The sequence below is a fragment of the Aristolochia californica genome, unplaced genomic scaffold, assembly GCF_029961685.1.
Source record: "Aristolochia californica isolate CCGP_79_NKW_82.1479 unplaced genomic scaffold, dmAriCali1.0.hap1 SCAF_5, whole genome shotgun sequence".
NCBI lineage: Eukaryota > Viridiplantae > Streptophyta > Magnoliopsida > Piperales > Aristolochiaceae > Aristolochia > Aristolochia californica.
Window position 1 is genome coordinate 1,734,107 of NW_027182214.1, and position 288,358 is coordinate 2,022,464.

Consider the following 288,358-nt stretch of genomic DNA (forward strand, 5'->3'; position numbering starts at 1 on the left):
GACCACAACACGTGTGGGCCCTTTCACATGTGCAGGATTTACATTTGAAAGACATTTTAGGACACTGCCATGTGGGGAATAAAAGACCCCCTGCCCTTTGTGGTGGGCCCAGACAGCCCTTTGTGATGATCAGTTTCAAGACAATTTGAGCCAGTGGGCCACCTCTGTTGAATTGTCGTAGGGGGTGCATTAAGTTTTTGCACCTTTTCCTCTTTGGGCTTAACTCAAGTATGGCCCACCATGCCGACCTATTGGGCCGGTCTAATTATTAGTTCATTTATGGTGAGAGAACCGGTTTGGTTGAGGGTCTTAATTTCACGGTTCACCTAATTTTAAGTTAATTTATTTATCATAATCAAATATATTTAATGAATTTTAATTAGTTAAATAAATATTTAATATAAATAACCTGGTTATTATGTAATTATAGAATTGTGAGCTCACGGAAGTCCATCTTCAATACTTCTCTCTGGGTTTCTTAGGAATATCCTCTCAGGTAATATACATTTCTAGAAAACCAGTTTTTTCTCTCCGGGTTTCTTAGAAATATCCTCTCATGAAAGATACATTTCTAGAAAAACCACTTTTTTTCATTGGTTGGACTGCTAAAACTGTGGAAAAAGGAAAAGAGGTGCTGAAAGTAACGTGTCTGAAACTTGAGAAATGAATTGCTGCACACCACATGTTTGATGGAAACTCTCAATCGTGTGAAAGGGAAACACCATAACTCAGCAGTCAGTATTCTACCCAGGCAAATAAATGCAGCTCCGAATGGGCAGCAGAGTTTGCATCAGACAGAGAAACAGATGAGATGCTGCTGTTGAAGGTATTGAGAAAGTTATTGATGTGAAAGCTTCCTGACTCAAGGTAAGCAGTCTGTTTCTCACTGGTTGGAACCCCATTTCATTTCCTGGTTTTCTTTGTTGGGAAAATGGTGTTTTCAAAGGAGGATCCATGTCGTTCTTGGTTTCTTTCCGGGGACATCTTGTTCTTGGTTTCTCTCTGAGGACTCTTGTTGCCCTCCATAGTTGAAGCAGCAGTTTCTGGAATAAGTATTTGACGGAAGCTTGAGAAGAAAGAAAACAAAATTTGACATGTAGTTGTGCTCTCAAGATTTTCTGCTCCTCCCACATGATTGAACAGCTTGATTCTGTCTCACATTAAGGCTCGCATTGAAAAACTCTTAGTCGTATTTATAAAAAAAATGGGTCTATATTACTTGTCTGAAAAGACATGTAGAAGATGCTGGGGAAATTCAAAACGAAGAATTGGATCACCCCTACTCCTGGGAAATTTTTTCCCTTGATAAGGTAGAAAATTCTATTTGATTTTGAATTTTAAATATTTAAGAATATTATTTAGCAGGTAAAACAGGCCTCACATTAAGGTTTTAAATGTAAAGAGTTAGTGGAAGTCCTTTAATTTGATCATTGCTTCCTAACTTGTCTAAAAAATCAGCATTTGAAATTAAAAAACAAAGAAAAAGCAAATCAAAAATCAAAATTTTTATCACATTTATGTAGAAGAGAAAACTGGTTCAACAAGTAATTTTTTTTTATATTTGTTGCATAGTGAAGCTCAATTAGTTTGTGTATACAGCTAGAAGTTCTCTCATGTTCTTCATCAGGACCAAGGGTAGGCATATATGTTTTCTAAGACTGTTTCGGGTAGCTAAAAATCTGAGATGTGCCCTAGACCCTAAACCGTAAACCCATCTAATCTTTAGGGATTTGTTTAGCTTGATGTCTCGGATTGATATACTTTTTGTCTAGGGTTTAAATCCCTTTTGTAAGAACTACTGAAAGACTTGTTTTCTCTGTCCTTGCCAATGAATGTAGTCAGATTGGCTGAACCACCTTGCATTCTGTGTTTCTTGTCTTTTCTCCTGTGTGTTTAGTTTCTCCCTTCCTCGGTGGACCAAACCTCCTTACATCTGGTACAGTGAAAGCACATGCTGCTGGTGAAGGTATTGAGAAAGCTACAGATATGAAATCTTTCTCACTCAAGGTAAGTTGTCTATTTCTAACTTGTTGAAAACCCATGTTAGTTCCTGGTTTTCTTTTCCATGCAGTGGTGTTGCCAGAGTAGGATCCTTCAGGGGACCCATCTTGCCCTCCATAGTTGAAGCAGCAGTTTCTTGGTTGACTGGAAGAAGGAATAATGGAAGTTTGAGAAGAAGGAGAAAACAAATTTTGACACTATTAATGCCTTTTGAGATTTTTCTGCTCTCATAAATAGAAATCTGGGTTTTCAATACTTGCTTGAAAAGACATGTAAAAGATGCTTACAAGACTCAAACACCTCAAATGTGCAAATAGATGCAGAAGTTGAAAGAAGCTGAAAAACTGGAGCAGCCCCTGCAAGTTCTATCATTTCCTTTCAAAGAAAGAATCAAACTTGTATAAAATGGAAATTCTTATCTGATTTGGTGAAGTTTACTGTTGTTAAATTGAATTTTTAAAATATTCAAGGATGTCATTTTAACAGGTGAAATAGACCTGACATTATATTTTTTAACTGTCAAGGGTTTTTAGCAGGAACTTATCTCATTTATCAATACAAATATTGTTTACTATCACATTTGGAATTTAAAACAAAACAATCACTATCCCTTTTTCACATTTATGTAGAAGATGAAATTGGTTCTACAAGTTCTTCTCTTTTTTTTTTTTTTTTTTTTTGGTTTTATATTTATAGATTAGATAAGTTTATGAACAACTACAAGTACTTTCAAGGGCGTCTCAGTATAGATGTACCATGTCTTAGCTTGAACCACTCTCTTGTAACATCTTTTTACACATCTCAGGCCGTCCATCCACTTAAAAAGGTGGTTAGGTCCAAGTCAACTACTAAAAATCGGTGAATAACACCACTAATTACATCACGTAAAGAGAGAAATTTTCAAAAGTTTAAAATTAAAAATAAATAATGGAGATAGCTACTCCAATCTATTTTTTCTTTCTTTCTCTCTCAATTTCTTTCGCGGGGCCGAGGGACCACCCTCCCTATCATTTCTTACCAATGATCCCTTTTGTTCGACCTCACATATGGAAAAACAGAGAACCAGAAGCTAACCCTACTACTTGCTCAATAATGCATTGGTACCCCTCCCCACATCTGGTACAGTCAAAGCACATGCAATTCCCAGATTAGAACAACACAGTCCACAGGCTCTTGATAGATATTTTTGGCAGAGCTCAGCCATGAGGCCAGTGCCCACATGGGAATGAAAGCTTTGGCCTTGGACGCCTCCTTGGACGAAAGAAAGCTACATCTGACTCTTGTCTGCACGCAAGAGAGTTGACAAAAGATTCTTGTGTTATCGTGGGCAATCTTTTTCCATGGCTGCTACTGCATGGTCAGAAAAGGTTTGGCTCTTCTGCCATGGATGTAACTTTAACTGTGGGAAATGATCATTCTAAAAGAGGTAGGAACCTGTTCTTCAAAGGTTCACAAGCATTTTCCATGTTTCATGCATGCAAATTTAAGGGCAAGCAACTAGGGTTTGGTAAGGTTCTTTCAACCTCCATGGTTCACACAAGGAGTGGATGGTTGAAGTTCCAAAAAACCCAGGTTAACAACATTCACTACGTTTCAAACATTACACAGGCACGTTATCGTAAGAGGGAGATTGCAGGGGATGTAGATCTTGTAGAAGTTGTTAGCTAAGTGTAGTGATTTCCTAGTTTAAGTGGAAGCTTTCTTCAGTGGGTTTCTTGGTGGTTTAGTGCCCAAGTCTGTAGCTAGAAACCCACTACACTTAGCTCACAACGAATTATGTTAGTTTAGTTTTCGATAACTCATTAACATGAGAACATATGAAGATGATATTAGTTTAGTACAACAAATGGCATTACAAATATGAAAAAAATGGACATCCTGTGCAAAGTGCTCTTGAAGCTTGGTTGAATGTTGAGGAAGCTCAAGAATACTAGACCAGTATACATTTAAACAAAGAAAAACTTGAGCACACAGTTAGAATTATACAACTTGAACAAAATTCTTTCGAAGCATCGACAGCAAGACGTAGCAAGAAACAATATCCAGTGACCTGCAGTATACGAGGCAGTGAGAACTCGAATAAGGACATGTATGCTGAAGAGTTAGAAGATGACATGCATGAGAAAATTGGAAACACACCCTGCTGCAATAGCAAAGAGATGCAACAAGCTAATTTGGTCTGTTTTTTATATGACAGACCCTGACATATAAAACATGCACAAAGCAGAAACAGCAAAGTGCTTTTAACTTGAGAAAAGAGATTGCTGCTGGACTGGTATTGTTCAAGTCTGGTGGCCCCTCCCGAATGACAAGACAAAGTTGGGTTACCTGTTCCCAATAATAAGCACAACGGATACGCGTAAGATCTTTCCAGGCTAAAACTGATGCTTCAGACTATTTTCCCTCAATAACTGGTCTCATGCTTAAATAACTAGCCTGAAACTTGGAGTATAAGAATCGCCACAGAATACAACAATCTTTTACCCTCAAACACTACCTCACATCCAGGCTTCACAGGCAATTTGATAGCCAAGATGAGGAAAAGATATACACACGACCATAGTCACAGTAAACAGAAACAAATTAGCTTGGCTTCACTTTGACATTGTAATGAGGTTGGGCCAGTCCAACCAAGAAGACTAGAACTATGTATCCTCCCAACCAATAAATAAAATATCTTACAACCCCAAATATATTTGGAACTACTCTCCCAGAAATTTTCTCACTAGCGGACAACATGCAGCACGTCTAGAGCAATAAGATAGTGGAATCTTTTACCCAACACATTGCCAAAATAATTGGCCAAGTTAGGAAGTCACTATCCAATTACTAAGCTTAAGGATCATTGAAACCCATAATCAATGTGCACAATCTAACATGTTTCACATACTCAAGCACAAACTTGAGATACATGAGTGTGGCCCTTTCAGGCAGGAGGGCATTTACATTTCAAAGCTTGGCTCATGGGTAGGCCTCAAGACAACCAAACCAGAGATGTAAAAAACAAATAAACAACCTTGGGCTCTCATTTTTTCTTGTACCATTTGAAGTCAAATCCATGTCTACCCAAAATAACTAGTCAAGTTATAAGGTAAATTCCCAACTTATAAGTTCATGATCATCCAAACCCATAATCAATGTCAGACTGTTCTCCTACTACTAGTTCCACACGCTCAAGCAATCACCTTGAAACAAATAAATGAGCCCAGGACACACATTGACCCTTGTGACAAAAAGGCTTTATCACTCAATAGGCATAATGAGACATCTTGTCACTTGCACAGGACCTGTGAACATCACTTTTCGATGAGATGCTCGTCTGGTAAATATTATTTCTTGTTTCTTCTATGAATCTTTTTTTTTAACTGAAGGCACAAAATACACTAAGTAGGTTAAAATATTGTTTGTCTTGCCTGTGCTGGAATTTATCTTGAATCAACAAGAACAATTTCTTATTAAAGCATCAAAAGAGTGGTAAAACTCCCAGACAATAGGCTCTCTTGCTTTTGCTGGAATTTATTTGTATCAACCTTTTTTATTGAAAAAGAGCAATTTGTTATGAAGCATCAAAAAGTGCTAAAAATCCCAGAAATAGGCAGCTACTGCAAGGATAACAAGGGGCGTGATTGGCAACAGCATGTTGCAGGACGATGCTACCTACAGATAGAGAATCTGTAGTGATATTTGCCAAAAACCAGAATACAAATCCTAGATTTCCCGAATGTCGCCCTCAACTTCCAGTAGAGGTGATGTATCTTTCGCCAAGAGGGTTCCAGAAGGCTTTTCTGTGAGTTAAAACAATTCAACAAGCTTTTTTGGCTCTTGCTTAATGAACTTTACACATTGCAAAAGGCTATGGCATGACATTAAAACTCATCATAGTTTCTGATTACCACTATTCTCACTCTTATGGTACCTCCATTTCCTCTAGAGCCATCATCATTTAAGACCTCAATTTCATCAAGAACTTCCATCAAACTTCTAACTCATGAAATCTCCAAGATAGATATCCGTGAACTATGAAGGTCATTAAAAACTTTGCAGTGGCATGACTTTTAAGAATGTAGCTAAATGGTGCTCTCATGTTCCTCAATTCAGCTCAGTTTGCCTCAAAAACTTCTGACACTTCTCATTCCATAGGCGCTGTAGTGCAACAGCATAGCACGCGTTTAAAGAGTCATCCCAGTACTAGACAACTGGCCAAAAATGCTCCCAGCTAAGAATATTTAAACATGGCCAATCAGCAATGCTAAATCCCAATGCCTATTGAGACTAGGATGAGAGTTAAGATGCTGTTATAATTGATTAAGAAGACGGAAGGGTAAAATAGGATGAAGGAGGAAGGGATGTTAAACTTGACGAGGTTTCCAAATTTAGAAAAATTCAAGAGAGGATATGAATTAGAATTTGATTAGGCGTGAATTATTCTTAATTTAGAAAGACTGGGACAGCATTATGAGGAAACATGAGTTAAGAGTTTAAGAGTTTGCTTAGGCATGGAAGTTGCTTAAAAATAGTAGTGTGCAATATTAGGAAGAAGTTGATTAGAGTAGAATTTTTTTTGCTGTTGTATCCGTAGAATCAAGAGATTATTGCTGGAGGAAGATAGATGTTGAAGAGAGAAGCAGGACAGTAACCTGCATTAATTTGGTTATGATTGATGAGGGCAGCAATTGACCCCTCTAATGCTTAAGTACAAGTCTTAAAGCCCATCTACACATGAGGAAGATAAAAAGACTTTAAAGTGATTTGATAAACTACCCTTGAGTAATTGCATATAATTAGGGTTGTCAACGGATACAGATTCGATCCGACGCCAAATCCAAATTTTGGATAAATCCAACATTTCAGTTCTACTAGACGAATTCAGATATCCAATAAGTATCTGATTTAGTTTTTAAACAAAATCAGAAATCTAAATCCAGTACGTATCCAGATCCTAAACACTATCGTATTACCCTCAAATCCCAATCCTAAGTATTAGGTATCAGAAAACAGTTCATAAAAAAAAAAAAAAAAAGGTATCAGAAAACAGACTTAATTTAGAATTTTTTTACTTTTACTTTTTAATCATTTACTTTTTGCGTTCCCTCTTTTTAGGTTTCCTAGCTTCCTCTTTTTGGGAACCGTTCGGTTCCTTCTTTTTTAAACTCAATCAGGGAAACAATCTTGGAGAACCACCTCTTTTAGCCTCAGAAAACTTTCCATTTTTATTTTCGTTCTTTTAAGTTTTGCTCTTTACTTTCATTCTCCATCTTTATCCAACAACAAGTATTCTTCGTCCAATGACAAGTATCTAATTGCCTCCTCCCTTTCTTTCTCTGCATATTGGAACAAGAAGAGTGGAAACATCAAATAATCAAAAAAATTCTTCTCCCATTCAGTGCCTCTGTTAGTCTTTGTCTCAGTTCCCCTCCCTTTTTTCTCAGCATATTCGAGTGCAGACAATGGACAAGCGAAAAAATGTCCTCCCATTCAGTAGTTCCCCCATCTCCCTTTTTTCAATATTCGAAGAGAAACTAATCCATTTACACCTTCATATAATAAAGACATAAAAGTGACAAAAATTACAAGCATACCCCTTATAATCTCGTCACTCTACACTCCCCTCAAGTTGGGACATGTATGTCTAGTAAGCCCAACTTGCTACAAAAGATAGTAAATTCCTTTCCAGATAGAGATTTGCTGAGGATACCTCCCAACTGCTTAAGGATCTAACATAAGGTGTAGAAATCTAGCCAAACAACACTATATCTCTAATAAAGTGTATTTGCTTGGTTCTTTTATGGACAACCAGTTTGCTAGCAACAAAGATGACTGTTTTACTCTCACAAAACATTGTATGGGCTTGTCAGTGACAAATCCGAATTCAGCCATAAGACCTTTAATCCACATCAATTCATAGGAAGGATGGGTCATTGCCCTATATTCTGCTTCTGCACTGAAGCAAGCCACCATAGTTTGTTTCTTGTTTTTCCAAGTCACCAAGTTTCCCCTTACAAATATACAATAGCCAATTGTAGACCTTTTGTCCATTTTGGAACTAGCATACTCAGCATCAGAATAGACATCCAATTGTTTATGTGGGTGAAAACTCAAGCCTTTTCCAGGAGCTTCTTTCAAATACTTCAAGATTCTAACCATTGCTTCACGATGGATTTTTCTTGGTTCCTCCATAAATTGGCTAATAACTCCACTACATAAGCTATATCCTAATGAGATATAATCGCATATAGCAACTTACCAAGCAACCGGTGGTACTCTATTCATCTTTCAGCTTTGGTTCCTTTTGTCATGTAGATACAAACTAGTACCCATTGGGATTCAGCCGGTCTTGAGACAATAGAATACCTTCTTTACTGTGAGACACTTGGTATTTTAATTTGCCCAAATCTTTAGTCTGAAAATTTTGTTTTAAATGGCCTTTGGTTTCTTCAATTCCAATTGTGTCACCTCCATAAATACGATATCATCCCATAAACCATAAAGATCACATCCTAGTTTGCTTCTTGCGCATAAAGGAAAAATGATCAAAATGACTCTTATAAAACCAATACTATCATTATGTCATTGAGTTTTTAAAACAAACTCGTGGACTTTGTTTTAGACCAAAAATAGTTTTCTTCAACTGACATACTTTACGCTCCACCCTTAAGCAACAAACTCTAGAGGTTGTATCATATATGCTTCTTCTTAAAGATCACCATATAGAAAAGCATTTTTTTTATTTCTAATTGATACAAAGTCCAGCCTTAATTAACCGTAATAGATACCAAAATCTGAATAGAGCCCATCTTAGCGAAAGATGCAGCTGTGATTTCTTTGCACGAGGAGGCTGCCACACCATCAGTAGAGATCTTTCATTTAGAGAGTCATGAAAGCTGGCTATTGTCAATTTGTTGTGCAGAGCATAACCAACCACAAGATAATGCTCCGTTTGAGCCTCAACAATGTCTAGCTAGTGTTGACTTCTTTGGGTAGAGCTTCACAATAACCGCATCAGTTCTCCCTATGTGGTTGATTTGTTTTTTGACCTTCCCAAGGTAGTAGGTGACCACAAGTAACAAGTTGAATGCTTCATCAACATCATGAAGGTTGAGCTCCACCAAATTGCCAACTAGAAAATATCCATGCTCGGCTCTTTTCTTCAAGCAGGGGAAGCTCCACAAGAGTTTTTGTGCACAAATTCACTTCCTTCCAATTCCTTGTGGCCCATAATTCAACTGTTAGGTGTTCCTCCCTTGGGAGCTGAGGTCTATAAAAAGCTCAAGACCATGGAACAATGGATGACACAAGTCGCATTGTTCATTGCCAAACCTCGAGGACAGGTTCTTGTAGGAGGGGTTGATTGATACTCACATGTCTAAGGGAAGGGCATATTTGTAATTAATTTTATTAGTAAGAAATACAGTGGGGGTTAATAATGTTGTTGCAATAATTAAGAAGGTGGAAGGGTAACGAGAAGGAGGAAGGGAGGTCCAACTTGAGGAGGATTCTAAATTTAGAAAGTTTTTGGGGGAGAACCTGAGTTAGAATCTGATTAGTCTGAGTTATTAATTTATAAAATATTCAGAAAAGGATTAAGAGGAAGTGAGGATTAGAGTTTGCTTAGGCACGGAAAGTTGCCTAGAAATAGGAGTATTGTCCAAGATTAGCAGGAGGTAGTTCATTAGAAATAAAAATTTCCTTTTTAATTCTTGATGTCCTAGTAGGATTTTAATATTTTTATTTTTGTTGTGAGAAGAAGTTAAGGGCTGAGGACGTCATGCCCCAAGCTTTTAAGTTATTTTTTTTTCTACCTAAATTCTCTCCCCGTTTTCTCTCTATCTCATGTTCTTTCTCCCAAATTTGCAAGAGCTTGCTTCTTCTTCCGGGTTCTTATCATCTTCCCATTAATTTATTGAGCACCAATTTTCCTTTCATCACATTCCACATGAAATGAGCAGCCATTAGGAACATGTAAGTTCCACATGAGAAAGGAGGAATGATCTTTCAAGGAAGCTACTGGTACAGATCGAGAGGTAGACCAATTCCACATTTCCTTGTCTTTTCTACTAGACCAATCCACATTCTCATAATAACTATCTGATATACAAAGTTTTTCTCTAAAGATACATCTTCTCTTATCCAAATGACAAGCATTCTCTTCTACAGATCAAGTTATCATGATCAGAGATTAAAATGGATTTGATAACATGCCAAAAACATAGTCATCATTAAGTTCTGTAATACTTTATCATGAATTTCGGAACTTGAAAAATGGTAGCAAGAACTCAACTTTTAATATTACATATCTAAGTCAAGTCTCCAATCTTGAAAGACTGCAAGCAGCTTCTACAGCATGCAGCTAGCAAACATCAGGCAGGTATTCTAGATCCATGAAGTAATCACAATGACTAAGAAACCTGTATCATTGTCATCAAACTGCATTTTTAAACAAAAAAATTAGTTTCAGATTACCTATACAAGCTCAATATAGGCCATTGGTGCATTGTCTCCTCTCCTGGGCAATGTCCTGATAATTCTTGTATATCCTCCATTCCTTTCCCCATACCTATCTTGGACCTCAGCAAACAAGGCATGCACGATCTGTTTTTCATAAATGAAGCCCAAAGCCTGCCTTCTTTTGTGGAGGGAACCATCCTTGGCCAATGTTATCATTTTATCAACATATTTCCTCATAGCCTTTGCTCTTGCCCGGGTAGTTTTTATCCGGCCATACTTGAGAAGTTGACTAGTGAGACCACGAAGCAGTGCTCTACGCTGGTCAGGAGGTCTATTGAGCATAGGAACTTTCCTTCCGTGTCTCATAGCGAAGAATCTACTTCCGTTATCAATGGTGGTAAAATTATGCTCAAAGCTGCTATCATCTGAATAAATGAACAACAGGGTTTGCAACTAGATAGACGTTAAATATTCCAGCAAGCATTTCAACCCAAAAATAAAAAGCTTATCACAAATGATATTAGAAAAACCAACTTAATCGCAGTTAAAAAATAAAAGTAAAAAAAGAAAAATGGACCGCCAAATCGAGAAGAGAGCTAAAAACACCCAAGTCCCAGCCTAGTCATCTTCCAAACCATGCTGGAAAGTTTGAAGAAATTTTCGTGCTGGGGAAACTAAGTAAAAGGAGACCACTCTCCCCATATACTGTACACACCCAATGTAGCATAAACAAAATCGAGGGAAACAAAAATACATTACCTGAACCAAACGACAGAAGAGGCTTAGCTGGAGTGAGACCAGAAAAGGACGTCAAAATTCTGGACTGCACCGGAGAGCGTTTGAGCTGCGAGGGAGCACTATAACTTGAAGTGGACGGAAGCCGAAGAGAAGATTTTGGAAGAGAGCGGTTCGAAGGGAGAGCGGAGCGGAGAGAAGTCATGCTCCAGGTGGTCGCCAAAGAAGTAGCAGCAGAAGCCATGGAAGATGGGTGTGCCCGCTCTCTTGGTCTCTCTCCCCCCTAAGCGCCCGGCTCCCGATAACCTCATCTGGTTTTACGAACAAGGATTCCAGATTTACCCTTATCTGATGGTAAATTCTTGTCCGTCCACGTGGAGACTACGATATCTTAGCGTGATTAAAACCGTCCGATGTTGGTGGCACTTACTGAGTTAGACATATACGCAATTTGCATAAGCAAAAAATACATCAATTTATAGATCATTTTATTGTCACATTTTTCATATTTTTTAATTAAAAAAATTACATATTTAATATTAAATCATTACACATTATATAAATTTAAATTTATTAATAAATATAATTACTTAACTTTAATCATATAAAAATACAAATAATCTTAAAAAATAACATTATATTTTTCTTTCAAAAATCCCAAATTGGATCCCAAATTGACGGGTTAGTTCTATTTTTTTCCTGTTATTCTTTATCCTACCGGTGGAACCAACTTAGTCCAAACTGAGGAGATATTTGAGACCCTATTTTGATTTACAAGATCTCCGTGAATATCACACACAGGAGTTTTGATGATCCTATGAACATCAGGAGAAATACAACCTAGCGAGATGGACTATCTTCTACATCGATGTATTGGAGGTATTGGAAGGAAGAGCCCCTTTTAGCATGATAGTCGGCCATGTAAACAAACAAACTTAGTTCTTACAAATCATATGAGAAGTATCAAGAGGGGCCATTCATCTAGGTCTGATTTGCTAGTTTATATGGAACATGCAAACTTTAGTTCTTACAAATCACATGAGGAGTTTTAAAGAAACTCATTCACTTGGGTTACATGAACAAGCCTATCTCAAACTCCATATTTGAATTTGTGGGAACTAGTTTGCAATTCCAAATTTATGAATGAAACAATGTCTAGTTCACCCTCCATTAATTAGATGAGAGAACTCCTGCTCCATGGGACTGGGAAATCCTGTTTCATCTATTCCAGGAACCTAATAAGAAAACAGTCCATATAAAGCTCCTTAGATCTATCTAAATCAACTCATTCCTTTCAATGGATGCTGAAAAATCTCATGATACAGGCAGCTGAATGAAGAATAATATGATTTTATCTTCATGTGAAAAGCGCTCGAAGCTCGTCTGCCTCTCGAGCCATTTCGTCCATGCTTCTGTCTGTCCTGTCCTTGTCCAAGTCGAGCTTGTCCTTTAGTTCCTTCTCCTTCACATCCATCTAGAGAAGATAAAACATGAAGATCCATTTAGTTTTCAACGTCTAAGGATAGCCAAAAATGGAAATAAGCAACTGGTGAAACACGTCTAAGAACAAACAGTAATATAAAAGCATGGAATAATCTCTTACAGCATCGTAGACCTCATCGTTCTTCTCAAAGTCATTAGCTTTTCTTGGGATTATATGGATGTGCACATGGGGTACCGTCTGACCTGCCTGAGGCCCATCCTGGTATCGCAATGAACCATAAGATACTTTTTTTAAAAAAAAAAAAAAGGAACCACAAGATACCTTAGATCAGTGGAGATAAAAGACAACAATATCTCAATGTTATAAAAATCGACTCAGTGTGTTGCCCACGTTGAACAAAGGTTTGACTACCAATTGACCCAGCATGATATCATCTGATGCCATTTCATAGTTAGTTTTAAAAAATTCCGGATCACAGGAGCTTCTCCCAATCTATGCATGGGGTGGGGGTGCAGAGCCACTACTTTTTTCTGAGACAAGGGATCCCTCCCCTATGGTCAAAGTGAACAGGGGGTGGGGGCCCCCTCACCCTTCCCCTCTCCATGATTTATTCAATGAGAGGAAGGGGGACGGGACCATTGTCACCGCTTCCATCCCCAATTTCTGGTGACAATTGGGCTCCTTCCCCATTGATGCCAAAAGAGTCACCCCTCTTCCCTCTCTGGGACGTGTGGGGAAGAACTTCCTGGCTGACCAAGCCCAATTCACCAATTAGACTAATAAACCCAACTTAGCGACAGGGTTTTACCCCATCTCTAGACCATACTAACTTCTGACACGAACAAGGAGTTGGATCCGATTCAACTGAATGGTTTTGTAACACTAACTTTTCATAATCAAAAGAAAGAAAATAATAAGCAAATTATTAAACGAGATGGGATGAAAAGAATTCTTTTGCTTGAAACTCACTCCACTAGAGGACTTAATGAGTTGAACCAGTTTTTTTTCTTGGAGGTAATGAGATAAACCATTTGTTTGTTGCATCTAGTCTTATTTGATTTTTAGAGAATTCATCCATCTTAAATCTTCATGTATGACCATGAGTTATCTGTGGAATTTTTCACATGCCACACTTGTAGAGCAGCCAAGTTTTTTGAGAAAGCGCAAATCAATCAATGGTTTTAGGATTAAATGCTGATATTTTCTGATCTCATCCCCTTGCTACTTCCATCCACTCCGCTGACACCCCTCCCATTGACCCACCAAACTACTTATCATCCTTCAGGTAGTGCTGGCATTCTTTTCACATGGTTTCCCAAATTTTCGACCAATGGAGCTGAAGGTTCAACTACATCTTAAAGCCCAAAAGCTTATAAAGTAGAGAAATTTTCTAACTGAATGAGATGAGAGATTCCTAGAATTCCCTGTTACCAGAAAGTCAAAAAGGTCTGATTCTGCAGTCTGCAACAGAGGGATATAGTTTTCCACCAAGCCCTGAGTAGCATTACATTATTTGGATGCAGAATCCAAGTTTACTGCCTTTCCACAAGAGATTATAAAAAAAAACAGCAGCCTAAGCATACACATGATCAAATCCAAGTAATCAGAGTTCTAAAAATTTTCTTTTGAGCCAAACAGGCTTGAGTGACTGAACTCAACTGAGACCTGTTATTAGATTGTACTTGTCCTTTTTTTTTTCTTTTTAACCTGAACAAAGGGAATGATCCTAAAGAAGAGAAAGATACAAGAGTCTCCCAGAGATACAAGATTCCTACAAAATATCATGTGATATAAGAAATCAAAATACTGTACAGCCAAAGTATTGCCTACAATAAGCTGTTGCCTAATTACTCCAATTTTAGCTATTAGGACATTAATTTCGTGAAGTTCATGTTGCTTGAACAAACCAACCGATATCTAAAAGTCCCAACGAGTAATGAAGCTTTCAACTTCCTTTAGAAAATAAATTCTCGAATGAATCTTCCTTTGAATGGCAGCGCTAGAGAATCCATGTGAATTAAAATAATACAGAAACTTAGCAGGATCTATGTTGACAAGGTATGCTGGATTTATTCAACCATCTCTCGAGTTCATTCATGCATCGTACTCATGTATTGCAGACAAACTCATAGTCATATGGATGTAAAAAGAAGCATAAAAAAGAAAGGGATAACAACAGTAACTAAGAGCTTCAAGTAAAGCAAAATGCAAGAAATTATGGGAAATAACAAAAAAATACAGGAAAGCTTACTTGGATGGAAAAAGTAATCGATGATGCATTATAATGACACTCAAGCCGACCTCCTACTTGTTGTGCAGTAAGCCATAAATCACTAGTCTCTTCAGCAGTTAGATCCACAAACCGCTTTACTTCACGCCTTGGGCATACAAGCACATGTGAAGAATGTTAAGGACCAAATTGGATTGAGAACAAACATGAGGTCCTTCAGAGTACACATCAAATAGCATTAAACCAAAGAAAGCCTTGTATAACACAAAAACATTGTTTTAGCAGACTTATGATGCAAGCCCACCACACACTAATGGAACAGGAAATAACATAACATTGAGCCTCCTCCAGAGGACTAGCCATCCAATGACTCTCAACCAAACCATACAAGGAACTTTAACCTCTCTCAGTTATCTGAGGTAGGGCATCACAGCTCCCTGTGCTGACTCCCAAAACCCTCATCAAGGCACCTGGACCCTCTTTATGGACTCCATATTGCAGTAAGCAAATCCACACAACTCTTACATCACTTGTCAGCATCAAACTGCCCCAAACAAGAGACACATCCTTTGATAAAAAGCCCCAAGATTTCTTCCACTCATCCACGGTGGGACATCACACATCCTCTATCACTAAACTAATGTTGTTAGAACCCATGCAAGAATATAGCTTAAGTCAGAATGTAAGAGTACAATGAAGTAATATGCTAATGCATTCATGACAATTGTATGCAGGCTGAATTCAGTCGTTTGCAGTCCTGCTATTCCACCAAACTAATATTAAACAAGTCTGCTGTAAACCTGTGAAATTGGACAGCTTATACGTGCCGAAGAATTAAAAAGCATTTAAATCAGTTATAGACATGGAAGAACTATTTCTTTTAACAGAAGAACTAATATTTAATAACTACAGGAAATAAAATAGTACATCATTTGTTGATAAAGCACATCTTTATGTGCATCAAGGCAACATCACTGGAAGGGTATCATAATGTTCAATATATGCCAAGAAAATGTGTAAGCCCCTAGTTTCATCAAACTGAATAGGAAAACATGATTCCTGGATTAAAAAGGATATGACCTGCAAATTCAGAAAAGCAAATAAAAATAAAAATTAATAAAACAAAAAGGACATATTGTACTACAAATGGATGACCAGCATAACTAATGATACAGATGGAAGCAACATGTATAAACATTATATACACTTGCTCAAAGAGAGAGAGAGAGAGAGAGAGATGCATTAGGCTTGCTTGCTAGTTAAAGGATCATCTTCTAGAAGAGGACCGAGGTCCTTTGAATGTGGTTTATGTTTGCAATTCTCATAAGTCACTTCTTCAATTTACAACTGTTCCGGAATTCACTGCTAATATTCCATCATCCGACCTGTTATAACTACACTGGGTTCAACAATGTCAATCCTTTTTCTCCCCTATTTTGTTGCCAATGATTGATACAATTAAACCTTAAATAATAAATTCATTCCTAATTTTGACTTTTTAATTTTTTATGCTATCTCAACATTTTCATATCTCCCACACACATCTTACATGAATAACATTACTTCACTGCCCAAACTTCTGCATCGAAAGGTATAACCGATCCAATAGCTGTCATGTAAAATGATCTCCAGCTCAAGTAACATTTACAAATGACTGACAAAAAAAATAGAAAAGATACATTTAAGAGGTTATAAAACTCATCTAAAGATGATAGTCATCCATGAAGTCGCTCAGGTGCCATATATGCATTCAATCAATTTTTTTCTAAACCAACAAATTTCAATGTAGTCCATTTTGATTCTCAGAATATCACGCAAGCGCATAGTTTTTTCTTTATTTTTACTTTTTTTAATAACAAGTGCTCAGTAGTTTTCTCTTCCGAAAAGCCGACGAATGTGAGGGGGCTTGATAAACAAACACAAAAAATACCTCATACCAGGTATGATAGGCCTCAAATTCACCATTGAATACGATAGCTGCGTGGAGTAAAAAACCTCCTTTGGATGTATCTTATACGGTCCGAACGTATAAGCTTCCGCTTCCATCTGCAATTCCGGTAAAAAAAAAAAACACTTACAAAGAACGACATAGAATCGATTAACAAAAACTACAGAAAACTTCTTCTTTCAGTCTATACCTTGGACGCCGCGGTTCTGACAGAGAGACAAGAAGGTCGGGTAAAATGCGCTTCAGAGTGGAGAAACACACGCTTACGAGACAGACGAGGAGAATAGGAGCTGAATCGCGAAATGGGGGTGAGAAGCCCTCGCCACTGTAGCTGACAACAGAGACTGTCTGTAATGCGTGAATTGGGTCGAAGAAGCCCCTTTAAAATCCGCATTCTCAACATTATTCGCTCCTCCGCGGCACCTCCATTGATGCGAGTTTATCAATATATAAATATTATTTTAAATTTTATTTTATTTTAATAAAAATATTAAATAATAAAATAATATATTTAATTTTAGCGTTTTTTGACCTTTTTTAATGCAATTCATTATGATCCGTTTCATCTCGTTCTCGTTCGCATTCTTTTAGGCCAGGATTTTAGGGTTTCCTTCTCTTTTAGTTGCAGACCGTCCTCTTGAATTTATTGTATCTGAATGCTTCGCGGTTAATTACTGGAGCAGATCCATGTGGAGGGCTGAAAACTGAGGAGATTTTGGATTCTGTCTCTTGCTCGACAATGTTAAGCTGTTATCTTTAGCCGGTGAGAACTATTTTTTGCTAACATCTACTTTGTTAGTTCATCCAGGGTGTAGGATATATTGCAAGTTATTTTTCACTGAATAAGATGAAATCTCTTCAATGATTCATTTTGCGCAATTTCCGAGTCCCGCAGGCCTGTTGGAAAATGACGATCATTGGCACTACGAAGTAGATTCACCGGTCTACATTTTTATTGAGAAAATAGTTGTGAAATCTTCAAGTCCACTTTGTCTAACACTCGATTGAATTAAGAAGAAGTTGGAGTTTTATCTGTGGAGATTTTGGACTTCTTCTCTCACTCGACGATGTTGCAGAACCATCCATCCTCCATGCACCCGTCTCCTGCTAGATTAGGTCTGACAAACCCCAACTCTCCTTCCCTTCCGATCCAAAATGTCACACCCCCAAAATTCACTTCTACCTCTTCCCAACCACAAATCCCGATTTCAATCGGGCCAACAACTTCTTCAACTCTTCTCTCTCTTCTCCCTCCCCTCTCTCGTGCCCAATCCATTCTTGTTCAGATGGCTTCCCTTGCCACCAAACTTTTTGAAGTTTCCCCACACCGTGCTCACTGGGTTTCTGCTTTTCGTGGAACCCTGCCCACCTTTCTTCAGTCTCAGCCGCCGATCTCTCTGGACCCTGCACCATCCTCAACCAAGGAAATTCTCTCCATCTCCACTTCATTGCAGACTCAGCTTTTCGAGTCTGTCGCTCAGCTTCAAGAGATCCTTGACCTTCAAGAGTCTCAACTCAGGACCTCTAGAGAAATTAAATCAAAAGATGCATCTCTTCTTGCGTTCACTAAAAAGCTCCACCAGGCAGAAAATGTTCTGCAGCTCCTCCTTGATGACTATGCTGATTATTGCCGTCCCCAAAAGAGGCCCAAAATAAGTGCATCACCATCAGAATCTGCTCCTTCTGTGTCCTTCTCTAAACTTAAATTATCAGACATTTTGTCATATGCTCATCGAATCAGCTACACCACCTTTGCTCCACCAGAATTTGGTGCAGGTCAGGCTCCACTTCGTGGAGCACTTCCGCCTGCTCCACAGGAAGAACAGATGCGAGCTTCTCAACTCTACAACTTTGCTGACTTGGATGTAGGATTGCCAAAACAAGCTGAAGCAAAGGAGAAAACAGTTGAGACTTTGATTGAAGCACCGCCTCCAGTAGAAGCCCCACAGGTTGATCTCTCTGCTGTTCAGGGAATGGTGATTCCACCGATTCCTTCTGGTTGGCGTCCCGGAATGCCAGTTGAGTTGCCAGTGGATATACCTATAATCCCACCTGGCTGGAAACCTGGGGACCCAGTTCCATTGCCACCTTTGGATGGGCTTGTGGCTCCTGCTAGTAAGGGAGCTGATGCACAGAGGCCAAATGTTCAAATGCCTGTGCCAAAAGCACCAGAACCAATACAAGTTCGGTATGTGCAGCTGGATATTAATCCTGATCAGGATGAATACAGTAGTGATTATAGCAGCTCGGGAAGCTCCGAAGATGAGGAGGGCGACTGAGTGGTATGTCTCAAACTCTTTGCACAATATTTTATGTCTATTTCAATATAGCGTGATTTTGGAAAATCTAGCGTCAGACATTCATTAAAAACGCCTCCAACCAGTGAAAGCCATCAAATTTATCTTATTTGTTAATACCTAAGTAAAAAAAAAAAAGGTATGGTCAAGGGAAAGGGAAGTACAGGTTCCTGACTAATGGCATTCTCCCGAAAGCCATTAAGGACATGAGCAGATGAATATGTCCTGGGTGACCTGTCAGCCAAAAAATTACCTAATCTTTGTAGTACCAATAAGTGATTTTTTCATGCCACATGTCACCCAATTACTCAAAGAGCATCTAAGATCCTCCTAGGATATCCTATACATCTTTCACCCAATTGATGATATTTTATGATTCACCTTCTACAATCAGTCTGAAAGATGTCTGTTTAGAAAATGACTGATAACCTAAAAATCTGATTTGATTGTTCTGAGTTACCTAATGGTTCTTGGTAGGGGTAAAGGAACAGTAACAATTACACTTGCTCCTCTTCTAAATCTGGGCCTTGATTGGGTTTCTACCATTCACCATCAATGTTAAGCTTCCATCAGAGTGGAATCCAGTTCTCCTCTCCCTGATGGCTGCTCTACAAGGAACCACTAACTTGTCTCTTGATCTTATGCTGTAACTCCCTGAATATGACCAAGGTCTATTTGGATTATATTTTTTTCTGTTTTGTTGCAATTAGGACTTCCGCAGATGATTGCAGCTGATGGACACTTGTTTCTCCCTCTGTCCAAACTGTAGAGAAGGATGGAGCATCCACATAGAGCAAATGTTATTCTTTCTCATTAACCTTAATGTTTCAGAATAGGGAAGGCTTTTGAGAGTACCCATGGGGAGCCATTTCTTTTATCCTCATTTAGTTTGCAAGGCATCCACTCAAGCATGTGCTTTAGAAGAAGACTAAATTAGCTAATCTTGAGCTTTTGTAGGGACAATGATCCAAAGATGCGGCCATGTTTTTTTGCTTATGACAGCACTTTGAGGCTTTAGCATGATGTGGTGTGGCAACCTATGAAGTCCTATGGGTCGTTTTTGCTAAAATTTTGTGAAGATGATCTGTTGGACTATGCACCAATATTGTTTTATTGATACTAGGTATTCTAGTGTACACCTGTGATATTTTGGTGGCTGTATTAGGTGGACTATGATGTTCTATCCCAATGTAGTTTTCAGTTTTACAACTTGTACAGATTTTATTGCTGAGTTTGGGTATCTAACTCGTGATGATGTGCTTATTTTACTATCTCTACTGTTTCTTTTATGCTGAGTCATCCACAGAATAACTGAATTTCCTTGTGATCAAGCTACTACTGTTAAAGATTTTTGTACAAATCATGAATTAGCAACAATAGTGAAAGCTCTATTTTTCTTTCTTCTTTTTTTTCACTGATATTTTTTTAGCAAAGATAAGACCAAGTTGGAATATAATAATGAGCCATATGTCCGAAAACAAAAAATTGAATCGTGGGCAACACTTCAAAGTTTCTATTGTCCTGTGAGAAATTTGAATGATGTTTCCTAATTATGTGTTACATTCTCTCTGCCTGCAGTGGTTTGCAAATTAATTCCATTTTTTTAATAGCAGGATTTTTATTAATAATAAATATACAAAGACTACAGTAAAAAGAAAATTACAATATGAGATTGTAATGTCAACAAGAAGTTGATTCATTCTCCCTGCTTTTGCTAAAGTATAAGCTAATGTGTTCCCCTGATCATAGTACATGCATGAAGTTAATTTGTCTATTCATGAACCAGTTCCCCTTTCACCCAGTTTATAACAATCTTGGAGTAACCTTCTACAAACATGGTGAAATAATTCCATTGTATTTTTGTGATCCAAGGTAAAGAAACAATAATGGTTTCTAAGCTCAGTTTCCAGTGTCTCTTTATACTTGTGGGTCTGGTAAACAACCTGTTATTGAACTTTTTTCTTCTGTTTTTTCTTTTCAAATATCTCTTATTGAACATTGTTTGGTTCCAGTCATTTAGGTTTCTAGCAGTTTAGATGATATCATTCACATATTATCCAATGTTAAGTTGAGATTACCAGAAAATTGAGATTATAGCATCTTAGAGAGGCCTGCAATAATAATTTTTTTTTTTTTTTTGGCATAACAAGAAACTAGTTTGTTGGACCCAATTTCATAGAACATCTTTTGGTAATGGAACCATACAATTGAGATAAATCTGTTGGCAAGTTTAAAGCTCATTCATGGTAGGCATAAAGTGTTTCTTTAAATGACAGTAGCAACAAAAAAAAAGCTACTTTCTTTTATCCTTTTCAGCAAAATAGCTTTCCTAGACCCCTACTTGTTTCAGCAAAATGGATTCCAAGCAGCTGAAGCCTGCTCATTTTGCAAGGCCTTTTTTTCCTTTACGACATATTAATTAGAGTTTGTGAGGCCCTTTTTTTTTTTTTACAATCTAGTAATTAGGGTTTGCAAGACCCTTTTTTATTTACGATATATAAAATTAGGGTTTGCAAGAAAAAGAAAGGAAAGATGATGTCTTCATAATCTTTCTAAGAGAAGGCAATACCAATGGAAAGATTCATGGTCAGTTTTCTTTTGTCTCTTTTTTGTTTTTTGGAAATCAACAGCTTCTACCGGTTTGAAATGACTTCGATTCTTCTAACTAAAGGAGAATCATTTTCTTACTAGTGAGTTAAACCCACCGGTTGAGTTTGTCATAAAAAAATAAAATGACGGGAAAATTATTTTCGATTCGATTATTTTCTCATTGAAAATTTTTCCTATTTAGAAAAAAATTCTCTTATGTGAGTTTGTCATTGAAAAATAAAATGACGGGAAAATCATTTTCCATTTGATTACTTTTCTCATTGAAAATATTTCCTATTAGAAAAAAGTTTTTTTACGTGAGTCTGTCATTGAAAAATAAAAAGACTGAAAAAATCATTTTCCGCTTGATTACTTCTCTCATTGAAATATTTTCCAATTAGAAAAAATTCTCTTGTGTTTGTGTTGCTAAAAGAAACTGTAGAAAATTTATTTATGACATTTGTATTTATATTAAAAATAAATTATTTTTATAAATAATAAAATAAATTAATAAGTAGGGTTTTTTATAGTTTCCTATTGGATCAATAAGAAACTCATTTTTCTATATTTTTGTACACTTCTTAAAGATAAGATGAATCAGAAATAAAGAAGAATAAAAAATTCCCCTCTCTAAAAATGGAACAAATATTGGAAAATTTTGATCTCAATGAAATTTTCTTACGACAGTTTTTTGATTGACACGAAGCAAGCGTATATATATTTTTGCTTATTTTTCAGAAAAAATATTTTTTTTGTAAAAATTAATAGTTTTCTAGGGTTTAAAGAGAACATGGACATAGATATAATTTTGAATATTATTTAAAACATAAATGCAAGAGATAAGTTTGTAAATATTAATTTTTCCACACTTTTCTCCTATAAAATTCAACATGGTATCACCTCTTTGCCCTAGAGAATCTCTTCTTCCTTTGTCTTCTAAAGAGTAGCTATAATGCAATTATATTTTGTCTTTCAAGATATTCTAACTAAATGACTTAGTAGTTTACAAAATATATTTTTGACGTAAAAAATGTATAAACGTAAACTTTAATTATGGTGTCGGTGTGTTTAAAATCATGTAAAGTCTTCTAATTCTTCTTGGACATAATAAAATCTAACCCGATATTCATAGACAACTGCTTGTAACATTTGAAATAGTACATTTTTATATTACAACTAACCTAGACCGAGTTAAAACACACAAAGTGTAACGTAACATGTACATAAAAATGAGATTTATCACATAATATATGTGTATATATGTATATATGTATGTATATATGTATCGTTGATAAACCGCCACTTACTTGCTTGAAAGATGGAATATGTAATTATAATGTAATTTCTAAGTTTATAAACATGAAGCTAAGTGTTGAAATGAATGACAAGAAAATCAAACTTAGAAATAAAATCAGAAAAACAATTTTTTTTTTCTTTTTTTGTGTATTTCATAATCTTATATGTACAAACAAGAGAGCAAATATTGCTCTAAAACATGCTCAAAGCTCGATTATTATAGTAACAACCACCGCTAGGCTTTAGAGGCCTCAGGAGCACATTATGGGGGTGACTGGTTTCCTGCAAATTCGATCCATGACGACGATGAACGCCATGATCAGCTCAGAGCTGAAACCCGGTCGAACAATCAAGCTGAAAACGTCTTCGCTAAGCAAAATCGTGGTGTTTACTTTCTTTCTGCAAATCTCTGCTACAACCTTTCCATTCCCTTCCCTTATCTTACAATGTCGCCTTCTGAAGCAGCCATCGATTCGAAAGTCAGGGGAAGAGGTACGGTTTCTGCAGCTACCCATGAAGACTTCGATTTCGTCGCTGGTTTGGAGTATGGATTTCTTATTCATGGAGAATAGCGGTGTTTTGGTGCATGTTTTTGAGTATCCGTCGCCTTCAAATCCGTTCCACTGGTCATGCATGCTAAGCATCTGATAAATGCCCCAAAAAAAAAAAAAAGGATCAAAGGTTAGCGTTATCGAGATGGGTATTGGTTAGTATAGAATTTCATACTGGAAAAGATTGCATTTGAATCCGTTCCGGAGTTTCAGAAACAAGTTGTGGGAAGTGATGATGGTTGATTACTCACTCGAGGTTTCAACGTCAGTAAGGCTCTTCCACCACCATCCATGAGTACAAGGCCTCCTGTTTTCCTTGTGTAGTTGTCAACTCGGAAGGCTAATCTTCCGTCTTTGTCGAAAACTGAGAACCCATCTGTGCCCTGGAAGGCCATACTTGACTTCTTCCACACTGTCAGAACTAATGGCTTGTTGCTCTCCAGTACTTGGCTCTTAACTGCACAGCTGTTCTCTGTGGGATGTATCTTTGACATGAAGAAGAATACAGAATAAGGCCACAGAGTTGAAGAATATGAAGAAGAATACGAAGAACAATCTGAAGAATGAGAAGATGGTTGATGAGACTGAGGTGTTTGAGTGCAGATATGGGAAAGGGGGAGAGTTCTTAAGGAGTAAAATGGTCATGGAAGGACGTGGAAAGAGAGACCTTTGTGTCGAATGTAGGATTCTTTTTGAGGATTTTTTTAATGGATTACACGAGTTCTTGACATGGGGTTACGTAGGCTTGAACTTTATGCCGCCATCAATGACCTGGTATTCTGAAAAATTTATCAGATTCTATGCTATTTATACAAAAGGCACTGCAGGGCAGAAGTGCATGACAATTAGCTAGTCACCCATGTGATGGACTTGGTGATCATTTCATTTTCATCTTTACAAGAACTTTACCAGGTCATTTCTTGCACCATATTATGGATTTTCACAGAGATTTACATATAGAGACCTCCAAAAGCTAGTCATTTGGACAAGTATATCACCCTATGTAGATCCAGGATTTGAAGTATCTAATGGTAATTACTCTGGAAGAGTTCCCAGCTTTAGCTCATCATCTTGGATATACTTAGAAATTACCAAACTTTAATTGTTAGTGAATCCATAAATTCAGATAAAGGTTTGGAGATGAAATTCATGGATTAAGACAGAATAGTTTCTGGTGTAAATAATTCCGTTTGGGACGGAACATTCAGCGATGACTCATTTGATTAGTTTATGCCAGACTAGAATGTCCATTGGGGACCCGTGAGTAAGAATTAAGTTCTTATTCAGGGTTATTCTATCCACAACTGGTTTTTGTGTGGCTGTAGTTGTCTTAACAAAATCAATAGCTGCATCTTCTTTTCTTTTTCTATTGGGCATGGGACAAGGAACGTCCATGATTTCTGAAGCAAGTTGCATTAACAGTGATTGGCTGTTTAAACATTGTCAACTAAAGAGTCTGAAGATTAGGAATGGCAGACCAGAGTAGGGTTATTCTTTATCTTTCTGGTTTAAATGTACATGGGTCATGTAACTAAAATATTGATGCTAGCTAATTATCAAGATCTGCCCCATGTTTTGAGCCACAAACCACCTTACAGTGACTAGTTTAAGTGGAATTATAATACACTGCCCCCAGGATTAAATTCAAATGAGCCATCTGATGTATTGTAGGGTTTTTGTGACAGTGAAGGTGACAACCCTAAAGACAGAATTAGGTGAAACCCATCATCTAATTTGGTTGCTAGCCAACAAAGAATGTCCTGCTCTATTCCTCGACCAAATCCCTTTTTACTCTAGGCTCATATATCTCCTTCCAAGTTGAGGACAAGACAAAAATCTCAAAAGCTTCTACTCACCTAATGCCATGTTCCACAAGTTGGTTGCCTCAAAACCAAACCAGTTTGTTCTACATCACCCACCGGTTTTGCTAAAGCATTATCCACATCTTTGTGTTTTTAGGGTTTAAAACACTGAATTAGTCAACGTGAATGTATCTGGATGTTAACAAAAGGGTTTACACTAACCAAGTGTTTCTTCGCCTTCAGTCGGCCACTTCCAAAGTCCATGCTAAAAAGTGAGAGAAAATGACCACCACAGCAAAAATAGAGAAAGGGTTGTGGACCTTATCAAGATCCCTGTTTACGGAAAACTGGTGGTGAAGAGGTTTGTCGATAACGTGGCTAACTAGTTAAGACGTGAACCATATTAGAGCATGCATCAAAAATGCCAATTGTAGATTAACAACGCTGTTTTGTCATACTATAAGATGAAGATTAGAGGGACAAAGCTGAATGAGTTAACCTCCACTAAACCAAGATAAACGCAATTAATTAATCAGAGGGAAAGATGCACTTTGAATTAGAGGGAGCAATGTGTGTCCACTTGACATGCAGCAGTCAATGTGTTCACCTTTTCCTCTGGAGGGTAGGTAGTATTCACGGACTAGAAAAACTCCCACTTGCACTGCCTCTCTTATTTGTGGAGTCCTCTATGGTTTTTAAACTGCCATCAAACTGTTTCTAGCTTTTGACTGGTTTTTTGTTTTTTTATCAATGTTTCAAGTGCAATCCAGAGAGTTCAGTGATGTTTCATGGTAAGATCCATTGATGTTTAGAGGTAAGAGGAGAAGACCCTAAAACCCAACCACCCTTACAAATGCAAATTTCAAGCTTTTCTAGCTGTATCTCCATTGATCCTATGAAGAGGTTATGCAAATTACCACTAGAATCTGCATTTAGGGTTTGAGGTTTAAGGTCTTCAGTTAGTGATGAAGGTAGCTTTAGTAATAGGAACTTATGTTAAGAACATTATTCTCTATTATGAATCTCAAAAATAACTATTAACTCCATTAACCCCATTTTTATCATTAGAAAGAGAAGCTACCTATATATGAAATTATGAACTCTTTTACTTCTAAGAAATACTATTAGCAACTTATTTTGTTTTGGGTAGTACAAAATACTTCTCACCTGTTATTCCCAATTTGGGATATTGGTAAATTATGATTATTTACAAAAAAAATGTTATAAAATCCAATTCGATTGAGTCGGTTGAATTAGTTCGACGAAAAGAAAAACCTGAGGCATATAATACTAAGTCGGATTTTAAAACATTACTAACCAGTGTTATGCAGGATGCATCACTAATAGGCCTTCTTGCACTTTATGTCACCTACTAATTATGTTGTTAAACACAGGGGCAACTCAAGTATCACTTGTGTTTAATGTAATAAGAACTATTAATTATGTATACTATTATAAGACATCAAGTGACACAATATGTGGATGGCTTCTGATAAAAATTTAAAAATAAAAACTCATATTTGGGGACTATTGATTAGAAGAACTGATACTATCTTTTATGCAGTTCATAGCTTGGGTAATTGAGGCTAAACATATGCAGTTCTTGCCCAAACAAACTCATTTTTAAGATACTGATGGCCACAACACCAAGAACAACCACTTTGTTTCTTTCCCTTTTTGTAAGAAATAAGAAACCTTTGCCTGTACTTTTTTCTGTAATTTTCTATTGACACAAACACCTCCTAAATAAAAGCAACTTCCAATGATACAGGATGTAGGAACAAAATCCATGAAGACCACTTTCAGACACTGCCCTGAACTAAGAAATTCTTGCTGCAATTCATACTTGATGTAATGATGTTACATTCAATCACCAGCAACAGCATACACCCAAGAGAAAACTGGTTGTGCAATATTAGACTAGAACTGGAATACTTATCATTCAAAGATTACAAAATGGGTAAATTGATGACACAAAAAGGTTAGCACTGTCAATTAATTCCTAATGATCATTCAAGTAATGCCAACCAACTGCAAACAGAGCTACCAATAAAACTTTGAATAACAGCTTATTGCTAAAAGTAGATGAGGATGGCAATGGCTGGGATGAAGAAGGTTCTTCTCCCGTCTTCTTTCCTCTCAACCTTGCAGAAAACTTTGAAAGCAGCTGTGGTACCAGCCCACGCTTAATGTGAACTGCAAGACGAAAAAAAATGGGTCACCAGCTATTCAGCTTCTGAGGATGTGCATATGGTAAAAAGTGATGAATGGAGAGAGTTTAGTAGACAGGCAACCACAGAAAAATGCTTAATATTGCTCAAGGTGAAAAGGCCGTTGTTGATTGCTGCTAAGTTTCGTTTCTTCTTAGCTAAAAAACCCATGACACCTTACAACATTCTGAAAGTTTTTAACATGGTGAAAAGTCACTTTTACGGAAATGATTGTATCATTGTTAACAAAACAAATGGAAATGTGAGACCGTCTGAAAATGGTCTAATCACCCAAAAAACAAAAATAAAAAAAGCCTACAGATTTTCTTCATGGGAGTCTCCTAGAACACAGTCACCTGCAAAGATATAACACTTTTCTCCAGTCTGTGGAGCATTAGATTCCAGACAGGAAACTGAATGCGTAGGATTTACTAAAGATTTTTCAATCAAACATTCACACTAGAATTTCAAATCTATTTTAAGACCTTGCAAAGTAAGTATGTTGACATTAACAAAACAGCCAACAGAAGAAATAACATGTTGTACAGATTGTCACACAAGAAGGAAATGAGATAAAAAACTGCACGCAGACCTGCTTAAGCGGTAGTTATTCTTGTTTTGGAGAGGCAGTTCAGTTCTAGCAGTGACATATGTTCCTTCTGTGAATATTACCAGAGGGTATAGTTCTAATGTTGTTCATAAAGTTTTTACTGATAGGTGACCGATTACTCTCTCATAATCTTATTATTTTACATGGTAGCAGTCCAGGCATGATTCCAATGTCCCGCAAGACCAATTTTTTTACTTCTTTCTGACTTTTCTCCCCCACTCAAATCTGTTTTGAGAAACAACAACAGCAAATTGTCCTCCTTTCTATTGTTTTCTTCTTCTTGCCACACCCATAGTGTAGTGTCTGAGTTTTTTCCATGTACCTATGAAAGTGGGAGATGGTCACACTCTTCAAACCAATCATACTACTCCAATTAACCAGTTTTCAAACTTTAAATTGTGCAAAAGAACAAATTATCTGATCTCGCCTGAAGTGGGAATTGGGTTTGTCAGTATTTATGAGGTGCAGCCTGAGAAAGCAAGACGACAGAACCACTAAAGGTAAAAAATGTTCAATGAAGGGATGATAAATTCCATAAGCTAGATGTAAGAAACAATATAGATGACAGTATGGAGGTTAACTAATTTACTAGCCCAACCTTCTCGTTTATGGTTAAAATAGTCAATTGACTTGTGGAGAATCCAAGACAAGACTCATTTAGAGGTTGCATGTCACATATTAAAGCATCTGAAACTGCATAGAAAAGGATTGGTCAATCAACCACATGGTAACCTAGATATACTGGGATACTTGCAGATGGAATATGCTAGATCAAAGGTGGAAGACACATGTAGGTCTGTTTAACACCTTTTAGCCTAAGGAAAACAAACGAACAAACTATGATGCCTAGTCAAGTTGTCACTTATATTGCATGTGAGATTGTATAGGTGAGCTCATTGATTGTTCAAAACTTTGCCGGTTATGCCAAGTTCAATGCAAAATAATCAAGTTTTGACTCATACTGCAAGCGAGATTGTACAGGTGAGCACGATGATTGTTCCATTTCTCTTTGCAGTTGATTAAACCTATAAAGATGTGATGTAACAACCACGCAACTACCTTCATTCTTCACAACCCAGTATTTCTTGAAAACCAAAGCACATTAAGGGGGGTTAGTGCACCTTTGGTTCAACTTCAAGTTTAAATTCAAATAAATGATCTAATTCAACTTCAAGTTCAAGTTGGGTGTTAGTGTGGACGAGTTTAAGTGCTCTGGAAAATAGTTTCCAATGTTAGTGCTCCAAAATGAAAAATATAACCAAAACAAGAAAATGAGTAACTTGTAATAATATACTTAAATATAACATATATAACTAAACACCAAATTAACCAAAAAAAAATATGATTGCTACACTAATAAGTAATTTAATGTAGAATTAAAATATATTAATATAATAATTAATTACATAAGATATTATATTAATTAATGATTGCAGTTTATTGTACATTAATACAATAATTACGTGTGACAATTAACTGTGTACTGATTAATTATAAATAAATAAAAGAGTAAAAAATAACAGAAACGAATATAATAAATAAATTAATTGTTCCTTTGGTCTCCATCCTTCACTTCTCAAATGGGTCCTTTGACTCAAATGTCCCTTTCTTACTTGTAGAGGACAAGCCACAGAAATGGTTGTTTTCCTCTATTTCTACATCAAATAGCCATCACACAATGCTCTTACTTCCCTACAGCTTAAATTAGTAAGAAATTTACCCTTTATCACCCTTTAAGAGTACAGCAGGGTCACTATCCCCCACTTACATTTCACCAGCCAACTCCTAGTGCTTCTAAACAATTAACAAGGGGACATGGATTTCCCCCTTTTGCAACAGGAAGAGGCAGCATGGGAGATTGTTCTTTCACCTTCAGCAAACAGAACAAGAGACCCATTCTGCCAGTGTTAATTTTCTCAAGGAATGACTTCCCCTGTTTACTGATGTCATTCAGTCTCAATTGGGGCCTTGTTGCAGATAATTCATTTCCTGTGGTGTGGCTCAACGTATCCATGTCTCAATCAATTGAAACAGAAGATAACTTTTGGACTGAGTAAAGAGGTGGAAGAAGATGAGATAGTGGCATAATGTGCTTGGGTCAAAGAACAGCTTTTGGAGAGTCAAAACCCCCACCATGCACGGAAGAGAGGTAGAGCAATCAAATTAAAAGGGCAGGCAGTGAATGAGAGAACATGACTTGAAGACTGATTCATGGCCCTCATTCATCATCATTTCAAATCTGCCAACAACACTAAGTGATATTGAATAGCATGTGAAGTCACGTGCCTTCCAAATATCCAAACAAGAAACAGAAAAGCCAAACGCAGCCACACCATCGCTGCCACCAAATCATTCAATAGCCACTGCCCTCAATGACTCTTCCCTGTCCTTTCACCAACAGCACCAGTTCCATTTCCATCTGACATGAAATAGCATATTCTCAACACCCACCAAAGTAAAAGAGAAAAAGCCCCAGGCTACAACAGATACCAGACCCCTTTCATAACCAGAAACTCTCCTTTCAAAACCAAAAAGGTCAGTTGAAAGCTAGTGGGAACTGAACCTTCCAATTCCTTACTTTTACACCAACTTTATAATATTGTGTGCGCTTTCTTGTAGCATAACATAAGACTGAAGTATCTCTATTCTAGGATTTCACCTCATAAGCAGGGCAACTCTCACTGTACATACAACATCATCTCCTTAAAGTGCCACAACAGAGATGACTCTGTTTTGGCTGAGTGAAATAAAAATAAGATAAAAAAATGGGTTACTTTAGAATGTGAAGATTGACTAAAGAGCATGCGGCCGGAGCTCCAAGCACCCAGAGTAGTCCAGCAGCTCCTCTATCATCTGTTGGATATGGTCGTCTTCTTCGATGGGACTGTATTGCTGCAGCTGGTGGTGGCTAGTGGTGCTCTCCATTTGAACTTTCCTCGCCCAATTGGCCTCCCCAGACCTCACATTGGACTCGTCACATTCTGGGGAGCTTTGGCTGTTGTTAACTTCCCTTTTGGGCTCTTTAGCTTACAGTCGAACTAGTTGCAGAGAAGTCAAGTGGCAGCGATGCAGTTTCGCTGTCAGAGCAGCTGACAAGAACTTGGTAGAAGATGAAGAAACATTGGGGTAGTAAGGGAAGTTGGTTCTCCCCCTTGGTCCGCCCATTAGTCTTGCTGCTTCATCGTAGGCTCTGGCTGCATCCTCTGTTGTCTCAAATGTTCCAAGCCAAATTCTTGTTTTCCTGCATACCCAGGAGAGGGAGACGATGCCGAGAGACGGAAAAAAAAATTCAGGAAGTCTGGTAGCGAGAGGCAGCCTCCCGACGGCTTCAACAGGATGAATCAGGATTTGGGGCGGAATCCTGATTCAGCCACTTAAGCCTTGGGCGATGTCAACTGAATTACATGTTTCATTCACTTGAAGCCGGTGGAGGTGCACCACTAACAGCCTCAAGTGAATGAATCATGTAATCACATGCACTTCAAGTTCAAGTTCATGTTGACTAACCCCTTAGGGGGAGGGTTAGGACAAAGAGTCTCCACCCAAGTCATCAAAGGCATGAAGAGTGTTGAGCCAAGAAACACTCTGCGCCAAGATTCTGTCAACAACATCCTTCAATAGAGATGCTTTTTGGTTGAAGTACCATTGATTTCTTTCACACCATAAACCCCAAGGAATTAAAGCTAGGCAAGATTTGAGCATGATTTTACCCAGCGTTGGGAGAGGAATGCCAAGACAAAGGGATACAAGGTTTCTGAAAGTTGGAGGATGACAAATCAACACATCAAATTAGTAGAAGAAGAAACTCCAAACTGCCAAGAGAAAGAGCTGTGCACAAGGATGTGGTCGATGCACTCGTCCGCCACACCACAAAATTCACAAGAGGTGCTGAGCAGAATAGAGCCACGCCTAGTTAAATTCCTTGTCAAAGTCTTCCAGTGGCAGAGCAATCCAGATAAAGAATTTTATCTTGGGTGGCTCAGAAAGCGGTCACAAGAGAGAGGCAATTGGCTGGAAAGGGACAGTATGGTCCAACAAGCATCTTGTAACATGACACCCACATAGAATAGCTTATCCACTGGGGAGTCCTAATGTAAATTTATTCCAACACATTGGTTAAGCTACAAATCAATTGCTTCCAAATCATTGAAATCCTGCCTAAAATGAGCATTCCGGTTGACAGTATGAAGGTTGCCATTCTCAATAATGTCAAACAAGAGGATATCTTGGATGCGAGGAAAAATATTTCTCAGCGGAGCGTTAGAGACCCAAATTATTGTGAGACTAAATTTTACTGCCATTCCCAGCTGCAAAGTAAATACTCAGCATAAATGCTTGTAGTTATGAAAGATGTATCTCCAGATAGTCAACAACCTCCTACCTCAACTCTCCCAAGCCACCATGAAGCATTAGTCTCAACCATATTCTTAGTAACAAAAGCGTACCAAGTAAGTGGCACCACTTAAGGACCGTTTGTGCCACCACAGAAAAACAAAAAAACCAGAAAATTAATTTTCCAGTAACTAATTTTCTCATTGGAATTTCCTATTAGAAAAAAAATCCCTTTTACTGGTTTTCTTGCGTTTGTGCCGCCATAAGAAATTTAAGGCGTTTGTATTTACACTAGAAATAAATTAATTTTTATAAATAATAAAAAGAAGGCTAAAGATGAGAAGTAAGTGATCAAGAACCACTTTCGTGCTTCTTAGTTTACTTTTCCTATAGTTTTTCATCTTTTTTAATATTTTTTGAAGTTAATAAGAATCGAGAAAAATGAAGAGGAAAATTTTCCTGTCCCCAAAAATGACACAAATCCTGGAAAATTTTGGTCAATGGAAAAAAAATCCTAAAGTGGTGATAGGCTGGTGTGAGAACGCATCCTCTCCTCCGCGGAGGCATTGGGATACTTTTAGGGAAATTTTAGAAATTACCTCAATTGTTTCTTGTACTTGGACTCACATTCCGAGATCCGCAAATTCGGCAGCAGATATGCTTGCCAGGCAGGGAGCTACCCTACAATCGCTGGTTGTAAGGGGCATGCTCCCCCAAATTTTGTAATTTCTCCTGTTTTATTAATACATTTTCATTAAAAAAAAACAATGGAAAAAATTTCCTGTGGCATTTTTTCCTAAACTTTCCAATTGACACAATCACACCCTTATTGAGAAGAGCATCATTTGTCTATCTGATTTGCCAAATGCCCAAACCACAATTTTTCTTTGGCCTACAAATATCACTCCAATTGACTAGATGGTATTTAAAATCTCTCGAAGCTTTGTTGTGGAGGAAGGCCCGTCTAGCTAGGTTTGTTTGTACTTTCTCTTTTTAATAGTTTATACAACCTATTTCAAAAAAAAAAAACTCTCGAAGCCCCTTCCCAAAGAAAGTCCCTCATAAGATTTTCAACACTATTAGCGACACTAACGAGGCAGTGCCAGAAAGAAAGGTAATAGGCAGGGTTACCAACAATGAAAAATAGGATCAGAGAGAGCGTGTCTGCCTGCCTTAGAAACACCTACTTTTCCAAGTGGAGAGGCGAGTATGGAGCTTCTCTAATACAAAGTTCCATGGGGTTTCGTCAATCTTTTTAGAAAATAGAGGAAGACAAAGCTGGGTACCAAGGGTGTCCGAACTGCATCTAAGCCAAGCAGCCATCTGGTTCAAATCCAATTGAGGAAGATTAAACGCATACCTTGTAGTCATTTGCTGATTGATTTTTTGTCGGGACATCAACTCAAAAATGTAAATAAGAGCTTTGATGCACTGGAGCTGATTCATTGTGCTGACTCAAAAATGACAGTGTCATTGGCAAACTGGACCAATGGGTTATCCAAACTTCCATCTCAAAGATAGGATTAAACCAACCACATCCATGGCTGATTTGAAGAGACTTGGTTGCCTTCAACAACAATGTTGAACAAGTGAGATGAAATAGGATCCCTTGCCTCAGCCCCCTAGAGCTTTTGAAATACCCACACACACTACACTTTTGAAACAATGAATCATGAATCTCTGCTTTGGAAAAGAATCACTTCATAATAATACCACATTAATATTTTAAAAAATAAACTTTTAAAATATCATTAATCATAGCAGCAGAAATGCAGAGAGAGAAGAAATTTCACCTTTACTTGAGCATCTCTCTTCTTCACCAACGCGCTTCCTTAAAACATTAAGCAATGACCCAAAGTACAATGCCAACACAGTGCATGTAAATGTGATAACGTTGTACGGCATGCTGAAGTCGGGAGTAGTCAGAGGGACGAGTAACACTTCAGTGTAAGACTGCACAGTATTCCTCGCCTAAAGGCAAAAATAAAAAAAGTTTGTATAAAGTAACTGGTGGATAACAGAAAAAGAAAATTACTCAGAAGTCCTTCTCTAGTCAGTCAAAAGAATTAGCCTGAACAAGTTCACCTGAAATTTAGATATCAAAGGTGAACTGCTGGAAGAGTTCCCCTCAGCATAATGAATACTTGCTTGAAGACCAGGAAAACTAATTACAGCTGATGGAAGATCAAATCCTTGATTTGCATCTGGAGGATATTCATCGATGTGTAGAAAACCCTGCCAAACCAAATTGACTGAAAATTAAAATGATGTTCTCAAGAGATCACCTGGACTGCATATCTGCAATAGTTTCAGTTAAAAACTGACAACAAAGTAAATGAATACTAAGGTCATAAGCAAATCACAAAGGGAGCACATACATCTGAGCTTCATTCTTACTACAATCACAGACATGATGTGGTAATTCCAAAAACCGACATTGCAGTCAAGTCCACATTTCTAGGAAGTATTGCTGGAAGTTTCTGAAGTGCAGTTAGTAGATTTAATATAAGATCTTTGCCACATATAAGAAGTCATCCTGAGCATCCATGGCCTACTTGGCCAACTGGAATGAATCAAATTCCTATATGACATTTTCTCAAAATATAAAAATACATGATACATTCTAGAGTCAAATATAGCACCACTTTCTCTGGAGTGTTGTCACACAAGATAAGCATGCTGCCTGCCTGCTGGCCTGGCGAATCAAAGTGATCTTCCTATCAACTGTCCACCCATTTAAGTGCAAAAAACACAGTGGAATCACGCAGCTGTAATCTTCTGTTGGTGTCAGGTTTTGACATCTTTTCTTAATAAAATTTTCAGCCCTTTCCTAAAAGAATATATTTGGCTACTTTGTCTGAGTAATTCACAACACAACCACAATGACACTACATGTCTACAAATAATGTTTAATATTATAATCCATGGTTGCAGTGAACTATGAATAGTCCCATCCCACAAGAATATTCTGACAATTCAATAAAGTATTCACTGCCTTGGATGAAGTCCTTTTTTTTCCCCCGAAAAATGTTGAGAATTTCATTACAAAGGAAGAAATAATATACAAAATGACGGGCTTGTAAAGCTCAACCAATTAAAAAACCACTTTCAAGTCTTAAGCAACCTATAAGACATGTAGGAGCTGCATAGCCATTTAAGACCAACACTACGAGTTGTCACAGCAGCTAACATCCAAAAATTACTATTAACATGAGGGTCCAACTCTATGGCAAACAGCAGTAAGCCGGGAAAAAAACAAAAAAAACCGGAGGGCTCCAACAGTCTCAGAGGTGCCAAAAAGATTGTCCGTGGAAGGAGCATCAACATGTCTGATGGATAGAGTGTAAGAAACTAAACTAATCATGCAAAGTGTCAAATAAGGGGAGTCCATTGTTAGACTAGGAGACATTCCACTTCACACTCGTTACTTACTTCAGGCATATTGTATGTGAATTCTTAACCGATATCAGACAACTCTACGGATGTTTCACTATTTGATATGTTAGAAATACTTGAAAAGGAAGAGAGAAAAATGAAAAAACCTACTTTATCAAACTCCAAGGTTATTGCAGCTGAACCCACATCACAAGGTAATTCGAGTTCCATCTCCATCACCCCAGGTGAGACCTTGTCTTCTGAAGGTGATACTCTGATCTTCTTAACCACATCTGAGAAGGGTTGGGACCAACCATCAACAAAAACTTGCAAAGTATGATAATAAGCTCTAACATACCATGGTACAATTTGGAACACCACAACCTGTACTTTACATTCATCTCTACTTGATCTAAAACTCAAATCTGATAACTTGTCTTGCTGGCCCAGTGATTTTAGTGAAATAGCAATTGAACCTCTTTCATTCCCACTTCCCATTAGAAACCTGCTTGTCAGGAATGGAGCTTGAAAACAAGTCCACTCAATTGGGAGCTTCCAACTTATGCCCACATCAAGAGGTCTGTCATCACTATAGTCCTCCACGGAAAACTGATACATAATGGAGGAAGTTGGGGCCTGCAATTTATTTGCTTCTCGAATCAACCTGTTTGGAATAACAGATACTTCAAAACCAGTGTTCTCTTCTCCCAAATTTTCAAGTTTAGAGATCAAAGCTCTCTCAAATTCAAGAAAAACTGAGCTAGTCTTAGCAAGAACACATTTGCCTGCTATCTTCCTTCCAAACAGTGAGCTTATAGACCAATTAGGCTGAAAGAAAGAAGACCCACTATGATAAGTACTTGCACGTTGTATGCTTGGTTGGAGCACAACAGTCAACGTCTGTTCAAGTACTATGCCAGAATTTGGTCCAATATCCACTTCAGCAAACTCTGCTGAAGTTATTCTCAGCCGTTGAGAATGATAAAATCCCTTGTAGATAGATGGCCTATCCATGATAGCTGCAAGGCCAGCTTTGTCCCGACAAGGAAGCAGTTTCAACCACGGAGTAAGATTTTCGGTGCACACAGCTTCACGAGGCAGTGCACCATATCTTAAATAACCTGAGTGAGACCTAAAACCCCAGTCTGGAGCAGAATAAGAGGCAGATGATTCTAGAAAATTGACTGAAGCACAGAAGAGACCCGAAAGAGCATGAGTTAAATTTTTCCAGGTAGCATCCACCACATTAAGTGGGACGTCAAAAACTGCCCAAAGCTCGACTCCAGGAGGTTTGGCATTGGAACTTGAGATGGGATCAAACCCACCCCAACGTTCATAGTTCCAACGGCCCTGTGTGAAAGACAATTCCATTTCACGAATTCGAAATTTCTGCACCTGTAGTTTAAATTTGAAATGCTTTAATGATGCAGTCAATATTGAAACTCCAAACTTACAAATGGAACCCCAGAATTGCATATTGGAAAGCGGTAAATGCAAAAATTTATATTTTGTTTGCTTCAAAGAAGATAAAAAATTCAAAACTATGCTGAAAAAAAATGTTGGAAGAGAATTGCCCTACCTTGTAGCCAACCTAATCAACAAAAAAATCCAAAATACATGACCAAGACCATGAAAGCATCAATAGCAACAATGGAAATTTCCAGAGTGAGGTCTTGACTTCAAGTCCCACCAGTAGTATTGGTTGTATAGGGTGTGTGGGTGTGGTGTGGGTGTCGGTGTGGATGGGTGTGTGGGTGTGTGGGCGTGGTGTGGGTGTCGGTGTGGATGGGTGTGTGGGTGTGTGGGTGTGTGGGGATATGGGGATGTGATCAACATTGAAAAAAATGAATATCAATATAGCAATCCAAAGCAAATTGTCACAAGGCAATGAAATAATTGATTCACTCTACTTCAGTATCATGTTGTACAGTTAATATCTAACTTTAGGATGTTATAGTTTGCCACTGCGTTATACGCTAATATGCTGATTAAGAACAGAGTGGCGTTTAACAGCACAGTTTCTTTTTTCTTTTGAAATTTTATGATGCTATACGGTTGTAGAGCCAAAAACTCCAACAGCCACTGCCTCTGACATTAGGTAAGCAACATAAGGCATTTATCTTTTGATCATGAAGACATCTTTGACCAGCATCTGAACATGCTGGGAACTAGCCAAGACCAAACCCAGAGTTTTAATTTGATTAACCCCCAGAAAAAAGTGATAAGATTTTCAAAAATCATTACTTTACCGATGAACGAATAGTCGATAAGCCTGATACTGCCATGACAAATTTAACAACAATGTAGAACAGGTTACAGTCAAAATACCGATGATCCGGCCACAGCTCTTGTTTCTTTAACAGAAAAAAGCAGGAAACCGCATAGGAGAACCCAAAGTTCAATCAACTAGAGAATAAGAGGAGTTACCAGCTGATAAACAGCCTTGGGAAAAAGAATGTGATGGCGGCCATATGTCTCAGTTGACGGAACCCTGTTTTCAAAATGAAAATGAGCAAGAACTTTGCGATCCGACAAGGGTCTCAGAAGTAATTCCTCTGAAAATTCTTCTTCTTGGTTCTCTTCTGCTCCGACCAACTCCAACAAGAATGGAAAAACGAACGCTTTGGATAGAAGAAGATAGAAGAGGACTGAGCAGCGAAACGCCATTAAAAGCTAATTGAAAGTGGAAAGTATCAAATTCGTCAATATACCGAGGTAAACTTCTAACAAACAAGACTTCAGAGACGATACTTGGTGAACTTTTGCCCGTCAGTATACAACGATGAGAAATGGGAACGTGTCAAAGCAGGGCGATTGTTGATCCATCTCTACCAAAAATGAACGGAGAGGAAAAGTCAGGCCATTGATTCACTGAACGAACAGAAACTCATCCAAAACACAGGCTGCGAGACAAGACTGAAACTTTCTCCTTCATTTCCTCTCTTTCGAAGTATTATTTCTCGTACAGAACAGTTATAACGCAGGACGAGAAATAGCCCATGGACCCAAGTAAATTGAATTACTTGAATCTTAATTTCTTCTCATTTCATATCTTTTTTCTTGTCAGATATATTTAAAATTACAATTTATTTTAGATTTTTTATTTTATCATCGTTTTATAATAAAATGAAGGTAATAATATTATTATAAATATAATTAAATATTTGAAATTCTAAAAGATATTTTTTAAAAAGTATAAAGTTAGGTATCGAAGAAGTCGGTTTGGACTTGAGTTCTGCCTCTTTTTCTTCTTCTCTAAAACCAAACACTAAAACTATTATTTCTTTTTATTTTCTTTTCCCAAACGTAAATTGAATTACTTGAATCTTAATTTCTTCTCATTTCACATCTTTTTCTTGTCAGATATATTATAAATATATCGTAATTTATTTTATATTTTTGTTTTATTATTGTTTATGATGAATGAAGATAATATTATTATTATAAATTTAATGAGATATTGAATGTTCTAAAAGACATTTTTTAAGAATAAAAAGTTAGGTATCGAAGAAATTGTTCGGACTTGAGTTCTGCCTCATTTTCTTCTTCTCTAAAACCAAACACGAAAACTATTATTTCTTTTTTTTTCTTTTCCCAAACATAAATTGAATTACTTTAATCTTAATTTCTTATTGTTTCACATCTTTTTCTTGTCAAATATATTATAAATATATCTTAATTTATTTTATAATTTTTGTTTTATTATTGTTTGTGATGAATGAAGGTAATAATATTATTATAAATTTAATTAAATATTGAATGTTCTAAGAGACATTTTTTAAGAATAAAAAGTTAGGTATCGAATAAGTCGGTCGAACTTGAGTTCTGCCTCATTTTCTTCTTCTCTAAAACCAAACACGAAAACTATTCTTTCTTTTTATTTTCTTTTCCCAAACGTAAATTGAATTACTTAAATCTTAATTTCTTCTTGTTTCACATCTTTTTCTTGTCAAATATATTATAAATATATCTTAATTTATTTTAGAATTTTTTTATTATTTTTTATGATGAATGAAGGTAATAATATTATTATAAATTTAATTAAATATTGAATGTTCTAAGAGACATTTTTTAAGAATAAAAAGTTAGGTATCGAATAAGTCGGTCGAACTTGAGTTCTACCTCATTTTCTTCTTCTCTAAAACCAAACATGAAAACTATTATTTCTTTTTATTTTCTTTTCCCAAACGTAAATTGAATTACTTAAATCTTAATTTCTTCTCATTTCACATCTTTTTCTTGTCAGATATATTATAAATATATCTTAATTTATTTTATTTTTTTATTATAATTTTTTATAAATGAAGGTAATAATATTATTAAAGAAATTAATTAAATATTAAATGTTCTAAAATATATTTTTCAAGAATAAAAAGTAAGTTATCGAAGAAGTCGGTCGGACTTGAGTTCTGCCTCATTTTATTCTTCTCTAAAACCAAATAGGAAAGCTATTAATTTTTTTTTATTTTCTTTTCCAAGGGGTAATCCGTAATTGCTTTAAATACTTCTTAGATCTAGTACAAATATCTATCTACTTATATTATTTAAATAAATAGCTACATACATTCATAAATCTAATATACATTATAAAATAATTAATTGAATTTTTTTAATAATAGTTATTGGAAAAAAACCTATATTAATAAATTAAAAAACTAAAATACCCTTGAAATAAAACAATTATACCATAATATGTCACCTACAATAGTGAGTCATCTTCCCACTAAATGGAAGTTGGCCTGACCTAAAAGGGAGCTCCCTCATCACTTCCTTTGCTTTGTGACAATGGAAGATATTGAGATGGATTCAAGTAAAGGGATGATATGTAGGAGGGGGAGTCCCCCCCCCTCTACTACTATGCAAGCAAGGAGGGAGACTCCCTCCTACTTACCATAAGTGGGAGGGAAAATGGAAAAGGAAAAGGAAAAGGGAAACCCTTTTCTTACTTAAGCACTAGAAAAGGGAGAGATCCTTCCTTGTGGCCAAACAACTACCGTAAATAGCCATATGGTAGTAACTCACTTGGTGGTGAGTCCCATACTATGTGGAACCGACAACATATTTTTTTATTTTACTTAATAGGTAATTTATCTTTTACTGTATTGAAATACTAATTATTTGATATTATTAAATTATTAAGGTAAGCGAGAAATTTAAATAATAAAAAAGGTTATGTGAGCATTTATGCCATGTAGCAAAGGTATATGAGCAACTAACCCTTGTTTAAAAATTGTATATTTGAAAATAGAGTCTAAGCTTACATAGATGCTTTTTTATTACTATGGTTTCTCAACGGCCAAGTCAATCTATGACTCAGTTGGGTTCACTCGGATTTAGGAAGGGCAGGGTCGCCGAGTTTTGCACAACACCCCCCCCTAGACATGTCTCAACACAAGTTAATAATCAATGCAACGTGATGAACGAGTCTAGTTTCTAGCCATCTCATACAACTAAGACATGTCTCAATAACCCTAGATAATGATCTACTATCTTGTCAACCTAAAAAAAACACTAGATAATCAAACATATGAAGATTAAAATAAATAACCTTTTTTAATGGTGCAAAAAATCAAATTTAAAGGCATTATAAACACATAAAGTTCAACCCATTTTAGCCAAAATTGACGCCCACATTAGAGATGTCTTAACATGATACAATATTCAAGACAACGTGATACCGCCCTACTTGCTATCTCAAAACCATAACGATCTACTATCTCTTCAAACTTGAAAAAAAAACACACACTAGATAATTAAACATACGAAGATAAACATAAATAATCTTTTTAATGGTGTGAAAAATCAAACTTAAACACATTATGAACATATAAATTTCAACCCATTTGAACCAAAACTGATGCCCACATTATAGATGTCTCAACATGAGACCATAGTCAATGCAACCTAATGAAAGAGACTACTTGCTATCACATACTGAGACTTGTCTCAATAGATAATGATCTTCTATTTCGTCGAGTTCAAAAAACACTAGATAATCAAACATATATAACCTTTTTTAATGGTGTGAAAAATCAAACTTGAATACAATATAAACATATCAAGTTAACCCATTTTGAGCCAAAACTTATACCCACATTGTAGATGTCTCAACATGAGATAGTAGTCAACGCAACGTGATGAACAACCCTACCTGCTATCTCATACTAAGACGTGTCTCAATAACCCTAGATAATAATCTATTATTTTGTCAACCTCGAAACACACTAGATAATCAAACATACGAAGATAAACATAAATAACTTTTTTTAACGATATAAAAAATAAAACTTAAATAAATTAAACACATAAAGTTCAACCCAAACGAGCCAAAACCGATGGCCACATTATAGATGTCTCAACATGAGACAATAGTCAATGCAACGTGATGAACAACCCTATTTGCTATCTCATACTAAGACATGCCTCAATAACCCTAGATATCTATTGTTTCATCAACCTCAAGAAAGCTAGATAATCAAACATATGAAGACGAACATAAATAATATTTTTAATGGTCTGAAAAATAAAACTTAAAATATATTATGAACAAATAAATTTCAACCCATTTGAGCCAAAACTGATGCCCACATTATCGATATCTCAACATGAGACAATAGTCAATGCAACGTGATGAGCGACCTTATTTGCTATCTCATACTTAGGCATATCTCAATAACCCTATATAATGATCTACTATTTCATCAACCTCAAGAACGCTACATAATCAAAATATGAAAACAAACATAAATAATATTTTTAGTAGTATGAAAAATCAAACTTAAATACATTATGAACATATAAATTTCAATCCATTTGAAACAAAATTGATGCCCATATTACTAATGTCTCAACATAAGATAATAGTCAATGCAACGTGATGAACAACCCTATTTTCTATATCGTACTAAGACATATCTCAATAACCCTAACTAATGATCTACTATCTCATCAACCTAAAAAACGCTCGATAATCAAAATATGAAGTTAAACATAAATAATCTTGTTTAATGTTGTGAAAAATAAAACTTAAATGCATTATGAACATATCAAGTTCAACTCATTTGAGCCAAAATTGAAGCCCACATCATAGATGTCTCACTAGCCTAGATAATGATCCAACTCATCAACCTCAAAAACCCTAGATAATGGTTTACTATCTTATCAATCTCTTGGTAGGACCATCATGTATCTAAAGACGTGGCAAAACAAAACATATAACATGTCATTGATTCATCTTCCAATGATTTCATATTCCCTCCATTATAGACCCATCTCTCACTCTCTTTATCAAACTCATATATACAGATAAGACACCAGGGAGGTCCCGCTGGAGAATTCACACACACACGTCAAAGCCAACGCATAAGAAAAAGACTATTCGATTGCTGTAAGCAAACGGAGGAATCGAATCGTCGATACCCATTCGTTCTTGCCCTCCTAGGCACGTCTCCTTTCTCTTAACGATCGCATCTTTTTTCTCTCTCATCCTTTCTTTTCTCACAAATCCATCCTTTCCTGCTTTCTGGTGTTGCAGACTTGGCCTCTCTTCTCCTTCTCTATCTAGAACGTCAGATAATTTTAACTACATCATATCACAAGCACGTACAGCTCTAGATAGCAATTCCCATTTCTTCCAAACCTGATTTTTTTTCGTTGATTATAGTGCATAAACGAAAAACCAATCAAGAACAGAGACTCGACGGAGACTGATCCGAGACTCTTCTTCTTCTCAATCATGCAAAACCATTTATTTTGTAATATCAAAACATACATAAAAGACAAAAATATATTCTGTTTCTCGTTCCAGTGATCGAGTAGCTTACGTGCTGCCGCAGGTACTGCAGCTGCACGTCTTGGGGACGAAAGCGCAGACGCCGAAGGGCTTGTCCGGAAGTTGGCAGTCGATGCCAAAGCAGCAGGGCATGGAGGAGCAGTTGGAGGCGCCTGAGTTGGCGGCACAGCACTTGCAGAGAAGGCAGAGCTGGAAAGGGGCGAGCATCCGACGGTTGCTAATTGGGTTGCCTCCGATCGTCATGACCCGGTATTTGGTCTGCTCTACAGGAAGGAATCCGGTCGCCGGAGGGATGAACGACGACGAAGACGTCTGGTTTTTGGCCCGCGAGCCTGCAAGTCGACGATAATCGTTTAGACGAGAATTCTATTAAAAAAAAGGTGTGGAAGGGGAGAGTTCTTGGGGTTTACTTACCACAGAGAAGAGTGAGGAGGAGGAGAAGAATGAGTGGGATTCTGTAAATGGTGAGGTTGGCCATGGATGTGTGTGTGTGTTTGTGTGTGTGTGAGAGAGAGAGAGAGTGTGAGAGAGAGAGAGTGCACAGGCTTTGATTTTTTGGGCTATTTAAGGAAGGTGGCCTTTTGACTCGTGGCCGCAAAAGATTTCTTTTTTCAAACGAATGAATCCAAGACACGTAGATACATAAATACCTAACATGATCGGACCGCTGAGAAAGCCATTCGAATAGTTGAGATAACCATTGATCACGTACAGACGGTTGAAATAGCCGTTTCATATGTTTAATACCAAATAGTTTTTCGTATTGGATCAATGTTATCCCATTCAAGGAAATAACAAAAATGCCATTAATTTTTTATATTTAATTTTTTTGGGCTATATAAGGAAGGTGGCCTTTTGACTCGTGGCCGCAAAAGATTTATTTTTTCAAACGAATGAATCCAAGACACATAGATACATAAATACCAAACATGATCGGACCGCTGAGAAAGCTATTCGAACTATTGAGATAACCATTGATCATGAACAGACGGTTGAGATAGTCGTTTCATATGTTTAACACCAAATAGTTTTTCGTATTGGATCAACCCTCCATATATATATAAATGTTATCCGATTCAAGGAAATAACAAAAATGCCATTAATTTTTTATATTTAATTTTTTACTTTTATAATTTGTAACATACTCCCTTCTAGAGTCGATAACTATGTAAACGAGACAACAATATGCAAGTTGTTCTTAGTACATCACATGTATGTTATACCTAAAAAGCCAAAAGAATAAGAGCAAAGCTCAAATATTCTATGTAAGTGCAAACAACCTATAGTACTATTCCAAGCACCATTAAGAGCTAGCACTCGTCCTAGCCATACATAACTATTATCAGTGGCACATGTTAAAGTGCCACTGATACCACTACTTCATGTGTCAATGTTGACAAGTGAGCAACATTTATGGGTGCCTAGATTCATACAAACAACATATTTGTTGTTTCGATGTTTTTTTCGGTGGTCCATGTTATGCACAAGACATGTGAATATCTGCAAGAGTTAATCAAAGTTAGTATAAAATTAAAAAAAATTAAAAAATTACATATATTTTGAGTTACACATATTTAATATCTCTTAAGATTAGAGTACCTATGTGACCTAGGCCTTTGGCTCGATAGTTGCATGGAGAGTTTATAACAAGGTCTTGAGTTGTGAGTAATATGATATTTTCATTAAAATACCAAAATATGGTGACTTTTTTCTAATTTAAAGTTGGTTAATGAGTTTATTATATTATACACTTAGCTAATATATTTCGTAAATATAATTTTAGTCAATTTTTATATTTTTATATAATTTTAAAATTACTTTATATTTTGATGACTTATAATATTTTGTTTTTTACTTTTCCCGTTTCCTACTATCCACAAATAATCAGATGAAACAAATACGTTATGAAACGCCCATTATCCGTTCTAAACAAAATAGATAACTGAATAAGTCTACACCTACTACTTAAAATGGCTCTCTTACCCGTTCCGACTATTACCCGTTTACACCCTGATATCGAATCGGGTGTTTTAGACTTTGACTCCCATGAAACCTTAGAATCACTTTCCTTTTTTTTTTTTTTTTAACAGTTTCAATGAAATAAGATGAACTACTCATATTTCGTTCTCTTGCCATGCTTTGGAAAAGAAGAAAAGTAGAAATCAGGAATTCAAGCTACATCAGCTTTTTGGTGGAGGACAATAAGGCAACTTTGTTGAAAGACAAAGGGAGTTTCACAAGCCAGTTTCCATTATCTAGCTTTTGCAGATTCCATCATCTTTTCCTTTTGTAGTGTAGTGATAGTGGATTAGAAGAAGCAGGTCACCACGTAGAAATCCAGCTGCAGCCATACAGAAACTGTGGCTGTTTGATTACGATCAGAAAAGAACAAGGCTGGGGCAGGAATCGTCTGGTTCTGATATGTGAAAATGAAGGCGACGGTGGGGAAGAGGAGAAGACAAGAGAAGGAAGTTGTCTCTCTCTCAATTCGTTCCGGGTGATGTGATATGGGTTGGGTGTTGTGCATGGTTTACCCTAAACCCTAAAGAAGCTTCTAAGTGTTGAGCTAAGCTGTTGCATGCCATATAATTTGAAGACAACTATCATGTGAAGATAAGCACAAGGATAATGTTGAAATTCCCTATCACTACTTATATTTCAAAATTTAAAGATCAAGAGTTGGTGTTTGGAGAGATTAGTCAACTTTTTTTATTTCAAAGCTCACTTGATTAATATATGTCGGTACTTCTTTGATCTCTTGTATGCCTAAAAAAAGTGGGATGGTGTTCTTCGCCTCTTTTTTTTAACGACTTTGTCGAAAAAAGAAAAGAATGTGACCTTCTTCCTTTTTCTTCTAAAGCGGGGATGGGGGTATCACCTTCTCCTCGTAGGGTTCTTGTCTTCTTTTGTGTAATTTAAAACGAGGTGAGACTGACCAACCCAATTAGGTCAAGTTATCATAGTTTTAGAGTAAGATTATGAAAATTAATATGGTCCCTCGAGTCTTTAACTTTTGAACCAAATAGGAGATCGATTCATATAGACTAGTTAATTTCTCTAACAATTCTACTTTTAATCATTCTTATATTATTATTATATAAATTATAATTTATTTATTTTTAATAACATTATTTCTAATTATTCTTTTAGCTCTACAATTAAAAAGATTATTTAAATAATTTTATATTTAAAAAATAGATTGGCACTTTCTAACTTAGTTTTTTTAATTAGTACTTAACTAAATATAAAAGGATAAAAATATCCTTATGACATATAAAATTACAAAATATCTAACAATTTGCCCTTTCATTATTTTGTAATAATTACGAAAATACCCCTGAAACCGACTTCTTTCGTCACTTTCGTATATCACAGATAATCTCTTAACAATTTTTAGATTTTAGAATACAAATATAACCTTTGGCCGACTTTTTTCTCATAATTCGGGGATTACTTCTAAACCATTTGAAGACATGTAAATTTTTTAATCCAAATATTTAGGAAACATTAATATGTGAAGTAATTAAAAAACTTATGTTATTTTTTTGGGCATTTGTTTAGAGTTCAAACTCAATCACTTCTTTATCACTGGAAAATCAATTTATTTTACTATAATTGTTACTTAAAATTGGTTTTAGTTGTAGATAATCGAACTTTTGTGTGAATTTAGCATTGCCTGGAGCAGACTACGATATGAAGAATTAAATCATAGACAACAAAATCGGAGGGAGGGGGGCGCCCAAATTCTCCTATTTCTCTCTAGTTTTCCCTTAGAAATATAGCTTTTTGTTTTTTAGGAGGAGAGAGTTATGGAGGGGGGGGGGGGACTACTTTAATTATATTATTATTATTATTTTATTTAAAAATGTTCATAATTTAATTTTTTGGTAATGTTATTAGGCTTGACTTATCCATTAACCCAGTTGATTGGTTGAGTACGAGTCAACCAGTTGAATCGAAAAAAAAATCCACAATTAAATCGGATGACGTCAAAATGACATGAAGGAAGAGAGGGATTGATTGTATACATGCAAGATAGTACTCTTTTGCATGTTAACAAGATAAAGAGTCCCTAGCCTCTTCATTATGAACAAAATGACTAGGAGGGGTCACACATTTCAAATCTACAAGCAATGAGAGGGGCCTTTATCTTCCCTTTAACCTAAAGGAGGGGTTAGTCCCCCAAATAGAATTTTGAAGATCAAGTTCATGTCCAGTTATGTACATGAAAATCATCTTCGTACTTGGTTTTAGTATTGACGACTTCATGTACACTGGAAAACAATTTCTATTGTTAGTGCCCCAACATGAGAAAAACATAAAAAACAAGAAAATCCCTAAACCCTTACAGTACACTTAATTATAACATAATCCTTAAACCCCAAAATTATGGACGAGGGTCCCTATTCCATCCTTATTTGCAAAGGTACAAAGAGAGAGAAAGAGGAGGGTGGCCCAGGCAAGAACGACAAAGGCTCTCACGAGCGTCTCACGGTAACACCCTGTCATATCACCTGTTCTGAATTTGCCAATGGCCATTGTCAAAAAGAAAAAGCGCGGGAAATTGTGCATAAACTTCACCGTCTGCGAACTCCGGATTGCCGAAACCTGATTGTGTCTGTTGAAGCGATGGAAAACATTAAAATGAAGGAGACTCTCAAGGTCAGAAGATATGCTGACAGTCAGAAAATTCTGTTTTTTGCTCAATTTTCTACTTGATTTATTGTCGTTCATGTATTTGTTTATAGTAAAACCCACTTTTTAATTCAATCTTTGTAAATTCCGAAAGAAAATTTGTGAGGTTTTTCATTCATCTTCTGTTCATGTATTCATCTTATCCAAGTTTATTGCGATCACCATAACATTATTGTTGAAGAAATGTTTTTTTTTTTTTGTTAGTTGAAATCGACGCTTCTCTTTTCTCCCCATGTCAGGGTTCAATATTTCTCAATACGCTGCTGCAAGAGTTAAAATTTTCAGGTCGTATTGCGATGAATGCTTTTCAAGTTCAATGTTTCTTAAAAGTTTTCTCATCTATCATGCATCATCATGATCATTTTAATACCATCTACGGTTTGGCAAAAGGAAAAGAAACACGACAGTGTCTTTGGCGCCTAAACGTTTGAACCACACACATTTTCCTCCCTCAGAGTGACTACGATAGCCAGTATTTTTCAAACTTCCCATATCATCATTCATCATTCTGTTATTTCTTCCTTTTATGTTGATATTCTTCACAGTAGGCTTATTTTGAATTCATCATAGCAATGGTAAGTTGAGGGACAACTGCTTTGATTATGCTCTGAAATGTCCTTTCTGATGTCTTGACGCTGCTTGGAAATTCGTCCGGTGCTTCTCTATTCTCCGTCTCTGTTTTTTAAATGTTTCTGTAGAGAAGTCTTCACCTTTGCTTACGACTCATATTTTTTAATTGACATATTTAAGTTGCACCAAGTCTAGAAATGCTAATGGTTCGTCAACATTAGAATTTCCTCCAAAAGTTCCAATATCTACTTATGCAATTGATATTATTGGATACTACCTGGTTAACATGTTGTAAAAAGGGTGTTTGCTCTAGATAGGCCGATATAGCTTTATGGTCGAATGGCTTAGAACACTAAGAGAAGTATTGAGTTGGAAATCGACCTGAATTTTTGTTGTGTTCTTCAGAAATTCTTTGGGTATTCATCCTTCCGACCATCTCAAGAAAATATCATCCTGAAAATCTTGAGAGGAAGAGACTCATTGGTAGTTATGGCTACTGGAAGTGGCAAGTCTTTGTGGTAAGTACTTTTTTTTGTTTCTTTTTGAGTAATTTTAGCATAATTTAATGACAGGCAGTTGTTATTCTTTCTATAAGCACATCTAGGGAAAAAGTTCTTGCTTGGATAAAAGCCATTGATTTTTTATTTTGAGTCACATGTCCTGACAAGATCGTTACATGGAATTAGCTATCTTTGTTAGCTTTTGAGAGTTGAGTTACTACCTCTCTTTCATTTGAGCTTTTTTTTTTTAATTTTACTGATAAATGTGGTCCCTACTACTGAAGAGTATTTTTAATTTTTTTTTAAAGGAAGTAAAGAGTATTGCATAACTTCCTTTTTACTTCAACTGACATAGACATGAATGGAGAGCTTCTTACTTCTCTCTTTTAAATTATTTATGGCACTCGGAGCTGCAAACAGCAAAGCAAGGAACTCTACCTTTTGAAGCTTTGGTATTTTTTACTTTACTGAAACCTGATGCACCAGTGGAGGTCTTTCTGTTTTTTCAATTGTCATTTAGGAAAATGTAAAAAGGTTTGTGTATCAATTAACTAATTTATTTATCAATTAATCATCTAATTTTATGGGCTCTCTCCTTGATACGAATGGATGGCTCCTCTGTTTATGCCAATCATTGTTTTAAAGGTTTATTTTAGAAAGAAATTATTTATTTTTTGATAAAAAAGTGCATTTTTATTAAAATTCAAGTAAGATGTGAAGGGAGTTAATCATTTTTAAAACTCATATTTTCGAACTTCATACCAGTCAATGGCCATGTCAGACTGGAACTCCAACATGGCAAGTAGGATCATCATTTTATGTTTTCTTTTGGGGAAATAGTGAACTCACTGTTGGTAATTCCCTATGTATTATGAAAATCTATTGAACTTTGTGTTTGCAGTGCCTAGTTTATTTCATCATTTAAGTGTTCCATGTGTTGATTGGATTTTATTTTTTGTGTAATTTTTCAATGAAACTCTTGAACTTGGTATAGCCAGTGCAAAGTCTTAAAATTGGGTCTGTTTCCTCCCAAAATGACTTGCCGAAGTTAGGAAGTCTTTTCCTACTAACGACAATATAATATTTTAAAGTTTAAACCAATATGAGGCTATTTTCTCACTCTATAGTGCACTCTCACTTTTGGGCAACTAACCTGAGATGTGAACACATTACTATAGGTATATGGACTTTCTACCAATTAATACTTTCCACCACGTTTTGAGCCTTTAATCTACCTCATTGACCTTTGTGGTTTTGTGCATGGTATAATCTGTTTAATTTTCTTGCACAAATTGAAGGAAAAGAAAAGAAAAAAAAAGAAAAGATATATTTTGAGGCCTTAGTATTGTGGGACGATTTGTAGAGACCTGAAGGGAAGTCAGTGATTCAAACCTTTTGTGAGAAAATTAGCTCAAGGGTATTTTGATCATTTTATATGATTGAATATTTTATATTGTGGTACTATCTTGTTCAATATGTTTGATTTAGTCTAAGTACAAATTTTTATATTCATAGGACGAGTAGTAAGGGAATAAGCGATTTTTATGTAAAGAGGGACATTTTTGTAATTTGTCATCTAAAACATAATACATAGCATTGGTGGTTGTGCAGACGACCCCACTGCAGCTCATTCAGAGCTTCTTCCTTATTTTCTCTTCTCCCTTTTTCTCTCTCCTCTTCTCTCTCTCTCTTTCTCTTAGTTGCACACTTTTTACGTGGTATGAGAGCAGTGATTGTTGTCGGGAGTGCATCTTAGCCAGTAAAACCCCTTCTTTTATCTGGACAACTTCGCAAGAGCAGGGTTTTTCAAATCTCCTCGATGATTGGTTGGTAGAAATTCAATTTTTCTTCTTTTTCTTCTGCATAATCCTAGGGTTACTGGTTCTATCTCCTTTGAAGGATTATCCATGCTTTAATTGCCCTAAAAAGGTTTCTTTTTGATTGATCTTGGGATGCTCGTTAACTATCCCTAGACCGGTGCCTACATCATCAGTCCTTATGTTGACGTCAACCCTAATTGAGGTCTATTTTTTGAAGTTTTTCTACCTAATTGCTATATGGTATTGATTCGAGGACATACTACTTGTGCACATCTCATTCCTGCCCTAACCATAATTTTTATGAAGTGGGGCCCACATCATTGGAATTTGCAAAGGTGTTTGGGTATTGAAACTGATTATTTTAGTGACTCTATATTCTTATTCTATGGCTGATTTGGGTGAAGTTTATGTACCATCCAGAGAGAATGGGTGGATCTGATTTGGTTAGATGGCTTCATATTGGTTTTCTAGTGTGAGGTCGTGGGTCCAAGTCTCACCAGGGTAAGGGGCTTCAATGTTTAAAAAAATCATGAACTATGTTGTGCCAAATGAGAATTTTCTCTCCTTCTATGTTATGTTTAGAGGGTTTTTATTCCAAACCTGTCCCCTTGTAGCAACCTATTGAGAAATGTTTTTGCTTCTCTATTATTTTTTAATGACTTCATAATCCATTAAACATATGATGACCTCTTAAAGTATAATGCCTATTTTGTCACTGGTTTGGAGCTATTAGTCAAGTTCATGAACTTCTATTGCTAATCAGAAATCAATTTATTTATTCTTTATTTGCTTTTATCTCTTATATGCTGCAGTTATCAAATCCCCCCCTTGATCACTGGGAAAACAGCTATTGTCATAAGTCCTCTTTTGTCTCTGATGCAAGATCAGGTGCTCCCACGGTCAATTCTAGATGGTTTAATTTACTAACGAAGTTTTCATTGGACTTATTTAGTACAATTACAGGTAATGAGTTTGAAACAAAGAGGCATTAAAGCTGAATATCTTGGAACAACTCAGATGGATCAAACTGTGTTAACTAGTGCAGAGTGCGGTCATTTTAATATATTGTACATGACTCCAGAAAAAGCGTCTTCAGTCTCTCCAAAGTAAGATGCTAAAATTTTCTACTTTACACTGTTTCATTTCTATTTTTATATCTGAAAGTCGGAACTTTATGGAGGGAGAAATTCTTGGAAATCTGCTTATGTTTAGAATTGGATAGTGATTTTATTTGTCTTTTTGAGTTCAGTGGGAAGATATGTTGGATTGATTTTTATTTTTCTTCTTCTTTCGTTCTTTTTTTCCTTTTTTTTGTTGTCCTTTTTCTTATGGGTTTTGTTGCTTATGAGGTATATGAGCAATTTTAGTGTTTCAGGTTTTGGTTGAACTTGCAAAAGGTGGGAATCAGCTTAGTGGCTGTTGATGAAGCGCACTGTATATCGGAATGGGGACATGATTTCAGGTCGGACACTTCAATTCTTTATCAAGTTCCTTTACTTCAGCCTATTGCTCAACCTTATAAACTAATACTACTATTTAGCACTTATCAATGTGGGGCTATTCTCACTTAACACTCCTTACGTCCACACTTACACATAATAGTCCTGAAACATGGACAACAGACGACAAACTCATAACAGAGCACAAACTAGGTTTTAGTCCCCAAGTAGATATCCTGCTTTGGTACCCTTGTTAGATTGAACCCGATTTCATTTCAGCCTATTTGTCACGCGGTTAGATTTGGGCTAGGTCCGTCTAGCCAAGCGGAATATCTACCCCGTGCGGCCTAGCTCTTCCGAAGAACTAGTCAGCCTCCTTGAGCCTCGGATCCTCCAACCAATACTTCACACAAGAAGTTGCAAGACAAATGGGACAACGAAAACACCAAGGTATAGAAGAGAAAAGCCTACTTTGTATTGAGAATACAAGATTACAAAGGGTGGCCAAACACTCTTGAAGGCCAAGGCTAAAAACTCTCTCTATACACCAAAAGAGTAAAGAAGGCTAAGGATTTTTCGACCCTTTTACAATGGGAGAGGCCTCTCTATTTATAGTCTCTCCCTAGGCCTTTTGAAATCTCTAAAAACGCTCAAAAACCGGTCAGATCCCAAAAATTCGGTTTCTGGCGTCAAGGGGCGCCCTGGTCAGGCTGGCGCCCGCCAGACCAGGGCGCCTGGCGACCTGGTCGCCAGGAAACCCCATTTCGCGCGGGGCGCCTGCACGCGCGCGGGCGCCTGCGCCTGGAGTCCTGCCGCGCGCGCGCGCGCGCCTGGCGTCCTGAGGAAACCCCATTTCGCCCCGCTAGGATTCCTGGTTGCGTCCAACCCCATTTCGCCCCGCCAAAAGTGTCTGCTGGCGTGCTGCCTTGTGTTTGAGCTGTCTGTTGGGGTTGTTGTGCACCTTGTTGCTTGGCCATCCGTTTGGCAAGCTCAAGTGTGTCTTCTTTAGCTGAAGTTGATGCCGGGCCAGCCATATGTGTGCGCTCCTCTGGGCCGTGCCATTGTACTTGGCCTTGGCCATTGCTTCTATTGCTGTGCACTGGACTTGCACAGTCTTCCACCTTGGTGTTTGGCCACACCATGGCTTCATCCTCCGTCTCACTATTGCTCATTATTATAACCCAATAGCACTCGTTAACTCTTATCAATGTAAGATTATTTCAATACAACACTGCCTCTTATGTCTAGACTTACACATAATGGGCTCGAGACGTCGACAAAAACTCATAATGGAGCAAAAATTGAGCCCTGGCCCAAGCAAACATCCTACTTTGATACCATAATTTTTATTAAGCTTAGTTTCATCTTAAAATGAGTAGCCACTTTTATTTTTTGTTGAAATGATGCTGAATTTTATTAAGAGTAGCTCAAACGAGCAAATTACAAGGGAGGGGGGGGGGGGGGGGGGGGGAAGCCTTCTCAAACAATGAGAGATTGTTGGGAGGTTCTGAATTTTGCCAATTTATCAGCCAAAGAATTGGCTGATCTAGGAATGAGGTTCCAATTACAATGAATGGATGACACAATGTCAGCAATACAATCAGTGATAGGCCAGTGGCGCCAAGGGGGGGAGCTATCTTTTGAACACAGCTGATGACAGCCTTTTAATCTCCTTTAATACACAAACTTGCCATGGAGACGCTCTTTGAAGATTTGGAAGCCGAATAGAAGAGTTCTCACTTCAGCAGTATTTGAATCAGCAATGCCCACCGGTTCTGCATAGGATAGAATAGGGTCTCCACTATTGTCTCTGAAAACACCACCTGCTCCAGTCGGCCCAGGACAACCTAAAGCACTGCCATCAAAATTGAGTTTGATGCAGTCGCAAGGGGGAGGATCCCAGGTGGCCATAACCAGAGTCTTACAAGGACCCGCCATATGCGCGATCAAACCCCAACTTTCCTGAATGGAAACACCCGATAGAGAGGCAAACTCCTTCCTGGTATGTAACCAACTCGAGATGAGGCCCATTGCATGAGAAGTTGTGCTTTCCGTGGTACTAGCCTTGGAGTTGAATCTCCGATTATTATGCTCGAGCCATAGGCTTCATGGGACATGCACAAGGCATGCCAAGAGAATTAACTTACCCAACCTAGGAAGGCGGATCCCTATAACCATCTCATAGGTGTCAAAGAGGTCTTGATGTAACCCCATTTGGAGTCCAATCTTCAAAAAGATCTTCATCCAGACTTGCTAAGAAAAATCACTATGTAATAGAACATGCTGGACTATCTCGTCGCACACACCACAGAGGGGACAAGTACGATCGGGGGCTGTGTAGCCTCTGCTATGGAGGTTGTCAGAGGTGAGGATTTGTTCCCTGATGGCCGTCCACACAAAAAATTACTAGGCACTGAGAGCTTCCAAGTTTGCCTTGTGCTCATGCATACTGTAATCTTGCTTTCTGATATAAGAGCAGGCGGATGCAATTGTGAATTGACCATTAATACTAGGCTTCCATGCCATTTTATCAACTGCATGCTCACGGATAGTGCTGCCGAGTTTGGAGAGGAGAGAGCAAAAAGCCGAAGTGTCCTCATCATTTAATCTCCGGCGAAATGTGAAACTCCATGAGCGATCTCTCCAAGAATCTGCCACTGAGCAGGAGAGATCCCTCGGTACCCTAGAGAGCCTCGGAAATCCTCGGAGAGGGGGCGGGGCCTGCACCATTCATCTGACCAAAAGAGGAGGGTTTGTCCATTGCCTATATGAAAAGAAGTTGCATCTCTGAATACTGGGAGGAGCTTTTGAATTGATTTTCATATCGGGGATAGGAGGCGAGTGATGCCACCCTCCCTCCACCAGGCACCCGAAAATTGAAGTTAGAACTTGGCCATATCTCTCCATAGGCTGTTATGCTTGACGTTGAAGTTCCAGATCCATTTGAGCATAAGGGCATTGTTCATCTCCTTCGTAGGCCGGATGCCTAAACTACCCCGATTGCGGGGCATGCAAATAGCCTTCCAACTTACCAAATGATATCTGAAGGTGTCCTCTGATTCTCTTAAGAGAAAACACCGACGGATGGTGTCAATCCTGTAGCAAACGGAGGCTGGACAGTGTATAAAGGATAGTAAATAGTTTGGCAGTCCTGCCAAACAAGATTTGAGATGAGTGAGGCGCCCCGCAATAAAATGAGTAACCACTTAAGAAACCTATTACTTAACCTTATAACCTAATAACACTTCTTAAATGTTATCAATGTGGGCTATTTCCACTCACCAAAAATTGTAAAAGGGAAAAATATTGTACTTTCTTCATGCCTAAACAAATTGTTGAAATACACGAATAGTGGTATTTTGGTCAATTACTATGGTTGTATGTCCTTCATAGTATAGTAGTGAGTTGGTCTTCATGTTAGAGTTTTATGGTTCAATTTTCATTTTATTCTGAGTTGTGTTTAGAGAGTTCTAAGGCTTTATGTGTAGAGAGACATTAATGTAGTTTAATGTTATTGTAAAGTGAATATTTAATATAGAAAGGGGTGGACTTCTGACCCCCTAAGGAGTGCTTTCTCTTTCACACTCTTCTCTATCTCTCTTATGCACTTCTCTCTTTTCCTTTTTATCTCTTTTTTCTTTTTTATTAAGTTTTCTACACAAATATTATGAGGTTAAAATTCCGAAGCTAAAAAAGATTGCTACTTAAATAAATAATAATTGCGAAAAATAAGAAACATGAAGAAAAACAAAATAAACAAACATGTTTAAATAGTCCCAGTTAGTCCTGAGATTAGAAAGATCTTGTGCTTATTACTTGGAAGGGGCATCCTAACTTCAGCTAATCATTTTGGGATGGATCTCAACGTAATTTTGGCATGGAAGAGATTGGGTACCTATATGTGAGCTTTCACTAAAAAATTATCTACATATAAGAGCCACTAAGTCGGTTTATGAAGCGAAGTTAGAGAATACCATATAGATCCAAAATTAGAAATATCTTGTGCTTATTAACTTGGGAAGAGATTGGGCGTTGGAGCTATTGACCTAGTGAATTTTTTCCTGTCATTAGCTTTAGAGGAATTATCCGTTATCTTCTCAAATTTTTGGACTGTAAACATCGATAAATAGAATAGTAGTAAGGAGTTCTACTCTGTTTTTTTTGTTTTCTTTATTTAGGACTTTCACAGACTAAGTTAGAAGGGACAACCAATGGAATTAAAGAAATACTGAGAGTCTGAGATCTCCTTGAAGCTGGTATAGCATTAAAATTTAAATTTAATACGTCAAAGAGTTACAGAAGAGTTTTGCCACTAGATGGCATGAGTTAAACAGGTAATAAAAAATGATAATAAATAAGCATAAAGAGTTATGCATACCTATCTGATGCAGAATGTCAGGTGCTGAGAACATGGATGGTTGTAGCTGGAATCAGGACAAAAAAGTTGAGAAAAAAAGTGAAAAGTTGGAAGTGGAAGACAAATTTTTATATGATGCAACTTGGCCTAATCTTGGACTAGCAAAATTTTCTCCTGAATTTACTAACATACGAAATTGCTTGAAAACTTGTCTAGGAGCTGCTATCTTTTGCATAATTACTTGGTTTTTATTGTGATCCAAGTTGGACTAGTCAGAGGGTCAAATCAGGTTTTAGAACTATGGTTAACATTTGAACTTAAGGCTTCATTTGCCCAGTAGGTCAATTCAAATGGTTGGATCCTTGGCTAGGGAAGGGATTATGATAAAAAAACATGAAATAATGGAAAAAAATGGAGTTGAAGGGAAGAAAAAGCAAAAGGGAAAGAAAAGTTGAGAAGAGCAGCAAAGAGGGTTGCCTGATTAGTCTCGAATTTTGTGACTAATCCATCTTTTAATAATTTAAGTGAGAGAGACTTTGAAAGGACAAAAATGCTCCTTAAGTACAACACTACAGATTTCACTCGTATCTCACTCTATAAACTCCTCAGATTTGGACACAAATTGAAACGTAGGCATATTACATGAAATTTACCCTGATGATACATTATGACATTTATCTGACATGGACAAATATCCAAAATACCCCTGCTTATGTAATTTACAAATTAATATCTTTCTCTTGTTAAGGGCAGTAGATTCCCTAACACCCTCCTTCTCCTGCTCTATTTTCTATACTGTAGTCTGGGATTATGGCCCTCTTAATTCTCTTTTTCTGTTTGATAAATAACACGTCATTAGGAAAGACAGAAAGTAGTTGGTCCTCTTATTATTGAGGGCGATTCTCAAGTCGTGATTAGCTGGTGTTCCTCTTTGTCAGATCCTCCTTGGAGGCACTGGGCTATCTTTCACCAAATCTTTGATATTGTATCTGTTTTAAATTGTTATTGGACTCATGTACCGAGGTTAGCTAATTCTCTATCTGACTCTTTTGTCAAAGATGGAGCCTCCCTCTAATCCCTTGTTGTAAAGGGAGTGCTCCCTTAGCTGGTTTATGTTTCTCTCTCTTGTAATAAAATCTCATTTCAACCAAAAAACAAAAGAAAAGTAGTTACATTGTATGTTTTCCAATTATTCTTGTTTCTCAGGGTTATTTTTTTTTCTTGTGAACAGGAAGGAGTATAAGCAGTTACACAATTTACGTGGTTTTCTCGTCAATGTTCCTTTTGTTGGCTTAACAGCTACTGCTACGGACAAGTAGGCACATGTTAAATTTTATTTCCTTCATATGTTAGGGGACCCATCTTACCCTGAAATTTTGGTGGCATAGGCATTTCTGTTATGCTGCTTTTGGTGCTAAAATATCTTGTAATACAGTAGGGGTGACACTATCACATTTCTTCTCTGGGCTGGCAAGCCAAGGGCATTTCATTAACCTTTTTATTTGCCGCTTTAGTTTTAGTCTCTTTGATGGTTTGCTGCTTTTCTGTAATTTCATATTTGCTGAAGAGTATTTCCAGTAAGTCTTTTTATTTGCTGCTCTTTATGCTTTTTTTTCTTTGTGGTTAATTGGTTGCTGTTTGGCTCATGCAGTAGCTCAGCAAGCAGGTTATTATTCTCAAAAGGCATTAACTACATTGATTATAAAATTTGTTTCAATGATTTATCCATCTCTTCCAGGTGTCATTGATGATTTTGGTCATGAGTTGTTGATGGTCGGGTAATTTAGTACAATTTAGTAAAGTTGAAAGACCTGTGCCTCAGACAAACTTTATGAATAGTAAAGTTTAAAAAACTTTTATCACCAAACTTTACGAGTGGGAAATTTAGATTGCACAATCACAGTATTTAGGTATTAACATTTAATGTTACTAGTTAAAAATTGAAATAATTGTGTAGGTTGGTGATAATAAATTTTGAGATTCACATTCCTGTCATCTATTTTTATCCTTGATTGCAACTTGAAATGAAAGTTTGAATAACCCAGAAGTTTGAAACAATGACTTGATGGAGAAGAGCTTAGGAAATTGATTAGCTATGCATGTCCTTGCTGTTTGAATCCTTTTATCAACTTTAGGAATATCTAATCATAGGCATTAGGACAATTCTGCCCATCACTTGAATAAGAGTTACATTGGAATTATATTATATATCCAGAATTACACTTTCGTTCTTAACATGGTAAATAATTACATGAAAGTGCCTTTTTTTTTACTGAAAAAAGTGCCTGTTATAGTAGATAATTTTGTAAACGTACAATTATAACTCAACTCATCTGTTCGTTGTTTGATTTGGATTTTTAAAGAAGGCATTTAACTTTACTAATTACATAATAGTCGAAGTTTCTTTTTTTTTCTTTTTGAAACAATGGGAAATTTCATTCAGGAAGGAAAGATAGATACAAAATTACAAGTATATGTACAAAAAAAAAAAAAAAAAAAAAAAAAACTGCAAGAGGGTGAAAGACCTATACAAAAATGAAACTAAAAGATAGTCCGTCTATATGGTCAAAGCATTTGATTTGCTAATCCCAAAGCAATTGCATGTTCATTGAATATTGACCTCGATCTACCACTTTTCTTTTAGCATTTTTAAAAGGTCAAGTTCTGTGACAAAGTAGTGCTTCTGAAACTGCACTAGAAATTTGGCTCAGTTGAAACAGGTGTAAATCAATGAGAGAAAATATGCTGAACGCAGATTTCAATTTGCGGTATCTGATTTGCTAAAAGTTTGATTTAATATCTGATTTGAAATCATCATAATGAGGACTAGAATGGACCAGAAAAGACAGAATTTAGGTAGAATAGACAGTTTGACTGTGTAGAACTGATGAGACCTGACAATGATTCAGCTTTGATTTAATATCTGATTTGAAATCAGCATAATGAGGACTAGAATGGACCAGAAAAGGCAGAATTTAGGTAGAATAGACAGTTTGACTATGTAGAATAATGAGACCGGACAATGATTCAGCTTTGATGTAAAATAGATAACAATCCAAAAACTTGTAATTCCTGATTGCTGGAACCACTTTGGACAGAAAATACTTTTAACCTGATGTAAGATATTCATAACACATGCTGTAACCTTTTTCTAAAATAAAAAGTTCTATTTTTAATTTTATTAAATGATCTGGCAAGAAAGCAATAAAAAACAGCAGATGGGATGATAAAAGTTACAGGGAGTCATTTAAAAAAAAAAAAAGTCACAGGGAGTAAGTTTGAGGACTTGAGGAAGAAGAAGAGAAGAAGGAAAGAGAAGAAAAAACAGAGAAAGAGAGGAAAAGAAGAAAGTCTAAGACTTTTGGTTTGTCCTACAATACAGAGATTGACAAAGAGAGGGAAAGAAGAATGTATAGGAGTTTAGGGCTGTCATACAATACAGAAGTGATTGAAAGGAGGGAAAGAAGGAAATATAGGAATTCGGGGCTTTGTACAGTACAGAAATTGACTACCTCTTTTTCCTTTTTTATTGATAGGCTTTCTGGATCACATGCAATTGACTTAAATATCCCTTTGTTAAGTAGATAATTAAGTCACATATCAAAAGACCAATCTACCCCTATATCACTAAATATACATATTTATGCTTATACCATCCCCTCAAGCTAGGACATAAACATAACGCAGACCCAAGTTTGGAACCATTTGGAGAGATGATGCCCTACAAAGTGCCTTGGTAAAAAAATCAGTTTTCTGGTTCAAAAGCATACATAGGAGTAACCTCCTTATTCATGATTTTCTCTCTAAGAAAGTGGTAATCCACTTCAATGTGTTTTGTCCTTGTGAAAGATCGGATTTTTAGCGATATGATTAGCTACTTGATTATTGTAAAGGATTTGCACAGGTTTTCTAGGTAGGAATCCGGAGAAGGTTAATGAGGAATTTAACCAGATTAAATCACGTACCACATGTGCCAATATTTTGCTTTTGTACTTGACCTTGTTACTATAATCTATTTCTTGCTTTTCCATGTCACTGATTACCACCAACAAAGGTACAATTTTTTATCATTGACTTTTTATAGTTTGATGATTCTGCCTAGTTTGCATTCGTAAATCCTCCCATCAGAAGGTCTAGGCCTCTTATATAATGTGCATTCTTCAAATACCATAAGATCCTCTCTTTTGCACCCTTACGTGTATCTGTGGGGCTCTGCATAAATTGACTTGTAACACTAACAAAGGAAATAACATGAGGTCTTGAAAGTGTTAAATAAATTTACTTTCTCCCTTGCCTTCTATACCTACCTAGATCATTGAACAATGACCTTCCATTGTTTTCTATGAACTTGTGATTAAGATACATTAGGGTATCGACTGGCTTGCACCTCAACATCCTTGTGTCTTGAAGTAGATCGAGCTCATATTTTCTTTAGATTAAATAAATTCCTTCATTAAACATGGCAATCTCAATTCCAAGAAAATACCTCAAAGTTCCTTAAGTCTTTAGTGATTAAAGATAGCACTTCAGATTTGCGATTCCCTTTGAGATGCCAATATTGCCCACATAAGTGATTTGGGTAATAATGTGAGAGTTACTCTTTTTCTTGAAAGTTGAATGATCAACTACACCATTTTTCCATCCCAAAATGACTAGCTCCTTTGGAGGCCTATTGCTCAACCTAGAACCAAATACCATCTCTTAACATTTTTCAATGTAGGACTTTTTCCCACTCAACACTCTCCCTTGGTCCAAGCTTACACATAAAGGGACTGATTCGTGGGCACAAACTCCCTTGGAGTGCACAACATACAAACTCCTACCCAAAGGAGCATGCAACATACAAATTCCCAATGGATCACAAATTGGGCTCGGACCACACACATCATGCTCTGATACCACTGTTAGGTTGAGCCAGGTTCCATCCCAAAATGACTAGCCACTTGGAAACCTATGGTTTAACTTTATAATTCAATACAATTTCTTAATATCTCTCAATGGGGGACTTTTTTCCCTCTCAATAGGTGTAAATGTGATTGAACTAAATTTATCAAACCATGCACAATGTGATTGTTTTAGCCTATATATTAGTTTCTTTAACTTATATGCCCGATTCTGCCTCTGAATAGCAAATATTTGTGGTTGTTCCTTATTAAAAGCTTCACTTAAATTGTTGTAAAAAACATTCTCAATGTCAAGTTGGAATAAGGGCCAATCAAAATTAACCATCCTGGCCTCTAATACTCAAATAAAATTAAGTGTAGCCATTGGTAAAAAAGTTTCATTAGTGCGTGTAGTGCAGTGGGGATAGTCTGTTTATAAACACTTTAATTGCTGGAAGACATTCTGGAGAGAGTGAGTTTTGTACTTGTCAGTCTTAATCTTTTTGTTTCTTTAATTTTTTTTTTATGTCAAGGCATCTGCACAATCCAATGTCACCTTGAAATAGATGAAGAAGACTGTTTGTCCACTATCTGAGTCTCAAATTTGCTGCCATGTTATAGTTGATGTTAACTTTTCTTGTTGGTTTTGTTCATGGTCTGCCAGTTTGTTTGTTTCCTCTAAATTAGATACCTACTAATCATTTGCAGCTGTCATTAGTTTGTCATATAGTTTCTCAAAAAAAAAAAAAAAGTTTGTGGTATAGTCTGAAGTTTTTACAAGTTATTTTTAGGACCATCAAGTATTTGATATGGTCTTTTGTCTCCTGTATTCTAGAGTAAGAGCGGACATTATTCAGTCCTTAAAGATGAAAGACCCATACCTTGCCGTTGGTTCATTTGATCGACCAAATCTCTTCTATGGTGTGAAACATTTTGATCGGAGCCATTCATTTACTGAAGAGCTTGTCCAAGAAATCTCAAAATATGTTGCCAATGCTGGTTCAACCATAATATATTGTACAACTGTAAAAGATGCTGAACAGGTGCAAAATGTTTATATGTTAAATATTAACACTTTGCCTTTCCTTGAGATGGCCATTTCTTCTAGCAGCATCGGCATATGCATCATGTCACTATCTTGTGGAGATAGGTCTCATGTTTATCTGTTAGTGAGGAATGATCTTTGCAGGAAATGGGAATCGGATACTTGTTGAGTTCAATATTTGGTTAGGCAATTCAATGTGTTAGTTTTATATAACTGTATTGGTGCTTGATAATTTGTTCTACTGCCAGAAGTTATGAAAGTACCCTCCCAAAAGAGAAATAATTGATGAAAGCTTGCGACTTGGTCAAGGGAAGAGGAGTTTTAATTTTTGAAAGAAGTATACTAAATTTATTTTAGCAGTAACCAACCAAATTTGTAAACACTAGAATTATTTGAGATTTTAGATAAGTCATTCCAATAGCCCCCTTCAATTCATTTAAAAAAACGAAAAAAAAAACTTCAATTAATCAGCAAGCAAAGACAAAGAGAAACAAAAGAAGTGGAATGAAAGAGATTGAACCTAGAAGAGAGTTTGCCTTTTCCAATATAAGGAAAAAAGTTAGACCATTTCTTTCTCTACACCTCATCTTGTCTGTTTTCTCTGATGGTGCTTCTAATGTGGAACTACCTTCCAACGAAATGGCTGTCACGGCTTTCTAGCTGTTTGTAAGGTTTTGCTGGATGAAAACTTGCTGATTTCATATTGTGTCCTATTTCTTATTAGCTTATTGTGAAAGTTATGTTCTTTATCATTTATGAGAATGAGATGCTGCTTTTGCAGATTTTTCAGTCACTTCGAGTAGCTGGTGTTGAGGTTGGAATTTATCATGGCCAAATGGCTGCAAAAGCTCGTGAGGAGTCTCATAGGTTTCCAAATTATCCACTCCCTTTTTGCTTGATAAAGAGAGGGAAGGAGTTTTTGAGAGGATTCCCCTCTTTCCCTGTAGTCCAGTATCTTTCTTTTTTGTTCTTTTTGGAGTATCCAAAATCTTGCTTTTCATTGGCATTATTTTAAACTATTCAAGAAAAACAGAAGTTTTAAAGAATAATGAGGGAGCTGGAGAAGACAGGAGGAAACTTTAAATCTTAAACCTGACCTGCTCTCTACTTGACTGAACTGCAGATCATTCATTAGAGACGAACTACTAGTTATGGTTGCAACTGTAGCTTTTGGAATGGGAATTGATAAACCAAACATACGATGTGTGATTCACTATGGCTGCCCAAAGAGTCTTGAGTCCTATTACCAGGAGAGTGGCAGATGTGGCAGAGATGGCATATCTTCTATCTGTTGGCTTTATTATACACGAAGTGATTTTGCTAAAGCTGATTTCTATCTTTCGGAATCTCAATCTGTATGAACTTGCTCAATTCTGGTGCTTTCGTTTGGAAATATTTGGTGCAAAATCATTTGTTCCAATGATTTTATCATGACATGACTTTTAAAAGAATGTAATCATTACATGATGTTTGGGATATCTGTATGTTTTCTAAATCCTTTTTAAAGGAAGTGCATTATCATTTTTTACCAGAAAACGCATAGAGAGGCTATTATGGAATCTCTGATGGCGGCACAAAGGTATTGTTCGTTGGCAACTTGTCGCCGAAAATCCTTGCTAGAGTATTTTGGGGAGCAAGTCGCATTCACTAATTGCGGTTTGTCCTGCTCCTGAAGTCTATTTTGCTTACTTTCAGACATCTTACTTGCTAATACTCTTGCAAAAGTTTTAATTATGTCTGTTTTTGGAAAGTAGATAATGTGTTTGCATTTATAGACAGGGAAGCTTACAAAGAATAATGCAAGAAAAGTCAAGTAGCTAACAAAGCAAACAAAAACACTTGCTTGCTGATGGCTGCACTCTGTTGGAGAATAAAATGAAATAGAAAAATTAATAACAAAATGAAAAAATAACAATAAAAGATGCAAGAAAGAAGCTTATACGCTTGCCGATGGAAACCACTGATGAACTAATTGTAATTGTCTCTAGATGCACCAAATTAAGACAGTGTATACACATCTGAATTCATGTTTCTTTTGGTATCTCATCTTTCTGTTTCTTTCAGTGCATGCTTTGAAGCCTCCCTTGCATACTTACTCATCCCTGAGCTGTAGTAGCTCAACTAATTCAAAATAATGGTCCTGGATAACATAAAAATTGCATGCATTACGTGATAGTTTCTTATGGTTTTGTTATTCTTGTGGATCTCTAGAGTTTCCCTGTTTCCTTGTTGCTGATGTTGGATGAATTTGAACCTACAGGTAATTGTGATAACTGTACCAGCAGCAACAAGGCAAGAGAAAGAGACATGTCCAAAGAGGCCTTTCTGCTGTTGTCATGTATACAATCATGTGGAGGTCGCTGGGGCCTCAACATGCCTATCGACGTTCTCCGTGGGTCTCGTGTAAGCTGTTTGTGGATTCTTTCTAGGGATTTTTCTTATTAAATCATTAGTCTGAGACAGGACCTATATTCCTTTATCCTTCATCTACCCTTGAACTACTTGTGAGGAGGTCATTAATTCTATCGAGTTCAAGTTTCACTATGAAGTTCTGTGCAAAGAGATTTCTCATTATTTCGATGCTGAAAATTTTTAAGTTGAAATCAATATAATAAAAATTTCTGAAAAAAGTAAGAGAAGAGAGAGAAAGAGAGAAGAGTGAGAGAAAGGCTCAATAAGGAGCTGCATTGGGGGTCGTGCATGACCCCTAACCTAGTAATGGCTCTCAAGTTGAATTTTTATGTTAGTTTAATTTTAAAAAGTCAAGAAATTTTTTAATACTAGTTTATGCAATGTTGCAGTCAAGGAAGATTCTTGATAACCATTATGACAAACTTCAGTTGCATGGGCTTGGAAAAGAACATTCATCAAATTGGTGGAAAGCACTTGGTGATCAACTCATAATTCATGGTATTGTGTAGACAATAACATAGGTTCTATTGTTGATTCCTTAAATAATGTTGTTTTTAAGAATTTTATTACAGTGTTTGATATTAGTTGCTTGGCTCCAATGTGATGCAGTCACACAACTACGGTTTCTGGATTTGTTGACATGGTGTAACCCATGGCTCATCGTGATGTCAACATGTGTTGTCCTAGTATACATTAACCACATAGGATAAAGATATCTATTTGGTTCTTTTCTAAAACTAGGCAAAAAGTGATGATATGTAGCTAAATGAGTTTTTGAAGAACTAATTTTTTTTTTTTGAGTCAAAGATATTTACTTGTTGTAATGCAGTTACAGAATTTTTTATTTTCCAAAACCTGAGTCCTACATCAATGTTAGTCATTAAACTAATGGAATCTTCATTTGTTAGGTTCATATTACGTTTTTTTTTAGTATTACTTTTATATGAAGGAGCACAAGTTTTCCTTATTAATAAAAAAGAAAAAAGATTTTCTCAAAAAAATAAAAAACCAAAAGGAAAAAGATTCAAGATATCTTATCTGAAGGAGCACAATAGTTTCCTTATTACAAACTATGAGATTCTAGCCAAAAGAAGGTACTAATCTAAGGGAAGCTCTTTACGTGTAACAAGGTGTTGCATGCTTGCACCACCCATGGCCAGCAGATTGTCAAAGAGATTGATGACAATAGTCTTCCTTACTAACAATCTACTCACTTTATCTGTTTGTGATCATGAAAATCGGTGTCAATATGTTGCTGGAGTTTTAGACAGAAAAGGAGGAGAAAGAAAGAAAAAGAGAAGAGTTATGTGAGAAAGGAAAGAGAAGGGGCTGTCCATTGGTCTTTAAATGACCAGCAAACTTCCTTGAGTTGTCTCTAGTAGTAAATGTTTCAATGCAGAAAAGAAGGATTGCATTACTTGTAAACAGAAAATAAATAGGACTAAAAGCTAATGAGTTTGACACAATAGCTAATATGGAAAACAAAACACTAACACTAAATATATCTGCTAAATAACTTGTAAGTATATAAAAGAGGGTGTAAGCAGATCATGGTGGGAAGTGAGAGCATGAAGGAGCGAGAGCGAGAGAGGGAGTGAGAGAGAGGAAGAAGAAGGGAGTGTGGAAGGGAGTGACAAGTGACATTGTAGGGAAGCAAAAGAACGAGAGTGTGAGAAGGAGCAAGGGAGAGGGAGAGAGAGAGGGAGAGAAAAGGTGTGGGCAGGATCGCCTGAGGGAAGGGGAATGAAGGAGCAATGTAGAGGGAAGGAGAAGACGATGATGATGAACGAGTTGAGGATATTGAGATTAATGAAGGACTTGTTTTGCAAACATCAATTGATGAAGCAATGCTGAGACTGAGACGTGGCAACATCAACTTCACCTTCAAAGCGTCAATCAGTGGATCATCCAGCAAGAGGAGAAGTACAGTGCCTGGACGCTTTTTCAGAGCAAGGCTTTACATTTTGCTTCTTATGCCTGTCTGTTGGACACAACGAACTCTACCACTGCTGAACTTCAAGCTTTGAGACATGGCCTGAAGATTTTTGGAGACCATTTCTAGGGCATGTTGTTTGTGGAACACGAATCGGTTATCATCAGTTGGTGCTCGGGGAAGAAAGACCCACCTTGGTGTATGTGGCCTTGTTTGTTTGAAACTCAGGACCTTTTTTCCCCTGTTTGTTCTTCTTCTCATGTTTTTAGATCCACAAACTGTTTTGTTGACTCCTTGGCTAAAGTGGGGGTCACCCTCTAATCCCTCATTATCAGGCCCTCCTCCTCTTATGTCTATTTGTATTCCTTAGGATTAATAAAATGCGCTCCTAAAGAAAAACAGTTACCTCTAACACTAGTTTGACAAGAATACTACTTTCAAAGTAGTTTTATTAATTCTTAACAGGATCACTATGTTCGGTTGATAGGAATAAATTTGTTCAAGTAATGATCAGAAGGCTATATATGATGATAATCACATTTTCTCATTAGGAAAAAAAGTTGCCTTTTCTCTTTATGAACATTCACCAAGTTATGGAAAATGATAGTAATGTTGTTGACTATCCCTATAGCAAGAAGATGGCAGTTAATAGAAACTGACCTGTCAAATGGTGGAAGAAGTCCATTTTTAAAAAGAAAGAAAAAACATGGTGGAAGAAGTCCAGAAAATATAATGGTTGTCTTTCATAAAGCATGCTTCATCACTCCTACTCTTAAAAATTACCCACATATTTTGTGCTTGACCATTTGTCTCAAGTATTCTGCATGTCTGTTTAGTTCAACACTGAAAGTTTGCAATTTTCGCAGGTTACCTGATTGAAACTGTCAACGATTTATATAGAACTGTAAGGTAACACTGATTACTGAATATTTTTCATCAGTTTAAGATTTACTACATATTTGTTTTGATACATAAAAATCCCATGTATATAAAGCACAATAGTCTGTAATTGTTGGAAAATTACCTTCAAGTAATTTGGTTGGCCAGGCTCCAAATAAAATTGGTGTTGTCTAAACCTTGATCCCAAACTAGGCATTAAAAATGAGCAGAATATGTCAAATTGACATTATTTAAACCATTAATTAGACGGATGGTTTGCCATTGAACTTGCTTAATGATAGAGAAGGAGACACCTCCATCAGTGTGTGTAAAGAGTGATGTTACTCAAGTTTTGGGCTTAATATTGAGCAAATGTAAGAGGCAAAACTACCCATGAATGGACAGTTCAAATGAGTTAAAACTTATTATGGTGGGAAATTGACTTGCGCTTTTGGCTCAATGGTCATATTGGGGGTTTTTAGTGTGAGTTATTGGGTTCAGGTCTCACTGGGGCATGGGGTAAGTAGGTACATGTATGTGTATAATCAACATTCAAAAAAAGAAGAAAAAAAACTTGGTGGAGTAATTCTTATCAGTGAACAGTCTACATAATGCCATGCTGATGTGTAGAACGTAGCACACAACCTCGTTTAGTTTGGTTCACATTAATTTATGTGGAGCCCGATAAATTAAATTAATTTTAGATAATACGAAGTGAATACTAAGATTTTGTGGGACCAAATCAAATTATGTCTAGCACAGATTTTGTGAGCTGAAGCTTCATAACTTCTTGATGAATTCTGTGTGAGTGGTAAATTCCTTGAAGATAATTGTTATTTTACAACTGATATGCCTGGAAAATGTATGATAAATAGTATTTTATTTTCGCACTCTCAGAGTCAGCTCATCTGGAGCAGAATTTCTTCGTGCTTCAAGCACTGCCTATTATCCACCGCTGGTATTGCCAGTGACCGGTGAAATGGCTGATGAAGTGGAGCAAATTGCACATCATAAAGTCCAAGGAGATGTTCAAAATTTGCCTTCTGTAGAATGCAAAGAATTTTCTGAGGTTGACTTCAGCTTACAGTTTTATGTTATGTAACCTATATTTCCAGGATGAAAGCATCATAATCTGTACTGTCCCTTCTACTTTTAATATGCACAGTTAAACATTGTTTATCTAATCTTTTGTACCTGGTTGATGTATCTTTGTTACAGGCTGAGGCAAAGCTTTATCAAATTCTTTTAGATTTGAGAGGGAAACTTGCTAGAAGTACTGGAACAGCTCCGTAAGTTAATTACTCAGGAGGTGGATTCTTTTTTAATGATGTTTCTACTTGCTCTTGTTAGCTGGGAAGAAGGTTCTCTTGCTTTAATAGTAAGGTTCTTTTTCTTAGGGTTGTTCTCCGACTATACTCTGTCATACAGGTATGCTGTATGTGGTGACCAGACAATAAAAAAGATAGCAAAGATAAGACCATCTACCAAAGCTAGATTGGCCAACATTGATGGTGTTAATCAGGTATTTTTGATAGGTTAGATTGTAGTATTTTACATAATTTTCTTTCTTCCATTCTTTTTCCTTTGAAAATTGAGAAACTTTATAATGTACAATAGAGAATACAAAGGGAGAGGAGAGAAAGGACCTCAAAGGTGCATGTTTCTATGGCAACATTCTCCACCTTGTTTCTTGAAGTTTTCTCTCATTTCCTTGTGTTTTGAAACTCTTTGGCTACATCATGTAAATTTCTTCCTCCAAATCACCATGAAGAAAGACTGTCTATACATCCAACTGCTCTAAGTGCAAGTTTTCATTTGCCACTAGTCCAAGCATTCTTCTAATAGTAGTCAATTTCACTACTAGAGAGAATCCCAATGTAGTCAATGTCTTCTTTTTGTCGAAAGCCTTTTACCACCAGTCTTGCCTTATACCACTTGTTGCCATCATGTTCGTCTTTTATTCGGTACGCCCATTTATTCTGCAAGGCATTCTTACCTTTTGGTAACTCAGTCAGCTGCCATGTCTGATTGGATAACAGTGAATCCATCTCGTCCTTCATGGCCAACTCCCACTTGATTGATCCATCAACTTGCACGACTTCCTCATAACTCTTTGGTTCACCTTTATCAGTCAATAAAATATAATTCAGTGCAAGGGAGTACCTCTGTAGTGGTCTGCTAGTTCTGGCAGATCTTCTAAGTTTAGTCACAGGAATGTCTTGATTTACTTCTGGGGGTATGTTTTCCTGGTCATCCTGAGCAATATTCTCCATCTCAATAACTGTAAGATCTCTCAATTGAATCACTTCAGACTTCTTGGCTTCATCACTTGTACTCTCAGACTCTGTTCTCAACCTGTCTTTATACATGGCACCTTCATTGAAGATCACATCCTTACTCTTAATAACCTTACGACTTTGGTCATCCCAGAAGCGATAACCAAACTCGGTACCACCATGGCCAATAAAGAAACATATTTTATATTTAGCATCAAGTTTATTTCTAACAGCAGAATCAATATGAATATAAGAAACACAACCAAAAACTTTCAAGAAAGAAAGGTTTACCTCTTTGCCGTTTCAGGCCTCTTCTGGTATTTTGCAATCCAATGGTGTTGAGGGACCTCTGTTGATCAAATAGGCAGCGGTACTAATAGCTTCAGACCAAAACATCTTTGGCAATCCCACATGCAATCTAATGCTCCTAGCACGCTCGTTCAAAGTTATGTTCATCCTCTCAGCCACACCATTCTATTGAGGTTTTCCAGGAACGGTCTTCTTCATCTTGATTCCATTATCAACACAATACCGCTTGAATTCATCATCTATGTATTCTCCCCCATTATTTGACTGTAGACACTTCACCTTTAAATCTGTCTCATTCTCAACCATTGTTCTCCATCTCTTGAAGGTATCAAAGACATCAGATTTGTTTTTCAGGAAATAAATCCATACCTTTTTTGTTTGCATCATCAATAAATGTCACATAATAGTTAGAACCACCAAGGGAAGTAATAGTTGAAGGCCCCCACAAATCTGTGTGAACTAACTCCAACTTTTTTTGTCTTTTGCTCTTTTCTAGCTTTAGAATAGCCAACCCTTTTCTGCATATCGAAAAATACAACCTTCACACAAACTGTTGTTTACAGTTTTTAACCTTGGTAGCTTCCCTTTGGACTGAAGCACTTTCATTCCCTTCTCACTCATGTGACTGAGCCTATAATCCCACAAGTCACAATCAGTAACAACATCAACAACTGCAACCATGTCTCTGCAACTGGAAGTGATGTAAAGAGTTCCAGTTTTAATTCCTCGTGCAACAACCATGGCTCCCTTAGTGACTCTAGGCAACACCATTAAAAATCACATTATGACCTTCATCATCAAACTGCCCTACTGAAATCAGATTACGCATCAATTTTGGTACATGTCTCACCTTGTGAATTTTTCACATTGACCCGTTTGACATTACCAATACCAACAATATTCAAAGGTTTTCCATCAGCAAGATACACCTTTCCGTGATCTCCAACAACATAAATCTCCATGATCTCACGATGTGCAGTGGTGTGAAAAGAAGTTCCTGAATCTAACACCCACGAGTCAATAGGGCTATCAACCGACAAGAGTAAAGCATCTTGTACTTCTTCAGTCACTGCATTTGCAGCATCGTTTTTCTTTTCATCCTTCTTCGGTGCTCTATAATTCTTCTTTATGTGACCAGACTTGCCACAATTCCAGCACTCCACATTCCTTTCAAATTTGGACTTGCTTCTTCCATTCCTTGACTTCCCTCTACCGTTGCCCTTGTTGGAATTCCTCTCGAAGTTTCTGCCCCTAGTATCGACACTTAGGGCAGAATTAGATGTTGACGATTCTCCAGAGTCCTTTTTACGCACTTCCTCCGCAAGAATGGTATCCCAAACATCATTAAAAATCAACTTCCCGTTGCCTACAAAGTTGCAGACCGCAACCCTCATAGGCTCCCAACAATTTGGTAGAGATGCCAAAAGAATTAAAGCACGAACCTCATCATCAAATTTAATTTGAATGGAGGTCAATTGATTGACAATCATGTTAAACTCGTTCAAATGCGATGCCACTAATGTATTTTCTGTCATCTTTAAATTGAAGAGTTTTTTCATGAGATGTACCTTATTATTTGCGGAAGGCTTCTCATACATGTCGGACAAAATCTTCATCATCCCCGCTATGGTTTTCTCCGATACCACGTTGTGAGCAACATTCTTTGACAGTGTTAACCGGACTACTCCCAACACTTGTCTATCGAGGAGATTCCATTCATCATCTTTCATACCTTCTGGTTTCATATCCAGAAGTGGTGTGTGCAGTTTTTTACTGTACAAATAATCTTCGATCTGCATCCTCCAGAATGCAAAATCCATACCATCGAAATTGTTGATTCCAAGTGATGATCCTTCTCTGCCAGCCATTGCTCTTAATCACGAACCAAAGCTCTGATACCACTTGTTAGGAATTAGACACCCTAATTCCAAACTAATGAGAGCAATAATAATAATCGCGGAAGAAAGGAAAAGCAAGCACGAAAAACAACAAGATTTATACAGGTTCGCCTCAAGGTGAGACTACGTCTTGTCTTCCGCCGCTGCAGTAACCCACTATAAAAATGAAAAAGTTTACAAGAGAAATCACACACACTTACAGGTGTTTTCTCTAACCTCTCTTAGGCTACAACTCCAACTCTTTCTCAGTGATGATAAAACCCTACTAGTGGCGCCCCTTGATCCGCGTACTGACTCAATGTAGGGCATTGATTAGGCTCCACAACTTAACTCAACCATCATAAGTTCACCTATTGTAGTCCTTCCAAACTTGGTAGGAGATAAAAACATTGGAAGGATTTCAAATTTCTATGGCCACCTCTTACCCATGGGGAAAGCCTTAAATTCAAGCATACCAGGGGTAGTTCTTGTGGAAGCTCAGGGCTTGCCAGTGGAGACTGGTGGAGGAGCTATTTGGGACTCTATACAATAGAATAGTCACATCCTTTATATTTCTATCTCACCATTTTGTGTTTTTACTGTTTTACTGCAATCAGCTATAGTACTTGCTGCAATCAGCTACAATAGAATAGTCACATCCTCTATTGTACTACCCGAAATCTTATCCGTGACCTACTATAAATATGTTATCCTCACACATTGTGAGGATCATCTTGGCCTCAAATCTTTCGCATAGCTAATATCCTTCTTGTTTCTTCTGAACCTTTTGGCTTGTCTGGTGCTACAGTGTCTGAGGTTCTATTCAGCATGCTTCTCTGCCCTGATAGTTGAAGGAGATTTTTAGAGGTTATCATTTAGGTATTGACAAAGTACAATCCATTGGGAAGATTTCTTTTTGTACTTTATTTAAATAATGGCTACCTCTAGTAGCTAAAACATTTCTGGGGGCGAATACCTATATGTGCTATTGGGTTGGAAGGTGTTAATAAGCATCTTGTTGTAGGCACATCTTTTCCTATTTAATTTACCATCTTGTTGTTGTGTATTTCCCTCTTGAAGTAAAACTTTTTCCTTATTTGAAGAGTTTCTCTTAATGAAATCTCATTTTTCACTGATTTAAAAAAAAAATGAGGGAGACAATAACACAACCCCAACTCTTGCAACAATGAACCAAGTTTCTCAGGAGAGGACATTGATGGAAAATGTGACAGAGCCACTGTGTTTAAGGTTTACCAAAATTGGAAGACCTTTTAATAAATCTCAAGAAAAAGGACACAAAACTATAAATCAGATCATAGCCTTAAAATTTTCAGTAATTTCCAACGACAAAATGGACAAGGAAATCTTGAATTGAAAAATAGCTATCCACCAGATTCCAGTGCTTAGGAGATGCTTCACAGATAGTTCAAATTAATATCAGATCACTGTTTGTCAACATGTTGTCATTAGGTTAGTCCTTCCATGGTGTATTATCAACCATTAATCTTCAATATGGAAGAGCTTGTATAGTCTTAAACAAGCTCCAAAACAGTGGTATAAGAAGTTTGACACTTTTATGAGTAGTAATGGTTTCTTGAGGTGCTAGGCAGATCATTGTGGTTATGTGAAGAAGCTTGATAACTCCTATATCATTCTACTGCTATATGTTGATGACATGTTGATAGCAAGTGCTTGCAAACAGGAAATAGAAAAGTTGAAAAAGGGAGTTGTCCAAGAAGTTTGCAATGAAGGATTTGGGTGTTGCAAAACAAATCCTTGGGATGAGGATTACTAGGGACTTGATGTCTTGAAATTGTCACAAGAAGCATATGTGAAGAAGGTGCTGAGTAGATTCAACATGAATGATGCAAAACCTGTAAGTACTCCTTTGGCTAGTCACTTTAAGCCATCTAAGGAGTAGTCACCTTCTACAGAGCAGGAGCAAGCCAACATGGCCAATGTGCCTTATGCTTCGGCTATTGACAATCTCATGTATGCCATGGTGTGCACTAGACCAGACATAGCTCATGCAGTGGGAGTTGTGAGCAAATATATGAGTAATCTAGGTAAGCAACATTGGGAAGCAGCGAAGTGAATTCTCAGGTATTTGAGAGGCACTACAAACCCAGCCTTATGTTTCAGAAAGTCAGACTTGGGATTACAGGGTTATGTAGATTCTAACATGGCTGGAGACATTGATGGCAGGAAGAGTATTGCTGGATATGTATACACATTGGGTGGTACAACAATTAGTTGGGTCTCTAAGTTGCAGAAGATAGTTTCTCTTTCCACTTCTGAGGCAGAATATGTTGTTGTGACCGAAGCCAGCAAAGAGATGGTATGGTTGCAGTCTTTCTGGGAAAAATTAGGTCTCAAGCATGGGAAGAATGTGTTGTATAGTGACAGTCAAAGTCCTATTCATTTAACAAAAAATCATGTTTATCATGCCAGAACAAAGCACATACAGGTGCGTTATCACTTCATCAGATCGGCTCTGGAGGATGGAGTCTTAGCACTTGAGAAGATTTAAGGAAGTCAGAATCTGGCTAATATGTTGACAAAGACTGTTACGATTAAGAAACTGAAGTTGTGTGCAACTTCAATTGGACTTCTCTCTGAGGATTGAGAAGTTGTTGCCGCTGCAAAGGAGATATTGATGATGGATTAGTCTCCAAGTGGGAGATTGTTAAGTTGTGGAGCCTAATCAACGCCCTACGCTGAGTCGGTATGCGGATTGAGGGGCGTCACTATTTGGGTTTTATCTTCACCGAGAAGGAGCTGGAGTTGTAGCCCGAGAGAGGTTAGAGAAAACACCTATAAGTGTGTGCGATTTCTCTTGTAAATTATTTCATCTTTATAGTGGATTACTGTAGCGGCGGAAGACAGGACATAGTCTCACCTTGAGGTGAACCTGTATAAATCGTGTTGTTTTTCGTGTTTGCTTTTCCTTTCTTCTGCGATTATTATTATTGCTCTCGTTAGTTTGGAATTAGGGCTTCTAATTCATAACAGGTTGGGAGTAGGACTATTATTTGTGTTAGGAAGGTGCTTCATCATATATTTTTCCGGGCTTGCAAGTTTATCAAGCTGAGCTATTTGTCCTGTTCTATTGTTTGGGAAGACCGGAGATCTATGGTATCTTCCTCAGGTTCGAGATGGGACTTCTCCTTTGATAGGCTCCCCTTGGAGTTAGTTTGCTGAAGTTCAACTTTGAGAACAACTCTCATTGTAAACCACCTTGGGAAGAAAGAGAGGTGGAGGTGGGTGAGGGGATTTGGATGTTAGGTTTTCACTTGGTATATGCTCCACCATGGGGCCTTTGCTGAGGTGTTATCTATTAGTGGGAATAATCCCAAATTGATAAATCTTAAGAAGTATTTTTGGTTTATAAGGTTGAGGAATAAACCTCCTAAGTGGCTAGTCATTTTGGGATGGAATCGGGTTCAGTCTTAACATGGTATTAGAGCAGGTCTGCCTGGACCTAATCTTAGTTTGTGCGCCGTTGAGTTTGTGAAGGGTAATACTAGTGAGAATAGTTCTATATTGATAAGGGTTAAAAAGTGTTGTTGGTTTATAAGGTTGAATAAAGGCTACTCAGGTGACTAGTATTTTGGGATGAAACCGGACTCAATCTCAACATTGTCTCTCTTGCAGGTGCTCAAAGTCTACAACAACAATGTTTCTAAGCCCTTTCTGATTGAGGTGACTTGTCACTCATCATTAGTTGGATCTTGGGTTCAGTGCCCCTCTCTTAGCACTTCTGTCAGATTATTAATGAGGTCAAGGATTTGTGCAGACATTTGACCACTTCATTGACTCATACCCTATGCAATTCTAATCCTCTTCTCCTTGGGGCTTGATGCAGCGAATAGTCGAAAAATCAAGGGTTTCCTTGCTGAAACCCTGAAGGGGACAAGTAGAGAACAGGAATAAGCCAATACAACTACTAGAATTGGGTAATAGGCCTCGTAAGAAACTAATAATTTTGGAATGGAATGGACCACTTTAACATGATATAAACCAAATCCAGACTCTGTTGGTGTTCTTTGTGGCCTTTGGGTTTGTTCTCTATGCCCTGGTTGTGTATGTTCTCCACGTTGTATGCCAAGTTGGTTTTAGGCAGGGGGCAAAGATATCTATCAGTCTTGAATTGCATATGTGTTCCACATCTCAGGCATGTTGTCTTTGTGTGTGGAAGAATAATTCCACTTTGATTATGGGCTTGAAATCAGCCCTACTTTAACATTATCAAAGAAGGATGCCTTTCCTATCAGAATTGGTTTGTGCCCCTTTTAATTTGTTCCTCATTTATATGTGTTGTGTGCATCTTCCATAGGTTTTTTGTATGAGAGTGTAAGTTGTTCTGTGTGGAAAAAATGTCCCAAATTGGTTTGAGTTTGAAGAGATCCAATGTTTATTATTAGAGACCTCAGAATTTCAGCCAGTCATTTTGGGATTGAATGGACAATATATACATGTTATCAGAGCAAGGTTTGAGTTTAAAGGTTGGGCAATAGGCCTTCTAATCATTTCATCATTTTGGATTGAAACCTGGCTCAACTTTAACATCTTTAATATTGTGTTGTTGGTACCTGCTTTGTATGATATTATATTCACCGAAGATCTGTGAACACTATACATAAGATGAAAAGTTCAGAGAAGTTTCAATTTTTTTTCACACAAGTTACTTCAGTTTCAGTTCTTAAACTGCCATTTTCTATTTCTAGAACTCTGTTTTGTTTCTTATATATTTGAAATCTTCTAAATGCTTTGTCATTTCATGTGTAGCACTTAGTTGCAATGTATGGAGATCAGTTTCTTCAGCACATTGGCCTTCTATCTTCAGAGCTAAACCTCCCAAGGGATGGGGAGTCCCCTATAGTTCAGCTTCCTTCTACTAAAAAGTTGCCTTCAAACTCCCAGAGAAAACTAGCTGCAGCAAAGTTTTCTGCTTGGAAAATGTGGATGGAGGATTGTCACACATTTAATGAGATTGCTGTAAGAACTTTTATTTTATTATTATTTATTTGATTTGATTAGGTTAACCCTGCCTTGATGTTTTTAACTGGTGATCCCAACCCCAGCAGAGGATTGTGACAGGTTGATACCTGGTGTGAAACTGTAGTCAAATAATACAACATGAATCCAAATCCTTTATAGGGTGAGTATTGAGATGATGGAGGAGGATTCAGCGTAGTCGATACAGCGCTTTGATGATGAGGATGAATTGAAATTCTACGACGAGAACTCCTACCCAATTCTGTCCCTTCATCATCAAGTTAAACACAGTTTTTTCCCTACCATATGACAATGCCACTATGGATTGATTGTTGTCCGTAATTCAAGATCTCATATGAATATTCCATGATGTTTAAAAACCAATAGCGCACTGACTTGTCCAAATCAGTATACTTTGGGCATGGTTGTCATTTTGGTGAAACTTTAGGTTACAGTCTATCCACAGTTTTGCTAACTTTGTATTGCTTCTTGTTTCCATAGAATTTTCCAGGAAGAGCAGCTCCTTTGAAGGAAGCAACAGTTGTGGAATACATCCTTGAAGCAGCAAGAGAAGGATTTGGAATCAATTGGTCTAGATTTTGCAAGGAGATTGACTTGATATACAACATTCTCTTGGAAATTCGAAGTGCTGTTGCAAAGGTTGGGTCAACAGAGAGGTTAAAACCCATCAAAGAAGAGTTACCAGAACATGTAAGTTGTACATTATTTGACTTGTTTCTTTTGGAAATCATGAGAGGATAGAAAACCTCTGGGCAGTACAATATACTATGCAAGTTCTGATATCATGTAGTGGCGGGGGGTGAGAATGGACTAGACCAGTGAGAGAACTCGTGGAGTTATATATGTTGCATACATTATATGTGATGTATAGGTTTCATTGGCATCTTTGCTTGGTATATTCAGTGACAAGGTTTAGTATGTGCCCCCTTACCTTCAATCTAGGTTCAAGAACCACCTGATTCACTGTCACTCTGTACTTAGAAAATGGGAGTCAAAAGCCTAACTGTCCAGCAGCAAATGAGTTTTGTCAAGTTTCTAAAGAAGGTTAAAATCTGATTTTGATCCTGAATGCATGATTCTCTTAGAAAACTGACTTTAATTCAGAGTCTTCATCGCCTAAAAGAAGAAAACAGCTTACTCCATGGGATGGAAATCACACCTGAATTGGCACCTTACATGGCTTACAACGTCATAATTATGTCTCACTTTCAACTTGGCATGGAGAGTTATGCAGCACTAAACATTTCAATATTCCCCTCATCACCTTCCTCCTCTGCTGCTGCTTTTGACCTCAACGACATCATCCAGAAGGTCAGTTCAACCACTGACAAGTTGGCAGCCCTGTAAAAGTTAGCTCATGCAACCACACTCCCGACCTTGCTCACATCTTGTGAGTTGTTCAGCAACCCCCATAGCTCACTACTATTTTCACTTCTCTCTTTTGCTCTCTGTTTTACTATACCCTCTTCTTTGTATTATCACATCAATTACATGAAGGTTATCACATGTTATCCAAGAAATATCATATGCATATTTCTACTACTATGAGGGAGAGTGGAAGCTCCTATGCAACTTGAAGAAAGAAAAGGTGGAGAGAGGAAAGTTAAGCATCAGAAAAGTAAAAAAAAAAAAGGAATAAAAGTGTGAAGGAGACATCTGAGATTCTGTCATAGATTTCTGTAGGGTTGGTGTAAGATGATGGATATACAATTCTATTGTTTCTAACAGTCAAAGCCACTGCTATCCTGCCCATCTTGATGGAATATATGTAAATACAGATTTATTTATTTTTGGTGTGCTTTTGCATGTGTGAGTGTGAGTGTGTGTGTGTGTGTGTGTGTGTGTGAGAGAGAGAGAGAGAGAGAGAGAGAGAGAGAGGGATTAAAAAGAGGAAGTGATCAGGAAGGAGAAGATTAAAGGAGAAAAGGTGGAAACAAACATTTGTTGTTTTGACTGTGAGACCAGTGCCAACTGAGCTGCCATGTCAGATGCGATACCTTTCACTCTTCACATACGTGTGAAGTTAGTATTTTCCTAACTCTAATGATCCCTTCTTTTGTGGATATGCAAAATTAAGAGGTCATGGTCTAGAAAATATGACTTGTAACAAGTAAGATTTATTGAGGTTTGTATGTACTAGCTTTTTTAGTATTTTATTTGTTATTTAGTATGGCCAAGATCCTTTTTTGGTATGAGTAGGACTAAGTTCTCTATAAAAATTTCCGTCCAATCTAAAATCAAAACTAAGATCTAGGTGGTCATTGTGATAAGCACATAGACCAGGAAAATTACTCAGCCTTGGGATCAGTCCCTGACAAGACTCAATATGTTTTTATAGCTAAACATTGTTTGAATTGGAATATTGATGCAATTGCAGGTGAGCTATATGCACATCAAAGCTTACTTGGTCATGCAGGAGCTTGGTGTGTCAATGGATGAAATTAAAGGTTCTTCTTAATCCTCAAACCTGGGGAAAAGCATGTGATACATTAGGTTTTTTTTCCTTCTATGATTTCCCTACTTGAAGAATGTCATAAACCAGAAATGTACATTTTAGGTACCGAAAATGGTGGCATTGACATTTACAGATCCAAGCAGCCTCGCAGGGAGGAGACTGAGACTGGAGATATGCATCCAAGTAAATGCCTCAAATCCAGAACACCAGAAGATAATATCATGTTGGAAGCAACTGAGAGCAGCATTTTAGAATGGCTTCAAAACCAAAATGGAGTGAGTTGGTTTCATATCATTTCAAGATTTATATCATTTATTTTTGTTTTTTGCTTATCGAAAACGGAAACCTGGGTTTGCAGGTTTGTTTGGCTATGATTGTAGATCATTTCAAGGGCAGCAGCAAAGAACAGGTAGTGAATCTGCTGAACTTCTTAGAGAGTGAGTTTTTTATATTTAAAAAGAACGATCTGTTCATAGTTATGTAAACAATTTTTCAAACAAAAAATGTTGAGGTAAATGCTCTTGTGAATTATGAGGATTTCATGGTTGTGTGTATATATCTAAAAATTGTGTATAATTGTAAATCCTACAAAGAATAGGCACATGGTAGTTCCTCCTTCAACGTTATAAACTATGGAGTTGCCCATCCTTTTCACAAGGACTAGCTCATGTTTTAAGAGGATGTTTATGAAACGTTTTCTGGTATGTTAGGTACGCTTCTCAATATTTGTGATTGTTTCTAGCCATCTTTATGGGTGTTTCATGTTAATTGCGATAAGCTATACATCCTTGAGGGTTGGGTTCAAGGAAACCTCTACCTGAATCTTGTAAGCTTATGTTACTAATTTAGTCCTTGCCTAGTGGGTTGAAAGAGTAAATCCATCTCAGCACAGAGCTGATCAGTAAGGGTGAATTCATTGCTGCTAAGCCTAGGTTCAGCGCAATGGTCTAATGGTTCGGGAGTCAACATTCCATACCCATCACGTCTCTAGAGCTGAAAGAGAGAAAGTAGGATTAGTACTCTCACAACGATGGGTGTCAAATGCAATACCCGGCGGTTCCATCCATTTGAAAGAAACTACTTTCATCTTCATTTCTTTCTGCTGGACAAGGAGCTCGGTTTGGTGTTCTCAAATTACCCGTCACCTGAGTCCATCACCAAAAATTTAAAGCCAAATAAACTGAATTAGGATTTCATTTACACAATAGCTTCAGTGAGAATTCGTACCTAACTGTTCTGGTGAAAAAAAAAAAAAAAAGAGGGAGGGTGGGGGGATCGGTAGGCACATACAACAACAAACAAGCTCATTAATTGATCACAGCCGCACTAGTTTTGAAAAAGTAAGCGCAAATTTAAACCATTACTTACATCTGCAACAACACATGCAAATCATCTAACCCGGCAAGCTGCTGGACCACCGGCGGAGCAATTGGGATTAGGTGATCTGCAACCTGTGCCGTTGCCGGCAAACCTTTGCCGCATCCTGTAATCAGGGAGAGCAATTGCTGGGCTAAGTGTGGGGCCATCGTTTGTACCACTGCTACATTGTAGGGGCTCGAGAGTTTCAACCACATCACTCATTAGTGGCCTTGCTTTTGGATTCTGGCTCAAGCAGTAGTATGCTAAGCTACAGGCTTTTTGTGCGGCTCTCACTGAGTAATTGTCCTCCAATCTGGGGTCTATGATTTGTAGTAACTTCCTCTTGTCATTCAGCTTGGGACGAGCCCAGTCTACCAGACTTTGCTCTTTGCTTGGCTTGGTCTTGTCCACAGACCGTCGCCCAGTCAATAACTCAAGAAGGACAACACCAAAACTGTAGACATCACTCCTGGCTGTTAGATGACCTGTTCAAGGGCATCAATGGCTTTAGGTTCAACTCCAAGACGATGTTTTAGAAACAAAATATCATGATGGAACTAAGAATGTATGGGTGTTTTAGCTCCAAAAGAAAAATCAGTCTTCATAATAAATTTCTAAAATGATTGCACAGATATAAGCACCCAACATAGATTTTAAAGGGCTTGTAAAGTCATTGCCAAGTTCTGCATGTATTTCAAGGCTTAACACACTGATTTTCACTTGAGTTATATTTGACGGACACACCAATTTAAGGGCCACCTGGGCTCACAATGTAGAGTCAAGATTAGGTCCCTCATTTAGTTAAGTGAGAAGAGATTTTGAAAATAAAAACAAAAAATAAAGCCAATCACATGGATACCAAGTGTATAACAGATTTTGTTAAGAAAAAATAGGTTTCGAAAAAATGAAAATAAAACCCAATTACATATCGATATACAAATATTAGTATTGGAGCAAAAGCCAGAGGCAAGGCAGCAATGATTTGAAAAAGGTGCAACAACCATACCAGTCATGACATATTCCGGTGCTGCATAACCATAGGTTCCCATGACACGTGTTGACACATGAGTCTCGTCTCCTTGTGGACCAGCTTTTGCAAGTCCAAAATCAGAGAGTTTCGCTGTATAATCCTGCAAGAAACAGACAAATAATAGGTCACAAAAACATCGATATATCTCAAAAGGGGTAGCGATTGAAAGCAAAGAGAAATAAACGAAGGTTTCTGCCAGGGAATTGAAATAACAACACTAACAGAGTCCAACAAAATATTTGAAGTCTTGAAGTCCCGGTAGATAACAGGCCTTTCAGCATTGTGAAGGAAAGCAAGTCCTTTGGCAGCTCCAAGAGCTATCATCATTCTTGTTGCCCAAGACAGTGGAACAGCCGTCTCTGAATGCCTCAGGCAAGAGAAGCCTGGTCAGTTTGAATCGAGAAAAGGACAGGACAAACTTGACACACACAGCAGGAAGTTGGTAACTGAGGCTTGCAGATGGCTTTATTCTGTGCCCATAAATGCATGCAGAAGCATAATAAAAGAAAACAGCAATCATAAAACTTCTTGCTGGAACGAGTATTAGCTGCAAGACATCATATTCTGTGGCTTTCCATGGATGATATTGTTTGTATACTAGTGCAGGTCATCCTTATAATTGCGTTATCTGATTGACTTAGATACCTGTAAGTAAAATTATCAAAATTTGCTCTTTTTTTGGCTTAATACTGCATTTTAGAGAGATGAAGAGTTTACCAAAAGATGGGTGCAATGATAGTCCACTAGATGTCTATTTCTTTGGAAAACAAATAGAATGAATAAGAATAATGCTATATAGCATGCCAACAGTATTAGCAACACTACTGACATTACAATATTATCTATGAGAGATACTTTTACATGAGAAGTAGATACATGACATATTAGGGATTTTTGAATAGAAGTCATTAGAGATATTTCCATTACTTACATTGCGGAAGCCAATTTAATTTCCAAGAAGTGGAATATGACGTGGATTGGGCCTTTGGCTCAATAACCACATGGGCCAGTGTCTAGCTGAAGTCTGGCGTTCAAGTTGCACCAGGGGTTTTGGAAGTAGTATATATATGTCTATTATCCACATGAAAAAATAAAGGAGAGAGAGATGGAAAGAGAATGAGAGGAAGAGAGAAGTTGGAAGAGAAAACTCCAGCATATGAGATGCGTAGGGATCGTGCATATCATAAATTACAAGAATGCCCCTTACTTAAGTGAAACCCTAATCTTCTTATATCTCTCATTCTACATGTCCTATGTACATGAAACTTGGACTATAGACATAATTCAACACAGGGAACAAGATTGCATCAAAATATGAAAGTGAAGATAAGGTGAAATGATCAAAGTGCCTTTGTACTAGTTTTTCAACACCACATTTAAATATAATAAACAGGATATGATTGACTCAAACAAAAAGCACTCAAAGATGAAGACAGCTAACTAAAGATTGATCAAGTTCAGGTCAATGGTTCCTCATAAGATTAACCACTTATGAGTCAAACTACTTTACTTCATGTCCATGAGACTGTTTCATTCCCTGAATATTTATAAACTTCTATATGAATATGTTTCAAGAATAATAAACCCCCACTAAGACTGTCATAAGAGGTGGATGATGATTTCTCCATAATCCATTAAATAGTACGCTGTCAGTAACTAACAAATCAAAGGTGTACAGCATATGACAGCAAGTGAATTAGAAACTGACAAGACAACGCTGGAGAGGTTAAAACACTGTAACATGAGTTGAATAGCATGAATCAAAGGGAAAAACATGGATGCATACTTCGGAACAAGTGGTTCTCAAGGCTGCCACGAAACATGAACTCATAGACAAGTAACCGATGATCATCCTCACAGCAGTATCCAATTAACTTTACCAAATTAGGATGCCTTAGCTGCCCTAGAAAATTGACCTCTGTCTGGAGAAGGAAAACAAGAAGATGTGAGACCAACTCTTTTATTACAATTAAACAATTAATTAAAGAATTAAATCATTACGTAGGAAACAACAATAAAAACTTACTAGCCATTCCCTATGTCCCTGAAGGCCATCTTTGTTGAGAACTTTAACTGCAACAGGTAGAGACTTGAGACCAACCCTGACATTCTCATCTATATACCCTTTGTATACAGTTCCAAACCCACCTTCACCTAGGACATAATCTGAGCGGAAGCTCTTTGTGATGGTCTCAAGTTCAAACAAGGTGAAGGCAATCACATTAGTGTACAGCAGCACATTTTTTCGAGAATCCTCAAAGTTTCGAGGGGTAGAAGAATCGCTGACATCCGAGAAAGAACGGTAAGATTTCTTATCTGAAGGTGTACTTTTAGCAGGCAGAGAGAACATCTGAAGTTGTTGAACTGCAGTGAAATAAAAGAAAATAAGCCACATGAACCTAAGACAGGAAAATATTAACATAAAATTTTTATAACACTCATAGGAGTTTATAGTAGGAAAAAAGAAATAATTAAAAAACCAAAGTTATACATTTTTTGCATAATATGTCTGTTTTGGCTCATACTTCACCAAACTCAAAGGATTGTGGGACAAGAGAGATGCTCTTTGTCCTATCTTAAGATGTAGTTGGGGAGCGACGAAAGAGGAATTATCATATCGAGAAACACAGAAAATAATCAAGTTTCTCATGGGATTAACTGAGCACTTTGCTGCAGTATGTGGACAAATATTGACAATGGATCATTTGCCAAAAATCAGCAAAGTGTATTCCCTTGTGCTCAGACATGAATGACAGAAAAATGCATCCTCAAAAAGAGCATAGTTCAACCTAAAGCAGCAGTTTTTGCCGTCAAGAATTCCAACAAGAGAGGTGGTACTTACACATGCACCAAATGTAACAAAGATGGTCACAACACTGCAAATTGTCGAGCACACTTGAAGTGCACTTATAACTGATGGAAGGGTCACACAGTTGATATTTGTCAAAAACTCAAACATGCAGAATCAACTAAACACACCAAGAAGAAGGACATTTCTAACTCCTTCCTCTTTACTCATGAGCAATGCCAACAAATCCTGCAAATACTCAGTAACAACAAGCCCTCCATGGCAAATCATGTGGGTAACTCCTCAACCCATGAAGAACTTTCTGATAAAGCCTTATACTTCTCATCTAAAAGTAAGAAAGTCACATGGATCCTCGATAATGGAGCAATTGATCATATTGTTTGCTACCCTGAATAGCTTACAACTTGGAGAGTTGTTAAGAACAAAACGGTGGAATTACCAGATGGTTCTCATGCCCATGTTAAACATATTGGTCAAGTGGTATTCTCTTCTAGTTTGGTTCTTAATAATGTTTTGTGTGTCCCAATTTTCTAGATAAACCTCATTTCCATAAACAAACTTATCTGTCATTCTCTCTATATCACAGTGTTCCTTACTTATTTTTGTGCAATATAGGACCTACGCTCGAGGAAGATGATTGGGATAGGAACTGAACTGAAGGGTCTCTATTACCTTGATCAACCACAAAAATTGTCTTGTTATTCCGTCCATTCTCCTTCTGGTATTTGACATTAATATCTCAAGCATCCTTCAAATAAAGTATCTGTTTTGTTTCCCTTTTTAAATAAAAACTCTTGTAGTACAGACAATTGCAAGATTTGCCTCTTAGCTAAACAGGCTAGATTGCCATTTTCTTTGAGCAAAATTTCTAGCACATCATCTTTTGAAATGTTGCATGTTGATATCAGGAGGAGTTACCAAATTGCATCTATTTTTGGAGCCCAATATTTTCTCACCATAGTTTATGACTTTACCAGATGTACATGAGTTTATTTGATGAGCCACAAATCTGAAAGTCAGAATCACCTGACTAATATTATTAGTATGGTAGAAACCTAATTCTCTTCCAAAGTCAAAGTTGTGTATGGTGACAATGGCTCTGAATTCACTCGTGAGGCATATTACTTGTCCAAAGGTATTATCCACCAAACAAGTTGTGTTAACACCCCACAATAAAACGGGGTAGCCAAACGCAAACATAGACACCTGCTACACATGGCACGAACCTTGCTTTTTCAAGCCCATCTTCCTAAAAGTTTTTGGTGGGATGTCATTTTAACTGTTGCTTATCTCATAAATCGGACACCTACACCAGTTTTGCAAGGTAAAACACCTTATGAATAGTTGTTTAATACTGTACCTAATTACTCACAGTATTTGGGTGTTTATGTTTTGTCTCCACTCATGCCCACAAACCATCCAAATTTGATACACGTGCAACCCGTTGCATTTTTCTTGGGTACCCTTATGGAAAAAAGGGATACAGAGTGTATGATCTTGAACTTCACAAAGTGTTTGTATCCCGAGATGTTAATTTCTTTGAAAAAGAATTCTCATGTCAACTCATTTCCGCTGCCAATGAGAGTCTCATGATTGCTCCTCCCATGGACTCCATTTTTTATGATGATCTTATCCCTTGCACACCTACTCACTCAGAAAGTCATGAGATTGTAAGTGTTGATAATTCTCCTTCCCCCCACATACATTTTCCCACTCCACCACCTACTCGTCGCCTATCTATCAAACCCACCAAGCGACCCACCTTCCTCCAAAATTTTCATGTGGAAGTGTCCTTACCATCATGGCCTAAACAATCATCTGCCTCCAGTGTGGTCACAAAATCAGGTACACCATATGAACTCTCTCAAGTTCTTTCTTATGCCTAGTTATCCACCTCTCATAAGGTTTTTGCCAACTCATTAACCATCACCAAAGAACCAACTAGTTTCTTACAAGCCATGAGGGATCTAAGTGGCGTAAAGCCATGCATGATGAAATTCAAGCACTCCAAGATAATCGCACATGGACTCTCGTGTCTCTTCTACTTGGCAAGAAACCAATTGGATGTAAATGGGTATACACAGTGAAGCTCAAATTTGATAGAACCATCGAATATTACAAAGCCCGTTTAGTCGTCAAAGGCTATAACTAGATTGAAGGACTCGATTATCAAGAGACATTTGCCTCAGTTACCAAACCGGTTACTGTACGTGTTTTACTTAGTGTTTCCGCTATTCAAGGATGACATCTTCACCAACTTGACGTCAACAATGCGTTCTTACATGGTGATCTTGATAAAGATGTGTACATGTCCTTACCTCCAAGATTTGGACGAAAGGAGGAGACTCAAGTGTGCAAACTCAATAAGTCATTATACGGCTTGAAACAAGTTTCTAGACAGTGGTTTTTGAAGCTTTCAATAACCCTAAATACTGTTGGTTTTCACCAATCAAAGGCAGACTATTCATTATTCATCCAATCCAACAAAGGAAGTTTTACGATAATACTTGTGTATGTTGATGACGTGATTTTGGCAGGTAACAATCTACAACATATTGAGGATGTGAAACAGTTATTATCCAAACAGTTCAAACTTAAGGATCTTGGTCGACTCAAATACTTCTTGGGCATAGAAGTAGCAAGGTCTTCGAAGGGGATTTCTCTCTCCCAAAGGAAATATATTTTAGAGATATTAGAAGATGCTAGATTTCTACGAGCCAAACCTACAAGGTTCTTGATGGAAACCTCCGAAATTATCCTTCATCATATAAGCGTCTTGTGGGAAGATTGATCTAATTGACCATTACTAGACCAGATTTGGTCTACGCCGTCCATGTTTTAAGCCAATTTATGGAGAAACCGCGAACACCACATCTTGAATATACTTGAAACAAACTCCAGGACAGGGCATTCTTCTATCCTCCACAAGTACACTCCAATTAAATACATTTTGTGATGCAGATTGGGCTCGATGCAAGGACACGAGAAGGTCAGTAACAGAGTTTTGTATATTTCTTGGACAATCCCCCATCTTTTGGAAAACAAAGAAGTAAACAAGAGTGGCTTGATAAACTGCAGAGGCAGAATATCATTCTATGGCTACCACATGTTGTGAAATTTCTTGGTTGAAGAGTATTTTGAAGGACTTGGAAATCTAACATAATCAGCAGGTCATATTGTACTGTGACAACTAAGCTGCTATACATATTGCCTCTAACCCGGTCTTTCGTGAGCGAACCAAGCATATCGAAATTGATTGTCACTTAATTCGTGAAAAGATTCAAGTAGGTTTGATTAAGATAACACACATACGAACCAACAACCAAACTGCATACTTATTTACTAAGGCATTGAGTTCGTCCCAATTTGATGCATTACTCGGCAAGTTGGGCATCATTAACATACACTCCAACTTGACGGAGGAATGTTGAAGATAAACTTGATACGAAGATGTCGGAAGATCCTACAGAAACGGTTGAAGATAAATATCATGAGCAGGATGATAATCCTTTTTTATTCGATTTGATTTACAAATGTATGTACGAATATGTAATCTTGTTACATAATAAACATTGGAATACAGAAATCTATTAAAGTTAGAATTAACTCGGCTTCAAATCCAAAATATGCAAAAAAATCAATTTAAAATTGAAGGAAAATGTGAACACTTCGGATTTCATGATAATTGATATCCTCATAGTTCAAACGTCCGTACAGAGAAAATAAAAGAAGGGAAATAAAGAAGCGAACAACAGGAAGGCCAACTGGTAGAAGAAGCTGAAATACACATTTTGACCTTCAAAGAACCCAACAAACTCACTCCAAAAAGTAAATCTGAAAAAACAGAAACAACGGTAAGTACAGCAAAACTTCCTACAGGAAAACGATCTAGAACACTTACGCACAACACTGGCAATCATCAAACCACACTGTTTCTAAAATTTAAGAGAAAAATACATGAACGATAAGCAAAGTCATCATTTAACAGCAGTCGGCCCCAAAAGCAATTCCAAAGAAAAAAACGATTCTACACTTCCTACTTAAACTTCAACAAGCTATTAAAAAACGCGAGTAAAGTTAGCACTTTCTGGCACGAAAGAAGACAAAACCGCACCATCGCAGCTCAATCGAACTAAACAACGACAATCAATCAAAAAGCACTACAGCGCACAAGCTCAATCACTCTAGAAAACACTCCTCAGGAACTTGAGAAACTCTAAGGCTACCAACCTTGAGCGTTCACCACAACCGCCGCCTCCTCTCTTGTTCCACAGTTGCCCATCTTCGTCCCTAACGCAGCCTCTCATTCTTCAACACTTCCTCACCGGAGAACTTCCTAGTTACCGTCGTCGGACATGTACTGGCGGCAGAGAGTCGGAATCCCGCAACCGGCGACGAGAATCGGAGACTGAGATGGAGATGAAACCGCAGTTCGCTGCCGTTTACATGTGACCGCACGCTCTCAACAGATTCCTTTTACTCTCCTCGTTAATTAACAGAGAAACTCTACTCAGAGAACAGAGAAAGCGACCACTGAGAACTTGATTTGACGAAAGTACCCTCACTTTCTCCATTTTTTTCATCTCTACCCTCTCCGCGGAAGACATGTGGACCAGGGGGTCGTTGTCGTCAAATTCGAAATAAAGTACCAAATTACTATTACAACCCTGACACTCTACCCAAACCGTCCAAACGTACGAGGATAAAATCGAGAAACCGCGGTTACGCCCGGGAAAGCAGGGGCCCACCTCTGTCAGTGGACCCACTAAACAAACTGTCCAATCAAGGCCTTGCCGGCTGTTACCGGACCGTTACCGTATTATTGCCTTACCGTTCCGAAATTACGTCCGGGCCCACATCCTTGACCTCATATCTCGACCATTGATTCGATCAGCCAGAGCTTTTCGGCTTTTCCTCTTTTTCCGAAAGATCTTTTTCGCTCGCACGCGCGACGGCTTTTTTGCCAGAGCGCTCGATGCACACGTGGGAGCTTTTCCTCGGGAAGTGAAATAGAGGGTTTTTTCGTTATTCGGGAAAAGGCGGGGACTGCGCTCGGTCCATTTCGAGAAAAGTGTCGGCGGAACAGCGTAGAACGGTAATAGAAAATCGCCTAATTCTAGCACGCTATTACAATAAAAACCGAGACGAGCGTCTGTAATTACACAGACTATCAGAGGCATTATTTCTACTCTGTCAGAAAATCTTGAAAAGCGCGCAGTGGAAAACGGTTGGAGCTCGGGAGCAGAGAGGCGGTTGCATTGGCAGGTACTTTAGAAAAATTTATCCTGTTTTTGACCTTTGCGAAAAGAGAAAAAGAGAAAAGAAAAAGGAGGTACTTGCAAATACTTTATGAGAAAAAAAAGCTCGACGTGGACCCACCAAGTTGGTTTTGTGGGGCCTGCGGGGACAGGTGGAAGTTAATTAAAGAATAAATATAAAAAAATCAATTTCCTTTTTTTATTTTTCATTAATAGTACAAGTTGAACAAATTTCAAATTAAAATAAATATTAATTTTTAAAAATAAATATCCTTATTTTTTTATCCTTATTTTTTTATTAAAAATAAAAATAAATATTAATGCAACCTTTTTATACTTTAATTTCAAATATGTTATTTATGCTACAAAAGGGTGTCATACCACCTCTAATGTACCCTTCTAGAGGGATATTATTTTATTTTAAATAAATTAAATTAAATGTGATTTGTGATAAATAATAGATGATATAGGATAAGTAGATTATGCCACCCCTTCTATTAAAATCTAATTTGCTCTTCTAAGTCATATAAAGGCCCTTAAAATATGATATTTACATATTAATATTTCATATCCCATCGTGTCCCTCCAGATCAATTTGGGAAAACCCAACATAATCAACCAAAAATCCAATGTTTTTCCTCCCACCCCATCTCCGACTTGCAGGGTAAAACCCGAAACCCGAACCTGGGGTTTTGGGTCAAATTGGGTTCCTGGCATGAACAGAAATTTCAAGGTGAAGAGTCAACTTTCCGTTAGTACAGAAGCTCATCCATATCTGTGTGCTCTTTTGATATAAAATTAAAGAGAACTGGCTCTCCATGTAAGAGGGCTCAAGCTCCAAGTACAACGCAAAAAATGCCAAGAAACCAAAAAAAACAGCTACGTTACAGAGATTATGGGGGGAAATGAGCAGTCAAAGAACTTTGGAGCTATGAAACTATTGATCTGTGTAGTGGCCAAGAATTAGCATAGGGTTGGTTTTCTCATCCCATGGAGACAGAAAGAGGCATGATATGTAACCGCTTTTGAAGCATCAACTGCTCGCTGCCGTCGTGAATGGCCATCTCCAAGGAAAAAATCCAAAATGCGACTTACTACCCAGTATAAGGAGTTAGCTGAAAAACCTACAGAGATCAGTCACCAGCAATAAATGTTTTCCCCTCGTAATACTCCCTTTCACTGTCCCCTTTTTTTTCATTCCGTTTCTGCAAATAAAAAAAAAAAAAATCTTCAGAGATGGAAACATAGCACTACAAAATTTGATAATAACGTAAATGTTGCTTTGATATCCTTTTTTCTTGAAATACAATAATGATCAACTGGACGAATGAGCTACCATTATCACACAACTGTTTACTATGAATGAGTAATATTGATACAAAAAATAATCCCATTAAGAATCAAACTGCAGAAAACTAGTTACGATGCCAAAATTTGTGGGAGATGATGCATTCAATGGAATAGTTGTTCTCCAACCCACATTAGATGAAACAGAAAAAAAAAATGGTTATTTGGAGAATATGGTTTTTGTCATCCAGTCTAACTATGAGGCTGTCCCGGGGCATGCTACAGGAAGCAAAAGAAACCAGGTGTCACTATGACAGATCAAATTTTGGTTATTAAACAGATATTGGCAAGCACTCAAAGATTGAGAAGTAATTAACATAAATTTCTTGGATTTCCTCGTTTGTCCAGCAACATTGACTCAACACAAGCCTCAATCATCAGCAGCTATTATGGATGACACATGCAAATGGTATAACAAGTGAGCTACGGATCGAATTTACTATGAAATATTTCTATATCTACAATTACCAACAGCTGGTGATGTAAGTTAAATGGAAGCTGCGCATGGAGAATTCCAAGTCTACTAGACTTAATTTGACAATGCAAGAGTTGGAAAAGATACAATCCAAAGATATAACAACAGCAATAGAAATTCTCTGTAAACAGAAAGAACCTGATATGCTTCATGATTGGCTACAATTCTTTTGATGATTGTTGTAGTAGTTATATCCAAAGGGCTTTCTAATTGCTCATAGATACCCATTTCCATTGGAACAGCATATGGGTTGACTTTACCCTGAAAGACAAGTCAGAGATCATTCCATACATGACCAGAAAGTTGGCATATCCCATTAGTGAAAGAGAAGTCACCATCCAACACTAGCAAATGAGTACTGAAAGGACAATCACACCTGTCTAAAGTCATTTTCTGCAACCATTCCATGTACAACTAGTGAGATGTTAAAGGTAGTAATCTGCAATATTCAGGAATGCGGCAACGCCAACCAGTCAATTTAACCACATATGATTCAGTAATGTGCATGGCTGACACGACAGAAAAGCAATACTAGATAGCTAAAAGTAATATACCACTAAGAAACATCGGTAGAGCAGCCAAAAATTTTAAGCAACTTATTGCACAGAACATGATCTCAAAATCAAATCAACAAGATCATGCTTCTATTTTACCACAGTATATGCAATTATGTGCAAGCAATAGTCATTGCATTGATTAGAGTATGACGTTCAAGCTTCAAAACTAAGTCAGTTGTCTAAGACACTCGAGTCTTGAATTCCTGCAACTTTCATGATGAATCTCCTATGATCAATTACCACTGGTTAAACTCAAAATTATCAGACCGGCCAAGTTGATTTTTCCTAGTCCAAACTCAAGTTTCAATTACTTTAAGTTTCATAAAAAGCCATATCTAGCTCGGATATTAGACAAACTTTTACAATGTACATGAAAACTAACCCATAAATAATAGAGATGATGATGCATTTAAAAGAAACCTACTTCGATATGGTAAGAGCTCATGATCTGAGTTAATTCAATGGTTCATAAAAACAGCTTCCACCAAATAAATAGTTCATGGTGCTTGGATTTCACTTGTCATCATTCTTTGGTGCTATTCCTCATAATTAATGGCTCAGATCACTACGAACTCTCCTCAATATATAAATACACTTACCATAGAATGTAACAGGAAATTCACTTTGATCTCTCATGCACCAAAAAGCTACTTTCTATTGTGAGGCAAGAGTGCAATGCATGAAAATTGACTAAGGATATGATGATATATCCAATGAAAGTGAAGAGGAAAAAAAAAACAGATGGTGCCATTGAAGACACTTTACTGCACCAAGAAATCAGCTATATGATTGTTGCCGTGAAGAGTATTGAGTCCATCATAAATTAAGTCCTCAATCTCATGAAGATATTAGAAGCCCCCAAGGAAGGAATTGCTTATAAAACCAACTAACAACTATACCGAAATGATCTTCAACAATCAGGGGCTAGAAAAATAATTACATTATAACCTATCACATTGTTAACCTAAATTCTTGCAAAAGAAAACCAAGTACTTTGGAGACAGCGAGCAGAGAAAACAAATAAACCAGACGAATCAGACTGTTTCCAACGAGACACCATCCCCTTCAACCCCCAATCCGCAACCCCCACCCCCTGGCCCTCTACAGCCATTGTCAAAGTTACGCCGAAGTAGGGCACTACAGATGAGGATCTAATTTCTAAAGATAATTGAAGCAACTAAGGTCCATTAGGTTTGTGCAATGATTAAGCTGGTAACTTCTGGGACTTGGTGAGCCCATAACAAAACAATAAATGAAACCTCTTCAAAGATTCCTCCTTTGACTGCTGCAAATAACTAATAAAACTCTTGCTATTTCTTTCCTTCCAAATGGCCCCAACAACTGCAGGAAAAATTGCATGGCAAGGGATCTTGCCTTTTGTCAGAAAAGGCTGAAAAAAGAAATTGAACATAGCACGTCTGGTAAAGAGGATTAAAAGCAGCAGATGCAGAATTGTGCAGCAAAGCACTCCAGATATCAAAGGAAGAACCAGCAATGCATTAAAAGATTGACAACAATCACATTCTCCTCATCGCTAAATTTCAAGTTGCTTATCTCCTTAGCACAGCTGATCAATGGTCAAAATTCTTTCTTTAGTTGTAGACCAAATGAAATGCACAATCTTGGGGGAGCAGGGATTTTTCGAGTACAAGCTGCCACTTTGATACATCACAATCCCTCTATTACTTTACCACATTTCTATTTGTTCGAGGACTTGCCAGATTCATGAGGTAGTCATTTCAGATGAGCTTTACATTCAAGATTCACTCCCCATTTCTCTCTAATATTGATATAATATATCAATATCTCACATCAAAGCTGTCTTAAAAAGAGAGAAGAGCTCATTCTGAAAAGAAAAAAAATATAAAAAACAAAAACACCAGCTCCCATAACCAAGGAAAAGAAACTAACCACATCTTTGGACACCACCCAAGGAGCACCAATTATAACTTCATCAACATACCGGCAAGCCAAAACACTCAAGCTTCTCTCGTGAAGATTCATGATTGGGCGGTGTGCCCCTCTATTAGCACTGTGGAAATGACAAATAAGGTCTCAATACAAACAATTCTCATAGAAACGGAAGTTACGTTGATGGATAAATGATAACATGACACATCTTGAATATTATAAGTAATAATTTGAATGACCAACACAGCCTTAAAACAAACCTTGAGAAGAGAATTAGGTAAATGATACCCTTTCAGATAGTCTCACATGGACTATATCCATCATTTATTCCTTAAGAGTTATAGATAATAAGAAATAGCTGCCCTTACAAATGATGACCTCAAATCTATAGACACCAATAGACATGGGATTACATGAGCAAGCCAAGAGACCCAAAACAGATACAGAAAGGTAAAACAATTCTTTATAAAATTGCTGCAAATTCTTTCATAAACTTCGATACTATTCATGTCAAATACTAAATGTAGGACCATTCCCAGTCAACAGTCCCCCTCATGTCTATATAGGCTTACTCATAATGGATTTGAGACATGGATAACACACACAGACCACACACTCAACAAAGCACATGCTGGACTAAATATCATTGTTAGGTTGGGTCCAGTTCCATCTTAAAATGACAAGCTATTTGGGAGGCCTATTGCTCAACATTATAAACCAAAAACACTTCTTAACACATAAATGTGAAAATATTCCCACTCAACGGTTATAACATTTTTGTGGCTTGTATGTCCCTTTATTGGGGTATCATGTATGTTTATTTTTACATTTAGTGTTTTCACAAAAAAGAAAAAGACAAAAAAGCCCTGTTGCAGGCAGCCCCTCTCCTCACCAACTTATGATGCATTTTGGGCTTGATCCCAGCTTTGGATCTAATTTTCTCCTTTTCTCTTTTGCTTTCCTTTTAGTTTTTTTTTTTTTTTAAGAACTTCATTCACTTAGTTTTTCAACAAAAAAAATCTACTTTTCATGAAAAAGAAAAGGCTAAATATATATTTATTTTTTTTATGAAAGATGATTTTATTAAGAAAACCAGAGAAAAAAGGGGGAGTTATCCCTTAACAACAGAAAAAGGCTAAATATGACAAGCACTATCTCATTTATAGACATATAGGAGCATGCAAGTAAACAGTTAAAACATATTTACAGCAATATTAAGAGGTCTAACGTTGAGCTTAATCATAATGTAAATCCATCTAATGAGTAGCAAGTTCTGGACCATAAAATTTCATATGAATGCACACTAAAACCCATATGGAAAAGAAAGTTATAACCTGACTGTTTGATCAGTATGAATTCCAACAAGGAGGAAATCTCCAAGCCCTCGAGCAAGCTTCAGTATCTATAATACATCAAAACAGTAATGGTTAAGAAACTGACTACAGATTCCCTAATCCACTGTCAACTCAAGGAAAAAACTAACAGTTAATGACATTAATAGGGTTTAGAAACCCTAAACCCTAATAAGCTTCCGACACTCTTTTTAAAGAAAGTGACAAAACGAGATGGTGAGCAAAAGAGTGAGATTGTGAGAGAGAGAGTGTGTGTGAGAGAGAGAGAGAGAGAGAGAGAGAGGGAGGGAGGCAACGTAAAAAAGATGGAGCAGAAGACCAAGACTAAGGAACGGCCTCTCCACCCCTCACCGCCCATCCAATCGTAGGGTAGAGCAACCCAGGGAGATTCCAGCTGCCTTCGAGCAATGAAAAGGTAAGGAGATCTGAACTAAGGACCTGGCTGATCCTTTGATTCATGTCAAATGTTCCGACGTCCCGAACTTCAACCAACCACCACCACAACCCCCTCTTAACCAAGACAATAAAAAATGGGAGATCGTCCAATCAAGGAGACATCAGCGACGTCCTTCCTCCCCTAGCCAACAACAACAACAACAACATACCTATCGATCAGGGAGCACCTCTTTCACCTTCCACCGAACCAACAATGCCATACGGATAACAAGTCAGGCCAGCATCAAGAAGCCCCTTCATCACCATATCAACCATTGCTACAGCCAGCTTCGTTCAATGCTTCGATCTAGTCACAGTGGCTGGCAATCCGGCATAAGAACTCGGGAGCTCTGGACTGATCAAACCACCTTCTACATCTCGGTATTCCAATACCATGAGGTGACTGAGTGCAAGATCACCCAATGCCACGATAAGATGATCATGGCAAGGCTCTACATTTCAGGAAAAAAAAAAAACTAAGGATGGTTGGATCTCCTTCAAAGTTGAAATCCTCAAACTTTCACTCATGTTCTTCCACAACCACCACACCACCACCCTCCTCACTCTTCCCACCACTCTTACACCCCTGCAACTAGACAACAAAATCCAACAACACCACTCACCACCACCAACACCGCTCCAACCCGACAAGTTATCCTTATCAGCACCATTCCAACTGAATCCCCATTTCCACCTTTACCCCCAATTCCAAATTTGGCTTCGCACAACTCCCCTGATACCTATACTGTTTCCATTCCCACATACCTTTGGGACAATGGCGAAAGAGCATTTTCACTTTCCATTGTTGCCATCGTCACCAAACACTGCACCTCCATTTCCTTCCTTGCCCAATGGTTTACTAGTCGTCTAGAACTCAACTATACCCTAACCTTCTCCTTTCTGAGAAACAATGACTGGCTCTTCTACTTTCTCACCCCCGAGGACAAATTGAAAGCCCTACAACTTCCCCTTCATACTACAGAAATCACCAGCCTCACTGGTTGGATTACGTCTCGACCCAACAATATTTTTGGCCAATGGACAGTGTTTGGGGACACCTAGGGGAATTATTGCACCAATCACACCTTCACCTTAATAGCCAAAGTCTTTGGATCACTATCATCTCTTGCCCCACCACCTCCATGAAATCGAGACTTGATATGGCAAGAATTTTCATCATCCCCAACAACCCCCTCTACGGATCCAGACTCCTCAAAATCTCGGTTGGCGATACCATTTTCTAGATACGGATCACCTTTGAGGACCTCATGCCATTCCATTGTGCCACTACTATTGCACCGCCACCAAGATCTCTCAATTGAGTTGCTCGGTTGTGTTTGGCCATGACGCCAGGATTCAACCCATTACCGATTCACCCACCACACTAAACCAACATCCTGAGACCAACGACCCAAATCCCGCCATCGAGAATTCAAATTTCAAACACCCTACAACCCCATCAACGCCCACCAATCCGATTACCGACAGTCCTGACCCCATCCTGACAGCCCAGCCCCTTTACAATTTTAACACTGAAGAAGCCCGTGACCCTCAACTACCCTACACAGAGTTGTCCCCCTCCTTTTTCCAGTCATCCACTGACCACGTCTCCAACCCCAAGAACCTGCCAAGTCAACCTAACTTTGCACCTACTGCTCTGTCAACCTGCAGCAATCAACATTCTGATTCGCATTGTCCTTCTCACACCCCAATTCTCCTCTTGAGTTGTCACCTTCTTAACCAAATAATGCAATACCCCCACATTCCTTCTAGTGATTCCCTTTACACCTGGCAGAATATGCCCAATACTTCCACCCCTGCTTTTTCCACATTAAGCTCACCCCAATACTAATTGTTTTTGCAAGCCACTCAGCCTACCTGCCACCCCCGGTTTTGGAATGACCTCCCTTCCTTCACCTCCTCTTTTGCTGGACCAGCTAATTGACCCCTCTTCTGACACCGAATCCACCACTTCTACCTGCATCCGAGAAAGAGCACCACCACCACCACACACAACCCCCCCCCCAACCTACTAAACTCATTCCAGAATTCAACTCCCCACCCCTCCTTGCTACCTATCAAAGAAAAGGTCGTGCCCTTGGCCAAAGGATCCTACACGGTGAATCCAGCTATCCAACCCAATACCCCACTGACTCGGTCACTAGCCGACTTATCTTTCCACCCCTGAATGAAAACTCCAGGAAATTGGTTGCCGAACTTCTATTCGAGCATCACAAATATGATGAAGAATCCTGGATTTAGATGATGCGGTTAGCAGAAATCATGGGTGCAATCTCACACAACCCTCCTACTGATTGAACTTCCACCCCAAGGGTCCACAAACCTTCAGGAAATCAATGATCATTATTTCTTGGAATTTATGTGGAATTGGGAACCCTAGGAAAAAAGTTGTCGTCTGTGATCTTCTTACATCTTCAAAAGTTTCCATCATTTTCCTTCAAGAATCCAAACTTCAGAGTGTAGATGATCGTCTTGTGCATGAACTTTGAAATTGTTCTACTCTCGCCTGGTGTTCTCTTAATGCTATTGGCCAATCTGGTGGAATTTTGACCCTTTGGAACATCGATCACGTTGACATCTTGGAGGACTACATCGAAACCTATTCAATTGCTCTCAAAGTTCAAGATCTCTCCTCTAATTGTGTTTGGAGTCTGGCTGGAGTTTATGGTCCAAATCGATACCGTGAACGCAGGTTCTTCTCGGAGGAATTATCGGCCTTATCCAACTTTGGCAGACGGTTTGGCTCTTCACAGATGACTTTTAACACAATTCGTTTTTGTAATGACAAGTCTCCCCCCTGCTCCGGAATTTGTTCCTTAATGCGAAACTTTGCGGATTTTATTGGGGGATGTGAGCTTGAAGAGATTCCTTTATCGGGGAAGAACTTAACATGGTCCAATAGCCAGCAGAGCTGAATCATCCTATCTAAACTCAATCGATTTCTAGCTAATGACAAATGGCTCAATACATATCAAAGTCCTCAATCGTATCTGCTCCGACCACTGGCCAATACTGTTTGACATCAAGAAGGGACAGTGGGGTCCCAAACCATTCCATTTTGAGAATACCTGGTTGCTTGACGATGAATTCCAGAACTATTTCTCCAATCAATGGAATCTTCTTTCAAACACTTTTGATCATGGATGGCGGCTACCATTGAAACTTAAAGCTTTGAAAGGACAATTAAAGAACTAGTTGCTTCCCGTCATGTCTCTTCTATCTCTGCCAAGCTGATGTTATTGCCAAAATTGCCAAATTAGATAAGATTGAAAAAGATGAAAGGCCTCTCTCCTCATCCAAATTCAATACTCGCCTTTCACTCCAATCTCTTACTCGCCCTCGCTCACCTTGAAAGCATCCATTGGAAACAGAGAGCCCGTTTCAAATGGCTCTCAAAAGGAGATAGCAATACTATGTTTTTTCACGCTATGGCGTCTTAGGCGAAGAACGAATCGTATCACATCCCTATGCCTAAATGACAAGGTCACCTCCAACCGCACTGTTATTACTAACTTGTTTCTTGACATTCTTTGCAGAAATTTACAGAGATGATTGGCCTTGTTGCCCCAAACTCCGTAATCTCCAATTCCCTACTATCTCAAACACCATTGCTGGCCTCTTGGAGCTTCCATTCTCCACCTTGGAAATTGAGAGTGCCACTCTAGGCATGCCCATGGATTGTGCGCCTGGTCCCTTTCTTTCAAAAGCTTGGGTGCTACCTTTATTACCTTGATCCCCAAGAAAGATTCGGCTGAACACCCAACTGATTACAGACCTATCAGCCTTATCTCTAGTACTTATAAAATTATTGTCAGCATCCTCTCTCACCATCTTAAAGCTACGCTACCATTGATAATTCACCATGGCCAATGTGCTTTTATCAAAGGAAGATCTATCCTAGACACTGCCATGGCCACTCATGAGATCCTCAACCACTTCAAGACTGCTGGGGAACACCGGATTGCCCTCAAAATCAACCTAGAGAAAGCCTTCAACCAGGCGAATTAAAATGTACTTATACAATGGCCTCCTCAACAGGATGGGATTTGGAGACAAATGGCGCTTCTGGATTAGAAGTTGTATCTCCTCCTCATCCTTCTTTATCTTACTCAATGGTACTACTTGCAGTTACTTCAAGAGCTCCAGAGGCATTCGGCAAGGGGACCTATTGTCCTCCCTTTTATTCAACACTGTGGCCGAATACCTCTCAACTCTGATCTACACTGCCTGTGACCTCCAGAGGCTTGCACCCGTTGCATCCCAGCCAGCCTTCAACATTCCGTTGCTTCAATTCGCTGATGATACCATTATCTTTGGAGTTGGCACAATGGAACGAGTCAAACACCTCAAGGCGCAACTCGGTCTCTTTGAACTCACCTCTGGCCAGAAAATCAATTAACGAAAGAACACTCTCATCGGTTATCACATTGAATCTTCGCTGCTCCATTCCATGGCCACATACCTGAATTGTGAAATCAGCTCCTTACCCACATCTTATCTGGGATTACCTCTCTTTGATGGCAGACCCCACAACCACCATTGGGATCCCGTGCTGGAAGGACTTGAATGGCGGCTTGCAACTTGGAGAGGAAGATTGCTCTCCAAAGTGGGGAGACTAATCCTCATTAACTTTTGCCTTGCTGGGATCCCAAACTATTATTTGTCCTTCCTCCATTGTCCGATGGCCATTTGCAAAAAAAATTGATGGCCTAAAGCAAAGATTCCTATGGCACGGTGTTGACGATCATTTCAAGTATCACTTAGTCAATTGGAGTGATATCTGCAAACCCAAAGATAGAGGGCATTCAACTCACTCATTGTATGAACAAAGATTTTATCCCGAAATGGTTCTGGAAATTCAATGTTTGTCCAAATGCCATCTGGAGACCAATGATCGCTGCCAACCTTAAATGGGACTAAGTGGTGGACTTCTAGGGGTAGGCGTCAAACCTCTCCCCCCCTTTGGCGAGCTTTTTTTCCCCTTCTTGGCTTCTTTCAGAAAGGGATTTGTTTCTTCGTCGGGAATGGTAACAGCCTGAAATTTTGAACTGACTGGTGGTGTGTGTGATCCAGGACCTCTTTGCTCGTCTTTTGCCCCCTCCTCCCATCAGCTCTCGTCTCCTCCAGAATGCTGGAATCTCCATCTCCTTCGAGGCTTAAATGATTCAGAGACCAATATTGCCTCCTCACTATTCCTGACAGTTGCAGAACATCCATATTCAGCCAAATGCTAATGACAAGATCCATTGGTGCCTTGAAACAAATGGTGTTTTCTCTGTGACATCCGCTTACTATCTCATTAATGGCTGGTCTACTTCTGACAATCCTCGTGAGATGACTTTCATTTGGAGAATTGCCGCCCCTCTCAAGATAATTTTTTTTCTCTGGTGTGCCATCAAGGACAGAATCCTCACAGCTATCAACCTTCACAAGCATGGTAATACCTCCCCCTCCATCCTCTGTCCCCTCTGCAACAAAGCCGAATAAACTACCAGCCACCTTCTCCTTCACTACCAATTCACTTGGTCAGTCTAGACCAACATCTTTAACCGTATTTGAATCCAACTCTGCCTGTCCAATTGTCTCCTCAGCGCATGCAAAGTCTCCACCGGCTCCTCCTTTCCCACCCTGGGTAGGATCCTCCTTTCTTTTGTCATTGGTCATATCCCTTGGGGCATTTGGAAGGAGAGGAACAATAGGCGCTTCAACTTCAAGGCTTGCAGTCCTGAGATTGTGGCTAGCAACACTGTTGGACAGGTGTCAGCCTGGCTACACACAAGGAAAGAATTCAGCACAATCGGTTCATCTTTGCACCTCAATTGGGCTGTCATTGCTAACATGCCCATCACAGCCGTTCGCCAATCAACCAAGCCCAGTCCCCTCCTCCTTTTGGAATCCTGAAGTTGAATTTTGACAACAGGGCTCGAGGTAATCCGGGCATTGCCGAGTATGGTGGGGCCATTCGTGACGTTGATGGCCGCTCCCTCATCACCTTCTCTGGACAAATGGGTATTGCCGACTCCACTGAAGCCAAGCTTTTAGCCCTCCTTCAAGGCCTCTCGCTCTTTAAAGACAACCTCAGTGGGCCTCTTATAATTGAAGATGACTCACAGGTTGTCATCAGCTGGTATTCAGCCAACTCAACCCCCTCATGGCGCCACTGGAATGTACTACATAAAATTTTGGACATTATCTCCATTTTTCAATGTTTTTGGATGCATATCCCGAGATTAGCAAACTTCTTTGCTGATTCTCTTGCCAAAAATGGAGCCTCCCTCCAATCCCTTGTTGTAAAGGGAGTGCTCCTTTTATTTCTGGTTTGTATTTTGTTCTTCTCTTCAATAAATTATCACCTTACTCAAAAATAAATAAAAAAGGCATTAATAACATTTGACATCATCAACTACAAAATAAGAAATGAGAAAAAACTTTCCATCTCTCCCTTCCTCTTTTTTATGTATATGAAGTAGAACTAACCAAAATAATATGGTAAGACACCAAATAATATATCCCACTGTGTCAGCAACTTAAGACCATTCACTCAGAACTCATTGTGAGCATTTGAACAAAGCAGACATACCTCTACATGTCCGGCATGAAAAAGATCAAATGCCCCAGCTATATAAATAATGCGAGCATCTGGACCTGGCCCCTGAAACCAAAAACATGCAACCCTCAATCTTCTCCTTCAGTCAAAGTTGTATTTCCTCAACACTAGCTACAACTTGAAGAGTAATTCTACAAGGAGATGCAAGAGTTATGTAGATCAACTGATATCACATGAGCAACCAGATTGCTCATTCTCTTGCAACATGGAACTGGCATCCAAATGGAACCCTTTAATCCCAGACATTAATCAAATTAAATACATATAAGATCCTAGTCCAAGGTCGATTATATACAAATGTTTGTGCTCACCATAAGAAACAGAAAGACAGATACTACTAATCATTAATTTCATAATCATTTGAAAAATATATATGTTTGTTCTCTGAGTTATTTCAGGATTTTGAAAGAACCTCTACATGGAAAAAAGAATTGCTTGCACGCCTAAATCCCCTGTGCAACCATGTGCTTGAGTGCATAGGTAAAGTTAGCAACCATCATAGCAAAACCAGCTAATAGGGGGAGAAAAAGTTCAATTAAAATACAAATATTTTTTTTTTTTTTTTAAATGAGGTGTATAAACTATTAAAGAAAGTGAAGAGTACAACAAACCTAGCTAGGAGGACCTGCCTCCACAACAAGGTGTTGGAGTGAAATACCTGTCTTAGCCTGAATGTCTGCCAAATGATTGGCAGAGCGAGGCATGTGCTTTCAATTACAATTTAAAGAAGAAATTAAATTAGAGATTTCTGAATACATATCCCAATGGCGCCATGGAGGTCTAATAGATTTTGCACACAAGTCAATGACAATCTTTGAGTCCCCTTCGATGCAAAGGGGGCCCGCAAGCCAGCTAGTGAAAACTTTGATTCCGTTCAGCAAGCCAGAGAGTTTTGCAATTGTGGAGTAGAAGATTCCAAGAGGGCCCGCAAAGGAGATAACCGTTTGCATCGTGAATGACCCCTCCATAACCCGCAAAACCTGGGCAGCCAAGAGCGCTTCCATCAAAGTTTAGTTTGAAGTGGCATGTTGGTGGGGGGGCCAGGTAGCCATGATCGGGGGGCGGGAAGGCTAAGACAGCCCAACAACCAGTTGCCAATTTCCTCTAAGATTGGAACTGCTGAGGTTTCTGAATTCTTTTCGGGTCAGGAGCCAGATAGAAACTTGGCCCGTAATGTTATCAGACAAAATTTCAATGGAGGAAGATTTAAATTCGAATTTTCTCTTGTTTCTTTCTTTCCATAATCCCCATATAATGTGCCCAATGCAGCAGGAGAGAAAACATTTTTCCAAGCTTTAGGAGACTAGCATCCGTGATTGAGAGGATAGTGGATGGGAGATTTTGTGAAGTGCAGTATTGGAACCCAGTTTTATTTTAAGGGTTGGTCCAAATAGTATGGGCATAATAGCAGGATAAAAGTATGTGATTGGCCGTTTCTGGGGCATTCTGGCAAAAAGGGCAATAATAATCAGGGACGGTGGTTACTGCCGGATGAAGGAATCTGATGTGAGGATTTTATTTCTGCAGGCGCTCCAAATAAAAAAATTTGCGCGAGGCAGGGCAAGGAGGTTCCAGGCGGAGGCCGCTAGGCGATTTGGCTGATTTGAGGTGGGGTTACTGAGGATATTGTAGGTTGAAGCAGTTGAGAAAGTACCTTTTGTACAAGGTGTCCACATCAAAGTATTAGGATTAAATTTGGGTTTGGCTGTGGAGATGCTCGAGAGGAGATTAGATGCCAGAATGGCTACAAAATCCGAGAGGTCTCTTCTGAGGTTCAAATTTCAGCCCCCTATTCCAGACCAGAGATTTGAGATAGATGCATTAATATTTCTAGCCAGGATAGAGATAGACTCATAGCTAATGTTGAGGCTGGATTGGCCAGTCTCCACATTGAAGGTGACTCCAAAGTGGTGATAGGTTAATGTGAGAATGCATCTTCTCCTCCATGGAGGCATTGGGATACATTTAAAGAAATTTTAGATATTACCTCAATTATTCCTTGTATTTGGTCTCACATTCCGAGATCCACAAATTCGGCGGCTGATGTGCTTGCCAGGCAGGGAGCTACCCTACAATCACTGGTTGTAAGGGACGTACTCCCTCAAATTTTGTAATTCTCTTTCGTTTTAATAATACATCTTCAAAAAAAAAAAAAGAGAGGCTGGATTGGCCTGTCCACCAATCGGACCAAAATTTTGTGGAGGTCCCATTGCCAATGTAGCACTTAACAAGTTTCTTGAAATCTGGGATTAGCAAAACTATTTTTTTCCAAGCTGGAGACAAACGGTAGTAACTTCCCCCCTCAGTCTACCAACCCAAAAATTTGTTAGCTTTGGCAGCAACTAGAGCTCTCCAAATTAGATCAAGGAAAATATTGAATTTCCAGATCCATTTAAGGAGAAGAGCAGAATTTGTAGTAGCAGTGTCTCGGATACCCAGTCCGACAAGGAAGTTTGGCTTGCAGACCTCTTCCCATTTTACCGAGTGATATTTTTTCTCACCATTTGGTCCTCCCCAAAGAAATCTTCTTTTGATGAGCTCAATTCTATCTCTAACAGAGGCGGGGCACCGGAACATAGACAAAAAGTAGATAGGGATTCCATGAAGGCAGGATTTTATGAGAACCAACTTATGTTATGGTCCTAGGGTTAAGTATCTATGTCTTCCGCTCCTAACAGGCCAGTCTTTTGGGATGTATTGGCTAGGTGCTTAACATTTGGTATCAGAGCAGGCTCCCATGTCGCGAGTTCGAATCCCCAAGGGGAGTTCCCCGGCGCGGGTGTCACGAGCCCCGAACGTGGTCGCCGTATGGGATTATGGGATCTTGACCCGGCACCCGTCGTTGAGTGTTAAGCTGCCGTGGACGCCGGCTCGCGAAGGTGGAGTGTACAGTTATGGTCCTGGGGTTAAGTACCTATGTTTTCCGCTCCTAACAGGCCAGTCTTTTGGGATGTATTGGCTAGGTGCTTAACAACTTACCAGCTTTAGAGAGGAATTTTCCTCTCCAAGACGCCAAGCGACCCTCTAGGCGCTCAATAACAGGGTGCCAGGAGCAATTGGAGGGTAATCTAGGGGTCAGGGGAAGGCCCAAGTCATCTCAGTTTTACATCCAAGGTAGCTGGCCATTGAGTTAATAGGTGGGGTTCAATGTTAAAACCAGTAATAGATGACTTTGACCAACTGACTTTCTGACCGAATGAGATTTCAAATAAATTGAGCAAGTCTTTAATGTAAAGAATTTGTTTCAAAGAGCCTTCACAGAAGAAGATAGTGTCATCCGCATATTATAGGAGGGTGATGTCTTGAGCAGGATCTGGGGATATGGGGCTGAGCCATCCCGATCTTTTAGTTAGTCGAACCATGGCTGACAAATGTTCGCCAATAAGGGTGAAGATGAATGGTGACAGTGGGTCTCCCTGTCTAATTCCCCTAGTTCCATTGAAGTACCCACGAGGCCTATCATTAATAAGAACAGAATAAGATGCAGTGGAAATACAGTTTCTCATCCAGAATCTCCACCGGGTGTCGAAACCCATTTCACCAAAAAGGTGGTCAATCAACTTTTAGTTAACTCGGTCAAAGGCTTTTTCGAAATCAAGTTTGAGGACAACTCTTGGTTGACTTGATTTTTTGAAGGAGTCAAGTAATTCGTGGGTTGCCATTGCTAAGTCCAGGATATTGCGGCCTTGGATAAAGGCACTTTGACATGGGTTAATAACACAGGGGAGGACGGCTCTTAGGCGATTGGAAAGAATACGGCCTAAGATTTTGTATGCACTGGAGGTAAGACTGATAGGTCTGAAATCTTGGGGGAGGGCTAAGTTGGCTTTTTTTGGAATGTGGGTGATGCCCAACTTGATGGAAGTTATTGACAAAAGCACGGACATCATTTCTGATTGTCCCCCAAGAATTGTGATAAAATTCACCATTGAACTCGTCTGGGTCAGGGGTTCGATCCTTTGGCAGGCCAAGAGCAGCCACGTCAATTTCCTCAAGAGAGAAAGGACACTCCAATACTTCAGCTTCTGAGGCAGAGATACGTTTAAACTCAAGTTGATTAAGAATAGGACGGTCGAATGACTCCTCTGTATATAGATCTAAAAAAAGCTTCACAAGAACATTAGCAATGGAGATGCTATCCGTGATCTCCTCGTCTTCATTGCGAATAGAGGAAATACGATTAGCTCTTCGACGGGCTAAGGCAATGGCATGAAAGAATTTGGTATTTCCATCCCCATCGGTCAGCCAACAGAATCTGGCTCGTTGTTTCCAGTGAGTGATTTCCGTCTTTAGGAGATTTGTAAGATCACAATTTAAATGATTTCGGAAAATAAATTCAAGGGACGAAAGTGACCTTTGTTCTTCGAGGAGATCAAGCTCAAACATGCGGCGTCGGACAAAATCTTTCCCAGATGCAGCAGCAACACAAAGGCTTCGAGCCCATGTACGAATCTTACTCTTTAGGGCTTTGAGCTTGAGAGGGAAGGATCATCCTAGATTTAGGTGGTGGTTAAGATCTTGCCACCAGTCTTTCACTTGGGGAGCAAATGAATCACGAAGTATCCAGGACTTTTCGAAACGGAAAGGAGAGTGTCCCCAATTTGGGGGGTGAGTGTTGATTTGGATTGGCCAGTGGTCAGAGCCAACTTTGTTGAGGACTTGACTCAAAGTGCTAGGAAAGAGATGGGGCCAATCATTATTTGCCAGAAATCGGTCCAACTTGGATAGGATGGGGGGTTTTGTCTGTTGGACCATGTGAATTTTTCTTCAAACAGGGGGATTTCGAGGAGTTCAAGATTGGAGATGAAATCCGAGAAAGCTCTCATAGTGGAGGAAATTCTTTTGGCGGGGGGTGGGGGGAGGGTTTCAGAGCATCGGAGGGTGGCATTGAAATCCCCAGCGAGCAGCCAAGGCACATCCCAAGATTGGACTTGCTAGAGTAATTCATCCCAAAATTCGACTCGGTTGCCATGACGTGTTGGACCGTATATGCCCGCTAGGGCCCGGTGAGTTCCCAAGGTCCTATCACGAAACGGATACAAAGAGAGAAAAGAGCGGATTTTGTGGAAATGGCTTCAACTGAGTTAGGGTTCCACATGACAAGAATGCCACTGGAGTGGCCAACCGCATCTATCGTTGCCCATTCAGGGTCCGAGTTATACCAATTAAAATATAAATCTTGATCTACAAGTTTAGACAGGAAAAGGATTTAGAGAAATTTTGCAACTGCTAGACCAGCAAGTAAATACAAGAAAAGAAAACCAAGACCACATATGTAGACATCCAAAAAATGGCACTCTTACATGTTTGGACAAGATGGAAGCTAGGTTGAGAAATCTTGCAAAAAGGAGAAGGGAGAAAGGAGGTGAGCTCATGTCAGAAGCTAATAGTCCCCCACTACAGTCCTTACAAATATGACTTTATATTCACCATCTTACACAATTTTTATAATCATTGTTGATTTCTCTACCTATTGACAAATAGGATTTTGTACAATAAAGACCATCAATGTACAAGGATGTCAGTAAAGATCAACAAAATTATTATGGTCAGGCATTCTTTCCCTATCAGTCCTTGTAGGTAACGTCCTTTCGTAACATTCCAGGCATGATTTTGCTGAACTACTTCAATAAAGGGTAGTTACAAAAATTAAAGCAAGGGCAATTCCCAAATATGGCCTTCAGCAAAACAGGCTATATTCATACTATACTATGATTGCAAATGTGGCCTTCAAATTAAACATTAATAGAAAAACACAACTTTACTGTTAGCACGTCCTAACATGTTTAGCAATACTACATATAGCATAACACCAAATTGACAGCCTCCTATTTATAGTTTCCCACCCACCTCACCTTTTGTTTTGAGTTACCTGCCTCACCATTTCTACAAGTGCAACTAGAATAAGAGGGCACAACACACCCCTCCCACTCCCATCTTTCCCATGCTAAATAGGGGAAAGTAAGCCCTAAACAAACTGAGGGAGGGGAAGGGTGTATTCTTCAACCCACTCACCTGTTCATAGAGAGAGGGAGAATGCTCCTTTCCGCTCCACTCCCCACATGAGCAGGAAGAGATAAGGAGAATGGACCTGCCTACTCTTCTTGGCATGAAAATTATTTAGGGAAGAGATGGGGCATTCCCTCCTCCCTGCACTTAATTACAAGGGGAAGGGGAGTTTCCCCTAGGGAGGTTCCCTTCGCTCTTCTTCAGGGAACAGACCTCTACATTGGTTGTGCAACACAAGAGGAGAAGGTGGTTTCAAAACTAAAGTGTCTTTTTATTGAAATAGAAATTTAAGGATGTATTGGAAATTAGTTATGCTGCAAAACAGGCGAAATGCTATATAGTCACTTTCTTTGTAACAAGATAGAAGTCCCATGATAGTTAATTATTTCATCTTTTTAGGAATTTTAAGGTTTTTTTTTATGCTTTTATAGTTACAAATATAGAACATTCCAGATATAATGACAACAAGAAAACAATTTGAATGAGATAAAGCAATTCTCCAGTAAACAGGATCAGCTAAAAAAATTTGAAATTACCTTCCCATTAGAGAATTGTACAATCCGCCGAGACGTTGGTAGAAAATGTGATACACGAGTTCCACTGCCAGATCCACCCTCTTCAAATTTGTTATTGTGACCATGGCTGAACTGCCTTTGCAAAGAAGAATGACTATGTGTGTCCCCACTTGATCTCTCTCTCACACAAAGAAGCATACGCCCTGTATCAAGTAGCAGATGAGATTGAAACATTTATCATCATCATTTGAGGAAAGAAGAAAATTCCTGAGATTTATTAGCTGTGAACTTGAGCTAATAATAACAGAGAAAATCCCCTCTTTTTGGAGAGGCTTTCGTACCCTTCCCCTCTCTTAGTGCATTCTCAATCACTTAAGAAAATAAAATAAAATAAAAATAAAAAATAAAAAATAAAAAATGAAAAGATAAGTTAATACGATCAAGTAAGAAGCTAATAATAACAGAGAAAATCCCCTCAACTCAAAATGTAGATAACACCATTTCCAGTTCAAATGATTGAAAATATGCGTATATATATAGATAGATATATAGATATATATTTTATGCACACACATATACATACATTAATACAAATTGTTGGAAGGTATAATTCAAGTTTAATTAGTTTACTTCATTTTCTAGGAAAGTTGTTTTCTATAGAATGTAGTTTCTTAGAGTTTATGGGGTGCAAGGACATGGATATAATTTTTAATATTGCTAAAGTTATAAATAGGTCATTTCAAAAAAAAAGTTATAAATAGGAGAAGGGTCCATAAACCGAATCTCTCCCATCTCTTCTCTCTTGCAAATTTCAACATGGTATCAAAGCAAAATCTATAGGTTGATTTGCTCAACCTTCAGCGATAATGGCGTTTAGTTATTTAGATGAACAAATTAGTTTCTTTTGATGTTTCTTTGTCCTCAATTAACTTCTTATGTTAAGAATTTTTCTTAGTACCTTCATCCCCAAATCTTTTCTGCGTATTTTTTTTCTATATTGACCTTCTTCCTAAAACTCCATCTTCTCTTAAACGATCCCAATCTACATAAATTATCTTTGTTTTGTTTTTTCATGCCCTGATAGCTGCCAACGAGCCACAATTTCGTTTTTAGACATGTTTTAGTTTCCAAATCTGTGTTCTAGGGAGATAGGATGCTCAAATTGATCTTTATTGGCCCTCTCTATTTCTGCAATCTCCTGGTTTCTTGCTCACTTCTCTATCGAATTTTTTGTGTAAGGTTTGATGATGCCTTCGTGCCAAATTTTTCTGAATCAAGCCATTCTTTGTTTCCCTTGTTTCAGAATTCTCCCTCTTTGCAGGGAAAGCAACTACTAGCCGATAGAAGGTGAACAAAGTCTCACATTGAGAACTAGCAACCAAAAGCCAAAGACCATAAAAGCCACAATTTTTTTAAGATTTTTGAAGCCACATTGACCACCGATTCTGTAAGACCATTTTTTGTTGAAGATCATTTTTTATGTATTTTCTTTTTATGCTTAAAATGGGAATTGAGAACCAAATGTTGTAATAAGCTGAACCTATATGTTTCAACTTGAGAAAGAGTGTTGAAAGATATAATTCGATTTCAATCAGCTTACTTTATTTTCAAGTTGTTTCTTGTAGAATGTAGGGTATTTGAGGTGCAAAGACATGTACAGAATTTTTATTATTGTTTAAGTTATAAATGGGAGAGAGGGATCCATAACCCTAATCTCTGTGATCTCTCTTTTTCCTACAATTTTCAATAGATAAATGTGTACATATAGGTGCATATGTATGTGTGTATGTTTACACACCCCAACCCTAGTGAAACTTGAACCCAATACCTTACATTAGAGAAGTATAGGATTGAGCATAGAGCAAAAACCCACATGTTAAGGACTGGCAATTTTAAATCTATCATCAACCTAAATAGAGCATTTTATTCTCCATTCAACCAACACGACTGGCAATTTTTGCCACCTAAAGAACTTTTACTACAATTTTTCAAAAGAAACAAGAGTAAAAAGGGGTTAGGAAAGAGAGAAGGAAAGAGGAAAAGAAAAGGCTGAGAGAAAAATCTTCTTGAGAACCTAAGAAGAGAAGGAGCACTAATTCCAATAGAAACATTTAACATCAACAAGAACCAAGCATACCCCAACCTGAATGCAAAAAACGAGAAAGAGTCCCCTAAAAATAAACCAATCAAGGCAACTTATGCTACTAAAGGATCAATAATTAAAAGAACAACACTTTCCAAAATCCCAATCATCATTTCATGTAGGACTTTTGACCAAAAAAGAATGGCAACTGTCAAGACAACAGCAATATAATACTTCTTTTTCCCCAAATACAACTTAAAATTGAAGGCAGCACAGAAGTAATACCCTAAATTGCATCAAAACTCAATCAAGCATGAATGACTCAAAGCTACATAGATTCCACTTAAGTGTCATTTATAAATGCTGCTTCTAACATCTTTTGGAAACTACGGTTACTTATTCAAATAAGAAACACAGAAGAACTATGTCTTACACTTATCACACAAAAAATGTGCCAGCTAAAGGCATTTAAGTCCATTTTTCCAGCTAATATCATCTTATTACAGGGTTATCCATATTGCCGATATACAAGGCTGGATTTCGAACCCAAGACAGCCTGAATTGTATATCAAACATTCACTGAGTCATTCTTTTCTCAAGTCAGACCTGAGATGGCCCTATTTTTGTTTCCCATCTCAGGCATCTAGTTTCAGAATTTTAAGGGCCCCAATACGAAGAGACCAACCCCACCCATTTTTGGAGGATTTCTGAATTTAAAAATGATCAAAACCCAAAAACAATTGCACATAAAATCCCAATATTAAAGTAAGCACAATATTATATGCAATGAAACAGTAAAACAGACCAAAAAAAACCTCAAATTAGGCATAAATGTAGTTACATAACATTTTTGTAAACAAAAACCTAAATTTGCTGCACTTAAATGAAGATAGAATTGATACCAACAATGTCAGTGCTTGAGACGCCTTCCGTGCGCTTGATCTGCTTATACCGACCAGCTTTCTTCGCAAGAGCATACGCATCAGTTCCATCAGGAAGAAGACAAGGATCATCCCCATGAATGATGTAGTCAATGTTATACTCATTGAACAGTTTGTGCATGAAATCTTCAGTTATTGCATAGGGAGCATCAGGGATAACCTCGTCCACCCACTTTACAGCATTCACCATGATCATTCTGGAAAAAATTGATCAAAATGAAAATAAAATTTAAAACTAAAATAAAGTAGATAAACTAAAAAGTTAAGAAATAAAAAGTGGAAAAATGAAAAAAAATAAAAAAAACAACTACAACAGCAGCAGCAACAACAACAACAAGAACAACTGTGAGGAAAGTAAACAAGCACACTAAGTACAGTAAAACATTAAATAGGAAAGTAAATATTTCCTGTTGTACAGATTCAGCTTTCCACAATATCATTAAACTATGTAAGAAAGAACCTTCAAACAAATTTTAGAAAAAATTAAGGAATATAATGAGAAGTACCAATAAATAATACTTTATTAATGAAACTCAAGAGCTTAAAACCCGTCACTGCAAGTGATTCAATCACTACATGCCCTAATAAAAATTTAGAAAAATAACTGTTGAAGTTGGGCTCAATTCCATCCCAAGACGACTAGTCAAAGTTACGAAACTCTTTCCAAACTAATAACACGAGATTCCTTCTAATCTTGGATCCATGGGAGACCAGTTTTAAACATTCTTTGTCACATGTGAGCCCTCTTTATGGCTCCTATATATGAACAATTTTAAGCAAAGGCCCACATACAAGTGTTCGATCTGATACCATGTTAAAGTTGGGTCCAGTTTCATTCCAAGACGACTAATCAAAGTTAGGAGATTACCTTCTCAACTAATAACTATAGGATTTTTTTTACATTAATCTATGAGGGACCCCACCAACACCCATCCTCATAACCAGGCCTAGACAAATGGACACGGACCTAAGACATGACTAACACAAACTAGGGAACAAACCAAACAGCACAGTAATCATGCCCAAAAAAATAGATGTCTGACTTTAATACCATATTCAAGTTGGATCTTGCTGCATCAAAGCTAGATAGTCTTTCCCAAATAATAAACACAAGAGCTTTCTAATTCTAGATCCATGCAGGACTATTTTTAACAATAGAGTTTTTCATTTGAATATGAAAAAGTTGCAAATAATACTCCATTAGAGTATCTAATAACTAATATTAATGCCCAATGGATTCTGAGGTTTTTTTTTTTTTTACTTTTTTGAATCTTTACAAATTTTCATAACAAGATAAAATGTATGCTAAGCAATAATTGAATATCATGATGTATCCATAGGAGACACACATACATTGAACAAAAGATATCTCTCCAAAAATAATACAGAGAGAAAAGGCTGTAAAATTTTCCAAATTTCCCTTAGAGCACTCTACAAACAATGTTTCATTTAGTCGTTGTCTAAAATGACGCACAATCCTCTATAACACTAAATTGCGACCATTTCATGGCATATTGGGAAATTAAAAAAATTGTGAATTTTTCAAGGAAAATCAAGTTCCGTGGTCTCAACCACTAAGCATACTCAACACACTCTTCTTTCTACAAGTATGCACAACGAGGAAAGCACTTTACCAACAGAACAGAAGGAGCTACAAGTTAATTGCAGTTCCCACAACAGGAATTAAACCCCAACTGTGCTCCCCCATCCCCCCCCCCCTTCTCTCTCATCTAGTCTCTTAGTCTACTGCCCCTATCAGCTATTCCTTTTGAGGACCCCAGACCCTTGGGCTCTTTGGTATCTACAGATTCTGAGTTTCAGTTTCTTTTTCAAGGAATATATGTTTTACTCCAGTAATTCCCCAGCTAGATTATACTAGAAAGAAACTCTTCTAAGGTTATTAGCTTCTCAATGATAAGGAAAGGACAGACTCATGGAAGCTTCAGCGGTATTCTGAAGAAGCCTATGACCTTCCTAGCCCCCAAGCTGTCAATTGGAGTCACAGTCCATGCAAAGTATACCCATTGCTGTCATGCTAGATCATTTGCTCGTTTCTTTATTATTAGCCCTTTGGCCTTAATAAAATTCTCACCACTATCTCAAATACGAATTTCAAAATAAAGCTACATAAGGCACAATTCTAAGTGACTACTAAAGAAAGAGAAGGAAGAAATACCAAGGATAAAATTTCGGATAACATCTAGAGAAGCAAAAGAAAGAAATCATAATGATTTGGCATAACATACTACTCCAACGCACAAATATAAACCTCTACTCATTCTGTCTCGAGCAAAAACAACTTGAGAAGCCATAGCTGCAATGGGCACAATAGCCTTCATGCCGACATTTCTAACAAACAAACTCATCAATGAAAAATATTACATTTCACAGAAAAAGGACACCACCTCTCGTGAAGGGGAGTGACTGGAGGGCCCTTATTGGCGATAATCTCGGCATCACTAACGACTCCAACGACCAATTGGTCTCCAAGCGCGCGCGCCTGACGCAGCGCGTTACAATGCCCGTAATGCATCATATCGAAGCAACCGTCCATATAAACTCGCACAGGCCTCTTCTTCTTCTTCTTCCGGATTCCAAACGGAGTTAACGGCAACCCATAGTACAACCCAAAAACGGAAGCTCCAAAAACAATGCCCCCGATAAAACATGTGATCATAAATCTCGAATTGTAAAGAAAATTCTCGGTACGCGGGATGTCCAAGCCCATGACACCCCACATCAAAAAAACGAAAATGCAAACAACAAAAATCAAAACTCAGAAAACTAAACCGTTAGAAACTATGAATTGTGAAGACTTCTCGTGGGAATGAAGCTGGAAACCATCATTTGCAAGGAAATGAAGAAAACACAAGGTAATAAAAAAGAACAAAAACAGGAAAAAAAATAAGGAAATGCGAGAAGGTTCCTTCCGTTTCCAGCCTGATTCTTTACCTCTCCATAAGGGAAAATGTGGCAAAAATAGGGTTTATTCCGGAAGGGAATTTTTCGTTTTTGTGCGGAAGAGAGAAAAGAGGAAGAAGAATGGCAGAAGAAGAGGCCCCGATTGGCACAGAAGAGCGACGCAAATAGCCAAATATGATTCAAGATCAGCGAGTATTGTACACGCATTCAAAACCCATCGGATCCGTTCATTTCCTCGGTTTGCATCTGATAGAGACTAGACCCATGTCTACTTGGATATTGGGCCTCGCGTGTAACTTCGCAGCATGCCATTGTTTGAAGAGGCGAGATTCGAAGGTAGGACTTTTCCATATATTTACAAAAATGACACCACTTCTTACAAATAAAATTTGATAAAATTTAAAAATGGTTTTACTTAAATTAATTATATATCGGTTACTTAAAATAAAAAAACTTAAGGGAAGGTAAAAAATCAAGTGACCCAATTAATTTAGGTAATTTTCCCTAAATCATTTATAATCATTTATAAATGATTATATCTCCCAAAACAATACCCCCAATTAATTTAGGTAATTTAGATTATAATTTAGATTATAATCATTTATGCTTATCCAAAACAACAAATTAAATGTTTTTTATAGAAAGAAAAATAAAAAAGTGAAATGTCTCCTTCTCAACTACCGGATGGAGCTGAAGAACCTACAATAAACGGGTATACTTTTTTATTTGATAATTATTTTTATGAATAATATTTGACTATAATAAATAAAAATAATAATTTTTATGTATGACATATTTTATTAATTCTAACAAATGTTCATTTTTATAGGAAAAATACCGACGTTTAAATGGATACAGAAGATTTAGGGGTGGGTTAGTGCACAATGTAAGTGTAATGGGAAAGTGGGAGATAAAGTGAAGTATTTTTTTTTTTTTTTGATAAAGATGTAATCCATTAAAATCAAAAAATTACAAAGAGATTGGGAGCAGATCCATAACAACAAGATGTTGAAGAGATGCTCCCTGTTTGGCAAGCACATCTGCTGCCGAATTTGCAGATCTCGGAGTGTGAAACCAAATACAAGAAAATAGTGAGGTGATCTCTAAAATCTCCTGGAAAATTTTCCAAAGCCTCCATGGCGGAAATGAAGTGCCACGGCCCCATCCAATGACTACCTTGGAATCCCTTTCAATGTGAATTGGGCCACTACATTTATCTTTGAAAATCCGGAACCCGTTGAGAAGACCATGAAGCTCTGCAGACGTTGAGTCGGAGATGCCTAATGGACCCGCATAAAAAAACCACTGATTGCCAAATGAGTCTGAAATCACACCTCCGAAACCTGCGATCCCCGGATTGCCGAGAGAAGAGCCATCAAAATTCAATTTTAAGTATCCAACCTCTGGGGGCGCCCACTCTTTCATAACTTTAATCTTGGTCCCCAAATGCATCCTTGCTAGATTGCTCCAGTTTTCATGAATAGAAGTGCCCTTGAAAGAACAAAAAGGGTTTTTTGTCAAGAGCCAAGTGGATATTTGGCCCATCACTTTGTCCACTACATTTTTCTCATATTCAAATTTAGCCTTTAACCGCCTCCTATTCCGTTCATTCCAAATCCCCCACGGCACAAAACTGACACATGCCGATAGCATCATTTTACCCAGCCCAGGAAGGGGATAACCATAGACTGACTTGCTAAAACTGAACAAATCTGCAGAGATACATATTTGCAAAACGAAATTGCAAAAGATAGAGGACCAAACCTTCCAAGAATACGGGCATAATAACGGGTATGGCTGGCGAATTCATCTTCAATATTGCAAAGAGGACATAGCAAGTCTATTGAGGAGTGACCCCTTCTTCGAAGCACATCCGCTATAAGGATCTTATTTTGGCAAGCACTCCACGTGAAGAATTTTACCTTTGGAGGGCAACACAGACGCCACACAAAGTAAATATCAAGCTCACTATGCATTGAGTCCCAACCATTAATTTGTCTGTATGCAGATGCAACTGAGAATTTGCCGCTTTTGTCAGGCCACCATATGAGCTTGTCTGCATTAGAAGGCCTCATCCTGACATGGTTCAAAGAATCCAGTAAATGGCTTGCTTCCATTGCTTCTACATAAAAAATACCCCTTCTGGGATGGAGACTCAAAACACCTCCCTCAAAAGCATCTGCCACTATTATCTCCCTTTGAGTGGAGATAAGAAATAGATTGCTAAAAGAGTTTCTCAATGGTTCCTGTCCTGTCCACCAATCATCCCAAAATTTAAGAGACCTACCATTACCCACAAATAATCTACAAGCTGAGGAGAAATCTGGAAGAAGTAAATGAAGAGATCTCCGCTTTTTTTTTTAGATAAAGTGAAGTATTTTCCCTAGGGAAACTGTGAGGGAAAGTAAAATACTTGTTTGTGTTAGTGTGCGCAATGGAAAATGTAATGTAAAGTACTTGTTTGTATTAGTGTGAACAATATAAAATACAGTGTAAAGTACTTGTTTGTGTTAGTGTGCACGATGGAAAGTATGGTATAAAGTGCATATAGATTATTTATTAAATAAAATATTTTGATATATGACTTTTAGAAAATTAAATTAATATTAGTAATAAATAAATATATATTAAATATAACAATTAAACAAATGCTTACTTTTATATTATTAAAATTGTAATCAATTTTTAATTTTTTAATATCTAAATATGAAATAATTATACAAATATTGTGCTACATAGCGTACTACACAAACATTGTAATAATAAAAATAAAAATAACACAAATATAACTCAATTACCTTTTTAATATAAAAAAATTACAACTGTACATAAAAAAATACAACACAAAAAAATATTTAGTAGCGTTAAAACATAATAGTCAATAATTTTGCCACATCTGAATTGCTAAAACATCCAGATAATATGATGCTCTTGCAGATTGTAGTGCAACTTTCTCTAAGTACTTATTTGAGTGTCCACATCATCCTCAACATCATCACTACTATCACTGTCTTCATTTTCACTTTCATCATTTTCTTCACAATGTTCTCCACCAGAATAAAAGTTGCAGAGTTTATAGTAAACAGAAGTAACCACAATGAAACTCCTTATTCCCTATTCAGTTAAGCCAACCATGGACGAGGACTAGGTTATTACAAATCAGAGACATACCCCCCCATACATGCTTAACTATGTAAAATATATTGCTTTTATTAAATACTAATAATGATTTTTAATAGCTAATGCTCTAAACAAAGACCTACAATGACCAATTAACCATCGATTTACATAAAGAAAAATTTACCCTATTTTCTTTCGAATCGAGTCGGAGAGGTTGTAGAGAGAGGAGAGAAGTCGCCAACGGTCGTTAGTGCTGGGGACGGTGAGAGGAAGAGAGTCAAACACCGGGGAGAGGTTGTAGAGGGGGCGATTGAAATTGCATACGGTCGCAAGCAAGGGAGGAGCTGGAGAGGTTGCAGAGAGGGGAGAGATGTAGTCGAAGGTCGTCGGTGCTGGGTCGGCGAGAGGAAGGGTGTCGAACATTGAAGACAAGTCGCACAAAGGGCATTGAAATTGCCGACGGTCGCGAGCGAGCGAGAGAGAAATTTATTTTCTTTAAAACCTTCGTTCGTCAGAGTCTTCCTTCCCGACATCCCGAGCCCAATGTAACTCAGAGAGGGAAAGTGAGTTAAGAGCTCAACCCCCTCTGAATTAACTTTCCCTCCCATGATGCCTAAAATGGGGGAAGCGAAATACATTTATATTTTACTTTCCTCCTGCACTTATGCTTGACACTAACGGCTTTTGGCATATTTTACCCAGCGTTGGACCGGGCACTAACAGGTAATAGAATATAAGAATACATAGGAAGAATAACTTAAAATTATGAATGTTGAAAATCAAAAGAAGTTGACAACTATAAATAGTTTTTATATGTTTTCTATAAATAAATTATTTTTATATTATTCTGTGATTTATAATGTACTAATTCAAATAAAATAAATTATAAAAAATTACTGTTTAACAAAAGTTGTTTTTTTTTTTTTTTTGTGTATGCAGGGTTTCTTGGAAGTATTAGCTAAAGGAACGTGCAATTTGTAATTTGTAAAGGGGAGAGTAATTTTGACACTTTTGGAGGCAAAATAATAAATTAACAGCCTCTGACCCACTAGCCAGCGCGCAGTGGCGCGTCGTCCTGCTGGCAACTTCTCCCTGCGATGTACGTAGTGTAGCAGGCTTTACGATGTGCCGTACTTCGCCTCCGAGAGGCCTTCTCCCACCTAAATGCGAATGACTGTCAAAAACTCCCGTCGATCTTTCGTTACGAAAACTAACCCATTCCCTTTTCCTCTCCCATATCGCTACCTTTCTTCTGATAGACCTCCGATTTGAAGAGGTAATTTCAGGGAGATCATCCCTCTGCTCGGTTATGGCTTCAACTGAGGGCTTGGTCCCAATAACGAGGGAATATTTGGCTCGATATTATGATAAATATCCGTTCATTCCTCTGCCTGATGATGTCTCCAGGCTGTCGTCTGAGCTTCGGGGCATGTCGGAAGATCTGCTTATGCAATTACCGGCAGCCTCTGGTAGTGTTTCGTCTCCTTCATTTCCTTTGCTCCGGCCAACTGATTCGTGTTATTTTGGTTGTTGTGTGGTTGGTCCGGTGTAAATTTGATTCAGGCTTTTGATTTATGGACCTTGTGTATTAAGATGGTGACGATTTGTGGGTTTGATCTGGGCATTTATTATTTTGCCTGTGAGGATTGTATTGAGGATGCCATTAAACATTATGGATAGTTTATTTCTTTAATGAGATGTGAACTACCAATATAGTCAGTCAGAAATGGTGGCTAAATGCTCCTATAAGTTGTTTGTATATCCTTCTGTAGTACTGTTTGTTCCATTAAGTACTTACTTTTAGTCGAGCACTAATAAACCCCCAAGCTATCTTTTTGCTGTCAAACTAGTTAATCTAACTGGTAGTCATTTCTGACTTGTTGTACTAGCTAGGAATAGTTGAAGATAATTTGAGTTTGTTTGTTTGTTAAGGGGTGGAAAACCCTATAGTTTTAATTGAAATTTCTACATTTAACGTTGTAATCTTTAAAGCATTTTTTTGTGAAATCGTGGCTTGAAAAAAAGAAAAATCTTTTTGTAAATTGTGGCTTTTGTTTAGTAGTGAGCTATGAATAAAGAGAAAGTGCATGATATGGGAGGGCCATTGGTGAAGCACCTTAAAATGCACCAATGCCATATTTTCGCACCCTTGGTTTTTGTTCTCTAAGTCTATCTGGTTAAAGATCAGACCTGAGCTGTAACAAGGTAAAATCTTTACTGAGTGGGCATTTCAAATTCATCTTTCTTTTGTAGGTGAAGAAATGCTGTTGCTTGAAATAGAGTCTCCTTCTCCCCACAAAATTGATGAGAATCTATGGAAGAACAGGGAACACCTTGAAGAGATATTGTATTTACTCGACAGTTCTCATTGGCCAAGATTGGTATGTTCTTATTTTACCAAATCTTTAGAAGTCATTATTGCACATGTTATTCACCAATGATCTTGCATTTTAAAGTACTCCAATTGCAGTGATGAATTTGTAACTAGATGTTTGTTGGTGAAAATCAATTCACTTTTTTATTTTTTGGTTGTGGGTTTTCTCTCCCATTTTTAATGTAGAGGTTTATTGTTTTCAAAAAATCTTATTGCACATTTTTTATCATCTCGCCAAGTTAATGTGTTCATGCAGCTTCAAGAACAATCCACACCTGAAGACATTGAAACTGCCAATGTGCTAGGAGAACTGCAAGTGAAACTATTAAACACATTGAAGACGTTGGAGTCCTTCCAGTCCAAGAATGCTGATAATATTTTTAATACAGGTTTGTATTGACATAAACTTTATCTGTTCCAGCCTTTTTCTTTTAGTTGGCAAAACTCTTTATAGCTAGTGTCATTAGTTTTCTGTTTTTTTTTTTAAGTTAAATTTGGTTTTTTCAATTTTCAAAAGCTTGATTTGCTGATGCGTGTGACTATGCTTCTTGTTTCCTGCTGTAATGGTTAAGGGGGTTATCATATATTAGTGTTTTTTTGGTCACTTATAAGTTTATTTCAAAAAAATCTTTTGTTTTTTTTAAAAAGATTTTCGGACCCAATTAGTCAAGAACCCAAACTATTACCTGAGCTTAATTAAAGCCTTAGGCAACTGCTATGGGAGTCTTAAAGAATTGGCTTTAGGCGTTCCATGTGCAGCGTAGGTGAAAGGTGTAGAAATAATTTACAGATTGCCAAAGTCACTATCAAGTGGCATTTATGTGGTTCCTATGATATCCAAGAGCCACCAATGAATTAACTATGAAAAGAAGTCTAAATCTCAGTTTTCTGAATATTAGCCTTTATGCCAAAAACTTTGGTTATATTGAGTGAGCATTTTCAATATTTGCCTTAACAGTAATGCTTTAATTTTGTTGAGTAATTTTTCTACATGTATCTCTTACTGTCCATAAACTGTGTCCCCCTTGGCTGTTGTCCGCAATTCTTTTTTTACTTTTTTCACCTTCTCTCTTTTGCTGGGATCTGAGGAGTGCATTAATGGAAAAATGACTGCAAATGAGAAGGTTTGGGTCAAAATGACTTCTGACCATTACTTAATCATGGTTTGTGTAACATTGAAAAGAAAAAAAGATTATGTAATTTGGATCCCTTTTTTGGCGAGATAGTAATATTGTCAAAAGAAAAGAAAGGAAAATCGCAGGTCCAGAAAGGCTTAGACCATATAGAAGGAAACAATGGAATACAACAGTAATGCACTGGTGATGGAACAATTAAGCTAGTTTCACCTTTGCTGACCCAAGATTGTATGTTGTCATTAGCTACTTTGAGTACATGAGCTCTGGAAACCTAATAAGAAGAGGATGAAGTAAGATCCATGATCTTGTAAGAAACATATTGTAGCTTCCAGTCCCAACCAAATCTTGCTTGCCATATCAAATAGTATTTAATCAGTCCTTTCAACAACTAACGGGCCTCAAGAATTCTTGAAAAAGTCTTAAGCACTAAGTTGACAGCTATCATCTATGCCATAAGGCCCAGAAAATGTGAATAGCATTCTGCTTAGGGCTCATTTATTGCACCACCATAACTACTTGGACAAGGATTGCTGTATGAGCTACTATTAGGGTTTGGCAACTATGTAGAGGAGGTGGCCACTAAATAGTTTGACGTATTACATAATCCTATTGCTCACCACATGCAACTAGTGTATCCTGATGATGGAAGAGGGTGGTTTTCTGTTAGGGGTGCATCGAGCCGAGCCCGAACCTGCCTATGTTCGAGTCGAGCCTGATTTAAATATTTTGAACTCGAGCTCGAGCCTAAAATTGTTATTGAGCTCGAGCCTAAAATTGTTATTGAGCTCGAGCCCAATAATTTTAACCGAGTTCAAGCGGAGCTCGAGCTTCAACATTCATTTAAAATTTTTCAACAATTACATGTCTCGAGTTCGAGCTCCAACATACATTTAAAACTTTTTAAAAAAATACATGTCAAATAAATTGTATATGAAATTATGCATACATTTTACATAAAATTGGGCATGACCTCCACTTAAAATTGAGCATAAGGGTGGTATTGAATCGAGCTGAATCTGAACCTTCCTATGTTCGAGCCGAGTTTGGTTTAAAGATTTCGAACTCAAGCTCGAATCGACCTAGCCTCAAGCCTAAAATTTTAATCGAGCTCGAGCCTAATAATTTTAACCGAGTTCGAGCTTGAGCTCTAGCCGAGTTCGAGGTTAACGAACATTTAATTCTCTACATAAAATATATGTCAAATAAATTATCTATAAAATTATGCATACATTTTTAAAAAAAGAATTATAGGGGAGGTTCGGGATTGAATCTCGATAATGGATGAGAACCCACCAATATTAATCTTTTTTACCCCAAATGTTGTCTAGCTTATTTTGTAATTTTTGAATCTGGCCATAAATTTACTATGGCCTCCTTAGTGCCCCTGATTGAAAATTTATATTCTAGGAAAAACTAGAAATGTTTTTCCTAGGATACACATTTTCAAAAAAACCTTTAAATAAAATCTTATTACTATTAGAGACTTACTAGAAAATTACAAGAAATATTTTAAAATTTTCTTAGGAAAGTTAAATGGACTTCTTATTGCCTCTTCTAGGGAAATAAATAAAAATTAATAATCAATCTAATATATTACTATACTTATCGATAAATTTTTAATCAAATAAAATGTCAAACACAAAATTGCTATGAAAATTGCCTCATGCTAAAAGTATCATAGCATCAACTGTCAAATACTTATTCAAAATTTTTCTGTACGGTTTTCTAGCCCATCTTGGCAAGAAAATCTTACTTAGAAAATTATATGATTTTTTAATAAGAATTTCTAATTAGAAAAATGTTTTCCAAAAAACATGAGGCACTAATAGTCCCTATATTTCTACTAAAAATATCTTTTCAACATTTATTGAAAAAACCACTAATAGTCTCTAGAAACGTATTTCTACTAAAATGTCTTTTCAATTTCTTCAAGAGCCATGAGGGAGGGACAATTTTTTATTTTTTTTACTTGTTTATGATCTCGTACGTGTGACTTTCACATGTGCGAAATCGACTTCACACGGGGGGGGGGGGATTATTTCTCCCAACTTAGGTAACTCTCTCTGGACTCTGGTTTTCCGCCGAGACGACGCAGCGGCGAAGAAATCGGAGGGAAGGGGATGTAGCGGCCGGCGAGGAGCTCTCGACGGTGACAGAAGCGGCCAGAGTGGCAGACGGGAGGGACTGGGCGTCCGGCCCGCTCTCGCTACCGCGACTCGCCCGTTAACGAGCCGGCTCGTTAACTCAAACAAGACGTATCTGGATCTTGAACTCGGTTCGAGATCTAGATATACCGAATCGAACCGAGCCAAGCTCGAGCCGGCTCAGTTCGAAGCCACCCCTACTTTCTGTAAGCTAGTCCCCTGGTATTGCCAAGTGCATTGATGCTGAAGCGAATGCTCTATTCCACAGGCTCTGTTTTGCTGCCAGGTTCAGGACCTCACCTTTGATCATTGAAGGAGACTTGACCACAATTGGGAAAGTAATTCTGCCCCCTCTTGTTGTCTCCTCTGTATCTTGAGGAGGTGGAAGACATTGCCAATCCTCTCAATTTAATCTGACATCACATTCCTCGTCTGCTAACATGGGCCACTGATTCTCTAGCATATACCCTGTTGTTCTCAATTGGTTTGCTTACATTCTAGTGTTTCTTTTTTATTTCTTTTTTGATGTTATATCTGTGAACACATGTGTTTTAGGCATGACGTTTGTTCTCCCCCTCTAATAAAATACACACGCCATTCAAAAAAAAAGAAAGAAAGAGAGAATGGCTCATCAAACCCAGAAATTAACTTGGCCTGAATCATGGTTTTTCACCTGAATGAGTTTATGTTCTAAGGGACTGCAACATGGTCAGTAGTGGGAAAGACCTCCTCAAGGGATTATGTTACACCTAAAAGCCCCCCTGGAATCTAATTTTAGTCCTCGAAAGTTCATAAACCTGGGGTTAGTGCCCCAAATGGATTCTTGAAGATCAAGTTCATGTCCAACATGAAGATCATGTCAGTCATGTACATGAAGATCATCTTCGCATTTGGTGTTAGTGTTAATAACTTCATGTGCACTGGAAAACAGTTTCCAGTGTTAGTGCCCCAACATGAGAAAAACATAAAAAAAAAGAGAATCTCTAAACCTTTACAATACACTTAATTACAATATAATCTTTAAACTCCAAATTAGGTAAAACAACCATTATTACTACACGAATAAATTATTTAATGTATAATTAAATATATTAATATATTTATTAATTGAATTAGATATATTATTATGCATTAATATGGTAATTATATGAGCCAATGAAATACGCACATGATTAATTACAAATAATAAATAAATAACGTGGAGTTATTAATAACGTGGAGTTATTAATAACGTTATAAATAAAAAAAATGAAAGTAATACATGGAGTTATTAATAACATATGATATACTTGAACCTAAAAATGAATAATTTAAGAGAAAAAATTGATCTAATCATAAATTTAACACACTATATATTTGTATATAATATATTTTATGTATTATTAATTAATAATATATTATCACAAAATTTAAAACCATTGGTTTAATTAACTATAGCAATTGGATAATTATGCCAAGATAATTTATCAAATATTTATTTTAAAAATATTTTAATTATGACTATTAAATCACTATTTTTAATATAGTAATTATAAAATAAATGTATTAAATAAATAAAAATAATTATTTTATAAATAAATTTTATAAAGTAATGACGATAGTTTTAAACTATCGTCGTCTTCCTCAGGGTCGTCGTCTTCGTCAGGGGCGAGCTAGCGGGCAACGACGACGGCGGGCAACGCCGATAGAGGCGGCGCTTCGACGGTACGCAGAGAGGGAGAAGAGAGGGAGGCCGAGAAGTCCAAATGTCAAAATCGAAGAAAAACGAAACTGAAACAGGGGAAATCGCAAGAAATTGGAAGGTCTTTTGGGGGAAAAAATGATAGCGTGAGGGAGAAGGGAGTGAGATGCCGAAAGGGAGAAGAGAGGGAGAAGAGACAGAGAGATAAGAGAGAGGGAGAAGCGAGCGGGAGGTTCAGAGGGAGAGCGAGTCCGAGAAAGAGAAGGACGCCGGAAGAACGTTTGCAGTGAGAGATGGAGGCAGTAGAGAGGGAGACCGGAGAGGGACGGCGGAGACGAGAGAGCGAGCAGAGAGCTCGGGCTTCACGGAGACGACAGAGGGCTGCGGGAACGAAATGAGCGAAATGAAAAAAAAAAAGAGCGAGACGGTCGAGCCAGAGAGAGCCCGCGCGAGAGAATCAAGTGGATGATTATCAAAATCGGGCAGAAAGCACTTTCCGCCCGTTACTCTTGAGACATGAACTCTTGATTCATGTATATTCATGTACATGACATGAATTTCGGCCCCCCTAACGACATCAGGACATGAACTGCGTAATGCGCATGAAGATCATGTCCTGAGTCATGTGCACTAACCCCCCCAAAGCCTAATTCCAAGAAAACACTGAGGTTTAAGCTTTCACGATACTTTCTGAATGCTTGAATCATGGGAAGAGGTGAGATCAGGGTGGTGTATGAGCTGTTAAAGCATCTACATTTGACGCAATGAACATTCTCCACAAGGTCAACTTTTCAGTCCCACGTTGCTAGAGCCATTTTGCTAGGAGAACTTGGTTTGTTGGTTTAATTAATTTGATTCCTGCACCTAGACTTTCTGGCATGCAAACTTCCTTATAGTTGACCAAGTGGCATCAAAACCTCATAAAAAAAGCTTTTATAGTTCAGGGAGTTTTTAGAAGTAAAAACCCTCATAAACTCCCTGAAGTGCCACTTGGTTGTACAGTGATTTGGACATTACTTCTAGAAGCATGTAACTCACGAGAGGCTTTAGGACATCTCTGTAGTACTTATCATAAAGCTGTTCAACATTATTCCACAAAAGAAGATATTAGTCATAAAAGTGATCTTGTACGAGATTCCCGCAAAAATCCACTACCAAGAAAAATCTGATAATAGCTTACACCTAAGGTCCAAGGTTAGATCATGGAAGACAACCCTGATGTGCTGTAATACTAACCTAAATGAGGCCCCAACAAAATCCTGCAAAACATGACACTGCTTATAAGTAAGATCAACTAAAATATAGATAAAAATCCAAAAAATACAGAAAATAAGCTTCTAAATCTCTTAACCAGAATTTGTCCTAAAGTAGTGCTCCTTATTGAGAAAAGTGGATGTGAATGCTTCTTTTCTCCCTTGTGTAAATTGCTTATGGCGCTTCTTCTTCTTCCGCAGGGAACCAAACAGGTATGAGATTCCTATCCTGTCAACCTGACTTATAAGTAGTTCAAGCCTCATAACCACTTTGTTCTCTTCGATCATTACTTCTCCTTGTTTGCCCTTGACTTTTTTATGAACTGTCTGACAGATTTTAATTAATTCCACCAGAGAATTTGGTCATATCTAGTTGCATGCCCTAAGACTGTTAATAGCAGCAGGCAAATAGGTTTTCCAACCCTTAAAAAGCTGTTTGAGAATCTCGTTTAGTATTCTGCATTTTTGCCTTTAGATTTTCTATTGTCCTTAGCTGTTACAGTTTGCATGTATCAGTTGTTTTTTTCTTTGTGAGTGGTAATTAATGAATCAGTTATGCTGAGCCATTTCTAAGATACTTTTGGCAATTGATCAGGGGATCTGTAATTTGCAGTTATGTCCTACATGCCCCAAGATTTTCGTGGTTCACTCATTCGACAACAAAGAGAGCGTTCAGAGAGGAGCAGGCAAACTGAGGTTGATGCTCTGACGAGCTCTGGGGGTAGTATCTGTGAAAGATATGCTTTACTATGGAGACAACAAATGGAAAGGTGACATACCTACACTTAGAAGGTTGAACCTTGGCCTTTTAATTGTAGTGAGAAGTTTGAAAGACTTAGTGCTCTTGTTTGTTATTCTCCAGACGAAGACAGTTAGCTCAGCTTGGTTCTGCAGCTGGGGTCTATAAGACACTAGTGAAGTACTTGGTTGGAGTTCCTCAGGTACATCTTTAGTTTTTAAGCTCCTAATCATATGTTTGCATCTGTTCTCTTTGTATTTTATAGTGTAATCAATTAATATATTTTCAATGTGAAACAAAACCATGAGCAACCCTCTTACTGACTTGGAGGTTAGACATTAATTGCATTCTCATTACGTGTATCTTTTTATTTGTTTTTTTTCTTTTAAGAATGCAATCATTCTTATAACAACCTGCCCTCCCTCTGCTTTTGTTTTTAGGGGGGGGGGGGGGGGGGGAGCGGTTAACAAATGTACTTTTCCCCCTCATCTAATGAAACTCCCCTTCACTTTCTCAAAAAATTAAACAAGTAATACATTTATCAGCGCTGGCGCCACAACATGCCCAACATCCCTTACAGAAGGGAATCCAGCAGTGCAACCCCCATGCCGGTGGATGTAGCCCCGGATGACCTCAATTTTCCACCCACTGGAGAGTTTTGTTTCCCTCCACCGGATGACCATATGCAGCAATTCTTCACAACACTACAATCTGAACGGAGTAAATTTGATGAGGAAACATGGAGTCGGATGATGGAACTTGCTAAGAAAATGGGAGTGACCTATAAAAGGTATTTGCCAAGCGACAAGTCTACCCCTGGAGTTAACAACAATGACCGTCAATGTTTGTTATTTCTTGTAATGTACACGACATTAGTTCCCCCCGGATGTGTGTCACTGTGCGCAATCTTCTTGTCAAAAGTCATCCATCTATTGTTATATTACAAGAAACTAAATATCAAAGTCTATCTAACTTCACTATTCATGACTTATGGGGATGTCCTAATTTGGAATGGCTGGCTATTAAGTTATTGGCTTCTCAGGAGGAATCCTCCTCCTTTGGGACTTGTCGGTTGTTTATGCGGTGGATCATATCATTGGCACTTTTTCTATCGGTATTAAATTACGGGACAGGTGTACTGGCCTTTCTTGGGGCCTTGCAGGAATTTATGGGCCCACTCGCTATCGGGATCTTCCCTTTCTTTGGGAAGAGCTCTCTGACCTTCTTCCTTGATGGTCTATCCCTTGGCTCATTGTTGGAGACTTTAATGCAATCAGATTCTGCAGTGACAAATCCCCCCCAACAACCAAAATTTCTTCCACTATGCGCAATTTTGAAGATTTTATTGGAAGTTTTGAACTAGAGGAGATTAGCCTTTTGGCAAAAGTTTCACATGATCCAATGGGCAAAAACCGCCTATCCTCTTGAAGCTTGATCGTTTCTTTGCCACTAAGGAGTGGCCGAGACTTTATGTTAATGTTTGTGGCTGGGTTTTGAACCGTGCAGGATTTGACTATTGGCCTATTCAGATTGATACTAAAATTGACCAATGGGGCCCGACTCCCTTCCAGTTTGACAACTCTTGTTCCTGCATTGCTCCTTCACCTGACAAGTATGGTTGTCGCTGCTTTGCAGCTTGGGCTTCCAGTTTTGTACTCCTTAGGACTTGTACACTTTGCGTTTCTTCCCCTCTGGGATGCGCCTTCCCATGCTGGGCAAACTCCTATTATTTGCTTGCATGACCCACATCCTTTGGTGCCTCTGGAAGGAGAGGAATGCTAGGAGATTTGAACACACATGTCTATGGAGGTCTCTTGTACTGCCACGTGTCTCATTTCTGCCTAGATGCACTCCGGGAAGGAATTTCAATGCCTCTCTTGTGCCCCCCTCCGCACCAACTGGAAGGTAATCGCTCAAATGTCTACTCTCACCCGTCTCCTCGGATGGTTGCATGGGTTTCCCTCCCGGGCTAGCCACACTTTGACAGGTGTGCTCTCGGATGCCCTGGTTTGGCGGGCTTTAGCGGAGTGATCTATGGTGCTAATGGAACCACTATTATTTCCTACTTGGGCCTCTTGGCATTGCTGATTCGACTACGGCGAAGCTATTTGGACTTCACCGCAGACTCCGTTTCTTCCATGATCACCGCTCATTGTGGAAGGAGATTCTCGGGTGGTCATCGGTTGGCGCTTCTCCTCCTTCCCACCCTGACGTCACTGGCAGATTTATCTTGATATTATGGATCTCATACCCTCTATTCTTATACCTGGTCCTATGTACTCAGATCAGCCAATTCGGCTGCAGATTCTTGTGCTAAATTGGGTCTCTCCCTTCAATCCCTTGTAGTAAGGGGAGGCTTCTCTTGATGTTTCTTTTTCTTTCTTGAAATAAATCATCTCCACTTGAAAAAAAAAGTCTACTAAAGAGTAATACAGTTTGATGTTGAATATGTATTGAGTAAGTCTCCACTTTAGTACACATACATGTGTTTAGGTGTGATTGTTAGTTTTGGATTGATCGACTGTTGAGTCAACAACATGACCTATTAGATTGATTAACCCCAATTGCAAATATTAGGTAACACAATTCCTGCTGCACAGAAAAGCCATGTTCCTAAGTCTCATCCATCTACCAATAAAAGAAAAGAAAGTCCTGCTCAGATGTCCCAATTTATATGAAATAAAGTGCACTTTTGGATTAAAAATTGGCAAAATGCCATGTAAAAGCATTGGGTATCTGCAGTTGTCATTTGACATATTATATAGAGCTTTTGGTTGTTTAGGAAAAAACAATGTAGATGTTGTAGAATCTTGTCTACATAATTTTCGGCTGATTAACATGTCTACAAGTGCAACACGTAGCTATTCCCAGATTTTGATGGTCTCGAGAAATTCATATTTCCAATATGTTGTTTATTTGTGACTTGATCGGGAGATGGGAAATTCCCAGATTTGATTGGGTTGAATGATGACTACATGGCTCCCTTGTGGAAGAAGAAAGTCATCTAGAGAAATTGAAGATATATAAAAGGAGGAAGAAGAAGAAGAAAGAAGAAGACTCAAAAAACAATTGTTTTTTTCATTTTTTTGGAAAGTTGTTGTTTTAGGAAAGTACTCTATTTTGGTACTTTCTATATGGGGAAAGTCAGCATGTCTCCACTTTTAATAGTTTCCTAGTTTGTCTATAAGTACCATTTAAGAGAGTTTTCTCTAGACAAATGTTTGGTTAGTAAGTTTCCTTTATTATAGTCAATTTAGGAAAGTCATAAAGTTTGTAACTCCATTAGTACTGGAATTCTTTCCCATCAGCTGATTTCAATATTGAAAGTCACTATTCAATTGTAATTAGGATGTCTACACATAGGAGATTTCAACTGTGATAATGTTACTTATTTTGGCAAGTCTTTAGATGTTTAGAGTCTATAAATAGGTGAATCTGCTATAACTTTGAACAAGTATTGAAGAATAATACAAGTTTTTTTTGGTTACTAGAGCACCATTCTCTTTCTTTTTGCTGAAAATAGTTTCTTAGTAGATTTTTCTCTTGTGCTAGCTACTGCTAGTTAAAAAACAACCCCTGAAAATTCAAGTTCTTTCCTTGGTGCCTTCTCTATTGATTTCATTTCTGTAATTTGGCGGCGTTATTGAACCTTGCATTCAGCACCCTTATCTTAAACTTTGGTACCAGCTCAAATGGAAACCTGTAACTGTAGGTTGTGGGTCTTTTTTTGGCATTTTCTGTCACTTGCCTCTCTGATATTTTTTTTGAAAAACTTGCCTCTCTTATATGCAGGTTTGATTTAAGTCATAGATTCCTCTGAAGATCATGTATTAATTTTTATCATGGGGATTAATTCTATCAGCTATATCTATTTATGGAAGGCGATTCAGCATGTGTAATTTGTTGTTCTGCATTTTTGTTATTTTCTTATGAGGACATTTGGGTACATCAAGAATTGTGTAGTCAAAACATTTAAGGTGGAGTCATGTCGAAAGGGAAGTAAAAATGTTGTGGGGGCAGTTGCCAAAATCTTCTCTCTCTATTTTGGGTTGGATTTCTATTTGAGTTTCATGGCTGTACCAAAATATATATTGTTGCCAACTTTGGGGAAAGAAGATTGTAAAATTGTAGTTCTGGTTGAGGAGAAAGGTTCTACTACTTACATTGATGCCATCATTTTGCTGATGGTACGACCTGTGTGCTGAACCTAGCTCAAATGGTACATGGTCGTACTGTTTCGGGTTAAGATGATGTTTTAGTGGTGCTATTTAATTATATAATGCTTTCACTTCCTAGTGGTTTGTAGTGCAGTTGACACTTGTATACCATTTTCATGCTTCTCCCTTATGGACGGTTCCAGTGGTAAAGGAGCCAAACATTTTTTTATGTTTCTTTTAACTAAACTGTTGGATAAAATTGAATCCCCCTAGGAATCGCCGCCTATAATTACAATGGTATGGTTGAAATTTTTCATCAATTTGACCATCCTCCCATCTTATTACCAAGTCTTTGCTGGTAACATGTCCACTTTTATGTAGATGTTTAAAATCTCAATAAACGGATGAGATTGAAACAAGTTACCACATTGTAGGGCCTTCCAGTTGATAGTGGAATTATTTTGGGTGGTTTGTGTGATAACCGGGCATTAATATTTCTCAAAAAGTTTTCTAAATTGTTGTTTATCTTCAGATTTAGAGAGTTTTTTTTTTTTTTAAGGTGGATGAAGGATACGATAAATAGAATCGAGTGCTTGAATTTATATATAGGTTCTCTTAGAAATATCATTCTTTTCGGTTAATTATACTGTGGCTTTCCATGCTTATTTCAGGTTTTACTGGACTTCATAAAACAAATAAATGATGACCAAGGGTATGTGTGAGTTATCACTTGCCATACTTTCGTATCTAACATGTTGTAACCACCTTTCTCAAAAAAAAAATGTTGTTACCTATCATGATAGCGTATCTTACTTTAGGCCTATGGAAGAACAGCGACAACGGTATGGGCCATCATTATACAGCCTTACACGCATGGTTCTTTCGATTCGACTCTTCTTTCATCTTTCTTGGGGGCGTTTTGAGACAAAAAAGCTGTGAGATATCTTGCTTGATTAGTTTACATGCATTATCATATGGTTTTGCATTGTCCAGTTTTACATTTTGTCTTTGCACTTGCTTCTTGGTCATAGGTCTAGGTCTTACTTGTTAACATGTTTTTATTGAGCAGGGAGAGGCAAACTTTAGCCATTTTGGAAAGAGCAGTCAATGTGTACACAGCTGAGTTCGAAAGATTTCTCAAATTCATAGGGTATTGCTTATTGTTTTTTTTCAACTGCTTTTACATTTTTCTATCTCCATGCACTGTCATTTTTTTTTTTTATTATTTATAGAAATCTACTCTCATTTCTTTCTTGCATAAGCTCAATGCCTGAAACATTTATTCTTGTATGCCACTTTAAACTTTTTTTGTTCTACAGTTGTTATTTCAAATCCGATATTTTCCTGCTTTTTTCAGTGATATCTGATATTAAACAGAAAGATCACTTTCCAGACTCAAGATGTTCAAATGGCCAGTAGAATTGAAATTGTCTTGTCTTTTTTTCGTTTAGGGTTGGTTAGTGAATTTATGAGCCAACTCATTTTTAAAACTCTAGCCTTTAACTTTACATAGTAGTTGTTTGAATTATTTCTCAAATAATAAAATTCACTTAATCTTTGAAAAATCATGTAGCATGGTTATGCCAATTTTTGTTTGAACGATTGTTTCATGTAAATGATAAAATGCAACCATTCATGGCCGGACTCACAAGCTACTAGTGCAAAGATGAAAGCATACTCTCTGAGACATTATAATCAGTTGACTACCGTTTGTTCAACACAAAGCTGATATGCTGATTCTTGACCTATAGTGAGGTGTTCGCAAACTCACCCTTCTTTATTTCAGCAGAAGATGCTGGTGCTGCAGACTTGAGGCAAGTCTCCTCTTTACTGGTTTAGAGGCCATAGACAATGGTTTTTTGTCAAAGAGCAAATATCATACTTCCATTTTTGTTTTTGTATTTTTTTTCTTTTACAGGAAAAAGGATGATTATAGAGAAGCAATAATTCCTGCTGGGAATACTTTTGAGGTGTGTTTATTGGCAAACTTTTGGAAATGTGTGTTGACACTTTGCTTCAAAGTGGTCAAGTGAAGTGAAAACTGTCTCAGACTCTCACTGACCTAGCTTTCTTGTTTCTATGTTCTAGAGCCTCATTTTTGGATTTTCTATTACTAGAAGACTTCATTTGAGGGATTTTTTAAGACAATATCTGAATCCCTTGGTGCTGTTAGGGCATGTTGAGGGAAAGTGAAAGTGAAATTGAAATTGAAATTGAATTCACTTTTTTTTTTTAAATGAAATTGAATTCACTTTCACTAGCCTAAAAGCGTCAGTCAGCGCCACTTAAAACGAGTGAAAGTGAATTACCTTTGTAATTCACTTTCACTCGCTCTTAAGTAAAATTAGTAAAAGTGAAATTTGAGGCCTCATCCTTTGAATTCACTTTCACTCTCGCGCTTGATGCCCTAGCTTCTCATTCTCCTGCTTCCTCCCTCTTTTTTTTCTCTCGCCTTGCTTCGATCCTCTCCTATCACCCGCCTCTCGACCCTCTCCTCTCTCCCCCCTTTAACTTGTTACAAATAAAATATATAAATTATGTACTTTTATAAATTTATGACTTTTAATAATATATTTAATTACTAACTTAAGAGTGAGAATTTAGATATTGTAAAAGTAACAATTTGATTAAGCATCTAGATATTATAAAAGTAAACATTTTTTGTTTAGCTATTTTTTAATATTCAATTAACTTAAATTTTAAATTTTTTGTTTAGCTATTTATTTATTTAGACAAATCTAAAATCTATATTATTTTATTAATAAAAATTGAAATAAAACCATTTTATAAAACTTAAATCTATCAAAGTATTTAATATAATAAAATATCTTCTTTATTTATTTATATAAATTCATGAATTTTAATATAATATTTAATTACTAATTTAGGAGTGAGAATTTAGATATTGTAAAAGTAACTATTTGATTAAGCATTTGGACATTATAAAAGTAAACATTTGTGTTTAAGTATTGTATTTTTATATTCAATTAAATTAATATTTTTAATTTATTTTCCACTTATTTATTCTATTTTGTTAATCTAAATTTAAATAAAACTATCTTATTAAGGTTAAGTCTATCAGAGTATTTTATTAGTAAACTCTTCTACTCTCCACTGCATTTTTTATTGTGCACAATAACACAAGAAAGTAATTTACATTGCACTTTCCACTGTGCACACTAATATAAAAAAGTAATTCACTGTCACTTTCACTTTCTATTTCACTTTGAAAATGCACGAACCCCCTATTTGTTTTTCAGGTCTTATTGACAGTGGAATCTGTGAATTCATATATTGCTTGGGATTTCTCTTTAGTACAAGGGAAAATGACAGGGGTATTTTTCTTGAAACCTTATACCATGTGCTGCTACATACTTCTTTTACAAGCACATTCAATAGCTTTTTATGTTGATGACTAGAAGTAGGTTGCAATCAATTATTAATTATTTATACAATATAGAGCTTGAACCATGAATTGAGTTCTAAACAATTGTACTATTACTTGTCAGTCAATCTCTGCATCTTGATGTTATATTTAACTTTGGAGAACTGAAGAACTTTAAATGCGACAAATCCAAATTGGTTTTTGTCTTTTACAAAAACGTGCTATTTGAGCAACTGGTTGAGTTTTGAAATGGTCACATATGAATGACAAAAATTTCCTCTCTGAGTTTTGGTCAAATTTAAATAGCTAATTGGTACATGTAATCTGAATATCAGACATTAGTCTAATTGATTACTGTCAAAATTTATGTGCACAATGTTTGATTAACACCTCATCTGTATAAAGATTGATAAGCTTGCGTGCTATGTGCATTGCTCTGCCTCAGCAACCGGAAGTGCATACATTAGACTAATTCATTACTGTAAAAAATTCTTTGCGGGAAGTTTGATTAGCACCTCATGGGGAAAAGATTGAAAATGAAGTTTTCTTTGTGTGCACCTCCATCTCAGACTACTGTATGTGCGTATAAGATATACATGTCATATTTTGTTGATAAAAGCCATCTTTTGTGGATAGGATATTGGCTTCCGGATGGAGTATATGAATCCTTCTGGGGAAATTACTGTAAGTCATATAAGAGTATTTGACCAAATTCACAATTCCAGAGCCAAGTTCCTACCAATCTTGCGTTTCAGTCCAGCTAGTTTATTTTCTCTTTTTTTGACTTGCGTTTATAGATTTAATATTAAGTTCTTCTTGTTTATTTATTGAGGATATTGATCTTGCAGCTGATTCTGCCGTACCGGCGATACGAGTCCAGCCAGGTGCAGTTGAAGATTTAGCTATTGGACCATCTCGTTTACAACTAGAGAGTAATTGAAGAGTCTTTGCATGTAACTTTGTTATTGATTGGCTTTTTGCAGGGAAACTTCTGTGCATGTATGACGGGATGCTACAAGCTCATTTGGGACAATACCTATTCAACATTCTTCAGAAAGGTATGTCAATAACTTAACTAGTGACCTCAAAATTCAGAAGATAATTTGTTCCTTTTTCTTTTCAACACTGGTCATAGTCCTCATTGGTGGTGTATGACTGAAAGAAAATTCTTATGCTCTCTCCTCTCCTTCTCTTGTGTAAATTTTAATGAGTGTTATTAAACCTGGACTAGACCTGTCGGTTGAACCAGAGTCAATTGAATCCAGTTCTCTCCACTGGGCCAAATACTATAGAAGACTTGGAAATGACTCAAAACCGGGTTTACCAGGCCAGGTATGGCGATTCTACCGGTGAACCAGCTAACCTAGCCTGGTCAACTGGGTCCTTTCCTCTGTGGTACACAGAAACAAGGGTGGGTGTTGACCGCCACTGTCCCCTTTATTTGGCACCTGCAAGAGAAGAACCCTTAGAAGTCAAAATAAAAGGGATAGGGGCAGCGGCACTCTCCCCCTCCCTATCCCTCTCCCTCTCATTGTATACCCCTCTTTTCATTTGCATGAAAGGGGGGGGATTCCTCCTTTCATTGTAGAATGGTAGTGGGGAAGGGTGCATAGCCCTGCTAGTGGTGGGGGTATCGGTTTTGTGATACGTATTGAACACCCTGAAATCTTATTCATATTGGTTGATAGAAGGAATGTATTGGCTGTATCTCCCTAGGCAAAATCTGATATGCATTGGCCAATATGCGAAGTTGATCTAGGTTTAACTAGACTGCCCACCTTGGCCATACCCTTCCCCATACTTTCCCATCTTTTGACTTCCAGTTGATCTAGGTTTAACTAGACCGGGCACCTGGATGAGCCGTTATCGAATCAAGGTATGAAATAGACTTTAAAATGAAGGAGGTTGGACTCAAGTCAGACTAAAGTTCACTGCACCCAACTTTTGCGTTCTTTAAAAAGTTATTCTATTCACAACAATGCTATTATCCCTATTGCATTGTTAAAATTGAATCAAAATAAAAAAAATTCTCAACTGAATGCATGGGATGATAAATGTGATTCTGACACCCAATTTCTATGCGCCCTGTTTTGCAGAGCATGCGTTACAAAGTAGATTGTATACCTCCTGTTACCGATATTCCACCGTCAACAGCCGGAGCTGCATAGGATTGCCAAAATTCTTTTTATGCGTATCCTTTGTGCATATATATTCATCTGGTTGAATTAAATTTAACGTCACTGAACTGTTTTGAGGGTATTTGTTTCTAGTTTTATCTGGGAAACCTTGTATCCGATACTGACTAGCTGACATAACTCTGGGAAATGTACATTCAGTTCTTAAAAAATGACGAAGAAAAAGGAAAAAACAGACTTCTATCTGAAGGAGAAACTGGGAGTAGGAAATGTCTGGTAATTGAGGAAGCATCTAATCTCATTTTCAGTTATTCAGCTGAGAACATCACAGAACCCTTGTTGTCTTGATGAACCTTATTTCAAGTTTGAATTCAAGCTAAGCTCAAATAAAAACTGAACTAAATCGAACTTTTTACGAGCCAGTTTGGCTTGGTGTCGCTTGTACCTATTAATGTCCAACATGAATATTTGGTAGGTTATACAGTATTGTTCTGTAGTACTACATTAAATTGTTACATCAGATCAGGCCATACGGGTTAATTAAATTGAAGTCATTTGATCCTGGTATCCCCAACGAGTCTGAAGATGCAGAAACTGATTACCTCGGGTAATATGTTTTTCAACTGAGGTCAGTCAATGACAAGGTTGAATAGAGGAAGCCACCCTCTCACCCCCTCAAGACAGTACCTCATAACTTTGGCTAGTTATTTTGAATGACTTTGGCAGTATAAAATCAATGCAATTCATAGTACATCTCTGCTAAAAAAAAGAGAGAGAGAAAAAACAGTTTCTATTTTCTTAATATTTGTATTATAAGTAATTTTATTGTAAGTAGATATGATGTTATGACACTAATGGTTAATCAAATCGGTTGAGTCTAAAACTGATCATGAAACAGAGTTTCTAATAGGCACCTTGCAAGGATCACTTCTTAGTTTTCAATCAGACTGAATAGAGCAAACCGGTAACTTTGCTAGACAAGCTGTCCAATTTGCAATTTCCAGTCTAGCTGGGGCACTGTAAGTCCTCCATACCTTGTCTTTCCAGTCTAGCTTTATCATTTTAACATCTGAGTGTCGCCACTATCAAGTGCCTTTTATAACATAAACACAGTATACCATAATGCATAAGCCTCACTGCAAAAAATTAAGGTAACTACTTAAAATGCAGGATTTCATAAAGGGTTCTTCATCGAATGGCCAAAGAAACTCAGGCTAACATCCCCTTCTTTGCTTGGGGAACAATTCTGTTCAGAGGAAAAATATTTACTTTGCATAGATGCTTATACCTGTTGAATGGAACTCTAATCCAGCTTGAGCTAAAAGTTGCTATTTGCTTTGAAAAAATTAAAAGCAGGGTACTAGTGGAGGCAATGAGACATGGTATACCTACCCTATCCTCTTCCATTCCCAGAATTCTTTCAAAAACGGTCTTTACCTATCAATATCATGATGATGAGCAAGTGTTCGAAACAATGTAAATTTGTACCTGTGCACATATATCTTGCTTCCATAGCTTTCAGTTGAATGTGCAAGAGTGCTTGGCAGAGAGTGCAATCAAAAAGGATGTATTTGTACCTATGTTCACATATCTTACATCTAAAACTGTTGGATGAATCCATAAGACCTTTTAGCTGACTCGAGAGTATTGGAAAGAAGCATCGCAATGGTCATAGGACCCACTCCACCAGGCACTGGAGTTATAGCTGAAACCACTGGCAATGCTTCCTCGTAGCAGACATCTCCAATAAGGCGATAACCATACTCGCAACTCGAGTCCTGGCATTTTTAACCCACAAATGTCAATATGCTTGTACAACTTGCAAACATAAAGAACAAGAACATTCCATTTCAAAGTAAACTTTCTTTCTATGTCTGGTCTGAATTAGTCAGGACGATCACACAATTTTCTCCTTTACATGTTGTAAATACGTTAGTTGAAAAAAAACTTATATAAATAAAGTGGAAGAGCGTACATGGGAGATACTTGTGGAAAAGAAAATAGGACTCTACCCTTAAAAAAAGAGATATAAGCAAGTAGGCCTCATTTATTTTGTACATAATATGCAATGTTGCTCAGATGTCTCCGCATGGTACAGGCAACTAATATTAATATGACCTGCTGTTTTATAATTTTATTATGCTTAGACAGACATCATAATAATTACTTTATTAGTATCTTAGCCAGTTGCAGGACAGTTAATTACCTCCACTGGATTTATTCCCACATCAATGACTATAGCACCTGGTTTTAGCCAACTGCCTCGAACTAGGTTGGGCACTCCTGCAGCTGATACCACAATGTCAGCCTCTCGGGTGATCAATTCTGGGTTCTTTGTGAAGGCATGTACAATGCTTACTGTTGCATGATGCCTCTGCCAAAACAGTAAGCTGTCACAACACTTGAACCCCATCAACACCTCTACTAAAATGTTTCACAGCATGGTTGGCTAAATTTGTACAGGGTAGTTCAAAATCCATTACACATTGGCTGTTACTACTGATAAAAAGCATTGCATCACCCAGGATCGGGCACTACAAACTGCATCAGCATCATAAAAGCCAATGTATATTGTTGCCATACATGATGCGTATTGGCAATATAGGCAAATCATGCTTCAGTTTCAAAAAAGTAAACAGAAAAAAGAAGTGCAATAGTGTTACCTGTAACAACAAGGATGTAGGTGTTCCAACTATATTGCTTCTCCCAATAACAACTGCTTTTTTCCCCATGATTTCAATGCCTGAGCGAAGCAATAATTCAATGCAACCTTTTGGAGTACAAGGAATGAATAATGGTTCCCGACCACTCATGGCAAGGTTGCCCATATTCAAGGGATGGAACCCATCTACGTCCTTCTCTAGGCTCACAGCATTTAGAATCTTCTCCTCATCCATATGCTGCATCAAGGACAAAATTGTCATAAAAGATGAGCTCCACATCTTTTACTGTATCTTATTGTGCAACATCTAGTTATGAATCCAAAAGAACCTATCAAGTCACTCAGTTTTGCAACCAATGGATACTTCAACATTTGAAGCATTTTTATGGTAGTCGTGGAAACTCCTGTGTCCTCTTTAAAGGAAATTTATAATGTGATGCACGACGTTTCAACTTCCCATGTCATCCCCAGCTGCACTAACTTGTTGCACTCATGTGGTATAGAACCTTGGATCTTGGGGAGAGTACATTGATCAGTAACTCTAGACAAAAATTAAAAGGAACGAAACTTCTTTCTTATTGTCACCCTGTACCTTTTTTTAATGCATCTGAAGATCATCTAATGAATGGCTAAAGCTGTTTAACTGACGTTGTTTCCCTGCCCATAACCAGTATACAGGTTTCACATGCATGCAAAATGGATGATGTCAAGTGCATTAATATTTTTATTACAATGTCAAGCACATTATCTTTCAAATGCTTATTATAATCAACCTGAAATTGATACAGGTATTTGCATGTGCATGTGCATGAATGAGGGCCAAGTGAGCTGACCTCTCCCTAGTAGTCCGTATAACAAATGCAGGATAGCAATTCAAAGTATCCTTTCTCAAGACCAAAACTTTGCAGAAACTAGCATTTAAAAGTTGGAGGCAGAAGCTTCAGATGGATATAGAAATTACTTGGGGTAGAGGAAGTTGCACAAGAATACCATGAACAGATGGATTGTCATTGAAGCCAGAAACAGTATCAACCACTTCAGCCTCTGAACAATCTTCTGGTAACGCCGCCATTAGAGATGTAATTCCAACTTCTTCACAAGCCTTGATTTTATTACGAACATAAATCTGAGAATCTCTTCTTTCACCCACCAAAACTACAGCTAGCCCCGGAACCTTTCCAAGAGTGTCCTTCATCCTACGTACTTCATCCGCTATTTCTAACCTAATCTCGTCTGCCATAGACTTCCCATCAATCACCGCTGCCACCTGCTCCTCTGCGCATTTACATGTCAGATTACAGAAAAGAAGTTTCAAAACTTATAAACGGGAAAGAAGATTAGAGTGAATGTGAAAGAAATATAAACACAAACACGGGGGGAAGAAGAAAAAACAGTGAGATATAGTTATGGTACTAAATAGCATCCAAGTGCAGATTGAAAAACAAGCTTCAAATCTAAAAAAAGGTCAATTCAGTGCCCTGGTGATTTACAAATAGGAAGCAGTCTCTCTTGCAGAGGTTATTATTCCACACTACCCAGAACCATGATTCTGTTGAAAAAAAAAACAATTCAGTCGGCCAGATGTTTGTGTTTATTACTAAGAGATGAAACATTCATTTCAAAGTAATAATGTCAGGTCAAGAGCCGATCCTATTACCAGAATTAATAAAGAGTGGCCGGAAGCAAGCTCGCGCAGGTGGGGATAGGAACCATACGTCGGGAAGGTCGGGACCCAGAATGGGAGGTGTCGCTGATTTGGTGTTATAGCAGTTCAGGCACTTGAAAGCCGACACAAGGCCTCTTCGGCCTGATTTGCTCAAGAAAAGAGCTTGCATCTGGGACGATGGGGGTTTCCTACATATCAGAATCAGAGAGCAGGGATAAAATGGTGACGTCGTGGCGGAATCTGCTTCCGAAGAGGAAAGCTGACAGACGTGGATTCTTGTTCTTCAACCAGGATGTTAATATAGTTTTTTAATCTGAATGCAACAAAGTGAAGAAATAAAATTTTTAACTTCACCTGATAATTGAAATATGCATCTCGAGTTCAGTTAGCTCAACTACCCGAGCACTATCCACAACTTCAAACACAATGTAAATGAAGAAATTACTGATTATTACATCTAGAATATCAACAATACAAATTAGACAAGTAATAACATTGACAATATAAATTACATAAATAATAAAAATGTTTACATTTGATGTCTACTTTCTTGACTATTTATCGATAGATTTTGAATTTTTTTAGTATTATGCCTTGGTTGTTTACATCTACCACAAAAGTGGTTACCACATTCTTCTCTATCCATTTATGTACGTATATGAACAAAACATGGTCGACCAAGTTGACTCTTTGCAATAAGAGCAACTCGTGTATACGTGTCAAACCAATGAAGTCAATCTTTAGGAGGATAGAAACTCATTGCATATATTTGTCTATATGCTACTCTTATATATCAAATCCTAAATAATTGATTTAAATCCAATTAAAATTTCCACATACTGCAATGACATGGATACATGGAATTTTTTTCTCAAAGTAGCATCTATAGGAGTAAAAAAAAATTTCACTTTTGCAGCATTTTCTTGCCTTTCACAAAAAAAATTCGTTCATTCTATGAAAAATTATTGGGAATTTCACCAGAATAACTATTTAAAACAATTGATTTTGAAAAATAACGACGTCATCAAATTATTTTAAAAAATATCCAACTTTGACCGGTCCACTGCATATGTGTATAATCAAAGGTGACACCGTAAGCTTTGACTGCTTACATGTCACCATGTCATAAGTGCAGTGAAGTTAGATAAACACGTTGTATGCCACGTCATTATTTCGCCATGTATTCTACCAAGTCAGTTGCCACGTCAATAAATGATAATTTTTTTGAATAATTTAAAAAAATAAAAAATCAAATACACTTTTTATTACCTTATATCTAAAATAATAAGTTATTAAAAAATCTAATAAACTATTAAAAAATTAACTCTTACTTATTTAACACCATTTAATATCAATAAAAATATTTATTAATTAAAAAAATTTATAGTTACACTTTTTATTACTTTATATTTAAAAAAATAAAAAATAAAATAAGTATACTAATTAGATTTAAAATATTTATAAATTGAAAAATATACAAAAAATTATTTTAGAGTTTAAAAATAAAATTTATACGTATAATTTTTATTACATTATTTAAAAAATAATAAATGATTAAAAATATATATTAGTTAATTAAAAATCTTACAACACCTTTTATTATCAATTAAAATATTTATTAACTGAAAAATATGAAAATTTTATTTGAGTTTAAAAAATAAATGTACCAGTACACTTTTTATTACATTATATTTAAAATAATAAGTTATAAAAAATCTTACTTTTACCTATTTAACACGTTTTTATTATCGATTTAAAAATATTTTAATTAAATTTTTTGAAATTTTAGTTTTGAGTTGAAAAATCAAATTTATCAATAACTTTTTTAAAAATTTATCGATAGACTTTTTATTACCTTATATTTAAAATAAATTAAATATACTAATTAATTAAAAAATCTTACTCTTTCTAATCTAACTTATTTTATTATTGATTTAAAATATTTTTATATTTTTTAATTTTTTAATTAAGAGGAGGGCATCGAGGGCAAGGGCAAGGGCAAGGGCGAGGGCGAGCGGTGGTAGCAGGCACTATGAGAGGGGAGGGGAGAGCAGATGAGGCCGAGGCAGAGAGAGGAGAGAGGCTGAGTGGCGACGAGAGGGCGAGGCCGAGCGGCGGCGAAAGGGCAAGAGGAGAAAGATGAGTGGGGAAATAAAAAGTGTATTTGATTTTTTTATTTAAAAAAAATTATTCAATTTTTTATTTATTGACATGGCACCTTACGTGGCAGATGACGTGGTAGACGACGTGTTCATCTAGCTTCACTGCACTGATGATGTGGTAATATGTAAGCAGTTAAAGTTTACGTGTCGCCTTTGATTGTACACGTGCAATGAACCGGTCAAAGTTGGGTATTTTTTAAAATAATTTGATAACGTCGTTGTTTTTCAAAATAAGTTGTTTTAAATGATTATTTTGGTGAAATTCCCAAAATTATTTCCACCAATGCCTGAATAAGAAGACTTTTGACAAATTTCAAAAAATAATTGAAGCGCTCAAATATATTTATATTCATCACACCAAATAGAATATTATCATAATGTGCTAGATATCATAACTCAAAATGCAAATCCCCCTCTATTAATAATTTCTTGGCTCACTCACCTTGCTATCTAATCAATTCTATTAAGAGTATTATTTTTGAACAACTTTTTGAAATTAGTTATCATATGACACACAAAATTGACGACAATATTCTGGTGGTGGAAATTATTTTTGGACCGCTCTAATCAAACTTTTTTGATAGTGATCTTCTTTTTCAAATAAAAAAAATGATCTGGACAAGTTAAAAACCATTTCCCACAAAGAGCAGTAGCAATCAACAAACATTGTGTTCCATCAACACTAATTGATATCATGTAATAGATGGCGGAAATATCCAAAATACACATTTAAACCTCCTTTAGTAATCAATTTCATCATAATTCAACAAATACAAAGAGTTAAGGTAAATCCATAGTTAGCCCAATCACCAAAAATTAATTTCAAAGTCTTATATTTTACTCTTCAATGTTGTCTCGTATGTTTTCTCAAAGTCTTATATGCAGTGAGATAAAATGGGTACGTAGGCGGCCTAAAATAGGAAAGTAGGGAGGTCGCCTACTTTGTTCCTGTTTAATTACTGATATGACGGTTTACTCGGTTTACCGTTAACATCAGATTAACCCTGTCAATCGAGCTTTTCTGTACACAGAACAGAAGAAGAAGAAATAACGATTTTGAATCTTCTTCCCTCTTGGATCACCTCTTTGATCTCTATCAGGTTTCTGAGATTCTAATTTGTCTATCAAAACTGAATTTTCAGTCTTCTTTTTCTTCTTCGCGGTGAATCAAAGAGTTTTTTTGGAGAAGAAGAAAAGATGGGCACAATGGCGGAGAATAGTTCGTTTACGGAATCGAACATTGTCTGTTATTCACCAACGATGATCACCACGAACGGGATCTGGCAGGGCGACAACCCTTTGGCTTACTCGCTCCCGCTCTTTATCTTGCAAGTAACGCTAGTCGTCCTCACCACCCGCACTCTGGTCTTCGTCTTCCGACCTCTCCGTCAACCTAAAGTTGTCGCCGAGATACTCGTAATTTTACTCTTCTTATTATTTTGTTTTTTGGGACTGTGAAATGGAAATGATACAACGAGAAACGAATTAAATTTAACTCCGATGTGGATTTGTGTAGGGTGGTATACTTCTGGGTCCGTCAGTGTTGGGGAGATACAAGCCATTCACAGAAGCTCTTTTCCCTCTGCGTAGCATCATGGTGTTGGAGACGATGGCGAACATAGGCTTGCTCTACTTCCTTTTCCTGACAGGAATAGAAATGGACATAACGGTGATCAAGCGAACGGGGAAGAAATCGGTGAAGCTGGCGGTTGCAGGGATGGCTCTCCCCTTCATTGTCAGCATCTTCACCTCTTTTGTGATCAAGAACTTCATAACCGAAAGGAAAGTGGGCGACCGAGGGTCGTTCCTGCTCTTCCTCTGCGTGGCCCTCTCCGTCACCGCCTTCCCTGTCCTCGCCCGCGTCCTCGCCGAGCTCAAGCTCCTCAACACCGACCTCGGCCGCCTCGCCATGTCCGCCGCTCTAATCAACGACATGTGCGCCTGGATCCTCCTCGCCGTCGCCATTGCCATGGCCGAGAACAGCAGCACCATAGCCTCCCTCTGGGTCATCCTTAGCGGCACCGGTTTCGTCCTGTTTTGTCTCTTTGCCGTCCGCCCCGCCGTCATGTGGCTCGTCCGCCGCACCCCCGACGGGGAGACCGTCAGCGAGCTCTACCTCTGCATCATCCTCACCGGGGTGATGGTGAGCGGCTTCGTGACCGACGCCATAGGGATCCACTCCATCTTCGGAGCGTTCGTCTTCGGCCTGGTCATCCCGGAGGGCCCCCTTGGCGCGGCCCTCGTCGAGAAGCTCGAGGACTTCGTCTCGGGTCTGTTACTGCCATTGTTCTTCGCCATCAGCGGGCTTCGAACCGACGTCAGCAGCATGCGTGGCATCACAGACGGCTGGGGGCTTCTTGTGCTGATCATTCTTTTGGCGAGTGGCGGCAAGGTGCTGGGCACCATGATTCTGGCCTCCTCCTACAATATGTCTATGCGGGAGGGCTTATCCCTCGGAATCCTCATGAACACCAAGGGTCTCATTGAGATAATCGTCCTCAATGTCGGGAGAGATCAAAAGGTATTCGTTGTCCGTTCCTGTTTTCTGCAAATTCATCTTTTCCATGCCGTTCTGATCAATTTCCATAGTTCAGGTGTTGGACGATGAGTCGTTTGCGGTGATGGTGTTGATGTCTGTAATTTTGACGACGATAATAACCCCATCAGTGACGGCGTTATACAAGCCGGTGACAAGACTGGTACCTTACAAGCGTCGGACGATCCAGCGGTCGAAGCCGGACGGGGAGCTTCGGCTACTGGCTTGCATCCATGGCCCTCGAAACGTACCCAGCTTCATCAACCTGATGGAAGCCACCCACCCCACGAAGAGGTCCCCCATCTTCGTCCACGCTCTCCACCTAGTCGAGCTCACCGGTCGGGCCTCCGCCATGCTCATCGTCCACAACACTCGCCGCTCCAGCCGCCCGGCGCTCAACCGTACGCAGGCTCACTCCGACCACATCGTCAACGCGTTCGAGCAGTACGAGAGGCACGCGAGCGGGGTCTCGGTGCAGCCCCTCACGGCCATCTCCCCCTACTCGAGCATGCACGAGGACATCTGCAACATTGCGGAGGACAAGCGGGTGGCGCTTATCATACTACCTTTCCACAAGGAGCAGATGGTGGATGGCGGCATGGAGGCCACGAACCCAGCCTTCCGCAGCGTGAACCAGAACGTCTTCACGAATGCCCCCTGCTCCGTCGCCGTTCTCGTCGACCGCGGCCTCGGTGGAACCAACCGTGCAACCGTCAGCCATGTCTCTCACAGCGTAGTGATGCTCTACTTCGGCGGTCCGGACGACAGAGAGGCCCTTTCCTACGCAGGCCGGATGGTAGAACACCCGGGGATCAGCCTCACCGTCATCAGGTTCATCCCCGGCGACAATGTCGTCGAACCTATGATCCAACCCGACGAGAGCAAGATCCTCTCGGTGGTCACCGACATGGAGATGGAACAACAGCTCGACGACGAATTCCTCAACGACTTCCGGCTCAAGAACGTGAGCGACGAGACGGTGGCGTACATGGAGAAGGTGGTGAACAACGGGGAGGAAACGGTGGGGGCCATCAGAGAGCTGGACAACACCAACGACCTTTACGTCGTGGGGAGGGGGCAGGGGATGGTGTCCCCCCTTACGGCGGGGCTCACTGACTGGAGCGAGTGCCCGGAGTTGGGAGCCATCGGGGACTTGTTATCGTCGTCGGATTTCACGGCAACGGTGTCGGTGCTGGTGATACAACAGTACGTAGGGACTGGGAAAGAGGGGAACGAGAGCCCGGGGCTGCAGATGGACATGTACATGAACAGTGACCGACGAGCTGGGAGGGCTTCGACCGTGATGCAGCAGAGACCACACAGTCCAGAAGGATTCAGCCCCAACTGGAGTAGCAGCAGCCCTTTAGGTCCCTAGCCATGTTCAAGAGGACATTTTGCTGTAACCAGATTGGGCAACTTCAACGTCTATAAAACTTAGGAAATAATTATTTATTGGTCTATTTATTACGCTAAGTCTTATTTTCTCCTCTCTATGAAACGGAGGGAGGAGAACCCCCACCATAGAACGGGCTAGGGAAAGGGTATCCGTTAAATTTAATTAGTTCGACCGACTAAAATAATCCAAAATAATTTAATTATGTGTTTAGGCATATGTTCTTTGATTTAAAGTATTTTCATGAAGCGGGGTTGGGTTTTCAAAATCCGGACCAAACCGAACCAAAGTACCATCCTGAGTCTTGAATCATAATTTAGGTAAAAGCATCCAATTCGAAAAATTACCTCTTTCGTAGTCGGAAGCCCAAGGACGCAGTTAGCCTTCAGGATCGCGTTGGCCCGGCGGGGTAGGAGATATCGTTTAAGTGTTGGTAGGGGCCGCGCGAACGCGTACCCCCGCTGGCACAAATTATGACGTCCACTCTCTCACTTGGGGAGATGGTGAGACGGCTCTCCTCCAGAGTGCAATGGAGGCAGCTGCCCTAGGCCATCGACCGTCTTGATCACCGATAGACCCCGTCCAGGTAAGTATGTTCATCTAACCATCTATCTTGCATTTTATTACACCTTCTTTCGAAACTTCTTCTCCTTTATTGTCAATGTGGGACTAAGATAATCCTTCCTATCATGTATTTCAAAAAGATTCAAACCCAAGGAATCTTTCACGTCCGGCAGGAAGAGAATCGTTCAATTTGCAGAACTCCGGAGTTGTAAATGGAAGGAGATGCCGGAGTCGGAGAAGAAAGGGAAAATTTAGAAGAGAGAATTGATGGGGGCCGCGAATCGTTCAATTTGCAGAACTACTCCGGAGTTGTAAAATGAAAGAAGATGCCGGAGTCGGAGAAGCAAGGGAAAATTTAGAAGAGAGAATTGATGGGGGCCGCGTGAACGCTGCAGGAAGAGCATCGTTCAATTTACCGCAGATGTAAATGAATAGTGAAACCGGAGCCAGAGAAGAAAGGAAAATTTAGAAGAGAGTTGATGGGGGCCGCGCGAACGCGTACCCCCGCTGGCACAAATTATGACGTCCACTCTCCCACTTGGGGAGATGGTAAGACAGCTCTCCTCCAAAGTGCAATGGAAGCAGCTGCCCTAGGCCATCGGCCGTCTTGATCACCGACAGACCCCGTCCAGGTAAGTATGTCTTCTAAATGTTCCATCTTCCGTTTTATAGTTCCTATTCTCTTGAGCTTCGCCTGCGTTACCTATGTGGGACTAATTAACTTCAAACTGATTCTTTTCACGGGTCTACCTATGAGAATCACCTTTAGAACATTAATAAATCATGTAAAAATTTCTCCAATTTTAAAAGACTTAAAGACCAAAATGATTATGAAAGGATGTTAAAATGGATCTGATGAAATGTAAAAATATTAAATTTTATTTAAAAATTAATTTTTATTTCCAGAATAAAATTTGAAAAGAACAAAAAAAAAAAAATTATTTTAAAATTTGGTGGGGGCCGCGCGAACGCGTACCCCCGCTGACACAAATTTTGACGTCCACTCTCCCACTTGGGGAGATGGTAGGACAATTCTCCTCCAAAGTGCAATGGAAGCAATTGCCCTAGGCCATCGGCCTTCTTGATCACCGATACACCCCGTCCAGGTAAGTATGTTTTGCTATCCATCAATCTTGATTTTTAGAAACCTTCTGGTCTTGCCTTCTCTTCATCCTTACCTATGTGGGACTAATAAGCATCTAGTGAATTGATTTAGAAGCAAAGTCTATGAGATAATAGGTCGATTTTTATAACAGTGTTCTCAATTAGCTAAATATACTCAAATGAACATGAGTGGATTTGAAATTATGCCTTTATTATTGAATTTTTATTTTACATGACATGCATGAAAATAGGTTAAAAAGGTATATTTATAATTTCATGTAAAAACTATAAAAATAGATAGATGGGAATAATTACATTTATTTTATTAGAATAATATTTTTATTTAATTACCCTCGCTTATTTAAAATTTATTTTTTTAATAAAGGAGTTAAGACCATCTATACTTGAACCCAATGCCAAAAAAAAATTATTTTAAAGATAATTTTTAGCATAATTAAATAACTCAAAATAAATAGAAGATTAATATGACTAAAACACCTTTAAACTGAAACTCTTATGTGGGTTTAGGCCCATCTTCCAACAGTTATTTATATTTTTTATGATTTTTTTTTTGCAATTAAAACTTCAAATAGTGGAAGAAGGTAACTTGATGACCTAGTACAAGATCAAAATAGTAGAGTTTTAGGAATAGATCTCTGAAAATGGATTAATACTTCCAAATTTTGCAAATGAGGAAGATATAACAACAAGCCTAATGTAAGAGTCAAGGATTAGAACATGTGTCCTACTAGTGATCTTCATGCAAGACATTAGTGATTAAAAAATAAAAGTATAAAGTAGGATCAGGTCAGCCAATTGAATCAAGTTCAACCATATTCAATGCCTTGCCCAGGGTAGGTAGGGAATTGAACCATGATTTTGTATTGATTTAGAGTGCTATTTATATATAATTTTACAACAAAAATCACCTAAACAATTGAAGGGGTCCAGGGGTCCTATTCTTATTCTTATGGACTGACTCAATTAATTAACTTACAGAGTCAAAGTAATTTGTTCTTTGAAAAGGAAGGGAAGGGGTTTTTGCCCTACCCATTCCCCAAGATAATCTTTACTAAAAGACACCTTTCATTTGAAAGTCTCCTTGTAAGAGTGGGCAGTAATAACCCAATTACTCTATGTTTGTATCTTGAGATTGAGGTGTAATCTTAGTAGCAAGAATTGGGGAAGATAACATTGATGATTTATATTAAATGTGTATATTTGCATGAACAAAAAGACTAGGTTACAGACAAGGGAAGAGTGATAATGCAATCAGAGAGGAGAAACGTATTTATGCTTTAAACTCCAAATGTGAACTCATTTCAGGATGCTTCTTGGAAGATTGAGAAGAACAGTAAAGCCCTCACTGTCAATAACAACAGCAGTCAAAACGGCAAAGCTAATTCTAGCATCAAAACCCAAATGGTAGCTGGAAAGAGGCATGAATTATATTATACAACATTCCACCTGACACAAAACTGATCGGTGAGGATTTCCCTGCATCCTCACCTAAATTTTCTAGGCTGAGAGAAAAAAAATGTTGAAAAATCTTTGATCAAATCTAAAGGGGCATCAGCTGCAGATTTTATCAAAGAAGTTTTTCAGCCACAAGCCTTGCTTTATCTTTTAGTACTTTACGTGCTCGCCAGTAAACGGAGGTAGCTCTCTCGGGTGTTCCCACCTGTAAAAATGAATCGTTGAGTAATAAAAAAAAAATCCTGATAGGAATTGAGAGAATCAGTAACTGGTTATTAGTATCATCACCTTCATCTCCATGGAGTAGTAATCATGCCATAATCTGACGTTCTGGCTGTAGGAGCTGACAGCAGATTCAAACAACTTGCGCGCATTTAGAAGACCATCATTGCAGCCAGCCAATGCTAGGTTTGATTCCAATTCTATGCAATGCTGGTATGTTGTGAGACTGGGACGAGGGGCAGACAGAAATCTGCTTATTCAATCACAAACAAAGGTTTCAGTATCAGTAAAAGAGAAACATCCCATAAGCTAGCTTTGCTTTCTCCTCTGGGTGACTCTTCCAGAGGAGATCTAGTCGTTAAAATACAGTTTCAAAATGGTGAAAACTGTTGCACCGAAATGTTTTTCATCTCGTTTATTTCAGTGAAGTCAATTGGAATGACTGCATCACTCGTTTCATGAAAGCCATTGCAGATGAAAACACTTGCACAAGAAAACAAACCATGTAATTTCTGGATGAAATCACCTATGTCAGACACAACATCATTTTCAATCTTCTATATATGTACTAACATCCAAGGAGAATAAAAGACTGTGTAACAAGCTGTCAGTCAACACAAACAAAAATCACTGTAAGGCAACGAGTAGAGAGATGAGGATAAATAGATACCACTCATAACTTAATGAAGTGATTTTCTTTATCTTGAGCTCTTAGTCAGAACAGCATTTGTGGGATGCATGTACCTCATTCTCAGAAATGGACAGTCAATGACATTAACCATTATTAAAGTCTTCTTAAGTCACCTAATATAGCAAAATTTCATACTGGCTCCCAACAGAGGTTATATCAAAATCAACATCAATAGATCGCACCTGGTATGATTTTCAAAAGAAAAAGATTTTTCAAGGAAAGTTTTTTGCAGCATACCGCTTATACATCTCTCTGGCCTGCTGTATGCCATCTTTCGCGAGAACCCAGTTAACAAAAACAGAAGAGACAGAAATTTCACCAGTAGAATCACTGCCTTTCGCCAATGAAATTAGAAATATTTCGACAAGCTTGTCAAAATACTCTTTTCTATTAGAAAAGAATTTGATGGCCTGAAAGCAAACAAGTACTCATAAGAAGACATATTAGCATACATTTTGGTCAGTTAAAACAACATTCAGAGAAAACAGGACATATACAACATTTACCTGATGAGTTTGTTAAATAAATCATGCAATAACTAAATGAAGCAAATGCAGGGCAAATGAGTTGCACAGAAACATTGCATAAATAAATAGCACAAAGTAGAACAAAGATAACTTGGTCAGGCTGATCACCATGGGAAACCTACATGAGGACGAACAACCCATAAATGCAGTAGACTTATAACCAAAAGGGGCTGTCACATATCACTTGGAACCACAATCCATAAAACAAAGATACCACTGCCTCAATTATTTAAAAATTGTCACCAGTTGGCATTCAAAAAGAAGATGATAGTGAAACTTCTCAGCAAAATCTCCATAAATAAAACTCACTCCAATTTCAAATCAATTTCATAAATAAATTTACTCATCCAAGAGATGAAAAATTTTATTAGAAAAAAAAGAGTCAGAACTTAATTCCATATATAGTTCAAGCAAATAAAGGAAGGAATGAGGACAGTTGACATACCATGAGCCACAAGGTTTGAGCCTCTGAAATAGCTAATTTTGATAGTACACTTTTCAGGAGTTCGAAGATAGACTTCAAGTTATCCTTACTCAAAGAACGACTTGCAACCCATTTCATTTCTATTGAAACCCTTAAAACCCATAACTTTGCTGCTCCAGAAAGTTCGCCAGAACAAATCTTTTCTGCAAGATTTCTGGCTTCTTCCACTCTTCCCAATTGAAGGAAAAAAGAAATGTACTGATGAGCAAGGTCCTCAGTGAGACATCCTCTAAATTCAGCCTTTTCATATACACTCAACAACTTTGATGTGAGGTCAACAGAATCAGCCAAAATGTGTGCAAAGCAAGAATACTGGGAATCCTTACTTGCAGGGAGAATAAGATCCAAGAGAAAGCTCGAATACAAAGAAAACATCTTTGCAGTTGGAATATGGCTCAGTGATTCCTCATAGACCTATGAACAAAGGAAAGCAGAGAATCAGGTTAGTGAGCCAATACAGATATAACATGGGTTATTTGCATAACTGCATAGCACTTGAATCTCTAGGAAACTGGCAGTCAGAACAATTAAGTAAAAACCTGTAAGCAGAAAAGAATGAATTCATATTTCCCAATTATTTGAGCTAATTTAGGTTTAAAGTTGCATAGCCAGAAAGACTCAACCCCAGTCCCAGTGGAAGGACTCGTTAATTTAGGCTTAGAGCTGCATAGCAGAAATTCTCAGCTTCAGTTCCAGTGGAAAGTGACTCAGCTATAGTAATCAGTTGGATAAAGGAAAGTTCCCCTCCTCCTTGATAGTAATCAGTTGGATAAAGGAAAGTTCCCCTCCTCCTTGGTGCTTTGGTTACATATAGATGAAATTAAAGTTTTATGTAGTTCATTAGTTGTATCATGGCAGCAACACTTCATGCTGCAATTAATATCTCGGATGTACAGGTTAACGAGGGTGTTCCAAGAAATGTTATTAAAACAGAACCTGTCATCGAACCAGTAGGATGACTAGTTTTAGTCCAATTGGGTTAGACCAGATTCAACCAATGGTTAGACCAGGTCCAATTGGGCCACCTTTTTATTTTCTGTATATATGTTATTCTGTTGAAGTTGGACATGAATCAGTCTTCATTTGGTTGATTCACCCTTTCTATGTAGGTACTTGGTATTGGATTTGAATCCTCTCTCTAGGAAAAACCTTTTCACCATTTCTTCATAAGAAAATGATTGAACCAGACGAACTAACTGGTCCGGTTTCAAGTTCAGACTAGACCACTGAGATAGGTATTCATATTTTAAGCCAAACACAGTTTTCCTTATGTGAGAATCGGAAAAGGGGTCCAGTTCCAGTTCAATTGGGTTTAACCGTCTGGCCTGGTCCGGTTCTAACAACATTGGTCCCAAGCCTTTCCCATTGATTGGAGACTCCTTCTCTATTGTAGCCTAATCTTTTTCTACTCTTGTACTTTCACAAAGTAACAAAAGCCAACCATTATTTCCAAAAAAAAAAAGTAGCTTGCAGTAACTTCATTTTTACCTTTTTCATTCCAGATCATCAAGAGCAGCTTGTTAGAAAGGCACACTGAAATCCAATTCAAAAAAATTCTTCCAAATTGCTCACTTATTGGTTTTCTTATTGCATTTTTTTTTTACCTTTTTCTTTATGATTTTTATTTCTGGAAACAGTAAGTGTTTCAGGTACTTGCACTCCCTAAGCAGAGTAAAATCATCACTGAGAACAACTTAGAAAATACTCTTAACGAGATTACTAAATAGCCATAAGGGATAATAGCAGGATGCAGTGATTCTCTGCCCATTCTACAATTAAAGGAGAACAAATTTGAGTGGCAAGCATGCATCTTATAGCAAATCATACAGGATTCAAATATCCAAATATGCATGTAACTGAAAAAAACAACAGGAAAGACCTAACCTCTTGTTCAATGAGTACACTTATCACTCTTGTATACCTCAATCTAAGAAAACATTTAGAGAAAACAAAAACTTAAGAATAGTTTTCAAATACTTTTTAGGAGTCCAAAGTTCTAAGAAAATAATTGAAGAAGGTCAACAGAGGAAATAATGACTTACAACAGAGGAAGACTAATGTTACCAGTCCCGACATGGTTGGGCCACAGCTTTAATTATGGTGATATGAGAAAATGAAATGAAAGAAGACTAGTAACAATAGTTGGTATATAATTATTCCAAAAGCAATCTAATGCAAGAAAATAAATGGTCCAATATTTAGTTAATTTATCATTAGGGTGGCATGCTGATCAATACATTTTACTAATGAAGGGATGGGTCACACAAAGTATAAACAACTGTTACTAAATCCAAAGAACTCTCATCTAGCACATTTTGCATGTATGATGCCTGTATCTTCATTGTTGCCATATCTAAACAGAAACCAATGCACAAACATGGAAAAGTGTTTATTTAGTGTTTTTGGTTCATCCAAAAAGTGTTTAGTTAGAGCCTGATGCTGCATAGGTAAATGATTATTTTTGAATAATGAATCACTCCTAACTTTTCAACAATATAACTGCAGAAAGGTAGCTTCTTACCTGAACTGCTTTACCAAACAGATCAACTGCTTCGGCATTTGTTGCCTCTTTCTTCCTTTTATCATCTATAACTTGAAGTCTCCCTAACCAATCCCAATACTCCTCATTTCCAGAGAAGTGTCTCTTCATGTCATTCATTATATCTTCTTTCAACTCTAGTGAATGAACCAAATCCATGTCTTTCAAAATTTCCAGAAACCTTTTCCTTAAGTTCATACTCAATGGAATAGCATCAACTGCTCCATCATATATAGTTCGAAATACTATCAATTCTTGCTCTCGAAATGCATCTACTTTCTCATCTGTCTTCCCTTCTTGAATCTCAGATCCATCTGTATCATCTCTTTTTTCATTTAGGGGTATAAATAAGTCCTCGTTTTCATCTCTCCATTTCTTTTCATCATCATCTATATTCTTATCAGCCACTGTACCTATATCTTCTCCAAGAGCAACCTTTCTAGCTTTTAACTTGTTAAGATAAGTGAGTTCCATTCTGAGATACTCAACCCAAAGATCCTCTGAATTACAGCAAACTCGCAATCCATGCTGCATGAGAGCACGGGCAGCTGTGACATTTAAGTTTTGGTCAAACTCCCAAGCTGCAGCATAAATCCACAGGCCAGGAACCTTTGGATGAAACCTAATTGCCTGAGCCAATGCCTAGAAAACAGTACACAACAAAATGAAAATAGAGAAGATTAGAATTTGATTCAGGTATGAAAGATCAACTGAAGCAACAATAATAGCCTCTATTAAATAACCTAAACGATGCAAATGGGGTTTGAACACAAAATCATGAAAACGAATTGACCAGCTATACTGAAGTTGTAACATTGCAAATCATCTAAGCAAAACCCGTAGTGAAAAATTTTGGTCCATCAATCTCATAATGAAAATTTGCAAAAACTGACTGCCAATAAAACCTTCAAACAACTTAGAAGGCGACATTTCAAGATAAGGCAATAAGTTGACTAGAAATAGAATATGGTTTCTGAGAACATCAAATATCATGATTAAGTTCAATTACATAAGCTAATAACTCAACACGAAAAGTTTATTCCCGCTCATCAAATTTAATAAAGTTAAATAACTTAACAAGTAACTCAGAATGAATTTTTCGATGAGATTTTTCCTTTGATAAGGATGAGACGTAAGCTAATTTTACTAGTATTACAGGCTATGAAATTACATTTAACTCATTTACAGGCACCATTAATCCAACTAAACACAGCTTACCTGCTTCATTCTCCCGTGTCGTCTCTCCCGGCAAAACTCAAGATATCGAAACCAAAGGTCGAGATCCCCCTTGTACCTCATAACAGCTAATCTATAAATCTCCAAAATCCTCCGAACGCCGGTGTAGTCAGAAACGGACTTCTTCCACTTCTTGGTGTGGTTCGTCTTGTTCACTACTCGGACAACCGACTTCTTCCGAAGTCTACGCAGAGTATCAAGCTGCACCTCGTAGTCAATGTACGCGAGGTAGTCTTGTTTCAGAGGACAAGGGCGCTTGAGGCGGTACTCAAAAGCTCGACGTTTTTTCACAATTTCGGCAATTTCTGCTCGTGAGAACAGGCCGCGGCGTTCCAGGTCATCGAATTCGTCGACCATTCGCTCCAGCCGGTACTGAACCACGTCCGCCATCTTTGTCTCTCAGTCTTGAGTGACGAACCTGGTAGTCTTCCTCTGGAGCTTCCTTTCTCTGGTGAAAAAACAGAAGGGAGGAGAAGGGGGTAGATGACGAGAAGGGAAAGTACTCTGAGCTCTGGTTTCGGCTACAGCGGGAAAGAGGGAGAATAGGGCTCTTCTGAGGGAAACGGCAGTCGGGTAATCGAAGTGAGCCGGGATTTTCTCTATTGGCCCATTTGGGCTTTGGTTATGGGCCACATTATATGGACTACCACAATTTGGTTCACAATCCAAACTAAAAGTTAATTAATTTATTAATATATATTAAATACCTCATAAATTAAATTAAAATATTATCTATTTTAGGTAATTTATACCGTTCAATTGACCACCATAGCCAATTTACATAACTTATTCTTTCTCCATCACGACTCCCTTGTCCCACCATTGCTTTTAGCTTCTTCGATGAATCGATATTAAACTAGGTTCACCAGCTTAGACCCCACGACGGAATGTTTAACATCATACTAATCACTCTAATAATCAGTCAAAGACAAAAAAATCTAAATTAAATGTGTGTCTCAATGCCTTTTTCAAATTGATCTTGAGTAAATGGAGCTCATGGTTAAATGATTCAACATGAATGGGACATTAGGGTCAATGGGGCAACATATCAAGCTTTGACATAACTACTTGTGACTAGTCTGATTTGTGACATAAGTAGTTCAATTAAAATAGCTTGTAGTTAAGATTGGTAAAAAATTTATGCATATTTTTTCAACAATAGTGAGGAAGGAAAAGGCCTCTCAAACCCTATTTTGTTGCGGGAGGGAAGTTGTTTTTAACTTGGTTGATTGTCGATTAAAGTGTTCATAGTTGTTTAATCAATAATTAAAAATAATTATTTCAATACTTTCCAATGAAATATTAAGTTTATTTTTTAAAGGGTATTTATTTGGTTTTGAGAAAGAAAAATATGAATTGAAATTTAGTCACAAGATTATGAAAAAATTTCAACTTTGCCTCTAGCTTTAGTTCTTGTTTTTCCTAAAGATTATTATATTTTACTTGGTGTCAATAATCAATATACATTTAAAAATTATTTATATATATTAAATATTTTAATAATAAATTAGTAATAATGGTACTTCTCTATATAGTAAAGATTTTTAAAATTTACTGTTATTAGTTTTATATATTCATATATTTTTAAAACTTAATCAGATAGAACAACCTATCGGTCGAAGTGGGGTTGAGCTCGGAGTTAAACGACAAGGAAGGTTAAGGAATAGGCTAGTGGCATGGAGACAGGGTAGATTTTGTGACCATGTCATGGATTTTCGTGGGGACAAATTCAAGATTTAAGATCGCAAAGATTTGGAGTTTTAAAAACTTGCCTAGCAAAAACCTAACCGATGCCCACCCATATGTATCATCAACTGACTGGTAAATCGGATAAATATAACATTTCTAAAATTTTTAAAGTAATATTTAACTTAAGTGATGGATTCGAGTTGTAAAACGAGTTTAGACCAGATAAAAATCACCGACCTCTCTCTCTTTTTCTCTATATCCTTTTTTGACTTAAGAAACTTGATGCCAATATTCTTCTACAAACCCTAGGGAGACAAGAGAAAACAAAACACAAAATCTCACTCTTTATTACTTAAACATTCCCTTGTCACCTAACACTCAAAACATTCCTATGTCTCTCTTAACCATCCATCTCTCTCCCACATATATAATCATCTATAATTTCATTTTTCTTCCTACCAAGATTTGATGACATCCATGATCCCAACTTCAAGCAAGAAGTATCGATTATAATAACATAGACAAGTCTTTGGGCACAGAGTCACATGGAGCAGGTCACATGAGGCCAAAACATACATAGAAATCTTCCTTCTTCAAAAACAATGAAGTGAGGAAGGTGACATTAGAGCTGATATCAAGCATATAGAGAGACAGGGGGAAGAGACAATAGGGTCAAGATAATTGAGGAAGAAGGAAGTGGGTGAGGTGGAAACCTTAATCCAAACTTATCCAACTTTTATTTATTTATTTTTTATTTGATTACATAAGATGTAATATTGTTGTTATTGTTGTTGCTGTTATTATATCCGACAAATAGATAGGTCCAGCAAACAAATGCAGTTGAAGTAGTTCAAATTCTTACCCATTGGTGGGTTTGGTAAGTCTTATTAAAATCGAATCTTCCAGAAACATCAATAAAGAGTAACCCATATTTTTAAATTAGGTTTTATTGATCTTTAATAGACAAAATTATTTTTAGAAAATGTCATAGATTTTTGGTAGTTTAAAAAGGTTATTTAAAGTTAAATTAAATTTAAAAAATACTTCGTTTTATTAAGGAAAGTGGTCTTATAATTATTAATTAGAATTTTTTTTGGTCTTAATTTATTAATTTTACTCTATCATTTTATGACAATTGGAAAATCATTTTTCTTATATCTTATAACATTTATTATAATTTAAAAATAATAAAATAACCCAAAGCAAGAGATTTTTTTTTAAAATATTTTAATTCAAATTTAAAGTTTAAAAAAAAATTAAAAACAAATAATTGGAATGAACTTAGGTTCATACACCCTTTTTTTCCTTGTAAATAATATTTCACAAATTTTAATTAATTTGAAACACATAAGAAAGGAAAATTGAGGTGCATTGACCTGTATTTTGATTAATTTCTCTTTCTTCTTCTTTAAGCCAAGGAGACAATGAGAAGAGAAATCAAATGCAAGAACAAAAAACAAAAGACTTCATTTATCCATAATCCCTGCATTTTAATTTTACAGGAATCATTTTCTTTGCATATGCAGGACCTGAAATAAAAGGATGAACTGGACAAAGGCTTCGGCATGTGGTATACATGAGAAGGAACTTTGGCGTGGGAGATGGAGACATTCCCGCAAACATAAAGGGACAAAGAAATGGGCTCTGGTTTTTGGAATTTCAGTACAGGCGGATACTGTGCCAATGGCCTCCGAATGCAGAGAGTAGGTGGGACTCTTTGGACTGTTTAAAACATTCCCTTTTCCAAAGAATTTTCTTCTCTCCTCTCTTACAGTCGTAACGGTCCGTTCTCGATGTGGATTGATCATGGGGGGGAGAGAGAGAGAGAACGGAGAAGCAGCCAAAGTTTGGAACTGCTGCCGGCTGGAAAAAACCTGCCTTTAAACGTCGCAAAACACGGCTTTGTGAGAGCACGTGAACTGTTTGATGTAATGCCACAGTCGCACTCCTGGAAGCAGAGACTGGAGAGAGAGAACTGTTCAAAGTTCGAGAGATCGAACAGAGGTGATGACTGATGAGTTCTCAGATCGCCAACCTGGTCGTGCTGCCTGGAAAATGAGTCACAGAGCTCCGACCTTCCGAGTTGTCATGAGGGTAACTGGAGCACGTGTAAATACCTCATTGGAACTCCTGGCAGCAGAGAACGGACCTTGGAGCCCCGAGAACGAGTCACCGAGCTCCGTCCTTCCGAGTTCCCATGAGATTATTAAACAAATGGAGTAAAAAAAAAAGTGGGTGTAGTTAAAAAAGTGAGAGAAGGGACCACCCTTCACGTGGAGACGAGTTGCAGGGCCGGACATGGCAAAAGATGTTCGACTTTCCACGCGATTCAAAAAGGTGGTCGTACCATGGGTCTGCGTGCGACGGCGAAGACGGAGAAGTTATCACTGGATAAAAGCTTTCGCAGGGGCTCATAGGCCGTAGGGGAAGCCTGGGGTGAATCGAGATTTGATCCGAGGGAAAGGTTGAGGACGAAAAGGAGAGAGTATAGAAAAGGGGGAGCAGAAGCAAAGGTGAAGATGGGATCGGGAACGTGGGGAGAGGAGTCTCTGGCTCTGGGAAAAGCGTCGAAAGCAAAATGTCAAACGCTACGTCGTATTTTTATTCTTGGGAAGTGGGTATGACAGGAGACTGCGTCTGCACTGACGCCCTTGTCCTTGGCTTTGGCCTGCTTCTGCTTCTGCTTCTGCTTCTGCTGCCCCTCTCCTGCTATGGCTACTAGCTACTGTGATGATGGGATGGATGAGAATTTGAGAGAGAAAGTTGGAAAGATTAAAAAAGGAAACAAATCTCCCTCTCTCTTTTCTGTTGACATCTCCATGCAACCACGATCGATCTTATATTCTTATAACAGACATAAATGAATGATTTTAGTTTTCTGGACTTAATGTCTCGGAATGAGCAGATTAAACATCTCAAATCTAGGGTTGGTTCATGAAAACTCAAACACTGTCTCAGTGATTAAATTTATCAAAAAAATTTACTTTTCTCATAAAATCATCTTATGATTATAATTTTTTTTATCTTATCAATAAATTTTAATTAAGGGGTATAAATTAATACTTTTTTGGAAGCATTAATGTAATTAATCGATAAATTAGTACGACTAATGATATGAATAAAAGAGGCAAGAAAAACCGGCAAATCGAAAAAATACAAGTAATGGGTTTAAACACTTATTTTAGAAAGAGACAACAAGGGATTTGGTCAATTATTGTAAGAGACCTGAATGATTTATATCGAACTTATCGAATATTCATGCTTATGTTTAATCCAATGAAAGTCTTTTCTTATACACTAAAAATTTCTAGAAATGGGAGTAACACATAATAAGTTAAAAAAAAAAAAAAACTAAGGATGTTACATGAATTACCTTTGATAAGCAAGTTCATGAATAAAACCATTTGAATAGGTCCAAAAGGTTTTGTATCACATCAAAAGCCAGTTCCCTCTTTTGAATACATTGATACCAATAAGTCAATACCACAAGTAATGTTTTGTATCTTACTATATACCTTTATCCATCTAATGACATTTCATGAATGTAAAAATATATAATAAAAAAGGGTATTTTTACATTATCATAAGCACCCCCCAAACAAAAAGGATCTCACCCACATGAAGGAGCCCTCCACCCCTAGTTTAAGGGCTTTTACACTATGCTAAAGCACCCCAAACAAAAAGGGTCTCACCCATATGAAGGAGCCTACCACCCCCTAGTTTAGGGGCTTCTACACTATGCTAAAGCACCCCAAACAAAAAGGGTCTCACCCACATGAAGGAACCCATCCCCCCTAGTTTAGATGCTTCTACACTATGCTAAAGCACCCCAAACAAAAAGGGTCTCACCCACATGAAGGAGCCCACCACCCCTGAAGCACCCCATGCTTTTATACTATATACAAAAGCCAAGGGTGCATTGGCACACTAACGAACATGGTAGTGGTCCTTCGCCCCATTCCAATACGTACAAAGGTTCAAGTGCTTTCACCGAATGCTCATGCACTGAGCAAACAAAAGGGTAGTGGTTATGACCTCTCCTACATCTGGGGTACTTCCATATTGAGTGAAAGCTCCCTTGGTTTGTTAATATGTACAAACTCTACATCAAATCCGAAAAATACTTTACTAGAAGGGAAAAAGTAGAATTGAGTTGAGAAGAGCAACTTGACATTCAAAGCTTTGTTTTCATGTAATCTTCTTCTTTGGAACTATATGGGTGGGACATAGAGAAGGTTTTGGTGTTTGTCTAGGTAAGGTTAATTGCCTTTTCCCAGTACAAATTGCAGAAAATCTATTCAACAAAGGTCCAAGAATAGAGGTCACTTATTTATCAATCAAGGAAATTGAGGCATGGACCTTAGTGTCTCAATCCTTTTGTCTCCTAATGTTTTAGAGTTTTTTCATGAGCAAATATGATACAGTAATGCCAAGGACCTTTCAAATCTCCTATAGTGTTGTGACAAGGCCATTGAAGGAGATGATTCTGATCCAAGTGAGTTCTAAACTTGTTTAATCAAATTAGGGTTTTATCACTCCTGATCAAAATTTAAGGGTAACCGAATTACTTTAAAATATGTTAATTTGTGTGAAAATAGAGAAAATTTTATTTTGTATATATAATTATTTAATTATATTTAAAATATAAGAAAGCTATTATATAGTCAAATATGAAATTTCACTTTCATTAAAGAATGTTTATTGATTGTATCCTAATAACTAAACAAACAAAAAAAGGATCGTTATCTTCTTTTATATCGGTGTTAATTTGAATGACTATTTCTTACATTTGAAACAAGTAATTTCTTTTTTTAAGACAATTTTAACTCAAAGATCATTTTTTATTTTTTATTTTTAAAATTTATTTAATATCTATTTCAATATGACTATGAATATTTAATCATAAAAAAGTCATGTAAAAATATGAGCTTTGTCCTGGATGAAAGTTTTAATCACTTAAATTTTTTTTTTATCATTTCCATGACCCAATGACTTCTTGATTGAGTTATCTCAATCTCTTGGAGAGGCCGTTTAATATGAGGTTGAGTCATCTCAAACTTGTTCAAAATCAATTTCACTTTGCGGCTCAAACTCAAAGACACTCCAAACCTAAATCAGATTTTCAGGGTTCCAACCTGATTCATGTTGTTGGGTTACAAAATTATTATTATTATTATTATTATTATTATTATTATTATTTACATGTACCTATTTCAACAAATTTATGCCCGATTACCATTTGAACCCAAAACCTCTAGTTTAAAAAACCCTCAATAGACCACTAAGTCACACCCATGCCTCAATATTGATTATTAATTTATTCTAATTAAATCTAAATTATATCATAATTTTACTATAAATCTAGCAACACAAATTAATCATGTGAAATTACATCTCTCAACCAATTAACATCCCTTAATGCCCAACAAACTTAGGTATCTCCAATTATAAATCTATTATACTAAAAAAATCAAAAGGGTGGTAAAGTAAATTCCTCCTGCTTTGTCACATCCATGTGGCATCTACACTAATTTAATACCACACATTCCCCTTAGTTTAAAATTTTAATTTCAGGTTAGTTAGATCAATTCATGAGCTGAAACCTGGCAGGATTTAGGGGGAGGGCGAGAGGGATTAGTTTAATATGTGCCTTATTTGGGAGAGATCTGTACTTCACGTGCATGGTTTTGGTGTTAAATTTTGTTCTTTGATGGTAATGAGGAGTTTTGTCTTCTCTAAAGTCCCCTAAGATAAGGGAAAGGTCCAATTAATCTCCCATTAGTGTCGGATTTATCGGCAAATTAATCGTCATTAGGATGACTCAACCGAGTCACCCACCAGTTTGAGTGAGTCTGGGGTGGAAAAACTGGGAATTTTGTTTCGGGAAGGATTTGAGGTTTCTTCAAATATGTTAAAAAATATTAAATGGTGATCGATAATCCAATTAACTGTTATTATGTAAAAAACTTGACCTAAAGGCAAAGTATTGAAGACTAGGACACATATCCTTATATTCCTATAAGTTATCGATCTTTTGAAGCATCATGCGAAGGGATCGAGCATAGTAGCGAAGTTGCCAAAGGAACTCAATCTCATAACTACTAGACATAATTCGTGTTTATTTCGCGTGAATGGATGATTTCGATTATTATCTAATACAATGAAGCATTTTAGAAAATTTTAGAAAAAAAAAGGTTAGATGGATCAAACTCTATGTAGTCTTATTTAAAAAATATATTTAGAATGTAATATTCAGACCATCAAAAAAAAAAAAGAAGTAAAAAGGGTGTAATTTTCTCATATATGTCACATAGAATAACTTAATTTCAATTATTTTATCATATGTATTATGCTAACTAACATAAATGCCTCACTCATTTTATTTAAAATGACAAAATTTTCAATTATTTTCCTATTTTTGTATAACAAGTATTGGAAATACCATAATTATACTTTTTATGTTTGCATATTATTATAATTTTTTTAATCCATATGTGAGTTATGATGTTGAAAATACTCCACCTTCTTTATCTTATTATCACAAAAAGATAAAAAAACCCATTTAATGCATAAAATGGTAATTTTTTATTTAATAATATTTTCATAAAATATACCTTTTAGTAATTTATAAGGAAATTAATTATCATATCCAATTTTATTTTATTTTTTTAAAATTTTATTTAAAATAATAACAATAATATATATATATATATATATATATATATATATATATATATGTGTGCACCTTGAGACTTATTTATTCAAAGCTAAAACCGATCTCATTATAATTTTTTTACCAACTTCGGAATAACAGTTAGATCGGTTTTTTGTACTTACTACACAAAATATTAATTATTTAAATTATGTATTTTTTATTAATATAAATTTTCATAAAATATGGTTTTTAGTTATTTATAAAGAAATTAATTAAAACATTATTTTTTAAATTGCTATTACATTAAGAGAAATAATATATATAAATACCTTGAAATGCACCATCACGCTATGTTTCATAGAGAGAAGTTGTACGCGCTATAGAATTTTTTGACAGACTTTGCAGTCAATGTTTAGATCGATCAAAGAGAACGGAAAATTAGAATTTAGGGTTCAGAAGAATATAATTTGAGATTTGAGACATCTACCAACCCATTAATGTTACAAAATACCCAATTTGTGGGTTTAGGGAAAGTAGGATTTTAATTCTCTCAGAAAAAATTTCATGCCATGGTTCCTAATTTTGGTATAATATGCTATAGCATGGCTAATCTCTAACGTTTGTGGTGCGCCCCCTATGGTTCATACTACATAATATTTGTCGTCTCGGATGGCATTCTTGCAATTTCCCAAATCAGAGTGCTTGGAAATTTCAACCCTTTTGGCCAAACTGATTTTTCCCTACAGTTGTCACTTTTTAAGTTAGGTCAACCCCAAAAACCTCTGTCAGAACCTAGAGAGAGCCACGAGAGAGCGAGTCAAACGAGTCCCATTGCTGGATCCGGACTCAGTCCTCACTAATTTGTTACCGGTCCAGTCAGGTTATGTGAGGTCAACCTGCGAATCCCTGTCGGAACCTAGAGAGAGAGAGAGAGAGTTTAACGAGTTAACTCGTTGGACGTTCTGTTTCCTGAAACTAACCCTGAGAAATTTGAAATAGCGGGGAGAGAGGGGGAAGAGGCAAGGAAGGGGAGGGGGTAAAATGGTCTTTAAGGTTCTGTATATCTGGTTTTTTTATTTCCTGGGAACCTCGAGAGAGACGATAATAAAACGGAGGCGGAGAGACGAACCGAAGAGTCCAAAATTTCTCCTCTCTGCCCGACACTCCTCCTCGAGCCTTCCAATTCTGCTCTTCCCTTATCAAATCGCGTCAAACGCTGGACGACGAAGAAGCCGAAACGCTACAGAAAATAAATCCCTCCCTTCGCTTGCCTGTTTCTCGCTCTGGGTACCCCTTTTCGCTTCTCGAATTCGTAAGGGGGAACAGATTTGAAAAGGAAGAAAACAAAGGCTACACAGCGGCTGCTACAGCTGCGTGCTGCCTGGGAGTTCGTGTTCTGGGCAAGGGAGAAGCGAGAGATTAGGATTGTTTGCTGTAGGGGAGAGGAGATAGAAAAGGGAATCGGACGGGTTCGTCCATGTCCCAGTCTTTTCGCCGTTATCTGCTTGGAAGAAGCCCCTTCAAATCCGATGCGAAACGCCATTCATAATACATCCGACACTGCCCACACCCGCCGTCTGTTCTTCTTCTTCTTCTTCTTCTTCTCTTACTTTTCTCTGCACTCACATGGCTGCTTGTCTCCTGTCTTCCGCTTCTGGTAGTAATAATAATAGTAGTAGTAATAACTTTGTTAGGGCTCCTCAGGAAGGGAAGATGGCTAGGAAGCGACCGGCGTCGGAGCTCGATCTTGGGTCGAATGGTGGAGGAGAGAGGTTTTCTCGGAGTAGGGCTGCCATTGGGGGCGACCCTTTTGCGGGAATTGGTCAGTCCTCCTCGTCCGCGGCGGCGGCCGCGTTTTTCAGTACCAGCGCTGGAAGTCATGATCTGGGTTTCGCGTTTGGGGTCGACTCGCAGGCGGCGGTGACGGCCCACCTGCAGGCTGCTGCTCAGCCACCGGCTCCGCCTGCTGTTTGCGGATTCTCTGGGCTGCCGTTATTTCCGTCTGAGAGAGACCGGACGCAAGGTTTCCCCACCGACGCGCCCGTGGCGGCCACTGCCGCCGTCGATGACCCCTCCGGGACCGCGTGGATCGATGGCATCATCCGGGATCTCATCAGCAGCGCGTCCGACGTCTCCATTCCGCAGTTGGTGCAGAACGTGCGGGAGATCATCCATCCTTGCAATCCTGCACTGGCTTCCGTTTTAGAGTACAGGCTTCGGTCGTTGACGTTGCCGGAATCCATCCCGCAGCATCTCCCCGGGGACAGGAGGAAGGAAATGCAACAATTGGGTGGCCATACCGGCGGTCTGTTTTCGCAACATCAGCAGCGCCACCACAATCATCCCGCCGCTTCACCTTCACCGGGACTGAAGCTCTACCTCGACTCCGGCCTCGAGAATCCTTTCCCAAGTACTCTCCCCGACCGCCTCTTGAACTGGCAGGAATCATCCCACGAAGATAATCGACTGCGTCTTCCTCATTCCATCAATCCTCCTGCTCCCACTAACCCTAAGTCTACTGCCTCTACTTCGATAACCACTACAGCTACTATTACACAACAATCATCAGCACAACAACAACAACAACAGCAGCAGCAGCAGCAACAACAACAACAACAACAGCAACAGCAGGCTCTTTCTCTTCTGCAGAAGCAGGCGAAAGAGAAGAAAGAGGAGCTAGCGAAACAGAAGAGAGACGAGGAGGGTCTCCATCTTTTAACTCTGCTGTTACACTGCGCCGAGGCCGTCTCCGCCGATAACTTTGAAGAAGCGAATAAGCTTCTGTTAGAAATCTCAGAGCTATCGACGCCGTTCGGGACGTCGGCGCAGCGGGTGGCAGCGTATTTCTCCGAAGCCATGTCGGCGCGCCTGGTGAGTTCCTGCATGGGCATCTTCTCCCCTCTCCCCTTCGGCCCTCACCACGCGCAGAAGCTTGTTTCGGCTTTCCAGGTCTTCAATGGCATCAGCCCTTTCATCAAGTTCTCCCACTTCACGGCCAACCAGGCTATCCAAGAGGCGTTCGAGAGGGAAGAGAGAGTCCACATCATCGATCTAGACATAATGCAAGGGCTGCAGTGGCCGGGGCTATTTCACATTCTGGCGTCCCGGCCAGGCGGCCCTCCGGCGGTGAGGCTGACGGGGGTGGGGACGTCGGTGGAGGCGCTAGAGGCGACGGGTAAGCGGCTGACGGACTTCGCCGAGACCTTGGGTTTGCCTTTCGAGTTTCATGGAGTGGCGGAGAAGGTCGGGAATTTGGACCCGGAGAGGCTTCACGTCGGGAAGAGGGAGGCCGTCGCTGTCCACTGGCTCCACCATTCGTTGTACGACGTCACCGGCTCTGATGCCAACACCCTCTGGCTCTTGCAGAGGTGAGTCCTCACGTGAACCAGCTCCCCTCTCTTCTCCTGTTAATTCTTTTTAATTTCTATCCCGAGCAGAACCAGTAATTGAACCGTTGATCGGTATCAGATCCTTTATCAATCCTGCATGGCCGGAAACATCCGAGTTTGATCTACTTATTTGTTGCAACGCGAGGATTTAACTCTTAATTTTCTCTCGTTAAATCACTGTTAGAAGATCTGATATTCTGATTCTTGTTCGACACCGATGAACCACTAGAATTGATCGCTCGGCTTAGGATCTTCAAAACTCATCTTGCATTAATGGCCGTCCTTGAATCAGCTGCTGCGAATGCCGTTTGAGAGCTAGGGTTTACTTTGTTTGGAATGTAGAACATGGGTTTCAATCTTGGTTCGTGAAGAATGCATGAAAACAGTGTATGATGATCAGTTTTAATGAGTTGTTACTGATGAGAAGGAACGATCTATGCTTTGCAGGCTATCACCCAAGGTGGTGACGATGGTGGAGCAGGATCTGAGTCACGCGGGATCGTTTCTGGCTCGCTTCGTGGAGGCCATCCACTACTACTCTGCGCTGTTCGACTCGCTGGGCGCCAGCTACTCTGAGGACAGCCATGAGCGTCACGTCGTGGAGCAGCAGCTCCTCTCGAGGGAGATCAAGAACGTGCTGGCGGTGGGCGGCCCGGCCAGGAGCGGCGAGGTCAAGTTCGAGAACTGGCGAGAGAAGCTGGAGCAATCCGGCTTCCGCAGCATCTCTCTAGCCGGAAACGCCGCCACTCAGGCCACCCTCCTCCTCGGCACGTTCCCCTCCGACGGTTACACCCTCGTCGAGGAGAAGGGCACCCTCAAACTCGGATGGAAGGATCTCTGCCTCCTCACCGCTTCCGCCTGGAGGCCCCTCTCCAGGTAGCCTCGCCGGTCTCCACCGTGAACAAGACATTCTTCGTCATCATCAGCATCAGCATCATCATCACTGTCATCGTCGTCGACTCCCCTCATTAATTCCATAAATGTATTCACCCTCTGCCGGAAGGGGACAGGAAAAAAAACCAGTGGGATGTAAATGCGAGTTGGTGGTGCAATTAATGGCTGAGGAAATTAAATGGGTTCGATATGTTTTTCTCTCTTCTCCTTTCCACCCTCCCTGTTCTGAATCTCATCAACTTTTCTGTATCAAGTTGAAAGCTTTTTCTCTTCCCTACGTGGGAAGAAGAAGTTCAGGTTACCTCTGAAATCTCATCAGAGCTTATCTTTTTGGTTGTCTTGAATATCTGGGTATTTGGTGTGGTAAAAGTGAAGAATAAAAGAGATCTGGGCAGACTCCAAGGAAAATGGAAGGATCATTCAACTTTCCAGGCCTGCTTTTTCTGGTTCTTTTCCATTTTCAGCTGTGGCTTTCGTCGAGTAGTTATTATCAGGTCATCCGTGGCAGAGATGGGAGACTGATTTCCACCAAGCTATTACAGCAATGCCTGTATAGGATAGGAGCCCCCATGGCTGCTTCTGAAAAGCCATTTTAAAAAAAGGAATGGAACTGCGCCCTTTGTTGGTTGATTTGCTTTTTTCTTTTTGTGTTTTCTGGTTCAGGCTTTCAAGATTTACAGTAAAGCAACCTAACATTAGGTTTTCCCTTGTTAGATTTAAAACTGATCTAAGTAGTTGAATTTCTTCCCAGACCTTAGTTACCTTCTTAAGGAAACCCATTAGATAGGCCAGGCCAGGCCAAATGGCTTAGAGAGAATGAATGAGCCAAGAAACCTCATCACTCTCATCAGTCATCACTCTTAAGACTTTGCCCTATTGGAGAGAGGAATGAATGATGCATGGTCATGTAGATTATTAACATACAAAATGGTTTCAAGAATCAACAAGAATGTTGTCATTGCCATTGTTTATAGTTTATTAGTTAATTAATACATGCTTTGGTTGAGTCATTGTGATCTTTGATAGGCCAGCTTGAATCCCTAATACATATCTTGGACTAGAGTGATTAACCCTTGTTTTGATTTGACAGTTGGAGGCTCAAACAAAGTAAAACTTGTTGTTATTGAACCCTTGTTGCATGCTTATATTAATTATAGTTTTCTTTTGAGTTGGAGATAGATGGAACATTGATAAATATTTTATGTTCTTCTTTTGTTATGTAAAATACTCCTGTATAAGCATAAAAAAAATACACCGTAGAGTACGTGGCTTTCCTATGCTTAGGAATAGAAAAGGGATGTAAATGAACAAGTAAAAATGCTCAGGAGACGAATAAAAACCCAAAAAGGGGAATATACTCGACCTACAGTAAAAACCTCCTTACAGATCTACAAAGTTTTATATATCATGAAATTGAACACTCTAAGATACGAGAACCTATCCGAGAGATGAAAACTAAATTGGTTAATAGTAAACCAAGTAGAAATTTTGCGCGCAAAATACTTTCCCACCCTTGGGTTGTGTTTGGAACATAGAAAGTGTAGATAAAATAAAAAGAAAGAAAAAAAAAGAAAAGAAAAAAAGATTTTTTTTTCTTGTTTAAATGCCCATTGAAAATGAGAGATGAAATGGAAGAGAAATGCAGTTTCTTTTGTTTGATTACAAGTGAAAAATGAAAAATAAAAATAAAATAGTAATATTTAAAAATTTTATGATTAAAATTTTCTCTCAAGTTTCTGTTTCTTTTCTTTTCTCCTCAATTCCATCATTTTGTGAGAAAAAAAATTATTAATTAATTTTCTTCTCTCCATGATTCTATTTGCTGCCAAACAACAAAAAAAAACTTTCGTTCTTTTTTCCTTTTCTTTTCTATTGGTTCCAAACAGGCCCTTTAGGAAAAGGGCATTTTTTGGCGCAAAGAAAGATTACTTGTTTTCTCAGTAAAATATGTTCTTACGTGAAGAAAGATAATATTCATTTTATCAACAAAAGTTATTTTTTCTATGAGAATTTCATTAAGGGTTTTTAGTCGTCGTATGAGGGTTGAGAAGAGAGAGGAGAGGAGGGTGGACCGTAGGTGGAGGAGGGGTTGGGAATCCTAGGATGGGGGTGATCTTAGAGAGAAGGGGAGAGGGGATATCTATCAAAACATGTCTACATTTGCAAATGGATGATTTTCCAACTTCAAAACCAAATGCTTCACCTCATTTCAATCCAACCTCAGTTTAAATTTTTTTGGAGTAAACAGTTTCCAACTATTTTCCAACTTTTTCCTTGTATGAACCGGCAATAGCATTCCATTCTTATTTTCTTGAAGCAAAACGAATGAAAGTTTTGGTAGAGAGAGAGAGTGACAAGGTATTTAAAATGGAGCTAGTGACATTGCTTCATTTGTTGGTTCTTTCTCATAGACTTTGTCACCTAGTAGTTGTGCTATGATTCTTCTAACACATTCTAAAAAATGCATTTCCTGCAACAGTTTTAAAGATTCTATTACACTTTTTAAACTCTATAAAGTTGTAGATCGAAAATGGAGTTCTTCCGCGATAAAATTTTGCTTCGCAGGAGAACTACAAAGCAGAAAATGCCATGACAAGAATAAAGATAATTTGATTTCCTTTCACCATTTTTTCCCCTGCATTTTGTTTGTTCTTCTTGGTCCTCTTTGGAGTAATCAATTTAAGTATATTTACATGGTTTAAATGACCCAATGCAAGCTTAGTCATTAAAGCTATCTTTATTGTCTTAGTAAGGTAGTATTACTTAATTAATACTTGATTCACATTGCAATCTCCCATGAATTTATTTGGCATATCAAGGCACCTTTTGAAACATAACAATTTTTCAACTAACAGGTTAAAGTAATATAAGAATCCCATAGTCAGATCAGTATGGTAACATGAAGGCCTTGAATACTCTAGCAAGGGTAATCCTTTCATATGAGAGTTTATGAACTTTGAATACATTTAACTGTTAAAATATATCACATTCACTTATCAGTTTTGTGTTTACAGTTTTAAAGATAAGTAAATCATATTTAGTTCTTGCACACATAAAGAGAGTGAGAGAGGAGCATTCAATACCTCAATGCAGGGTTGTCAAATTCAGGCCATATCAATCCATAGCTTTTAAGCAGACCTATCTATCTTCTTATACTTCCAGTGAAACGCTTTCCTTAGGCCAACCCAAAAATTGCAGACTTTGTCCATCTTGAGGTCAACCATTTCCACTCAAATGAAGAGTTAATAGGACCCTTGGACTCTAACAATTTCATGGAAGCAGCAGCCCTCTTGTCGTTTGGCCCTGGGAGACATCATTTAAAAATCCATTATCCATTTATTTTCTCTGAAATGTGATCCCATGCACTTCTTGTTTGTATCTGCATATTGAAAATTCAAAGCTTATCTCCTCATAGCCTCTGATATGGCAAACCATGTCTGTAGGTGGTGGTGGGCTGATTGGGTGACTTTGCTTCTGTATGTGATCATGGGGATTTTCTCAGAATCAGTAGTACAGAAAACCCTAAATCCATTCATGCGATTGATCCCCACAAAAGATGTCCTGTGAATGGCATCCCTCTATGGACACAACTTGAGGAAGAATACCTTTTACCTGAGATTTCATTGAATATGATGGCAAAAAAAGGAAGGAACCTGCAGAGTATTACAAATAAGCTGGACAGAGTGACACAGATGGGAGTGAAAAATAGGAATTCTCTGTATAAGATTGACCAATTGGCAAGTTGGCCACCAAGTTTAGTTGATACCCAATACGAATAGAACTGGTGAACAAAGTGGATACAGTACATCCTGATGAATCTTTTGCCGGGTCTAGCAGAAGACTAGAACAAAACAATGTTAAAACTGTATATGTTTGTTAGAATCTCTTGAGTACCTTGACTGACGAGGAAGGGAGTAGTCCAACCCAGATGGAGACTAAAATAACCCGGGTCACACTTAAAACACAGAAAGAACATCAGGAATGTGATGGCATCGATAGGGTCTTAATGTTTCTACATCGTCTCTACCTCCCTTGCCTCAAACTCATGTAGAGTGAACTTGCACTGTTTTTGCAATTGGATGTAGCGATCCAAGTCAAAGTTCTGTTTCTTAATCAGCTTCCTCTGTCTTGATGAGAACAGCCTCTGCATGAAATCTCGATATGAAGGATCCCTTGATGTGAATAGAAAGTAGGCATATCCAAGGAGCAGGCCAGTTGAAGTGGTGAAGAAAGCAATTGGTTCCATAACATCCCATGAAAATTCCCAAAAGGTAAGCCGAAAGAATAGACCAACTTGGACGACAAAGAAGCCCAATCCAGTCCACAAGATCTGCCGGACCTGCTTGTGGGCTAGCATATCAATCTCTTCTTTTCTTTCTTTTAACTTCTTCATTTCTTCTACCCTTGGGTCATTCTCAGGTGCTAATGCCAGGGGGATAACTCTTCTCACCAGATCCACAACCTGATTAAAGTTTTCAGACAACAATCAGTTTGGACAAAGACACGATGCCCGAATAAGCCAAATTACTTCTAGTAACCAATACAGGCTAATTATAAAATGACACAATGAGTCTGCAGGAAATAACAGTTAAAGATCTAAACAAAGGTGCAGTAGTGTGCCTTGCTTCCTCATTTATGGAAGAAGGCTTGCTCATTGCTTTTACATTTTGTCTCACATGGACTAACCTTCATGTAAGATTTCTTCACTCAAAGAACCCGGCAAGCAAAAAGAATCTTCATGTAAAATCTGTAAGGCCAACAGGTACATAGGAGTTCGAAAATGCAACCCACAGCTTTATATTGCCACACAACATAGATTATTGTCAAATAAAAACAGTTGGTTAAAAGAAAACTGATTTTATGTATCAGATGTTGTACAAAGAGATTCCAATGGGCTAACTTTAAGTAAATAGATGATAGATGAATAGAGGATTCAAGGAAAACAAAAATGTTTGCAGTATTAGGAGAAAGTAATGTGATGTCTTTGCTGATCCAAAATAACAAATAATGGGGAAAGAACCAAGAAAGAATACTATTATCCATTCAAAAAACTAGTTATTCCATCGAGCTTAAAACTAAAAGAACAGAAATACAAGCAGAAACTGGCCAAAAGAAATTACCCTTCATTCTCTCATCCACTACAAGAGACAAACACTAAACCCCGTTGAAAGGTCAACCCACAAAAGAAACTGAACCCATCTTGTTGCTCGAATCCGTTTGATGAAAATACTACAAGATAACAGGAAGGAAACAAGAAACAAAGACAAGAGAAGCTGTTTTCCCCGCTAGCTACTGAAACAGAGAACGTACGAAAAACCAAAGGAACAAATGTAAAGATCAAAATGCCTCAAGCAGAACAAGAAAACAAGTCAAAGCAGATTCAAAGCAAAGCAAAGCAACAGCACAAAAAGGCAAAAAATCATTTTTCTTCAGAAATCATCAAGGAATCCCCTTCTCCGACGCAATAACACAAGAAAATATTCGTTAAGAGAGGAAGAAAGACAAAGGCAAAAAGAAAGAAACCGCCCCATCCTTACCCCGTAAACCAAGACAGACACTTGTCCATGAATGAACGAAATTAAGAACAAACATGACAAATAAACAGAACTGGAAAGACTTGATGGAACTCCAATCGTCTTAACAACGACAGGCCCCAAAATCAGCTCCTCAGGTCGCTACAATAGGACATGACACCAATCTGTTTCTCAAAGAATTAAAAAAACCAGGACAAATTTCCCTTCGCGAACCCACCGCCAATGGAAAATTTTTATGCAACTCAATACTCATAACCAGAGCAGAAAACCAAGAAATCGCAAACCAGAAAAAGGAAACAAGAATGACATATGAATAAATAATCACTACGGAAAGGAAATAATTCCTCACCTTATCCGGATGCAGATAGACCTTATCTCTGAAGAGCAGCAGAACACCAGCCTCATCGAGAACCTTGGCAAATGCCTCAGCTTCTTCAGCCGACCTCGCCACCCCCATATTCTTACAGGTCTTGATAAGCTCGGAATAGCCAATCACCTCCTGCCCTTCCAGCTCCAGCCTCCTCTTCAACGCCCCCACGTTCGCGAGACGCAACAGCTTCTTCGCCTCAGCGATGGAAAACTCCTCTTTCCCAGCAGCCTCGCTGTCTATCCGATGCCGCTCCGGCACTTCCTCCTTGGTAGCCAACCCAGAAAAGAACGCACGGTTCGGATGGAGATACTTCTCAGTAGACCTAAAGCAAGACGACGACGACGACCCATAACGCACAGACGAGGACAATGCCCGGAAGAAAAACCGCGAGGATCTCCACATGATGGCTACAGATATGGGAAAAGAATGGTTGCTAGAAAACCATTAAAGCAAAGAAGGGAAGGCAGGCTCTGTGTGTGTATGTTTTCGTTTGTTTGTTCTGATTCGGCGGAAACGGGGAGGGGGGGGAAGGTGAGTGAGGCGTTCGGATTTGAAGGAACGAGAGAGAAGCGGGGGAGAGAACCGAAACGGCCAGTCAACGCAGATGCTGAAACGACCGTCAGGTTTAACGGTGATGGAGAGGGGAAGCTAGCGAGGCCAGCCCCATCTGTTTTCTTTTAATTGGAGAAGCGCCGGCGAGAGACTTGGTCAGAAGTAAAGACCGGAAGGCCGGCCGCCTCCCACGGTTGAGGCAGCAAAGAAATATCTGTTATGGGATTCAACCATCCATTATCCGATCAAACGATTATGATTGGACAGACGAGATAAATATTTCATATGTTTGGCAACAAATGTATTTGATCAGCCCTCTGTATTTTATCCCTATAGATTCAATATAAGCCCCTTATTTTTATTTCAAATAAAAGGGGAAAAAACTGAAAATAACTTATTCTTTTTAAATAAAGGAAACAAATTGGGAAATCTACTTCGTAATAAGCCCAAATTCATGAGCTGCTTTTACGCCGTGGAGGCCCATTTAGGAAACAGCTTTTGAGTCGATGCAACTCTTTGCTTCAGCGTATAAGCCAGAACAAAAGAAAAAATGTTAAAAAGAAAAAGAGAGAAAATCTTTTTTTTGTTGGTCGACTCGACGTAGACGCCGCGAATAAAGAGAAAAAGAAAAGCAGCCGACCAGACCAAATCTATCACTCTTATCGCTACGTAAGCGGGCACCGCCCGCGTCTTCTCCACTGGATTACGCGGAGACTCGTAGAAGCACGACACGTCAGCATTCACGCCACGCGACTTTCACCCACAACTCCTGCTCGCCGTCTCCGTTCCGTGACTAGCTCATCACCGGTAACGGCTACGTCACATCAAACCGTTGCTAAGTATTCCTCGAACCGGACCGCTTGGTGAACTCGAAATGTTTAGATATTTTCCGGTGGGCAAGGAAGAAGACGACTCTGAGCATTTTCTTCCGAGAATCAATCAACGAAAACAAAAACCGGAACAAAGAGCAAACTTTGAGGAGGTTTGGAGAGGAGAATAGCTAGATCAAAACCCAGATGAATACTGCGACGAAACTCTCAGAAAACAGGATCAATTGGGGACTGAAATTCCGCCGAAACTGGAGGATTGATGTTACGGGTCTTTGTCGGTCTCCTCTCGAAGCTTCCTTCAAACCATTAACAACAGTAATCATGCTTCAGTGTCACCACTCACCATCAGACCTGTTCTAAAAGCTTCCACAACTCATCGCTCGTACGGAGACAAGATGGACGGACGGATAATGAACTGACAGAACGAAATATAGAATTATTGGTTATGTTAAATTTTTTAACTGAAGAAATAAAAAATATGTTATTAAAGTAAAAAATTACAACAAATGGAAGTTCTTATTCGATAATGTGAAGAGTTTTTAAACTTATCCAATATACTTTTTGTTGGGTTTAAATATGCTGAAAAAATAATTTAGTGAAAGGCACAACCAGAAGAGGAAGAGTGTCGGTCTGTACTACGATGAAAATCTTATTTAATTTCATTTTAAAGGAGTCAAAAGCTTGCCTTTGGTCTTTATAGGCAGGTTATCAGATGAGGTAGTTAGCCAAACTGATTTTTCAACAGAGAACTTTCATCAAGGCCTGCTTTAGGTATTTTTCCTTGAAAGTACTTAGGGTCCGTTTGGAACCTCACGGAAAAAGAATAAAAAATTAAAATAAAAATAAGAATTTAATTATTATTATTTTTTTAGTGAAAAAAAGAATTTGATCATATCTTATTTTTAATAAATATTTTTAAAAATAATAATAATCAAATTCTTATTTTCTTTACTAAGGGTTCCAAACCGACTCTTATTCGTCACCTTAACATCCATGACCTAGACTTGTCCCGCCCCAAATTCGCAGACAAATTTCACAGCCTTTGACGATGGGGTTTTGCCGGGTTTGGGGGCGCTGGATTAGTTGATCTCGCAGCAGTGATATAGTATGGGGAAAAAATGCTGGTTCCCTTGAATTTTCTCCTCTCTACATGATTAATCATCAGTAAAGAGAACATGTGTGTTCATCCAATACTTGACTGAGAATGCTCGTGGTGAAGAAAGCACTGTTTCTCATTGTACAACCACACTAAAGAATGGGCCAGCCCAATGCTATACAAGTGACAGAGACGTAATGTTTGCATGAAGGCAAAGGTTAAGACCATTAATGCCAGCTATCAATTCCTATGTCTAGCTTTTGAGAGGGTCTTCATCATGCCCTTGAGGATTTTCCAGAACCAAAACAAGTTCATTAATGCCAGCACTGAGGGCACAGTAATCATGCTGTAGAAACCTAAGGGGAAAAGCATTTTCACCTGCAGCAAGAAACTGATGCACTTGAGAGTAAACAGAACAAAAAAAAAGTGAGTGCTCATTCCATGAAGCAATATCACTCGCTTCATTGAAGTGCATAAATGGTTTATGCTGCTTCAGATAGTGGAAGAGACGTCAGAAGCAATAAATCATAAATTCATTTATAACATGAATAGACAGTGAAATCAGCAATCTTTATTTCTCGTTAAGAAGATTTATAAGAAAATACCTCATCAAGTTCAAAGTTTTTGGCCAAAATGAAGAACCTCCGAAAAAGAAACATAAATATGGACAGAGTTTTCCACATACCTGATCAAAATGGAAGTACATGTGGCCAAAGAAGTAAATGAAAAGTAGGACTCTTGCAACCTAGAAGCATCGGTCAGTTTTGTTAGAAGGTAAATAACAAACAGCAGATTAAAGAAATCATGACGAGCTTGTACACTATCCACAATTCCGTACATGCAAGAAATTAGATATGGATTACAAACGTTTATCTTTCAATCAAGATTTTAAGATACAAATAGAAATAAAATAAATATGGATATATTAACAAGAGAAAAGAATAATACATACATGAGCTATGCATTATTGAGTCAGATTACTGTCTCTAAAGTGTCTCTACTTGTGGCTTAAGGCTCCATGTCCACTTGCTAAATCTCACTTGGTAATTACTTTATGAGAAGTTAATTTTTTCAATTAGTCGGTGTAAGTTCTTGCAAATAAGGTTTTTTATAGGGCAAAAAGCTTTGGCAGTTACAAATCTTTCTTGTCAAATTGCAAATCTTTCACTAAAATTAGATACATAGTACACATATAAGCTTGACTATCATAATCAAAACCTTGTTCTAACTACATAAACCATATATTTCAGCAAACTGCTAATGCCAGTACAAACTAAGAGCATGAAAAGTTCGTACCAGCCATCCTAGGAACAAAAAGATGCCATTGGCAACATATATTGTAGATTTTTTCAGGCCAGCAGTATCTAGATACCTGCATATTATGTTTCCACTCAGTAATACTGAGAAGATGATTACTGCAAAATAAATGAATATTAAGGGTGCTAAACAAACTCACCATCTAAGATTCACAAAGGGAGTCGTGATCTCTGAAAATAGAACCATTAATATGTAAATCTGTCCTTGGCCTTTTATGAGTGAGAGGAAGATTGCGTACATGGAGACTGTGTGATGTAGAAGCTACACGCAGAAGTATACCATAATAACTTCGTGAGTTATTGTTTGTGTGATTTTTAAAACCAAGAAACATTCAATTTCCCGATTTTATTAAGAAAAAACCATAAACTTCCTTCATCAAGTCCAAGATATTGAATATCACTGCTCACCTTACAAGCAACAGGAAATGGACAAATAAGAGCTAAGCTACATAGACTTGATTCAGTTGGTTTACCAACTCTTTTGCAGATGTTTCTCCTTTTCCCTCAATGATTAACTCAATGTAACAAAGATGCATCTCTTTACCCATTAGAATATTATTGAGGCCTACAATACTCACATACTCCTTTCCTCCCAATGCAGGAAAATGCCATAGGATCATTCCCAAGTCTGTCAGAAAATAACCTATTGAAACCTATATGAGGTATATAAATTTGGTCAGAAATCTATTTGTAGATAGTGTCAGTATTATACAAATTTTTTTCCGAGTAATCAAGAGAAAACTAATACTAGAGCAAATGGGTATTCCATATTTACGAAATAATATCCCATATATTAGCCATTCAAAGAGATGGGAATTCAAATATATATCTGGTTTCAGTTACCTATTCCAAATATGCAGAATAACCAAGTTCAATGTGGTCAAAGATGTATACAGCCTATGGATCAACTGATCAAAATATATATAGAAAAATATTTATAAATCTCAGGAAAAAAATAATATTTATGAATAAGTGAGCGTGTGGTTTATTCCCGTTAAATTTTATTAAGCTGAAGGACGTATTTTTAATTTTTAGTAGATCTTTAATTTAAGAAACTCTAAGGTTAGTTAGTCAAATAATCAGAATTTTGTTCTTAACTAGCTGGAAGAATTCTGTCTATGACTAGTTAAGAACTGTAATTAGAAAATTCAAAGAATGTCTAATGTTAGTAAGTTACTTAATTTAGCAAGTCTATGGCTTAGCTTTAATAAGAGACTCAGTTCAAGAAAACTATTACAAATAAGGGGCAGAAGGTTGCTCTAGCTTTGATTCAGGTTGAAATTATTAAAATTTCAGAGCATCTTTAGCTCCGATGTTCTCTCCTTTTTTTCTGCTTTTCTCAATTTCTTTTGCTGCATTCATCCACGATCCAACTGTTCTGCATCAGATGTTTAATTTGAAGCTTGGAAGATTGCTTTTACAGTTCCAAATACTAACAAAGGGAGATAAGTTTGCAGCCCCACAAGTTACAATTCTGGATTCTAGTAATGAAACAGGAACAGTACTAACAGAAGTTGAAGAATTAATAGAAGAACTAGCAGCAGTGTCATCCAATTCACAAGCTGAAGAGAAGGTAATCAAGAGGTCCAAAACCACTTTCTAATTTATTGCACCCAAGAGTACTCAAAGAGACAAAAAATCAGGTGGGGAATCAAGCAGATTGCAATAGGAAAAGATTCAAGCCGAATTTACTTTTCAGTTCACGAGGGACTTGTATCAAAGGATAAGGAACTCGAGGTAAGGAAAGCTGGTCAAAGCATATATTGAGGAGGATCTTGCTGAATCTAAACAACAATTAGTTGAAAAAATATATTGAAGGTTGCGATAAGGAGTACAAGACAAGATAGATGATCTGTTTCTGAAGCACATGAAGATGTCCGTAGGCCGTGAGAAACAAACTTAAAATAAGGGGATAATGCCCTTAGGTACTACAAAAGACAATCTAGAGCTTTATTTCCTCTCGAAACACAATACAACAGCTCAGCCTAAATACTTGTCTTCATTATTTTAGGTGACAAGAACATGGACACTAAGCTACAGGTTGTGAAAAAAATTTCAGCACGAAAGAAAATCATCTTTTAATGGTAACTTGATCTTAATTCACGGTAAAAAAGGTACTTTGGATGATAACAATGACGGTGTTTGTCAATAGTCATGTATGGTAATGTGGGAGAATCTCAACTAGTTTGTAAAAACACTATTGACTGCTATAAGTAAAGCTGATTCGATAAGTTATGAGTTAGATGGTAATTGACACGGGTGGCTGCAAGATTTTGTGTCAGAGAAAGCCATTCCCAAAGCCCAAATCTGAACTATTAGGCATCCAAATCCCTACGAGCTCACATGGTTTAAGAAGGGAAACAGGTCACAGAGTCCAAATGTTGCTTAGCTGTTCTTTGTTCCATTGTTAACAAGTACAAAAGTAAGTTTGGAGCGACACGGTAACTACGGACGCTTGTTGTTTTTGCTTGGACGCCCTCCACAAGTTGATCAAGTTATTATATATGATGGCAGTAATAGTAAACACACTTTACCTGTGGACAGCCTGAAAATCATTCTTGGCCTTCTATAATTCAGCAGAGGGTACTAAATATCTTTCTTTGGTTAAATATTTATTTGCTATAGAAGAGACTAGAGTCAGGAATTGTATATGCTTTAATTTATGAATGCTACCAAATTTTTTTAATAACTTGGGTCAGCTAATTATTGTTTAATCAAAAGATTTACCCTAGGAATACCTCCACTGAGGGACATTGAAGACCACAAGCATTTGGTTCTAAGAGAAGTTTCCCAAACAAAGCCACTCAGGTATGTGAATGAAGAGCCTTACAGACGGGTAAATGAGCACTTTGAGAAAGGTACATAAATGAGTGCAAGTTCATGTGTGCTACCCACATTTGTTGACCCCAAAAAAGGATGGAACATGGAGAATGTCACACGAAATCAGGCCACTGAAAAAATGGCAGCTGTCCTGTTCTTCGTCTAGATGATATGCTGGACCAGCTTTCACATGCCAAAGTTTTCTTAATCCTTTTGTTTCTAGAAGTACTTGGCTGAAAGGAGGAGAACAGTTCATCATGCACGTGGAAATGATCTTCTGAACAAGAAGCACCAAGAAGATCAGGTTTTAAGAAGTCAGAGATAGCTAGATCTACGGCAAGTTTTTGATTACTTTGCTTTGTTATTTAGCTTTTATTCATGTTCAAGTCAAAATTTGTCCTATAGCTGGGTACCATGTCTATAAGAAACAGTGGTAAATGAAACTCACCCAAAATATTGTTTTTTTTTTTTTTTGTCAACATTGAGTCTTGTTTTGGTTATTGAAGTTCTAAAATAAGAATCACTTTATGTCCTTCCTAGTCATCTGAGTGCTACCAGACAGATTTTTCAGTTTCCCTCAGTTTGACTTCAGCGCCAGACATAAGGATAAACAAAGAGTAGGCTCCTGCTCCATCTTGCATTCAAATCCTTCTCTTGTTTAAAACTTCACATGTTTTCAGGCCCTACACATTTCCTAAGCTAGCATCTCTTCTCTCTTTTCAGATGCACAAGGATCAATTATGAGTAGGTTCATCCCCCTGTTCCATCCTGCCTTCATATCCCTCTCTTGTTTAAAACCCACAAGTTTTCAGAACTTAAAGCTTCCCTAAGCTAACTTTTCTTCTTTGTATTTTCACGTGATCAAGCTTTTCCTTCAATCTGATTTTCCTTAACTTTTCAACTAGCACTGCCCAAGAACAGCTTCACATTCTGAAATGTTAAAATAGAATCACAACAATTGTGTACTGTATCACTTAACTCGGATTAATTTTATACCACACTTAATTCACAACGCTTATTCTTAATTTTTAGGGTTTTCAGAAACAAATTTCAGCTAAAATGTTCAGTCAATCTACCTCCAAAGATAAAGAGAAAGAAACAGTGAAAGACATGAAGTCACTCACCGACAAGACAGAGTTGGATAGAATTGAGTTGCTATTTATCATGAGTTCATGATCTGAGCGACTTTGAAAAAGATCAGATAACCAGACAAGGTAAAATGCGGCACCAGCAGCAAATAGCGCATGGACAGTAGAAAATCCCCTGCATGACAGAGAAAGATCATGGATATACCTTTCCATGCTTGCAAGCTGAATTTAACATAGTTATACTTGCTAAGAACCACAGTGATTAGCTTACCTGTTGTTCCACTCAACTTTCACTTCTTGGTTTAGTTCGACGTAGCATTTGAAATGTGAACTAATGAGAGCACTAACTACATACACCTTCACCAAGAATTGAGAAGGAAAACTATAATGATTTATAAAGACGTAACCTGAGAATATATGTGCAGCTCACCACATGTAAATGAACTTACAAATTTGCACATTAAAATGCCGCCAACCACTGCTGAGACATACACAACTTGTTCATTTAGTTTGAACATGCCAGCTGATGAAGTCATTCCAGCCAGGAAAGGGGAAGCTTCACTTGAAATCATAAGGGAGATAACAAACTTCACCAAGAGGTAGCACGCATCATGTTCATAGAAACAGAAGATGAATTGTTCATAGAATAGAGATTTCGTGATCTATTTTTTATATTCTAATAGCAATAGTCGGAAAGTAAGTCTCAAATAACTGTAACTGTTCTGCTGCTAAATTTCAAAGGAAATAGAACCACGTGTATAGCATTAGTAGGTTTCTTTCATGCAAACTGGAAACAGTTTCAACTTTGGCGGTCTTTGTCTCTTACGGGAATTAGACTTGGAATTTAGGTCGGCCGGGATGTGCTTTAACAAAATCAATATATACTATTTCTTTTGTGGTTTCAATGTCATTTATTTTAATCTTTAAGTTCAATAGAAAAGGATGACCAGATCCAGGAGAAGTTTCGAGAAAAGAAATAACGAAATCAAGTTTAGCTGGTTTCCACGCGCACATCCACAAACTGCACTCAAATTTAAGTAATAAGAAAGTCTAATTTTCTTTGAAGTTTTAAATCAAGTTTAAATCCTCTCCACGAGTACAAACACGAAATCAAGTTTTACATTACGCTTAATTTAAAGTCATCATCTCAGACACAGCGCTAAACGTCAAAAGAACTCGATTCACGAAAAGACAAACACATTTCCAGACGCCAAGGTTCAAGCAAAGCACCAGCAGCAGTACTCACCTCAAATCAATAACTGCAACAACGAACCTAAAATTCGCAGGCGGACGAGACATCAGTTCGCTAATTCTAATAACGAACAACTTAAAACATCATCCACGTTCTATTCCACGCAAACTTTTAATAGAAAAACAATAGGTGCAAACAAAAGACTACAAACAGAGCTAAAGTATAGTTCCACAAATATTCCACCGAAACAGAAAAGAAGAAAGTCCAACGCATACGAACAGAGTAAATCTTCCAGAGCATACAAAGAAAAACGAATGAACCCTTCACACAAATCCAGCTAACAAAATTTAAAAAAACGAACATATTAGGAAATGAAGCAAGCTGCATTGAGAGACAACTTACACTAAAAAAAATCAACGCGACTTCCAAGAAGAATGCGGCCTTCACCTGCAAAATTGGATAAGAAAAACGAACGAACCTTCCACACAAATCCAGCTAACAATTTTTTTAAAAACGAACATATTAAGGAAATGAAGCTAGCTGCATTGAGAGACAACTTACACTAAAAGAAAATCAACGCGACGTCCTCCAAGAATGCGGTCTTCACCTGTAAAATTGGATAAAAAATCAGAAAGAGAGGGAGAGAGAGAGAGAGATTGAAATAAAGAAACGATTGTCGGAGGATCGGTGCGTGTGCGTTTTAGCACCTTTTCGAGTTCAAAGACCAAAATAAGCGAGAGGAATTCGAAGAACGAAGGCTCTGGATTGGTTTCGCATCAGATGCGTCGCCTTCACTGCGCAAATAAAGTAATCTGAAGCTGCGAACGTTAAAACCTCCCGCCAGGCCGCAACGAGTTTGAAGTCGATGGCCCGCGGGGTACTAGTTTCGGTGGTCCATCTAACGAAGACCATAAAAAAAAATTTGCTGGGTGGCACGAAATTGGTGTGATCGAATTTCCACCACCCTGACCCTAAAATTGAAATAGAATTTGAACCAAATAATTTTAATCCAATTTGAGCTTAGCTAGAACCGGGTTCCTACTTTTAAAACTATAAAAATAAAAAAATGTAAAAATAAATAAAGAAAATATATTATTAATTACATGTATCGTAGAAGAGAGATAAAAGACTTTGAAATAGATAAAATTAATTATCAACCAATTAAAAAGGAAGCAAATAAAAAATTAAAATAAAAGATATTTTTATAAAAAAATGATCTAATGATTGAAGAAATCAGAGCGGGCCCCGCTGTTTTGTTGATTAGATTGAACGTGCGGTGGAGATTAATGGAACTGTAAAAAGTGAAAAGACATTTTACCGTTTCATACGGAAGGTCTTAAATGGGCTAACGAACTTTTTGAATAAAGGACGGGTTGCAGGCGTTGATATGCATACGTCGTGACAGTAACGCGGGCCCACACTGGTTCCCTGGCATAGTAGTAAATAAGGTTACTTTGTTAGACTATTTATTGTTCTTTGTGTCACACACCTCATAGAATAAGGGATATACATTTTAAAGGTGTCAAATTCACCTATTTATTTATTTATTAATTATTAAATTAAATTAAATTAAATTAAATTAAATTAAATTAAATTAAATTAATTTTTTTACTTGGTTGATTATATCGGATTACCTGGTTACTCAATTATTTTAAGGCTATATAAGAGTAATTTAGTTAAATTATAATCTAAATTATTAAAAAGCCCAGTCTTCCACGACCTTTTAATTTTTTATATTGTGCACATGACACTTAGCTATTAGATTTTTTGGTGAGTTTGTTAGAGTGGTATTGTTTAGATTACCCGATTGTATGATTTTTTTCTATTTTTTTAAATTTTAATAGATTTTAAGATTTATTTTGATACTTATTCGCTTATTTACCCAGTTACTTATTTTATATTAGGTAATGGGATTGTAAACTAAATAAGCTACTTTGTTCCATTTATATACCATCTACAGTCCTAATTCTCACACTAATTTTCCAGGTTAAAGGGATTTTTTGAATGATTAGTCAATTTATGACTTTGAGATAAGTTTTGGTAACCTAAAGATAATATTAGATGTTATAAGGTAGGGTAGTTGATCTTATATATATGGACGACTTTAATTCTATATCATATATTGAGAAATGACTTCATTTTTTTCTATGGAAAATTTCTAGATAAAAATAATATAGACATCTTATATGACATTTAATCCCATTAACAATTTTACTGGCAAAATTATATTTGTTTGTTAGATTTAATTTATAAGTGTACTTGTCATTGAGACGTGCATGAATGGACAACCTTGATTCTGTCTCATGTTGAGACATAGCTTATAGAATCTATATGTTTGGATAACTGTGTTTTAATCTCATGCAGTGATACAATTTCGAAAACCCTAAGTTAATTTGTTGGCCTAAACATGAATAATTTTTATATTTTACCATTTAAAAATATAGATAAAATATTATAATCATAAGTTATGACATTTTATTTCATTAGGAACACTAATTGTGTTATACTTGCTTCTTAGAATTATTTATAAGTCTATATTTGAATATGTTCAATTCAAAAGTCCCATGTAAAAGTACGATAAATTTCAAGGTTGCGTTTTTAAATTTAGCTTAAATTTCAAGCCACTAACTAGGAAAGAGACTTATCTATTGTAGCAGTTTTTGGTGACCTATAAAATTTGTAAGCAAGGTTATTTAGCTTCAATTAGGTAAGGAGCTTGTCAAAGTAATCGGGTTGTTAGAAACTCAACCCTTCTCTTGCCCTACAACAAGGCGTCAATTTCAACCCCATCTTAACCCTACCCCGAAAAATTTTGTCCCTTCTTTTGCCCGACCATTCTCAATGTTACTCTAAACCTAACACAATCTATTAGGTCATGAGAGACACCCGTCCCACATAACAGTGGTCAAATTGGTTGACTTCACCATTTAATTTGTCTCATTTCCACGATTTTCAACTACAAATAATATTTGTATATTGCATTCTTAAATTTCTTTCTAGGTCAATTTCAAAAGGCTGCAAATAAAGGGAAGATACCAATTGGAGCTTAATAGAGATTAAATTGTGTTAACTTGCAAGGAGCAATTGAACCCACATAAAAAAAATTGTACTAGAAAAGAAAATTAAATCCAATTTTAATCAATTCAAGATTTGTTCTTGTCAAATTATGGATCTAAATCAGATTTAGCATATAGATGCTCAAAACTCCCTCTAAACAATACTTGAGCATCAATAAATTTTCTTCAATTTCTTGTCTATTTTTCTGAATCACATTAAATTTTTGTGTGATTTTTATCTCCCTTGTTTTTTTTTTTAATTTTAAGTACCAAAGCATTAGATTTCAGGTTTGATTTATTTATATTTTTTTATTTTATGTATTTTATTTTAATATCTCATTTCAACTAGGGGGGATTACTGTTTTTTGAATGTTTTGGTGACAAAAAAAAAAAAAAAAACACCCCATTGTCGATTTTCAGGCCTTTAAAAATATATGAATTTGAAGGTTTTTACTTGTTGCTCTAGTTTGCCAGCAAGTGGCGAAAGCAATTGAAGCATGTAAAGTGCTTGTAATAAAAGTCTAAATGACTCACGTTTCCATCGTTACAATTTTGCTTTACATGGTTGAAGTTATTTAACATCATCAGGCTTCCCTGAACATGATGTTAAGATAATTTGATAAAAGATGAGTCTTCCTTGAGAAAGAAGAGAGATCATACAAGTGAAGTGAAAAACTACAAACACACACACACACACACACACACACACACACACACACACACACACACACACACACACACACACACACACACACACACACACACACACACACACACACACACACACACACACACACACGAGTTTGTTAAGTGTTTGTGATAAATGGGTCAAGGTGATTCAACACCATCTTACACCCTTGAACTCGATATTAGTGTAATTTGATGGAAAACGAGTCTTTCAGGGAAAATAATACATCTTTTACAAAGAATTTGAAAGGACCTTCTAAAGCCCAAATTGAGAAAGAAGTTTGTCTTGCACTACGCAACCAACTCTTCTCTTTCCCACGGAAACAACTGTTCTCTAGAACCTATTAATAGGATCCACTTCAGCTTCAAATAAAAGAAGAGGAAGAATGTTAGACATTAAAATCAAAGGAGGCTGCATGATGAAGATGAGGGTCTGCACCCATTGTTGAAAAATTGAAAGCATCGGAAGGAGCCGCGTGAGTTGCGTCTTCACAGTCACTCTCAGTTGTCATCCTCTTAGGGTTATATCATCGTGGTGTGTTTTTCCGACAGGGAACAATTCAGAGGAATTCAATCTCTCCACTTTTCCCATCACCTGTTTCGGATGCTGAATGGCAGGCAAATGGCACAAGAGGTTGAAGAGATCTCTAGTGGGAATTCAACCGCTGTTGAGCGATGCTGAAATGAGGCAGTTTACAGACGAGTCCGTGCGTTCCTGGGTGAGCGAGCTCAGAGGTTCGGCTTACGATATGGAAGACGTTGTCGATGAGATGAATACTGAGCTTCTTCGATTGCAGCTGGAGGAGAAGAACAAAACCCACGAAGACCAGCTACACCCCTTACTCTCTTCTCTCAGACTAGATAAAAGTCTTTTCAGCAGTAGAAAAATTATTCTCTCGTCTTCCTCGCATTGGCGTCCTCCCCTCCGGCGACGTCACCCCTGCACCCACCATTTATCGTGTTTTTTTGCGATTGATTCCTCGCACAGTGGCACCATCCAACCAAAAGGATGATGCCCTGGCCCAGGAGCTCAAATCTTTCAAGCTCTTTTACGACTTCATCCTTCCACTTTCCACATAATACAAACGAAGTGCCCATTTCAGCTGGTTTGGTTTCTGGAGGAAATGCTCTTTTGCTCTCTCTGGAAATAGGTTAAACATGATCAACACTGACGGAAAAGAAGAACACACAAAGAACAGAGTCCGGCAACAGAAATCGGAGCTACCAAAAGCCCTGGGAAACCCCATCAATCGGGGAAATCACATCTTGTGAAATAGAGTTTCGCTACCTCACTCTATGTTTAAAACTAGAAGAGCTTCAGGAGATCAAATATTAGAAATTTTTTTGGTCATTACTAAAAAGGAACACATCAAGGAAAATTATTGCTTTTATAATTAATTATTTGATAAATTGTACACTCTTATGTCTGAAAAAGAATTGTACAGATGATGAACAAATTTAAGCTCTTCACTTGATTTTCCAGCAACTTTTTGCATTCAGCAACATCCAAATGCCTCATCTCCCCTTCAATGACCGAGTCCCCCCTCATCTTCAACATGTGCCGCTTGAGGTCTGCATAGGCATAGAAAGGAGATCAACATTAAAATCCAAATTTTAAAATAAATTATGGATTATTTCTCCAAATCATAACAGATTAATTTTTTGCTTAGATTGAGCAGTTTATGCATAAACTTAGATAACACGTGTGACTTTTAAAATCCGATATTTATGAACAAATATGTAGCATGTAACAGTATACATCCATCGGTTTCAGGCTAAAAATTTATTAAAGCAGAAAAGCAAGACTTTAAATATGATATATTGTATCAACTCCCCTAAAATCCAACCATTACATAAAAATACCGATACTAACTACACATAGTTCATTAGACACATTTTCTGAGGAGAGTCTAAAGCTCTTACCTTAGATAGGAACTTCCAGGTCTAAAGAGAGGAAGATGAGTGGCATTAGAGCCACTTCCAACAACAACAATAAGCCTCAACGCATCTTCTCAATTGCTAAACTGATATTCGGAGACATCTCATGGTGGAGACATGGAGAAAGCTTCAGCTTTGGCCAGAACCTCGAGAGATGTTGAAGAGATGCCGAACGTCCTCATATTGAAAGCAAAGACGGGGGAATCAATTTATGCTCTGTGGGTACCAATTGGAGTCATTACCAACCATAGAAACGTTGTACCAGCTTGTTAGCTAGGTGGCTTTCCGCATTTGACTTCCTATCTTCCCAAATAAGAGTCATTATTTGGTTGTACCACTTACTGCCAATTCATACTTGCCTAAGAAGCGTAAAATGAGAGTTCTGATCTTTTCCCTCTTCTTATAGTCATCTTTTATTCCTCCCCTACTCTCCTGAGGATGGCTGGAAATGGATCGATATGCTAACCAATCAAGAATTATTCAAACAATCAAAATCAAAATAAAAGATAATGCATCATCCCTGAACTCTCTTAATGGACATCTACGTCTTATGAGGTTGGGATTGGATTACGAGAGCATTCATCATTACTAAAAGTTAAGCAAAATCATAAATAGGAAAAATATTAGGAGAGGAACTCGATCGGTCTCTGGTCGTTCACTCGACATTTCTCGTAAATAGGGGGAGAAGAAGATTACAAAAGGCTCAACATGTATTCTCTCATGGTTGAAACGAGTACTTTAACAATCAAGAAAGAGCAACGCAAAAATTTTAAGAAAAAACCTAAAAGAATGAAGAAGTTAACGTACCTTAACCTTGTCCATAAATAGCTCGGAAGAAATTAATTTCCTTTGGTGCGCCCATGTGAAACTATTTGATGCTATGATCCTTGCCCGAACATGGCCCTTGTGCCCTTTTGATGATACGAGGGCCTTCCCAAATCAAAGGACTTGTAAAGGTGCATCTGCTTCACTATGTCCGGTTGGCTCACATACATTACGAGCATACTTCCCAATGTGTATGTAAATATTGAACCTTCATGTATAACATCCTCATAAAATTAGATAAACCAAGCATTTGATGAACAAGAGTAGTAGGCTTAATCCACAACTCGACTAGCCTATGCCTTGAACTACTTATATCTGATCAATGTAGTATTCACTTGTTCTCAAACATATTTTTAACAAAATAAATCTATTTGTCATGTTTAAATGCATTGTTCCTATTAATTATATATTAAAAATTCTCATGTAAATTCTCACATTTTTTATATTGACGAAAAAGTTTCAACACAAGACAAGACTTTATGATCCCATAAATGATACATATCAATTAATTACACACACACACACACACACACACACACACATATATATATGGTTTTGATATCGGCATTGATGTACTTTAAATAGTTATAAATACACCATGAAATAGATAAATAAATAAAAGAAATTAATAGAAGTGATAAAGGCGGTGAATTGATAGAAGTATTTGAGAAATTCTGTGATGAGAAGGGATACAAACAGGCATTTCAGCAGATAGGACACCCAAAAAAATGGAGTTGTAAGAAAGAATAAATCCCTTTAAAAATGGGTAAAACCATGTTAAATGAGTATAATCTCCCAAAATATTTTTAAGGTAAGACACTGAAAACTAGTTGTTGCATTGTTATTAGAATATATTTGAAACCCATTCTAAGGAAAACCACTTAATGAAATCTGGAAAGGAAGAGCACCCAACATTAAGTTCTTTAGTGTTTAGATCTAGGTATTATATCTTAAACAAAAAATACTTGGATAAACTTGATTCCAAATCAAATGAAAGAATCTTCATGGGTAGCTCAACAAAGAATAAGGCATATAGATTATTCATATAGATTATTCAAACAATATATTTTATCAACTCCCCTAAAATCCATTCTTTACCTAAAAATACAAATATAAATTACACATTCTTCTGAAGGGGGATACAAAGCTCTTACCTTAGATATGAACTTCCAGGTCTAAAGAGAGGAAGATGAGTGGCATTGGATCCACTTCCAACAACAACAATAAGCCTCAACGCATCTTCTCAACCGCTGAACTGATATTCGGAGACATCTCATGGTGGAGACATGGAGAAAGCTTCAGCTTTGGCCTGGACCTCGAGAGGCGATGAAGAGATGCCAAACGTCCTCATATTTAAGGCAAAGAGGGGGGAATCCATTTACGCTTTGTGGGTACCAATTGGAGACATTAATTGCCATAGAAACGCTGTGCCAGCTTGTTAGGTGGGTGGCTTTCCACATTTGACTTCCTATCTTCCCAAAGAAGAGTGATTCCTTGGTTGTATCACTTATTCCCAATTAATACTTGCTAGAAAAGCGTAAAATGAGGGCTCTTAGCTGTTTGTCTTTCAACCATGGAAAGTCCTTTTCAAAACGGGATATTTGCCCAGCTCCTTATAGGCATCTTTTATTCCTCCCCCACTCTCCCGAATGCGTTGGGGGGATGGAAATGGATTGATATTCTAACCCATCAACAATTATTGGAATAATCAAAATCCGAATAAAAGATAATAGGTCATTCCTGAAATTGAATCCATGTTATTTCTGCACATGTAGAAATGAGTTCTCATGTGTTATTTCGTTGCATAGCATTGTATTCTACTTTCATGGCATATGCCACTGGGAAAGTATTAGGACAAGTTATATGATATAGGCTTAGACGAATGTGTGACTACATGAGCTTGAAGAGATGAGGTAGCTGCCTTACTCTTTGCTTTAGTCATCATAGGATGATGATTAGGTTTTTTAGGAAGAGGATGAGATGAATAAGGTGGGTAAATAGGAAGAACATTTTCAATATTACCAGAAGGTGGATAGGAAGTTGGATGGGTGTTGGACTTGTATTTTTTAAGAGAGTATTTTGCGACAAGGGAGAAGGGTTAGGAAGATAGATTTGATGAGAATTTGACAGTAAAGGAGTAGTTGAAGTTGTGGATGTTTTGTCTAATGATTTGATAAAATCGTTAGCACTAAGAGTTAAAGGGTTAGTAATTCATAATTTTTCAGATAATGTATATGGAAAACACGATTCTTAAAAAAACAACATGTTGAGTGATAAAAAATGTCGAGGGATGGGCAAAAGCATTGATACCCTTTATAAAAATCATGAAAGCCAAGAAAAACATTAGGTAGAGAGTGGGATTCAAAACTGTTTTTATTATAGGGTCGTAAACAAGGAAAGTATACAAAAGTATGAATAGGTGAGTAGTTAGGAGAGGTATCAAATAATAAAGAGTAAGGTGTTTCACCTTGTAAGGGAGCAATAGGAAATCGATTAATCAAGTAAAGTGTAGTTTGAAAATATTCACTCCAAAAACTAGTAGGAGCGTTGCTTCCATATAACAATGCTAGTCCCATTTCAACTATATGTCTATGAATTCTTTCATTCATTCCATTTTCCTCAGGAGCATATGGACAAGAAATATGATGAAAAATACCATATTGAACTAAATAATCTTTAAAAAGAGAGTTAATGTGCTCACCTCTGCCATGCGAATGAAGAACTTTTATCCTCTAAGAAAATTGATTTTCACCATATTTCAAAATTTAGCAAACATACTAAATACTTCATTCTCAGCCTTGAGAGGATTCATCTAAACACATCTCCTATAATCATCTACAAAGATAATATAATATTTATAACCAGATTTAGTAATCAAATGTGATGGTCCCCATTAATCAAAATGTACTAATTCAAGTGGCTTAGAAGCCCTATATTAAACACGATCAAAAGACAATTTAGTTTGTTTTGACATTTGACAACCAACACAAGTTTCTAAAGATGAATTTAAATCAGGAAGAGTTTTTTGACAGGCTAAAGATGAAGTTAAAGTGGAAGATGGATGTCCAAGCCTACGATGCCACACCATAGACTGTGATGCCTTTCTAACCCCAAAGGCCTTTTCTTCTTGAGGGAAAAGGTATAGACCATAAGACATTGTCCTCCTGGTATGAGTTATTCCACTTTGAATTTCCTCCACATGAAAACAATTTGGGCGAAACTCCATATAATAGTTATTATCTTTTGTAAATTTGGAAAAAAAAAGAACCAATACAAGATGACAATTGCACTTGTCATTTACCTTTTATAGGTAGAACATTACCATCTCCTACTTGTAGCTTTTTTGTACCAATATAAGGTGAGTGGTTTAAGAACACACATGGATTGTTCGTCATATGTGTAGTAGCACCAGTATCGCTAAACCATTGTGAATCTTCCTTCAGTTTGGAGATGGAGAGTGTTGCTAGAGCATTTGGAATATTTTTTAGTTGATAATTTTGATTGAACCGATGACAGCATGTTTCAGCAGTATGGTTGGGTTTATGACAAATTTGACACTGTGTACCATTAGACTGAGAGGTGAATGATCACTGCTTCTTGTTGTTGAAATGATTGGTTGTTGTTGTTGCCTTGTTGAGTGAAATTGATATGCTTAGATGACTTACCCGATGTTGGATGGAATCGTTAATTACTCTTATTCCTTGGTCTTACTTGAAACATTTGTTGAGAATGAATGACCAAGTGTGTGGCTGATTAGAATGCAATAAGATTGCATTTAAATTCATGTTTACTAAAAATTGAAAAATGATGGATTGACAAGAAAGAAGAGAAGCTCAAATGAAGAAAAGAGATTCGAAGAATAATAAAGTGGAATGAGAAATGAACTCAAATGAAATATGTAGGAAGTTAAATACCTTTATTCTTAAAAGAAGAGTAATGCTCCTAGGATCAAACCGTCTGCTCTAATACCACTAGAGAATTGAAGCAAATATGGAGGAATTGAGATGGAGCTTCAATGCATAGGAATAAGCCTCAACCACGAAGAAAGGAACAAAAAAATTTGCATGGACGAATTTGAGGTGCAGAAGTAAGAGTGCAAGGGTTTATATAGTTTTCAAAACCATAGAAAATGAAATAAAAAGCTCTAGACTTCCTCACATTGAGGTATCTTAGTGTCATGGGGGGAAGGGGTTAGTGCAGTGAGAAAGTAGATCACCCAGGAAAAGAGAAGGTGAATGTGGACTTTCCCTCGAGAATGTACAATTTTATGTTAGTGTGGCAAATAGAAAGTACACCAGAATGTAAATTTCTGTTTTAGCTAACATTATGACAAGTGTTGATGGAATTTAGTAGTAAAATAGATTAATGATAAAATAACTAAAGAAAGAGGGCATTCATGCTATCACAAGTCATTATATAATATAGATATTTTTTTTTATTTGACATAAATTTAAATTATAAAGGTAATTTATAATTTGATAACATAAATTTAACTAAAAAAGGGAATTTATAATTCAATTCACATTTATGTTATATAATTAAATTATTCAATTAATAAAAATTTAAATAAGTAATTTTTAATAGTTATAAATTTTTAATCAATTTGATTACTAATAATGAAATTTATAAAAATAAAAATATAATTAAAATAAAAAGAAGAAGGAAGAAGAAAGAGCGAAGGAGGATGAAGGAGCAGTGTGATAACCAACGAAGGCAACCAACAGTGAAAAGTGAAATTCTAACATGAGAGGTGGAGTTTACATTCCATTATATTGTTAAGAAACAGGGTGATTCACTCTTTGGGTGAAGTGAATTCCCCCACAACTTTCTAGGGTGAATAACACTGCAAATCCACTTTCTCTAGAAAAATCAAATCTTCCATTGTTTTCCCTACATGCTAACTTACAAATTTGTACAAATCAATAGGTTGTTTCTTCCATTCCCCTTCCATGATTCTTGGATCTGTATCCTCTTCTCCTCAGTGATTGATTTGTCTTTGATTCTCTCCTTTTGATAGAGTGATATGTGAGGATAATTGCCCTTGAACGATTTGGATTGATTGAGTAGGATTTTTAGGAGAATCTTGAATAGCTAATGAAGTTTGTGGTGGTTCCCTCTAGTGAGTGATTGTAGGAGAAATTGTGCTAGAGGATCCTTGAGGTGGCTGAGATTCATACATGCATGGGGACATCCCCCTTTGCGTAACTTGCATGAGCGAGGGAGGTGGATGTCTCCTTTGGATTGCTTTGCATGGGTGTGGACGTCTCTTCTTGTTGATTTTCCTTGGGCATGACTTCTATGCTAAAGCTTCTTTGTGTAGCTTGAGGTTGTGTAACAAATTAACCTAGACCAAGCTTTTGCTTTCTATTTCCATAAGCATAATGAACAATGCAAATGAGGTAATATGGTTTTGTTTCACGTAGTTTTAATAGGAAGGTCTATTTTCAACATGAACAACGAAATTACTAAATTATCCATAAGAGAACTCAAGGATGAGCTTATCAATGTTCCATAAGTTGGATATATAAAAAAATAATGTTCCGTGTTGTATAACATCCAACATGTATCAATTTCAAGGGTATGATTACATTATACATTTTTGGGCATAAAATCTCTCTGTAAGATATGATAATTTTTAAGCTCAGCTGCCATTGTTTACATATTGAGCGAAGCTAATAAATACCATAACAGAATTCTCTCATAGTTAACCAAAATTTGTTTAGGAGAATGTCTGGATAGATGGGTTCATTATGTAAATTTATAATGTTTATTTTAAATTTAAATTGTTTAAGTGATTATCTTATTAAAGAAAAAGTCCTGTACGTATTTTAAAACAATAATCCTACATGGATCCGTGAGTACATGGGAAAGATTTTCGAATGTCTGTAGCAATTTTGGTTTTAAGCTTGAACTGGCTTCCTCCATACAAATGTTATCAGAGAGAAAAAAAAGAGTCCCAGCTGTTTGATGAATCAAAGTCGGCAGGCTGCTTCGAGTTGCCGACCGACCCAAACTCTCCTAGTTTTGATTCATTTCCGTAATGGAAACCAGCTCCCTCATTGTTGAAAAATTGGACGCATCCGAAAGAGGAAACCTCTGGAGCCGCGTGAGTTGCGTCTTCATAGTCACTCGACGCGTTTATGCGTTCTCAGAGGGAACAATTAAGAGGAATTCAATCTCCCCACTTTCCCCTTCGCTTTTTTCGGAGGCTGAATGGCAGGCATATTAGCATCTGATGCAGAAGTTACGATAACTGACGCTGTTTTAAATGGTGTTTTCAACTGCTGTTGAGATTCTGAAATGAGGCAGTTTACAGAAGAGTCCGTGCGTTCCTGGCTGAGCGACCTCAGAGGTTTGGCTTATGAGATGAACACTGAGCTTCTTCGATTGCTGCTGGAGGAGAAGAACAAAACCCATGAAGACCAGCTACACATTTTATTCCCTTCTCTCGGACTAGATAAGAGTCTTTGCAGCAGTAGAAAAATTATTCTCTCAATTATCAGATGGCTTCTAAGACAAATGAAATCTTGGAGATTTGGAAGAAATAGTTAAAAAAACAAAGAGCATTTGGCGACGGTATTACAGATGAGTATGAAGACTTGGAAAATTTATGTGGGGATGCTGTCAGAGGAATTCATTCTCCCCACTTTCCCCTTCGCCTGTTTCAGAGGCTGAATGACAGGCAAATTAGCATCTGATGCAGCAGTTACGATAATTGACACTGCTCTAAATGGTGTTTTCCAAGGCTCGCGTCAGTCTCTCACCCCTCTCATCCAGAAAAAGCTTCCTTGATTGCAGCCATGAGCAACATCCAAAGGCCCCATTTCCACTTCAATGACGGAGTCCCCCCTCATCTTCAACTTGTGCTGCTTCAGGTCTTCATAGGCATAGAAAGAAGATCAACATTAAAATCGAAATAAATATTTAATAAATTTATGGATTACTTCTTAAAATCATAACAGATAATCTTTTTTGCTTATATTAAGAAGTTTATGCATAAAGCGAGATACCGCATGTGACTTTAAAATCCGATATTTACAAACAAATATATAGCATGTAACAGAATATATCCATCAGTTTCAAGCTAAAAATTTATTAAAGCACAAAAGCAAGACATTAAATATGATATATCGTATCGACTCCACTAAAATCCAACCATTACCTAAAAAGACCGATATTATCTACATATAGTTCATTAGACACATTTGCTGAAGGAGGGCTCTTACTTTAGATAGGAACTTCCTGGTCTAAAGAGAGGAAGATGAGTAGCATTGGAGCCACTTCCAACAACAACAAAGCTCAATGCATCTTCTCAACTGCTGAAATGATATTTGGAGATATCTCATGGTGGAGACATGGAGAAAGCTTTAGCTTTGGCCTGGACCTTCAAAGATGTTGAAGAGATGCCAAACCTCCTCATATTTAAGGCAAAGAGAAGGGGGGGGGGAGGAGGAATCCATTTATTCTTTGTGGGTAACAATTGGAGTCACTACCTGCCATAGAAACGTTGTGCCAACTTGTTAACTAGGTGGCTTTCCTCATTTGACTTCCTATCTTCCCAAAGAAGAGTCATTCCTTGGTTGTACCACTTATTGCCAATTAATACTAACCAGAAAAGAGTAAATGAGGGCTCTTAGCTGCTTCTCTTTCAACTATGGAAAAACCTTTTTAAAACGGGATATTTGCCAACCTGCTTATTAGCATCTTTTATTCCTCCCCTACTCCCTCGAATGCCTTCAAAGGGTTGGGAATGGATCGATATTCTAACCCATCAACAATTATTCGAACAGTCAAAATCCAAATAAAAGATTATGGGTCATCCTTGAACTTTCTTAATGGACATCTTTGTCTTATTAGGTCGGGATTGGATTATGAGAGCATTGATCATTACTAAAAGTTAAGTGGAATCATAAATAGGAAAAGTATTAGGAGAGGAAGTTGATCGGTCTCAGGTTAGGTTGTGGCGCCACATTTCTCGTAGAGGGGGGGGGGGGGGGTTCTTTCTTTTTAATACAAAACTTTATTTTTAAATTATTTTTAAAATTTATGTATTAGGTTGTTCCACGAGATTTCTATTGGAAAATCTATCGAATCAGATTAGTTCAACCTAATGATCTTATCAAAATAATTTAAAAAAATATCTTCATAGAAAATATGCATGAATGTTTTAATAGTCAAAGAAAATATCAAATGTCATTATGAAATATCCAATTAATAAATAATGCACGTAAGGTTTGTCCAAAGAGCACTTTAGGAAGAGAGGGATGAAACACTTCGACCTTAGTGACTCTTACAAATTCCAGACATTAAAAATTCTCCAACCTTACTAAGATTAGTAGACACTAGTCTTAGTCATAGTTTTGATTTTCTTTAATTCCATATCTCACTTTCTAATAGATCTTAAAGATCACTGTTTGGCAAAAAGTTTTCACAGATCAACCTGAATACAAAACATAAAGATTGAAAAATCAATCGCTGGTTTTTAAAGTACACTTAGGGATTCAATATCCATGTCTTATTTGGTTGGGATTGGATTATAACAACATCTGTCATTATTAAAAGTTATGGGGAACCATAACTAGGAAAAACTTCAGGTGAGGAATTTGGTCCCTAATCGTGTACACAATGCTTCTTGCACTGAGGAGGAGGGGGGTGTTTATTTATTTTTATTATATTTTAAAATTATATATTTTGTTGCTTTGTGATGTTTCTATTGGAAAAGATCTATCAAATTGGATCTATAGTACATAAGCCTAAGTACCTTATAAAAAATGTAAAAAAAGGTCTTCATAGAGTATACCTAATGTCATTATTAAATATTCAATTAATACATACAAGGCACATGGATTTTGTCAAAACAACATTTGAAAGATTAGGAAGAGCGAGATTAAATATCTCCTCCTTAATGACTTTCAGGGATTGGATTATGAGAGTATTGATCTGCATTTATGAGGAACCATAAATAGGGAAAACATCAGGAGAGGAGTTTGATCCCTAATTGTGTACATTGAGCCGCTTGTACATAGAGAGGGGAGGGGGGATTGTTGTTTCAGTTTAATGTATAATTTAATTTTAAATTATTTTAGATATATAACGTTGACAACTTCACATGTTTTCTCTTATAAATTCTATTGAACTGGGTTATGTAAACCACATTATCTGATCAAAACAATTTAATTGACATACTTTGAGAAAATTTAAGCAGCAAAGGAAGAATTCTGAATATTGGAAGATATGAGGTAATTTGTTTGTCATTGATGTAATTAGTTTATGTTGCTTGTCTTTTCTTCTCTCTTAGTAGGGTGAAAGATATAATTATAATATTGGTACTTTTTAGGATCAATAAATATAGCTTAAGGGGGAAGGTTTAGACTAATTCCACAACCCTAAATCTCTAGCCTCTTTCACCTTCTCCAAATTCATCACTCTTCTTCTTCTCCTCCTAAACCTTGTTTCCGCTCTTCTTCTTCTTCTTCTTCTCACCTCTTAATCCTCTTCTACTTTGATTATACATCATGAAATCCTAACTATTATCATGGTATAAGAGCGGACATAGATCTAAGATGGAAAAGGGGAAGAAGATTGAAAAGAAAAGGAGTAAGAAAAAGAAAAAAAACAGTGGAGTTTCTCTTTTTCAATTTCTGTGTTTCGTTAGATTTTTAGTTGTCTTACCATATGTCCAATATATCATATTATATACCTTTAGAAATGTATTTGAGTCTAGTTTCCAACTAAAAAATAATCGTTGAAATCAATTTTTTTTAGAAAGAGACATCAACATCTGAAGTAGCAAAGTTCAAGTAGCAGAAAATTTCAAGTTTCGAGCAACTTTATGCCATCAATAACGAGAGTTTATTTGGAGAATAATATATCAAAACAAAGATATGGAAGTTTATTTTTTTTACCTATTCAATCAATTATAAATATGAGTTTTTTAGATGGAGATGTCAATTTCGGAAAAGTCAATGGTCATGTTGGCCAAAGAAGAAAGAATACTCAGTTCGTCTAAATTACAGAGTCCAACATCTATCAGATTATTTATCTCAAATGATGTATATTTTATGTAGAGAAGTTATCCTTAGATGAAAATTATTTAAGTCTAGTTTCAAAAAGATAAAATTTTATGTCAATCTATTATATATTTTAGGAGATTTTCGCATTGGAATAATCGAAGGCCATGCAGTTATCTTGTTGCTTGCGAAGATCCGAATTTAAGCCAATTTTTTTGTTTCACTTTTTTAGTTGCTATTATTGATCAACAATATGAGAAAAATATCTCATGATCTACCATTGGAAAGTTTATGTTTGTTAACTAACAATATGATGAAAGAATCTTTAGAATATCATCTTATTTTTAGAAACCTTCCTTGATTTATTTGCTAAAGAAAATAAGCGATTCTATTCTGAATTTTGACACCTTCCCAACATAAAAATAGTTACTTTATTTAATGCTGAAAATTATAAAAGTATCTATACAAGGAGAATCTGATATAGGATCAGATTCAAAATGTGTGTTTCTTCTCTGGTTATGAGAAATACTTGCAACATATTAACAACATGTTGGAGTAGCACTCGGTCTACTTATTTCCTTGTGAAGTGAGCAGACTCACTCAACTTTTCACTTGATGAAATCTTTTCAACTAGAATTGGACACTTATGTCATTGGTTACTAATAAGTTGGTTTAATATGGCTAGTTCTCATTTTGGTGTCTGAATTAGTCACTGATGTAGTAAGTGTGTAAGCAACATCCATTATTGTTTTATTCACTCTTCTCTATTTTTTAGAAGACATGGCAGATGCTCTCGCAACCAATAACACTCAATTCAATTATTATTTGTTAGAAGATTAAAACAAATCGATTCAACTTATTGGTAGCATATTATTCAGTTACAACTTATTATTTGGTGTACACCTTCCTTATTTACGTGGACTTGCTACTAATTATCTCATGTGTTCTTATTACTCTTAAAGACTTTTACTATTTACTAGTTATCCATTGCTATATAAAAATATATTTGGTATGTGTCATTTGGGCATTGGCTCATTACCACAACTGGTATTGTGTCTCTTTGATTGAGACATTATTATTGAAGATGAACTCCTCAGTTGATTGCTTTGGGTTCATTATTTGCTGACTGTTGTCGGCATTGGTTTATATGATGAAGAATTTGGATTACTTGATAAAAAAAAGCACATGATGGCCCCAAAATTTTCATCTTGTCTTCCTCTTGATTCCCCGTTGCCCTTGTATTATTTGGCACCCTTTCTCCAACCGTCCTTTAGTTGACTCTCACTTACCCCTTTGGCCATCCCTTTTGGAGTGTTGTTTTGGTTGGTCCATTTTATATATATGGGTGGTTTTAATGCCCATCGAGACTTTTTATTGGTAACCTTAGGTTTTTTATGTGTCTTGTGATTGACATGCATTACCCACTTTAGTGATTATTATTACTATATTTGTTCGAAATCATTTGAAGTTGGTCTCGACTTGTGTTTTGTCACCCATTTCTACCCCTTGAGAGTATGTGCCCGGTGTCACACTTGTCTTTGGGACACCGTGATGAAGGAGATTTTTACTAAATCTATGTTATTTGTTTCAAGTTGGGATCACTGCCATTATCTCCCAGCTTGAGGGGGAGATTTGGAAGATATGAGGTAATTTGCGTGACATTGATGTAATCAGTTCATATTTCTTGTCTCTTCTTCACTCTTACTAGGGTGAAGGGTATAATTATAATATTGGTACATTTAACATCTATAAATATAGCTTAAGGGGGAGGATTTAGACTAATTCCCTAACCCTAATTCTCTAGCCTAGGAGCTTCAATGCATAGGAATAACCCTTCAACCACCAAGAGAGGAACAAAAAGAATTGTTTGAATGAATTTGATGTATAGAAGTAAGAATCCAAGGGTTTATATAGTTTTTCGAAAGCCATGGAGGAAGGAAATAAAAAGCTCTAGAATTCCACATGTTGAGGTATCTTACAGTGATCTGGTAGGTTAGTATACTTTCAAAGTAGATCATCCAGGGAAAGAGAACGTGAAAATGAATTCTGAGGTGATCGACTTTCCCTAGGGAATGTACTATTTTATGTTAGTATGGCTTATAGAAAGTACCATAGAATGTAGATTTTTTTGTTAGTTAGCATTATGACAAGTGCCAAAGGAATTTACTAATAAAATAGATTAATGATAAAATAACTAGGAAAGAGGGCATTCATGCTATTATAAGTCATTATATATATTTTTTATTAGTTGACAAAAATCTTGTATTGACTACTATAGTTATAAAACATTTTTCTAATTAGATGACATAAATTTAAATTGTAAAGGTTATTTAGAATTAAATTCGCATTTATTGTATATTATTAAATTATTCAATTAAAAAATTATATAAGAAATTGTTTTAATTTTTTTAAAGAGATAATATGAATTTTAAATAAATAAAAAATTATATTTTTATTATGAATTAAATTCTTAATTAGTTTATTCACCAACAATGATAAATAATCAAAAAAACTTCAAGGATACTATATGAAAATTATAAACATTAAAAAATATTTATCAAATAATCATAATTTAAAAACAAGAAATACTGCTTAATGATGCATGGAAGTACCAGGCTTTTCATTAAAAAAACAAGAAATACGATTTTTAATTCTATTTATATTAATATATTTTGATTAAAATAAAATTTGAATTAAATAGCATGAATTTGATTTTTTCTAAAAAAATAAATTTATAATTAATTATAATGATTAAGAAATAATAATAGTTCATAAAATTTAATCAATCTGATTACTAATTATAAAATTTATAAAAGAAAAAAAAGAAGAAGGAAAAAGGAAGAACGAAGGAGGACGAAGGAGTGATGTGAAAACCTACGAAGGCAACCAAGGATGGAAAGTAAAATTCTAGGGTTTAGGGTGGATTTTATGTTCCATCGTTTTCTTAAGAAATTGGGTGTTTCACTTTCTTTGGGTGAAGTGAATTCCACCATGACTTTTTAGGTTGACAAATACTAAAAACCACTTTCTCTAGAGAAATCGAATCTTCCAGTATTCCCTTCATACTAACAAGCAACTAGGTGTCTTTACAAATTTGTACATACCAATGGGTTGTTCTTTCTATTCGTCTTCCATGATTCTTGGATCTTGATATTCTTCTCCTGAGTGATTGATTTGTTTTTTATTCTCTCCCTTTGATAGTGATCTATGAGGATAATTGTCCTTGAATTATTTGGATTGATTGAGTAGGATTTGTAGCAGAATCCCAAATAGAAAATAAAGTTTGTGGTGATTGTAAGAGAAATTATTCTAGAAGATCCTTGAGGTGACTGATATTCATCCATGCATGGGGACGTCACCCTTGGCGTACCTTGCATGAGCAAGGTGGATGTCTCCTTTGCATGGGGGTGGATGTCGCTTCTTGTTGATTTTCATTGGCACGACTTCTATGCTAAAGCTTCTTTGTGTTGCTTGAAGTTGTGTAACAAATTAACCTATACCAAGCTTTTGCTTTCTATTTCCATAAGTATAATGAACAATATAAACGAGGTAATACATTTTTGTTTTATTTAGTTTTAATGAGAAGGACTTTTCTCAACATGAACAATGAAGTTAGTAAATTATCCGTAAGAGTACTTAAGGATGAGCTAATCCGTGATGTATAACATCCAATGTGTCTCAATTTCATGGGTAGGATTACATTATACATCTTGAAGGGGTGAATGTCTTGAAGGATGGGTTCATTATGTAAATTGTTTATTTTTAAATTTAATTGTTTAAGTAATTATCTTATTAAAGAATGGTCCTGTATGCAATTTAGCAATAGGACCATTAGGGTTAAGGGTTTTTTGTTTTAAGGACCATTTGAGGTGGTACCTTTTTAGGAAATGCAGCTTATCTGAAATAGCAGGCGGCGGTATTTTTGAAGCTTGAATTGGCTTCCTCCGTAGCAAAGTTATCAGATAGAAAAAAGAGTCCGAGCCGTTTGATGAATCAAAGTCGGCAGGCTGCTTCGAGTTTCCGTCCTAGAAACTCACTCCCTCATTGTTGAAAATTGAAAGCATCGGAAAGAGGAAACCCTCTTGACCTCTGCGTGTCATGCTCTTACGGTTACATCATCGTGGTGTTTTTTTCCTGACAGGGAACAAATCATTAAAGGCTGAATGGCAGGCAAATTAGCATCTGATGCAGCAGTTACGAAAACTGACGCCGCTCTAAATGGTGTTTTCAACCGCTCTAAATGTTGGGCGATGCTGAAATGAGGAAGTTTACAGAGGTTTAGCTTACGATATGAAGGGCGTTGTTGCTGAAATGAACACTGAGCTTCTTCGATCGCAGCTGGATGAGAAGAGCAAAACCCATGAAGACCATACTAGATAAGAGTCTTTGCAGCAGAAGAAAAATCATTCTCTCAATTATCAGATAGTTTCTGAGACAAATGAGACTTGGAAAAATAACGGAGGGATGTTTTCAGCATTCTCCCTGCTCTAGACCTGAGCTACTTGTGCTTGGCTAAGGTTTTCCGAGAGGTTTTCCATTTTATAATTGGTACAATTATGGACAGCGGAACGCTAAGATCAAGGAGCTTCCAAAATCTATCGTTAATTTGAAGTATTCGTGGCATCTTAATATAACATCCATGGAAACGCTACATTTAGATTATCGTTCCCATTTGCAAACCTCATGAATCTGCGACCTCTCTTCTTGTGAAATAAATTTTCGTTATCTCACTCTATGTTTAAACATCCTCACCCCTGTCATCCAGAAAAAGCTGGGCCAGTTCTGGGGGATTAGACAAATAGCACAAGAGGTTTGATCATTGATTTTCCAGCAACTCTTTGTATGCAGCAACATCTTCCCTTCAATGATGGAGTCCTACATGTGCCTCTAGAGGTCTGCATAGGCATAGAAAGGAGATCAACTTAAAATCGAAATAAAAATTTAATAAAATTAGGGATTATTTCTGCAGAGGTTTGGCTTACCATATGGAGGACGTTGACAAAGAGATGAGCTTCTCCGATCGCAGCTGGAGGAGAAGAGCAAAAAGCATGAAGACCAGCTTCGCACCAGATTCCCTTCTCTCAGACTCGATAAGAGTCTTTGTAACGGAAAAGAGGCAGTTGAGACGAGGTCAACACTGACTTTCTTGGATTGCAGCAGGAGGAGAAGAACAAAACCCATGAAGATCAACGATGTTGTTGCATCCAAAAACGCCCTTTCTCCCTCAATAATGGAGTCCCACCCACCCTCGTGTCCAACATTTTCCATTAGAGCTCTGAATAGGAATAGCAAGGAGATCAATATTAAAATACTGAAACAATCTACATGGTGTTCTAGACACATATGCAAAAGGAGGGCCCAGAGCTCTTACCTCACAAAGGAACCTCCACCAACAGCAATAAGCCTCAACGCATCTTCTCACTGCTGAAATGCTATTTGGAGACATCTCAAGGTGGAGACATGGAGCAAGCTTCAGCTTTGGTCCTAGACCTCGAGAGATGTTGAAGAGAGGCCAAACCTCCTCGATATTTAAGGCAAAGAGGAGGGAATCCATTTATGCTTCGTGGGTACCCATTGGTGTCATTACCTGCCATGGAAACATTGTGCCAGCTTGTTAGCTAGGTGGATTTCCACATTTGACTTCCTACCTTCCCAAAGAAGAGTCATTCCTTGGTTGTACCACTTATTGCCAATTAATACTTGCCAGAAAAGTGTAAAATGAAGGCTGATAGTTGTTTCTCTTTCAACTATGGAAAAACCTTTTCAAAACAGGATATTTACCCACCTGCTTATAGGCATCTTTCATTCCTCCCCTACTCGACATTCTAACCCATCAACAATTATTCGAACAATCCAAATTCAAATAAAGGATAATGGATCATCCTTGAACTCTCTTAATGGACATCTAAGTCTTATTAGGTCGGGATTGGAATATGAGAGCATTCATTATTACTAGAAGTTAAGTGGAATCATAAATAGGAAAAATATTAGGAGAGGAAGTCGATCGGTCTCAAGTCATGTAAGCCACATTTCTTGTAGAGAGGGAGGAGTTGTTCTTTCTTGTTAACATTAAATTTTATTTTAAAATTATTTGTAAAATCTATATATTAGGCTGCTCCACGAGGTTTCTATTGGAAAATCTATCGAATAAGATACGTCCTACATAAACTTGATTATTTATCAAAACAAATTAAAAAAAAACTATAGATTTTGTAAGTAGACACTAGTCTTAGTCGTAGTTTCGATTTTCTTTAATTACATGTCTCACTTTCTAATATATTTTGAATGTCTCGGATTGGCCAAAAGTTTTGCAAATCAACTTGAATACAAAATATAAAGATTAAAAAATCTATTGTTGGTTTTTAGAGTATACTTAGGGATTCAACATCCAGGTCTTATTAGGTTGGGAATGGATTACATCCATCATTACTAAAAGGAATCAAAAATAGGAAAAACATCATGCAAGGAATTCGGTCCTTAATCATGTGCATCGTGCATCTTGCATAGAAGAGCGAGGGGAGGGGGGAGTGTTATGTATAATAATTATATTTAAAAATTATATATTTTGTTGCTTTGTGATGTTTCTATTGGAAAATATCTATCGAAATGGATCCATAGTACGTCAACCGAATTATCTTATCAAAACAAATGTAAAAAAACTCTCTTCATAGAGTTTACCTAATGTTCATTCTTAAATATTCAATTAATATATACAAGGCACATGGATTTAGTCCAAAGAACCTTTGAGAGATTAGGAAGAGGAAGATTAAATATTTCCTCCTTAATGACTTTCAAGGATTGGATTATGAGAGCATTGATCTCTATTAACTGTTATGAGGAAACATAAATAGGAAAAACATCAAGAAAGGAGTTTGATCCCTAATTGTATACATCATGCCTCATGTACAAACATGGGGGATTATGGCTGTGTTTTAATGTATAATTATTTTTGTATTATTTTAAATATATAATTTCAACAAGTTCACAAATTTTCTCTTATAAACTCTATTGAGTTGGATCCATAGTAAGTAAAACCCCATTATCTGATTGATTATTTTTAACTATTAAGGGGAACCATAAATAGAAAGAATAGCAGGAGAGGAATTCAATCATTAATCATGTATGTTGTGCTTATTGTACAGAGAAGGGGGAATTGTGCCTGCAAATTTTAATATATAATTGATTTTTTAATTATCTTAAATATTTACTTGGAAATTTCTCAAAGGTTTTTATTCGAAATATCTATTGAATCGTATCCTTAGTACATAAACTTTATTATCTTATAAAAACAATTTCAAAAATCATCTTCATAGAAAATATACATGATTGTTTCAATAGTTGAAGAGAATACCTTATGTCATTATTAAATATCCAATTAATAAATACATGCATCTAGGGTTTATCCAAAGAGCGCTTAAGAGACTAGGAAGAGTGGGTTTAAATACGTCCGCCTTGTTGACACTTAAGGATTTTAGACAGTATAAATTTTTTGTCTACTTTCCAAGATTAGTAGAAGCTCGTCTAGGTGAAAGTCCCATTTTCTTTAATTGCATTCTTAAATCTCTAATAGGTCTTAAGGATTGCGGCTTGTCCAAGGTTTTCACACTAAATGTCCAGTGGAATGGGTTATATACCACAATTAAGGGTGGCTTAGGAATACGAGGGCAAGGCATGGACAGGGTTAAGTTTTCAATCTATCGCTAGTTTGGGGTTGTGTTTAAATTTGGGCAAGACATGATTATGTGTTTTGTTTGCCCCCCTAAGTTAGGAAAAATTTCATTTTGCGCCGAGTTAACCCAGTGCTGGTTCTGCCGCAACCCGGACCGAGTCGACTCAACAGCTTTTGCGTGACTTCTGTGCCAGACCGAGTCAACTCGGGTCCGGGTCACCCTGACACAGGCCACTTAATTTCTACCATAGTATACGTGCCCAAGAATTTGGTGCGACTCCGTAATTTTTTTTCTTTGATTGGATTATTATTTTTTAAAAATTGACAGATTATTCCTTGGTTAGCACATTATTTAGAACAAATATGTGCATAGGATTATTTCATGGGTCAATTTTACAAGGATTATTTTGGGTTGAGTTAAATGGGCCCAAGCCAAGCCCATTTTAGTTGCTGTTATTATGTCTCTTTTAATTAGACATTATTATTGAAGAAGAGGTAGCTTCATACTATTATTTATTTTTGTCCCTATAAAAAAATCAAATTTATTTGTGGTTGGGAGTCCATGACAGAGGAACTTCATCCCCGTCAAAAATATCAAATTTTTGTGGTTGGGAATCCATGACTGAGGAACTTCATCCCCGTCAAAAATATCAAATTTATTTGTGGTTGGGAGTCCATGATAGATGAACTTCATCCCCGTAAAAAATATCAAATTTATTTGTGGTTGGGAGTCCATGACAGAGGAACTTCATCCCCGTAAAAAATATCAAATTTATTTGTGGTTGGGAGTCCATGACAGAGGAACTTCAGGGGGGAGGGTTAGGAATCAATTCCATAACCCTTCTTCCTCTAGTTTTCTCCCAATGGGTTTCTTTCCCTTTTTCTTCATGAGCTAAATTCATGGAGTCCTGGAAATCAACAATTAGAATATTAACAACAATTGATTCAACTTAGTTGCTTGCCTTGGGTTTATTATTTGCTGACTGTTGTCAGCATTGGTTCATATAATGAAGAATTTGGATTACTTCATAAAAAAAACACATGATGGCCCCAACTTTTTCATCTTGTCTTCCTATTGATTCCCCTTTGCCCTTTTTTTATTTGGTAGCCTTTCTCCAACCGTTCTTTAGTTAACTCTCACTTACCCCTTTGGCCAACCCTTTTGGAGTGTTGTTTTGGTTGGTACATTTGATATATGTAGGTGATTTTTAAGTCCATTGAGGCTTTTTATTGGTACCCTTAGGTTTTTTATCTGTCTTGTGATTGACATACATTACCCACTTTAGTGATTATTATCACTATATTTGTTCGAATCATTTGAAGTTGGTTTCGACTTGTGTTTTATCACCCATTTCTACCCCTTGAGAGTATGTGCCCGATGTCGCACTTGTCCTTGGGACACTGTGATGGAGGAGATTATTACTAAATCTATGCTATATTTTTCATGTTGGGATCACTGCCATTACCTCCCAGCTTGAGGGGGAGAGTTGGAAGATATGAGGTAATTTGCATGACATTGATGTAATTAGTTCATATATCTTGTCTCTTCTTCACTCTTACTAGGGCGAAGGGTATAATTATAATATTGGTACTGTTATCATCTATAAATATAGCTTAAGGGAGAGGTTTTAGACTAATCCCACAACCCTAATTCTCTAGCGTAGGAGATTCAATGCATAGGAACTAGCCTTCAACCACCAAGAAAGGAACAAAAGAAATTGTTTGAATGAATTCGATGTGTAGAAGTAAGAGTCCAAGGGTTTATATAGTTTTTCGAAAGCCAAGGAGGAAGGAAATAAAAAGCTCTAGAATTCCACATGTTGAGGTATCTTACAGTGATTTGGTGGGTTAGTACACTTAGAAAGTAGATCATCCATGGAAAAAGAAAGTGAAAGTGAATTATGAGGCGATCGACTTTCCCTAGGGAATGTACTTATTTTATGTTAGTATGGCCTATAGAAAGAACAATAGAATGTAGATTTTTTTGTTAGTTAACATTATGACGAGTGCCAAAGGAATTCACAAATAAAATAGATTAATGATAAAATAACTAGGAAAGAAGGCATTCATGCTATTATAAGTCATTATATATTATAAATATTTTGTATTAGTTGACAAAAATCTTGTATTGACTACTATAGTTAGCAAATAATTTTCTAATTAGATGACATAAATTTAAATCATAAAGGTAATTTAGAATTAAATTTAAATTTTATGTATATAATTAAATTATTCAATTAAAAAAAATTATTAGAATATTTTTTAATTTTTTAAAGATATAATATGATTTTTAATTAAATAAAAAATTATATTTTTATTATGAATCAAATTCGTAATTAATTTACTCTCCAACAATGATAACTAATCAAAAAAATTTCAAGGATACTATATGAAAATTATAAAACATTAAAAAATATTTATCAAATAATCATAATTTAAAAACAAGAAAAACTACTTAATTATGCATGGAAGTATCAGGCTTTTCATTAAAAAAAGAAATAATATTTGTAATTAGATTTAAATTAATATATATTGATTAAAATAATTTTTGAATTAAATAGCATGAATTTGAATTTTGATAAAAAAATATTTTTATAATTAGTTATTATGATTAAGAAATAATAATAGTTCATAAAATTTTAATCAATCTGATGACTAATTATGAAATTTATAAAAAAAAAAAGAAGAAGAAGAAGAAGAAAAAGAAAGAACGAAGGAGGACAAAGGAGCAATGTGAAAACCTACGTAGGCAACCAAGGATGGAAAGTAAAATTCAAACTAGAGAGGTGGATTTTATGTTCCATCGTTTTCTTAAGAAATGGGGTGATTCACTCTCTCTGTGCGAAGTGAATTCCACCATGACTTTCTAGGTTGACAAATACTGGAAAGCCACTTTCTCTAGAGAAATCGAATCTTCCAAACTTTTCCCTACATACTAACAGGCAACTAGGTGTCTTTACAAATTTTTACAAACCAATGGGTTGTTCCTTCTATTCTTCTTCCATGATTCTTGGATCTTGACCTTCCTCTCCTGAGTGATTGATTTGTGAGGATAATTGTCCTTGAATGATTTAGATTGATTGAGTAGGATTTGTAGGAGAATCTCGAATAGCAAATAAAGTTTGTGGTGGGTCCCTCATATGAGTGATTGTAAGAGAAATTATTCAAGAGGATCCTTGAGGTGACTGAGATTCATCCATGCATGAGGACATCACCCTCTGCGTACCTTGCATTAGCAAGGTGGATGTCTCCTTTGCATGGGGGTGGATGTCGCTAAATGCAAACCCAAATAAAACCCAAATAAAATATAATTGACCATCCCTCAACTCTCTTAATGGACTTCTAAGTCTTATCATGTGGGGATTGGATAATGAGAGCATTGATCATCTAAGTCCCTTATCGTGGACATCTAATATCTATTGCCCAAAGTTTTCACACTAAATTTTCGGACAGCAAGATTCAACGTAAATACATGATAGATAGATTGAAAAATCTTTCCCTAATTTTTAGAGTACACTTTGAAGCAAAGAATAGTAGTTTTACTTGCACTAAACAAACAGTACCTAGAGGACTAACTTCACAACCTTTATTATATAATCCCATGCATGTTGATTCAAAATGGATACTTGCCCACCTGCTTAGAGCCATCTTTTGTTCCTCCCCTACTCTCCCAAATGCTTTTGAAGGGTAGAAATGGATTGACATTTAAGCCCATCAACAATTATTCGGTCTACCAAAACTCAAATAAAAAATAATTGGTCATCCCTCACCTCTCATAATGGGCATCTATGTCTTAATAGGTTGGGATTGGATTATGAGAGCATTGGTCATTTTTTTTTAACTATTAAGGGCAACCATAAATAGAATGAATATCAGGAGAGGAATTTGATCATTAATCGTGTATGCTTCTTGTACAGAGAAGGTGGAATTGTGCCTGAATATTTTACAATATAATTGATTTTTCAATTATCTTAAATATATACAATCGGTAGCTTCTCAAGGTTTTTATTCAAAATATCTATTGAATTGTATCCTTAGTACATAAACCTGATTATCTTATAAGAAAAATTAAAATCATAGAAAATATACGTGAGTGTTTCAATAGTTGAAGAGAATACCTAATGTCATTATGAAATATCCATTTAATAAATACATGCATCTAGGGTTTATGCAAAGTGCGCTTAAGAGACTAGGAAGAGTGGGTTTAAGTACGTCCGCCTCGTTGACTCTTATGGATTTTAGATAGTATAAATTCTTTGTCTCCTTACCAAGATTTGTAGAGGTCATCTAGGTGAAAGTCCCATTTTCTTTAACTGCATTCTTAACTCTCTAATAGGTCTTAATGATTGCGGTTTGTCCAAAGTTTTCACACTAAATGTCCAGTGGAATGGGTTATGTACCACAATTAAGGGTGGGTTAGGGATACGAGGGCAAGGCATGGACAAGGTTAAGTTTTCAATCTATCGCTAGTTTGGGGTTTTATGTTTAAAGTCGGGCAAGGCATGATTACGTGAAGTGAATTCCACCACGCTTTCCAGGTTGACAAACGTTGTAAAGCCACTTTCTCTAGAGAAACTGAATCTCCCATCACTTTTCATGCACACTAATAGGCACTGGGTGTCTTTAAAAATTTGTATACACCAATTGGTTTACAACGTTTCTCTAAAGAAACTCAGATGAGGGACAATAATTGTCGTTGAATGATTTGGATTGATTGAGTGGGATTTGTAGGAGAATCTGGAATAGCTAATGAAGTTTGTGGTGGATCCCTCATCTGAGTGATTGTAGGAGAAATTGTTCTAGATGATCCTTCAATGGATGAGATTCATCCATGCATGGGGATGTCACCCTTTGCACAGCTTGCATGAGCGATGTGGGCGTCTCCTTTGCATTGCTTTGCATGCGTGTGGACGTTTCTTCTTGTTGATTTTCCTTGGGCATAACTTCTATGCTAAAGCTTCTTTGTGTAGCTTGAGGTTGTGTAACAAATTAACCTAGACCAAGCTTTTACTTTCTATTTCCTTAAGTATAATGAACAATATAAATGAGGTAATATAATTTTATTTTATGTAGTTTTAATGGGAAGGTCTATTCTAAACAAAAAAAAAACAGGAAGTTAATAAATTATCCATAAGAGTACTTAAGGATGAGCTAATCAATGTTCCATAATTTGGATATAAATAAAATAGCACTCCATGTTGTGTAACATCCAGCGTCTATTTTTCAAGAGTACGATTGCGTTATACATCTTTGGGCATAACAATAGTTCAAACTAACATATATAATCTGTAAACTCTATTACACTTTTAATTTTGGGTATTAAATCTCCCAATAAAATACAATAATTTTTAAGCTCAACTGCTATTGTTTACATATTGAGTGCAGCTAATAAACAATATAATAGAATTCTCTTGTAGATAACCTAAATTTGTTTTGTGGTGAATGTCTTGAAAGATGGGTTCCATGTGTATTTTTATAAAATAGTCCAACATGGATCGGTGAGTACATGGAAAGTTTTTCCATCATGGTGTTTTTTCCAACAAAGAACAATTCAAAGGAATTTAATCTCACCACTTTCCTCTTCACCTGTTTCGGATGCCGAATGGCAGGTAAATTAGCATCAGACGCTGCAGTTACGATAACAGACTCTGCTCTAAATGGTATTTTCTGACGCTTGGGTCAGGCCCTCATCCAGAAAAAAGCTTGGCCAGTTCTGGGGGATGGACAAATTGGTCAAGAGGTAGAAAAGATATTTAGTGGGAATTCAACCGCTGTTGAGCGATGCTGAAATGAGGCAGTTTACAGACGAGTCTGTGCGTTCCTGGGTGAGCGACCTCAGTGGTTGGGCTTACGATATGGAGGACGTTGAAGTTGAGATGAACACTGAGATAAAGTCTTTGCAGCCGTAGAAAAATTATTCTCTCAATTAACAGATAGCTTCTGAGACAAATGAAATCTTGGAGATTGGGAAGAAACAGTTAACAAAAAAAAAGAGAGCATTTGGCGACGGTAATACAGATGAGTATGAAGCTTGGCCAGTTCTGAGGTTCTGTTTTGGGCTAAGAGAAACGAAGGAGGATAAAGGAGCAATGTGAAAACCTACGAACACAACCAACAATGAAAAGTGAAATTCTAACATGAGAGGTGGAGTTTACATTCCATTGTTTTGTTAAGAAATGGGGTGATTCATTCTCTGGGTGGAGTGAATTCCACCACAACTTTCTAGGTTGACTAACATTGCAAAGCCACTTTCTCTAGAGAAACCGAATCTTCCATTGCTTTCCCTGCAAATTAACATGCTCCTACGTGTGTTTACAAATTTGTAAAAATCAATGGGTTGTTTCTTCCATTCTCTTTCAATGATTTTTGGATCTTAATCTTCTTTTGTCTTTGATTCTCTCCTTTTGATAGAGTGATCTGTGAGGATTATTGTCCTTGAATGTTTTGGATTGATTGAGTAGGATTTGTAGGAGAATCTTGAATAGCTAATGAAGTTTGTGGGGGGTCCCTCATGTGAGTGATTGTAGGAGAAATTGTTCTAGAGGATCCTTGAGGTGGTCCGGATTCATACATGCACGAGGATGTCCCCCTTTGCATGGCTTGCATGAGTGCTGTAGACCTCTCCTTTGCATTGCTTTGCAAGGGTGTGGACATATCTTCTTGTTGATTTCCTTGGGCATGACTTCTATGTTAAAGCTTATTTACGTAGCTTGAGGTTGTGAAACAAATTAACCTAGACCAAGCTTTTGCTTTCTATTTTCATAAGCATAATGAACAATGTAAATGAGGTAATATGTTTTTGTTTTAATTAGGTAGTTTTAATGGGAAGGTCTATTCTCAACATGAACAACGAAGCTAATAAATACCCAAAACAGAATTCTCTAACCAAAATTTTTTAGGAGAATGTCTTGAAATGACATAAATTTTTTAGGAGAATGTCTTAAAGAAAAAGTCCTGTACGTATTTTAAAACAATAATCCTACATGGATCCGTGAGTACATGGGAAAGATTTTCGAATGTCTGTAGCAATTCTGGTTTTAAACTTCCTCCATACAAATTTTATCAGAGAGAAAAAAAGTCCCAGCTGTTTGATGAATCAAAGTCGGCAGGCTGCTTCGAGTTGCCGACCGACCCAAACTCTCCTAGTTTTGATTCATTTCCGTAGTGGAAACAAACTCCCTCATTGTTGAAAAATTGAAAGCATCGGAAGGAGGAAACCCTCTTGACCTCTGAGTGTCATCCTCTTACGGTTATATCATCGTGGTGTTTTTTTTCTGAGAGGGAACAAATCATCGAAGGCTCTAAATGGTGTTGTCAACCGCTGTTGAGCGATGCTGAAATAAGGCAGTTTACAGAGGTTTGGCTTCCGATATGAAGGACGTTGTCGATGAAATGAACACTGAGCTTCTTCGATCGCCGCTGGAGGAGAAGAGCAAAACCCATGAAGACCAGACTAGATAAGAGTCTTTGTAGCAGAACAAAAATCATTCTCTCAATTATCAGATAGTTTCTGAGGTAAATGACACTTCCAAAAATAACGGAGGGATGTTTTAAGCATTCTCCCTGCTCTGGACCTGAGCTACTTGTGCTTGGCTAAGGTTTTCCGAGAGGTTTTCCATTTTATAAGGTTGTATTGGTACAATTATGGACAGCGGAAGGCTAAGATCAAGGAAGTTTTTCATTTTTTTATTAGGTTTTTCATTCGCAGCAATCTCCCTGCTCTGGACCTGAGCTACTTGTGCTTGGCTAAGTTTTTCCGAGAGGTTTTTCATTTTATAAGGTTGTATTTGTACAATTACGGACAGCGGAAGGCTAAGATCAAGGAAGTTTTTCATTTTTTTATAAGGTTTTTCATTCACAGCAATCTCCCTGCTCTGGACCTGAGCTAAGATCAAGGAGGTTTTCGGAGAGGTTTTTCATTTTTTAAGGATGTATTGGTACCATTATGGACAGCGGAAGGCTAAGATCAAAATCTATCGGTAATTTGAAGCATTCGCGGCTTCTTAATATAACATTCATAATTTGGAAACGCTACATTTAGATTATCGTTCCCATTTGCAAACCTCATGAATCTGCAACCTCTCTTCTTGTGAAATACATTTTCGCTATCTCAGTCTATGTTTAAACATCTTCACCCCTGTCATCCAGAAAAAGCTGGGCCAGTTCTTGGGGATTAGACAAATAGCACAAGAGGTTTGATCATTGATTTTCCAGCAACTCGTTGTATGCAGCAACATCTCTTCAATGACGGAGTGCCAGTTCTTGGGGATTAGACAAATAGCACAAGAGGTTTGATCATTGATTTTCCAGCAACTCGTTGTATGCGGCAACATCTTCTCTTCAATGTCGGAGTCCTACATGTGCCCCTAGAGGTCTGCATAGGCATAGAAAGGAGACCAACACTAAAATCGAAATAAAAATTTAATAAAAATAGGGATTATTTCTTCAGAGGTTTGGCTTACGATATGGAGGACGTTGACGAAGAGATCAACACTGAGCTTCTCCGATCACAGCTGGAGGAGAAGAGCAAAACCCATGAAGACCAGCTTCACACCTTATTCCCTTCTCTCAGACTAGATAAGAGTCTTTGCAACGGAAAAGAGGCGGTTGAGACGAGTCCGTGCATTCCTGGGTGAGCGACCTCAGAGGTTTGGCTTACGATACGGAGGACATTGAAGATGAGGTCAATGCTAAGTTTCTTCGATTGCAGCAGGAGGAGAAGAACAAAACCCAGGAAGATCAACGATGTTGTTCCATCCAAAAATTCCCTTTCTCCCTCAATAATGGAGTCCCACCCTCGTGTCCAACATTTTCCATTAGAGCTCTGCATAGGAATAGCAAGGAGATCAATATTAAAATACTGAAACAATCTACATAGTGTTCTAGACACATACGCAAAAGGAAGGCCCAGAGCTCTTACCTCAAAAAGGAACCTCCACCAACAGCAATAAGCCTAAACGCATCTTCTCATCTGCTGAACTGATATTTGGAGACATGGAGCAAGCTTCAGCTTTGGCCCTGGACCTCGAGAGATGTTGAAGAAAGGCCAAACCTCCTCCATATTTAAGGCAAAGAGGAGGGAATCCATTTATGCTTCGTGAGTACCCATTGGTGTCATTACCTGCCTTGGAAACGTTGTGCCAGCTTGTTAGCTAGGTGGATTTCCACATTTGATTTCCTACCTTCCCGAAGAAGAGTCCTTGGTTGTACCACTTATTGCCAATTAATACTTGCCAGAAACGTGTAAAATGAAGGCTGATAATTGTTTCTCTTTCAACTATGTAAAAGCCTTTCCAAAACATGATATTTGCCCACCTGCTTATAGGCATCTTTCATTCCTCCCCTACTCTCCCGAATGCCTTCAGGGGGGTTGGAAATGAATCGATGTTCTAACCCATCAACAATTATTTGAACAATCCAAATTCAAATAAAGGATAATGGATCATCCTTGAACTCTCTTAATAGACATCTATGTCTTATTAGGTCGGGATTGGAATATGAGAGCATTCATTATTACTAGAAGTTAAGTGGAATCATAAATAGGAAAAATATTAGGAGAGGAAGTCGATCGGTCTCAAGTCCTGTAAGCCACATTTCTCGTAGAGAGGGAGGAGTTGTTCTTTCTTGTTAACATTAAATTTTATTTTTAAATTTATATATTAGGCTGCTCCACGAGGTTTCTATTGGAAAATCTATCGAATTAGATTCGTCCTACATAAACCTGATTATTTATCAAAACAAATTAAAAAACTATAGATTTTGTAAGTAGACACTAGTCTTAGTTGTAGTTTCGATTTTCTTTAATTACATATCTCACTTTCTAATATATCTTAAATGTCTCGAAATGGCCAAAAGTTTTGCAAATCAATTTCAATACAAAATATAAAGATTAAAAAATCTATTGTTGGTATTTAGAGTATACTTAGGGATTCAACATCCAGGTCTTATTAGGTTGGGAATGGATTACATCCTTCATTAAAAAGGAACCAAAAATAGGAAAAACATCGTGCAAGGAATTTGGTCCCTAATCATGTGCACCATGCATCTTGCATAGAAGAGCAGGGGGAGGGGGGAGGGGGGAGTGTTATGTATAATTATTACATTTAAAAATTATATATTTTGTTGCTTTGTGATGTTTCTATTGGAAAATATCTATCGAATTGGATCCATAGTACATAAACCTAACTATCTTATCAAAACAAATGTAAAAAAACTGTCTTCATAGAGTTTACCTAATGTTCATTCTTAAATATTCAATTAATATATACAAGGCACATGGATTTAGTCCGAAGAACCTTTGAGAGATTAGGAAGAGGAAGATTAAATATTTCCTCCTTAATGACTTTTAGGGGTTGGATTATGAGAGCATTGATCTCTATCAACTGTTATGAGGAAACATAAATAGGAAAAACATCAAGAGAGGAGTTTGATCCCTAATTGTATACATAGTGCCTTGTGTACAAACAGGGGGGATTATGGCTGTGTTTTAATGTATAACTATTTTTGTATTATTTTAAATATATAATTTCAACAGGTTTACAAGTTTTCTCTTATAAACTCTATTGAATTGGATCCGTAGTAAGTAAAACCCCATTATCTGATCGATTATTTTTAACTGTTAAGGGCAAACTCAAATAGAAAGAATATCAGGAGAGGAATTCAATCATTAATCATGTACGTTGTGCTTCTTGTACAGAGAAGGGGGAATTGTGCCTGCAAATTTTAATATATAATTGATTTTTTAATTATCTTAAACATATATTTGGAAGTTTTGCAAAGGTTTTTATTCGAAATATCTATTGAATTGTATCCTTAGTACATAAACTTGATTTTCTTACCAAAACAATTTAAAAAATCGTCTTAATAGAAAATATCCATGAGTGTTTCAATAGTTGAAGAGACTACCTAGTGTCATAATGAAATATCCAATTAATAAATACATGCATCTAGGGTTTATCCAAAGAGCGCTTAAGAGACTAGGAAGAGTGGGTTTAAATACGTCCGCCTTGTTGACACTTACTGATTTTAGACAGTATAAATTCTTTGTCTACTTACCAAGATTAGTAGAAGCTCGTCAAGGTGAAAGACCCATTTTCTTTAACTTCATTCTTAACTCTCTAATAGGTCTTAAGGATTACTGCTTGTCTAAGGTTTTCACACTAAATGTCTAGTGGAATGGGTTATGTACCACAATTTAGGGTGGGTTAGGAATACGAGGGCAAGGCATGGTTAGGGTTAAGTTTTCAATCTATCGTTAGTTTGGGGTTGTGTTTAAAATTTGGCAAGACATGATTATGTGTTTTGTTTGCCCACCCCCCCCCCCCCCCCCCCCCCCCCCCCCCCCCTAAGTTAGGAAAAATTTAACTGTGCGCCGAGTTAACCCAGTGTTGGTTCTGTCGCAACCCGGACCGAGTCGACTCAGCGACTTTCGCGTGACTTCTGTTTCAGATCGAGTCAACTCGGGTCCGGGTCATCCTGACTCGGGCCACTTAATTTTTGCCACAGTATACGCGCCCAAAAATTTGGCGCGACTCGGTAAATATTTTCCCCTGATTGGATTATTAATTTTAAAAAATTCACAGATTATTCTTTGGTCAACACATTATTTAGAACAGGTATGTGCATAGGATAATTTCATGGGACGATTTTACATGGATTATTTCATGGGTCAATTTTACAAGGATTATTTTGGGTTGAGTTAAATGGGCCCAAGCCAAGCCCATTTCAGTTGTTGTTATTGTGTCTCTTTTCATTAGACATTATTATTAAAGAAGAGGTAGCTTCATACTATTATTTATTTATGTCCCTATCAAAAAAATCAAATTTATTTGTGGTTGGGAGTCCATGACAGATGAACTTCATCCACGTAAAAAATAACAAATTTTTGTGGTTGGGAGTCCATGACGGAGGAACTTCATCCCCGTAAAAAAATATCAAATTTTTTTGGTTGGGAGTCCATGACGGAGGAACTTCATCACCGTAAAAAATATCAAATTTATTTGTGGTTGGGAGTCCATGACAGAGGTACTTCATCCCCATAAAAAATATCAAATTTATTTTGTGGTTGGGAGTCCATGACAGAGGAACTTCATTCCCGTCAAAATAACAATTTTTTTTTGTGGTTGGAAGTCCATGACGGAGGAACTTCATCCCTGTAAAAAATATTTAATTTTTGTGGTTGGAAGTCTATGACGGAGGAATTTATTATTATATTTATGTTACTCCCCCATCCCCATTAATATCATATATTACTCTACCACTTGAGAGTCGTTGCCCTATGGCGGGACACGGTGGTGGAGGTAGACACTTCAGAGCAATGTCTTAACGGCTAGGAGTGATTTACTCTAACTGATATTATACCAACTAGGCCTCATGAACGAGAGCACCAGCGTGAGGGGGAGTGTTGGAAGATGAAGACATATTATACAAAAAAAAATTTATACATCATTTGCAGCAAGCTGGGAGTTCATGCTATTCTCTCACCCCCAGCTTGAGGGGGAGTGTTGGAAGACAGGGCCCAAGCCAACATGACCAAGGAAGACTCACATATCCAAGTGTATTAGAAGATGGGCCCAAGCCTATAAGATCAAGGAAGGTCCATGCATCTAAGAGATATAGAAGACGGGCTCAAGGTCCACAAATCAAGGAGAAGGCCCATAGGCCTACATACATTGATGGCAGGATGGTAAATAAAGGGTTATCTCATAGAGATGACATTGATGTAATTAAGGTAAAGTTCCAGGGTTAAAACCCTAAAGCCTAGAACCTAAGTTCAGGGGTATTTTCCAAAATGGGATACTAAGTCTTTTGTAGATGTTTCTCCTTTTCCCTCAATGATTAACTCAATGTAACAATGATGCATCTCTTTACCCATTAGAATATTATTGAGGCCTACAATACTCACATACTCCTTTCCTTCCAATGCAAGAAAATGCCATAGGATCATTCCCAAGTCTATCAGAAAATAACCTATTGAAACCTATATGAGGTATATAAATTTGGTCAGAAATCTATATGAGGTATATTTATCAAATAATCATAATTTAAAAACAAGAAAACTGCTTAATTATGCACGGAAGTACTAGGCTATTCATTAAAAAAAAGAAATACGATTTTTAATTACATTTAAATTAATATATATTGATTAAAATAAATTGAATTAAATAGCATGAATTTGAATTTTGATAAAATAAATAAATATATAATTAATTATTAGGGAATTTCACTTAAATACCCATTTAAAATAAAATATTTTTAAAAATACCGACGTCATCAAAATATTTCTAAAACTACCCAACTTTGACAGGTCAAATGCCTATGTGTGCAGTCAAAAGCGACACATAAGCTTTGACTGCTTATGTGTCGCCACGTTATCTGTGCAGTAAACATAGATCGACACGTCATTATTTTACCATGTCATCTGCCACGTAAGCTGACACATAATTAAATAAAAATTAAATAATCCTCACTATATTCCACCGCATTGTTTTTCAAAATAAAATATTTTAAATGCCTTATGTGTCCCCTCTCATCGTTCTCCTCTCCTCTCCTCTCACCCTCTCGCCGCCGCCGCTCGGCCTCCTCTCCTCTCCTCTCACCCCCTCTCCTCTCACCTTCTCGCCGCCGTTCGGCCTCCTCTCCTCTCCTCTCGCCCCCTCTCCTCTCCTCTCACCCCCTCTCCCTCGTCCTCTCGCCACCGCTTTGCCTCGGCCTCCTCTGGCCTTGCCATCTCTCCTCTCGCTGTCGTCTCTTGGCCTCGACCTCCTCTCCTCTCCTCTTTCCCCCTCTCCTCTCGCCCTCTCACCGCCACTCGGCCGGCCTCCTCTGGCCTTACATATTGAGTGCAGCTAATAAAATATATAATAGAATTCTCTTGTAGATAACCTAAATTTGTTTAGTGGTGAATGTCTTGAAAGATGGGTTCCATGTGTATTTTTTTATAAATTCTCTAACCTTACTAAGATTAGTAGACACTAGTCTTGGTCATAGTTTTGATTTACTTTAATTCCATATCTCACTTTCTAATAGATCTTAAAGATCACGATTTGGCCAAAAGTTTTCACAGATCGACATGAATACAAAATATAAAGATTGTAAAATCTATCGCTGGTTTTTCGAGTACACTTAGGGATTCAAAATCCATGTCTTATTTGGTTGGGATGGGATTATAACAACATCCATCGTTATTAAAAATTAAGGGGAACCATAACTAAGAAAAACCTAGGGTGAGGAATTCGGTCCCTATTCATGTACACAACATTTCTTGCATAGAGGAGGAGAGGGGTGTTTATGTATTTTTATTATATTTAAAAATTATATATTTGGTTGCTTTCTATTGGAAAATATATATCGAATTGGATCGATAGTACATAAACCTCAGTATCTTATCAAAACAAATGTAAAAAATGGTCTTCGTAGAGTACACCTAAAGTCATTTATTAAATATGCAATTAATAAATACAAGGCACGTGGATTTAGTCCAAACAACCTTTGAGATATTAGGAAGAGCAAGATTAATTACCTCCTCCTTAATGACTTTTAGGGATTGGATTATGAGAGCATTGATCTGTAGTTATGAGGAACCATCAAATGGGGAAAACATTACCATCTCCTACATGTAGCCTTTTTGTACCAAAATAACGTGAAAGGAGTGAGAAAACGGTCAGATTGTTCGTCGTGTGTGTAGTAGCACCAGTATCGATAAACCATTGGAAATCTTCTTTCAGTTTGGAGATGGAGAGTGTTGCTTGAGCATTTGGAATGTTTTTTAGTTGATAATTATGATTGAACTGATGGCAACATGTTTTAGTGGTGTGGTTGGGTTTGTGAGAAATTTGACATTGTGTACCATTAGACTGAGAGGTGGATGATTGAAATAATTGGTTGTTGTTGTTGCCTCGTTGAGTGAAATTGATGTTGGAATGAATCAAAGAAGAAAGTACCTACCCTTGAACACTCCGGCGAATCTTCAATAGACACAAGCCTCCATGAGCAAATGACCATGGCCGGACGCCAGACAACACATCTGGCATCACCAGCAAAGGCAACTCTAAGCTTCGACGCATCACATCCTGAGCCTTGAAATCAGTTTCCACGTTCTTGAAGAGGAAGGTGAATGCATGGTTTGGCGGGTTCGAAGGAGCTCATTTGAATGCCTGTGGAGCTGGAAGCGCTCACGCCATGTCAGTCGAGCCATATTTCTCCTTCCCTTTTAAAGTCTTCCTTATCCTTTTAACCCATTTCTCTCTGGTTCTCTCCGAACTAAAGAAGCCAAGCTAAGTACTAAAAATCATATTAAGGTTTCCTGTAACTTAAAGAAGGAAAAACTCTCCACTGTTTGTCATCACAACTTATCCTGAATATGGCTTCGACCGTTGGAGGGCGTGTTAGAGAGAGAACATAAGAAAGCGATTGGGGTTATGCTCCTCTATTCATTCACATAATGCATTCTAATATGTTTCCATGACTATTTTACAAAATTGAGTCTTCATCCTATGTTGAATGAAACTGGTCCTACAGGAATCTCCTACATACACACCAGTTCTTCTTATTCTATTCTGTGGGGATCAACTCAGGTCCCTAATGGGATTATTTTAAAATAACTTTCACTAATCTTGGGTCATATGAAGCTCTTTATCTAGACATGCTGAATGCAATGGTTATCAAGGACTCAATGGCACAACAAATTCAGGCTCATCATCTGGACACTGGAAATGTCACTGAAAAAGGCAATGTGGTGCTACTGTTTGTATGATAATTAATTAAGGCACAGTTTGTATAATAACATTAGTAAAAAATGAAATAAACTAACAAATAACATTTAAACTAGATAAAATTTCAGAGAATTCTACTCCCATGATTTCCTGCTAAAACAAACAGATAAAAATTGTCACAATACCAGATCCAATTTGACAAGATTAAAAAATTAGCCGATGTTTTGATTATAGATATTGTATAGAACAAGAGAATCTTCCTTTCCTCAACTGATGCCTGCTGAACCGAATGAGTCTCCTTGCCTTTGAGATCGTTGATCCTCTCCTCTAGTGCATTGGCCTTGGCGTCGATCATCCTGGCCAAATCACAAAGATCTTGGCTGTTAAGATCATCAAGGCTTTTCCCACTGAGACACTGATATAAGAGGGTATCCAGGTGAAGGTCTTGGTTTCTATTCGCTAACTTCTTCGCTTGTTGGTCGAGTTTTTCAATCTGTTTCCTGAAAAACCCTTCCTGGTTCATCGTCCTCTTGATTTGATCCAACTTGGGAAGAGACTCGAACTTTTCCAAAGTGCGGATGGCATCAGGGACGGACGGCCAGATATCAGGCTCTGGGTTGTCGGGATTGATCGCTACAACAGCCACCTCCACCCCACAGAGGGTGCTCAATTCGCTCACCTTCTTCAGTAAACCCTTTGTCCTCTTCCTGCATGCCACCCTCCTCGTAGAGTCGTTCAATATCCAAGCAAGCTTCACCTTCTTGCGTGCCATGAGTGGAGTAGGAAGAGGCAGATGATCTGCCGTTTCGAGTTTGAGATTTGTCTTGAATGGTTTGAAAGGTCGCCTGGCTGTGGAATGCACAGGAAATCAGGAGGGGGTAAGTATCAGCATTAATCTTGAAAAGATGCCAACACCTGGCGTCGAGGTGTTCTAGAGTGGCCATTGGACTAGTTAATTGCGTAATAAATGGAGGTTTAATTTCTTTAGGCTAGAAAATCTGTCTCTGTACATATATTTTCATGTAATGGAAACATAAAAGTTCAGTTATACAAGCTGTTGCCTCGTTCAGAAAGCACGCGCGGAGACCAGTTAATCTCATGAGGAGTACTTTCTTCTTTGATCATTTAGAATGGGAAGAGGTGACTTACCCGATGTTGGAATGAATCGTTAATTACTCATATTCCTTGGTCTTACTTGCAACCATTGCTGAGAAAGAATGACCAAGTGTGTGGCAAATTAGAATGTGCTAGGATGGCATTTGAATTGATGTTTGCTAAAAATTGAAAAATGTTGGATTGACAAAAAAGAAGAGAAGCTCAAATAAAGAAGAGAGATTCGAAGAATAATAAAGTGGAATGAGAAATTTTGGTTTTAAGCTTGAACTGGCTTCCTCCATACAAATGTTATCAGAGAGAAAAAAAGAGTCTCAGCTGTTTGATGAATCAAAGTCGGCAGGCTGCTTCGAGTTGCCGACCGACCCAAACTCTCCTAGTTTTGATTCATTTCCGTAGTGGAAACAAACTCCCTCATTGTTGAAAAATTGAAAGCATCGGAAGGAGGAACCCCTCTTGACCTCTGAGTGTCATCCTCTTACGGTTATATCATCGTGGTGTTTTTTTTCTGGGAGGGAACAAATCATCGAAGGCTCTAAATGGTGTTTTCAACCGCCGTTGAGCGATGCTGAAATGAGGCAGTTTACAGAGGTTTGGCTTACGATATGAAGGACGTTGTCGATGAAATGAACAGTGAGCTTCTTCGATCGCCGCTGGAGGAGAAGAGCAAAACCCATGAAGACCAGACTAGATAAGAGTCTTTGCAGCAGACCAAAAATCATTCTCTCAATTATCAGATAGTTTCTGAGGTAAATGACACTTCCAAAAATAACGGAGGGATGTTTTCAGCATTCTCCCTGCTCTGGACCTGAGCTACTTGTGCTTGGCTAAGGTTTTCCGTTTTATAAGGTTGTATTGGTACAATTATGGACAGCGGAAGGCTAAGATCAAGGAAGTTTTTCATTCGCAGCAATCTCCCTGCTCTGGACCTGAGCTAAGATCAAGGAGGTTTTCAGAGAGGTTTTTCATTTTTTAAGGTTGTATTGGTACAATTATGGACAGCGGAAGGCCAAGATCAAGGAGCTTCCAAAATCTATCAGTAATTTGAAGCATTCGCGGCATCTTAATATAACATCCATAATTTGGAAACGCTACATTTAGATTATCGTTCCCATTTGCAAACCTCATGAATCTGCAACCTCTCTTCTTGTGAAATACATTTTCGCTATCTCACTCTATGTTTAAACATCTTCACCCCTGTCATCCAGAAAAAGCTGGGCCAGTTCTTGGGGATTAGACAAATAGCACAAGAGGTTTGATCATTGATTTTCCAGCAACTCGTTGTATGCAGCAACATCTCTTCAATGACGGAGTGCCAGTTCTTGGGGATTAGACAAATAGCACAAGAGGTTTGATCATTGATTTTCCAGCAACTCGCTGTATGCGGCAACATCTTCTCTTCAATGTCGGAGTCCTAAATGTGCCCCTAGAGGTCTGCATAGGCATAGAAAGGAGACCAACACTAAAATCGAAATAAAAATTTAATAAAAATAGGGATTATTTCTTCAGAGGTTTGGCTTACGATATGGAGGACGTTGACGAAGAGATCAACACTGAGCTTCTCCGATCACAGCTGGAGGAGAAGAGCAAAACCCATGAAGACCAGCTTCACACCTTATTCCCTTCTCTCAGACTAGATAAGAGTCTTTGCAACGGAAAAGAGGCGGTTGAGACGAGTCCGTGCATTCCTGGGTGAGCGACCTCAGAGGTTTGGCTTACGATACGGAGGACATTAAAGATGAGGTCAATGCTAAGTTTCTTCGATTGCAGCAGGAGGAGAAGAACAAAACCCAGGAAGATCAACGATGTTGTTCCATCCAAAAATTCCCTTTCTCCCTCAATAATGGAGTCCCACCCTCGTGTCCAACATTTTCCATTAGAGCTCTGCATAGGAATAGCAAGGAGATCAATATTAAAATACTGAAACAATCTACATAGTGTTCTAGACACATACGCAAAAGGAAGGCCCAGAGCTCTTACCTCAAAAAGGAACCTCCACCAACAGCAATAAGCCTAAACGCATCTTCTCATCTGCTGAACTGATATTTGGAGACATGGAGCAAGCTTCAGCTTTGGCCCTGGACCTCGAGAGATGTTGAAGAAAGGCCAAACCTCCTCCATATTTAAGGCAAAGAGGAGGGAATCCATTTATGCTTCGTGAGTACCCATTGGTGTCATTACCTGCCATGGAAACGTTGTGCCAGCTTGTTAGCTAGGTGGATTTCCACATTTGACTTCCTACCTTCCCGAAGAAGAGTCATTCCTTGGTTGTACCACTTATTGCCAATTAATACTTGCCAGAAAAGTGTAAAATGAAGGCTGATAATTGTTTCTCTTTCAACTATGGAAAAAAACCTTTTCAAAACATGATATTTGCCCACCTGCTTATAGGCATCTTTCATTCCTCCCCTACTCTCTGGAATGCCTTCAGGGGGTTCGAAATGGATCGACGTTCTAACCGATCAACAATTATTCGAACAATCCAAATTCAAATAAAGGATAATGGATCATCCTTGAACTCTCTTAATGGACATCTATGTCTTATTAGGTCGGGATTGGAATATGAGAGCATTCATTATTTCTAGAAGTTAAGTGGATTCATAAATAGGAAAAATATTAGAAGAGGAAGTCGATCAGTCTCAAGTCATGTAAGCCACATTTCTCGTAGAGAGGGAGAAGTTGTTCTTTCTTGTTAACATTAAATTTTATTTTAAAATTATTTTTAAAATTTATACATTAGGCTGCTCCACGTGGTTTCTATTGGAAAATCTATCGAATCAAATTCGTCCTACATAAACCTGATTATTTATCAAAACAAATTAAAAAACTATAGATTTTGTAAGTAGACACTAGTCTTAGTCGTAGTTTCGATTTTCTTTAATTACATATCTCACTTTCTAATATATCTTAAATGTCTCGAATTGGCCAAAAGTTTTGCAAATCAACATGAATACAAAATATAAAGATTAAAAAATCTATTGTTGGATTTTAGAGTATACTTAGGGATTTAACATCTAGGTCTTATTAGGTTGGGAATGGATTACATCCATCATTACTAAAAGGAACCAAAAATAGGAAAAACATCATGCAAGGAATTCGGTCCCTAATCATGTGCACCGTGCATCTTGCATAGAAGAGCGGGGGGAGTGTTATGTATAATTATTATATTTAAAAATTATATATTTTGTTGCTTTGTGATGTTTCTATTGGAAAATATCTATCGAATTGGATCCATAGTACATAAACCTAACTATCTTATCAAAACAAATGTAAAAAAACTTTCTTCATAGAGTTTACCTAATGGTCATTCTTAAATATTCAATTAATATATACAAGGCACATGGATTTAGTCCCAAGAACCTTTGAGAGATAAGGAAGAGGAAGATTAAATATTTCCTCCTTAATGACTTTTAGGGATTGGAATATGAGAGCATTGATCTCTATTAACTGTTATGAGGAAACATAAATAGGAAAAACAGCAAGAGAGGAGTTTGATCCCTAATTGTATACATAGTGCCTCGTGTACAAACAGGGGAGATTATGGTTGTGTTTTAATGTATAACTATTTTTGTATTATTTTAAATATATAATTTCAACAAGTTCACAAGTTTTCTCTTATAAACACTATTGAGTTGGATCCGTAGTAAGTAAAACCCCATTATCTGATCGATTATTTTTAACTGTTATGGGGAACCATAAATAGAAAGAATATCAGGAGAGGAATTCAATCATTAATCATGTACGTTGTGCTTCTTGTACAAAGAAGAGGGAATTGTGCCTGCAAATTTTAATATATATTTGAAAGTTTCTCAAAGGTTTTTATTCGAAATATCTATTGAATTTTATCCTTAGTACATAAACTTGATTTTCTTATCAAAACAATTTAAAAAATCGTCTTCATAGAAAATATACATGAGTGTTTCAATAGTTGAAGAGAATACCTAATGTCATTATGAAACATCCAATTAATAAATACATGCATCTAGGGTTTATCCAAAGAGCGCTTAAGAGACTAGGAAGAGTGGGTTTAAATACGTCCACCTCTTTGACACTTAAGGATTTTAGACAGTATAAATTCTTTGTCTACTTACCAAGATTAGTAGAAGCTCGTCTAGGTGAAAGTCCCTTTTTCTTTAACTGCATTCTTAACTCTCCAATAGGTCTTAAGGATTGCAGCTTGTCCAAGGTTTTAACACTAAATGTCTAATGGAATGGGTTATGTACCACAATTAAGGGTGGGTTAGGAATACGAGGGCAAGGCATGGTCAGGGTTATGTTTTCAATCTATCGCTAGTTTGGGGTTGTGTTTAAAATTGGGCAAGACATGATTATGTGTTTTGTTTGCCCCCCCCCCCCCCCCCCCCCCCCCCCCCCCCCCCCCTAAGTTAGGAAAAATTTAACTGTGCCCCGAGTTAACCCAGTGTTGGTTCTGTCGCAACCCGGACCGAGTCGACTCAACGGCTTTCGCGTGACTTCTGTTTCAGATCGAGTCAACTCGGGTCCGGATCATCCTGACTTGGGCCACTTAGTTTCTGCCACAGTATACGCGCCCAAGAATTTGGCGCAACTCGATAAATATTTTTCTCTGATTGGATTATTATTTTTAAAAAAATTGAAAGATTATTCCTTGGTCAGTACATTATTTAGAACAGATATGTGCATAGGATAATTTCATGGGACAATTTTACATGGATTATTTCATGGGTGAATTTTACAAGGATTATTTTGGGTTGAGTTAAATGGGCCCAAGCCAAGCTCATTTCAGTTACTACAATTGTGTTTCTTTTCATTAGACATTATTATTGAAGAAGAGGTAGCTTCATACTATTATTTATTTATGTCCCTTTAAATTTATTTGTGGTTGAGAGTCCATGACAGATGAACTTCATCCCCATCAAAAATATCAAATTTTTGTGGTTGGGAGTCCATGACGGAGGAACTTCATCCCCGTCAAAAATATCAAATTTATTTGTGGTTAGGAGTCCATGACAGAGGAACTTCATCCCCGTAAAAAATATCAAAATTTTTTGGTTGGGAGTCCATGACGGAGGAACTTCATCACCATAAAAAATATCAAATTTATTTGTGGTTGGGAGTCCATGACGGAGAAACTTCATCCACGTAAAAAATATCAATTTTTTTTTGTGGTTGGAAGTCCATGACGAAGGAACTTCACCCCTGTAAAAAATATTTAATTTTTGTGGATGGAAGTCCACGACGGAGGAAGTTATCATTATATTTATGTTACATGCCCCCCCACCCCCCCCCCCCCCCCCCCCCCCCCCCCCCCCCCTCCCCCTATTCATTGCATATATTACTCTACCACTTGAGAGTCATTGTCCTATGGCGGGACACGGTGGTGGAGGTGGACACTTCAAAGCAATGTCTTAACGGCTAGGAGTGATTTACTCTCACTGATATTGTACTAGTTGGGCCTCATGAACGAGAGCACCAACGTGAAGGGGAGTGTTGGAAGATGAAGCCATATTATACAAAAAAGATTTTATACATCATTTGCAGCAAGTTGGGAGTACATGTTGTTCTCTCACCCCCAGCTTGAGGGGGAGTGTTGGAAGACATGGCCCAAGCCCACACGACCAAAGAAGATTCACATATCCAAGTGTATTAGAAGATGGGCCCAAGCCCATAAGATCAAGGAAGACCCATGCATCTAAGAGATATAGAAGGCGGACTCAAGGTCCACAGATCAAGGAGAAGGTCCATAGGCCCACATATATTGAGGTAGGATGGTAAATAAAGGGTAATCTCATAGAGATGGTATTGATATAATGAAGTTAAAGTTTCAGGGTTAAAACCCTAAACCCTAAACCCTAAGTTCAGGGATATTATTTTAATATAGTAGTTTCATTAATCTATAAATAGAGCTTCAGGGGGGAGGGTTAGGAATCAATTCCACAACCCTTCTTCCTCCAGTTTTCTCCCAATGGGTTTCTTTCCCTTTTTCTCCATGAGCTAAATTCTTGGAGTCCTGAAAATCAACAATTAGAATATTAACAACAATCGATTCAACTTATTGGTAGCATAGTACTCGGTTACAACTTATTAATTAGTGTACATCTTCCTTATTTACATGGACTTGCTGCAAATTATCTCATGTGTCTTTATTACTCTTAAGGACTTTTACTATTTACCATTTATCCATTGCTATATAAGAATATATTTGGTATGTGTTATTTGGGCATTGGCTCATTACCACAACTGGTATTGTGTCTCTTTGATTGAGACATTATTATTGAAGATGAACTCCTCAGTTGTTTGCCTTGGGTTCATTATTTGCTGACTGTTATCGGCATTGGTTCATATGATGAAGAATTTGGATTACTTCATAAAAAAGCACATGATAGCCCCAACTTTTTCATCTTGTCTTCCTATTGATTCCCCATTGCCTTTTTATTATTTGGTAGCATTTCTCCAACCGTTCTTTAGTTGACTCTCACTTACCCCTTTGGCCAACCATTTTGGAGTGTAGTTTTGGTTGGTCCTTTTGATAAATGTAGGTGATTTTTAAGTCCATTGAGGCTTTTTATTGGTACCCTTAGGTTTTTTTTTTTTGTCTTGTGATTGACATGCATTACCCACTTTAGTGATTATTATCACTATATTTTTTTGAAATCATTTTAAGTTGGTTTCGACTTGTGTTTTATCACCCAATTCTATCCCTTGAGAGTATGTACCCAATGTCGCAGTTGTCCTTGGGACACCGTGATGGAGGAGATTATTATTACATCTATGCTATTTTTTTCATGGTGGGATCATTGCCATTACCTACCAGCTTGAAGGGGAGAGTTGGAAGATATGAGGTAATTTGCGTGTCATTGATGTAATTAGTTCATATTTCTTGTCTCTTCTTCACTATTACTAGGGTGAAGGGTATAATTACAATATTGGTACTTTTAGCATCTATAAATATAGCTTAAGGGAAAGGGTTTAGACTAATCCCACAACCCTAATTCTCTAGCTTGGGAGATTCAATGCATAGGAATAAGCTTCAACCACCAAGAGAGGAACAAAAAAAATTGTTTGAATGAATTCGATGTGTACAAGTAAGAGTCCAAGGGTTTATATAGTTTTTCGAAAGCCAAGGAGGAAGGAAATAAAAAGCTCTAGAATTCCACATGTTGAGGTATCTTACGGTGATCCGGTGGGTTACTACACTTAGAAAGTAGATCATCCAGGGAAAGAGAAAGTGAATTATGAGGTGATTGACTTTCCCTAGGGAATGTACTTATTTTATGTTAGTATGGCCTATAGACAGTACAATAGAATGTAGATTTTTTTGTTAGTTAGCATTATGACGAGTGCCTAGGGGTGGCTTCGAACCGAGCCAGCTCGAGTTCGGCTCGGTTCGATTCATTATCTATCGAGCTCGAGCTAAATCGGCTCGTTTACCATAACAAGCCAAGCTCGACCGAGGCCAGGTTCGGTTTGTCAGCTCGCGAGCCGGCTCGAAGTAAGTTGGATCGGTATCGGGATTGCGAGTGAGCGGGGGAGCGGGAGCGGGATCGAGAGGGAGGGGGGAAAAAAATTTTCCTCCCCTCATCACCGCTGACCCCTACCGTCGGCTGTTGTCGCCACCTCTACCGCTGTCGCAGCTGTTCGTCGGCCGTCTCTACCGCTGTCGCAGCTGCTCATCGACCGCCTTTGTGGCCATCCGTTCGATTTCTTCCTCTCCTCGCCGTCGCCTCTGTTTTCGTCATCGCCGCTTTCGTCACCGCCGCTTCCGTCGTCGCCACCTCCATCGCAGCCATCATCCTCGACGATAGGTCCTCCCAGGCGCCGTAACCCCCTTCCCTTCGCGTTGTCTCGGCGAAAAACCAGAACCTAAGTTCAGGGGAGAAATTAGGGGAGAAATAATTTCCCCCCTCCCTCGTGCGAGATCATAAAGTAAAAAAAAAAAACTTTTTCCTCTAGAAAAAATTAAAAATAAATTTTATAGAAATAAGTTTCAATAAACTATTAGTGTCTCATGTTTTTTAAAATATTTTTCTAATTGAAATTTTTTATTAAAAATCATATAATTTTCTAAGTAAGATTTTCGTACCAAGATGGGGTAGAAAGTTGTATAGAAAATTTTTGAATAAGTATTTAACAGTTGATGCTGTAATACTTTTATCATGAAGCAATTTTCATTGCAATTTTGTGTTTGATATTTTATTTAATTAAAATTTTATCTATAAATATAATAATATATTAGATTGATTATTAATTGTTATTTATTTCCCTAGAAGAGACAATAAAAGGTCCGTTTAACTTTCCTAAGAAAATTTTAAAATATTTCTTGTAATTTTCTAATAAGTCACTAATAGTAATAAGATTTTATTTAAAGGTTTTTTTGGGAATATGTATCATAGGAAAAATATTTTTAGTTTTTCCTAGAATATAAATTTTCATCTAGGGGCACTAAGGAAGCCATAATAAATTATGATCAGATTCAAAAATTACAAAACAAGGTAGACAACAATTGGAGTAAAAAATATTAATATTGGTGCATTTTAATCCATTATTGAAATTCAATCCTGAACCTCCCCTATCATTATATTTTTTAAAAATGTATGCATAATTTTATATATAATTTATTCAAAGCCACCCCTACGTTCGAGATCATAAACAAGGAAAAAAAAACTCTTTGTCCCTTCCTCATGGCTCTTAAAGAAATTGAAAAGATATTTGAGTAGAAATCCGTTTCTAGAGACTATTAGTGGTTTTTTCAATAAATGTTGAAAAGATATTTATAGTAGAAATATAGGGACCATTAATGCCTCATGTTTTTTCAAAATATTTTTCTAATTATAATTTATTTTTAAAAAATCATATAATTTTCTAAGTAAGATTTTCTTGCCAAGATGGGTTAGAAAACCATATAGAAAAATTTTGAATAAGCATTTGACAGTTGATGATATAATACTTTGAGCATGAGGCAATTTTCATAGCAATTTTGTGTTTGATATTTTATGTGATTAAAAATTTATCGATAAGTATAATAATATATTTGAATAATTATTAATTTTTATTTATTTCCTTAGAAAAGGCAATAAGAGGTCCATTTAACTTTCCTAAGAAAAATTTAAAATATTTCTTGTAATTTTCTAGTAAGTCTGTAATAGTAATAGGATTTTATTTAAAGGATTTATAGTTTTTATTTGGGTGATTGTAAATTGATAGTGATATTTCATTTAATTTTGTTGTGTTCGATTATTGTATGAAGTTTATTTATAATGTTATGCAGTGTATGGAGTGTTTAGACTATTTTATGGAATGCATAAACAATTTCACGGAGTGTTTATGGAATGTATAGACAATTTTATGAAGTGTTTATGGAGTGTTTATGCAGGTATTATGTATATTGATTATGTCCAATTTTAAGTAGAGGTCATGCCGAATTTTATACAAGTATTATATATATAGATTATGCTCAATTTTAAGTAGAGGTTATGCCCAATCTTATACACGTATTATATATATAAGTTATGCACAATTTTATGTAAAATGTATGCATAATTTTATATATATTTTATTCGATATATATTTTTTGAAAAGTTTTAAATATATGTTGAGGCTCGAGCTCGGCTCGAACTCGTTGGGCTCGAGCTCGATAACAATTTTAGGCTCGAGATGAGGCTCGGCTCGAAGCTCGGTACAAAATATTTAAATCAAGCTTGACTCCAACATAAGCAGGTTCGGGCTCGGCTCGGCTTGGTGCCACCCCTACGAGTGCCAAAGGAATTCACTAATAAAAAAGATTAATGATAAAATAACTAGGAAAGAGGGCATTCATGCTATGATAAGTCATTATATATTATAAATATTTTTTATTAGTTGACAAAAATCTTGTATTGACTACTTTAGTTATAAAATAATTTTCTAATTAGATGACATAAATTTAAATCGTAAAGGAAATTTAGATTAAATTTAAATTTATCGTATATAATTAAATTATTCAATTAAAATTTTTTATAAGAAAATTTTATTTTTTTTAAAGATATAAAATGATTTTTTATTAAATAAAAAATTATATTTTTATTATGAATTAAATTCGTAATTAATTTATTCACCAACAATGATAACTAATCAAAAAAAGTTCAAGGATATTATATGAAAATTATAAAACATTAAAAAATATTTATCAAATAATCATAATTTAAAAAAATAAAAACTGCTTAATTATGCATGGAAGTACCAGGCTTTTCATAAAAAAAAAGAAATACGATTTTTAATTACATTTAAATTAATATATATTGATTAAAATAAAATTTGAATTAAATAGCATGAATTTGAATTTTGATAAAAATAAATAAATTTATAATTAATTATTATGATTAAGAAATAATAATAGTTCATAAAATTTTAATCAATCTGATTACTAATTATGAAATTTATAGAAAAAAAGAACGAAGAAGAAGACAAAGGAAGAACGAAGGAGGACGAATGAGCGATGTGAAAACCTACGAAGGCAACCAAGGATGGAAGTAAAATTCTAACTAGAGAGGTGGATTTTATGTTCCATCGTTTTCTTAAGAAACGGGGTGATTCACTCTCTCTGGGCGAAGTGAATTCCACCATGACTTTCTAGGTTGACAAATATTGGAAAACCACTTTCTCTAGAGAAATCGAATCTTCCAAAGTTTTCCCTACATACTAACAGGCAACTAGGTGTCTTTACAAATTTGTACAAACCAATGGGTTGTTCCTTCTATTATTCTTCCATGATTCTTGGATCTTGATCCTCCTCTCTTGAGTGATTGATTTGTGAAGATAATTGTCCTTGAATGATTTGGATTGATTGAGTAGGATTTGTAGGAGAATATCGAATAGAAAATAAAGTTTGTGGTGGGTCCCTCATATGAGTGATTGTAAGAGAAATTATTCTAGAGGATCCTTGAGGTGACTGAGATTCATCCATGCATGGGGACGTCACCCTCTGCGTGCCTTGCATGAGCAATGTGGATGTCACCTTTGCATGGGGGTGGATGTCGCTTCTTAAGGATGAGCTTATCAATGTTCCGTAATTTGAATATATAAAATTTTATTATGTAAATTGTTTATTTTTAAATTTTAATTGTTTAAGTAATTATCTTATTAAAGAATGGTCCTGTATGCAATTTTGCAATAGGACCATTAGGGTTAAGGGTTTTTTGTTTTAAGGACCATTTGAGGTGGTACCTTTTTAGGAAATGCAGCTTATCTGAAATAGCAGGCGGCGGTATTTTGGAAGCTTGAACTGGCTTCCTCCGTAGCAATGTTATGAGATAGAAAAAAGAGTCCCAACCGTTTGATGAATCAAAGTCGGAAGGCTGCTTCGAGTTTCCGTCGGAGGAAACCCTCTTGACCTCTGAGTGTCATGCTCTTACGGTTATATCATCGTGGTGTTTTTTCCAGACAGGGAACAAATCATTAAAGGCTGCATGGCAGGCAAATTAGCATCTGATGCAGCAGTTACGAAAACTGACGCCGCTCTAAATGGTGTTTCCAACCGCTGTTGGGCGATGCTGAAATGAGGCAGTTTACAGAGGTTTGGAAACGCTACATTTAGATTATCGTTCCCATTTGAAATAGATTTACGCTATCCCACTCTGTTTAAAAAGGAAAAGCTTCAAGAGATCAAATATTAGAAAGTTTGTTGAGTTTATTAACATAACATTAGGTTAAATAAGCAAAAACATTAGAAAATCATGTCTTCCAGATGATGAACAATTTTGATCATTGATTTTCCAGCAACCGCTATTGAGCGATGCTAAAATGGGGCAGTTTACAGAGGAGCCCGTGCGTTCCTGGGTGACGATGAGATCAACACTGAGCTTCTTGGATCGCAGCTGGAGGAGAAGAACAATAGCCTCGAAGACCAGCTACACACCTTATTCCCTTCTCTCAGACTAGGTAAGAGTCTTTGCAGCAGAAGAAAAATCATTCTCTCAATCATCAGATAGTTTCTGAGACAACTACAAGGTCAGCATGTCTCTCAAACCGGAGGGATTACTAAAAAGTGTAATCTGGGATTTACCAAGAACCAAGGATGAATGATTGAGAGGAATTCAATCTCCCAACTTACCCCTTTGCCTGTTTCGGCGGATGCATCGGTTACGATAACTGACGCTGCTCTAAATAGTGTTTTCCGTGGCTTGGGTCAGGCCCTCACCCCTATCATCCAGAAAAGGATGGGCCAGTTCAGGGGATAGACAAATAGCTCAGGAGGTAGAAAACATATCTAGTGGGAATTCAACACTGAACTTCTGCGATTGCAGCTTGAGGAGAAGAACAAAAGCCTCGAATACCAACTACAAGGCCAGCATCTCTGTCAAACCGGAGGTATTACTAAAAAGTCAAATCTCGGATTTACCAAGAACCAAGGATGAATGATTCAGAGGACAGATTAGCATCCAACGCACAAGAAGTGGAGAACATATCTAGTGGGAATTAAACCGCTGTTGAGCGATGCTGAAATGAGGCTGTTTCAGACGAGTCCCTGGAGGAGAAGACTCCCTTTCTCTCCCACCCTCGTGTCCAACATTTTCCATTAGAGCTCTGCATAGGAATAGCAAGGAGATCAATATTAAAATACTGAAACAATCTACATGGTGTTCTAGACACAAAAGGAGGGCCCAGAGCTCTTACCTCACAAAGGAACCTCCACCAACAGCAATAAGCCTCGACGCATCTTCTCAACTGCTGAAATGCTATTTGGAGACATCTCAAGGTGAAGACATGGAGCAAGCTTCAGCTTTGGCCCTTGACCTCCAGAGATGTTGAAGAGAGGCCAAACCTCCTCGATATTTAAGGCAAAGAGGAGGAAAGCCATTTATGCTTCGTGGGTACCCATTGGTGTCATTACCTGCCATGGAAACATTGTGCCAGCTTGTTAGCTGGGTGGCTTTCCACATTTGACTTACTACCTTCCCAAAGAAGAGTCATTCCTTGGTTGTACCACTTATTGCCAATTAACACTTGCCAAAAAAGTGTAAAATGAGGGCTCATAGTTGTTTCTCTTTCAACTATGGAAAAACCTTTTCAAAATAGGATATTTGCCCACCTGCTTATAGGCATCTTTTATTCCTCCCTTGCTCTCCCGAATGCCTTCAAAGGGTTGAAAATGGATCGGCATTCTAACCCATCAACAATTATTCGAACAATCCAAATCCAAATAAAAGATAAGAATCATCCTTGAACTCTCTTAATGGACATCTATGTCGTATTAGGTCTAGATTGGAATATGAGAGCATTCATTATTACTAGAAGTTAAGTGGAGTCATACATAGGAAAAATATTAGGAAAGAAAGGTGATCGGTCTCTGGTCGTGTAAGCCACATTTCTCATAGAGAGGGGGGAGTTTTTCTTTCTTGTTAACATTAAATTTTATTTTAAAATTTATATATTAGGCTGCTCGACGAGGTTTCTAATGGAAAATCTATCGAATCAAATTCGTCCTACATAAACCTCAATATCTTATCAAAAAAATTAAAAAACTAACTTCATTGCAAATATGCATGAATGTTTCAATAGTCAAAGAAAATACCTAGTGTCCTTAAGAATTATCTAATTAATAAATAATACACTTAGGGTTTGTCCAAAAGGGTTGCTCTCCCGAATGCCTTCAGAGGGTTGGAAATGGATCGGCATTCTAACCTATCAACAATTATTTGAACAATCCAAATCCAAATAAAAGATAAGGATCATCCTTGAACTCTCTTAATGGACATCTATGTCGTATTAGGTCTAGATTGGAATATGAGAGCATTCATTATTACTAGAAGTTAAGTGGAGTCATACATAGGAAAAATATTAGGAAAGAAAGTTGATCGGTCTCTGGTCGTGTATGCCACATTTCTCGTAGGGAGGGGGGAGTTGTTCTTTCTTGTTAACATTAAATTTTATTTTAAAATTTATATATTAGGCTGCTCGATGAGGTTTCTATTGGAAAATCTAACGAATCAAATTCGTCCTACATAAACCTGAATATCTTATCAAAACAAATTAAAAAACTATCTTCATAGAAAATATGCATGAATGTTTCAATAGTCAAAGAAAATACCTAATGTCCTTATTAATTATCTAATTAATAAATAATACACTTAGGGTTTGTCCAAAAGGGTTGCTCTCCCGAATGCCTTCAGAGGGTTGGAAATGGATTGGCATTCTAACCAATCAACATTTATTCGAACAATCCAAATCCAAATAAAAGATAAGGATCATCCTTGAACTCTCTTAATGGACATCTATGTCGTATTAGGTCGGGATTGGAATATAAGAGCATTCATTATTACTAGAAGTTAAATGGAGTCATACATTGGAAAAATATTAGGAAAGAAAGTTGATCGGTCTCTGGTCGTGTAAGCCTAATATATTGCGAATATAAGCCTAATCAAATGGGTGGCTTACCACATTTGACTTGTTACCTGCCAAAAGAAGAGTCATTCTTTGGTTGTACTCACTTATTGCTAATTAATACTTGCCAAGAAAAAGTAAAATGAGATCTCTCTGTTATTTCTCTTTTAGCTATGGAAAGAATTTTCCAAAAAGGGATACTCTCCCATTTGCTTATATGCATCTTTAATCCCTCAACTCTCTTAATGGACTTCTAAGTCTTATCAGGTGGGGATTGGATTATGAGAGCATTGATCATCTAAGTCCCTAATCGTGGACATCTAATATCTATTGCCCAAAGTTTTCACACTAAATGTTCGGACATCAAGATTCAACGTAAATACATGATAGATAGATCGAAAAATATTTCCCTAATTTTGATTCAAAAATGGGATACTTGACCACCTGCTTAGAGCCATCTTTTGTTCCTCCCCTACTCTCCCAAATGCTTTTAAAGGGTGGAAATGGATTGACATTTAATCCTATCAACAATTATTCGGACTACCAAAACTCAAATAAAAAATAATTGGTCATCCCTCACCTCTCATAACGGGCATCTATTTCTTAATAGGTTGGGATTGGATTATGAAAGCATTGGTCTTTTTTTTTTAACTATTAAGGGAAAACATAAATAGAATGAATATCAAGAGAGGAATTTGATCATTAATCGTGTATGCTTCTTGTACAGAGAAAGTGGAATTGTGTTTGAATATTTTTCTATATATTTTATTTTTCAATTATCTTAAATATATACAATCAGTAGCTCCTCAAAGGTTTTTATTCGAAATATCTATCGAATTGTATCCTTAGTACATAAACCTGATTATCTTATAAAAAAATTAAAATCATAGAAAATATACATGAGTGTTTCAATAGTTGAAGAGAATACCTAATGTCATTATGAAATATTCAATTAATAAATACATGCATCTAGGGTTTATGCAAAGAGCACTTAAGAGACTAGGAAGAGTGGGTTTAAGTACGTCTGCCTCATTGACTCTTAAGGATTTTAGATAGTATAAATTCTTTGTCTCCTTACCAAGATTAGTAGAAGGTCATCTAGGTGAAAGTCCCATTTTCTTTAACTGCATTCTTAACTCTCTAATAGGTCTTAATGATTGCAGTTTGTCCAAAGTTTTCACACTAAATGTCTAGTGGAATGGGTTATGTACCACAATTAAGGGTGGGTTAGGGATACGAGGGCAAGGCATGGACAGGGTTAAGTTTTCAATCTATCGCTAGTTTGAGGTTTTGTGTTTAAAGTCGGGCAAGGCATGATTACGTGAAGTGAATTCCACCACGCTTTCCAGGTTGACAAACGTTGTAAAGCCACTTTCTCTAGAGAAACTGAATCTCCCATCACTTTCCATGCACACTAATAGGCACTAGGTGTCTTCACAAATTTGTACACACCAATTGGTTTACAACGTTTCTCTAGAGAAACTCAGATGAGGGACAATAATTGTCCTTGAATGACTTGGATTGATTGAGTGGGATTTGTAGGAGAATCTGGAATAGCTAATGAAGTTTGTGGTGGATCCCTCATCTGAGTGATTGTAGGAGAAATTCTTCTAAATGATCCTTCAATGGATGAGATTCATCCATGCATGGGGATGTCACCCTTTGCACGGCTTGCATGAGCGATGTGGGCGTCTCCTTTGCATTGCTTTGCATGGGTGTGGACATCTCTTCTTGTTGATTTTCCTTGGGCATGACTTCTATTCTAAAGCTTCTTTGTGTAGCTTGAGGTTGTGTAACAAATTAACCTAGACCAAGCTTTCACTTTCTATTTCCTTAAGTATAATGAACAATATAAATGAGGTACTATAATTTTGTTGTATGTAGTTTTAAAGGGAAGGTCTATTCTAAACCAAAAAAAAGGAAGTTAGTAAATTATCCATAAGAGTACTTAAGGACGAGCTAATCAATGTTCCATAATTTGGATATAAAAAAAAATAGCACTCCATGTTGTGTAACATCCAATGTCTATATTTCAAGAGTACGATTACGTTATACATCTTTGGACATAACAATAGTTCAAACTAACATTTATAATCTGTAAACTCTATTACACTTTTAATTTTGGGTAATTTAATATGATGTCCCATATTGTGTATTAAATCTTCCAATAAAATACAATAATTTTTAAGCTCAACTGCTATTGTTTACATATTGAGTGCAGCTAATAAAATATATAATAGAATTCTCTTGTAGATAACCTAAATTTGTTTAGTGGTGAATGTCTTGAAAGATGGGTTCCATGTGTATTTTTTTATAAATTCTCTAACCTTACTAAGATTAGTAGACACTAGTCTTGGTCATAGTTTTGATTTACTTTAATTCCATATCTCACTTTCTAATAGATCTTAAAGATCACGATTTGGCCAAAAGTTTTCACAGATCGACATGAATACAAAATATAAAGATTGTAAAATCTATCGCTGGTTTTTCGAGTACACTTAGGGATTCAAAATCCATGTCTTATTTGGTTGGGATGGGATTATAACAACATCCATCGTTATTAAAAATTAAGGGGAACCATAACTAAGAAAAACCTAGGGTGAGGAATTCGGTCCCTATTCATGTACACAACATTTCTTGCATAGAGGAGGAGAGGGGTGTTTATGTATTTTTATTATATTTAAAAATTATATATTTGGTTGCTTTCTATTGGAAAATATATATCGAATTGGATCGATAGTACATAAACCTCAGTATCTTATCAAAACAAATGTAAAAAATGGTCTTCGTAGAGTACACCTAAAGTCATTTATTAAATATGCAATTAATAAATACAAGGCACGTGGATTTAGTCCAAACAACCTTTGAGATATTAGGAAGAGCAAGATTAATTACCTCCTCCTTAATGACTTTTAGGGATTGGATTATGAGAGCATTGATCTGTAGTTATGAGGAACCATCAAATGGGGAAAACATTACCATCTCCTACATGTAGCCTTTTTGTACCAAAATAACGTGAAAGGAGTGAGAAAACGGTCAGATTGTTCGTCGTGTGTGTAGTAGCACCAGTATCGATAAACCATTGGAAATCTTCTTTCAGTTTGGAGATGGAGAGTGTTGCTTGAGCATTTGGAATGTTTTTTAGTTGATAATTATGATTGAACTGATGGCAGCATGTTTTAGTGGTGTGGTTGGGTTTGTGAGAAATTTGACATTGTGTACCATTAGACTGAGAGGTGGATGATTGAAATAATTGGTTGTTGTTGTTGCCTCGTTGAGTGAAATTGATGTTGGAATGAATCAAAGAAGAAAGTACCTACCCTTGAACACTCCGGCGAATCTTCAATAGACACAAGCCTCCATGAGCAAATGACCATGGCCGGACACCAGACAACACATCTGGCATCACCAGCAAAGGCAACTCTAAGCTTCGACGCATCACATCCTGAGCCTTGAAATCAGTTTCCACGTTCTTGAAGAGGAAGGTGAATGCATGGTTTGGCGGGTTCGAAGGAGCTCATTTGAATGCCTGTGGAGCTGGAAGCGCTCACGCCGTGTCAATCGAGCCATATTTCTCCTTCCCTTTTAAAGTCTTCCTTATCCTTTTAACCTATTTCTCTCTGGTTCTCTCCGAGCTAAAGAAGCCAAGCTAAGTACTAAAAATCATATTAAGGTTTCCTGTAACTTAAAGAAGGAAAAACTCTCCACTGTTTGTCATCACAACTTATCCTGAATATGGCTTCGACCGTTGGAGGGCGTGTTAGAGAGAGAACATAAGAAAGCGATTGGGGTTATGCTCCTCTATTCATTCACATGATGCATTCTAATATGTTTCCATGACTATTTTACAAAATTGAGTCTTCATCCTATGTTGAATGAAACTGGTCCTACAGGAATCTCCTACATACACACCAGTTCTTCTTATTCTATTCTGTGGGGATCAACTCAGGTCCCTAATGGGATTATTTTAAAATAACTTTCACTAATCTTGGGTCATATGAAGCTCTTTATCTAGACATGCTGAATGCAATGGTTATCAAGGACTCAATGGCACAACAAATTCAGGCTCATCATCTGGACACTGGAAATGTCACTGAAAAAGGCAATGTGGTGCTACTGTTTGTATGATAATTAATTAAGGCACAGTTTGTATAATAACATTAGTAAAAAATGAAATAAACTAACAAATAACATTTAAGCTAGATAAAATTTCAGAGAATTCTACTCCCATGATTTCCTGCTAAAACAAACAGATAAAAATTGTCACAATACCAGATCCAATTTGACAAGATTAAAAAATTAGCCTATGTTTTGATTATAGATATTGTATAGAACAAGAGAATCTTCCTTTCCTCAACTGATGCCTGCTGAACCGAATGAGTCTCCTTGCCTTTGAGATCGTTGATCCTCTCCTCTAGTGCATTGGCCTTGGCGTCGATCATCCTGGCCAAATCACAAAGATCTTGGCTGTTAAGATCATCAAGGCTTTTCCCACTGAGACACTGATATAAGAGGGTATCCAGGTGAAGGTCTTGGTTTCTATTCGCTAACTTCTTCGCTTGTTGGTCGAGTTTTTCAATCTGTTTCCTGAAAAACCCTTCCTGGTTCATCGTCCTCTTGATTTGATCCAACTTGGGAAGAGACTCGAACTTTTCCAAAGTGCGGATGGCATCAGGGACGGACGGCCAGATATCAGGCTCTGGGTTGTCGGGATTGATCGCTACAACAGCCACCTCCACCCCACAGAGGGTGCTCAATTCGCTCACCTTCTTCAGTAAACCCTTTGTCCTCTTCCTGCATGCCACCCTCCTCGTAGAGTCGTTCAATATCCAAGCAAGCTTCACCTTCTTGCGTGCCATGAGTGGAGTAGGAAGAGGCAGATGATCTGCCGTTTCGAGTTTGAGATTTGTCTTGAATGGTTTGAAAGGTCGCCTGGCTGTGGAATGCACAGGAAATCAGGAGGGGGTAAGTATCAGCATTAATCTTGAAAAGATGCCAACACCTGGCGTCGAGGTGTTCTAGAGTGGCCATTGGACTAGTTAATTGCGTAATAAATGGAGGTTTAATTTCTTTAGGCTAGAAAATCTGTCTCTGTACATATATTTTCATGTAATGGAAACATAAAAGTTCAGTTATACAAGCTGTTGCCTCGTTCAGAAAGCACGCGCGGAGACCAGTTAATCTCATGAGGAGTACTTTCTTCTTTGATCATTTAGAATGGGAAGAGGTGACTTACCCGATGTTGGAATGAATCGTTAATTACTCATATTCCTTGGTCTTACTTGCAACCATTGCTGAGAAAGAATGACCAAGTGTGTGGCAAATTAGAATGTGCTAGGATGGCATTTGAATTGATGTTTGCTAAAAATTGAAAAATGTTGGATTGACAAAAAAGAAGAGAAGCTCAAATAAAGAAGAGAGATTCGAAGAATAATAAAGTGGAATGAGAAATTTTGGTTTTAAGCTTGAACTGGCTTCCTCCATACAAATGTTATCAGAGAGAAAAAAAGAGTCTCAGCTGTTTGATGAATCAAAGTCGGCAGGCTGCTTCGAGTTGCCGACCGACCCAAACTCTCCTAGTTTTGATTCATTTCCGTAGTGGAAACAAACTCCCTCATTGTTGAAAAATTGAAAGCATCGGAAGGAGGAAACCCTCTTGACCTCTGAGTGTCATCCTCTTACGGTTATATCATCGTGGTGTTTTTTTTCTGGGAGGGAACAAATCATCGAAGGCTCTAAATGGTGTTTTCAACCGCTGTTGAGCGATGCTGAAATGAGGCAGTTTACAGAGGTTTGGCTTACGATATGAAGGACGTTGTCGATGAAATGAACACTGAGCTTCTTCGATCGCCGCTGGAGGAGAGGAGCAAAACCCAAGAAGACCAGACTAGATAAGAGTCTTTGCAGCAGAACAAAAATCATTCTCTCAATTATCAGATAGTTTCTGAGGTAAATGACACTTCGAAAAATAACGGAGGGATGTTTTCGGCATTCTCCCTGCTCTGGACCTGAGCTACTTGTGCTTGGCTAAGGTTTTCCGAGAGGTTTTCCATTTTATAAGGTTGTATTGGTACAATTATGGACAGCAGAAGGCTAAGATCAAGGAAGTTTTTCATTTTTTTATAAGGTTTTTCATTCGCAGCAATCTCCCTGCTCTGGACCTGAGCTAAGATCAAGGAGGTTTTCGGAGAGGTTTTTCATTTTTTAAGGTTGTATTGGTACAATTATGGGCAGCGAAAGGCTAAGATCAAGGAGCTTCCAAAATATATCGGTAATTTGAAGCATTCGCGGCATCTTAATATAACATCCATAATTTGGAAACGCTACATTTAGATTATCGTTCCCATTTGCAAGCCTCATGAATCTGCAACCTCTCTTCTTGTGAAATACATTTTCGCTATCTCACTCTATGTTTAAAAATCTTCACCCCTGTCATCCAGAAAAAGCTGGGCCAGTTTTTGGGGATTAGATAAATAGCACAAGAGGTTTGATCATTGATTTTCCAGCGACTCGTTGTATGCAGCAACATCTCTTCAATGACGGAGTGCCAGTTCTTGGGGATTAGACAAATAGCACAAGAGGTTTGATCATTGATTTTCCAGCAACTCGTTGTATGCTGCGACATCTTCTCTTCAATGTCGGAGTCCTACACGTGCCTCTGGAGGTCTCCATAGGCATAGAAAGGAGATCAACATTAAAATCGAAATAAAAATTTAATCAAATTAGGGATTATTTCTTCAGAGGTTTGGCTTATGATATGGAGGACGTTGACGAAGAGATCAACACTGAGCTTCTCCGATCGCAGCTGGAGGAGATGAGAAAAACCCATGAAGACCAGCTTCACACCTTATTCCCTTCTCTCAGACCAGATAAGAGTCTTTGCAACGGAAAAGAGGCGGTTGAGACGAGTCCGTGCATCCCTGGGTGAGCGACCTCAGAGGTTTGGCTTACGATACGGAGGACATTGAAGATGAGGTCAATACTAAGTTTCTTCGATTGCAGCAGGAGGAGAAGAACAAAACCGATGAAGATCAACGATGTTGTTGCATCCAAAAACTCCCTTTCTCCCTCAATAATGGAGTCCCCACCCTCGTGTCCAACATTTTCCATTAGAGCTCTGCATAGGAATAGCAAGGAGATCAATATTAAAATACTGAAACAATCTACATAGTGTTCTAGACACATTTGCAAAAGGAGGGCCAGAGCTCTTACCTCACAAAGGAACCTCCACCAACAGCAATAAGCCTCAACGCATCTTCTCAACTGCTGAACTGATATTTGGAGACATCTCATGGTGGAGACATGGAGCAAGCTTCAGCTTTGGCCCTGGACCTCGAGAGATGTTGAAGAAAGGCCAAACCTCCTCCATATTTAAGGCAAAGAGGAGGGAATCCATTTATGCTTCGTGAGTACCCATTGGTGTCATTACCTGCCTTGGAAACGTTGTGCCAGCTTGTTAGCTAGGTGGATTTCCACATTTGATTTCCTACCTTCCCGAAGAAGAGTCATTCCTTGGTTGTACCACTTATTGCCAATTAATACTTGCCAGAAACGTGTAAAATGAAGGCTGATAATTGTTTCTCTTTCAACTATGTAAAAGCCTTTCCAAAACAGGATATTTGCCCACCTGCTTATAGGCATCTTTCATTCCTCCCCTACTCTCCCGAATGCCTTCAGGGGGGTTGGAAATGAATCGACGTTCTAACCCATCAACAATTATTTGAACAATCCAAATTCAAATAAAGGATAATGGATCATCCTTGAACTCTCTTAATAGACATCTATGTCTTATTAGGTCGGGATTGGAATATGAGAGCATTCATTATTACTAGAAGTTAAGTGGAATCATAAATAGGAAAAATATTAGGAGAGGAAGTCGATCGGTCTCAAGTCCTGTAAGCCACATTTCTCGTAGAGAGGGAGGAGTTGTTCTTTCTTGTTAACATTAAATTTTATTTTTAAATTTATATATTAGGCTGCTCCACGAGGTTTCTATTGGAAAATCTATCGAATTAGATTCGTCCTACATAAACCTGATTATTTATCAAAACAAATTAAAAAACTATAGATTTTGTAAGTAGACACTAGTCTTAGTCGTAGTTTCGATTTTCTTTAATTACATATCTCACTTTCTAATATATCTTAAATGTCTCGAAATGGCCAAAAGTTTTGCAAATCAATTTGAATACAAAATATAAAGATTAAAAAATCTATTGTTGGTATTTAGAGTATACTTAGGGATTCAACATCCAGGTCTTATTAGGTTGGGAATGGATTACATCCTTCATTAAAAAGGAACCAAAAATAGGAAAAACATCGTGCAAGGAATTTGGTCCCTAATCATGTGCACCATGCATCTTGCATAGAAGAGCAAGGGGAGCGGGGAGGGGGGAGTGTTATGTATAATTATTACATTTAAAAATTATATATTTTGTTGCTTTGTGATGTTTCTATTGGAAAATATCTATCGAATTGGATCCATAGTACATAAACCTAACTATCTTATCAAAACAAATGTAAAAAAACTGTCTTCATAGAGTTTACCTAATGTTCATTCTTAAATATTCAATTAATATATACAAGGCACATGGATTTAGTCCGAAGAACCTTTGAGAGATTAGGAAGAGGAAGATTAAATATTTCCTCCTTAATGACTTTTAGGGGTTGGATTATGAGAGCATTGATCTCTATCAACTGTTATGAGGAAACATAAATAGGAAAAACATCAAGAGAGAAGTTTGATTCCTAATTGTATACATAGTGCCTTGTGTACAAACAGGGGGGATTATGGCTGTGTTTTAATGTATAACTATTTTTGTATTATTTTAAATATATAATTTCAACAGGTTTACAAGTTTTCTCTTATAAACTCTATTGAATTGGATCCGTAGTAAGTAAAACCCCATTATCTGATCGATTATTTTTAACTGTTAAGGGCAAACTCAAATAGAAAGAATATCAGGAGAGGAATTTAATCATTAATCATGTACGTTGTGCTTCTTGTACAGAGAAGGGGGAATTGTGCCTGCAAATTTTAATATATAATTGATTTTTTAATTATCTTAAACATATATTTGGAAGTTTCGCAAAGGTTTTTATTCGAAATATCTATTGAATTGTATCCTTAGTACATAAACTTGATTTTCTTACCAAAACAATTTAAAAAATCGTCTTAATAGAAAATATCCATGAGTGTTTCAATAGTTGAAGAGACTACCTAGTGTCATAATGAAATATCCAATTAATAAATACATGCATCTAGGGTTTATCCAAAGAGCGCTTAAGAGACTAGGAAGAGTGGGTTTAAATACGTCCGCCTCGTTGACACTTACTGAATTTAGACAGTATAAATTCTTTGTCTACTTACCAAGATTAGTAGAAGCTCGTCAAGGTGAAAGACCCATTTTCTTTAACTGCATTCGCAACTCTTTAATAGGTCTTAAGGATTGCTGCTTGTCCAAGGTTTTCACACTAAATGTCTAGTGGAATGGATTATGTACCACAATTCAGGGTGGGTTAGGAATACAAGGGCAAGGCATGGCTAGGGTTAAGTTTTCAATCTATCGTTAGTTTGGGGTTGTGTTTAAAATTTGGCAAGACATGATTATGTGTTTTGTTTGCCCCCCCCCCCCTAAGTTAGGAAAAATTTAACTGTGCGCCGAGTTAACCCAGTGTTGGTTCTGTCGCAACCCGGACCGAGTCGACTCAGCGACTTTCGCGTGACTTCTGTTTTAGATCGAGTCAACTCGGGTTCGGGTCATCCTGACTCGGGCCACTTAATTTCTGCCACAGTATACGCGCCCAGGAATTTGGCGCGACTCGGTAAATATTTTTCTCTGATTGGATTATTAATTTAAAAAAAAATTGACAGATTATTCTTTGGTCAACACATTATTTAGAACAGGTATGTGCATAGGATAATTTCATGGGACAATTTTACATGGATTATTTCATGGGTCAATTTTACAAGGATTATTTTGGGTTGAGTTAAATGGGCCCAAACCAAGCCCATTTCAGTTGTTGCTATTGTGTCTCTTTTCATTAGACATTATTATTAAAGAAGAGGTAGTTTCATACTATTATTTATTTATGTCCCTATCAAAAAAATCAAATTTATTTGTGGTTGGGAGTCCATGACAGATGAACTTCATCCCCGTAAAAAATATCAATTTTTTGTGGTTGGGAGTTGATAGATGCCATATTCTGACATGAGAAATAGGTTAATTATAATAGAATAACCTTTATAATTATGTTATAGGTGGTTATTTATCGGTTTTCAAATGAAATGAGCATTTATTGAATTTGGCATTTATCATTGTCGATATTGCATATTTTTCTCTCCTGAATTATATTTCATTGTTTTTAAGGTTTATTTCTTCCTAAAATGCTTTTTATAGATTCAATTATGGAATTTCAGGAGAATTTTGGTGGAGAAGGAGATATTTACCAAAATGCCCTTAGTGAAATGGAGGTGATTTTTAGGTCAAATCGTTTTAAAATAAATAAGAGGGTATTAAAGGGGGGGAGAGCGTAAAGAGAAAACAGAGGGTGCGTCGACCAGAACAGAGCACCGGAAACAGGGAAGACCCGAGAGGAGTTTCCCACCGTCGTTCGTCGGGCCACTGTCTTTCGCCGCGCCACCGTCATCCACCGTTGTCCACCGCCGTCCACCGCCGTCCAGCAACCGAGAACAAACCCGAGGAGAGCTCGAGAGAGTCTCCGTCGAGGTGAGTTCGACAGTCGTCGCTCGCCAGGCCGAGAAGTGATCCGAGAGGGCTTCTCCGGTGCCACTTCCACTTTCCGACTATCCTCCGGCGTCTATTACATATTTCCGACCAGTCCCGGAGCTATTCCGACTCCGACCGAGACTCGAGAGAGCCGGTTAGAGAACGTCAGCTCTGTTTCGTTCTTCGTCGGACGTTACCTCCGTCCGTCGGCTTCCAACCTTCGTCGTCGGCGTCGTCTCCACTTACGGCCACTCACTCTTGTTACCCGAAGCCATTAATTTTGGGAAATTGCAGCACCCGTGAGAATGAGTTGATGCCCGAGCGAGAGGAAGAAGAAGGGGAGTAATTCGTAATTTTTGAATTTCATTTTTTATATAGTTTGAACTTAGGTTTTGAATGTTTATTGAATCTGATTTGATAATTAATGTTTATTGAATATTTATTTTCTGGATATTTGATTAAATTAGCTAATTAGGGTAGGAGTATAATTGAGGTTGGATTTTGGTATTTTAACCTGATTTCTGTCTTTCACTCTATGCGCCCGAGAGGGGCTAGACGCAAGGATTGAGAAATCGGATCCGTGGTTACGTGGCGCTCGAGAGAGGCACGAATCACCGTAAAATCCAGAGTTGACATTTCCTATTGTGCAAGTAGTTAACCAGATGATTGCTTGATAATTTAGGATATAATTAGTGTTTAGTTCATATTAATTCATCATATTTGATTAGGCTAGTTGACTGAAGAATACACAAAATTCAGTCCTCCCTGTGGATATGACCCTCGCTTCCCGCTAAATTACATGAACGATTCGTACGTTTGCGAGGTATTAAAGCCGATGTAATTAAATTCTACATCAAGTTTTTGGCGCCGTTGTCGGGGATCGAACCCGGGTCACCCGCGTGACAGGCGGGAATACTCACCACTAGGTGGTATCTTGACAGAACGTTGGAACTATTTAGTAAGGTTCACATTAACATTCCACTTCTTGATGCTATTAGGCAAGTCCCTGCCTATGCCCGATTTTTGAAAGACCTTTGTACACAAAAGAGAAAACAACATGTTAACAAAAAGGTCTTTCTTAATGAGAATGTAAGCTCAATTCTGAAGCACAACACTCCTCCTAAAGTTAAAGATCCTGGATGTCCCACAATTTCATGTGTCATTGGTGAACATACCATCCAAAGAGCTCTTCTTGACTTAGGGGCAAGTGTGAATTTGCTTCCTTTCTTTGTGTACCAGCAATTAGGTTTGGGGGAATTGAAGCCTACTCCCATCACACTTCAACTAGCTGACCGTTCTGTCAAGATACCACGAGGAATAGTTGAAGATGTTTTGATAAAAGTGGACAAATTTCTGTTCCCGGTTGATTTCATTGTTCTTGATACAGAACCAGTAGTCAATGTGACCAACCAAATTCCTGTCATCCTAGGACGTCCCTTCTTAGCCACATCTAATGCTATCATTCATTGTAAAAGTGGTGAGTTGGAGTTGTCTTTTGGAAATTTTAAGGTCTCATTGAATGTATTTAATGTCGGGCACCACCTACTTGAGTCTGATGATCTGAGTCCTGCATTTAAGATAGAAACTGTTATGCTTGATGACGAATCCACTCTTGAATCTTTTGAGTCTTGCATAACATCTTTAGACATGACTATTTTGATGAGGAAACATATTTCCGAGAGGTTGATTCTTTACTCAATTTTGTACCTCTGTTGGAGGAAGCTTATGAGGTTATCACAACTGATCATCCATAGGATCTTCCTCTTGACTTGGACAAGCCTCTTGAAACTTCCAAGCTAGATCTTAAGCCACTTCCTCCCACGTTGAAGTATGCGTTCTTGGGGCCCATGAACTCATTACTAGTCATTATTTCCTCTGATTTGAGTACTGAGCAGGAGGAACAATTGACTGAAGTTTTACAAGCACACAGAGAAGCATTGGGGTGGACTCTTGATGCCTTAAAAGGGATTAGTCCCTCCATATGCATGCATCGTATTCATTTGGAGGAGGGGACTAAAGCCTCACGTGAGATGCAACGTAGGTTAAATCCCCATATGCTGGAGGTTGTGAGAGAAGAAGTCATCAGGTTGCTTGTGACAGGAATCATTTACCCTATTTTCGATAGCACCTGGGTGAGTCCAATTCAAGTTGTCCCTAAGAAAGGGGGGATAACGATAATGAAAAATGAGAGTGGTGAATTGATTCCCACAAGAACTACCACCAAGTGGCGTGTCTGCATTGACTATAGAAAACTTAATTCAGCCACTAGGAAGGATCACTTCCCACTACCTTTCATTGATAAGGTACTAGAGCGATTGGCCGGCCACAATTTTTATTGCTTCTTAGATAGATACTCCGGCTACAATCAAATTCCCATTGCTCCAGAAGACCAGGAAAAGACCACATTCTCGTGTCCGTTTGGCACCTATGCTTACAGACGCATGCCTTTTGGTTTATGCAATGTGCTCGCCACTTTCCAACGGTGCATGATGAGTATCTTTTCTGACATGATTGGTGAATTTTTAGAGGTCTTTATGGATGACTTTTCTGTGTTTGGCTCTAGTTTTGATACATGCCTGCACAATCTTTCACTCATATTGTCCCGTTGCATTAAGTCCAATTTAGTCTTGAATTGGGAGAAATGCCACTTCATGGTGAAAGAAGGAATTGTTTTAGGACATGTAGTGTCTGAGCGGGGTGTAGAAGTGGACAAAGCCAAGGTTGACCTAATTGCCAATTTGCCACCACCTACTTCTGTGAAGGGGGTGCGTTCTTTCCTTGGCCATGTTGGGTTCTATAGGCGTTTCATTAAAGACTTTAGCAAAATTTCTCGTCCTTTGACGAATTTACTTACTCAAGATGTTGCTTTTGCCTTTGATGATACCTGTATTCATGCTTTTGAGACACTGAAGAAATGTTTGTCCACGGCACCCATTGTCCAACCCCCTATTTGGTCTTTGCCTTTTGAGTTGATGTGTGATGCCTCTGACTATGTATTGGGGACTGTTTTGGGACAAAAGACGGATAAAATGCCCTGTGTCATTCAGTATGCTAGCCGCACTCTTCATGATGCTCAATTGAATTACACTACCACTGAGAAGGAGTTGCTAGCTGTTGTGTTTGCCTTGAACAAATTCATATCATATCTGTTAGGGTCAAAGGTTATAGTGTTTACTGATCATTCTACTTTGAAGTACTTATTATCCATCAAGGACACTAAACCTCGCTTGATTAGATGGATCTTGCAATTGCAAGAATTTGACCTTGAGATTCGAGATAAGAAGGGTTGTGAGAATGTTGTTGCTGATCATCTATCTAGGATCTGTGTAGTACCTCAGGAAGGATTCCTTCCTTTAAATGATTCCTTCCCTGATGAACAACTTCTCCAAGTATCCCAGTTGCCTTGGTTTGCTGACATAGTCAACTATCTTGTAACTCATAAGATTCCTGATTATTGGAGTAAACAAGATCGGTTGAAATTCTTTTCCCAAGTCAAACATTTTTTTTTGGGATGACCCTTATTTGTTCAAGGTGTGTTCTGACCAAGTCATTAGGCGTTGTGTACATGAGCAAGACTTTGCCAACATTCTTGAATTTTGTCATTCCCACGCATGTGGTGGACATTTTGGTGCTAGAAAGACCGCAGCTAAAGTCTTGCAATGTGGTTTCTATTAGCCTTCATTATTTAGAGATGCCCATGAGTTTTGTCAGGTGTATGATAAATGCCAACGAACTGGTTGTTTGTCTAGGAAGAACATAATGCCTCTTAACCCCATTCTTATTGCTGAATTGTTTGATGTGTGGGGTATTGACTTCATGGGTCCTTTTCCTGTCTCGTTCGGCTATCAATACATCCTTGTTGCTGTTGAATATGTCTCTAAATGGATTGAAGCTATTGCATATAAGACAAACGATCACAAAGTGGTGGTAAAGTTTTTAAAAGAAAATATCTTTAATCGGTTTGGTACCCCGAGAGCGATCATCAGTGATGGGGGATCTCATTTTTGTAACAGAGCATTTGAGACCTTATTGAAGAAATATTCCATCACTCATCGGGTGTCCACTCTGTACCACCCACAAACTTGTGGTCAAGTGGAAATCTCTAATAGGGAGATCAAACGGATTTTGGAGAAGTCGGTTCGCTTTGATAGGAAAGATTGGTCTACTCGATTGGACGATACTTTATGGGCCTATCGAACCGCTTATAAGACTCCTATTGGGATGTCTCCATTTCGCCTAGTGTTCGGCAAAGCATGTCATCTACCTGTTGAGCTTGAGCATAGAGCTTATTGGGCCATTAAGGCTTTGAATTTTGATTTAACTCAAGCATGTGAGGAGAGAAAATTGCAATTGAATGAGTTGGAGGAGATACGTCATGATGCTTACGAGAATGCCAAACTGTATAAGGAGCGAACAAAGCTTTTACATGATAAATCTATTTTTCGCAAGTCTTTTACTGTTGGGCAGAATGTTTTACTTTATAACTCACGATTGTATTTGTTTCCAGGGAAGCTAAGATCCAGGTGGTCCCGTCCATTTGAAGTTACACAGGTGTTTCCTCATGGCGCTATTGAGATCCGCAATCACGGAGACGGGTTGGTCTTCAAAGTTAACAGTCAGAGGCTCAAACTGTATCTTGAGAATGTCCCCACACCAGAGGAGGTGATGGTGATTTTCTTGGAGGAACCTATCTTAGCATCTTGAATGCGTCAGAGTCTTGCTTACGACTATAAACTTAGCACATTGTGGGCAATCCCCACGTTTCTATCCCTTTGTACATTACAGTTTTATTTTTATTTTATTTTTTTGGTTTATTCATTCTTATTTGCCGGTTGAGAGCATAAATGGTTCCGGTAGTCGATGACCAGACTTTTGGTCCCTAGTTTGAGAGGTCTGTACTCAAACAACCGTTCTGGGATTGACCAGTTCGATCTTGAAGTATTGAATGAAAACCTTATGGTGAGTAACTTAAGGACTTGTGTTCAGTGTGTGATTCCTGCTGCCTTCAGTGGCCAGTCACACGGAGATTTCTTCAAAGTGTGATGTGGGATAACGGTTTCATCTACGGATGATTACCTACGGGTACGGCTGATACGAGTAAACCTTCTTCGAGGGAGACTATGTATCATTCTTGGGGGTCTTTATTGACTTTTCGGTATTATTGTTGATGACCAAACACATATGGTCCCACCTATGGATTTAAGAGCCCTGACGGAGCTTAACCCTCACCCTGTTGGAGTATAACTAGATAAGATTTTATTCCTTTTTGTAGTCGTTATAGTGTTTTAACTTTTCCCCATTGAAGACAATGTCAGGTTTAGGTTTGGGGGGGGGGGGGGGGGGGGGGGGGGGGGGGTGGAGTGGAGAATGACTCTTTTATGTCTTAGCAATAATTTTCTTTTGATTTCTGTCCGTGGTTTTCAAATTACTCCTCTTAGTATGTGGTTAACATTAGTAGAGTTAAAATAAGTTGCTCAAATGTGTTTCAAAAATTTTCGTAAAACTGTGTAGAATATGCCTATTAGAAATCTGATATCATTTGTTGTGATCCATGAGAATTCAGTGGGATAACTTACTATTGCATTAGACTTGGAACTTAGTTGAAAAAAAAGAACATGTAAATCTAGTGTTGATCTATGTTAGTCTGGATAGTCTTGTATGCCTGTTTGAACTCATTCCTTTTTTATACCTCAGTGAAATTCCTTGTTGTAACGTATGAATGCAAATGGAAATGCTCTTGCTTGCAAAAGACAGATAACTTCAAAAACAGCCTGGGCAAACCCAGGGACATGCACCGGAACAGTCGGTTACTTGAAAATAAGTGCATGTGCAGTGAAGACGAATACAAAATGGTGGTAATACCAAAAGTATTCAGTGAAATAAAAATTACGCTGGTAATAGCAAAAGTGCGCTGGTAATAGCATAAAATGGTTTTAAATCTGGAAGCAATGAGTTTCCTTAACTTTGATGATGAATTGTAATTTGAAAGAAGTTGCAAGTCAAGATTGAAATTGGTATATTTCTTTTGTGAGATTGTCAGACAACAGGCTTACTCTACTATTTTCTCTTAATTGTGATGTGACCAGGATTTTATTGTTATTTGTTGCCTCTTTGTTCTGTTGAAGTAATTGTTGATGGGTCACATTGGTTCAGGTGGAGTAACAATGAGTGTATTTGGATTGATAATATGCTATATTTTACACAGGTTTTCAAATTGCGCAAGATCTCATATGATTTTCAGATATTTTATGATACTAAGTGTTAGTCATATGCTAATGAGGAGTAAATGTTCTTCAGTTTTTCTTTTTATATTATTGATTTAGATGAATTTTGTGGGTAAATTTCATGCAAACCCTCACGAGACATAACTCGTCCACTACTGCAGAGTAGGGGTGGTTTAACGGCTTGTTGCATGCGCTAAATGCAATCGTGCTCCCTACGAAAGTGGCATTTTGTTTTCCTAGGCTTAATTTTGGTTCGATTGTTGTTTTGCTAGGGACTAGCAAAGATTTAGATTTGGGGGTGTGATAGATGCCATATTCTGACATGAGAACTAGGTTAATTATAATAGAATAACCTTTATAATTTTGTTATAGGTGGTTATTTATCGGTTTTCAAATGAAATGAGCATTTATTGAATTTGGCATTAATCACTGTCGATATTGCATATTTTTCTCTCCTGAATTATATTTCATTGATTTTAAGGTTTATTTCTTCTTGAAATGCTTTTTATAGATTCAATTATAGTATTTCAGGAGAATTTTGGTGGAGAAGGAGATATTTACCAAAATGCCCTTAGTGAAATGAAGGTGATTTTTAGGTCAAATCGTTTTAAAATAAATAAGAGGGTATTAAAGGGAAGAGGAGGTTGAAGGGAAGGGGGGCGTAAAGAGAAAACAGAGGGTGCGTCGACCAGAACAGAGCACCGGAAACAGGGGAGACCCGAGAGGAGTTTCCCACCGTTGTTCGCTGGGCCACTGTCTTTCGCCGCGCCACCGTCGACCATCGCCGTCCACCGCCGTCCAACAACCAAGAACAAACCCGAGGAGAGCTCGAGAGATTCTCCGTCGAGGTGAGTTCGACAGTCGTCGCTCGCCAGGCCGAGAAGTGATCCGAGAGGGCTTCTCCGGTGCCACTTCCTCTTTTCGACTATCCTCCGCCGTCTATTACATATTTCCAACCAGTCCCGAAGCTATTCCGACTCTGACCGAGACTTGAGAGAGCCGGTTAGAGAACGTCAGCTCTGTTTCGTTCTTTGTCGGACGTTACCTCCGTCCGTCGGCTTCCAACCTTCGTCGCCGGCGACGTCTCCACTTCCGGCCACTCACTCTTGTTACCCGAAGCCATTAATTTCGGGAAATTGCAGCACCCGTGAGAACGAGTTGCTGCCCGAGTGAGAGGAAGAAGAAGGGGAGTAATTCGTAATTTTTGAATTTCATTTTTTATATAGTTTGAACTTAGGTTTTGAATGTTTATTGAATCTGATTTGATAATTAATGTTTATTGAATATTTGTTTTCCGGATATTTGATTAAATTAGCTAATTAGGGTAGGATTATAATTGAGGTTGGATTTTGGTATTTTAATCCGATTTCTGTCTTTCACTCTACGCGCCCGAGAGGGGCTAGACGCAAGGATTGAGAAATCGGATCCGTGGTTACGTGGCGCTCGAGAGAGGCACGAATCACCGTAAAATCCAGAGTTGACATTTCCTGTTGTGGAAGTAGTTAACCAGATGATTGCTTGATAATTTAGGATATAATTAGTGTTTAGTTCATATTAATTCATCATATTTGGTTAGGCTAGTTGACTGAAGAATACACAAAATTCAGTCCTCCCTGTGGATATGACCCTCGCTTCCCGCTAAATTACATGAACGATTCGTACGCTTGCGAGGTAATAAAGCCGATGTAATTAAATTCTACATCAGACGGAGGAACTTCATCACCGTAAAAAATATCAAATTTATTTGTGGTTGGGAGTCCATGACGGAGGAACTTCATCCCCGTCAAAAATAACAATTTTTTTTTGTGGTTGGAAGTCCATGACGGAGGAACTTCATCCCCGTAAAAAATATTTAATTTTTGTGGTTGGAAGTCCATGACGGAAGAACTTATTATGATATTTATGTTACTCTCCCAACCCCATTAATATCATATATTACTCTACCACTTGAGAGTCGTTGTCCTGTGGCGGGACACAGTGGTGGAGGTGGACATTTCAGAGAAATGTCTTAACGGCTAGGAGTGATCTACTCTCACTGATATTATACCAACTGGGCCTCATGAATGAGAGCACCAGTATGAGGGGGAGTGTTGGAAGATGAAGGCATATTATACAAAAAAATATTTTATACATCATTTGCAGCAAGCTAGGAGCTCATACTATTCTCTCACCCCCATACATTGATGGCAGGATGGTAAATAAAGGGTTATCTCATAGAGATGACATTGATGTAATTAAGTTAAAGTTCCAGGGTTAAAACCCTAACCCTAAGTTCAGGGTATTATTTTAATATAGTAGTTTCATTAATCTATAAATAGAGCTTCAGGGGGGAGGGTTAGGAATCAATTCCATAACCCTTCTTCCTCTAGTTTTCTCCCAATGGGTTTCTTTCCCTTTTTCTCCATGAGCTAAATTCATGGAGTCCTGAAAATCAACAATTAGAATATTAACAACAATCGATTCAACTTATTGGTAGCATAGTACTCCGTTACAACTTATTAATTGGTGTACATCTTCCTTATTTACATGGACTTGCTGCAAATTATCTCATGTGTCTTTATTACTCTTAAGGACTTTTACTATTTACTAGTTATCCATTGCTATATAAGAATATATTTGGTATGTGTTATTTGGGCATTGGATCACTACCACAACTGGTATTGTGTCTCTTTGATTGAGACATTATTATTGAAGATGAACTCCTCAGTTGTTTGCCTTGGGTTCATTATTTGCTGACTGTTGTCGGCATTGGTTCATATGATGAAGAATTTGGATTACTTCATAAAAAAAGCACATGATGGCCCCAACTTTTTCATCTTGTCTTCCTATTGATTCCCCATTGCCCTTTTATTATTTGGTAGCCTTTCTCCAACCGTTCTTTAGTTGACTCTCACTTACCCCTTTGGCCAACCCTTTTGGAGTGTTGTTTTGGTTGGTCCAATTGATATATGTAGGTGATTTTAAGTCCATTGAGGCTTTTTATTGGTACCCTTAGGTTTTTTATCTGTCTTGTGATTGACATGGATTAGCCACTTTAGTGATTATTATCACTATATTTGTTCGAAATCATTTGAAGTTGGTTTCGACTTGTGTCTTATCACCCATTTCTACCCCTTGAGAGTATGTGCCCGATGTCACACTTGTCCTTGGGACACCGTGATGGAGGAGATTATTACTACATCTATGCTATTTTTTTCATGTTGTGATCACTGCCATTACCTCCCAGCTTGAGGGGGAGAGTTGGAAGATATGAGGTAATTTGCGTGACATTGATGTAATTAGTTCATATTTCTTATCTCTTCTTCACTCTTACTAGGGTGAAGGGTATAGTTATAATATTGGTACTTTTAGCATCTATAAATATAGCTTAAGGGAAAGGGTTTAGACTAATCCCACAACCCTAATTCTCTAGCCTAGGAGATTCAATGCATAGGAACAAGCCTTCAACCACCAAGAGAGGAACAAAAAATTTTTTTTGAGTGAATTCAATGTGTAGAAGTAAGAGTCCAAGGGTTTATATAGTTTTTCGAAAGCCAAGGAGGAAGGAAATAAAAAGCTCTAGAATTTCACATGTTGTGGTATCTTACGGTGATCTGGTGAGTTAGTACACTTAGAAAGTAGATCATCCAGGGAAAGAGCAAGTGAAAGTGAATTCTGAGGTGATCAACTTTCCCTAGGGAATGTACTTATTTTATGTTAGTATGGCCTATAGAAAGTACAATAGAATGTAAATTTTTTTGTTAGTTAACAATATGACGAGTGCCAAAGGAATTCACTAATAAAATAGATTAATGATAAAATAACTAGGAAAGAGGGCATTCATGCTATTATAAGTCATTATATATTATAAATATTTTTTATTAGTTGACAAAAATCTTGTATTGACTACTATAGTTATAAAATAATTTTTTAATTAGATGACATAAATTTAAATCGTAAAGGTAATTTAGAATTAAATTTACATTTATTTTATATAATTAAATTATTCAATTAAAAATTTTATAAGAATTTTTTTAATTTGTTTAAATATATAATTAATTTTAATTAATAAAAATTATATTTTTATTATGAATTAAATTCGTAATTAATTTATTCACCAATAATGATAACTAATCAAAAAAATTTCAAGGATACTATATGAAAATTATAAAACATTAAAAAATATTTATCAAATAATCATAATTTAAAAACAAGAAAAACTACTTAATTATGCATGGAAGTACTAGGCTTTTCATTAAAAAAATACGATTTTTAATTACATTTAAATTAATATATATTGATTAAAATAAATTTTGAATTTTGATAAAAAGATATTTTTATAATTAATTATTATGATTAAGAAATAATAATAGTTCATAAAATTTTAATCAATCTGATTACTAATTATGAAATTTATAAAAAAAAAAAAAAAAGAAAAAGGAAGAACGAAGGAGGACGAAGGAGCAATGTGAAAACCTACAAAGGCAACCAAGGATGGAAAGTAAAATTCTAACTAGAGAGGTGGATTTTATGTTCCATCGTTTTCTTAAGAAACGGGGTGATTCACTCTCTCTGGGCGAAGTGACTTCCACCATGACTTTCTAGGTTGACAAATACTGGAAAACCACTTTCTCTAGAGAAATCGAATTTTCCAATGTTTTCCCTATATACTAACAGGCAACTAGGTGTCTTTATAAATTTGTACAAACCAATAGGTTGTTCCTTCTGTTCTTCTTCCATGATTCTTGGATCTTGATCCTCCTCTCCTGAGTGATTGATTTGTAAGGATAATTGTCCTTGAATGATTTGGATTGATTGAATAGGATTTGTAGGAGAATCTCGAATAGCAAATAAAGTTTGTGGTGGGTCACCCTTGGCGTACCTTGCATGAGCAAGGTGGATGTCTCCTTTGCATGGGGTGGATGTCGCTTCTTAAGGATGAGCTTATCAATGTTCCATAATTTGGATATATAAAATTTTATTATGTAAATTGTTTATTTTTAAATTTTAATTGTTTAAATAATTATCTTATTAAAGAATGGTCCTGTATGCAATTTTGCAATAGGACCATTAGGGTTTTTTGTTTTAACGACCATTTGAGGTGGTACCTTTTTAGGAAATGCAGCTTATCTGAAATGGCAGGCGGCGGTATTTTGGAACTGGCTTCCTCCGTAGCAATGTTATGAGATAGAAAAAAGAGTCCCAACCGTTTGATGAATCAAAGTCGGAAGGCTGCTTCGAGTTTCCGTCGGAGGAAACCCTCTTGACCTCTGAGTGTCATGCTCTTACGGTTATATCATCGTGGTGTTTTTTCCTGACAGGGAACAAATCATTAAAGGCTGCATGGCAGGCAAATTAGCATCTGATGCAGCAGTTACGAAAACTGACGCCGCTCTAAATGGTGTTTCCAACCGCTGTTGGGCGATGCTGAAATGAGGCAGTTTACAGAGGTTTGGAAACGCTACATTTAGATTATCGTTCCCATTTGAAATAGATTTACGCTATCCCACTCTGTTTAAAAAGGAAAAGCTTCAAGAGATCAAATATTAGAAAGTTTGTTGAGTTTATTAACATAACATTAGGTTAAATAAGCAAAAACATTAGAAAATCATGTCTTCCAGATGATGAACAATTTTGATCATTGATTTTCCAGCAACCGCTATTGAGCGATGCTAAAATGGGGCAGTTTACAGAGGAGCCCGTGCGTTCCTGGGTGACGATGAGATCAACACTGAGCTTCTTGGATCGCAGCTGGAGGAGAATAACCAAGTTCAATGTGGTCAAAGATGTATACAGCCTATGGATCAACTGATCAAAATATATATAGAAAAATATTTATAAATCTCAGGAAAAAAATAATATTTATGAATAAGTGAGCGTGTGGTTTATTCCCGTTAAATTTTATTAAGCTGAAGGACGTATTTTTAATTTTTAGTAGATCTTTAATTTAAGAAACTCTAAGGTTAGTTAGTCAAATAATCAGAATTTTGTTCTTAACTAGATGGAAGAACTCTGTCTATGACTAGTTAAGAAAGTCAAGCACGACTGTAATTAGAAAATTCAAAGAATGTCTAATGTTAGTAAGTTACTTAATTTAGCAAGTCTATGGCTTAGCTTTAATAAGAGACTCAGTTCAAGGAAACGATTACAAATAAGGGGCAGAAGGTTGCTCTAGCTTTGATTCAGGTTGAAATTATTAAAATTTCAGAGCATCTTTAGCTCCCATGTTCTCTCCTTTTTTTCCGCTTTTCTCAATTTCTTTTGCTGCATTCATCCACGATCCAACTGTTCTGCATCAGATGTTTAATTTGAAGCTTGGAAGATTGCTTTTACGGTTCCAAATACTAACAAAAGGAGATAAGTTTGCAGCCCTACAAGTTACAATTCTGGATTCTAGTAATGAAACAGGAACAGTACTAACAGAAGTTGAAGAATTAATACAAGAACTAGCAGCAGTGTCATCCAATTCACAAGCTGAAGAGAAGGTAATCAAGAGGTCCAAAACCACTTTCTAATTTATTGCACCCAAGAGTACTCAAAGAGACAAAAAATCAGGTGGGGAATCAAGCAGATTGCAATAGGAAAAGATTCAAGCCGAATTTACTTTTCAGTTCACGAGGGACTTGTATCAAAGGATAAGGAACTCGAGGTAAGGAAAGCTGGTTAAAGCATATATTGAGGAGGATCTTGCTGAATCTAAACAACAATTACTTGCAAAAATATATTGAAGGTTGCAATAAGGAGTACAAGACAAGATAGATGATCTGTTTCTGAAGCACATGAAGATGTCAGTAGGCCGTGAGAAACAAACTTAAAATAAGGGGATAATGCCCTTAGGTACTACAAAAGACAATCTAGAGCTTTATTTCCTCTCGAAACACAATACAACAGCTCAGCCTAAATACTTGTCTTCATTATTTTAGGTGACAAGAACATGGACACTAAGCTACAGGTTGTGAAAAAAATTTCAGCACGAAAGAAAATAGTCTTTCAATGGTAACTTGATCTTAATTCAAGGCAAAAAAGGTACTTTGGATGATAACAATGACAGTGTTTGTCAATAGTCATGTATGGTAATGTGGGAGAATCTCAACTAGTTTGTAAAAACACTATTGACTGCTATAAGTAAAGCTGATTCGATAAGTTATGAAACAGTATTTTTCATACTGCATGCACTAATGGAGGATGAAAGTTAGATGGTAATTGACACGGGTGGCTGCAAGATTTTGTGTCAGAGAAAGCCATTCCCAAACCCCAAATCTGAACTATTAGGCATCCAAATCCCTACGAGCTCACATGGTTTAAGAAGGGAAACAGGTCACAGAGTCCAAATGTTACTTGCTGTTCTTTGTTCCATTGTTAACAAGTACAAAAGTAAGTTTGGAGCGACACAGTAACTACGGACGCTTGTTGTTTTTTGCTTGGACGCCCTCCACAAGTTGATCAAGTTATTATATATGATGGCAGTAATAGTAAACACACTTTACCTGTGGACAGCCTGAAAATCATTCTTGGCCTTCAATAATTCAGCAGAGGGTACTAAATATCTTTCTTTGGTTAAATATTTATTTGCTATAGAAGAGACTCGAGTCAGGAATTGTATATGCTTTAATTTATGAATGCTACCAAATTTTTTTAATAACTTGGGTCAGCTAATTATTGTTTAATCAAAAGATTTACCCTAGGAATACCTCCAATGAGGGACATTGAAGACCACATGCATTTGGTTCTAAGAGAAGTTTCCCAAACAAAGCCACTCAGGTATGTGAATGAAGAGCCTTACAGACGGGTACATGAGCACTTTGAGAAAGGTACATAAATGAGTGCAAGTTCATGTGTGTACCCACATTTGTTGACTCCAAAAAAGGATGGAACATGGAGAATGTCACACGAAATCAGGCCACTGAGAAAATGGCAGTTGTCCTGTTCTTCATCTAGATGATATGCTGGACCAGCTTTCACATGCCAAAGTTTTCTTTATCCTTTTGTTTCTAGAAGTACTTGGCTGAAAGGAGGAGAACAGTTCATCATGCACGTGGAAATGATCTTCTGAACAAGAAGCTCCAAGAAGATCAGGTTTTAAGAAGTCAGAGATAGCTGGATCTACGGCAAGTTTTTGATTACTTTGCCTTGTTATTTAGCTTTTATTCAAGTTCAAGTCAAAATTTGTCCTATAGCTGGGTACCATGTCTATAAGAAACAGTGGAAAATGAAACTCACCCAAAATATTGTTTTTTTTTTGTCAACATTGAGTCTTGTTTTGGTTATTGAAGTTCTAAAATAAGAATCACTTTATGTCCTTCCTAGTCATCTGAGTGCTACCAGACAGATTTTTCAGTTTCCCTCAGTTTGACTTCAGCACCAGACATAAGGATAAACAAAGAGTAGGCTCCTGCTCCATCTGGCATTCAAATCCTTCTCTTGTTTAAAACTTCACATATTTTCAGGCCCTACACATTTCCTAAGCTAGCATCTCTTCTCTCTTTTCAGATGCACAAGGATCAATTATGAGTAGGTTCATCCCCCTGTTCCATCCTGCCTTCATATCCCTCTCTTGTTTAAAACCCACAAGTTTTCAGAACTTAAGCTTCCCTAAGCTAACTTTTCTTCTTTGTATTTTCACGTGATCAAGCTTTTCCTTCAATCTGATTTTCCTTAAGTTTTCAACTAGCACTGCCCAAGAACAGCTTCACATTCTGAAATGTTAAAATAGAATCACAACAATTGTGTACTGTATCACTTAACTCGGATTAATTTTATACCACACTTAATTCACAACGCTTATTCTTAATTTTTAGGGTTTTCAGAAACAAATTTCAGCTAAAATGTTCAGTCAATCTACCTCCAAAGATAAAGAGAAAGAAACAGTGAAAGACATGAAGTCACTCACCGACAAGACAGAGTTGGATAGAATTGAGTTGCTATTTATCATGAGTTCATGATCTGAGCGACTTTGAAAAAGATCAGATAACCAGACAAGGTAAAATGCGGCACCAGCAGCAAATAGCGCATGGACAGTAGAAAATCCTCTGCATGACAGAGAAAGATCATGGATATACCTTTCCAAGCTTGCAAGCTGAATTTAACATAGTTATACTTGCTAAGAACCACAGTGATTAGCTTACCTGTTGTTCCACTCAACTTTCACTTCTTGGTTTAGTTCGACGTAGCATTTGAACTGTGAACTAATGAGAGCACTAACTACATACACCTTCACCAAGAAATGAGAAGGAAAACTATAATGATTTATAAAGACGTAACCTGAGAATATATATGCAGCTCACCACATGTAAATGAACTTACAAATTTGCACATTAAAATGCCGCCAACCACTGCTGAGACATACACAACTTGTTCATTTAGTTTGAACATGCCAGCTGATGAAGTCATTCCAGCCAGGAAAGGGGAAGCTTCACTTGAAATCATAAGGGAGATAACAAACTTCACCAAGAGGTAGCACGCATCATGTTCATAGAAACAGAAGATGAATTGTTCATAGAATAGAGATTTCGTGATCTATTTTTTATATTCTAATAGCAATAGTCGGAAAGTAAGTCTCAAATAACTGTAACTGTTCTGCTGCTAAATTTCAAAGGAAATAGAACCACGTGTATAGCATTAGTAGGTTTCTTTCATGCAAACTGGAAACAGTTTCAACTTTGGCGGTCTTTGTCTCTTACGGGAATTAGACTTGGAATTTAGGTCGGCCAGGATGTGCTTTAACAAAATCAATATATACTATTTCTTTTGTGGTTTCAATGTCATTTATTTTAATCTTCAAGTTCAATAGAAAAGGATGACCAGATCCAGGAGAAGTTTCGAGAAAAGAAATAACGAAATCAAGTTTAGCTGGTTTCCACGCGCACATCCACAAACTGCACTCAAATTTAAGTAATAAGAAAGTCTAATTTTCTTTGAAGTTTTAAATCAAGTTTAAATCGTCTCCACGAGTACAAACACGAAATCAAGTTTTACATTACGCTTAATTTAAAGTCATCATCTCAGACACAGTGCTAAACGTCAAAAGAACTCGATTCACAAAAAGACAAACACATTTCCAGACGCCAAGGTTCAAGCAAAGCACCAGCAGCAGTACTCACCTCAAATCAATAACTGCAACAACGAACCTAAAATTCGCAGGCGGACGAGACATCAGTTCGCTAATTCTAATAACGAACAACTTAAAACATCATCCACGTTCTATTCCACGCAAATTTTTAATAGAAAAACAATAGGTGCAAACAAAAGACTACAAACAGAGCTAAAGTATAGTTCCACAAATATTCCACCGAAACAGAAAAGAAGAAAGTCCAACGCATACGAACAGAGTAAATCTTCCAGAGCATACAAAGAAAAACGAATGAACCTTTCACACAAATCCAGCTAACAAAATTTAAAAAAACGAACATATTAGGAAATGAAGCAAGCTGCATTGAGAGACAACTTACACTAAAAAAAATCAACGCGACTTCCAAGAAGAATGCGGCCTTCACCTGCAAAATTGGATAAGAAAAACGAACGAACCTTCCACACAAATCCAGCTAACAATTTTTTTAAAAACGAACATATTAAGGAAATGAAGCTAGCTGCATTGAGAGACAACTTACACTAAAAGAAAATCAACGCGACGTCCTCCAAGAATGCGGTCTTCACCTGTAAAATTGGATAAAAAATCAGAAAGAGAGTGAGAGAGAGAGAGAGATTGAAATAAAGAAACGATTGTCGGAGGATCGGTGCGTGTGCGTTTTAGCACCTTTTCGAGTTCAAAGACCAAAATAAGCGAGAGGAATTCGAAGAACGAAGGCTCTGGATTGGTTTCGCATCAGATGCGTCGCCTTCACTGCGCAAATAAAGTAATCTGAAGCTGCGAACGTTAAAACCTCCCGCCAGGCCGCAACGAGTTTGAAGTCGATGGCCCGCGGGGTACTAGTTTCGGTGGTCCATCTAACGAAGACCATAAAAAAAAATTTGCTGGGTGGCACGAAATTGGTGTGATCGAATTTCCACCACCCTGACCCTAAAATTGAAATAGAATTTGAACCAAATAATTTTAATCCAATTTGAGCTTAGCTAGAACCGGGTTCCTACTTTTAAAACTATAAAAATAAAAAAATGTAAAAATAAATAAAGAAAATATATTATTAATTACATGTATCGTAGAAGAGAGATAAAAGACTTTGAAATAGATAAAATTAATTATCAACCAATTAAAAAGGAAGCAAATAAAAAATTAAAATAAAAGATATTTTTATAAAAAAATGATCTAATGATTGAAGAAATCAGAGCGGGCCCCGCTGTTTTGTTGATTAGATTGAACGTGCGGTGGAGATTAATGGAACTGTAAAAAGTGAAAAGACATTTTACCGTTTCATACGGAAGGTCTTAAATGGGCTAACGAACTTTTTGAATAAAGGACGGGTTGCAGGCGTTGATATGCATACGTCGTGACAGTAACGCGGGCCCACACTGGTTCCCTGGCATAGTAGTAAATAAGGTTACTTTGTTAGACTATTTATTGTTCTTTGTGTCACACACCTCATAGAATAAGGGATATACATTTTAAAGGTGTCAAATTCACCTATTTATTTATTTATTAATTATTAAATTAAATTAAATTAAATTAAATTAAATTAATTTTTTTACTTGGTTGATTATATCGGATTACCTGGTTACTCAATTATTTTAAAGCTATATAAGAGTAATTTAGTTAAATTATAATCTAAATTATTAAAAAGCCCAGTCTTCCACGACCTTTTAATTTTTTATATTGTGCACATGACACTTAGCTATTAGATTTTTTGGTGAGTTTGTTAGAGTGGTATTGTTTAGATTACCCGATTGTATGATTTTTTTCTATTTTTTTAAATTTTAATAGATTTTAAGATTTATTTTGATACTTATTCGCTTATTTACCCAGTTACTTATTTTATATTAGGTAATGGGATTGTAAACTAAATAAGCTACTTTGTTCCATTTATATACCATCTACAATCCTAATTCTCACACTAATTTTCCAGGTTAAAGGGATTTTTTGAATGATTAGTCAATTTATGACTTTGAGATAAGTTTTGGTAACCTAAAGATAATATTAGATGTTATAAGGTAGGGTAGTTGATCTTATATATATGGACGACTTTAATTCTATATCATATATTGAGAAATGACTTCATTTTTTTCTATGGAAAATTTCTAGATAAAAATAATATAGACATCTTATATGACATTTAATCCCATTAACAATTTTACTGGCAAAATTATATTTGTTTGTTAGATTTAATTTATAAGTGTACTTGTCATTGAGACGTGCATGAATGGACAACCTTGATTCTGTCTCATGTTGAGATATAGCTTATAGAATCTATATGTTTGGATAACTGTGTTTTAATCTCATGCAGTGATACAATTTCGAAAACCTTAAGTTAATTTTTTGGCCTAAACATGAATAATTTTTATATTTTACCATTTAAAAATATAGATAAAATATTATAATCATAAGTTATGACATTTTATTTCATTAGGAACACTAATTGTGTTATACTTGCTTCTTAGAATTATTTATAAGTCTATATTTGAATATGTTCAATTCAAAAGTCCCATGTAAAAGTACGATAAATTTCAAGGTTGCGTTTTTAAATTTAGCTTAAATTTCAAGCCACTAACTAGGAAAGAGACTTATCTATTGTAGCAGTTTTTGGTGACCTATAAAATTTGTAAGCAAGGTTATTTAGCTTCAATTAGGTAAGGAGCTTGTCAAAGTAATCGGGTTGTTAGAAACTCAACCCTTCTCTTGCCCTACAACAAGGCGTCAATTTCAACCCCATCTTAACCCTACCCCGAAAAATTTTGTCCCTTCTTTTGCCCGACCATTCTCAATGTTACTCTAAACCTAACACAATCTATTAGGTCATGAGAGACACCCGTCCCACATAACAGTGGTCAAATTGGTTGACTTCACCATTTAATTTGTCTCATTTCCACGATTTTCAACTACAAATAATATTTGTATATTGCATTCTTAAATTTATTTCTAGGTCAATTTCAAAAGGCTGCAAATAAAGGGAAGATACCAATTGGAGCTTAATAGAGATTAAATTGTGTTAACTTGCAAGGAGCAATTGAACCCACATAAAAAAAATTGTACTAGAAAAGAAAATTAAATCCAATTTTAATCAATTCAAGATTTGTTCTTGTCAAATTATGGATCTAAATCAGATTTAGCATATAGATGCTCAAAACTCCCTCTAAACAATACTTGAGCATCAATAAATTTTCTTCAATTTCTTGTCTATTTTTCTGAATCACATTAAATTTTTGTGTGATTTTTATCTCCCTTGTTTTTTTTTAATTTTAAGTACCAAAGCATTAGATTTCAGGTTTGATTTATTTATATTTTTTTATTTTATGTATTTTATTTTAATATCTCATTTCAACTAGGGGGGATTACTGTTTTTTGAATGTTTTGGTGACAAAAAAAAAAAAAACACCCCATTGTCGATTTTCAGGCCTTTAAAAATATATGAATTTGAAGGTTTTTACTTGTTGCTCTAGTTTGCCAGCAAGTGGCGAAAGCAATTGAAGCATGTAAAGTGCTTGTAATAAAAGTCTAAATGACTCACGTTTCCATCGTTACAATTTTGCTTTACATGGTTGAAGTTATTCAACATCATCAGGCTTCCCTGAACATGATGTTAAGATAATTTGATAAAAGATGAGTCTTCCCTGAGAAAGAAGAGAGATCATACAAGTGAAGTGAAAAACTACAAACACACACACACACACACACACACACACACACACACACACACACACACACACACACACACACACACACACACACGAGTTTGTTAAGTGTTTGTGATAAATGGGTCAAGGTGATTCAACACCATCTTACACCCTTGAACTCGATATTAGTGTAATTTGATGTTAAGTGTTTGTGATAAATGGGTCAAGGTGATTCAACACCATCTTACACCCTTGAACTCGATATTAGTGTAATTTGATGGAAAACGAGTCTTTCAGGGAAAATAATACATCTTTTACAAAGAATTTGAAGGGACCTTCTAAAGCCCAAATTGAGAAAGAAGTTTGTCTTGCACTACGCAACCAACTCTTCTCTTTCCCACGGAAACAACTGTTCTCTAGAACCTATTAATAGGATCCACTTCAGCTTCAAATAAAAGAAGAGGAAGAATGTTAGACATTAAAATCAAAGGAGGCTGCATGATGAAGATGAGGGTCTGCACCCATTGTTGAAAAATTGAAAGCATCGGAAGGAGCCGCGTGAGTTGCGTCTTCACAGTCACTCTCAGTTGTCATCCTCTTAGGGTTATATCATCGTGGTGTGTTTTTCCGACAGGGAACAATTCAGAGGAATTCAATCTCTCCACTTTTCCCATCACCTGTTTCGGATGCTGAATGGCAGGCAAATGGCACAAGAGGTTGAAGAGATCTCTAGTGGGAATTCAACCGCTGTTGAGCAATGCTGAAATGAGGCAGTTTACAGACGAGTCCGTGCGTTCCTGGGTGAGCGAGCTCAGAGGTTCGGCTTACGATATGGAAGACGTTGTCGATGAGATGAATACTGAGCTTCTTCGATTGCAGCTGGAGGAGAAGAACAAAACCCACGAAGACCAGCTACACCCTTACTCTCTTCTCTCAGACTAGATAAAAGTCTTTTCAGCAGTAGAAAAATTATTCTCTCGTCTTCCTCGCATTGGCGTCCTCCCCTCCGGCGACGTCACCCCTGCACCCACCATTTATCGTGTTTTTTTGCGATTGATTCCTCGCACAGTGGCACCATCCAACCAAAAGGATGATGCCCTGGCCCAGGAGCTCAAATCTTTCAAGCTCTTTTACGACTTCATCCTTCCACTTTCCACATAATACAAACGAAGTGCCCATTTCAGCTGGTTTGGTTTCTGGAGGAAATGCTCTTTTGCTCTCTCTGGAAATAGGTTAAACATGATCAACACTGACGGAAAAGAAGAACACACAAAGAACAGAGTCCGGCAACAGAAATCGGAGCTACCAAAAGCCCTGGGAAACCCCATCAATCGGGGAAATCACATCTTGTGAAATAGAGTTTCGCTACCTCACTCTATGTTTAAAACTAGAAGAGCTTCAGGAGATCAAATATTAGAAATTTTTTTGGTCATTACTAAAAAGGAACACATCAAGGAAAATTATTGCTTTTATAATTAATTATTTGATAAATTGTACACTCTTATGTCTGAAAAAGAATTGTACAGATGATGAACAAATTTAAGCTCTTCACTTGATTTTCCAGCAACTTTTTGCATTCAGCAACATCCAAATGCCTCATCTCCCCTTCAATGACCGAGTCCCCCCTCATCTTCAACATGTGCCGCTTGAGGTCTGCATAGGCATAGAAAGGAGATCAACATTAAAATCCAAATTTTAAAATAAATTATGGATTATTTCTCCAAATCATAACAGATTAATTTTTTGCTTAGATTGAGCAGTTTATGCATAAACTTAGATAACACGTGTGACTTTTAAAATCCGATATTTATGAACAAATATGTAGCATGTAACAGTATACATCCATCGGTTTCAGGCTAAAAATTTATTAAAGCAGAAAAGCAAGACTTTAAATATGATATATTGTATCAACTCCACTAAAATCCAACCATTACATAAAAATACCGATACTAACTACACATAGTTCATTAGACACATTTTCTGAGGAGAGTCTAAAGTTCTTACCTTAGATAGGAACTTCCAGGTCTAAAGAGAGGAAGATGAGTGGCATTAGAGCCACTTCCAATTACAACAATAAGCTTCAACGCATCTTCTCAATTGCTAAACTGATATTCGGAGACATCTCATGGTGGAGACATGGAGAAAGCTTCAGCTTTGGCCAGAACCTCGAGAGATGTTGAAGAGATGCTGAACGTCCTCATATTGAAGGCAAAGACGGGGGAATCAATTTATGCTCTGTGGGTACCAATTGGAGTCATTACCAACCATAGAAACGTTGTACCAGCTTGTTAGCTAGGTGGCTTTCCGCATTTGACTTCCTATCTTCCAAAATAAGAGTCATTATTTGGTTGTACCACTTACTGCCAATTCATACTTGCCTAAGAAGCATAAAATGAGAGTTCTGATCTTTTCCCACTTCTTATAGTCATCTTTTATTCCTCCCCTACTCTCCTGAGGATGGTTGGAAATGGATCGATATGCTAACCAATCAAGAATTATTCAAACAATCAAAATCAAAATAAAAGATAATGCATCATCCCTGAACTCTCTTAATGAACATCTACGTCTTATGAGGTTGGGATTGGATTACGAGAGCATTCATCATTACTAAAAGTTAAGCAAAATCATAAATAGGAAAAATATTAGGAGAGGAACTCGATCGGTCTTTGGTCGTTCACTCGACATTTCTCGTAAATAGGGGGAGAAGAAGATTACAAAAGGCTCAACATGTATTCTCTCATGGTTGAAACGAGTACTTTAACAATCAAGAAAGAACAAAGCAAAAATTTTAAGAAAAAACCTAAAAGAATGAAGAAGTTAACGTACCTTAACCTTGTCCATAAATAGCTCGGAAGAAATTAATTTCCTTTGGTGCGCCCATGTGAAACTATTTGATGCTATGATCCTTGCCCGAACATGGCCCTTGTGTCCTTTTGATGATACGAGGGCCTTCCCAAATCAAAGGACTTGTAAAGGTGCATCTGCTTCACTACGTCCGGTTGGCTCACATACATTACGAGCATACTTCCCAATGTGTATGTAAATATTGAACCTTCATGTATAACATCCTCTTAAAATTAGATAAACCAAACATTTGATGAACAAGAGTAGTAGGCTTAATCCACAACTCGACTAGCCTATGCCTTGAACTACTTATATCTGATCAATGTAGTTTTCACTTGTTCTCAAACATATTTTTAACAAAATAAATCTATTTGTCATGTTTAAATGCATTGTTCCTATTAATTATATATTAACAATTCTCATATAAATTCTCACATTTTTTATATTGACGAAAAAGTTTCAACACAAGACAAGACTTTATGATCCCATAAATGATACATATCAATTAATTACACACACACACATATCTATATATATATATATATATATATATATATATATATATATGGTTTTGATATCGGCATTGATGTACTTTAAATAGTTATAAATACACCATGAAATAGATAAATAAATAAAAGAGATTAGTAGAAGTGATAAAGGCGGTGAATTGATAGAAGTATTTGAGAAATTCCGTGATGAGAAGGGATACAAACAGGCATTTCAGCAGATAGGACACCCAAAAAAATGGAGTTGTAAGAAAGAATAAATCCCTTTAAAAATGGGTAAAACCATGTTAAATGAGTATAATCTCCCAAAATATTTTTAAGGTAAGACACTAAAAACTAGTTGTTGCATTGTTATTAGAATATATTTGAAACCCATTCTAAGGAAAACCACTTAATGAAATCTGGAAAGGAAGAGCACCCAACATTAAGTTCTTTAGTGTTTAGATCTAGGTATTATATCTTAAACAAAAAATCCTTGGATAAACTTGATTCCAAATCAAATGAAAGAATCTTCATGGGTAACTCAACAAAGAATAAGGCATATAGATTATTCAAACAATATATTTTATCAACTCCCCTAAAATCCACTCTTTACCTAAAAATACAAATATAAATTACACATTCTTCATTAGACACATTTTCTGAAGGGGGATCCGAAGCTCTTACCTTAGATATGAACTTCCAGGTCTAAAGAGAGGAAGATGAGTGGCATTGGATCCACTTCCAACAACAACAATAAGCCTCAACGCATCTTCTCAACCGCTGAACTGATATTCGGAAACTTCTCATGGTGGAGACATGGATAAAGCTTTAGCTTTGGCCTGGACCTCGAGAGATGATGAAGAAATGCCAAACGTCCTCATATTTAAGGCAAAGAGGGGGGAATCCATTTACGCTTTGTGGGTACCAATTGAAGACGTTAATTGCCATAAAAACGTTGTGCCAGCTTGTTAGCTGGGTGGCTTTCCACATTTGACTTCCTATCTTCCCAAAAAAGAGTGATTCCTTGGTTGTATTACTTATTTCTAATTAATACTTGCTAGAAAAGCGTAAAATGAGGGCTCTTAGCTGTTTGTCTTTCAACCATGGAAAGTCCTTTTCAAAACGGGATATTTGCCCACCTGTTTATAGGCATCTTTTATTCCTCCCCCACTCTCCCGAATGCGTTGGGGGGATGGAAATGGATTGATATTCTAACCCATCAACAATTATTCGAATAATCAAAATCTGAATAAAAGATAATGGGTCATTCCTGAAATTGAATCCATGTTATTTCTGCACATGTAGAAATGAGTTCCCATGTGTTATTTTGTTGCATAACATTGTATTCTACTTTCATGGCATATGCCACTGGGAAAGTATTAGGGCAAGTTATATGATATAGGCTTAGACGAATGTGTGACTACATGAGCTTGAAGAGATGAGGTAGCTGCCTTACTCTTTGCTTTATTCATCATAGGATGATGATTAGGTTTTTTAGGTAGAGGATGAGATGAATAAGGTGGGTAAATAAATAGAACATTTTCAATATTACCAGAAGGTGGAGAGGAAGTTGGATGGGTGTTGGACTTGTATTTTTTAAGTGAGTATTTTGCGATAAGGGAGAAGGGTTAGGAAGATAGATTTCATGAGAATTTGACAGTAAAGGAGTAGTTGAAGTTGTGGGTGTTTTGTCTAATGATTTGATAAAATCGTTAGCACTAAGAGTTAAAGGGTTAGTAGTTCATAATTTATCAGATAATGTATATGGAAAACAGGATTCTTAAAAAAACAACATGTTGAGTGATAAAAAATGTTGAGGGATGGGCAAAAGCATTGATACCCTTTATAAGAATCATGAAACCCAAGAAAAACATAAGGTAGAGAGTGGGATTCAAAATTGTTTTTATTATAGGGTTGTAAACAAGGAAAGTATACAAAAGTATGAATAGGTGAGTAGTTAGGAGAAGTATCAAATAATAAAGAGTAAGGCATTTCACCTTGCAAGGGAGCAGTAGGAAATCGATTAATCAAGTAAAATGTAGTTTGGAAATATTCAATCCAAAAACTAGTAGGAGCGTTGCCTCCATATAACAATGCTAGTCCCATTTCAACTATATGTCTATGAATTCTTTCGGTCATTCCATTTTCCTCAGGAGCATATGGACAAGAAATATGATGAAAAATACCATATTGAACTAAATAATCTTTAAAAAGAGAGTTAATGTGCTCACCTCTGCCATGCGAATGAAGAACTTTTATCCTCTAAGAAAATTGATTTTCACCATATTTCAAAATTTAGCAAAACATACTAAATACTTCATTCTCAGGCTTGAGAGGATTCATCTAACCGTATCTCCTATAATCATCTACAAAGATAATATAATATTTATAACCAGATTTAGTAATCAAATGTGATGGTCCCCATTAATCAAAATGTACTAATTCAAGTGGCTTAGAAGCCCTATATTAAACACGATCAAAAGACAATTTAGTTTGTTTTGACATTTGGCAACCAACACAAGTTTCTAAAGATGAATTTAAATCAAGAAGAATTTTTTGACAGGCTAAAGATGAAGTTAAAGTGGAAGATGGATGTCCAAGCCTATGATGCCACACCATAGACTGTGATGCCTTTCTAACCCCAAAGGCCTTTTCTTCTTGAGGGAAAAGGTATAGACCTTAAGACATTGTCATCCTGGTATGAATTATTCCACTTTGAATTTCCACCACATGAAAACAATTTGGGCGAAACTCCATATAATAGTTATTATCTTCCGTAAATTTGGGAAAAAAAGGAACCAATACAAGATGACAATTGCACTTGTCATTTACCTTTTATAGGGAGAACATTACCATCTCCTACTTGTAGCTTTTTTGTACCAATATAAGGTGAGTGGTTTAAAAACACACCTGGATTGTTCGTCATATGTGCAGTAGCACTAGTATCACTAAACCATTGTGAATCTTCCTTCAGTTTGTAGATGGAGAGTGTTGCTAGAGCATTTGGAATATTTTTTAGTTGATAATTTTGATTGAACTAATGTTTCAGCAGTATGGTTGGGTTTGTGAATTTGACATTGTGTACCATTAGACTGAGAGGTGAATGATCGCTGCTTCTTGTTGTTGAAATGACTGGTTGTTGTTGTTGCCTTGTTGAGTGAAATTGATATGTTTAGATAACTTACCCGATGTTGGATGGAATCGTTAATTACTCTTATTCCTTGGTCTTACTTGAAACATTTGTTGAGAATGAATGACCAAGTGTGTGGATGATTAGAATGCAATAAGATTGCATTTAAATTCATGTTTACTAAAAATTGAAAAATGATGGATTGACAAGAAAGAAGAGAAGCTCAAATGAAGAAGAGAGATTCGAAGAATAATAAAGTGGAATGAGAAATGAACTCAAATAAAATATGTAGGAAGTTAAATACCTTTATTTTTAAAAGAAGAGTAATGTTCCTAGGATCAAACCGTCTGCTCTAATACCACTAGAGAATTGAAGCAACCATGGAGGAATTGAGATGGAGCTTCAATGCATAGGAATAAGACTTCAACCACGAAGAAAGGAACAAAAAAATTTGCATGGATGAATTTGAGGTGCAGAAGTAAGAGTACAAGGGTTTATATAGTTTTTCAAAACCACAAAAAATGAAATAAAAAGCTCTAGAATTCCTCACATTGAGGTATCCTAGTGTCATGGGGGGAAGGGGTTAGTGCAGTTAGAAAGTAGATCACTCAGGAAAAGAGAAGGTGAAAGTGGACTTTCCCTAGAGAATGTACAATTTTATGTTAGTGAGGCAAATAGAAAGTACACTAGAATGTAAATTTCTGTGTTAGTTAACATTATGACAAGTGTTGATGGAATTTAGTAGTAAAATAGATTAATGATAAAATAACTAAAGAAATAGGGCATTCATGCTATCACAAGTCATTATATAATATAAAATTTTTTTTATTTGACATAAATTTAAATAAAAATGGAATTTATAATTCAATTCACATTTATGTTATATAATTAAATTATTCAATTAATAAAAATTTAAATAAGTAATTTTTTAATAGTCATAAATTTTTAATCAATTTGATTACTAATAATGAAATTTATAAAAATAAAAATAAAATTAAAATAAAAAGAATATGGAAGAAGAAAGAGCGAAGGAGGATGAAGGAGCAATGTGATAACCAACGAAGGCAACCAATGGTGAAAAGTGAAATTCTAACATGAGAGGTGGAGTTTACATTCCATTATATTGTTAAGAAATAGGGTGATTCACTCTTTGGGTGAAGTGAATTCCCCCACAACTTTCTAGGGTGACTAACATTGTAAATCCACTTTCTCTAGAGAAATCAAATCTTCCATTGTTTTCCCTACATACTAACTTACAAATTTGTACAAATCAATAGGTTGTTTCTTCCATTCTCCTTCCATGATTCTTGGATCTGTATCCTCTTCTCCTCAGTGATTGATTTGTCTTTGATTCTCTTCTTTTGATAGAGTGATATGTGAGGATAATTTCCTTTGAACGATTTGGATTGATTGAGTAAGATTTGTAGGAGAATCTTAAATAGCTAATGAAGTTTGTGGTGGTTCCCTCTAGTGAGTGATTGTAGGAGAAATTGTTCCAGAGGATCCTTGAGGTGGCTGAGATTCATACATGCATGGGTACATCCCCCTTTGCGTAACTTGCATGAGCGAGGGAGGTGGATGTCTCCTTTGCATTGCTTTGCATGGGTGTGGACGTCTCTTCTTGTTGATTTTCCTTGGGCATAACTTCTATGCTAAAGCTTCTTTGTGTAGCTTGAGGTTGTGTAACAAATTAACCTAGGCCAAGCTTTTGCTTTCTATTTCCATAAGCATAATGAACAATGTAAATGAGGTAATATGGTTTTGTTTTACGTAGTTTTAATAGGAAGGTCTATTTTCAACATGAACAACGAAGTTACTAAATTATCCATAAGAGAACTCAAGGATGAGCTTATCAATGTTCTATAAGTTGGATACAAAAGAAAATAATGTTCCATGTTGTATGACATCCAACATGTATCAATTTCAAGGGTATAAAATCTTTGGGCATAAAATCTCTCTGTAAGATACGATAATTTTTAAGCTCAGCTGCCATTGTTGACATATTGAGCGGAGCTAATAAATACCATAACGGAATTCTCCCGTAGATAACCAAATTTGTTTAGGAGTGAATGTCTTGATAGATGCGTTCATTATATAAATTTATAATATTTATTTTAAATTTAAATTGTTTAAGTGATTATCTTTTTAAAGAATAGTCCTGTACGCATTTTAAAACAATAATCCTAGATGGATACGTGAGTACATGGGAAGGATTTTCCAATTTCTGTAGCAATTTTGGAATAGGACCATTAGGGTTAAGGGTTTTTGGTTTTAAGTGCCATTAGAGGTGCTACCTTTTCGGGAAATGCAGCTTATCTGAAATTGCAGGCGACGGTATTTCGGGGGAAAAAAGAGTCCCAGCTGTTTGATGAATCGAAGTCGGCAGGTTGCTTCGAGGTGCCGACCGAACCAACTCTCTTTGTTTTGATTCATTTCCGTAATGGAAACCAGCTCCCTCGTTGTTGAAAAATTGGACGCATCCGAAGGAGGAAACCTCTGAGTGTTGACTACCGTCCGGAGCCGCGTGAGTTGCGTCTTCATAGTCACTCGATGCGTTTATGCGTTTTCAGAGGGAACAATTAAGAGGAATTCAATCTCCCCACTTTCCCCTTCGCTTTTTTCGGAGGCTGAATGGCAGGCATATTAGCATCTGATGCAGAAGTTACGATAACTGACGCTGTTTTAAATGGTGTTTTCAACTGCTGTTGAGCGATTCTGAAATGAGGGAGTTTACAGAAGAGTCCGTGCGTTCCTGGGTGAGCGACCTCAGAGGTTTGGCTTATGAGATGAACACTGAGCTTCTTCGATTGCTGCTGGAGGAGAAGAACAAAACCCATGAAGACCAGCTACACATTTTATTCCCTTCTCTCGGACTAGATAAGAGTCTTTGCAGCAGTAGAAAAATTATTCTCTCAATTATCAGATGGCTTCTAAGACAAATGAAATCTTGGAGATTTGGAAGAAATAGTTAAAAAAACAAAGAGCATTTGGCGACGGTATTACAGATGAGTATGAAGACTTGGAAAATTTATGTGGGGATGCTGTCAGAGGAATTCATTCTCCCCACTTTCCCCTTCGCCTGTTTCAGAGGCTGAATGACAGGCAAATTAGCATCTGATGCAGCAGTTACGATAATTGACACTGCTCTAAATGGTGTTTTCCAAGGCTCGCGTCAGTCCCTCACCCCTCTCATCCAGAAAAAGCTTCCTTGATTGCAGCCATGAGCAACATCCAAAGGCCCCATTTCCACTTCAATGACGGAGTCCCCCCTCATCTTCAACATGTGCTGCTTCAGGTCTGCATAGGCATAGAAAGAAGATCAACATTAAAATCGAAATAAATATTTAATAAATTTATGGATTACTTCTCAAAATCATAACAGATAATCTTTTTTGCTTATATTAAGAAGTTTATGCATAAAGCGAGATACCGCATGTGACTTTTAAAATCCGATATTTACAAACAAATATGTACCATGTAGCATAATATATCCATCAGTTTCAAGCTAAAAATTTATTAAAGCACAAAAGCAAGACATTAAATATGATATATCGTATCGACTCCACTAAAATTCAACCATTACCTAAAAAGACCGATACTATCTACATATAGTTCATTAGACACATTTGCTGAAGGAGGGCTCTTACTTTAGATAGGAACTTCCAGGTCTAAAGAGAGCAAGATGAGTGACATTGGAGCCACTTCCAACAACAACAAGCCTCAACGCATCTTCTCAACTGCTGAAATGATATTTGGAGATATCTCATGGTGGAGACATGGAGAAAGCTTTAGCTTTAGCCTGGACCTTCAAAGATGTTGAAGAGATGCCAAACCTCCTCATATTTAAGGCAAAGAGGGGGTGGCAACTGCTGAAATGATATTTGGAGATATCTCATGGTGGAGACATGGAGAAAGCTTTAGCTTTGGCCTGGACCTTCAAAGATGTTGAAGAGATGCCAAACCTCTTCATATTTAAGGCAAAGGGGGGGGGGGGGGGGGGGGGGGGGGGGGGGGTGGGGGGGTTAACAATTGGAGTCACTACCTGCCATAGAAATGTTGTGCCAACTTGTTAGCTAGGTGGCTTTCCTCATTTGACTTCCTATCTTCCCAAAGAAGAGTCATTCCTCGGTTGTACCACTTATTGCTAATTAATACTAACCAGAAAAGCGTAAATGAGGGCTCTTAGCTGTTTCTCTTTCAACTATGGAAAAACCTTTTCAAAATGGGATATTTGCCAAGCTGCTTATTGGCATCTTTTATTCCTCCCCTACTCCCTCAAATGCCTTCAAAGGGTTGGGAATGGATAGATATTCTAACCCATCAACAAGAATTCGAACAATCAAAATCCAAATAAAAGATAACGGGTCATCCTTGAACTCTCTTAATGGACATTTTTGTCTTATTAGGTCGGGATTGGATTACGACAGCATTGATCATTACTAAAAATTAAGTGGAATCATAAATAGGAAAGTATTAGGAGAGGAAGCTGATCGGTCCCAGGTCGTGTCGCCACATTTCTCGTAGAGAGAGGGGGGGGGGGGGGGGGGGGGGGGGGGGGGGGGGGGGGGGGGGGTTTGTCTTTCTTTTTAATACAAAATTTTATTTTAAAATTATTTTTAAAATTTATATATTAGGTTGCTCCACGAAAATCTATCGAATCACATGCGTTCTACATAAACCTAATGATCTTATCAAAATAATTTAAAAAAATATCATAGAAAATATGCATGAATGTTTCAATAGTCAAAGAGAATATCAAATGTCATTATGAAATATCCAATTAATAAATAATGCACGTAGGGTTTGTCCAAAGAGCACTTTAGGAAGAGAAGGATGAAATACTTCGACCTTAGTGACTCTTACAGATTCCAGACATTATAAATTCTCCAACCTTACTAAGATTAGTAGACACTAGTCTTAGTCATAGTTTTGATTTTCTTTAATTCCATATCTCATTTTCTAATAGATCTTAAAGATCACGGTTTGGCAAAAAAAATTCACAGATCAACATGAATACAAAACATAAAGATAGAAAAATCTATTGCTGGTTTTTAGAGTACACTTAGGGATTCAACATCCATGTCTTATTTGGTTGGGATTGGATTATAATAGCATCTGTCATTATTAAAAGTTATGGGGAACCATAACTAGGAAAAACGTCAGGTGAGGAATTTGGTCCCTAATCGTGTACACAATGCTTCTTGCACTGAGGAGGAGGGGGGTGTTTATTTATTTTTATTATATTTTAAAATTATATATTTTGTTGCTTTGTGATGTTTCTATTGGAAAATATCTATCAAATTGGATCTATAGTACATAAGCCTAAGTACCTTATAAAAAAATGTAAAAAAAGGTCTTCATAGAGTATACCTAATGCCATTATTAAATATTCAATTAATACATACAAGGCACATGGATTTAGTCGAAACAACCTTTGAAAGATTAGGAAGAGCGAGATTAAATATCTCCTCCTTAATGACTTTCAAGGATTGGATTATGAGAGCATTGATCTGTATTTATGAGGAACCATAAATAGGGAAAACATCAGGAGAGGAGTTTGATTCCTAATTGTGTACATCGAGCTGCTTGTACATAGAGAGGGGAGGTGGGATTGTTGCTTCGGTTTAATGTATAATTTAATTTTAAATTATTTTAGATATATAACGTTGACAACTTCACAAGTTTTCTCTTATAAATTCTATTGAACTGGGTTATGCAAACCACATTATCTGATCAAAACAATTTAATTGACATACTTGAGAAAATTTAAGCAGCAATGGAAGAATTCTGAATATTGGAAGATATGAGGTAATTTGTTTGTCATTGATGTAATTAGTTTATGTTGCTTGTCTTTTCTTCTCTCTTAGTAGGGTGAAGGATATAATTATAATATTGGTACTTTTTAGGATCAATAAATATGGCTTAAGGGGGAAGGTTTAGACTAATTCCATAGCCCTAAATCTCTGGCCTCTTTCACCTTCTCCAAATTCATCACTCTTCTTCTTCTCCTCCTATACCTTGTCTCCACTCTTCTTCTTATTCTTTTTGTCACCTCTTAATCCTCTTCTACTTTGATTATACATCATGAAATCCTAAGTATTATCATGGTATAAGAGCGGGCAAAGATCTGAGATGGAAAAGGGGAAGAAGATTGAAAAGAAAAGGAGGAGTAAGAAGGAGAAAAAAAAGAAAAAAAAGAATGGAGTTTCTCGTTTTTTCTTAAGTTTCTCTTTTTCAATTTCCGTGTTTCGTTAGATTTTTAGCTGTCTTACCATATGTCCAATATATTATATTATATACCTTTAGAAATGTATTTGAGTCTAGTTTCCAACTAAAAAATAATAGTTGAAATCAAATTTTTTTAGGAAGAGAAATCAACATCTGAAGTAGCAAAGTTCAAGTAGCAGAAAACTTCAAGTTTCGAGCAACTTTATGCCATCAATAACGAGAGTTTATTTGGAGAATAATATATCAAAAGAAAGATACAAAAGTTTATTTTTTTTACCTATTCAATCAATTATAAATATGAGTTTTTTAGATGGTGATATCAATTTCGAAAAAGTCAATGGTCATGCTAGCCAAAGAAGAAAGAATACTCAGTTCGTCTAAATTACAGAGTTCGACATCTATCAGATTATTTATCTCAAATGATGTATATATTATGTAGAGAAGTTATACTTAGATGAAAATTATTTAAGTCTAGTTTCAAAAAGATAAAATTTCATGTCAATCCATTATATATTTTAGGACATTTTTGCATTGGAATAATTGAAGGCCATGTGGTTATCTTGTTGCTTGCGAAGATTCGAATTTAGCCAATTTTTTTGTTTCACTTTTTTAGTTGCTATTATTGATCAACAATATGAGGAAAGTATCTCATGATCTACCATTGGAAAGTTTATGTTTGTTAACTAACAATATGATGAAAGAATCTTTAGAATATCATCTTATTTTTAGAAACCTTCCTTGATTTATTCGCTAAAGAAAATAAGCAATTCTATTCCGAATTTTGACACCTTCCCAACGTAAAAATAGTTACTTTATTTATTGTTGAAAGTTATAAAAGTATCTATACAAGGAGAATCTGATATATGATCAGATTCAAAATGTGTGTTTCTTCTCTGGTTATGAGAAATACTTGCAGCATATTAACAACATGTTGGAGTAGCACTCGGTCTACTTATTTCCTTGTGAAGTGAGCAGATTCGCTCAACTTTTCACTTGATGAAATCTTTTCAACTAGAATTGGACACTTATGTCATTGGTTACTAATAAGTTGGTTTAATATGGCTAACTCTCATTTTGGTGTCTGAATTAGTCACTGATGTAGTAAGTGTGGAAGCAACATCCATTATTGTTTTATTCACTCTTCTCTATTTTTTAGAAGACATGGTAGATGCTCTCGCAACCAATAACACTCAATTCAATTATTCTTTGTTAGAAGATTAAAACAAATCGATTCAACTTATTGGTAGCATATTATTCGGTTACAACTTATTATTTGGTGTACACCTTCCTTATTTACGTGGACTTGCTGCAAATTATCTCATGTGTTCTTATTACTCTTAAGGACTTTTACTATTTACTATTTACTAGTTGTCCATTGCTATATAAAAATATATTTGGTATGTGTCATTTGGGCATTGGCTCATTAACACAACTGGTATTGTGTCTCTTTGATTGAGACATTATTATTGAAGATAAACTCCTTAGTTGATTGCCTTGGGTTCATTATTTGCTGACTGTTGTCGGAATTGGTTCATATGATGAAGAATTTGGATTACTTCATAAAAAAAAAACACATGATGGCCCCAAAATTTTCATCTTGTCTTCCTATTGATTCCTCATTGCCCTTTTATTATTTGGCACCCTTTCTCCAACCGTCCTTTAGTTGACTCTCACATACCCCTTTGGCCATCCCTTTTGGAGTGTTGTTTTGGTTGGTCCATTTTATATATATGGGTGATTTTAAAGCCCATCGAGACTTTTTATTGGTACCCTTAGGTTTTTTATGTGTTTTGTGATTGACATGCATTACCCACTTTAGTGATTATTATTACTATATTTGTTTGAAATTATTTGAAGTTGGTCTCGATTTGTGTTTTGTCACCCATTTCTACCCCTTGAGAGTATGCGCCCGGTGTCGCACTTGTCTTTGGGACACCGTGATGAAGGAGATTTTTACTACATCTATGCTATTTGTTTTAAGTTGGGATCACTGCCATTACCTCCCAGCTTGAGGGGGAAATTTGGAAGAAATAAGGTAATTTGCGTGACATTGATGTAATTAGTTCATATTTCTTCTCTTCTTCACTCTTACTAGGGTGAAGGGTATAATTATAATATTGGTACATTTAACATCTATAAATATAGCTTAAGGGGGGAGGGTTTAGACTAATTCCATAACCCTAATTCTCTAGCCTAGGAGCTTCAATGCATAGGAATAAGCCTTCAACCACCAAGAGAGGAACAAAAAGAATTGTTTGAATGAATTCGATGTGTAGAAGTAAGAGTCCAAGGGTTTATATTTTTTTCCGAAAGCTGAGGAGGAAGGAAATAAAAAGCTCTAGAATTCCACATGTTGAGGTATCTTATAGTGATCTGGTAGGTTAGTACACTTTCAAAGTAGATCATCCAAGGAAAGAGAAAGTGAATTCTGAGGTGACCGACTTTCCCTAGGGATGTATTATTTTATGTTAGGATGGCTTATAGAAAGTACCATAGAATGTAGATTTTTTTGTTAGTTAACATTATGACAAGTGCCAAAGGAATTTACTAATAAAATAGATTAATGATAAAATAACTAGGAAAGAGAGCATTCATGCTATTATAAGTCATTATATATTATAAATATTTTTTATTAGTTGACAAAAATCTTGTATTGACTACTATAGTTATAAAACATTTTTCTAATTAGATGACATAAATTTAAAAACAAGAAACACTGCTTAATTATGCATGGAAGTAGCAGGCTTTTCATTAAAAAAAAAGAAATACGATTTTTATTCTATTTATATTAATATATTTTGAATTAAATAGGATGAATTTGAATTTTTCTAAAAAAATAAATTTATAATTAATTATAATGATTAAGAAAAAATAATAGTTTTTTATTCTTCTCCTGAGTGATTGATTTGTTTTTTATTCTCCCTTTGAGAATAATTGTCCTTGAATTATTTGGATTGATTGAGTTAGGATTTGTAGCCAAATCTCGAATAACAAATAAAGTTTGTGATGATTGTAAGAGAAATTATTCTAGAAGATCCTTGAGGTGACTGATATTCATCCATGCATGGGGACGTCACCCTTGGCGTACCTTGCATGAGCAAGGTGGATGTCTCCTTTGCATGGGGGTGGATGTCGCTTCTTGTTGATTTTCATTGGCATGACTTCTATGCTAAAGCTTCTTTGTGTAGCTTGAAGTTGTGTAACAAATTAACCTATACCAAGCTTTTGCTTTCTATTTCCATAAGTATAACGAACAATATAAATGAGGTAATACGTTTTTGTTTTATGTAGTTTTAATGAGAAGGACTTTTCTCAACATGAACAATGAAGCTAGTAAATTATCCATAAGAGTACTTAAGGATGAGCTAATCTGTGATGTATAACATCTAATGTGTCTCAATTTCATGGGCAGGATTAGATTATACATCTTTGGGCATAAAATCTCTCTGTAAGGTACAATAATTTTTACTCTCAGTTGCCATTATTGACATATTGAGTGGAGCTCATAAACGCCTTAACGGAATTCTCCCATAGATAACGGAATGTCTTGAAGGATGGGTTCATTATGTAAATTGTTTATTTTTAAATTTTAATTATTTAAGTAATTATCTTATTAAAGAATGGTCCTGTATGCAATTTTGCAATAGGACCATTAGGGTTAAGGGTTTTTTGTTTTAAGGACCTTTTGAGGTGGTATCTTTTTAGGAAATGCAGCTTATCTGAAATAGCATGCGGCGGTATTTTTGAAGCTTGAATTGGCTTCCTCCGTAGCAAAGTTATCAGATAGAAAAAAGAGTCCCAGCCGTTTGATGAATCAAAGTCGGCAGGCTGCTTCGAGTTTCCGTCCTAGAAACTCACTCCCTCATTGTTGAAAAATTGAAAGCATCGGAAGGAGGAAACCCTTTTGACCTCTGAATGTCATGCTCTTACGGTTACATCATCGTGGTGTTTTTTCCTGACAGGGAACAAATCATTGAAGGCTGAATGGCAGGCAAATTAGCATCTTATGCAGCAGTTACGAAAACTGATGCTGCTCTAAATGGTGTTTTCAATCGCTGTTGAGCGATGCTGAAATGAGGCAGTTTACAGAGGTTTAGCTTACGATATGAAGGACGTTGTTGATGAAATGAACACTGAGCTTCTTCGATCGCAGCTGGATGAGAAGAGCAAAACCCATGAAGACCAGACTAGATAAGAGTCTTTGCAGCAGAAGAAAAATCATTCTCTCAAATATCAGATAGTTTCTGAGGCAAATGAGACTTGGAAAAATAACGGAGGGATGCTTTCAGCATTCTCCCTGCTCTAGACCTGAGCTACTTGTGCTTGGCTAAGGTTTTCCGAGAGGTTTTCCATATTATAATTATTACAATTATGGACAGCGGAGGGCTAAGATCAAGGAGCTTCCAAAATCTATCGTTAATTTGAAGCATTCGCGGCATCTTAATATAACATCCATAATTTGGAAACGCTACATTTAGATTATCGTTCCCATTTGCAAACCTCATGAATCTGCAACCTCTCTTCTTGTGAAATACATTTTCGCTGTCTCACTCTATGTTTAAACATCTTCACCCCTGTCATCCAGAAAAAGCTGGGCCAGTTCTTGGGGATTAGACAAATAGCACAAGAGATTTGATCATTGATTTTCCAGCAACTCGTTGTATGCAGCAACATCTCTTCAATGACGGAGTGCCAGTTCTTGGGGATTAGACAAATAGCACAAGAGGTTTGATCATTGATTTTCCAGCAACTCGTTGTATGCTGAAACATCTTCTCTTCAGTGTCGGAGTCCTACAAGTGCCTCTAGAGGTCTGCATAGGCATAGAAACGAGATCAACATTAAAATCGAAATAAAAATTTAATAAAATTAGGGATTATTTCTTCAGAGGTTTGGCTTACCATAGGGAGGACGTTGACGAAGAGATGAGCTTCTCCGATCGCAGCTGGAGGAGAAGAGCAAAACGCATGAAGACCAGCTTTGCACCTTATTCCCTTCTCTCAGACTAGATAAGAGTATTTGTAACGGAAAAGAGGCAGTTGAGACGAGGTCAACACTGAGTTTCTTGGATTGCAGCAGGAGGAGAAGAACAAAACCCATGA

At 37.2% G+C, this 288,358-nt stretch overlaps 19 protein-coding genes, 1 long non-coding RNA gene and 3 other non-coding genes across 31 annotated transcripts; 6 read left to right on the forward strand and 17 right to left on the reverse strand.

The window, feature by feature from the left end:
• The first annotated feature begins 587 nt into the window (after positions 1–587).
• On the forward strand, positions 588–2,463 carry LOC137966420 (uncharacterized). The gene is made up of 2 exons (XR_011116208.1): positions 588–867; positions 1,898–2,463. It is a non-coding gene; the product is annotated as an uncharacterized lncRNA (long non-coding RNA).
• A 1,352-nt stretch (positions 2,464–3,815) lies between these two features.
• Positions 3,816–11,453, reverse strand: LOC137966440 (large ribosomal subunit protein bL17c-like). The gene is made up of 3 exons (XM_068813050.1): positions 11,206–11,453; positions 10,462–10,871; positions 3,816–4,051 (listed from the first exon to the last, which is right to left on the reverse strand). Exons 1-2 carry the CDS (start codon positions 11,423–11,425, stop codon positions 10,462–10,464), a joined length of 630 nt encoding a protein of 209 aa, XP_068669151.1. The 5' UTR covers positions 11,426–11,453; the 3' UTR covers positions 3,816–4,051.
• Positions 11,454–12,109: 656 nt separating this feature from the next.
• On the reverse strand, positions 12,110–17,209 carry LOC137965880 (bifunctional bis(5'-adenosyl)-triphosphatase/adenylylsulfatase FHIT). Its single transcript, XM_068812255.1, has 5 exons — positions 16,994–17,209; positions 16,791–16,901; positions 14,877–15,023; positions 12,785–12,883; positions 12,110–12,655 (listed from the first exon to the last, which is right to left on the reverse strand). Exons 1-5 carry the CDS (start codon positions 17,204–17,206, stop codon positions 12,539–12,541), a joined length of 687 nt encoding a protein of 228 aa, XP_068668356.1. The 5' UTR covers positions 17,207–17,209; the 3' UTR covers positions 12,110–12,538.
• Positions 17,210–17,366: 157 nt separating this feature from the next.
• Positions 17,367–20,371, forward strand: LOC137965865 (mediator of RNA polymerase II transcription subunit 4). Of its 3 annotated transcripts, none has more exons than XM_068812237.1 (3): positions 17,367–17,566; positions 17,699–19,085; positions 19,811–20,371. In XM_068812237.1, the coding sequence occupies exon 2, from the start codon at positions 17,871–17,873 to the stop codon at positions 19,080–19,082; it is 1,212 nt and encodes a 403-aa protein (XP_068668338.1). In that variant the 5' UTR covers positions 17,367–17,566; positions 17,699–17,870; the 3' UTR covers positions 19,083–19,085; positions 19,811–20,371. The 3 variants fall into 3 exon arrangements, with proteins under 3 accessions (XP_068668338.1, XP_068668336.1, XP_068668337.1); XM_068812235.1 differs by having other exon boundaries at positions 20,058–20,371; XM_068812236.1 differs by having other exon boundaries at positions 17,367–19,085; positions 20,058–20,371.
• A 2,774-nt stretch (positions 20,372–23,145) lies between these two features.
• LOC137966685 (protein LURP-one-related 12-like) lies at positions 23,146–24,140 on the reverse strand. Its single transcript, XM_068813372.1, has 2 exons — positions 23,788–24,140; positions 23,146–23,629 (listed from the first exon to the last, which is right to left on the reverse strand). The coding sequence occupies exons 1-2, from the start codon at positions 24,028–24,030 to the stop codon at positions 23,237–23,239; spliced, it is 636 nt and encodes a 211-aa protein (XP_068669473.1). The 5' UTR covers positions 24,031–24,140; the 3' UTR covers positions 23,146–23,236.
• Positions 24,141–27,153: 3,013 nt separating this feature from the next.
• On the reverse strand, positions 27,154–38,809 carry LOC137965768 (uncharacterized). Its single transcript, XM_068812106.1, has 5 exons — positions 38,293–38,809; positions 36,037–37,260; positions 34,576–34,725; positions 34,284–34,461; positions 27,154–27,534 (listed from the first exon to the last, which is right to left on the reverse strand). Exons 1-5 carry the CDS (start codon positions 38,530–38,532, stop codon positions 27,341–27,343), a joined length of 1,986 nt encoding a protein of 661 aa, XP_068668207.1. The 5' UTR covers positions 38,533–38,809; the 3' UTR covers positions 27,154–27,340.
• Positions 38,810–43,622: 4,813 nt separating this feature from the next.
• On the reverse strand, positions 43,623–44,156 carry LOC137965088 (uncharacterized). The gene is made up of 2 exons (XM_068811490.1): positions 44,072–44,156; positions 43,623–43,989 (listed from the first exon to the last, which is right to left on the reverse strand). The coding sequence occupies exons 1-2, from the start codon at positions 44,133–44,135 to the stop codon at positions 43,685–43,687; spliced, it is 369 nt and encodes a 122-aa protein (XP_068667591.1). The 5' UTR covers positions 44,136–44,156; the 3' UTR covers positions 43,623–43,684.
• Positions 44,157–48,296: 4,140 nt separating this feature from the next.
• LOC137966443 (uncharacterized) lies at positions 48,297–80,755 on the forward strand. The gene is made up of 21 exons (XM_068813054.1): positions 48,297–48,319; positions 49,328–49,440; positions 52,055–52,130; positions 52,206–52,348; positions 52,618–52,704; positions 58,270–58,353; positions 62,757–62,964; positions 63,748–63,833; positions 64,090–64,321; positions 64,499–64,622; positions 65,227–65,369; positions 65,768–65,876; positions 68,178–68,220; positions 69,088–69,259; positions 69,409–69,479; positions 69,619–69,712; positions 77,441–77,650; positions 78,152–78,361; positions 80,049–80,118; positions 80,229–80,401; positions 80,485–80,755. The coding sequence occupies exons 1-21, from the start codon at positions 48,302–48,304 to the stop codon at positions 80,608–80,610; spliced, it is 2,592 nt and encodes an 863-aa protein (XP_068669155.1). The 5' UTR covers positions 48,297–48,301; the 3' UTR covers positions 80,611–80,755.
• A 549-nt stretch (positions 80,756–81,304) lies between these two features.
• On the reverse strand, positions 81,305–89,794 carry LOC137966302 (probable serine/threonine-protein kinase PBL8). The gene is made up of 6 exons (XM_068812883.1): positions 89,555–89,794; positions 84,542–84,879; positions 84,302–84,437; positions 82,738–82,874; positions 82,492–82,615; positions 81,305–81,970 (listed from the first exon to the last, which is right to left on the reverse strand). Exons 1-6 carry the CDS (start codon positions 89,604–89,606, stop codon positions 81,516–81,518), a joined length of 1,242 nt encoding a protein of 413 aa, XP_068668984.1. The 5' UTR covers positions 89,607–89,794; the 3' UTR covers positions 81,305–81,515.
• Positions 89,795–91,162: 1,368 nt separating this feature from the next.
• Positions 91,163–115,885, reverse strand: LOC137965703 (ethanolamine-phosphate cytidylyltransferase-like). The gene is made up of 9 exons (XM_068812017.1): positions 115,241–115,885; positions 112,797–113,032; positions 109,833–110,014; positions 103,261–103,332; positions 96,207–96,274; positions 94,873–94,993; positions 92,781–92,843; positions 92,543–92,665; positions 91,163–91,787 (listed from the first exon to the last, which is right to left on the reverse strand). Exons 1-9 carry the CDS (start codon positions 115,573–115,575, stop codon positions 91,716–91,718), a joined length of 1,272 nt encoding a protein of 423 aa, XP_068668118.1. The 5' UTR covers positions 115,576–115,885; the 3' UTR covers positions 91,163–91,715.
• A 4,083-nt stretch (positions 115,886–119,968) lies between these two features.
• On the forward strand, positions 119,969–138,291 carry LOC137965763 (uncharacterized). 2 transcript variants are annotated; one of them, XM_068812103.1, is made up of 16 exons: positions 120,146–120,153; positions 120,285–120,346; positions 121,131–121,258; positions 121,508–121,640; positions 128,079–128,235; positions 128,328–128,406; positions 133,033–133,073; positions 133,180–133,296; positions 133,431–133,511; positions 134,113–134,175; positions 134,280–134,331; positions 135,622–135,696; positions 136,383–136,430; positions 136,595–136,630; positions 136,730–136,804; positions 137,843–138,290. In XM_068812103.1, exons 2-16 carry the CDS (start codon positions 120,307–120,309, stop codon positions 137,912–137,914), a joined length of 1,197 nt encoding a protein of 398 aa, XP_068668204.1. In that variant the 5' UTR covers positions 120,146–120,153; positions 120,285–120,306; the 3' UTR covers positions 137,915–138,290. The 2 variants fall into 2 exon arrangements, with proteins under 2 accessions (XP_068668203.1, XP_068668204.1); XM_068812102.1 differs by having other exon boundaries at positions 119,969–120,346; positions 137,843–138,291.
• Positions 138,292–139,117: 826 nt separating this feature from the next.
• Positions 139,118–142,483, reverse strand: LOC137966031 (bifunctional protein FolD 1, mitochondrial-like). Of its 4 annotated transcripts, XM_068812473.1 has the most exons (6): positions 142,201–142,483; positions 142,034–142,092; positions 141,505–141,810; positions 140,545–140,781; positions 140,088–140,255; positions 139,118–139,659 (listed from the first exon to the last, which is right to left on the reverse strand). In XM_068812473.1, exons 1-6 carry the CDS (start codon positions 142,376–142,378, stop codon positions 139,480–139,482), a joined length of 1,128 nt encoding a protein of 375 aa, XP_068668574.1. In that variant the 5' UTR covers positions 142,379–142,483; the 3' UTR covers positions 139,118–139,479. The 4 variants fall into 4 exon arrangements, with proteins under 4 accessions (XP_068668574.1, XP_068668575.1, XP_068668577.1 ...); XM_068812474.1 differs by lacking the exon at positions 142,034–142,092 and having other exon boundaries at positions 141,505–141,818; XM_068812476.1 differs by lacking the exon at positions 142,201–142,483 and having other exon boundaries at positions 141,505–141,818; positions 142,034–142,089.
• Positions 142,484–145,577: 3,094 nt separating this feature from the next.
• LOC137966326 (cation/H(+) antiporter 15-like) lies at positions 145,578–148,282 on the forward strand. Its single transcript, XM_068812909.1, has 3 exons — positions 145,578–145,787; positions 145,888–146,892; positions 146,966–148,282. The coding sequence occupies exons 1-3, from the start codon at positions 145,578–145,580 to the stop codon at positions 148,280–148,282; spliced, it is 2,532 nt and encodes an 843-aa protein (XP_068669010.1).
• Positions 148,283–148,734: 452 nt separating this feature from the next.
• LOC137966778 (U1 spliceosomal RNA) lies at positions 148,735–148,894 on the reverse strand. The gene has a single exon (XR_011116269.1). It is a non-coding gene; the product is annotated as a U1 spliceosomal RNA (small nuclear RNA).
• A 449-nt stretch (positions 148,895–149,343) lies between these two features.
• Positions 149,344–149,504, reverse strand: LOC137966776 (U1 spliceosomal RNA). The gene has a single exon (XR_011116267.1). It is a non-coding gene; the product is annotated as a U1 spliceosomal RNA (small nuclear RNA).
• Positions 149,505–149,817: 313 nt separating this feature from the next.
• Positions 149,818–149,978, reverse strand: LOC137966775 (U1 spliceosomal RNA). Its single transcript, XR_011116266.1, has one exon. It is a non-coding gene; the product is annotated as a U1 spliceosomal RNA (small nuclear RNA).
• A 1,251-nt stretch (positions 149,979–151,229) lies between these two features.
• LOC137965936 (uncharacterized) lies at positions 151,230–157,666 on the reverse strand. The gene is made up of 6 exons (XM_068812340.1): positions 157,126–157,666; positions 155,890–156,549; positions 153,330–153,782; positions 152,595–152,767; positions 151,733–151,916; positions 151,230–151,649 (listed from the first exon to the last, which is right to left on the reverse strand). The coding sequence occupies exons 1-6, from the start codon at positions 157,531–157,533 to the stop codon at positions 151,557–151,559; spliced, it is 1,971 nt and encodes a 656-aa protein (XP_068668441.1). The 5' UTR covers positions 157,534–157,666; the 3' UTR covers positions 151,230–151,556.
• Positions 157,667–166,593: 8,927 nt separating this feature from the next.
• Positions 166,594–170,385, forward strand: LOC137966146 (protein SCARECROW-like). 3 transcript variants are annotated; one of them, XM_068812675.1, is made up of 3 exons: positions 166,594–167,062; positions 167,182–168,855; positions 169,324–170,385. In XM_068812675.1, exons 2-3 carry the CDS (start codon positions 167,201–167,203, stop codon positions 169,754–169,756), a joined length of 2,088 nt encoding a protein of 695 aa, XP_068668776.1. In that variant the 5' UTR covers positions 166,594–167,062; positions 167,182–167,200; the 3' UTR covers positions 169,757–170,385. The 3 variants fall into 3 exon arrangements, with proteins under 3 accessions (XP_068668776.1, XP_068668775.1, XP_068668774.1); XM_068812674.1 differs by having other exon boundaries at positions 167,192–168,855; XM_068812673.1 differs by having other exon boundaries at positions 166,594–168,855.
• A 2,265-nt stretch (positions 170,386–172,650) lies between these two features.
• LOC137966485 (calcium uniporter protein 6, mitochondrial-like) lies at positions 172,651–176,175 on the reverse strand. Its single transcript, XM_068813117.1, has 2 exons — positions 175,654–176,175; positions 172,651–174,232 (listed from the first exon to the last, which is right to left on the reverse strand). Exons 1-2 carry the CDS (start codon positions 176,074–176,076, stop codon positions 173,783–173,785), a joined length of 873 nt encoding a protein of 290 aa, XP_068669218.1. The 5' UTR covers positions 176,077–176,175; the 3' UTR covers positions 172,651–173,782.
• A 2,094-nt stretch (positions 176,176–178,269) lies between these two features.
• Positions 178,270–183,912, reverse strand: LOC137966328 (uncharacterized). Its single transcript, XM_068812911.1, has 8 exons — positions 183,826–183,912; positions 183,648–183,733; positions 183,413–183,551; positions 180,047–180,121; positions 179,609–179,730; positions 179,449–179,524; positions 178,838–178,897; positions 178,270–178,530 (listed from the first exon to the last, which is right to left on the reverse strand). Exons 1-8 carry the CDS (start codon positions 183,910–183,912, stop codon positions 178,393–178,395), a joined length of 783 nt encoding a protein of 260 aa, XP_068669012.1. The 3' UTR covers positions 178,270–178,392.
• Positions 183,913–224,600: 40,688 nt separating this feature from the next.
• Positions 224,601–225,238, reverse strand: LOC137966329 (agamous-like MADS-box protein AGL80). The gene is made up of 2 exons (XM_068812912.1): positions 224,715–225,238; positions 224,601–224,616 (listed from the first exon to the last, which is right to left on the reverse strand). The coding sequence occupies exons 1-2, from the start codon at positions 225,236–225,238 to the stop codon at positions 224,601–224,603; spliced, it is 540 nt and encodes a 179-aa protein (XP_068669013.1).
• Positions 225,239–244,220: 18,982 nt separating this feature from the next.
• LOC137966330 (agamous-like MADS-box protein AGL80) lies at positions 244,221–244,775 on the reverse strand. Its single transcript, XM_068812913.1, has one exon. It carries the CDS (start codon positions 244,773–244,775, stop codon positions 244,221–244,223), a length of 555 nt encoding a protein of 184 aa, XP_068669014.1.
• Positions 244,776–265,509: 20,734 nt separating this feature from the next.
• LOC137966331 (uncharacterized) lies at positions 265,510–266,236 on the reverse strand. Its single transcript, XM_068812914.1, has 4 exons — positions 266,150–266,236; positions 265,972–266,057; positions 265,689–265,875; positions 265,510–265,542 (listed from the first exon to the last, which is right to left on the reverse strand). Exons 1-4 carry the CDS (start codon positions 266,234–266,236, stop codon positions 265,510–265,512), a joined length of 393 nt encoding a protein of 130 aa, XP_068669015.1.
• Between the last annotated feature and the right edge of the window lie 22,122 nt (positions 266,237–288,358).

Excerpts from the sequence above, each read along its gene's own strand:
- LOC137966440 (XM_068813050.1), bottom strand. The coding sequence starts at position 11,425 with ATGGCTTCTGCTGCTACTTCTTTGGCGACCACCTGGAGCATGACTTCT. Across the intron at positions 10,872-11,205 it reads TCTTCTGTCGTTTGGTTCAG|ATGATAGCAGCTTTGAGCAT; the intron begins GTAATGTATTTT and ends TCATTTATTCAG.
- LOC137965880 (XM_068812255.1), bottom strand. The coding sequence starts at position 17,206 with ATGTTGAGAATGCGGATTTTAAAGGGGCTTCTTCGACCCAATTCACGC. Across the intron at positions 12,884-14,876 it reads CGATTACTTTTTCCATCCAA|GATGGGCCTCAGGCAGGTCA; the intron begins GTAAGCTTTCCT and ends TTGCGATACCAG. Across the intron at positions 12,656-12,784 it reads ACGATGAGGTCTACGATGCT|ATGGATGTGAAGGAGAAGGA; the intron begins GTAAGAGATTAT and ends TATCTTCTCTAG.
- LOC137965865 (XM_068812236.1), top strand. The coding sequence starts at position 17,871 with ATGTTGCAGAACCATCCATCCTCCATGCACCCGTCTCCTGCTAGATTA.
- LOC137966685 (XM_068813372.1), bottom strand. The coding sequence starts at position 24,030 with ATGTCAAAGATACATCCCACAGAGAACAGCTGTGCAGTTAAGAGCCAA. Across the intron at positions 23,630-23,787 it reads TACTGACGTTGAAACCTCGA|ATGCTTAGCATGCATGACCA; the intron begins GTGAGTAATCAA and ends GGCATTTATCAG.
- LOC137965768 (XM_068812106.1), bottom strand. The coding sequence starts at position 38,532 with ATGGCGTTTCGCTGCTCAGTCCTCTTCTATCTTCTTCTATCCAAAGCG. Across the intron at positions 37,261-38,292 it reads CCAAGGCTGTTTATCAGCTG|GTGCAGAAATTTCGAATTCG; the intron begins GTAACTCCTCTT and ends TTTAAACTACAG. Across the intron at positions 34,726-36,036 it reads TAACCTTGGAGTTTGATAAA|GGTTTTCTACACATCGATGA; the intron begins GTAGGTTTTTTC and ends TTGGTTTGGCAG.
- LOC137965088 (XM_068811490.1), bottom strand. The coding sequence starts at position 44,135 with ATGGCCAACCTCACCATTTACAGAATCCCACTCATTCTTCTCCTCCTC. Across the intron at positions 43,990-44,071 it reads CCTCCTCACTCTTCTCTGTG|GCTCGCGGGCCAAAAACCAG; the intron begins GTAAGTAAACCC and ends GTCGACTTGCAG.
- LOC137966443 (XM_068813054.1), top strand. Across the intron at positions 64,623-65,226 it reads AGTCGCATTCACTAATTGCG|GTAATTGTGATAACTGTACC; the intron begins GTTTGTCCTGCT and ends TTGAACCTACAG. Across the intron at positions 65,877-68,177 it reads TGATCAACTCATAATTCATG|GTTACCTGATTGAAACTGTC; the intron begins GTATTGTGTAGA and ends CAATTTTCGCAG.
- LOC137966302 (XM_068812883.1), bottom strand. The coding sequence starts at position 89,606 with ATGGGCAACTGTGGAACAAGAGAGGAGGCGGCGGTTGTGGTGAACGCT. Across the intron at positions 84,880-89,554 it reads GGTTGTGGTGAACGCTCAAG|TTCAACAACTTCAGATGTTC; the intron begins GTTGGTAGCCTT and ends ATTTCACTGCAG. Across the intron at positions 82,616-82,737 it reads CAAATATTTTGTTGGACTCT|GATTATACAGCGAAACTCTC; the intron begins GTTAGTGTTGTT and ends TGTTTCTTGCAG.
- LOC137965703 (XM_068812017.1), bottom strand. The coding sequence starts at position 115,575 with ATGTGGGGTGTCATGGGCTTGGACATCCCGCGTACCGAGAATTTTCTT. Across the intron at positions 113,033-115,240 it reads GTCACTCCCCTTCACGAGAG|AATGATCATGGTGAATGCTG; the intron begins GTGGTGTCCTTT and ends AATTTTTTCCAG. Across the intron at positions 103,333-109,832 it reads TACAATTCTCTAATGGGAAG|GGGCCAGGTCCAGATGCTCG; the intron begins GTAATTTCAAAT and ends TTTTGGTTTCAG.
- LOC137965763 (XM_068812102.1), top strand. The coding sequence starts at position 120,187 with ATGGCTTCAACTGAGGGCTTGGTCCCAATAACGAGGGAATATTTGGCT. Across the intron at positions 121,259-121,507 it reads GTTCTCATTGGCCAAGATTG|CTTCAAGAACAATCCACACC; the intron begins GTATGTTCTTAT and ends GTGTTCATGCAG. Across the intron at positions 133,074-133,179 it reads CAAATAAATGATGACCAAGG|GCCTATGGAAGAACAGCGAC; the intron begins GTATGTGTGAGT and ends ATCTTACTTTAG.
- LOC137966031 (XM_068812473.1), bottom strand. The coding sequence starts at position 142,378 with ATGCAAGCTCTTTTCTTGAGCAAATCAGGCCGAAGAGGCCTTGTGTCG. Across the intron at positions 142,093-142,200 it reads GCCACTCTTTATTAATTCTG|AATCATGGTTCTGGGTAGTG; the intron begins GTAATAGGATCG and ends TTTTTTCAACAG. Across the intron at positions 140,782-141,504 it reads TGCAACTTCCTCTACCCCAA|CATATGGATGAGGAGAAGAT; the intron begins GTAATTTCTATA and ends TCCTTGATGCAG.
- LOC137966326 (XM_068812909.1), top strand. The coding sequence starts at position 145,578 with ATGGCGGAGAATAGTTCGTTTACGGAATCGAACATTGTCTGTTATTCA. Across the intron at positions 145,788-145,887 it reads AAGTTGTCGCCGAGATACTC|GGTGGTATACTTCTGGGTCC; the intron begins GTAATTTTACTC and ends GGATTTGTGTAG. Across the intron at positions 146,893-146,965 it reads ATGTCGGGAGAGATCAAAAG|GTGTTGGACGATGAGTCGTT; the intron begins GTATTCGTTGTC and ends TCCATAGTTCAG.
- LOC137965936 (XM_068812340.1), bottom strand. The coding sequence starts at position 157,533 with ATGGCGGACGTGGTTCAGTACCGGCTGGAGCGAATGGTCGACGAATTC. Across the intron at positions 156,550-157,125 it reads GACACGGGAGAATGAAGCAG|GCATTGGCTCAGGCAATTAG; the intron begins GTAAGCTGTGTT and ends ACTGTTTTCTAG. Across the intron at positions 151,917-152,594 it reads GCCAGAGAGATGTATAAGCG|ATTTCTGTCTGCCCCTCGTC; the intron begins GTATGCTGCAAA and ends TTGAATAAGCAG.
- LOC137966146 (XM_068812673.1), top strand. The coding sequence starts at position 167,114 with ATGGCTGCTTGTCTCCTGTCTTCCGCTTCTGGTAGTAATAATAATAGT. Across the intron at positions 168,856-169,323 it reads ACCCTCTGGCTCTTGCAGAG|GCTATCACCCAAGGTGGTGA; the intron begins GTGAGTCCTCAC and ends TATGCTTTGCAG.
- LOC137966485 (XM_068813117.1), bottom strand. The coding sequence starts at position 176,076 with ATGTGGAGATCCTCGCGGTTTTTCTTCCGGGCATTGTCCTCGTCTGTG. Across the intron at positions 174,233-175,653 it reads TCTATCTGCATCCGGATAAG|GTTGTGGATCTGGTGAGAAG; the intron begins GTGAGGAATTAT and ends AACTTTAATCAG.
- LOC137966328 (XM_068812911.1), bottom strand. The coding sequence starts at position 183,912 with ATGACTTCATCAGCTGGCATGTTCAAACTAAATGAACAAGTTGTGTAT. Across the intron at positions 183,734-183,825 it reads GCATTTTAATGTGCAAATTT|GTGTATGTAGTTAGTGCTCT; the intron begins GTAAGTTCATTT and ends TTCTTGGTGAAG. Across the intron at positions 178,531-178,837 it reads TGTACTTCCATTTTGATCAG|GTGAAAATGCTTTTCCCCTT; the intron begins GTATGTGGAAAA and ends TTCTTGCTGCAG.
- LOC137966329 (XM_068812912.1), bottom strand. The coding sequence starts at position 225,238 with ATGGCACGCAAGAAGGTGAAGCTTGCTTGGATATTGAACGACTCTACG.
- LOC137966330 (XM_068812913.1), bottom strand. The coding sequence starts at position 244,775 with ATGGCACGCAAGAAGGTGAAGCTTGCTTGGATATTGAACGACTCTACG.
- LOC137966331 (XM_068812914.1), bottom strand. The coding sequence starts at position 266,236 with ATGACTTCATCAGCTGGCATGTTCAAACTAAATGAACAAGTTGTGTAT. Across the intron at positions 266,058-266,149 it reads GCATTTTAATGTGCAAATTT|GTGTATGTAGTTAGTGCTCT; the intron begins GTAAGTTCATTT and ends TTCTTGGTGAAG. Across the intron at positions 265,543-265,688 it reads CTTTCTCTTTATCTTTGGAG|AATGTGAAGCTGTTCTTGGG; the intron begins GTAGATTGACTG and ends TTAACATTTCAG.